Genomic DNA, 288,358 nt, shown 5'->3' with positions numbered 1-288,358 from the left:
GATAAAGCCGAGGAAAACAAAAACAATCCTCGGGTGCTCTGGAAGCTAGGCTACTAAACAACCAACTAGGCTGTGGTCAGAAACTAAAAACCAGGTTTACTAACATAAACATCAAATCGAATAACACCCTCATCACTGACAAGCTTGATGTAGCCAACCACTTAAACATCTTCTTTACAAACATTGCAACAATGCTGATTAACACAATGCCCTCCCACTCTGGGCGTTTTGGTGTAGAGCACATCAAAGCCTTCTACAAAAACCAGGTGTTTGTAAAGATGATTTTAAAATGGCAATGGTAACACCTGAGGAGGTACTTAAAAAACGGAGTGCCCTCCAACCCCACAAGGCCACTGGCCATGACAATATTCCCTCCAAATGTCTCAGAGACTCAGCCATTTCCATAGCTCCAGTCATCACCCACATAGTAAACCTCTCCATCAAACAGGGACAGGTCCCCCAAGATTTTAAACTGGCCAAAGTAACCCCCCTGTACAAAAAAGGGAGTAAATTAGAACCCGGCAACTACCGCCCTATTTCTATTCTAAGCTCCATCTCGAAAGTGATGGAAAGAAATTGTCTATGAACAGGTTGAAAAGTATCTTGCCACAATTAATGTACGAGTTCCAATCTGGTTTCAGAACATCCCACTCCACTGACACATGCCTCCTCTATTTGAGCGACCACATCAAACACGAGGTGGATGCTGGCAAATACAGCGGCATGGTCATCCTCCAAAAGGCTTTTGACACTGTGAACCACTCCATACTGGTTAACAAGCTTAAAGCTATTGGTTTTCATAGCACATCAGTGAGCTGGATGCAATCCTACCTGGAGGGGAGAGAACAGATGGTGGAGGTGAACGGAACACTGTCCCCCAGGGGCGCAATAAGGTAGGGGACGGAGGGGTTTCGTCCCCTGCCAGCGTCACATTGGTCCCCCCCAGATGAGTTAGGGGGTCCCCCCTGGCTGGGGGGGTCCCCCCCTGTATCCCCCCTGGCTCCAAAGTTATCTTAGGAGTAATACTTTTGAAATCCTGCGTTCATAAACGCGATATATTTTGAAGCATATATTTGATCCACCCCTGTTTAAATCCCAAAATGGTTTGGCCCGTTCTACTGTTGTCGGAAGTTTGGGAGTTGTTACACCGCCATCAGTGACCCAATGTGCTTTGCACTCTGTAATGATTCTAATAATACAGGAACAGATTTCAATAGGTCAGCACTTTTGGTGTCACGCACAACTTTGGTCAGACAGCAGTAGATGAATGGATTTACTTTATCCTTTTCATGTCAAGGACCCCCAAATGGACACGTATTAGCCTGCGGACCCCCCCCATTTGAAGAGAAGAGAAGGACCCCCATAAGAGAAGATTTATACAGCTCGGACGGACCCTATTGTAATGCCATGTCTAGCGGTGGGATGTATTGATAATCAATGTTAATTTAAAAAACTGAGAGCGTCCACATGACATGCCACAAACTATCATGTAGTTGTACCTCTGGGGGTCCCCGGACCCCACTTTGGGAATTATATTATTATTTTGGGGGATTTGGGGAAATCGACGCCGGTCACGCCGCTATTAAGCAAATAAGCACAACTGTCAACATGCAGGTAAGGCGCTGCAGGTTTTTCTTTCCTCTCGAGTTGCATGGGTTTAACACTAACTATATATGTTGATGTTAAAACATCCTCTCCTGAAAACTTCCCAGGTGTTGTACATTTTATATAGGATAGGCTAACTTACAGATCAGTCAGTGAGTTTTGACCTGTTCGAGGCGCTGCTGATAATGTGGTTAAACTTTTACGTTTTGAGACAAATGGGGAGGAGGAGGAATCACAGCCAGGTATTTCATAATAATAATAATAACTGTGCCAAAACGTAGTTTTGTATGTACATTGAGTCACTGGAACAACCTCTATGTAGTCCGACCCCAAACCCTAACCATAACCCCACGTTTTTGTGGAGGAGGAGGAATCACAGCCAGGTAATTCATAATAATAATAATAATAACTGTACTGTGCCAAAACGCAGTTTTGTATGTACATTGAGTCACTGGAACAACCTCTCTGTAGTCCGACGTCCGACCCCAAACCCTAACCATAACCCCACGTTTTTGTGGAGGAGGAGGAGGAATCACAGCCAGGTAATTCATAATAATAATAATAATAACTGTGCCAAAACGCAGTTTTGTATGTACATTGAGTCACTGAAACAACCTCTCTGTAGTCCGACGTCCGACTCCAAACCCTAACCATAACCCCACGTTTTTGTGGTTAGACCCCCCCATCCCCCCCTCCCCTAGGGTGGTGGGGGGGACGGGGGGGACGGATTTTTCGGCGGCGCCGCTTTGCGGCGCCGCTATTTGTCCCCCCCTAGCGTTCGGTCCGTCTTGCGCCTCTGCTGTCCCCTCCCCTCCCAGTGAGCTGTGGCGTCCCACAAGGAAGCATACTAGGGCCTTTACTGTTCCTAATATATGTTAACGACATGACTTCAGCTTGTGACTGCAACTTGTTCCTGTTCGCAGATGACTCAGCACTGCTGGACTCGGACAGGAACAAACTGCAGGTTGAAAAGACCCTCAGCTCTGAACTCGGTAGAATCTGCACCTGGCTCGCTGATAACAAACTATCCTTACACCTGGGAAAAACTGAATCCATTCTCTTCGGATCAAATAGTAATCTCAGCAAGGCAAATGGCTTCTTGGTTAGAGTGGGTGACAATATTATCACACGAAAAGATGAAATTACCTACCTAGGTTCCATCCTGGAGGCCAATCTTTCCGGTGATGAAATGGCCACCAACGTAATCAAAAAAGTCAATAAAAGAACAAGATTCCTTTACAGGATGTCCTCACTGGTCAACAAAAACACCTTGAAGACCAAGGTTTCTTTGACTATGCATTTACCACAGCACGTCAAAGGCCCTTAAAACAAGGCTCCAGACCTCCCAAAACAAACTGGTCAGGCTCCTACTTGGCCTCACCCCCCTGCCCACTTTGACAGGCTGGGATGGCTTAAGGTCGACGACAGAGTACAGCATCTTGCAATGGGTCTGGTCCACAAGATTCGATACACCACCAAGATACCCATGTACCTGTCTAAATACTTCCTTAATGTAAACGAAGTCCACACCCACAACACCAGAGGGAGTGCAACAAACCATGTACAACCCAGATTCGGCACAAACAAGGGACTATGCCACCAAAATGTGGAACGCCCTACCAACAGTCATTAAGACATGTGAATCCCTTGACTCCGTCAAAACCGCTCTCAAAGGGCACCTACGGACGGCTGCAATTCAAAACTGGCCCCCGTAAAATCTGAATCCCCCCCACCGCTCCCCCCCCCCTTTTTCCCCCTTACTGTATACGTTTATTTTCCCTTTTTGCTTCCTTTATGATGAATTCCTGTTCTGTTCTTTAGCTATATAGAAGTGTCTATTTGTACGTCTCTAAATGTTTTGATGAATTGAACAAGGTGGACCCTGTTGTAAACAAGTGTAATGCTTAATTGGGTCGTCCACTCACAGTTAACAGTCTTTGTATTGAGTTTGTGCTTGAAATGTACTGTAATTCTGCAAACTGTTAATAAATATTTCAATCAATACATTTCAATCAATGTTTAGAGTCATTAAAATGGACAGCAATAGGGTAATCACGGTCGTTTCTCCGAATGAAGCTCGTATGTTCACTAATTCGTTGCTTGAGCTGTCTAGTGGTTTTGCCCACATAGGCCAATCCACATGGGCAACGGATCATATAGACCACATGTGTGGAAATACAAGTGATTATACTCTGAATTTTGAACTTCTTGCCTGTATGGGGATGAGTGAAAAAAGCAGCCTTAAATGTATTGCTGCACAATTGCCAGAGGGATAGTTTCCCTTGGGCAAGGGACTCAGGAGGGTCTGTATTTGAGTGACCCTGGGAGAATGAAAGTCAGCATGCACAAGAGTGTCTCTGGTCCTTGAAATTAAACAGGTTGAGAATCACTGCTAGTCCCTGGCATATTTTTCATATTGGGGGTCCGTGGGCTGTGTGTCAAGTGTCAATTTGGGGGTCCTTTCCTTGGCATGAACAAGTTTGGGAACTTGCTATAGTGAATGGTGGGAGACCCTGAAAAAGGTATAGGCCTATATGCAAAACAAAGAAGGGGGAGGGAAAGAGGAGAGGGAAAAGCTATCAAGGGAAATTGAAAATGCTGGTAATAATATGAATTACAATGTTAAAACATATTTGAAAGTAAAGCCTGAGTTAGATGAATATGAGAAAAACAAGTGTAGCCTATGCATGCAATTGTGAGGAGTAGGGCACAATATGCTGTAGAGGGTGAGACATGTACTTCCTTCTTCCTATAGTGCTTGAACTAAGCAAAAGAGAAATATATTCATGAATTGTAAAATAAAATAAAAATGGTGAAAAGTAAATGTATTCTAGAAACGGTAGAGTCATTTTATAGGGACTTATTCACTTCAGGAAAAGTGACGTTGACAATGAGTGTGTTGAGAATGCCTTGAACAAGGTGAAAATAAGTGAATCTGAGAAACAGCTACTGTATGTGATGATGATATATTGATTGATGCAGCTTAGAGAGGCTATATTATTCAGCAGAATAACAAGAGCCCAGGGGCTAACAGGGGACTTTTATAAAACCTTTTCAGAGGTGCTGGCACGGTGGCACCTAGGCTTTACAGGCATATGGAGGATGCAGCTGGTGTCACAATCCATGTCGACTGGTGTAATCACAATTTTGTATAAGAATAAGGGTAGAAAACTGAAAGTAGAGAACTACAGACCAATCAGTCTCTTGAACAATGACTTTATTGCTATAAGATTCTGGCAAATAGGATAAAAAAGTTATTGGGTAGCATTATATCTTCTACACAGGCATACAGAGATGTAGAAGATATAATATACACAATGCGAGATGTGATTCCCCATATGAATAATGATGGAGAAGGTGGTATAATCTTAAATATAGACTATTTTATAATTATGAAATGAGGCCTCTGGTAATCACACAGGACTATAATAGTGAAATGAGGCCTCTGGTAGCCACACAGGACTATAATAGTGAAATGAGGCCTCGTAGCCACACAGGACTATAATAGTGAAATGAGGCCTCGTAGCCACACAGGACTATAATAGTGAAATGAGGCCTCTCGTAGCCACACAGGACTATAATAGTGAAATGAGGCCTCTGGTAGCCACACAGGACTATAATAGTGAAATGAGGCCTCGTAGCCACACAGGACTATAATAGTGAAATGAGGCCTCGTAGCCACACAGGACTATAATAGTGAAATGAGGCCTCTCGTAGCCACACAGGACTATAATAGTGAAATGAGGCCTCTGGTAGTCACACAGGACTATAATAGTGAAATGAGGCCTCTCGTAGCCACACAGGACTATAATAGTGAAATGAGGCCTCGTAGCCACACAGGACTATAATAGTGAAATGAGGCCTCGTAGCCACACAGGACTATAATAGTGAAATGAGGCCTCTGGTAGTCACACAGGACTATAATAGTGAAATGAGGCCTCTCGTAGCCACACAGGACTATAATAGTGAAATGAGGCCTCGTAGCCACACAGGACTATAATAGTGAAATGAGGCCTCGTAGCCACACAGGACTATAATAGTGAAAAGAGGCCTCTGGTAGTCACACAGGACTATAATAGTGAAATGAGGCCTCGTAGCCACACAGGACTATAATAGTGAAATGAGGCCTCTGGTAGTCACACAGGACTATAGTAGTGAAATGAGGCCTCTGGTAGCCAGCATAATACTGCATAATGAGTAAGTTTATTTTTCCATTCCTATAAGACAATAATTCTGCTGCTCTGACTAAACTCAGTCTAATCAATCCGTCCTCAAATCTTCTATTAACAGCTAGGTGTGACTCCTCTGTGGACCACCAGAGGGTGCTCAAGCACCACCAGTGGTTCTAGTACTGGCAACCTCTGGCCTACAGGAGAGGAGAGGAGAGGGGCATAATATTTGTAGGAAAGGGAAGGCAAAAGTAAGTATTAATTCATTATTATTCCCCCCGACATCTCGCACAGGGCCTCGCATTTCTCCCAGACGCCTCTGCAGAGGGCCACTATAGTTCCACACCAGAGTTGGGTGTAACGAGTAACGGAAAATCTCGTTACTGTAACGACACTACTTTGGTCGGTAGCGAGTAATATAACGACACTACTCCTCCAAAATTGATAATCACACTACAGTTACTGGTCGCTTTAGTGCTGCAATTACTCGTTACTTAATTGCGTCATGTGGCTGCTTTCAGCAGTGTTGCTTTGGACTAATGCACACAACGGAGATGAGTTGAACATGAACAGTAATGGTGCGCTGGAGTCGCGGACTAGAACATGTCAGATTTACGTCGTTTCGGTATTAAAATCTCCGCAGCAGCACTGCTCACAGCGAGCCAGTCTCCCACTGTCACAGAGACGGAGCAGTTGGGGTGTTGCCATGTCCGCTTATTATAAGCGACTTTGGGCTTGTGTTATAATAGCCTAGTCAGGCTTCTTTTGGGCTTGTTTTCATAGACATGGCTGCTTGTTTCTCTTCCAAAACCTGGCAACACTGCCAGCTGGGAGGGTCTTGTTTGTTGTAGAATGTATGTGCTCTCAGAGTCACAATCACTATTTAGTTAATGCAGAGATGAATAAACCAAATATGGACATGGAAAAACTACATTTAATGAGCATGGAGCAGGGAACTCCACATCATAAAGAAAGGGATCCTAAAGCACTGATTTCTCTCAGTCTCATTATTTTTATTTTAATATATTTGATTTGATTGATTGAAGAATTGATTAGAAGTTTGCATAGAAAAAGTTTTACAAGGTCAAGAGAACCACTGCACTAGACCGTTTTGGAAAGGCCCATTTTGTTTTATTCCTCCACAACCTGGTAAAGAGCATAAAGAAAGATGTTGTGTATGTCCTCCTTATTAGGATTATAAAGATTTGTTAAGTGGTAAATTATGTGACAATGCGACATGCGATTTTATGGAGTAACGCAAAAGTAATGTAACGAGTAATGTAACTAGTTACTTTCTCCAGGGAGTAATAAAGTAATGTAAGGCATTACTTTTTTCAAAAGTAATATGTAATATGTAGTGCCTTACTTTTATGAGTAACGGACCCCAACTCTGTTCCACACTCACTCCAGAGGGTCACTATAGTTCCACACTCACCCCAGAGAGGCCAATATAGTTCCACACTCACTCCAGAGGGCCACTATAGTTCCACACTCACTCACTCCAGAGGGCCACTATAGTTCCACACTCACTCCAGAGGGCCACTATAGTTCCACACTCACTCCAGAGGGCCGCTATAGTTACACACTCACTCCAGAGGGCCACTATAGTTCCACACTCACTCCAGAGGGGCCACTATAGTTCCACACTCACTCCAGAGGGCCACTATAGTTCCACACTCACTCCAGAGGGCCGCTATAGTTCCACACTCACTCCAGAGTGCCACTATAATTCCACACTCACTCCAGAGGGCCAAGTTGCATATTACTGTCGTAGCAAAAATAGCCGATCTACAAGCTTTTTGTCTCCACCAGGCCGAAGGCATGGGGAGAGAGTATGTTTTGCACTTGTGTCGGTCCGTCTGTGAACAGCTAATCTCCGGCATCGTTAACCCGGTCGATGCCAAATTTTCCCTGGATGCCAACGATGAACCTCTGCCCCAAAATTTCCAGAACGGCCTGTTATAGCGCCACCAGGAGGCCGCTTTGTGCAAAACAAGTTTTTGGACAGTACACCTACAGATTTTGTCCAATCATCATGCAAATTGGTACACAGTCCCTCTAGAGCCATTCAACGAAACAGGTCTTTCAGATTTCTCAGACTACATCCTGATTGGCTAAGATTGGCTTCCAAAGTCCAAAGTGCACAGTTTCAAACAAAATGCTGCAAATCATGAACACATCGTGTGATTCCCGTGATTCTTTTACGCACATCGGTACACATGCTCTCCATAGTCATGTGATCAATATGGGTTTTTTGATTTCTCATAATCCACCCTCATTGGCTAGGATTGGCTTCTAAACTTTTCAGGAGTAGCCCGCTTTGTACCCGTTTTGTACAAATCGCGACAACTACTCAACGCAGCGTCCGATTGCGGTTAAACTGTGCATGCATATTCCCACTAGGCTGAGGAAGAAATGCCACTTGCCCCAGATATTATTATTATAGGAGATACCCCCCCAGAGCAGTGTTGTCCATGGTGAGCAAGTTGACCTGGTGACCAGCTACAAATACTTGGCCATTTTTTTGCATTTGATAGCAAGCTGAAATTCGATGTAAACTGTGATTTGCTGTTTAAGAAAGGCCAACAACACCTCTTTTGTTTGAGGAGGCTCGCCAAATTTCAGGTTGACAAATCTCTAATGAAACTGTTCTACAGTGCATTTATTGAGTCAATTATCTCCTTCTCCATCATTTTCTGGTACGGAAACCTGAACATAAAGGGAAAATAACACCCAACAGATTGTGAGAACGGCCTCAAAATAGCTGGAGTAAATGTTAATAGCCTGGATCATGTCTTACCTCTCAAACCCCAGGGGGGTTAAGGGGGTAAATCCTCTTAACCCATTCTGACCTGAGATCAGATTCATACGAGGTTTCCACTGGACACACACTGGTCTGATTAACCCATTCTGACCTGAGATCAGATTCTAAAAATGTCAGTCGTTCTTCGATTAAAAAAAAAAATAGCAGACCTACAAGCTCGTATCGCGCCACTCGGTGGCGCGATATGAGCTTGTAGATCTGCTATTTTTCAATAGCTAAAGCATAACATGATGCTGACACCAAAATGGGTTCCGTTCAGAATGGGTTAAACCCCAGGCAGGGGGGTAAAGGGGGTAAATCTGCAACATCGGAGTTGGAACCGGAGACCAATTGGGTCTCCATTGACCCACTGAGCGCTGTTCAGAGGTGGACAGCCGCTGCCCCCGGTGGTACACATATTTTCTATGTGTACCATGTTTTTTTTTTTTTACTGTGTTTTATGTGATTCATGGGTCTGCCTGTTATGCTTTGCTCTACACCAAATGGCCCTTCAGGGACAAACAAATAAATTAACCTGAACCTAATCACATTTTTTTTGAGCGACAGTTCATTGTCACGTTTTTTTTTTAAAGTCAGAATTTGTGACTTTTGTTCCTTAAGGGGGTTCGTACTTTGTCCCCACCATCAGTTGTCTTCAGAGGAGGAGGCTGCTCTGTTGGAGGATTCCAGACGAGATGGCAAGTGTAAGTAAGGGACGCGTGGACAACCAGGGGACTTCCAGACGAGATGGCAGGTGTAAGTAGGGGCCGCGTGGACAACCAGGGGACTTCCAGACGAGATGGCAGGTGTAAGTAAGGGCCGCGTGGACAACCAGACAGCGAAGTCCGATCATCACACGCACGGAAGGGGACCTTCCGGGCGTGCCTGAGGGAGTAGGTAGGGTCAGCCTAACTAGCCCATCTCCCACAGGCAGGGTCACCCTACACACCTGATCACATCTGAACCTCTCCCACCCTGTACCGCTGTCGTTCCAGGATACCAGCCATTATTTTCCTTTAAAAGAAAAAACATAAATACAAAAAGGATTAAAAAAGAAGTAAACTTCTTTCTTCTTTTTTTTTTGCTTTTTCTGTTTTTATATGGAGTTAACGTTACTCTTAGTCTAATAAAACACTGCAGGGGGGTTCCAGGGGGTCCCCAGCAAAAAGTAGTTAATACAGCATCACAATAATTTTAAACACTTTATCCATTTATATCCCATCTATTATCCCATTATATCCCATTTATATCCCATCAATATTTAGGTTTGAGGGGCGCTAGCTCCTTCTATGTCCAGCTTTGAGGGTTTGTGAAAACACACACATTGTTTTGCTACTGTTTCCTATGACTATTTTTGAGTGTTTAGCCTGTGTGTGTAACCCTAACCCCTGTGCACTCAACAAAAACCTTGCATCGCGATGCATTGTGAACTTGTAGATCGGCTATTTGCAAATGACCAAAATGTGTATAGTGCTGAAGTGGTAAATGTATGTTTTGCAATAATAATCCAAATCTACAAAGTAAATGTGTGTGTGCATGCGTGCATGCGTGCATGCGTGCTGAATCCAGCATATGTTAATAACAAATAAATTAGATTACAGCATCTGTTGACTGAATGAAATGAGACAGAAGATGAAACAAATAGGCCAGAGATGTGATCAGTGCACTCACGTTGTTTTGATGCAGGACTTGAAGTACTTTGTTGATGTTGTTCAGAGCGTGAACTCTGGTGGAGCCGCGCTCTTTGGTCTGTGGAGAAAGGGAAAGGACAATTTTAGCTTTTGCATTTTGAAAGGAAATTACTTGTATGCAGAAGGATAGCAGCAAATGGCGGAAAAACCATTTAGGACTGAGACCAGATTTTACAAAATGCCTTCTAAATCATGAGTTTTCTGAAAAACCTATGTTTCAATTAAGTGGCCGCTGACCCCCATCTCAAAATATGTTATTCCAGGGACCTCCAGAAGCAAAGATTTAAGTTAAAAGCGTTCGGTGTCAAAGAAAAAATATATATTCAAAGATTTGCACACATTTTCATGATTTTTGAAGCCAAAATGAGATAATAGCACAGGCAGACTCTTCACATTCTAGAGCATGTCTGAATATAAAAGTAATGTCAGAGCTGAAATCGAAATGTATTATGAAATATTACATGCGTGTTCTGAGTGTTTACATTTACATACAATCTCCGCTCTCCGCTGTAACAACGGGTGATTTGGAACTATCAAAGGACTGAAACAGAAGGAGCAAGGGCTGCAGCGATAAACAGCAACACACAGTGAGGGAGTGTTGTGTTGTCTAAAGAGCCCATACATGATGTTTACACAAGACCAATTAGTGAAATAATTTTAACATATTTCTGCAGATAGCTTGCCTGTGGGAGTTCATAACTCATATGGGAGCTTCATACCCATATGAGTGAAACTGCTGGGATCATTTGTTTATTTTTGGAAAACAGTTATTTGACAAGATACAGTATAAGAAAATTCTATTGGGATTCAGAATGGGGGAGCCAGTTAGGATGTATACATTTTGTCAGACTTCGGTGGTCTATAGTCTTGGCTGCACATGACACCCATGTATTTGGGGAATGATGATTTTTGGGGGCTTGCTGATGTTTTGGTGGGGCATGAATAAAACTTGGCTTGACTTCATGTCTGAAATCCAGACGTTGTAGGGGCTAGCACCCCTCAAATAACAAGATAACAGCATGGCTCACTCACCCAACTTCGCATGGACAGTCAGTGACTTAAGTCAACTATGAGGTACCGTATATAGGACTATATGCAACATTTCATCTGGATCCAACCACTGTAAAACAAAATGTAAAAGGTGTGTGTGGGCTGGTTACTTCCTTGTATTGGCCTACTGCCAGTGTGCTCAAGTCATTTCGCTGATCCGTTCAGTCCAGCTGTGAGACACCCAGTTAAGACGTCTCACCTTCGAGGTTCAACATAATTTGATTTGTCATCGACATGCTTACACATGAAAGCCACAATCATACGCAGGAGCAGCGAAGTGTACAATAAATACAGGCCATGCTGTATAAATGATACAGTAATAACCGGAAAAGGCTTTAGATTACCTTGGAGAACTGAGCATTTATTCATTCCGTGAAGGTTTTCTTCTGTACTGCATCGTGTTCATCTGTGGAAGAAAATAAAAGACAAAAAACAACAGACAAGGAGAGGTAAGTTAAAAAAAGGTACATTTTGACTATAACAAAAGACCAACCAGCATTGTAACAACCTGAACAATACCATCATCATCAATGGAAGTTACTCCATGGTTAAATTCACTCGTACCAGTTATTTGGAAGTGCAGCGGAACATATTATACAATTTGTTTGAGAACATTTAATGTGTTCTTTTGCTACACAGACTTCACAATTTCACAAGACAAGTCAGTCCTACAATTGTATAGAAGTAAATGTCAAAAACAGCAAATGTTAATTATTTTATTGCCGGCTAGAAGTTAGATTTTATGAAGTTCCCAGTGCCACCATACTCACTTTAAGAGTCTGAGTTTGCCCTCACCCCGCCCCCACACACACACACTTTAGTATAACTTTCGTCAGAAGCTTTTACATGTCGGGACGGCGCGGTACAAAGGCACGGTACAATTAAATCAGAAATTTGAATGGCAGAAGATCCACCAAGGACAGCTCTCCTGGATTACGATTTATGGACGTTTGAAAATCCTCCTTTCAACTGCTTTACACAGTGATTATATTTTCATACGGCAGCTCTGCAGTCAGTAAATCAGTTGAAAATCAGTTGAACAAAAAGCTACTAGGCTACTGTCTGCTTCAACTTTATCTCCGCCTGATTTAGCTCATTTTGTTCATTGACAACGCTGACAGTGTTGGAATAAAAAGGCAGATCTACAAGCTCGCGACGCATTGTGGGCTTGTAGATCTAAGAGAAATAATGGCACTATATACTATAGCGCCAAGCAGATTGGGCATATTTTACTCTGAAAAGCCCCGCCTTTCAACCCCCCAAAACCAGGAGGCATAATCTTGCATTACTTTCTCACGCTGTCACATCTAAACTCTCTAGAAGCGTTAATATTCCAAATGAGCACATGCTTAAGTAAAAAAGACAGAATATTGCCAAAAATGATCAAAACCATGGAGTAGATTAAGAGTTAACTTTTCTCAGCCCGTAAACAAGGAAGTGAACAACAGTGCGCATGTGCAAAACACAAGATCGCTGAAGAAGGAAAGGCCAATATATATATATATATATATATATATATATATATATATAATTAAAGGGATATTTCACTTTCAAACAAACTTCTGATCATTTTATCGTCTACTCAGGCTTATGTGAAAACCACAGACAGTTTTCGTATTATATTTGATTCATTTTAGCTGCCCAGTCCTAAATGGGTTAAAGAAAATCACAGCAACAAATCCAAAGCGTTTCAAAGCATCGACACCTCACTATATCAGCAATATTGGCAGACAAAACATGGGGGGGGGGGGGGGGTGAAAGGCTCCAATCAAAAACATAACGTTTTCATAAATCACAACTTTTACGTAAGATTGATTGTAAGCACTGAGGGCACATGGGCATACGGCAGCTCTGCAGTCAGTAAATCAGTTGTAGATACTAGATACTAGCTACAGATATGATGGAGCAAGGTTGGACCTAGCCTTGAACGTGAGTAAGAGTATTTTAAAATCAATTTCTGGAGCATGTTAGGAGGCGAGCTGCAGCATTCTGAATTAGTTGTAACCGGTTGATGGATTTTTTTTTTGAGAAGACATTCTTTGAATTGTCAGGCCCGCCAGAATATAATTTTGTCAACAAATTAAACTGTAGACGAAAATTGTACTGCAGAATGAAATCAACAAAAATCTTGATATTCAGTAGACACACTAAAACATTTTAGATGACAAAAATGTGACAATTCTTTTATTCAAAGGACTATGAAATTTGCTGTCAAAATGAAGACTGGCTTTAAACACATCACTTACACTCCATCTTCAACAGTTTAGTCATTTATCGATTTAACGAGCATCGACTGACTTACCGATAGGGTCTCTGCAGTCAGACCACGGGGTCAGAGGTCACTGATGGGGTCAGTGCAGACTACGGGGTCAGAGAGGTGGGCAGGTTGACCGCGGTCACTCTGAAGTGGTAGACGGCGAGCGGCAGCAGGCCTGTGACAAAAATGATGGCGGCCGACCCCCATCTGAAAAGATGTTGTTCCAGGGAACCCCAGAAGCAAAGATATGAGTTAAAAGAATATATATTCAAAGATCTGCGCCACATTTTCTTGACTTTTCAAAAATAGCAGATCTACAAGCTCAGACAATTATTTGACAACTTTAGCTCAACTTACTTTGTAGACTGTTTAGAAAAATAAAATCAATCTAATCACAATGCTGGCACAAATATGTTGGTCTTTATATATGTATTTATATCTGCCAACCAGCGCTGCCTGTCTTTAAAGAAATGGTAATAAAGTGACGGTACACACATTAAACAGTTTCTTCCATATTAATTTCCAAAAGTAAAAAGATCAATTGCCTTCCGGCTGTCCTATTAATAAAATAGATCCATTAAATATTGTATTACATTATTTGTTCTGCCTGCTTTAAGAAAATAAACATATTGTCTAGTATTATTTATTGTATTAACTAGTTGTTCTATTAAGTTCAAACTAGTTCTATTCATTAATACATTTTAAATTATATTTATTTATTCAAGAAAATAAACACATTGTCTATTATTTATTGTATTATCTAATAACTAGTTTTTCCTAATAATAAATATATGAATTAGATTGTCAAATGATATTTTATTACATTATTTGTTCTGCCTGGTGAAACGCGTAAGGCTGTCATTACTCTGAGTAACCACTAGAGGGAAGTGTTGGCCTAAAAGTGACAGTCATTAACAGTTTGTAGAAAGCACAATTCAACACACGCTGATAAAACCCAGAAAAGCATTATTAAAGACTTGTTTACATTGAGGTCCATTTGCATCAGAACATTTAATGACAATACAAATATAGAAACTGGATTTCTAAAGTTTTCAAAAGGAGTACAGAGTCATTTCCTGGAGGAAAAGTACCACACTACGAGAACAAGCCAATTTAAAAACAGTCTTATTACTTAAAATTCAGTCTGGTCTTAGTGGTAAAACATTTAATACAATTTAAATTTGCATACAGTAATTTAATTACCATATTCAACATTCATGTTTGGTGGCATGGCTCTGTTCTGGGAGATTGTCAGCATAAATATTAATAAGCCAGGTCATTCTGTAGAGACCTTGGGGTGAAAACCTGATGTTTTAAGTATACGGCTCGACTCCATTTCTACCTGGTCAGGGATATCCTGACACGGACCCTCCTCTCGGAGCTAAAGCATTAACTCGCCTATTAGTTTGTATTGTTACTCATTTCAGAACGCGCCCAATATTACTGACATACATACAGTAGAAAAGTGTAAATTGATAAAACATGTATAATGCGCAGCTGAACGGTCCAATATTAGACTGACCAAACACACATACATGTAAATAGAAAACATGTAGAAGCTGAACTCGTCCCTCAAAGTAAACACAACACAGAGAACTCTGAAATAAAATACCTCGTTACATTGACCGCTATTGTTGTTATTATTATTATTACCTGTTTGGCCTCTCGTTGTGGAAAATACGTTCTTTACATTTACTTCTTGTTCTGAGCGTGTCCTGTCCTTCCATCATGGCTCCACACGTCTTTAGCAGTTAGCACCGCGATATATAATAACTATTATTATTATAAATAACAACTAAACACTAACAATATAAGCTGCAAGTGTAGAGTTATAGTATAGTACAGTAACTATGTAAGCTATGTAGTAATATATTATAGTAGTGTACAGACTCCTGAGTGAGACGAAATGTTTGCACCAGCTGTGTTCAATCAATCAATCAATCAATGGTCCAGCTGTGTGTTACTGACAGACAGGGAACGTTTGTTCTGCCTCAGAATGTTATCAAATCATGTTTTTAGTTTTTACATTTTTAACCTCACGTGAAATCAATTTATTATGAATCATGGAATCACTATTCATTATGTTTTATGAGCTTATGACCATGAATGTTAGTATTTGAGCTATTTTAGTATTTTTTTTATAGTAAGCATTTTAATGACAGCATTTACAAACTTTAAATGAATGTTTGTGAGTTAAACTAGTATAATATTAAATTCTATATAACTACAACTAGAAGTTTATATTACTTTATATTACAATGTAGGCATTTATCAGGCATTAATCCATTTATCAGGCTTCATCCAGGGATCATATTCATAAGCATTAAAAATATATGAATATTCATAAATGTTTAATTTAAATGAATGAATTAATGATAGGTGGACAGACAGACAATGTTGGAACTATGCACAAAAACAAACTTCACCCATTTTTTTTACTTGTAAAACTGTGATGCATTTCACTCCTATGCCATATAAAGTTAGGTGTGAATCCCTAGACTCCTTCAAACCCGCTCTCAAAAAGAGCACCTACGGACAGCTGCAATGGACCACTGATGTTAACCAGTGTTGTTTTTGGCATCAGATTTTAGTTTTAGTTTTAGTCAAAGTCTCTTACTCTCTCAATAGTTTTAATTTAGTTTAAGGCACATTTTAGTCAACTGGAATGTTTTAGTGTTAGTCTAGTTTTAGTTGACTAAATATCATAAGATTTTAGTCGACTAAATCCAGTTGATTTAGTAGACTAAAATGTACTTTGGTGAGCCGTGTTGCCGTCGTAATGACTGATTTTACACTTGCTGAAAATAGCTGATCTACAAGCTCACGTGTTGCGCTGCAACACACGAGTTTGTAGATCTCAGCTATTTTCAGCATGCAATCAAGTGTAAAATGACTTATACTGGATCTCTTCCTATAGCATTTTAAAGTTTTTATCTGTTGACAAAATTGTTAGTATATATAGTCATCAGTTTTAGTAATCATAGCTTAGTTTTCATTTCGTTTTCGTCAGTGAAAAAAGGTAGTCGACGAACATTTTTCGTGTGTTAGGGTTAGTGTTTTTTCTGGTTTTATCGTCGTAGCAGTAGATTTTGTATTGACCTGTATACTTTTGTTTGAAATGTACCCATTCTACATACTGTGAAATAAACATTTCAATCAATCAATCATACATGCTGTACCTGTATGCTGTAAGCTGAAGTGTGTAGAACATCTCCTCAGTGTGAACATTCAGCCAAAATAACCGAGCTACAAGCTCTGATAAACATTCAGCCAAAACAACAGATCTACAAGCTCACAGTGCAATGCATTGTTTGGTACGTGGTCTGCTCTTTCTTCCCTCTATGCTGAAAATAGACGATACACACTTAGGGATGTCAATGGCTAACCGGATAGCCGTTAAAACAAATCTGAATATACTTATGGGCTTCACGGTTAACTTAATAAGTAAAAGTAAAGTAATAAATGTATGTTCCTGATGGTGTTATTTAGTTATGGAGAGATGTCATCATTCTAAACACTCAGGGAGGTGCAAGAGAGATTTCTATGTCCAAGAGAACACTAGATAGATTACATACATTTTGGGTTAAAAGAAAATAAATAAAATCAGCAAACGTTAATTAAGCTATGGGGTAACCGAATGGAAAATGATCCGTTAGCGTTAATCACACAGCATTAGAACAACGGTCAGGATATTTAAGCGCCTTGGATAAAGGCACTATAGAAATGCACCATTTGCCATTTATTTAACACCACAGAAGAAGACAGGAAGTGGAAGTCGGGGTTTCAGACATTTTATTGATTTAGAATTCGTTACCATGTCAAAGGTCGTCAGGGACAGGTGGGTGTGGCAAAGCTTCTTATACACCTGTAAAGGTCAGAGTTCAAAGGTCATCAGGGCCAGATGTATGGAATAAAGCATAACTAAATCTAAAGATGTAATGATGTTTTAGGCCGACCAGCTGAAGAGATCACAGATTTGAGGCATTAAGGTTGCTTTTATTACATTTAACTGAGATTCTATTGCTAGAATTCTATTGCTAGTTTGATCACATCACTCAGGTGACCCAGCCGGGGTGATCAAGTCCCGACTTACGTCCCAGTAGCTACCCTCGATCAGTCCCATTAGGGTTAGCTGGGGACCACCTGGAACCACCTCACGGACCACTGGTGGAGAATCACTGCCTTACAATATTAAATATGAAGCAAATATAGATTGAAGTGCTTCGACACAAGACTGAATGGAAAGCAAAATAAAATAACAAAGTGCTCGTCACTGAACGGTACTGTAGCCCAATTTATCTTATGCTGTTGAAATGTATTATAGTTGTATTAAATAATGTTATATTCTTTAATTCAACAATAAAATATGTATTTAATTTAAATAAATAAAACATTTATTATTTAAAATAACAAATGTTCATAGCTGAAATTAAATTCTATGTCCCGTGAGCTGTGCAACCCGGACCACGCATCACAGCCAATATTTAAGCATTGTTATTCTTTAGCTGTTGAAAAATAGCAGATCTACAAGCTCATAGCGCAGCACCGAGTGCCGCAAGTTTGTTGCACCTACGCTGTGGAATGATTTACCACTCTGCTTGAGAAACGCTGTGTCTGTTGGCATCTTTAAGAAGCTACTGAAAACGCATTTGTACCGCAAACATTTTGGCTTGCTCCAGTGCTTTCTATGTACTGTTCTATCTTATCTATTTCTAAGTACTGTCTTTGCTGCTCTGTTTCTTATTTCATTGTTGGTTTATTTTTGATTGAGATGTTCTTGTTTTATTCCTTTTATTTTATTGTACAGCACCTTGTAACAACTGTTTTGAAAGGCGCTCTATAAATAAAATTACCTTACCTTACCTTACAAGCTTGTAGGTCTGATATATTTTTTAAATCGTGAAAACGTGGCACAAATCTTTGAATATATATTCTTTCAGAGGGAACATTTTTAACTCATATATTTGCTTCCCCCCCTTTTTCCCCTCACTCCCCCCATTTTCCCCTCACTGTATACGTTTCTTTTCCCTTTTTGCTTCCTTTATGATGAATTCCTGTTCTGTTCTTTAACTATATAGAAGTGTCTATTTGTACGTCTCTAAATGTTTTGATGAATTGAACATGGTGGACCCTGTTGTAAACAAGCGTAATGCTTAATTGGGTCATCCACTCACAGTTAACAGTCTTTGTATTGAGATTGTGCTTGAAATGTACTGTAATTCTGCAAACTGTTAATTCATATTTCAATCAATCTATTCTGGGGAGGTCTCTGGAACAACATATTTTCAGATGGGGGTCGGCGGCCAAATACTCATAATTCTGGGGGTCCTTGACATGAAATATTGAGCACTGAGAGAATTAAAAAATAAATCTACAGAGCAACTATATTTGGAGGTATGAATCTCACCAACACTTGGAGTTAACATCATGAGGTTGTTAACACAAGCCAAACCTCTAACAAAGAGGCGCTTCAAATTGCGCTTCAAACGTTTTTGAGAAGAAACAAATCTGAATCAGATCTGTGAAACATCCAGACTGGAATCCGATTTGATTACATTAAAAAACCTCATTCAGGAGATCAGTCTCAGTCTGAACGCAAAATAAATCTGATTCCATGTGACTTGTTTGTGTTTAGAGTCACTTATTTAAACAGATCGCATTCCAATCTGAATCTGGCACAGATCTGATTCAGACTGGATTCAGCTGCCAATCTGAACACAGATCTGTGACAGATCCCATCTGGTCACTTGCAGATGCAGTGTGAACGGTCGATCAGATTTGAATCAGATTTGACTGGATGTGACTGCAGTCTAAATGGGGCATTACTACATCTGTGGTCTTGTTTCTCTTGTTGTCTCCTTGATTTGATAAGCGAGAAACACCAACACACACTCACAAAGTCACCCAAGTGTAAAACCAATAAATATACTCATATAGTGAACAAAGTGTTCTTGTGCCTCATCGTCAGAAATGTGAGTTCACCGGAGGTGGGAGGAGCATTAAATGCCAACCTGGCTGAAAACACAATCTCCTCCCCTCAGTGGTGTTGGTGATGGCTCACAGACGCAGACGGCGGCTGCAGGTCTTTGCTCTCTGTGTCCGAAGCAGAGTCGATGTCCTGCGTCTGCCGTTTCATCCACATGGCAGCTCCTCGTGTCTGAGATATAGAAACAGAAAGTTATCTCCACCTCTCCCCCTCTCAAACTGTCTGCTAAAGCAGCTAACTCCACCTCTCCCCCTCTCAAACTGTCTGCTAAAGCAGCTAACTCCACCTCTCCCCCTCTCAAACTGTCTGCTAAAGCAGCTAACTCCACCTCTCCCCCTCTCAAACTGTCTGCTAAAGCAGCTAACTCCACCTCTCCCCCTCTAATGCAAGTAACTGACAATATATAAAGTCACAACACCAACTCTGATAAGGCAGCATCGCAATGTTTATCATAACATAAAATGTATATGCCGATTTGCTCAGTGACAGACAAAACAGACACTGTTCATTGTTAAGTTAAACCCCCGGGGGTATTTATTCCATTAACCCATTCAGGACGGAAACCCCTTTTGGGATTATGTTATACTTTAGCTATTGAAAAATAGCAGATCTACAAGCTCATAGTGCGGCAAGTGCCGCAATACGAGCTTGTAGAAAAATCGTGAAAATGTGGCGTGAATCTTTGAATATATATTCTTTCCCAGTGGACGTTTTTAACTTCAATCTTTGCTTCTGAGGGGTCTCTGGAACAGATAGGGGTCCCGCGGCCAAATACAGATAATTCTGGAGGTCCTTGACATGAAAAAAGTTGAGCACCATTGACATACTGTAGATCGACAACAACGGGAGGTATGATTAATTCTAACGCGACTAGCGGTGGGCCGTCTAACACATAATCTTTGCTTGGAATTGGACGGAATTATTTAGATTTAGATTCACGCCAGCCTGTGGAGCGATGCGATCGGTTTTGATATAAATACATCACCGTCCTTTTATTAATCTCAGTCCTGGGCGACGAGTGTTACTAATTGATAGGACGGAGAACTCTTGCCGCTCGGGTGTTAATGGCATTTAATGTTTGTGTTAGTGACAAAACAAACATTAAACTCTGTCCATTGTCAATGGACAAGACAAACATTAAACTCTGTCAATGGCGTTTTGAATGTTTGTCTAGACAAGACAAACTTAATTAAATTAAACATAGGAGGGGCCAGCGCCCCTCAAAAATAGAATCTTTTGTATTAGCTTTAATATGTCATGTTACTTAAGGAATGGGATCTGAGATGATGATCATTACTGTGTCTACAGTACCTACCCCTGAGATGTCCATCAGTGAAAGATTCAATAAAAAGAGGTTAGGGTTAGGTTTAGGGGTTAGTGTTTAGGGTAATAGTTACCTTCCTCTCTCAGCTATCTGATCCTCGCAGGGATCTGGTCCGTTCCCATGATGGACAACCTAGAAATCACATTATGCATTATGTTGATGGCAGCGACCGGGAGCCAATGGAGGGAGAGGAGAAGGGGGAGGGGCAGCGACCGGGAGCCAATGGAGGGAGCGGAGAAGGGGGAGGGGCAGCGACCGGGAGCCAATGGAGGGAGCGGAGAAGGGGGAGGGGCAGCGACCGGGAGCCAATGGAGGGAGCGGAGAAAGGGAGTGACATGTGAGAATTCTGGCTCGTTGAAGACCAAGCGTGTTGTGGCATTCTGGATCAATTGGAGAGGCTTAAGTGTGCATGCCGGTAGGCCAGTAAGGAGGGCGTTACAATAGTCAGGTTTTGACCTGACTGATGTCTGGATGAGGAGCTGGGCTGACTCCTGGGTGAGGAAGGGTCTAATCCTTCCAATGTTATGGAGTTGGCTTCCCTTGGCGTCCCCATTTCCCTGCAGCTGTGCACCTGAGACAGAGTGGTATCCCCAAATAGGCTGTGCCCCGATTCCCTGCCTATGCCCAGGTGAAACAACAGGCTGTGCCCTACAACACCTTCCCATGCACAACATTAACATTGAATCGACTACAACAGGCTTTATGTCACATACTGATAAAATAACCTTAATAAAACTTTCAGTTTGTCTTGTCTAGTTTCCTCACAAAACAGAGTATGAGAAAAATGTTTTAATGACCAAAGCTTGCAGTGGGAGTGTCCAAAGTCTCTTTCCCATTTCGATGTACAGATTTAACTTTGATCCGACTCACCTCAGCGGTGGACTGCAGGCTGTGTGTACGTCCACACTACTACTGTACACTATCCCAGGTTAGGGTCAGACTCACCTCAGCGGTGGACTGCAGGCTGTGTGTACGTCCACACTACTACTGTACACTATCCCAGGTTAGGGTCAGACTCACCTCAGCGGTGGACTGCAGGCTGTGTGTACGTCCACACTACTACTGTACACTATCCCAGGTTAGGGTCAGACTCACCTCAGTGGTGGACTGCAGGCTGCAGGGCGAACTTGATCTGGTTGACTCCGTGGTGAACGGGCTTGCCGTAGGTGGCTCCCTTCGGTACGGGGCGTTCACGACCATCACGGCACACACGGATACGATAGATGACGTAGACTGTTGAAACAAAAAAAGATATGCTAATGATGTAAACATACGCTAATGACGTAGCCTGTTGGAATAGAACACAGTGCTGCTGTTTTTGCTTGTAAAATGTGTTATATTGATTTCGGCAACACAAAATATTTCTCAAATGTCATAAATACATATACCTAACATCTAAAACAAGTACTGGTGCCTTAGTTTACTCATACGTTAATCTAGATCATGAAATGTAGCACATTTGTAAAAAAAATAAACGCTTCAACTAACGTAAATGGCACCCAGCACACTGAAACATACACACAGTGCTGTGCCCTGAGATGGAGGGATGCAGCTGACCACTGCATGTCTTGTAGTTGAAGTGGATGTCAGATGTCTATAGGGTGAGCAGGAAAGGTGACAGCACTGAGCCCTGGGGAGTGCCTGTGATGTACACCAGCACCTCCAAACAGACAACCCTGCAGTCTCACATACTGCAGTCTGCCCCAGAGATTCTTAGATCCATGCCACCAAACCATGCCCCCCCCCCCCCCCCCCCCCCTTCAACACAAGCTTCTGCAAGCAGTTGTGACCGGATAGTTTTGAAGACACTGGAGAAGTTTAAAAAAGCATGATTCTAACTGTATTGCCCTGGGTGTCAAAGTGTGTGAATGCATTGTTTAGCATGTAGAATAGATGACATCATCAAACCCAATGTCCACCTGGTATGCAGACTGAAGGGGGCCAATGTACTGTACCCTGTACTGTTGTCGTATCTGTTATGTTTTGCTTTGTTTTTTTTCTTTTTCTTAATAAAGTCTGTTCCTAGTGTTCCTATGTAAAGCGCTTTGGGTATCTAGAAAAGCGCTATATAAATTTGAGCTATTATTATTATTATTATTACGTCCACACTACTACTGTACACTATCCCAGGTTAGGGTCAGACTCACCTCAGCGGTGAGTCTTTCAGACCCCGATCTGAAAATATGTCGCTCCAGGGACCCCAACCTCATAGCGCGGTGTCGCACTATGAGCTTGTAGATCTGCTATTTTTCAATAGCTAAATTATAATATAATCCTTAAAACACCAAAAGGGGTTCCCGTCATTAATGGGTTCAAAGGAGCTGTAAGTGTCCAGCCTACAGTCCTTAAGTACCCAGTAAACACTCACCCTGCTAGGCATTGTAGCCCAGACTACAGACCCAGTAAACACTCACCCTGCTAGGCCTTGTATCCCAGCCTACAGACCCAGTAAACACTCACCCTGCTAGGCCTTGTATCCCAGCCTACAGACCCAGTAAACACTCACCCTGCTAAGCCTTGTATGCCAGCCTGCGGTCCTTGTCGGGCCTGGTGGGTCGGGGAGCTCTGTAGAGGTTGGACAGCTGGCGGTACTGCAGCAGGAAACGCATCACGTCCGACTGCTTCTTGCACCACAACTCCTGCATGTATTTGTACGCTCCCATCTTGGTTTATCTGCAGGAGGAGAGACAGCAGGACAGTAAGACAGTGTACTCTGTACAAAAATACTTTCCGTCAAGAAATTCTGTGCAGGAGTTTGGAAGCGCACGTCAAAGTCACCCTTGCGTACCACCTGTTTCGAATTTGCACATAATGCAGGAGGCAGCAGCGCAACCCATTACAAAAAAACGAGTGTTTCCAAACTGCAACACAAAAATAATCACCTGCAAATAATGTCTTGACAGAAAGTAGCTCATAACAACATGTCTACGGGTGGATTTCTATTAAAGCGCAAATAACATGCATTTTAAAACCGCTTTTAATATTTAATATCATATTGTCTATGTCCCTCAAAGTTATTTCTAATGGTTTGAGCCTCAATCACCACTCTGATATAAACAGTCCTTGTCATTTTTTCTGGACTTTGAAAGCAGTTTTAGCTGCAGTACAGTAATGTCCTGAGATGGTGGGGGTGCTGATATGCAGATTATTTCATATTTGAGTCATTATAATACTGATGCTAGATAAAACCAGGCTTGTTTCCATTCCATGCTAGCTTGGAAAATCAACAATGGTGGACATTGTAAACAAAGTGGAAATGCAAATTTGGAACTGAAGACTGAAGAAGAGGAGGAATTATACAAAGTAGGGTGACATTGATGACATCACAATGAGGACAAAATCAGTTGAGCTGTTCCTGAGAGCAATTTCCATTAAAGCACCAATATGATATGAAAGCCTGATTGTTCAAAATTGGTTATTTGTGGGGATAGAAAACACATATGGGAGCCCCAAAAACACAAAATGAATTGAAAAAGTTTAATTTAATGTTATAGGTCCTTTAAACAAAAGCTCAGCAGATTGAAAGAGGATAATTCAAGCTTTCCCTACAGCTGCAATGTTAGTGAGTTTAACGTCGTTTAATACAAGCAGATCGCAAACGCAAATTGGATGAATGGGGAGTCAATGGAAGGTATTGCAACTCTAGATTCATCCCATTATAAAAAAATCTAGAGTTGCAAATTGCTGCTAGTCTAGTATCAACTAGGCTTGATAGATAGCCTGATATAATCTGGGCTTTAAATGAGCTGTACTGTACTTTGTTTGAATGTGTGAAAGGTTGTATATAAATAAAATGCCCTACTTGCTCAGACTGAGGTAACGCATAGTCATACACACACACATATATATATATATAGTCTGTATAATCATTCATAGGCTACTACTCATTGTTGACATGATACTGTATTCATTTCACACTCAGAGATGATAGATAATTCAATCACTGTTCATTCAGTCAATTCAATTCAATTCAAAGGGCTTTATTGGCATGAGACAACATACATTTACATTGCCAAAGCCACTGACTGAACATGTGACTCATTCAGAGATAAAGTGGAGTATTTTGGTGTAAACTGAACGGAATGGTCTCTGTGTGTGTGTGTGTGTGTGTGTGTGTGTGTGTGTGTGTGTGTGTGTGTGTGTGTGTGTGTGTGTGTGAGGGTGTGTGTGTGTGTGTGTGTGTGTGTGTGTGTGTGTGTGTGTGTGTGAATGAATTTCTCAGTTTTGTATTGTTTTTGATTGATTTAAGTACCGGTGTATATAGATCAACTTGAAATCTCATTCATCACACCGATTTCCAAAACGGCTGTTTAATAAGCCTACAGATTTGTTTTTAACATCGCCATGTCACCATCATCACCTACCTATATAAGTTCACCTTAGTGTAATAAAGCATTACACTTGTTTACAAGAGGGTCCACATTTTTCAATTCATCAAAAAGGTGTAAACTGACCTTAAGTTGTTCCAGTCTCAGAACAGTTGGTTGGTCCGTTTAGAGACACTCAGACATGTAACGTAATTTAACTTTGGCAATGGAACCAAATGGACCCGCTCGTTCAGACAAGACGGCTCGGTTCAATATATGTAACATAGTTCCTGCTACTGTATAATTTATTATGAGCAGCAAAATTACCACAATAATAATAGACGGAGCCTTAGAGTATACTCTATGGACGGTCAGCATGCTCAGAATGAAAACATCCGGTGTGGAGCGTATAAGAGGCCGCCCGGGCGGAAACAAACACTTTGAACAGATCGGTTCCGTCTCTACAGTTCCTACTCCACTGTGCGCTTCTGTCTGTCTGCGGAGGTTTACGGTAAAACAGCGACGCCCTGTGGGTGCATGTGCTCATTACATTACATGACATTATGTTAGTTAGAGCACTGGTTAGAGGAGCGCCCTTGTTGCCGAAAGGTTGCCGGTTTGATTCCCCAGACGGGCAGGAGAAATCTGGGTTTGGGAAGTGATTGTCATCACTCACCCAACACCGCTGAAGTGCCCTTGAGCAAGGCACTGAACCCCCAACTGCTCTGTGTGTGTGTGTGTGTGTGTGTGTGTGTGTGTGTGTGTGTGTGTGTGTGTGTGTGTGTGTGTGTGTGTGTGTGTGTGTGTGTGTGTGTGTGTGTGTGTGTGTGTGTGTGTGTGTGTGTGTGTGTGTGTGTGTGACTGTGACTGTGTGTGTGTGTGTGTGTGTGTGTGTGTGTGTGTGTGTGTGTGTGTGTGTGTGTGTGTGTGTGTGTGTGTGTGTGTGTGTGTGTGTGTGTGTGTGCAGGGCGTTGCTGAAAATGAGCACCTGTGCTCAGCTACTTCCCTGGGTAAAAAAACAACAACAAGGAAACATGTTGAATTCTATTTATTTTATTGCAAAAGTATTCATTTCTCACTTAATCATAGGCATATTTGACCTTTAACCTGGGGACCCCCACAATGATCATATTTGACCTGGGGGCCCCCAAAATGATCATATTTGACCTGGGGGCCCCCAAAATGATCATATTTGACCTGGGGGACCCCCAACAAAAGGTACAACAAATAAAAAATAAAACCAGAATTTGGCATTTAAAACGTGTTCACATAGCCTATAGATATTGAATATTTCCTCGTTTTAAACATGCAAACAAAATGAAATAAGAATGATTATTGTATCTATAATATATCTGTATTATAGATAAAGAATGATGACTTCTGGCTTTATCCAATTTTCATTCTGAAAAGTTATGCAAACAATGCACAATACAATGCCTGATATGCACATGTAAATATACAACTGACATGTTTCATGTATAAAACATGTGTGAAAAGTACGAAAAAAGCTACACATGCGGAATGCTAGCGTTTTGCCCAGTGATGTGTGGAATGCTAGCATTTTGCCCAGCGGTGTGTTCAGAATGTCGTAGAAATGTAACCCTGTATGAAACCTTAACCCTAGAAATACCATATCGGTATAGACCGATTCAGAAACTGGTCTCATGGTCGCAAGGACGGAGTTCTCCGTTCTATCAATTAGTAACGCCCAGTGCTCAGAACGGAGATTAATAAAAGGACGAAGATTTATTGATATCAAAACCGATCGCATCGTTCCACAGGCTGGGAGCGTCTGTTGCACAACATTCAATGTTATTTTCCAGTTGGGACATCGCAAATGTTCCACCCATTTTAGCCGACGAGATCGAAAATCTTAAAACGTGAATAACTCTTGATCTAAATCATTCCGTCCAATTCTAAGCAAAGATTATGTGGCCCACCGCGGTCGAGTTGCTAGTCGCAGTACAATGATTCATATCTCCCGTTGTTGTCGATCGCCTCGGGTGTATTTTGGCTACATCTAGCTACTTCAGCTTCATCTGGGATAGCGCCTGGTGCGTCGCTAAATGTGCTCCGTTCTGTAAATCGCTGGGCGCTCTGATTTAGTAGTCCTTAACCCTACCTCCTCTGATTTTGTAGTCCTTAATACCCCCCAGGCGATGAATGTGTTTTAATATGTAAAGGGTTAGGATATGTGGTTTTGTAAATTATGGTCCCACAAATGTTTAAATTGATGATAAAGTTCTAGGGCTCCTATTGGTTGTAGTGAGAGAAGCACCGCCCCTCTCTAGGGCTCCTATTGGCTGTGCTGAGAGAAGCCACGCCCCTCAGTGATGTATTGTTCTTACAGTCTCTGGTTAAAAAAAAAAAAAAATCACACCCGTGTGAAGTGAGGGGCGCTCTTATCATCGTACATCATGTTGCATCATCTCATACTGGCCAATCAAAATGCCTGTTGCCTGTGATTGGTTTGCTGATTTGCTTTTACACATGACGTACATTTTCCCTTCAACGTCAACGGCGTTTAATGTTTAATTTACGTCATATTTAGAGGAATTCTTTTTTTTAATATATATTTTTTATCCCACAATTTTGTAACCCATTTTTCACCCCTGTGTAAATCATCTAATGTGATCCTGGGCTCTACACACCCTCCACCAACCTGGGGAGAGCAACAGACTTAACTCATGCTTCCTTCATGCTTGAGTGTCCAAGTTGCTCCTTTACACCTGACAGGGGGGAGTTTCCCTGGTTGGACGTAGCGCATGGAAGGAACACGTTATTCCAACCAGTTCCTTTCCCCTCCATCAGGCGCCCCGGCTGGCCAGGGGGAGGCAGTTTAGAGACCAGGATTACTGCATGTTTTTGTGAGGGTATCTACCCTAGGGGACACGGGGAGAACATGCAAACTCCACACAGAAAGGCCCTTTCGCCAACCCCACATTCGGGTATGGGCACTGATGACGCAGAGGAGGAAACACGCCGCCAGCACCCACAGCGCCCCGAGCGGGAATCGAACCCAGGACCTTCTAGCTGTGAGGCGACAGCACTACCAACTGTGCCACCGTGCCCCTATATTTAGAGGAATTCTGACGTCATTTCTCCGTTCATTGTCAATGGCAAATCTTGAGGGGGGACAAAAGCTGTTTAAAAAAACGGAAAGCTACACAGAAAAGTGTTACCGCAGAAAAAGGTTTCCACCCGTCTCTGGTTCAAATATGGGGAGGGAGGGGGTTTGGGAGAGCTCCAGGTTTACACGGTTCTGGAGGTTCTGGGGTCTTCATGGAGGTGTGGGCTCCAGGAGGAGGTTTTGGACTCTTCATGGAGGTGTGGGCTCCAGGAGGAGGTTCTGGGGTCTTCATGGAGGTGTGGGCTCCAGGAGGAGGTTCTGGGGTCTTCATGGAGCTGTGGGCTCCAGGAGGAGGTTCTGGGGTCTTCATGGAGCTGTGGGCTCCAGGAGGAGGTTCTGGGGTCTTCATGGAGGTGTGGGCTCCAGGAGGAGGTTCTGGGGTCTTCATGGAGGTGTGGGCTCCAGGAGGAGGTTCTGGGGTCTTCATGGAGCTGTGGGCTCCAGGAGGAGGTTCTGGGGTCTTCATGGAGGTGTGGGCTCCAGGAGGAGGTTCTGGGGTCTTCATGGAGGTGTGGGCTCCAGGAGGAGGTTCTGGGGTCTTCATGGAGCTGTGGGCTCCAGGAGGAGGTTCTGGGGTCTTCATGGAGCTGTGGGCTCCAGGAGGAGGTTCTGGGGTCTTCATGGAGGTGTGGGCTCCAGGAGGAGGTTCTGGGGTCTTCATGGAGCTGTGGGCTCCAGGAGGAGGTTCTGGGGTCTTCATGGAGGTGTGGGCTCCAGGAGGAGGTTCTGGGGTCTTCATGGAGCTGTGGGCTCCAGGAGGAGGTTCTGGGGTCTTCATGGAGCTGTGGGCTCCAGGAGGAGGTTCTGGGGTCTTCATGGAGCTGTGGGCTCCAGGAGGAGGTTCTGGGGTCTTCATGGAGCTGTGGGCTCTGGTAGTGGCACCACTCTCTGAGGAGAAACAACATCATCCCATTTAGAACCTGTCCTGAGGACGATTCTCGTTTTTTTCATGTCATGTGAAAGCAGGGAATCATATCTTCAAATGGAAACATTGGTTGTTCAGTTTGACTCTGTCTACTCTATGGCTCTGGTCTCGATGTGGTAACTCTGTCTACTCTATGGCTCTGGTCTCGATGTGGTAACTCTGTCTACTCTATGGCTCTGGTCTCGATGTGGTAACTCTGTCTACTCTATGGCTCTGGTCTCGATGTGGTAACTCTGTCTACTCTATGGCTCTGGTCTCGATGTGGTAACTCTGTCTACTCTATGGCTCTGGTCTCGATGTGGTAACTCTGTCTACTCTATGGCTCTGGTCTCGATGTGGTAACTCTGTCTACTCTATGGCTCTGGTCTCGATGTGGTAACTCTATCTCTATGGCTCTGGTCTCGATGTGGTAACTCTATCTCTATGGCTCTGGTCTCGATGTGGTAACTCTGTCTATTCTATGGCTCTGGTCTCGATGTGATAACTCTGTCTACTCTATGGCTCTGGTCTCGATGTGGTAACTCTGTCTACTCTATGGCTCTGGTCTGACCGCTCAATGTGGTAACTCTGTCTACTCTATGGCTCTGGTCTCGATGTGGTAACTCTATCTCTATGGCTCTGGTCTCGATGTGGTAACTCTGTCTATTCTATGGCTCTGGTCTCGATGTGATAACTCTGTCTACTCTATGGCTCTGGTCTCGATGTGGTAACTCTGTCTACTCTATGGCTCTGGTCTGACCGCTCAATGTGGTAACTCTATCTCTATGGCTCTGGTCTCGATGTGATAACTCTGTCTACTCTATGGCTCTGGTCTCGATGTGGTAACTCTGTCTACTCAATGGCTCTGGTCTCAATGTTGTAACTCTGTATCTCTATGGCTCTGGTCTCGATGTGGTAACTCCAATGGGACCACATCTTGCACCCCTCCCGCATATGGGACTGCATCCTGCACCCCTCCCGCCTATGGGACGGCATCCTGCACCCCTCCCGCCCATGGGACGGCATCCTGCACCCCTCCTGCCAATGGGACGGCATCCTGCACCCCTCCCGCCAATGGGATGGCGTCCGGCACCCCTCCCCCCAATGGGATGGCATCCGGCACCCCTCCCGCCAATGGGATGGCGTCCGGCACCCCTCCCCCCAATGGGATGGCATCCTGCACCCCTGCCGCCAATGGGATGGCATCCTGCACCCCTCCCGCCAATGGGATGGCGTCCGGCACCCCTCCCCCCAATGGGATGGCATCCTGCACCCCTCCCGCCAATGGGATGGCATCCTGCACCCCTCCCGCCAATGGGATGGCATCCTGCACCCCCTGCCGCCAATGGGATGGTATCCTGCACCCCTCCCGCCAATGGGATGGCGTCCGGCACCCCTCCCCCCAATGGGATGGCATCCTGCACCCCTGCCACCAATGGGATGGCGTCCGGCACCCCTCCCGCCAATGGGATGGCGTCCGGCACCCCTCCCCCCAATGGGATGGCATCCTGCACCCCTCCCGCCAATGGGATGGCATCCGGCACCCCTCCCGCCAATGGGATGGCGTCCGGCACCCCTCCCCCCAATGGGATGGCATCCTGCAGCCCTCCCGCCAATGGGATGGCGTGCGGCACCCCTCCCCCCAATGGGATGGCATCCTGCACCCCTGCCGCCAATGGGATGGCATCCGGCACCCCTCCCGCCAATGGGATGGCATCCTGCAGCCCTCCCGCCAATGGGATGGCGTGCGGCACCCCTCCCGCCAATGGGATGGCATCCTGCACCCCTCCCGCCAATGGGATGGCATCCTGCACCCCTCCCGCCAATGGGATGGCGTCCGGCACCCCTCCCACCAATGGGATGGCGTCCGGCACCCCTCCCCCCAATGGGATGGCGTCCGGCACCCCTCCCCCAATGGGATGGCATCCTGCAACCCTGCCGCCAATGGGATGGTATCCTGCACCCCTCCCGCCAATGGGATGGCATCCTGCACCCCTCCGGCAATGGGATGGCGTCCGGCACCCCTCCCGCCTATGGGACGGCATCCTGCACCCCTCCCGCCAATGGGATGGTGTCCGGCACCCCTGCCGCCAATGGGATGGTATCCTGCACCCCTCCCGCCAATGGGATGGCATCCTGCACCCCTGCCGCCAATGGGATGGTATCCTGCACCCCTCCCGCCAATGGGATGGCATCCTGCACCCCTCCCGCCAATGGGATGGCGTCCGGCACCCCTCCCCCCAATGGGATGGCATCCTGCAGCCCTCCCGCCAATGGGATGGCGTGCGGCACCCCTCCCCCCAATGGGATGGCATCCTGCACCCCTCCCGCCAATGGGATGGCATCCTGCAGCCCTCCCGCCAATGGGATGGCGTCCGGCACCCCTCCCCCCAATGGGATGGCATCCTGCAGCCCTCCCGCCAATGGGATGGCGTGCGGCACCCCTCCCCCCAATGGGATGGCATCCTGCAGCCCTCCCGCCAATGGGATGGCGTCCGGCACCCCTCCCGCCTATGGGACGGCATCCTGCACCCCTCCCGCCAATGGGATGGTGTCCGGCACCCCTGCCGCCAATGGGATGGTATCCTGCACCCCTCCCGCCAATGGGATGGCATCCTGCACCCCTGCCGCCAATGGGATGGTATCCTGCACCCCTCCCGCCAATGGGATGGCATCCTGCACCCCTCCCGCCAATGGGATGGCGTCCGGCACCCCTCCCCCCAATGGGATGGCATCCTGCAGCCCTCCCGCCAATGGGATGGCGTGCGGCACCCCTCCCGCCAATGGGATGGCATCCGGCACCCCTCCCCCCAATGGGATGGCATCCGGCACCCCTCCCGCCAATGGGATGGCGTCCGGCACCCCTCCCCCAATGGGATGGCATCCTGCAACCCTGCCGCCAATGGGATGGTATCCTGCACCCCTCCCGCCAATGGGATGGCATCCTGCACCCCTCCGGCAATGGGATGGCGTCCGGCACCCCTCCCGCCTATGGGACGGCATCCTGCACCCCTCCCGCCAATGGGATGGTGTCCGGCACCCCTGCCGCCAATGGGATGGTATCCTGCACCCCTCCCGCCAATGGGATGGCATCCTGCACCCCTGCCGCCAATGGGATGGTATCCTGCACCCCTCCCGCCAATGGGATGGCATCCTGCACCCCTCCCGCCAATGGGATGGCGTCCGGCACCCCTCCCCCCAATGGGATGGCATCCTGCACCCCTGCCGCCAATGGGATGGCGTCCGGCACCACTCCCGCCAATGGGATGGCGTCCGGCACCCCTCCCCCCAATGGGATGGCATCCTGCACCCCTGCCGCCAATGGGATGGCATCCTGCACCCCTCCCGCCAATGGGATGGCGTCCGGCACCCCTCCCGCCAATGGGATGGCGTCCGGCACCCCTCCCCCCAATGGGATGGCATCCTGCAGCCCTCCCGCCAATGGGATGGCATCCTGCACCCCTGCCCCCAATGGGATGGCATCCTGCACCCCTGCCGCCAATGGGATGGCATCCTGCAGCCCTCCCGCCAATGGGATGGCGTCCGGCACCCCTCCCACCAATGGGATGGCGTCCGGCACCCCTCCCACCAATGGGATGGCGTCCGGCACCCCTCCCCCAATGGGATGGCATCCTGCAACCCTGCCGCCAATGGGATGGTATCCTGCACCCCTCCCGCCAATGGGATGGCATCCTGCACCCCTCCGGCAATGGGATGGCGTCCGGCACCCCTCCCGCCTATGGGACGGCATCCTGCACCCCTCCCGCCAATGGGATGGTGTCCGGCACCCCTGCCGCCAATGGGATGGTATCCTGCACCCCTCCCGCCAATGGGATGGCATCCTGCACCCCTGCCGCCAATGGGATGGTATCCTGCACCCCTCCCGCCAATGGGATGGCATCCTGCACCCCTCCCCCCAATGGGATGGCATCCTGCAGCCCTCCCGCCAATGGGATGGCGTGCGGCACCCCTCCCCCCAATGGGATGGCATCCTGCAGCCCTCCCGCCAATGGGATGGCGTGCGGCACCCCTCCCCCCAATGGGATGGCATCCTGCAGCCCTCCCGCCAATGGGATGGCGTCCGGCACCCCTCCCCCCAATGGGATGGCATCCTGCACCCCTGCCGCCAATGGGATGGCATCCTGCACCCCTCCCGCCAATGGGATGGCATCCTGCACCCCTCCCGCCAATGGGATGGCGTCCGGCACCCCTCCCCCCAATGGGATGGCATCCGGCACCCCTCCCCCCAATGGGATGGCATCCTGCAGCCCTCCCGCCAATGGGATGGCGTGCGGCACCCCTGCCGCCAATGGGATGGCATCCTGCACCCCTCCCGCCAATGGGATGGCATCCTGCAGCCCTCCCGCCAATGGGATGGCGTCCGGCACCCCTCCCCCCAATGGGATGGCATCCGGCACCCCTCCCGCCAATGGGATGGCGTCCGGCACCCCTCCCCCCAATGGGATGGCATCCTGCAGCCCTCCCGCCAATGGGATGGCATCCGGCACCCCTCCCGCCAATGGGATGGCATCCGGCACCCCTCCCCCCAATGGGATGGCATCCGGCACCCCTCCCGCCAATGGGATGGCGTCCGGCACCCCTCCCCCAATGGGATGGCATCCTGCAACCCTGCCGCCAATGGGATGGTATCCTGCACCCCTCCCGCCAATGGGATGGCATCCTGCACCCCTCCGGCAATGGGATGGCGTCCGGCACCCCTCCCGCCTATGGGACGGCATCCTGCACCCCTCCCGCCAATGGGATGGTGTCCGGCACCCCTGCCGCCAATGGGATGGTATCCTGCACCCCTCCCGCCAATGGGATGGCATCCTGCACCCCTGCCGCCAATGGGATGGTATCCTGCACCCCTCCCGCCAATGGGATGGCATCCTGCACCCCTCCCGCCAATGGGATGGCGTCCGGCACCCCTCCCCCCAATGGGATGGCATCCTGCACCCCTGCCGCCAATGGGATGGCGTCCGGCACCACTCCCGCCAATGGGATGGCGTCCGGCACCCCTCCCCCCAATGGGATGGCATCCTGCACCCCTGCCGCCAATGGGATGGCATCCTGCACCCCTCCCGCCAATGGGATGGCGTCCGGCACCCCTCCCGCCAATGGGATGGCGTCCGGCACCCCTCCCCCCCAATGGGATGGCATCCTGCAGCCCTCCCGCCAATGGGATGGCATCCTGCACCCCTGCCCCCAATGGGATGGCATCCTGCACCCCTGCCGCCAATGGGATGGCATCCTGCAGCCCTCCCGCCAATGGGATGGCGTCCGGCACCCCTCCCACCAATGGGATGGCGTCCGGCACCCCTCCCACCAATGGGATGGCGTCCGGCACCCCTCCCCCAATGGGATGGCATCCTGCAACCCTGCCGCCAATGGGATGGTATCCTGCACCCCTCCCGCCAATGGGATGGCATCCTGCACCCCTCCGGCAATGGGATGGCGTCCGGCACCCCTCCCGCCTATGGGACGGCATCCTGCACCCCTCCCGCCAATGGGATGGTGTCCGGCACCCCTGCCGCCAATGGGATGGTATCCTGCACCCCTCCCGCCAATGGGATGGCATCCTGCACCCCTGCCGCCAATGGGATGGTATCCTGCACCCCTCCCGCCAATGGGATGGCATCCTGCACCCCTCCCGCCAATGGGATGGCGTCCGGCACCCCTCCCCCCAATGGGATGGCATCCTGCAGCCCTCCCGCCAATGGGATGGCGTGCGGCACCCCTCCCCCCAATGGGATGGCATCCTGCAGCCCTCCCGCCAATGGGATGGCGTGCGGCACCCCTCCCCCCAATGGGATGGCATCCTGCAGCCCTCCCGCCAATGGGATGGCGTCCGGCACCCCTCCCCCCAATGGGATGGCATCCTGCACCCCTGCCGCCAATGGGATGGCATCCTGCACCCCTCCCGCCAATGGGATGGCATCCTGCAGCCCTCCCGCCAATGGGATGTCATCCGGCACCCCTCCCGCCAATGGGATGGCGTCCGGCACCCCTCCCGCCAATGGGATGGCGTCCTGCACCCCTCCCGCCACACCATATGTGGGTGGATGGAAGAACTACATTTCAGGACTACATTTCCCATATGAATACCAATAGATCTGTAAAACATGTGGATTGACCAATTAAATCTGTAAAACATGTGGATGGACCATAGAACTACATTCAAACACTACATTTCCCATACACCATATGTGGGTGGATGGAAGAACTACATTTCAGGACTACATTTCCCATATGAATACCAATAGATCTGTAAAACATGTGGATTGACCAATTAGATCTGTAAAACATGTGGATGGACCATAGAACTACATTCAAACACTACATTTCCCATACACCATATGTGGGTGGATGGAAGAACTACATTTCAGTACTACATTTCCCATATGAATACCAATAGATCTGTAAAACATGTGGATTGACCAATTAGATCTGTAAAACATGTGGATGGACCATAGAACTACATTCAAACACTACATTTCCCATACACCATATGTGGGTCGGCACTGCGGCTGCAGTCGTCGAAAACAGCCGAAGTACGAACCCTAAACATCGGCTGTTTTCGACGCGCGTCACCGTCGTACGGATGAAATACACATCGGCTGTTTGACGCGCGTCACCGTCGTACGGATGAAATACACATGCTGTTTTCGACGCGCGTCACCGTCGTACGGATGAAATACACATGCTGTTTTCGACGCGCGTCACCGTCGTACGGATGAAATACACATCGGCTGTTTGACGCGCGTCACCGTCGTACGGATGAAATACACATGCTGTTTTCGACGCGCGTCACCGTCGTACGGATGAAATACACATCGGCTGTTTGACGCGCGTCACCGTCGTACGGATGAAATACACATCGGCTGTTTTCGACACGCGTCACCGTCGTACGGATGAAATACACATGCTGTTTTCGACGCGCGTCACCGTCCTACGGATGAAATACACATGCCGTTTTCGACGCGCGTCACTGTCGTACGGATGAAATACACATCGGCTGTTTTCGACGACTGCGCAGCCGCAGTGCCGAGTCACAGAAGACTAGCTAGCCAGCTAGCCGCTAGCTGAGCAGCTAGCTAGTAGCTGTGTCTCTTCATGACGTAAAAAATACACTTTATTTGTTGTAAAACTTGCTTTATTTGAATCGACAGTTTATGTTAAATAATCTTCTATTTTTTAGAACAACAATAAAACACTTAAACACGTATTAATACCCATGAAGATAGATAAATTGACTAAACACAGACTTGACGGACTGACTGTAAAACACTGTTGTACGGAAGAAGTATAGTTCTACATCTGTCAGTAAAATTCCACCACCAGATGGCGTTAATACCCACTTTTCCATGCATTCTGCAACACACGCAGCTCAAAGCACTGGTTCCATATTTACGGCTCTATAGCAGTGATTCTCAACCCGTTTCATTTCAAGGACCCCCGGTTTTACATGCGTTAGTCTACGGACCCCCATTTAATGGCATTTATATCTCTGAGACCCTCCATTTACATTGTAATATCAATGTTCATTTAACTCTGAGAGTGTACAAATGGAACCAAATGGACCTGTCTGATTGATTGTTTGACATTGACATATTGCAGAATTACAGTAGCCTACATTTCAAGCACAACTCAAAACAAAACTGTTAACTGTGGACGACACCATAAAGCAGTGGTTCCCAAACCTTTTCATGTCAAGGACCCCCAAATAAACACCAGTAGAATTCATAGTTTTATAATTATTATCGTTATAAACTTCATAGTTAGGCTATATAATTAGTATCGTTATAAACACCAGCAGCTAGAATGCATAGTTGTGTATTCTGCATGTGTCCGTGGTCACCACAAGGCGGCAAATATTTTGCGTGTATGTTCTAAATGTTACAGTCATTGTTGTGGCGAAGCAACGTGTGTGTGTGCGTGCGTGTGTGCGTGCGTGTGTCCAAATGGACCCATATTGTATTGATCAAAGTTTGCCCGTTATCTCTTATAGAGGGTACACATGCATAAAGTGAATGGCAAATCGAGTGGAAGACTGAGTGACAAAGTTAATTTAATGTTGTTTAAAGTAATTTAATGCAATCAAATAGGACTTTTCTGTTTGGATGTATGGGCTGTCAAGGCCAGAAAGTAGTTTTTTGCCACTCAGTGGGGCAGTGGGCATTCCTGTATAACTTACAGTTATGATGATGATGATGTCACGTGCATATATACCCTCTATTATCTTATTGGTCCTTGAGCTTTATCACATTCTACACATTTTATCTAGATTTACATACATAGCATCCATCTAGATGTAGATCTGTTATCTCTCTTATTAGTCCGGGAGCATTATATCACATATCTAGATGTCTCATCATACATTATCTGTTATCTCCCCTATTAGTTTTATCTATATATAATATTAAACACATGCAAAATAACTGACTAACTAAAAATAATGAATTAACGAAAACAAATAACTATAAACCAACTAATTAAAAATATTATTCATTATTTATTTATACATTTAATAATATTATTTCACGCTTTCCATCGGTACATTTATGAACCGTGGTATGACGGTGTAGAAAATAGCAGATCTACAAGCCCACAAGGCGTCGCGGATGCAACGCATTGGGGGTTTGTAGATCTGCTATTTGTTGAACAAAATGGACCCTGACCCACCCACCCCCTTTTTCCCCTCACTATAGACTAGAGTATGTTTTTTCCTTTTTACCTCCTCTAAATGTTATGATGAATTGAACATGGTGGACCCTCATGTAAAAAGTGTAGGGACCGCGGCCGCGTCAATGCGCTTGTCGTTGACTTCTCCGCACGTACAGGAAAAAGCAAAAAAAACGCAGTTCTCATTGAAAATGAAGTATAGGCGCCTTAAATCACTGCTCGTTTGAAAACACCTTTAGACGCATTAAGGGCCCTTAATGCTATGAATGATTATGGAACATCTTTCATTATACACTCTATATTATTATTATTACAATATTAGACCTAAACATGGTCAGGGTAGATTTCTCATCAATACAATACGATAAATATTGCACAACGTGAGCAAAAAGTACAATCCTGGGTCGAGACCAATTCTATGCAGAATTACAACTCAATACGACACATTTTATCTTCAACCTTTTCTTTGAAATTTAAACACTGGCAACTAATACAAAAATAAAACACCAGTACATTCACAGTCAAATACTTGAACTCTGAAGAGTGTAGTAATGGAACCAAATGAACCCTGATGGGTCCAATTTTGGTTAAATTAACACCAACAAAGAGTGGACAGATGTTCACTCACACTTCACTTTTCATTACACACTTTGGACTTAAGGTTGGCCCATTCTGGGCGGGAACCCCTTTTGGTGTTTTAAGCATCATGTTACACTTTAGCTATTGAAAAATAGCAGATCTACAAGCTCATAGGCACTCGGTGCTTGTAGATCTGCTATTTTTGGAGAAAAAATAAATCGAGAAAATGTGGTGCAAATCTTTGAATATATATCCTTTCAGAGCTAATGTTTTTAACTCATATCTTTGCTTCTGGGGGGGGGGGGGGGGGGGGGGGGGTTCAGATGTTCAGATGGGGGGTTGGTTGGTGGCCGACTACATAGCCTATAGATTTTAACTGAACATCTATAGCAATCATTACTATCATTGCAATGTAAAGCTTTACACTTTTTGGTTTACAATAAATACTTTTGTTTCGTCCAAAAATCCATCTTTTAAATCTGTGGTTCCCAAAGTGGGGTCCGGGGACCCCCAGGGGTCCTTGGGGGAGTTCCAGGGGGTCCCCAGCTAAATGATAGTTAGGAACCAAATGGAACCCTTATGGGTCTGTAACTCTGAGAGTGTAACACATGGAACTAAATGGTACTCTCTAATTGTGCAAAGCAACTCGACACATCATCAAATTTGTACACTCTCAGAGTTAAATTAACATTGATTTTACAATATAAATTGGGGGTCCCAGAGAGAGGGGTCCGTAGACTAATGCATGTCAAACTGGGGGTCCTTGACATTAAACGGGTTGCGAATAAAATCTCTTATGGGGTCTCTGGCATATCTTTTAAATAATCTTCTCTTATGGGGGTCCCTGGCATATCTTTTCAAATGGGGGTCCACGGGAAAGAATTGTGTCAATTTGAGGACATGAATAAGTTTGGGAACCACTGTTTTATACATATATTATGAAGTACAGATTGTGCTTAAAGCAGTGCCATTGTAGCGCTGAACTGTATACGGCAACATAGAAAGGTGAAATAGTTTGACTCAACAGTGATTGGCATAATATGCATTATGTATATCATAATATATGGTATACATTATATAATTATAATATAATATGTGACCAGATTTGACTGAGAGCCTGCTGCCATCGCGCAAACTCCAGCTTTTCACCAATGGAGAAAAGCTTAAAAGAGTTAATAGCACAGGCAGACTCTTCACATACTAGAGCATGTCTGAAATAAGTGTCAGAGCTGAAATAGACATGTAAATATGAAAGGGCGCGCCTCCGCGTCTTGGCCGACGTCTCCACGTACTGGACGCCCCATTCGGCGGCTCGGCTCGTCACCTCGTCGGCCGACACCTGGCGCCGATCCTCCAGGTCCGACTTGTTCCCCACGAGCAGGAGAGGAATTCCCTCCTCCTCCCCCTTCACACGCAGGATCTGCTCCCTGAGACGCGCACACACACACACACACACACACACACACACACACACACACACACACACACACACACACACACACACACACACACACACACACACACACACACACACACACACACACACACACACACACACACACACACACACACACACACACACACACACACACACACTTAACATCTTTATTTGTATTCACATTTTACAAGAAACTTCTTGAACACAAACAGTAGTGGATGCGCAAACTTGAGAAAACTCTATAACAAGTGCTTCAGATACAGATCACGGGTACAGAAAGCATCGCCTTCTCCATATATGGCGACTGCCAAATATTGCAGACACTGAACAGAATTTTGCCGATGCCTTAGCTCTCGGCTTGGGCATGCCTGCAATCTGCAGGCCCCTCACGACTGATTTGTGGAGGCTTCCAAATATGAACACAAGTAGTTTACATCTGTAGCCAAGCTGCATAATAGCATCCTTAATACGCTGGTACTTAAGCACCTTGGTAAGGAATGCCTCTTCCAGACTGTGGTCAAATGTACATGCCACTTCCAAAATGGTCACTTCTCTACTGTCCTCATCAACAACAACAATATCTGGTGTATTAGCTGTGACATCTGAAAAAGCATCATTTTCATTATTGTGCATGAACACGGCAGTTGAGACACTTATACATTTTGGCAGATGATGAAACATATGAACTTATGTCCTTAGCTAATAGGTCAACAATTCTGTCGTGCCGAGCAATGTACATCCCCTTATATACATAGCAGCCATTAAGAATATGTGACAGTGTTTCTGTAAGTGGAGTGTGGTCATGGTGCAGACAATGAGGAGGAAACGTGTTAGGGTACCACAGAGAGAGATTGAGTCTGGTTGGAAGGACCTGTAATCTGGCTTTGACTGTAAAGGTGACTATGTCCTCATCGACTGCATAATTCTTGAATATTGTATGAGATACGGTGTGGTCTGCATCGGGAAGGCAAGCTAGCTTCCCCTGTAGTTTTAAACCAGTCCAGTGTTGTTGTTGTTTTTGCTGTTGTAGCATTATAAGGTACCTCCGTGCATTGACTGGTGATACATGGTGTTCTGTATCAATTACAGTACTCCTTACTGAGATCGAACAGCTGGTAATAATGTCCTCAGAAACTGCTACAGATTGAGAGTCAGGTCGAACCCAGCACAGAGATACTCCAGTTCTCACACAGAGGTCATTGAGGTCAGGCCAATCTGACGACACCCCAAACCCAGTAGCATGTGAGTCCATTTTAAGGTTGGGCCCCAGGAAACTTGGCTCGCCCTCTGCTGCCAGGACGGCACTTTACGCCGTTTCATATCTAGAAACAGAGAAGATCTAGAAAGTTCCCTGACAGTCGTGTCATCACTGTTTAGCATGTTTATCAAGTGAGCCAGCCTTGTGGCGTTATATATCCACTCCACGTTCGGCACGCCAAACCCAACGTCCTGTTTGGACTGGAAAATAATGTCTCTGGTGGTGTGGGTGTTGAGCCCGAACCACTTCCTCACAGAGTGAACTACACTGTCATTTAGATCACTAAGTGTTTTACATGCCAGATGAACGTTGGAGAAGAGGTGTTGTACTCTAGTCAGGGCAACCTGCCTGATAGCCTCCAACTTCATCAGCAGTGGTAGTGGTGAAGCGTCAATCAGGTTCAGCCTAGCTGTAAACTCAGATGTAATGTACTCAACCTGTTCTTTCCATTCCCCTGCAATATTAAACCTATGCCCTAGGTAGTTGTATGACTCATGTAGGTCATACACACGTATGGGCTGTGAGTTGATGGTGAACTCAGGGGTTTTGTCAGCCTTAGACTTATACCAGCGGTTGCCACCACTAGGCCTCTGGTAGAGAACAGCACACTTAGTGTGTTTTGCCTCTAGACCGGACCAGTCCAGAAATCTATCTGTTCTAGCGAGCATGTTTTTAATAACACTCTCTTCCCGAGAGGCTAACTGTACGTCGTCCTCATAACCCTGGATAGGGTTTGGGGACAGCACATTGGGTGGGGCACAGTCACACAGCCACTTAATCCACCCATTGATGGCAAGAACAAAGTTAATGGCACTCCATGGGCAGCCTGTTGTAATGCCTACTTGGAGAGGTATTGGGTCTGTCAGCTGTTTCCCACAGATGACTTGTATGAATGATGTTTCATACACATCCCTAATAATGTCAATAAATACATATATACCCAGAAATACGCACTGCTCAGTGTCTACACTCCCAATTGGGATTCACCTATTGTCTGTCAGCCAGGGAAGCACACGAGACAGGATACATTTCATGAACACTTTATAGATGGTGGGGAGGAGGGAAATGTCTCTCCATGTAGATGGATCATCAGGTACATTGTCTTTTTCTGGGATACGGTGAATCATGGCTCCTTTCCAGGATTCGGGCACTCTCTTATTGTCCAGGCAGACATTAAAGATGGATGTTAATTTCTCACATGACTGTGCAGTCTTAAGACTTTCATAGGTTACCCCATCTATGCCACTAGCCCTGTCATTTGGTAGGCTGTGCAAAACAGACCCTACTTCATCAGGTGTAAAGTGGGAGGTGATGGGAAAGGCAGCGGGCCGTACTGGTTGTAGGCTATTTTCCCACGGTGGTAATGGGAGTGGATCACTGATCATTGTCTGGCTGCGACATTTATTTTCATAGTGGTTTTTAACCATCGTGGCGTCACTGGGGCAGGGAGGCGGGTCGGGGTACTCGCTGTCATTTAGAATGATCTGAATCGCTTTCGATCGTCTGTGCTGCCACAAGAAGGAAAGTTTGTTCCTACTCACACGTTTGTGGCGCACCCGGGTTGTACTGGAGCTGAGCTGGGGCTGAACTATGTCACGTACGTAACACAATTGCCCCTCGATCCATTCCGCAGCGGTAGATTGACTCAGAGCCTCGGGGAGGGGGCGGCTGAGAGGAAACCTTTTCAGGATCCGCATCACACACACGCATCACTCACACACACACACACACACACACACACACACACACACACTGTCAGGAATACAGTCTGAGGCTTGCCTGTGGGTGTGACTATACTTGCCATATGTGCTTCTGCCCTGACTAATTGTCATTTCTTGTCATTCCAGTGCCGTCACTCCCACTCATCTGCTCACTCTCAATCAGCCAATCAGAGTGGAGCTTCACACCTGCACTCTGTTCGTTTGTCACACTCAGTCTACTTAAACCCTGCTTGTCTCTTTGTTCTCTGCCAGATTATATCTCCTGTGTCCCTGTGCTCTCTGCTCCAGTCCCACCAGTTTTTGCTTGCATTTAGATTTTTGTTCTTTGACCACCTGCCTGGATTCTGACCTTCCTTTTGCCTGCCGGATATTGGATTTGTTTGCCAGGGTTTTTTGTGGATCTGTTTCATGGACTTGTTTTGGACTTCCTTACCTGTGAACTGAATTACAATTAAAACTCTGTTTCACCTTCAACCTGTTTCTGTCCGCTTCTGGGTCCTAAAATCATATCCTGACATTATAATCTGGCCAAGATGGACCCAGCGGGATTCGAACATCTCCGAACCATTTTGGACCGACAGTCTGTCGCTCTGGGAGAGCATCATGATGAGTTGGCTCCCCGGTTTATTGGTCCCTACCCCATCATTAAGATTATCAGTCCTTCAGTGGTAAGACTCAGACTGCCTAATTCTCTTCGTCGTGTTCATCCTACGTTCCATGTGTCCCGGATCAAGCCTGTTCTCCATAGTCCTCATGCACCGCCATCCCCAGCCCCACCGCCTCCACGGCTTATCGATGGGGCTCCTGCCTACACTGTTCGCCAGCTGTTAGATTCCAGACGCCGTGGCAGAGGTATGCAGTACCTTGTTGACTGGGAGGGTTACGGTCCGGAGGAGAGAACTTGGGTTCCTGCTAGAGACATTCTGGACCGTTCTCTCATCCAGGATTTCCATCGTCAACATCCTTCTCATCCATCAGTGATGCCAGGAGGCATCCGTCAGGGGAGGGGTACTGTCAGGAATACAGTCTGAGGCTTGCCTGTGGGTGTGACTATACTTGCCATATGTGCTTCTGCCCTGACTAATTGTCATTTCTTGTCATTCCAGTGCCGTCACTCCCACTCATCTGCTCACTCTCAATCAGCCAATCAGAGTGGAGCTTCACACCTGCACTCTGTTCGTTTGTCACACTCAGTCTACTTAAACCCTGCTTGTCTCTTTGTTCTCTGCCAGATTATATCTCCTGTGTCCCTGTGCTCTCTGCTCCAGTCCCACCAGTTTTTGCTTGCATTTAGATTTTTGTTCTTTGACCACCTGCCTGGATTCTGACCTTCCTTTTGCCTGCCGGATATTGGATTTGTTTGCCAGGGTTTTTTGTGGATCTGTTTCATGGACTTGTTTTGGACTTCCTTACCTGTGAACTGAATTACAATTAAAACTCTGTTTCACCTTCAACCTGTTTCTGTCCGCTTCTGGGTCCTAAAATCATATCCTGACACACACACACACACACACACACACACACACACACACACACACACACACACACACACACACACACACACACACACACACACACACACACACACACACACACACACACACACACACACACACACACACACACACACACACACACACACACACACACACACACACACACACACACACACACACACACACACACACACACACACACACACACACAGTTTGTGGGAGGGGAGATAAAAACGGAATAGTAAAGGAGACGAGGCTGGCAGACATACAGCTTCATTCACTGTGGCTGGGCAGATACAATGTATCCACTCAAAGCACAGAAACATCAACGGACAGTGAAAAGGTTAATAATGTAGTAGTAGTAGGTGAGAACATTAGATTGGATGAGGCCAAACCAGCCTCAAATAGGAAGGTCACGCTAATGAGACTAGGTGGGTGGTGTGGGGCGGCGCTAGAACATGACACGGAACTAATATATTTTATGATGAATGACGGCACCGCTCACAGGGTCTGGTCACTAGATGTCCAAAGGGCGAAAGGAAAACTAGATGTCCAAAAGAGATAATCAGATGACTGGAGGAGGGCGGTTGGTGGTGTCCTACCTGTGACGTTGATAGGGACAATGTCTGTGGGCACGTTCTTGGCCACCTGCCTCATCTTCTCCTCCGGGGTGGGCAGGGGGGGCGGGGCCTTTTTCCACGCCGCCTGTCCGTCAGGCACGTCCACGCCGTCCTCCTCCTCGTCGTCCCCGCGGGGGGGTCTGGGGCCTCATGGAGAGCAGGGACGACGAAGCCGTGGACTGCATGGGGGGAGAGACAGACAGAGAGAGGAGGTTAAAATGAGAGAGCCTGATTTAACCTTGTTGATCAACTGTCTTTGAGATTGGGCTTCAGGCTACACACCTGAGCCTCTGAGGAGAGGACAGGTTTGTGTGTGTGTGTGTGTGTGTGTGTGTGTGTGTGTGTGTGTGTGTGTGTGTGTGTGTGTGTGAGTGAGCGAGCGTTGCACATCTGTGGCTGCTCTCTGTTTACTACTAATCTTCTTCAGAGCAGTTGAGCGCACCCAGAGACACACACTCATGGGTTATTATGTATCCAAAGGCTGTGACCTTTAGAAGCCGGGGGTGCAGTAAACATGTTCATGGTCAATCACACCCGAATGGTTGCATGTGCGCACGACACACGCGCGCACACGAGCGCTCACACACACACACACACACACACCCACACCCCCCCCAATGCAGGCGAGGAGGGGATCTGAATAGATTGTTGCTACAACGTGAATCCTTTTGGATTTACACTTTAAATACAATGTCCCCAAAGGGAATGAACGAGGACTTCCCCATCAGCCATTTTTTTAAATAATTTCTTTATCGTATGCTGTATATATTTGAATTGTTGCCTAAGTAATAATACCTGATTATGTGAATCACGGTCTTAGATTCTATAATAATCATGATGTCTGTCACATTTTACAATTTAGGCATTTAGCAGACTCTCTTAATCCAGAGTGACTTACATTAAGCAAGAACAAAAAAAGCATGGGAATACATCACATAAAAACATTTATCAAGAAACATGCGTAAGCTATGAAAGTAACGGTGGAATATCTATATAATGAAACATTACATATAAACTATACATATCAGGGCTCGAGATTAACGGCGTCCCGACGTCCCGGGGACGGTAAAATATCTATATAATGAAACTATACATATATACTACTATGCTATACATATGTACTATGCCGTGCTATGACTACATACAATGCAATTATAGTGCTGTCTACATAACATGCTATAAGTCTGTATCAAAGACTGGGAGTGATGCTGCAGTTCTGACTGCAATGGGAAGTGCATTCCACGGGGCAGCCCGTGCCCCACACACACACACACACACACACACACACACACACACACACACACACACACACACACACACACACACACACACACACACACACACACACACACACACACACACACACACACACACACACACACACACACACACACACACACACACACACACACACACACACACAGATTAAGGTAAGCTGTGTATGGTTAATTGCTTCTCTGTGGGTGGTAGGATCCTCCCCTATAAAGGGGAGACTGCAGGCAGAGCTAGTCAGTGATGCTCGGGCAGGCATCATGCTGACAGCCCATTGAGAGAGCTGCTAGGGCCCAGTCCAGGGGCATAGCCTAGTGCAGTTTGGTTATTTTTCCATTGTCCTAAGTTTTGCATTAGGTATATTCTTGCGTTCTTCATTTTGTACTTTTGGCCAGTATTGTTTTTGCAGTTTGATATTCTTTCATTGTGAATATCTGCACCGGAGCTAAAGTTGGGAGAAATAAAATCCACAAAAAGCATCGCTGACGTTTTTGGAGACTTGGCCCTCGGGCAACTTCACAATGTCCTTTTGCTTATTCCACTGTTGTGGATTTGAGAAATGTGTATTTTTACTGTATTTAATGATATTTCATTAATTGATCTAATGACCATGTTGTGTTGGTTCCACCCACTGACTACTAACGTGAGTACAGCATCTTGCAATGGGTCTGGTCCACAAGATTCGATACACCACTAGGATACCCATGTACCTGTCTAAATACTTCCTTAATGTAAACGAAGTCCACACCCACAACACCAGAGGGAGTGCAACAAACCATGTACAACCCAGATTCGGCACAAACAAGGGACTAAATTATTTTCGCTCCTTGCCACCAAAATGTGGAACGCCCTACCAACAGTCATTAAGACATGTGAATCCCTTGACTCCTTCAAAACCGCTCTCAAAGGGCACCTACGGATGGCTGCAATTCGAAACTGGCCTCTGTAAAATCTGAATCCCCCCCCCCCCCCCCCCCCTTTCCCCTCACTGTATATGTATCTTTTCCCTTTTGCTTCCTATATGATGAATTCCTGTTCTGTTCTTTAGCTACATAGAAATGTCTATTTGTATGTCTCTTAATGTTTTGATGAATTGAACAATGTGGACCCTGTTGTAAAGAAGTGTAATGCTTAATTGGGTCGTCCACTCACAGAACACAGTCTTTGTATTGAGTTTGTACTTGAAATGTACTGTAATTCTACAAACTGTTAATAAATATTTCAATCAATCAATCAAACCCGTGGCCGTGGGTGTCTATTTAAGTGGGTGGATCACTGACATATTGAGTTTGACCAGATGAAGAGCCTAACCCTCTAGGTGGCGCTGTCCTACAGGAGGACAGTTATTAAACACATTTCTTGAGTGTAAAATCAGCCATTACGACGGCATCAAGGCCCGCCAAAATACATTTTAGTCGACTAAAACAACCATAGATTTAGTCGACTGAAATCTTATGACATTTAGTCGACTAAAACTAGACTTAACACCAAGACATTCCGGGTCGACTAAAATGTGACTAAAAACTAAACGAAAACTATACATTCGAGAGACAAAAAACGTCTAAAACTAAAAATCATTTAACCCATTTTGGGGCGGGAACCCCTTTTGGCGTTAGCATTATGTTATGCTTTAGCTATTGAAAAATAGCAGATCTACAAGCTCATAGCGCGCCACAGAGTGGCGCGCTATGAGCTTGTAGATCTGCTATTTTTGAAAAAAATCGAAGAACGACTGACATAGAAACATAACTTTTTCAGAAAACTGTCAGGATGTAGACGACGTTTTTAGAATCTGATCTCGGGTCAAAACGGGTTAACCCATTTTTTGACCCACATTTGGTGTTAGCATCATGTCGTGCTTTAGCTATTGAAAAATAGCAGATCTACAAACTCATAGCGCGACACCGAGTGGCGCACTACGAGCTTGTAGGTCTGCTATTTTTGAAAAATCAAAGACACTTTTAGAATCTGATCTCAGGTCAGAATGGGTTAATAATGAAACTGTCAGGATGTAGAAGACATATTTTAGAATCTGATCTCAGGTCAGAATGGGTTAATTTTCCTGCGACCAAAACCAACCGACGGCGTCTGTCTCCCTCTCTCTCACCTGCGTGAGCACGGCGAGCGGCGGTGGTGAGGTGACCACCGCTCCGGTGGTGAGCTGACCACCGGAGCTGAAATAACGTTGAGCGGTGGTGAGTAAAAACAGAGAGAAGGGCTGGAGCGGTGGCGGTGGTTTTCTCTTCACCGCGGCTCAGTGACGTCATGTTGTAGTTCGGTGGTCACCTCACCCCCGAAAACCCAGACTATGTATGAGCCTTAACACTCACCCAGACAGCCCCCCCCCCCCCCCATGGTGTAGAGTCTAACACTCACCCAGACAGGCCCCCCCCCCCACCATGGCGTAGAGTCCGGGGGTGACGCAGTCGGCTCCCGGACGGCACCAGTTCTTGAAGATGATCCAGTCGTGGTGGTGGAACGCCATCTGCTCCACGGCGATGCCCACCATGCGCCCGGCGATGGCGCCCACCGCCATGCTGGGGATGAACAGGCCCGACGGGATCTGGGGGAGGGGGAGGGGCACATGGGGGAGGGGGAGACATGTGAGACATGAGACTGAACAATTAACCCATTCTGACCTGAGATCAGATTCATAGAGGTTTCCACTGGACACACACTGACTGTCTGACTAAAATTTATTTACGGCTGTTATCAAAGCAGACCTGGGCTTCCATAACACCTCAACAGTGCCACAGGCTGATCACCTCCATGCCACGCCCCATTGATTGATTGATTGATTGATTTATTAACAGTTTGTAGAATTACAGTACATTTCAAGCACAAACTCAATACAAAGACTGTTAACTGTGAGTGGACGACCCAATTAAGCATTACACTAATACAACAGGGTCCATGTTCAATTCATCAAAACATTTAGAGACGTACAAATAGACACTTCTATATAGTTAAAGAACAGAACAGGAATTCATCATAAAGGAAGCAAAAAGGGAAAAGAAACAGAATATACAGTGAGGGGAAAAGGGGGGGGGGGGGGGGTGTGAAAATGTGTGAAATAATGTGTTCAAAAGTAGCCCAGACCAAGTAGTAACTGCATACATTAATATACTTTTCAGATGGTCGACATTTCTCGTTTTAAAAAAATCATTTTTTTAGTGGTCTCGTAAAATATTCTAATTCATTGAGATGAATGATGATGATTTTATTTTCATGAGCTGTACTCTGTAGCTCATCAAGATTAAAACAAAAAAATGTTTTAAATACTTCACTTTATGAGTTGAGAATAATGGAATGGAAGTTTCACTTTTTTAATTATATTACAGATGAAAATGAACTTTCACAAAATATTCTAATTCATTGAGATGGAGCTGTAGAAACAGTTTAGAAGTCTTTTCTTTTTTTTTTTAATCGGCTTAGTTATTTAACCCTAATTTAACCGCAGGAACCCCTTTTGGTGTTTTAAATATTATGTTATAATTTAGCTATTGAAAAATAGCAGATCTACAAGCTCATAGCGCGCCACCGAGTGGCGCGCTATGAGCTTGTAGATCTGCTATTTTTTCAAAAATAGTGAAAACATTTATTTCAGAAAACTGGAGGATTTAGAATATTTGTTTTTAATTGTGAGGTCTAATTTTGAGGCCAAAATGGGGTTTAAGAGACGGTATACCTTCATGCCGAACGTGAATAATAATAATATAATAATAATATTTATTATTAACCCATTCTGACCTGAGATCAGATTCTAAAAATGTCTTCTACATCCTGACAGTTTTCATTCTGACCTGAGATCAGAAGCTAAAAATGTCTTCTATGTCAGTCGCTCTTCGATTGTTCAAAAATAGCAGACCTACAAGCTCATAGCGCGCTATGAGCTTGTAGATCTGATATTTTTCAATAGCTAAAGCATGACATAGTGCTAACACCAAAATGGGTTCCCGCCCAAATATTCTACACTGCCGAGATTGTTTTATTACCTTTGCAGCATACGCGGAAAGAATTTGCGCTTTAGATCCGTGAAAATCCGCCAGTAAACACTAAACACTGCCCGCATCGGTTATTGAGCCGATTAAAAAAAGCCACTTCCTTGATCCGGGTCACAGACAAAGAGCAAAGCGAGCCAAGATTGTCTCTCCCCTCTCGTTCACTTGCATTGGCCTACGTTTCCCAGAAGCCCTAGCAGCCCAGACGACGACTTGATTTCCAGGTTTGTCCCGGATAAATCCGCTGTTTCTTTTTTAATTGTTTTAAAACGGCGAATTAAACGCATTAAACACATGTCGGGAATAGCGTTTTACGCGCGGTAGAACACTGGATTAAACAATGTCATGGGTAGATCGCTCACCGTTTGGGGGCCAAACGGTGAGCGATCTACCCATTATCACAAACCAAAACTGCTGGAGAGAGGGGAACCACGACACAGTGGAACGAGGATCATCATAAAGTCGTGTCGCTCGCCACCGCCACACAGAGAGAACGGGAGTGTGTGTGTGTGTGTGTGATAAAGCTAATCATTGAATGAGTGTATGTTTCTATACACGCATGTTGAACGATTATACGTCAATAAAGCTTATTTTGTGGTTGTGTGTGTGTGTGTGTGTGTGTGTGTGTGTGTGTGTGTGTGTGTGTACCATTATACGTCAATAAATCTTATTTTTGGTGTGTGTTACTTTCTACAGAATCTGATAACGATGATCCCATGGACTTGATGTGGAAACCGTTCAGACCAGCGCTACATAAGAGCCCCTTAAGGGACAGCCCCTTCCATCAGAGTGAAACCGTTCAGACCAGCGCTACATAAGAGCCCCTTAAGGGACAGCCCCTTCCATCAGAGTGAAACCGTTCAGACCAGCGCTACATAAGAGCCCCTTAAGGGACAGCCCCTTCCATCAGAGTGAAACCGTTCAGACCAGCGCTACATAAGAGCCCCTTAAGGGACAGCCCCTTCCATCAGAGTGAAACCGTTCAGACCAGCGCTACATAAGAGCCCCTTAAGGGACAGCCCCTTCCGTCAGAGTGAAACCGTTCAGACCAGCGCTACATAAAAGCCCCTTAAGGGACAGCCCCTTCCATCAGAGTGAAACCGTTCAGACCAGCGCTACATAAGAGCCCCTTAAGGGACAGCCCCTTCCATCAGAGTGAAACCGTTCAGACCAGCGCTACATAAGAGCCCCTTAAGGGACAGCCCCTTCCATCAGAGTGAAACCGTTCAGACCAGCGCTACATAAGAGCCCCTTAAGGGACAGCCCCTTCCATCAGAGTGAAACCGTTCAGACCAGCGCTACATAAGAGCCCCTTAAGGGACAGCCCCTTCCATCAGAGTGAAACCGTTCAGACCAGCGCTACATAAGAGCCCCTTAAGGGACAGCCCCTTCCATCAGAGTGAAACCGTTCAGACCAGCGCTACATAAGAGCCCCTTAAGGGACAGCCCCTTCCATCAGAGTGAAACCGTTCAGACCAGCGCTACATAAGAGCCCCTTAAGGGACAGCCCCTTCCATCAGAGTGAAACCGTTCAGACCAGCGCTACATAAGAGCCCCTTAAGGGACAGCCCCTTCCATCAGAGTGAAACCGTTCAGACCAGCGCTACATAAGAGCCCCTTAAGGGACAGCCCCTTCCGTCAGAGTGAAACCGTTCAGACCAGCGCTACATAAAAGCCCCTTAAGGGACAGCCCCTTCCATCAGAGTGAAACCGTTCAGACCAGCGCTACATAAGAGCCCCTTAAGGGACAGCCCCTTCCATCAGAGTGAAACCGTTCAGACCAGCGCTACATAAGAGCCCCTTAAGGGACAGCCCCTTCCATCAGAGTGAAACCGTTCAGACCAGCGCTACATAAGAGCCCCTTAAGGGACAGCCCCTTCCATCAGAGTGAAACCGTTCAGACCAGCGCTACATAAGAGCCCCTTAAGGGACAGCCCCTTCCATCAGAGTGAAACCGTTCAGACCAGCGCTACATAAGAGCCCCTTAAGGGACAGCCCCTTCCATCAGAGTGAAACCGTTCAGACCAGCGCTACATAAGAGCCCCTTAAGGGACAGCCCCTTCCATCAGAGTGAAACCGTTCAGACCAGCGCTACATAAGAGCCCCTTAAGGGACAGCCCCTTCCATCAGAGTGAAACCGTTCAGACCAGCGCTACATAAGAGCCCCTTAAGGGACAGCCCCTTCCATCAGAGTGAAACCGTTCAGACCAGCGCTACATAAGAGCCCCTTAAGGGACAGCCCCTTCCATCAGAGTGAAACCGTTCAGACCAGCGCTACATAAGAGCCCCTTAAGGGACAGCCCCTTCCATCAGAGTGAAACCGTTCAGACCAGCGCTACATAAAAGCCCCTTAAGGGACAGCCCCTTCCATCAGAGTGAAACCGTTCAGACCAGCGCTACATAAGAGCCCCTTAAGGGACAGCCCCTTCCATCAGAGTGAAACCGTTCAGACCAGCGCTACATAAAAGCCCCTTAAGGGACAGCCCCTTCCATCAGAGTGAAACCGTTCAGACCAGCGCTACATAAGAGCCCCTTAAGGGACAGCCCCTTCCGTCAGAGTGAAACCGTTCAGACCAGCGCTACATAAGAGCCCCTTAAATAATGTGAATTGTGGAGAAAACTAAATTAACTTGTGTGCAAGTTGCACGTTACAACGGTTTTCGAACTAGCGAACAAATGTAGAATATTTTTGAAACATTTTAAGAACACAAATGTGGTACGGGGGTCCCTGGGTCTTCAGATGGGGGGGGGGGGGGGGGTCCCAAATACATACATCATTTGGGGGTCCTTGAAATGAAAGTGTTTTAATCTTTGAGAGTTTTAAACAGCGTTAGGAAGGAAGCCCCAAATGAAAAAATATATACAAGAAATATAAGCCCAAAGCCACTTAATAACACAGCCACATTTTCTGAAAACCCTCATGTTTCTATATCAGTGGTTCTCAGTATTTCACCCCAGAAATGATATGTAATATGACACCGACCCACCTTCTGAAAATATGTAGTTCCATGCAGGGACCCCCCAGAAGCAAAGATTTGAGATAAAAACGTTCACTCTGAAAGAATATATATTCAAAGATTTGAGGCACATTTTAACGATTTAAAAAAAAATAGCAAACCTACAAGCTCGTAGCGCAGCACTCGGTGCCGCGCTACGAGCTTGTAGATCTGCTATTTTTCAATAGCTAAAGTATAATAGTAATGCTTAAAACACCAAAAGGGATTCCCGCCACAGAATGGGTTAATGGAGGGAGATAGTGTCTGTCACCTCAAATGGCCAAAATCTGTGACTCTGAGACAAATGACGTAAAACGGCTTCAGACCGAGGGTGATAAAAACTATTATTATTATTGTTATTAAACGGCTTCAGACCGAGGGTGATAAAAACTATTATTATTATTGTTATTAAACGGCTTCAGACCGAGGGTGATAAAAACTATTATTATTATTATTATTATTGTTATTAAACGGCTAACCCTAACCCCAGACCAAGTAGTAACTGCATACATTAATATACTTTTCAGATGGTCGACATTTCTCGTTTTAAAAAAATCATTTTTTTAGTGGTCTCGTAAAATATTCTAATTCATTGAGATGAATGATGATGATTTTATTTTCATGAGCTGTACTCTGTAGCTCATCAAGATTAAAACAAAAAAATGTTTTAAATACTTCACTTTATAAGTTGAGAATAATGGAATGGAAGTTTCACTTTTTGAATTATATTACAGATGAAAATGAACTTTCACAAAATATTCTAATTCATTGAGATGGAGCTGTAGAAACAGTTTAGAAGTCTTTTTTTTTTTTTTTAATCGGCTTAGTTATTTAACCCTAATTTAACCGCAGGAACCCCTTTTGGTGTTTTAAATATTATGTTATAATTTAGCTATTGAAAAATAGCAGATCTACAAGCTCATAGCGCGCCACTATGAGCTTGTAGATCTGCTATTTTTTCAAAAATAGTGAAAACATTTATTTCAGAAAACTGGAGGATTTAGAATATTTGTTTTTAATTGTGAGGTCTAATTTTGAGGCCAAAATGGGGTTTAAGAGACGGTATACCTTCATGCCGAACGTGAATAATAATAATAATAATATAATAATAATATTTATTATTAACCCATTCTGACCTGAGATCAGATTCTAAAAATGTCTTCTACATCCTGACAGTTTTCATTCTGACCTGAGATCAGATTCTAAAAATGTCTTCTATGTCAGTCGCTCTTCGATTTTAAGTTACCAGCTTAATAAATTAATAGTCTACCGTAGCTGTGTGTCAGATGTTCTGTCTGAAGCAGTCAAAGCCAAGGAGAATGTTACAATTTAATTCACAATCATCTTGCCCAGCATCGAATATCACATGATAGAACAGCAGGATAAAAACGGATAGTCTGTCTATCCATCCATGCATCCATGAGCAACATAGATAGATAGCTATATAGATAATAATTTAATTTAATTAATCTATCTATCTATCTATCTGCATAAAAAAACCAAAAGTCTATCAGCATAAAAACAAATTGGTTATATAGATTATATAAAAATAAACATAAAAATTATATCCTGATGAATATCAATATTTTGATAATTGCTGAAAAGATATTGTGATATAATATTTTGCCATATTGCCCGTCCCTACCTCATATCACTTTATTAAAGAAAAATCACACCTGGGTGAAGTGAGGGACACTCTTATCATCATACATCATCATGAATCATCTCGTACATCAGAATACCTAGCTGTGATTCGTTTAATAGCTGGTTTGCATATTATGTACATATGACATTTTCCTTTCAATGTCAATGGCATTTAATGTTTTGATGTTTAATTTACGTCATATTTAGTGGAAATTTGACCAAATTTCGTTTATCGTCAATGGCAAATCATGAGATGTGTGGGGACTAAAGCTAGGTATACCGGTATACATAGGAGGGGGCCCTCAAAAACACATTATTTGATAACTTTTCATCGTGCTCCTAAAATAATTTGTGTGCTACTAGATTAGTCGCACACGTGCTACTTGGAAAAATGCTAAGCGCCAAGCCCTGGTCGTAATACCGGGCACCACAAAGGGTTAATCTGGCCTGTGAAGGAAGTCGGAAGAGGCCCGGATAAATATGAAGAGTTATTTACAAATAGAGCCTAATGCCACAGCAGTGAGGGGAGCTGTCTGTGGTCCTGAAGTCATAAACTAGTCTCACAGTCTGCATAATCTAGTAGTCCCACAGCCATGGGGGAGCTGTCTCTGGTGCTGAAAATCATAAACTAGTCCCACAGCCATGGGGGAGCTGTCTCTGGTGCTGAAAGTCATAAACTAGGCCCACAGCCATGGGGGAGCTGTCTCTGGTGCTGAAAGTCATAAACTAGGCCTACAGCAGTAAACAGTCACTATTTTGGGAGGAACAATCACCAAAAATAACAAATCCTGACGCGTTGTGAGCTTGTGGATTTGCTATATTTGTTGAAGCGACTTGGTGTACTGTAGACTGAACAAGAACACGGCAAACATAGTGCAAGTGACACTGATGCATTCCAAAGTACTATCAAAATATTCTGAGGCATAGACACGCACGCGTGCACGCACACGCACACACACACACACACACACACAGCCTGTGTGTGTAACCTAACCCTTGTGTACTCAACAAAAACCTGACAAAACTGAGGACGCAAATTGTGATTGGTCAGAATGAGATGATGTATGATGACGTATGATAAGAGCGCCCCTCACTTCACACGGGTGTGATTTAAAAACCCTAAATAACCCTAACCCAAAATAATACTCTTCCCTCTTAAACACCAGCAGCCCAATATCGCTGGTGGAGAAAGCGTCGCATCGCGATGCATTGTGAACTTGTAGATCGGCTATTTGCAAATGGCCAAAATGTGTATAGTGCTGAAGTGGTAAATGTATGTTTTGCAATAATAATCAAAATCTACAAAGTAAATGTGTGTGTGCGTGCGTGCGTGCTTAATCCAGCATATGTTAATAACATATAAATTAGATTACAGCATCTGTTGACTGAATAAATTAGATTACAGCATCTGTTGACTGAATGAAATGAGACAGACGATGAAACAAACAGGCCAGAGATGTGATCAGTGCACTCACGTTGTTTTGATGCAGGACTTGAAGTACTTTGTTGATGTTGTTCAGAGCGTGAACTCTGGTGGAGCCGCGCTCTTTGGTCTGTGGAGAAAGGGAAAGGACAATTTTAGCTTTTGCATTTTGGAAGGAAATTACTTGTATGCAGAAGGATAGCAGCAAATGGCGGTAAAACCATTTAGGACTGAGACCAGATTTTACAAAATGCCTTCTAAATCATGAGTTTTCTGAAAAACCTATGTTTCGATTTAGTGGCCGCCGAAAATATGTTATTCCAGGGACCTCCAGAAGCAAAGATTTAAGTTAAAAGCGTTCGGTGTCAAAGAAAATATATATTCAAAGATTTGCACACATTTTCATGATTTCTTTTAAGCCAAAATGAGTTAATAGCACAGGCAGACTCTTCACATTCTAGAGCATGTCTGAATATAAAAGTAATGTCAGAGCTGAAATCGAAATGTATTATGAAATAATGCACACACACACACACACACACACACACACACACACACACACACACACACACACACACACACACACACACACACACACACACACACACACACACACTCTCTCTCTTACCAGGGTGCTGCCTGTTAGTCCCTCCAGCTTGCGTCCGTCCCTCAGGTCAGAAAACATGTCGCTGATTGATGTCTTCCCCGTCTTATTGGGGGAAAAACAAACAAAACATCATAAGAAGATTAATTCAAGATAAGACAGAGATGGACTAATAGAGACTAATGTATGATATATGTATATATATATACTAAGATGACTAATAGAGAGATAAGATAAGACAGAGATGGACTAATAGAGATAAGATAAGACAGAGATGGATGGACTAATAGAGATAACTGGCATTTTTTAAATCAGCATCGGCTCACGTCTGCATTCAAAAGGCAATATGAAATATTATGTAGAAGCATTTATTTGTAACCATGAAAAGGTTGACTTATCATTTTTAATAACAAATTAATTGGCCTGCCTATACATACTTAAACAATTAGATCACAACACATACGTAGTCACTACCAAGTGAAGATGTATTGTGTTGTATGCTTTCGTTTATGCATTGATAAAGATTCAAATCAACTGAAGTGAATGTTCAGAGTAACAAATGCGTCGTTGACATCTGTTTTCTCAAAGAATATAAAATAAAAGCAGTTTATATCATATTACAGACCTGCTGTTCAGTGCCATGCCATGTTTGACAGAGACAGTGCAAAACTGAAAGAAATGATCCTGTCCAACTAGTGTCCATACAGTGATGGGCAAGCTACTTGGAAAATGTAGTAAGCTACACTACCAGTTACTCTCTATTAAATTAAATTAAATTAAATTAAATATAGCTCAACTACACAGAAGCTATCCCCGGGGAATTGTAGCAAGCTACATGGCAAAAGTAGCTAGCTACATGGACACTACTTTTTGGTTTAAATCAATATCATGAGTTCTCTCTATAGACAATATGGTATATGTATGCAAAATACATTTAAATAATCAAATTCATGAATTAATGATCATTTAACCAAAATAATAATAAGTGGTTCTCAACTTTTTCAGGCTGTGACCCCCCAAAATAATCATATTTGACTTTTCTTTTCCCCACCCCAAAAATATTGTTAATGCAGTGAAATAGCATCTATTAGTTAGCTGTTGAAAAAAACATGTGCACTGACTTATGTAATGTTTACGGTAGTTCATTTTTTTATTATTATTATTTTTTTTACAAAATGATTGCCACAGCCTCTATAGCCATTTGCGTACCAGCTGAGAGACAGGGATTTAGAGAATGCTGACAGGCACTCAAATGAGATATTAACGTCCTGTAAGTAGACATAATTATTTTAATTAATTAATACTTACTTTTGCCTTCCCTTTCCTACAAATATTATGCCAGGTTCTCATCTCCAATGAGTAAGAAATTGACATGCACTGCCCAATTTAGCATCTTAACGGTGTGAATGCAGAGATTGTGGTCCTCCACATGTTATTTTATTTGTTGTAAGGAAGCTATAGTTAACATGACATGAGTCATGTCAAGCAAGCTGTCACACAGGAGGGGTCTCTGGGGCTGATTGATACTGTCTGATGATCTATATGAGCAATTTAACTTGTCTATGTATTACTCTACAACGAATACCAATGGAACACAAACCTGTTGCCCTGATCATAACTGATAAAACCACCACCCAACCAGTCTGCCCGGCAGTGCAGCTCAAATTACTGGTTATAAAAGTAAAATGAACAGCTGCTTGTGTTATTTGTTATAAATAGAGAGAGAGAGAGAGAGAGAGAGAGAGAGAGAGAGAGAGAGGTCGTCGGTCCATGCGTGACAAATTATTTGAAATAAAACCTTTTTTTTGTCCACACACAGTCCTACATGACATGACAGCATACCTTTTCACTTCACGAGTCGTTTTGTTTGTGAGCGGAGCCGTTGTGCACTCAATTAGCCTGCAACTTGTTTTTGTTTCGTTTCCATTGTGTGTATAATTCGACTGCATGCGTTGCGCGGTGGCGCGGCCGATCTACAAGCTCACAACGCGTCGCGCTGCAACGCATTGTGAGCTTGTAGATCTGCTCTAATTCTGCAGCGCAAGCCAGCACGGCGCAGCGCAGAGGGGGACAACAGGGTGTTGTGAGCTTGTAGATCGGCCGCGCCACTGCTGTTTGTGTCAGACTCTTCTTATCTAAACCAACCAACCAATCATCATGGATTTCCTTTCCACAAAACTTTATTTAACAGTCAATTTGTAACGTATAGCGTTTGTTGGACGCCACGTCACTACTTGGGTCTAAAAATAGCTACACTACAGAAAACGCTACTTGGTTCAAAAGGAGCGAAGCTACCGTCACGCTACTGATAAATGTAGTTAAGCTATGTAGCGTCGCTACTTGTAGCTAGCTACTGCCCAACACTGACTGCGGGTCTCCTATTCTACAGAGATGATCTCCAGACCCCCCCTAACACGTTAAAGTATTGAAGTAGGTTCCTGGGTTCAGGTTGGTGATGATGAAGCTCTTTCCTTCCACAGTCAGTACCTGAGATTTACAGGTTATGTCCATGGCCAACGTCAACAGTCATTTCTCAAGTGACATCTAATTCATCCTTGAGTGTAAAGGAAAAAGCAACACGTAAGTTTTGCTATTTGCTATCTATGATTTTGTTTAAATTATATGTCGTGAAGCAGCTGATCTCCTCTGTCTGCTCAGGGACTAATTCAGACCTGGTACTCTAGATGGCAAACCAGAAAACTAGCAATTGTCCGGGCCCCCATGCAGGACTAGAGGGCCAGTGCTATGAAGCATTCTTAACATCAATGTGCACTGAAGCGCGTACCTGATGTGACACGTGTTTCTCCACTCTCCCCTCCTTCGTTGCTGGCTGTGACGACCAGGTGACTGGACTGGACGTTGACTACGGAGCAGGACAGGCTGCCTGTGCTGCACAGCTGGGACTTTGGCGAGATGCTGTCGTCATACACCGTGTACGTGACGGCATGTACGGAAGCATAACCCTTTCTATGAGACTGTGGCCGAGGAGAAGACACCGCTGTACGTCACTCCTGTTGGGAGGACAAGGAGCTGTGGAGGTGGAGGGGAGGGTTTATCGTTAGTATTGATTGTGATAAGAACTGCCCGAACGGCACAATCACATACATGCACCAACGTGACTTTTGAACAATATGTATCAGTCTCAGTCAGTGTACCTGTATTTCCACTGCGAGCCACTGCTTGGCCACTGGTTCCACCACAGTTCCTGCTTTCCACACTGGCGATGTAAGATGAACCACAGGGCAGGGGCATCTCGTAGGCAGTCGAGTTTGTCCAAGAGAGAGGTCGAACAAGGTCTGGTTGTCCCCGAGGAGATTACCCGTCATGGTCAGCATGTACTGGACATGTGAACAGGGGACCTGTGTCCAGCTGAAACGCAACACCTGGCGTGTTGTGTTGCGTATTGTGTGTTGCGGCAACAGCCGAACCTGCACGTTGTCTGGAGCACAGGGAGCTAAAAGGAGAGAGTTGGACTGGTCATTAATACATCAACTGTCATCGTGGTGCGACGTGAATACAGAAACTATCGTATAGAATAGGTTTTAAATAATCGCAAAACATCCGTTTCTTGTAACAACTGTGAGATTTCTTACCAGCTCCAATGCGTACTGTGTCACTGACAGAACTGTTGCATGTCCCATCTGAGGCCAGTACAGTGACGTTGTACTGGACTCCACACCGAAGGCCCTCTATGGTGCAGTTTGTGTCCAAGCTGTCACAGCACAGCCTGGCGCCACTGTCGTCCTGGGCGCAGCCGAAGTATTCCACTGCACCACTGGCGGGAGTCCAGGACAGCAGTGCAGACTGGTTGGCACAGTTGTACTCAACTGAGAGGTCGACTGGTCGGCATGGGGCTAAAGGGGAGGGGGATTCAGAGTTTTGAAGATGCTTTTCTGAGTGAAGCTTAAATGGGCATTCTACATTATAAAGCTAATGGTACGTTCTAACAGCAGGTGACAGCCTGGCGTATTTTCCGGAAGTGCGTTATTTGTCTATGGGACCCAGCGATAGTCGAAAATAATGTTTCTTTGTTTACCCTCCATGAATGGTGATACGGAACTCCCTCTAGGAGATTTGTATCACCCAGAGTCGCCGCTGTTCGCCCGCTGTTAAAACGTAGGGTGAGGATAGTAAAGAAAGCATTGTATTGGTGCTTGTATGTGTACATGTTTTTCATTTTTGTGACCAACTTAAAACTTTATGTTTTAAAGAAACCCCTCAATAGACCCCGGGGTTCGCACAGACATTACAGGGGGAAAAAATACGTGTACATGTGTTTCTGTGTCTCTGAGCTGCGTTTTTAAACATGCGTTACCTGTTTGCAACTGGATGGTGGCGCTGGGACGACTGTCACACAGGCTGTTGGCGGCGGTGACAGAGAACGTATAGAGGACGCCACAGGCAAGGTCATCCACCATACACGTGGTGCTGGTGGAAGCAATTACAATTTACAATTTAGGCATTTAGCAGACGCTCTTAATCCAGAGCGATTTACATTTAAGCAAGAACAAAAGCATGGGAATACATCACATAAAAACATTTATCATGAAACATGCGTAAGCTAAGAAAGTAACAGTGGAATATCTATATAATGAAACTATACATACACTATACATATAAACTATACATATTTACTACTATGCTATACATATGTACCATGGCGTGCTATGACTATAGACAATACAATTATAGTGCTGTCTACATAACATGCTATAAGTCTGTGTCAAATGCTATCTAAGCCAACAGAAATGCTATCTAAGGGGTTAGGGTAAGTGCTATGGGCCATGATGGAGTCTGAAAAGGTGGGTTTTCAGGCTACGGCGGAAGATTGGGAGTGATGCTGCAGTTCTGACTGCAATGGGAAGTGCATTCCACAGTTTTGGAGCCAGAAGGGAGAAGAGATTGGGACGTGTGGAGCGTTGTCCCAGCGTTTTTAGTGAGGGTACTTCCAGCTTCCCTGCGTTGGCTGATCTGAGGCGGCGGGAGGGTTTGTAGGGTTCAATCATACTTGCAAGATATGGGGGAGCCATACCTTTGGTTGCTTTGAATGCCAGCATCAGAGTTTTGTATTCTGTGCGGGCAGCGACGAAGCAGTGCAGTTTGTCGCGTGGCCTCCACCCACCGCCGTCACCGTGTACATCTCTGCCCCTAACGTTGCGTTCCACGATATGGTTGCTTCATTGGACAGACAGTCCAAGGAGCCGTTGATGCCTTGGGGTTTGCATGGAGCTGGAGAATACACATGAGAGGGAATTTGGTTGGTCGGATGATTTAAGAAATGCAAGTTGTTGTTTTTTTTAAACAATTTTGGCGGCATGGCCACCCATACGGTACCTGATGAGATGTTGATTGGTGGACTGAGCTGGCTGTCACAGTATGCTTTGTGAGCCCTGACTTGAACAGAGAAGGTAATTCCGCAGGGCAGACCCTCGACGGAACACGTATTGTCGGAAGACGTGCACGGGAGAACTGTTCCGTCACCACCAGTGACGAAAGCTGTGTAGTTGAGGGCATCGGTGCTGGGATTCCAGGAGATGGCCGCGGCATTCATAGGACTACTCCAGGCAGACACAGAGTACTGTACTGCCCCCCTGCTGGCAGACCAGGACACAACAGCAGTGTTCCTGATACAGTCAGGAGCTACCGCGACGCTGGTAGGAACACATGGCACTGCAAAGAGACGATGGAATACAGCGTTAAACATTACACAATATAACTGGGCTCAAAGATATTCTGTATAGTAAATGATTAGAACTGATCGGAACAAGAAAGAAATGTAACTAATTGTAACAATTAAGATCTAAAATCAGTATTATGATGAGTGGACATGCTATACGTACAGTATGTTGTTTATTTTTAGTTCTCATGAGATTGCATTGTGGGGTGGCTAAATGATTCATTCCTCCCCCTTTACTCGTTTCTTACACTCATCCATGTCTAGATTGTAGCCCAAGTAATCTCCCAGAGATATATGCTAAATATCAGTGTCTTTGGTGAGTGTCTCACCTGTTTCAAGTTCCACAGCTGAACTTGGTTCACTGTGACAACCTCCGTCAACAGCTACAACACTGAAAGAGTAGTTTCCACCACAGTGTAGATCAGTGAAAGAGCAGGTGTTTGCAGTGCTTGAGTTACAGGTGTGTTCGTGTCCATCATTCGTGTCCGTTGCTGTTGCTATGTGCATGTTGGCCCCTGAAACAGGGGACCAGGACACTGTGCTAGCCCCACATTCTTCAGAAACAGAAACATTACTGGGGGACCTGGAGAGATGGAGGGAAGAAGTGGAGAGAAAGAATGATTATTCTCTTTCATTTGTGCTTCAATTGATCAAACAAAAGTACATATGCTGAGCATCTTAAATTAGTCTATCAAATTAGTCTGTTGGAGACTGTTCATATTAGTACATAGTCTTTTTTTTTTTTTTTTTAAGATATTTTTTTGCGGCTTACGCCTTTATTGATTTTTTAAGGGACAGACAGTAGGCTGACAGGAAACGGGAGAGAGATGGGGGAAGACATGCGGTAAAGGCCGTGTCGGGTCCGGGAGTCGAACCCGCGGCACACCGCGACTGGATCACCAGTCCGGTGCCCAGACCGTTACGCTACGGCCTGGGCCTAGTACATATTCTTTAGTCGCATTAGTGTGGTTGCTAGAGGAAACACAATATTGTTCTCGGTCCGAGATTCTTTTTCATGTTTCACACACTGTTGTGATGCTTCACACGATATTGCAATATATAATATTATATTAAATATATAATGGTAAGACAGAATTCAGTTCCCAGTGGATTCCTTGTGACTTGTGTCAATGCAACCACACTTTCAATTTCCCAAAATTGCACCTTTCAAGTTAGTACATATTTTGTTCTCCCTGTGTACCTGCACTGAAGTGAAGAGGAATGCTGGGATTCCCAGCACATGAGTCAGTATATGGTGTCACTGTGATGGTATAGTTCTGGCCACAGTGCATGTTGGGTATCTGACAGCTGGTACTGTTGGTGGAGCAGCCATGTATGTGTCCATCCTGACCCACTGCAGTCACATTGTAAGATGTGGCACTGGGACTTCTTTGCCAGTTCACATTGGCTGAGTTGGAACAAACCAGACTGGCACTAACACTCACTGGGGCACACAGGGCTGGGGAGAGAGATAGGTGGGGGGGAGTGTTGTTATTGAGGATAAAATGTACACTTTAAGATGATATCCTAAGAAGGATCTGAATTTCTCATTGCTGAAATGTAACATAATTATTCATTCATTCATTCACTTCCATTGATTCGACTTAAATCTTTCTTAAGCGAAGATGATCCAAAAGCAGCATTACGTTGCCTTTGGCCTTTGTTGTGCATACATACAGTATATGTTCTCCATGTCTTACCTGAGCTGAATGTCGGGTCACTGGAGCAGTTTACATCTACAGTGTAGTTGGAGCCACAGGTGATGTTTGTAAGAGTACAGTTGAGATCAGAGGACATGCAGGTGGTATTCGAGGCATGGCCTTGACTACTCCAGGCAGACACAGAGTACTGTACTGCCCCCCTGCTGGCAGACCAGGACACAACAGCAGTGTTCCTGATACAGTCAGGTGCTACTGAGACGCTGGTAGGAACACATGGCACTGCAAAGAGAGGACGGATACAGAGTTAAACATTGTACAGCAGCATTAATAATGAAGTAACAAGAAAATAAAAATGAATGTAGCAGGGCTCCAGACTACCATTAAGACAATTGTAAATTAAGATTTGAACCTGCAAATTATTAAGGGGAAACATGGCAATGTGTTATAAAATAAAAGATTGTTTTCTGAGTGGAAACATAATTTTAAATGAATTTACATTGTGTGGTAGTTAATTCATTTTTGCCTTCCTCCACTTAATCATTTAATTTCATGCATTCATCTATATCTAGATTTGAAGCCATTTAATAAAATGTAATCGACACCTAATTAAAACGACCCAACAGGTAAAAAGCAGCACTGCAGTGTTTTGTGGTGAACATCTTCTAACCTGTTTTTAGTTCCACAGCTGAACTTGGTTCTGTGTGACAACCTCTGTCAACAGCTACAACACTGACAGAGTCATTTTCACCACAGTGTAGATCAGTGAAAGAGCAGGAGGTTCCAACGCTTGAGTTACAGGTGTGTTCGTGTCCATTATGTGCTGCTGCTGTTGCTATGTACATATCTGCTCCTGAAACATTGGACCAGGACACTGTGCTAACCCCACATTCTGTAGAAACATGAACATTACTGGGGGGGCAGGGACCTGGAGAGATGGAGGGAAGAAGTGGAGAGAAAAAACTGATTAAAAACAATGTTCCAAAAGTCTGTTGAAGACTGTTCAGATGCATAGCTTTAAGATTTTAAATCTTGTTCTCTCTGAATACCTGCAATGAAGTGATGATGAGTGCTGGGATTCCCAGCACATGAGTCAGTATATGGTGTCACTGTGATGGTATAGTTCTGGCCACAGTGCATGTTGTTGGGTATCTGACAGCTGGTACTGTTAGTGGAGCAGTAATGTATGTGTCCATCCTGAGCCACTGCAGTCACATTGTAAGATGTGGCACTGGAGCTTCCTACCCAGGTCACATGGGCTGAGTTGGGACACGCCAGACTGGCATTAACATTCACTGGGGCACACGGAACTGAGAAGAGACAAAGGCAAAAAACAATGTTGACATGTTGTTATATCATAATGATGTTCAAGGAATTAAATTAATTTCGAAAGGAAATCACACACTTTCAGAAACATTTTCAAGTCAAATGTTCTACTATAATATGTATGACGCCAAATTGCAGGAGCAGTTATGAATCTCACGATCTCAGCATAGTGAAAGATATCAGGACACAGGACTCGATCTCATAGTTTCAGGCTCCGTTCTTTATTTTCATATCTCCGGTCAATGTACAGCATAGCAGACCAACATACTTCCATCCTCCTCTCCTTCCCCCAATCTCCTCTCTCCAATCCTCTCTCCCCCATCTCCCCAAATCTTCCTCCTTTATTATCCCTCACACACACCCTCACTAGAATAGCAGTGACAGTCAGGAACAGGTGATCATAAACATGTCCTTTCTTAGATCTGGAGGTGAGGTAACAACAGGATATATGTGGCTCCTTACTACAGAGAGTCGAATGACTCTATTCTAAAATGGTGTAGGTACATAGCTCCATGAACTATCCCCTAGAGAAAGGGAATGACTCCATTCTAATAACCTATGTACTTGTAACTATTCCTAGATACAGGTTACAGTGGTCATGGTGGCAGCTGTCAGATGACAGCTGTCAGTCACTTGAAAATGAAGCAATAGTGAAAGATGGTATAATGCTAAATTTCCACCACAGTTATTAATTTAGCAATCAAGTCACTAAGTCCAACCTAGGTTCGAATCCATTCATTCCAAATAAATCTTTCAGAAGAGAACATGAATAAACCTAACAGGTCAAAAGCAGCATTAGTGTTTTTCGTGAACATCTTCTCACCTGATTTCAGTTCCACAGCTGAACTTGGTTCACTGAGACAACCTCTGTCAACAGCTACAACACTGACAGAGTAGTTTCCACCACAGTGTAAATCAGTGAAAGAGCAGGTGTTTGCAGTGCTTGAGTTACAGGTGTGTTCGTGTCCATCATGCCATGTTGCTGTTGCTATGTGCATGTTGGCCCCTGAAACAGGGGACCAGGACACTGTGCTAGCCCCACATTCTTCAGAAACAGAAACATTACTGGGGGCGCAGGGACCTGGAGAGATGGAGGGAAGAAGTGGAGAGAAAGAACGATTATTCTCTTTCATTTGTGCTTCAATTGATCAAACAAAAGTACATATGCTGAGCATCTAAATTAGTCTATCAAATTAGTCTGTTGGAGACTGTTCATATTAGTACATAGTCTTTAGTCGCATTAGTGTGGTTGCTATAGGCAACACACTATTGTTCTCGGTCCGAGATTCTTTTTCATGTTTCACACACTGACTGTTGTCACTGTTGTGATGCTTCACATGATATCGCAATATATTATATTATATTATGTATTAAATATATAATGGTAAGACAGAATTCAGTTCCCAGTGGATTCCTCGTGACTTGTGTCAATGCAACCACACTTTCAATTTCCCAAAATTACACCTTTCTAGTTAGTACATATTTTGTTCTCCCTGTGTACCTGCACTGCAGTGAAGAGGAATGCTGGGATTCCCAGCACATGAGTCAGCATATGGTGTCACTGTGATGGTATAGTTCTGGCCACAGTGCATGTTGGGTATCTGACAGCTGGTACTGTTGGTGGAGCAGCCATGCATGTGTCCATCCTGACCCACTGCAGTCACATTGTAAGATGTGGCACTGGAGCTTCCTACCCAGGTCACATGGGCTGAGTTGGGACACGCCAGACTGGCATTAACATTCACTGGGGCACACGGAACTGAGAAGAGACAAAGGCAAAACACAATGTTGACATGTTGTTATATCATAATGATGTTCAAGGAATTAAATTAATTTCGAAAGGAAATCACACACTTTCAGAAACGTTTTCAAGTCAAATGTTCTACTATAATATGTATTTGTTTATTAATTTAGCAATCAAGTCACTAAGTCCAACCTAGGTTCGAATCCATTCATTCCAAATAAATCTTTCAGAAGAGAACATGAATAAACCTAACAGGTCAAAAGCAGCATTAGTGTTTTTCGTGAACATCTTCTCACCTGATTTCAGTTCCACAGCTGAACTTGGTTCACTGAGACAACCTCTGTCAACAGCTACAACACTGACAGAGTAGTTTCCACCACAGTGTAAATCAGTGAAAGAGCAGGTGTTTGCAGTGCTTGAGTTACAGGTGTGTTCGTGTCCATCATGCCATGTTGCTGTTGCTATGTGCATGTTGGCCCCTGAAACAGGGGACCAGGACACTGTGCTAGCCCCACATTCTTCAGAAACAGAAACATTACTGGGGGCGCAGGGACCTGGAGAGATGGAGGGAAGAAGTGGAGAGAAAGAACGATTATTCTCTTTCATTTGTGCTTCAATTGATCAAACAAAAGTACATATGCTGAGCATCTAAATTAGTCTATCAAATTAGTCTGTTGGAGACTGTTCATATTAGTACATAGTCTTTAGTCGCATTAGTGTGGTTGCTATAGGCAACACACTATTGTTCTCGGTCCGAGATTCTTTTTCATGTTTCACACACTGACTGTTGTCACTGTTGTGATGCTTCACATGATATCGCAATATATTATATTATATTATGTATTAAATATATAATGGTAAGACAGAATTCAGTTCCCAGTGGATTCCTCGTGACTTGTGTCAATGCAACCACACTTTCAATTTCCCAAAATTACACCTTTCTAGTTAGTACATATTTTGTTCTCCCTGTGTACCTGCACTGCAGTGAAGAGGAATGCTGGGATTCCCAGCACATGAGTCAGCATATGGTGTCACTGTGATGGTATAGTTCTGGCCACAGTGCATGTTGGGTATCTGACAGCTGGTACTGTTGGTGGAGCAGCCATGCATGTGTCCATCCTGACCCACTGCAGTCACATTGTAAGATGTGGCACTGGAGCTTCCTACCCAGGTCACATGGGCTGAGTTGGGACACGCCAGACTGGCATTAACATTCACTGGGGCACACGGAACTGAGAAGAGACAAAGGCAAAACACAATGTTGACATGTTGTTATATCATAATGATGTTCAAGGAATTAAATTAATTTCGAAAGGAAATCACACACTTTCAGAAACGTTTTCAAGTCAAATGTTCTACTATAATATGTATTTGTTTATTAATTTAGCAATCAAGTCACTAAGTCCAACCTAGGTTCGAATCCATTCATTCCAAATAAATCTTTCAGAAGAGAACATGAATAAACCTAACAGGTCAAAAGCAGCATTAGTGTTTTTCGTGAACATCTTCTCACCTGATTTCAGTTCCACAGCTGAACTTGGTTCACTGAGACAACCTCTGTCAACAGCTACAACACTGACAGAGTAGTTTCCACCACAGTGTAGATCAGTGAAAGAGCAGGTGTTTGCAGTGCTTGAGTTACAGGTGTGTTCGTGTCCATCATGCCATGTTGCTGTTGCTATGTGCATGTTGGCCCCTGAAACAGGGGACCAGGACACTGTGCTAGCCCCACATTCTTCAGAAACAGAAACATTACTGGGGGCGCAGGGACCTGGAGAGATGGAGGGAAGAAGTGGAGAGAAAGAACGATTATTCTCTTTCATTTGTGCTTCAATTGATCAAACAAAAGTACATATGCTGAGCATCTAAATTAGTCTATCAAATTAGTCTGTTGGAGACTGTTCATATTAGTACATAGTCTTTAGTCGCATTAGTGTGGTTGCTATAGGCAACACACTATTGTTCTCGGTCCGAGATTCTTTTTCATGTTTCACACACTGACTGTTGTCACTGTTGTGATGCTTCACATGATATCGCAATATATTATATTATATTATGTATTAAATATATAATGGTAAGACAGAATTCAGTTCCCAGTGGATTCCTCGTGACTTGTGTCAATGCAACCACACTTTCAATTTCCCAAAATTACACCTTTCTAGTTAGTACATATTTTGTTCTCCCTGTGTACCTGCACTGAAGTGAAGAGGAATGCTGGGATTCCCAGCACATGAGTCAGCATATGGTGTCACTGTGATGGTATAGTTCTGGCCACAGTGCATGTTGGGTATCTGACAGCTGGTACTGTTGGTGGAGCAGCCATGCATGTGTCCATCCTGACCCACTGCAGTCACATTGTAAGATGTGGCACTGGGACTTCTTTGCCAGTTCACATTGGCTGAGTTGGAACAAACCAGACTGGCACTAACACTCACTGGGGCACACGGGGCTGGGGAGAGAGATAGGTGGGGGGAGTGTTGTTATTGAGGATAAAATGTACACTTTAAGATGATATCCTAAGAAGGAAGGATCTGAATTTCTCATTGCTGAAATGTAACATAATTATTCAGGACCATACACACAATCTGCAGACCGCATACATCACTTTATGTATCATTCTGTGATTGTCCATTGTCACCACTAGGTGGCATCAAAGCCTATATTTTCCTCTATATGTTGTAAATGGAGCTGAAATTAAGTGACAGTACTTCTCTCTTTTCTTACACTGTACCTTATCATCTGCGCACGTGTAGGCACGCGCAAACACACACACACACACACACACACACACACACACACACACACACAGTCGAGCCGAGATGAGGTTCCTGTAGTCGAGCTGTCCACAAACAATGGATTAAACCTGGTTCACATTATCGTTATCTAAAAGTAAACATATCAGAACAGAGATAGAGTTGGTAAACTTCACACAGGAATGTAAAATATTAAGTCAGGGGTGAAACAAGCGCTTAAATCAGACTTAAATGAAAATGTAGTCCAGTCAACCCTCGTCCGCATGCGCAGTTCTGCTTCCGTAAGATTGCATTGTGAAAACATGGTCCTGTCTGACTTCATGAGCTTTGTTAGGTTGTTTCATCCCCGGTTCTGATACCTTTACTTTAGTTCTGATACCTTTACTTCAGGTTCTGATACCTTTACTTTAGGGAAACGATATTTAACCCACTGGTTAAGTACGGCTCGACTCCATTTCTACCTGCTCAGGGATATCCTGACACGGACCCTCCTCTCGGAGCTAAAGCATTAACTCGCCTATTAGTTTGTATTGTTGCTCATTTCAGAACGCGCCCAATATTACTGACATACATACAGACTGTATGTATGTCAGTATATTAGGCTAATAGGCTCTTCTACTGTATGATACAGTAGAAAAACACGTAGAAATAATGCGCAGCTGAACGGTCCAATATTAGACTGACCAAACACACATACATGTAAATAGAAAATAGAAATGCGCAGCTGAACTCGTCAGAGTAAACACAACACAGAGAACTCTGAAATAAAATACCTCGTTACGTTGACCGCTATTATTGTTATTATTACCCGTTTGGCCTCTCGTTCTTTACATTTACTTCTTGTTGTGGAAAACCCCGTTCTGTTCTTCTGGAGTTGTTGAAGTTCTCAGAATGTTGGAGCGTCTGTCCTTCCATGGCTCCACACTACAGCACCGCAAAATATAATAATAATAATTATTTAATTAATAACTAAACACTGACAATATAAGCTGCAAGTGTAGTTATAGTATAGTACAGCAACTATGTAGGCTATGTAGATAATGTAGTAATATATTATAGTAGTGTACAGACTCCTGAGTGAGACGAATTGTTTGCACCAGCTGTGTTCAATCAATGGTCGAGTGTAGTCAGAGATGAGTCGGTCATGAACGAACGAATCAAAAGAACTAGTTCTTTTTGGTGAACGAAACCGATCCGGTCACTTCCGTGAACGATCCGTTCTGCGTCCGTTCTTAATGACGGGGATTCGCCCGGCGGCTCTTCTCATTCAGAGCCTGCTCTGTTACTTTATTATGAATCATGGAATCACTATGCATTGTTTTATGAGCTTATGACCATGAATGTTAGTATTTTAGCTGTTTTAGTATATTTTTATAGTAAGCATTTTAATGACAGCATTTACAAACTTAAAAATTAATGTTTGTGAATTAAACTAGTATGTTAAATTCTATATAACTACAACTAGTAGTTTATATTACTTTAACTTTAAACCAAAACTAGTATTTATATTACAATGTAGGCATTTATCAGGCATTAATCCATTTATCAGGCTTTATCCAGTGATTTACATTATGCAAGAACAACACATTGTAATACATAAAATACATAGCCTAGAAATAGTCATATTATATTTTTAATGCTTATGAATATGTCATAAGCATTAAAAATATAATATGAATTATTCATAATTGTTTAATTTAAATGAATTAATTAATAATGATAGGTGGACAGACAATGTTGGAACTATGCACAAAAACAAACTTCACCCATTTTTTTTACTTGTAAAACTGTGATGCATTTCACTCCTATGCCATATAAAGTTAGGTGTGAATCCCTAGACTCCTTCAAACCTGCTCTCAAAAAGAGCACCCTTGGACAGCTGCAATGGACCCTGATGTTAACCAGTGTTGTTTTTGGCAGCAGATTTTAGTTTTAGTCAAAGTCTCTTACTCTCTCAATAGTTTTAATTTAGTTTCAGGCACATTGTAGTCACCTGGAATGTTTTAGTGTTAGTCTAGTTTTAGTTGACTAAATATCATAAGATTTTAGTCGACTAAATCCAGTTGATTTAGTAGACTAAAATGTACTTTGGTGAGCCGTGATGCCGTCGTAATGACTGATTTTACACTTGCTGAAAATAGCTGATCTACAAGTTCACGTGTTGCGCTGCGACACACGAGTTTGTAGATCTCAGCTATTTTCAGCATGCAATCAAGTGTAAAATGACTAATACTGGATCTCTTCCTATAGCATTTAAAAGTTTTTATCTGTTGACAAAATTGTTAGTATATAGTCATCAGTTTTAGTAATCATAGCTTAGTTTTAATTTAGTTTTCGTCAGTGAAAAAAGGTAGTCGATGAACATTTTTCGTCTTAGGGCCGATTCATACTCCTATTTTAGAGCCGAATAAAAGTCGGTTCGGCGCTGTAGAGCCTACAATGTGACGTCATTGGGCTTTGTAGAGCCTACAATGTGACATCATTGGGCTCTGTAGAGCCTACAATGTGACGTCATTTGGCTCTGTAGAGCCTACAATGTGACTTCATTTGAGGTTCGGGGGGGGGGGGGGGGGCGGGTACCGTCCTAAAGTCGGCTCTTCGGTGCTACTGAAAATTTCTGACGAGTCGAAATCATTTCGGCACTACAGCGCCGAAACAGCGGTAAAATAGGAGTATGAGTCTGAGTATGAGTCAACGAAATCAACACTGATGTAAACAAGTGTTTTTTCTGGTTTTATCGTCGTAGCAGTAGATTTTGTATTGACCTGTATACTACTATTGGTACGTGGTCTGCTCTTTCTTCCCTCTATGCTGAAAATAGACGATACACACTTAGGGATGTCAATGGCTAACCGGAGAGCCGTTAAAACAAATCTGAATATACTTATGGGCTTCACGGTTAACTTTAAAAGTAATAAATGTATGTTCCTGATTGTGTTATTTAGTTATGGAGAGATGTCATCATTCTAAACACTCAGGGAGGTGCAAGAGATATTTCTATGTCCAAGAGAACACTAGATAGATTACATACATTTTGGGTTAAAAGAAAATAAATAAAATCAGCAACCGTTAATTAAGCTATGGGGTAACCGAATGGAAAATGGAATAACTAACTAAATCTAAAGATGTAATGATGTTTTAGTCTGACCAGCTGAAGAGATCACACACACACAGAGAGAGAGAGAGAGAGAGAGAGAGAGAGAGAGCGAGAGAGAGCGAGCGAGCGAGAGCGAGCGAGAGAGAGCGAGCGAGAGAGAGAGAGCGAGCGAGAGCGAGCGAGAGAGAGCGAGAGAGAGCGAGAGAGAGCGAGCGAGAGCGCGAGAGCGCGAGAGAGCGAGCGAGAGCGCGAGAGCGCGAGAGAGCGAGCGCGCGAGAGAGCGAGCGTGCGAGCGCGAGCGCGAGCGAGAGAGAGAGAGAGAGAGAGAGAGAGAGAGAGAGAGAGAGACACACACACAGTGTAATAGTGTATTCAGTAGGCTATGGCATTTGTGGACATATTTACCATCATGCTTCCTTCAATGCATGATGAGTGAGCAGGCCGCTTCTTTTCACCCGACAGCAGGGAGTTTCCCCAGTTGGACGTAGCGTGTGGAGGGAACACGTTATTCCAACCAGTTCCTTTCCCCTCCATCAGGCATCCCGGCGGGCCAGGGGGAGGCAGTACAGAATACAGAATTCTTACTGCGTGTTTTTGAGGGGTGCTAGCCCCTCCTATATACTGCTTTATGTCCCAACTCGTGTCACATTTGCCATTGACAACCCTTGACAAAGAAAGGAGAATTTACATCATGTGTGTCTGAGCAAATCGACATGTTACGTCATGATGATGTACGATGATAAGAGCGCCCCATGAGTGTCCCCGTGTCTCCCCGTGTCTACGGGGACACGGGGAGAACATGTGAGGGTACCTACCCTAGGGGACACGGGGAGAACATGTGAGGGTACCTACCCTAGGGGACACGGGGATAACATGTGAGGGTACCTACCCTAGGGGACACGGGGAGAACATGTGAGGGTACCTACCCTAGGGGACACGGGGAGAACATGTGAGGGTACCTACCCTAGGGGACACGGGGAGAACATGTGAGGGTACCTACCCTAGGGGACACGGGGAGAACATGTGAGGGTACCTACCATAGGAGACAGTGTCTAATGTGGACTCTAATAATAATTGTAATAATTACCAGGCATTGTAGTGTCTACTGTTGACTAATAGCATTCCTGCAGCAGGATAAGGCTTTGTCCAACTCCTCCGTCAAAACAAACTTGTGTCAGAGCAGAGTGTAGGCGTAGGCAAAGCTGGGGTCCACCTGGGGAGGGAGACAGAGAGACAATTTAGTCATTCATCACGTCATTCATCACGCTCTTAATCCAGAACGATTCACAGTAAGCAACAACAACAACACAATCATGGTAATACATCACATACATGAACCATAAGTACAAGCTAAGAACCTAACAGTGACTTACTTACTTACGCCTTCTGCCCCTTCTGGGGCATAGGCCGTCAACAAGCGATCTCCAAGCATCTCTGTCTTGAGCTGTTCTCTCCAGCTGGTTCCAGCCTAACAGTGAATTATCTATCTAATGAAACTATGCATATAAATATAGTGCTATGTCTATTGTCTACATAAAATGCTATCTTAGTTACATAAGTTGAGTCTTTGCATGATAGAGACCCTAACAGTTATTAGTGAGATTATAACTAGAGTGAGACAGAAACAGTAATTACTCTAAGACAGTGGTTTTCAACCAGTGGTCCGGGGACCACCAGTGGTCCTTGGGTGGGTTCCAGGTGGTCTCCATGCTAAATGATGGATAGTTGCTAACAAAATGGACTAGATATTTAACTCTTAAGACCATAAAATGAAACCAAATGGACCCGTACGGATCCATTTGGTTTCACTTGATGCTCTCAAGAGTTAAATTGTCAAACATCTGCATGAGTTAATTTACACAATTCTACAGAAAGTCTAAACAATTAGAGAATGTAGAATAATTATTTTGATCAACATTTGCCTGTTATCTCTCCTAATGGTACCAACATCAATACTGCATGGACTAAAAAACATGGCATGGATGCACCTGGGACGTATGCTCATTGATGTGTCCCAAGGTCATCAGGGTTTCTGGTCTCCCAACATCACTCAGGTGACCCAGCCGGGGTGATCAAGTCCCAACTTACGTCCCAGTAGCTACCCTCGATCAGTCCCATTAGGGAAAGACAGTCCGCTGCTCCCGAACTACTCACTCTGCCAGGACTGGGAGGTCTGGCCTGTGGAAGGACTAGAATCTGTGGGATGTCTCCTGTCTGGGCCCCTCCTACGTCTCGCCAGGTCCACTCCTGCTCTCACCAGGTGCAGTGCAGGACCTGTGAGTTGGAATTGTGGATAACATCTTATCCAACGATAACAAAATATTGTTTAGTTTCGGGTCTGAGAGGCTAAATGTCCTCAAATGGTGGTCCGTAGCTCAAATTCTGAATCCGTTTCATTGGAACCGTTTCCGAATACGGTTGCCTGGTCCCCGATGGCCATGATTCACATTACCCGAGATTCAACAGCGCACCCGGGTACACTTACATAACACACTTTAATCCTCCTGATGACGGTGTGCTTGATGGCTGGCGCGCACGGACACTGACCATCAACTGTGCGACATTGTCTCAAATAAATCCAGACACACTGAATTGCATTGCCTCAACGGTCCAGAGACCCGCCCCCCCATGCGGTCCCGGGGACGGTGAGACCATTCGTGTTTGTGGAAGATGCTTCTAAACTTGTATTCTATTGCTAGTTTGATCACTTCAAATACTCTTTCGAATTACCGAAAATAGCAGATCTCATCATGTCATTCTTTGAGGGCAGGAAGGCCATGAAATAAAACAAAAAAATATGAATTTAACTTAACACATTTTGGACTGAGGCCAATTCTAAAAACGCCTTCTAAAAACTGAACTAAGTTTTCTGGAAAAACTTCAAATTCAGCACGTTTGTGAAACAAGCTTGTATACATCTGCAAAACCCTTATTTGTATTGTAATAAGATTAGAGAGACCCACTAAGAGAAACCTGTGTGGAACGAGCTTCTTATTTATTTCTTGCCTTGATCTACGTCCTCTCTACTCTTCTCACTTCTCTAAAACACCCTGGACAACGCTCCACACGTCCTAGACTCTTCACCCTTCTCTAAAACACCCTGGACAACGCTCCACACATCCCAGACTCTTCTCCCTTCTCTAAAACACCCTGGACAACGCTCCACACGTCCCAGACTCTTCTCATTTATCTAAAACACTGAATAGCCTCTCTGTCCGAAAGAAAATACAATATATAATTGCTGTGAAGTTGCTTGATTAAGTATTTAATATTCATTTGATCTATTAAAGCCAAAGGCCATTCAACTTCAAACTCCATGTTGAAAACACACGTCTCTGCTTCTGGTGACTGATATTGTCCATATTGTCCATTAAACTCTAGACGGGCCTGTTGACTGATACCTGTCCATTTAAACTCTAGATGGGCCTGCCCAAAAGTTATTAGTGCAGCCGCGCCCGGCAGCCGGCGAAAACTAGAGTTCTCAACAGGCCCGAAAATTAAGATATGCTGTCACCCAGGTGGATGCGTGCACGCAACCTCGAGGTCGCTTCTCGCCCTCAGGTGTCTTACTGGTATTGTGTGTGTTGTAGTGTGTGTGCGTATGTGTGTGCGTGTGTGTGTATACACCTGTACATATTCGGCCAGTTCAAAGTGTGCGGTAGCGATGTGACTCAATGGTCTGTCTGTGTGTAGTCTGTGCGTGCCTGCGTATGAATGAATAAACTGCACTGACCGTAGCAGGCAGGCTCTGGGTGCCAGGCTGGGATCTGCAGGCTGAGCAGGGTCTGACGCGCTCAGAGTTCCATCCCACATGAGGCAGCAGGTGTCTGGGCTCGGCCTGGTAGAACTCCCCCGGGGGCCATGAGAGGCTGGCCAGGGCCTGGGAGTAGGGATGTCAATTATCAATTAAATCATTCATTGATCACTGATAGCCTTATCGATCGATTAACCAGTTAGTTTACATTAGACATAGTGAAGTCACGAAACTATCAAATAATTAATGTTCAAATGTTTTCTTGCAGTCAATGTTCAGTTCCCGCGTCACTCAAGTGTGAACCAATAATGTTCAAATTGATTGAACATTGATTGATTGAGCCCATTGATGCCTCAGGCCGAATCTGGGAACGCCTTCTAGGGCCTGACCTAAGGTTTCTGAAAACCTTCAAAATTTGATTCATTATTTTTATAAATAGTTATGTTGCTACATGTACTGTATAGCAATGCTGATGAGACACAGAGAGCGCGCCGGCATCAAGGGTAGAACAACGTATAGGTTGCACCAGGCATCAATGGGTTAAATTGCATTTCTGTAGAGTTAGATAGCATTTGATACAGACTTATAGCATGTTATGAAGACAGCACTATAATTGCATTGTATATAGTCATAGCACGTCATAGTACATATGTATAGCATAGTAGTATTATGTATAGTTTATTGCGAACGCAGTGAGCCACTTACTATGACAGCAAGGGCTGAATGTCTGTGTATGTGTGTGTGTGTCTGTCCCGCTGTTACACCACCCGCCCGCCACCAGAGGGCGCAGCTGTAGCACACACACACACACACACAGGGCGCAGCTGTAGCGCACACACACACACACACACACACACACACACACACACACACACACACACACACACACACACACACACACACACACACACACACACACACACACACACACACACACACACACACACACACACACACACACACACACACACACACGAGCTGCGTTCGCTTCCCGCGTTTGCGCGTCTTACTTGTATGTATAGTTTCATTATATAGATATTCCACTGTTACGTTCTTAGCTTACGCATGTTTCATGATAAATGCTTTTTATATGTGATGTATTCCCATGCTTTTTTGTTCTTGCTTAATGTAAGTCACTCTGGATTAAGAGCGTCTGCTAAATGCCTAAATTGTAAATTGTAAATTGACAGTTGATGCAGGTTGGCGTTTCTTCATCGAAACCTTCTGGTATGAAACCGGGCGTCGGACGAGCAGCCACGCTCCGTTGGGGAAATTACTACAACTCACTTCTTGGATTGTGTGAGTGTCGACTAACCCACAGCGGGCTACAAACTACAGAACGTTTTTCTCTCACAAGCCAGAGGTAGGCTACACACGGACGCGAGCAGCGGACAGCTGAGCTGACAGCTGACAACAGCAAACTCCTCAAAGCGCGTGCCCGTTCCGTTCATTCATTCTCGCTCTCGTAGAGCGCAGGCATGTGACGTAGGGTAGTGTTAAAGGCACAGAGCGCCACAGTGTGTGTTTGTCTGTGCGCGCATGTGTGTGTGTGTGTGTGTGTGTCTGTGCTCGCATGTGTGTGTGTGTGTGTGTGTGTGTGTGTGTGCACCTGGCCTGTCGGTCTATGTTGGCCACTCGGAGGCTCTCCCAGCGTGAGTTGAGGAAGTTCATCTGCTCCCTGATCTCCTCCTCCTCTGTGAGGTTGCCCTGGGCGTCAGCTGGCAAGAAATAAATATAGTGCAGAGTGCCGCGCTACGAGCTTGTAGGTCTGCTATTTTTGAAAAATCGCGTAAATGTGGCACAACTCTTTTCAGAGCGAACATTCTTAACTCAAAGCTTTGCTTCTGGGGGTGTCCCTGGAACAACATATTTTCAGATGGGGGTCGGTGGCCAATTACATATCATTTTTGGGGTCCTTGACATGAAATATGGAGCACCACTGATACAGAAACATAGTTATTTCAGAAAACTGTCAGAATTTAGAAGACATTCTTTAAATTTCGATGTTAGGCCTAAATGGGTTAAGGCCTGCCAAAATACATTGTTTTGTCAACAAATTCAACTGTAGACGAAAATTGCACAGCAGAATGAAATCAACTAAAATCTTGATATTCAGTAGACACACTAAAATGTTTTAGATGACAAAAATATGACAATTTTCTTGTTCAAAGGACTATGAAATTTGCTGTCAAAATGAAGACTGGCTTTAAACACATCACTTACACTCCATCTTCAACAGTTTAGTCATTTATCGATTTAACGAGCGTCGACTGACTTACCGATAGGGTCTCTGCAGTCAGACCATGGGTCAGAGGTCACCGATGGGGTCAGTGCAGACCACGGGGTCAGAGAGGTGGGCAGGTCGACCGCGGTCACTCTGAAGTGGTAGACGGCGAGCGGCAGCAGGCCTGTGACAAAAATGATGGCGGCCGACCCCCATCTGAAAAGATGTTGTTCCAGGGACCCCCAGAAGCAAAGATATGAGTTAAAAGAATATATATTCAAAGATCTGCGCCACACTTGACTTTTCAAAAATAGCAGATCTACAAGCTCAGAGAAAAATAAAATAAATCTAATCACAATGCTGGCACAAATATGTTGGTCTTAAAGTGTATTTATACCTGCCAACCAGTGCTGCCCGTCTTAAAAATGTTGTTTCTTCCATATTCATTTCCAAAAGTAAAAAGATCAATTGCCTTCCGTCTGTTAGAAAAGTACTGTATTTGAAGGCCCTAGTCAAAGATATTGGTTCTGTTCTAGCCCTGAAACATGACTGTCATGATTATCATGACAGTCATGGCGCAACTGCAGCCTGTTTTACGCAATCGCTACATTTACAGTCCAAACGTGTACATAAACACTCAGATTCCAAATATAAAGTCCTCGCCACATGTGCCACGGGTGTAAGAAATTTGCTGGTACAGCGATTAGCATTGCTGCATCCCGCGTTGTTTAATAAAAAGCATTTTTATCCGAGCTGTTATTTTGCCATTGGCTTTCAACTACGCGCCCCTATCGGTCGGGAGGAGTGTGGCACTCTGTGTGTTCGATATCGCACGCTGACCGCCCTGTCAATGCAGACTAATAGGGAGTGCGCTCCCGGTGTGCAACTGTGGATTTCCCAAACGAACCCCGTTTGAGTCATGTTTCAGGGCTAGTTACTCCATAGCTCTGGTCCATAGCTCTAATGAAATGCAATGCATTAGAGCTATGGACCAGAGCTTCTTACTCCACACCTTTCAGTTCAGTTCCAATACAGTTCCCAGTCTATCAAAGCCCTTCAGCACGTTACATAAAACCAGACAGTTAAACTCATTGTAAAGCCACACTGTACCAGTTTATAAACAACCGTATCGGTACTCACTCACAAAAGGTTTGTTGTTTAAATACCCATGCACTGCTCCTTGTTCTCCACTCAGACCCACTCAGACCCGTAAGGGTCCATTTGGTTCCATGTGTTACTCTGAATACTTTCAGAGTTACAGGGTGCATTTGGTTACAGGCAGCTACATGAGAATGGCGTCACGTACGTCAGCTGTAGCTCCCTGTGTTGTTTGTTGATGTAATCACTAGCAGGTGTGAAAACAGCCGACGTTCTGAGCTTGAAGATCGGCAGTACAGAGTCAGAATTCTATAGGTTCACCGACTTCAATGTAACACACCGGAAACTAATTAAATAACTAATAATAAAAATAACTAAAAACTAATTGTCCTATTAATAAAATAGATCCATTTATTCACATATTACATTATTTGTTCTGCCTGGTTTAAGAAAATAAACATAATTGTCTATTCTTTGTATTAAATAACTAGTTGTTCCATTAAGTTCAAACTAGTTCTATTCATTAATACATTTTAAATATGTATTTATTTAAGAAAATAAACACATTGTCTATTATTTATTGTAGAGTCATTTCCTGGAGGAAAAGTACCACACATTGTCAGCATTCAAATTAATAAGCCAGGTCATTCTGTAGAGACCTTGGGGTGAAAACCTTTGAATACCTGAGGCCTCCTTTTAGCCCATTTAGACCTGGTGAAACCTATACCTTATACCATTCATGCCGGGATCCACCCGTCTACATCCTTTATTTATTGTTTCAATAAGAATTTGAAGGTTTTCAGAAAACCTTGGGCTAGGTTTTAGAAGGTCTAAATGTGTAAAATACATTAACGATAACTAAATAGTACCACTGTATTCCTCATCCTTATTATGAACCATTTGATCTAGGGGTAATGGACCCATAAAAGACACCCGGGTATAAATGCAATAATTTATTAACAAGAAAATAATGATTTACAGATATATGGCATCATTAATAAAGTACAATCAACATGAAACATATTACTTTTATTACATTTCTTTTTTTTTACTATGGCGTCTTCTCTCGTGTATCATCAGATGTCCGGCTCCATGCTCGCCTCTCCTTAGCTGTAGTGAGTCTACAGTCCACCTGCCTGCTGGCAATATAGCCTGGTTGTGATATGTAGATGTGATTGATACGTTTGTTTTTTTAAGTCATTCTATAATTACAATACAAAGTAATTGTATTTATTTTATGTATTACTATTGTATTTTATATATTACTATGTTATTACTAATTTTATGTATAACTATATTACTAATTGTATTTATTTGATGGATTACTATGTTATTACAAATTTTACTTCATGCATTACAAATTGTATTTGTTTTATGTATTACAGTTATTACTAATTTTATTTTTATGCATTTATTTATTTTATGTATTACTGTTATTACTAATTTTATGCATTACTATATTGATAATTTAATTTATTTTATGTATTATTGTCTATATTAATAATTATATTTATTTTATCCATTACTAATTTTATGTTTTACTAATTTTATTTATTTTATTTATTTTATTTATTTTATTTATTTTATTTATTTTATTTATTTTATTTATTTTATTTATTTTATTTATTTTATTTATTTTATTTATTTTATTTATTTTATTTATTACTATTTTAATTTACTTTTATTTTAATTTACTTTTATTTTAATTTACTTTTATTTTAATTTATTATTTATTATTTTTTATCGTTCGTTTTATCAATTTATTTATATTATTATCTAGTTATTTATATTGGTTTATTATTGTATTGTTTATTATTTTCAAAGAGCCCTGATTGATCACATCTACATATCACCACTACCAGTCAGGATCTGAGTGACTCAGAACCCTGGTGACCTCCAGATGGAGCCACACAGGAGACCAGCAACGTCCTGAAGAAAAGAAAGAAATGCTCATTACTACTTTGGTCATAAAACAATATTGATTGAAATATTTATTAACAGTTTGCAGAATTACAGTACATGTCAAGCACAAACTCAATACAAAGACTGTTAACTTTAAGTGGACGATCCAATTAAGCATTACACTTGTTTACAAGAGGGTCCACCATGTTCAATTAATCAAAACATTTAGAGACGTACAAATAAGACACTATGGGGAAGGGAGGGAAAATAAACTTATACAGTGAGGGGGGAAAAGGGAGTCAAGGGATTCACATGTCTTAATGACTGTTGGTAGGGCGTTCCACATTTTGGTGGCATAGGAGTGAAAATAATTTAGTCTCTTGTTAGTGCCGAATCTGGGTTGTACATGGTTCGTTGCACTCCCTCTGGTGTTGTGGGTGTGGACTTCGTTAACATTAAGGAAGTATCTAGACAGGTACATGGGTATCTTGGTGGTGTATCGAATCTTGTGGACCAGACCCATTGCAAGATGCTGTACTCAGTCGTCGACCCCAAGCCATTCCAGCCTGTCAAAGTGGGCAGGGGTGAGGTGGGTTCGGGGGGTGAGGCCAAGTAGGAGCTTGACCAGTTTGTTTTGGGAAGTCTGGAGCCTAGTTTTAAGGGCCTGTGGTACCAGGAGGTGCATGCATAGTCAAAGAAACCTTGTACGAGGGCTCCTGTTAAGGTCTTCAAGGTGTTTTTGTTGACCAGTGAGGAGATCCTGTAAAGGAATCTTGTTCTTCGGTTGACTTTTTTGATTACGATGGTGGCCATTTTATCACTGGAAAGATTAGCCTCCAGGATGGAACCTAGGTAGGTAATTTCAACTTTACGTGTGATAACATTGTCACCAACTCTAACCAAGAAGCCATTTATTTGCCTTGCTGAGATTACTATTAGATCCAAAGAGAATGGATTCAGTTTTTCCCATGTGTAAAGATAGTTTGTTATCAGCGAGCCAGGTGCAGATTCTACCGAGTTCAGAGCTGAGGGCCTTTTCAACCTGCAGTTTGTTCCTGTCCGAGACTAGCAGTGCCGAGTCATCTGCGAACAGGAACAAGTTGCAGTCACAAGCTGATATCATGTCATGATCATAGTGTGTGTGTGTGCGCGCGTGCGTGTGTGTTGTATAGTTACCTTGCTGTGATGTAACTCTAAAGGTGATCAGAAAGTTGCTCCATTGGCTAGAAACGTGCTCTTCACCGGCATGATGAGCTTGTTCCTAAAAAAAGTCTATAGTCAACCCTAACTGATTACAGAACATGATATAAAAAAACACAACTAGAAGGATTTAGGCCTGTCACAATTACCTAATCGCCAAGTATTTGAGATACTTTTTTTAGAGATAATAGTCATAATCGTCTCCATGTTGAAAATGTTCATATATTTTCAAACATTTTAAAGAAATAATGGAAGCAACCGATCTACAAGCTCTAAATGTGTCACTTTGTAATTTACTTCTTTTTTAGTGTATAAAGTTATTGAATTATGCCATGTGCAGCTTTTTGTTTACAAAGCCTACAAAAGCCAAAGTTTTATTTAGAATGTTAGTATGACGACAATTAAATCAGCCATTATAAAACCTTAAATTCTGACAGGCCTAAACGGGTTCCAGTGGCGTCTACCGAACCTTCCAGCTCCGTCCGAGCCTCCCAGCGACCCAGAAGTCCTCAGCGGAAACACCCGGGGAAAGCTTCGGATCTCGGGCATCGGCTGAGATCTCCATTCTAACAAAGAACGAAAGAGACACACCCCAAATTAGCTTTGCTGTGTGTGTGAGCGTGTCCTGTCACAACATACACATGCACTTACAGTAACGTTTAAGAATAGGGATCGACCAATTATCGGCAACGGACGATTATTGGCTTTTTACGAAGCCTAAAAAAGCCCTAACCCTAAAGCGGTTCGTACCGTTGAGTTCCTCACAAGGCAGGCCCAGGTCCGAAGTCCTCCAGCGTCTACCCAGATCTCCGTCCTCCGTCCTCCCATCCATCCATGGACAGACCTGCAGATCTCCATCTCTAGAGGCTCCAGCTGTGTCTACTATGATCTCCATCCTGAGAGAGAAAGAAAGAAACCATTAGCTCTACAAGCTCACAACACGTTGCAACGCAGTGTGAGCTTGTAGATCTGCTATTTTTGCTGAACGCTCCCCCAGAATAGGGATGCTGGGTTGAAGTGGTTCAAAAGTGTCATTAAGACTTTGATTAGCTTGGAAAGCTGACAGACATTCAACCACAGTGCCACTAGGAGGCATCAACACATGTACCGTCCTCAACATCTTTTGTAATTTGTATTCAAGTGCTTCTAAAAGCAGATGAGATATTGAATCTCAAACTATTGTGTGGAGTCATTTAGATTTATCATAAAATATTTAAAACATTTGGATTACTGTAAATGATGCCATTCTTCGTGCCATAACAGTAAAAAAGCAGTTATCCATCCTCAGAAACAAGCAAGAACTGTTCCTACTCACAGCTCATCAGAGTCCTCTGAGGAAGCCCCCGGGGGGGGGGGGGGGGGGCTTTTGAACGGATCTCTGTCCAGGGAACATCAGCTCGTCTATCGATATCTCCATTCTAACAAAGAAAACAAAACACACCAAATTAGCCTTTCCGTGTGTGTGTGTGTGTGTGTGTATGTGTGTATATGTGTGTGTATGTGTGTGTGTATGTGTGTGCACCCCCTGTCCAGCAGCAGCATTCCAGCGACTTCTACCACGATCTTCATCCTAACAAAGAAAGATTGATTATAGTGACCAAGAGCCAGATATATATTCTATCCTGTCACAACATATATACATCCTAGTACATCAGACTTTTATTTATAGAGAACATTTAAACAGAAGCTAAACATATCACTTACAGTAATAAACGTTTAAGTTAGGGTTCTTTTTGACAGGCCTAACAGGGTCTCTTACTTTGAGTCGTCTTCTGAGGAATGCAGATTCCTGGACAGCGGGAGACCTGCAGTACATCTGGAAGAAAGACATGGCGGTTATCATCTATGAACGGCTGAAGAGCTTCGCACATCACTCCCTTGTTGTTGCTGCCAATAGTCTGGATAGTCTGAACTGTTAGGTTCTTAGCTTACTTCTTATTCTTGATGACAATTGTTTATGAATTTGATGTATTACTATGTGTTGTTGCTTACTGTAAGTCACTCTGGATAAATGTGATAACAGCCTAAATTGTTGAAATTCCTAGACGTGATCAATTAGGGTGTGCTCTTCGGTGATAGCAGTGGTGTCATTTGTATATTTTTACAGTCCCATTCCTCCCCATCATATCTTGCGGTGAAGCTGGACAGAACACTGTCCTTTAAACAACACCTGACAGCGTCAAGAGAAAGACCACCGCTTGTACCGCACCGATACGGCGTCTAGCCGGTAACGAGGCTCTGCTGAGTACTGTGCCCCAGTCTGGAGCCATAGCCCTCATGTTGGTTTGGGGCTTTTTATGCCTTTACTGATAGTTAACAGTATATAGGAAAGGGGGAGTGACACGCGGCCGTCGGGAGTCGAACCCGCAGCACGCCATCCGGCTGGCTTGGCAGCCTAGGTGCCCAGACAGTTGAGCTAACCATCCAGGCCACACTTAAATATTTAACTGCAATTTATTTGAGCGAATCGTGAAAGGCCTAGAGCGGTTCTTACTGTGCGGTTCCTCACCGGGCAGGCCCAGGTCCGAAGTCCTCCGGCATCTACACAGATCTCCGTCCTAAGAAAGAAAGAAATAAAGACCAAATTAGCTTTTGTTGAGCTGCATATTCAGAACCACTTAAACCCTCTATAGATTTGATAAAACAGACCTTTAAAGAGAGCATTTGGTATATGCTCCGATTTCACTCTACACAAATTGATTTGCCAAAAATAGCAGATCTACAAGCTCACAACACATTGCAACGCGGTGTGAGCTTGTAGATCTGCTAATTTGGCTGAACTCTCCCCCCAAAATAGAGATGCTGGGGTTGAAGTGGTTAACAAAAGTGTCATTAAGACTTTGATTAGCTTGGAGAGCTGACAGACATTCAACCACAGTGCCACTAGGAGGCATCATACTGCCATGCTATACTTCGTACCATAACAGTACAACAGATATCCATCCTAACAAGAAATATTCCTACTCACAGAAGTCCTCAGAGGAAACCCCCGGGAGGGAAGCTTTGGAACGGATCTCTGTCCTTCCACGTCTACCACGACCCATCCACCCTAAGAAAGAAAGAACGAAAGATTAATTAAAGTGACCAAGAGCCAGATATATGTACATTGTGTCCTTTCACATCATACACAAAATGTATAGAGAACATTTAAAACAGAAGCTGACCATAACACTCACAGTAATAGAAACGTTTAACATTTAAAAATGCAATATTGAAAATATGTTATGATAAATCTAAATGACAAGTCAAAGTGGTTTCTTACTTTGAGCCGCCTTCAGAGCCCCCCATGCAGATTCATCCATGGACAGTGAGAGCTGCAGATATCCACCTGTAGGGGCTCCGGTTGAGCCTCGCAGCATCTGGAAGGAAGACATGGTGGTTATAGTCTATGAATGGCTGAAGAGCTTTGCACATCACTCACTTGTTGCTGCTGCCAATAGGAATTTGTGATGTCTGTGTGGCGTTTGACAATTTGTGTCCCATTTGGTTTTTTTGGCAATACATACAATTTATATAGCGCTTTTCAAGGTACCCAAAGTTGCTTCACAAAACAGAAGTAAAAATGGCATGTTTGTGAAGCTTTTCGGTTCCACACCAGTGACTGCTGTTCCAACAGCTACATCCACAACCTGCCTGCAACAACATCAATGAAGTGCAGACGACCCGGGTACTGTGCCCCAGTCTGGAGAAACAGAAACAAGTAAGAACTATTCCTACTCACAGCTCATCAGTCCTCTGAGGAAGCCCCCAGGGGGGGGGGGGGGGCTTTGGAACGGATCTCTGTCCAGGGAACATCAGCTCGTCTATCGATATCTCCATTCTAACAAAGAAAACAAAACGCACCAAATTAGCCTTTCCGTGTGTCTGTGTGTGTGTGTGTATGTGTGTGTGTATGTGTGTGCACCCCCTGTCCAGCAGCAGCATTCCAGCGACTTCTACCACGATCTTCATCCTAACAAAGAAAGATTGATTAGAGTGACCAAGAGCCAGATATATATTCTATCCTGTCACAACATATATACATCCTAGTACATCAGACTTTTATTTATAGAGAACATTTAAACAGAAGCTAAACATATCACTTACAGTAATAAACGTTTAAGTTAGGGTTCTTTTTGACAGGCCTAACAGGGTCTCTTACTTTGAGTCGTCTTCAGAGGAATGCAGATTCCTGGACAGCGGGAGACCTGCAGTACATCTGGAAGAAAGACATAGCGGTTATCATCTATGAACGGCTGAAGAGCTTCGCACATCACTCCCTTGTTGTTGCTGCCAATAGTCTGGATAGTCTACTGTTAGGTTCTTAGCTTACTTCTTATTCTTGATGACAATTGTTTATGAATTTGATGTATTACTATGTGTTGTTGCTTACTGTAAGTCACTCTGGATAAATGTGATAACTGCCTAAATTGTTGAAATTCCTAGACGTGATCAATTAGGGTGTGCTCTTCGGTGATAGCAGTGGTGTCATTTGTATATTTTTACAGTCCCATTCCTCCCCATCATATCTTGCGGTGAAGCTGGACAGAACACTGTCCTTTAAACAACACCTGACAGCGTCAAGAGAAAGACCACCGCCTGTACCGCACCGATACGGCGTCTAGCCGATACCGAGGCTCTGGTGTTCCCCACCGCTGAGTACTGTGCCCCAGTCTGGAGCCGTAGCCCTCATGTTGGTTTTAGGGCTTTTTATGCCTTTACTGATAGTTAACAGTATATAGGAAAGGGGGGAGTGACACGCGGCAAAGGCCGTCGGGAGTCGAACCCGCAGCACGCCATCTGGCTGGCTTGGCAGCCTAGGTGCCCAGACAGTTGAGCTAACCATCCGGGCCACACTTATTTAACTGCAATTAATTTGAGCGACAATAATCGACCAGTAAAAAGAAACCTCATAAATCGTGAAAGGCCTAGAGCGGTTCTTACTGTGCGGTTCCTTACCGGGCAGGCCCAGGTCCGAAGTCCTCCGGCATCTACACAGATCTCCGTCCTAAGAAAGAAAGAAATAAAGACCAAATTAGCTTTTGTTGAGCTGCATATTCAGAACCACTTAAACCCTCTATAGATTTGATAAAACCGACCTTTAAAGAGAGCATTTGGTATATGCTCCGATTTCACTCTACACAAATTGATTTGCCAAAAATAGCAGATCTACAAGCTCACAACACGTTGCAACGCGGTGTGAGCTTGTAGATCTGCTAATTTGGCTGAACGCTTCCCCCAAAATAGAGATGCTGGGGTTGAAGTGGTTAACAAAAGTGTCATTAAGACTCTGATTAGCTTGGAGAGCTGACAGACATTCAACCACAGTGCCACTAGGAGGCACCATACTGCCATGCTATACTTCATAGTTCATACCATAACAGTACAACAGATATCCATCCTAACAAGAAATATTCCTACTCACAGAAGTCCTCAGAAGAAACCCCCGGGAGGGAAGCTTTGGAACGGATCTCTGTCCTTCCACGTCTACCACGACCCATCCACCCTAAGAAAGAAAGAACGAAAGATTAATTAAAGTGACCAAGAGCCAGATATATGTACATTGTGTCCTTTCACATCATACACAAAATGTATAGAGAACATTTAAAACAGAAGCTGACCATACCACTCACAGTAATAGAAACGTTTAACATTTAAAAATGCAATATTGAAAATATGTTATGATAAATCTAAATGACAAGTCTAAGTGGTTTCTTACTTTGAGCCGCCTTCAGAGCCCCCCATGCAGATTCATCCATGGACAGTGAGAGCTGCAGATATCCACCTGTAGGGGCTCCGGTTGAGCCTCGCAGCATCTGGAAGGAAGACATGGTGGTTATAGTCTATGAATGGCTGAAGAGCTTTGCACATCACTCATTTGTTGCTGCTGCTAATAGGAATTTGTGATGTCTGTGTGGCGTTTGACAATTTGTGGCCATTTGTTTTTTTTGGCAATACATACAATTTATATAGCGCTTTTCAAGGTACCCAAAGTTGCTTCACAAAACAGAAGTAAAAACAAATTAGAAAATAAACTAGTTAAAAAGGTTAAAAACTAGAATTGTTTGGCATGTTTGTGAAGCTTTTCGGTTCCACACCAGTGACTGCTGTTCAACAGCTACATCCACAACCTGCCTGCAACATCATCAATGAAGTGCAGACGACCCAAGTACTGTGCCCCAGTCTGGAGCCGTAGCTCTCATGTCAAGAAGCTGGATGCTGCCCTCAACACAGGATGGGCCACCCCAAACAAACTGCCTGCCTGCTCTCGCTGGAATCACTCCAACAGAGGTCAGACGAGAAGCAGCCACGCTGGCCCTCACCGGGAAGGCACAGCTGAGTGAATCCCAGCCATCTCCTCCACAAGGTCATCAGAGACACCACAGCACACGTGCCTCAAGTCACGGTGCCCTTTGCCACAACACACACACACACACACACACACCAAGTCACGGCACCCTTTGCCACAGCACACGTGCCTCAAGTCACGGTGCCCCTTTGCCAACACAGGCCCAAGAACTGCTCCACACAACACCAGCTGACACCTCCAAGGCATCCTGGGTGAAGGCAAGACAGAGGGACCAGTGGAATACATGGAGGACCCCAAATATGTTCTTTGCCAGCACCTCCCCTGCAAGGAGTGGACAACCCTCAAAGCAGAAGTGGGACATCTCGGACAGTGCCCACTGTGAATGCGAGGATCCACTACAGACTGTGGAACACGTAATGACCATTTGCCCCAAATACCGGCCACCGAATGGTGATCGTGGCTTAGTGGCCTAGACAATGACACACTGTACTGGCTTGTTCTATGGACATACGGCAGAAGATGTTTACGAAACGTATTTTTTGTAATTTCTTCATTTTTTCGGCATGTTTGTCAAACCTTTGTGGCATTTAATTTATGGAACTTGTGGATGTTTATTTATTTATTGGTGAAGTTTTAGTGGCACTTTGAAATGTATTGACACATTTGATATATTTTTTGTTAGGGATGTCCGATATTATCGGCCGATAAAGGCATTAAAAATTAATAACCCTAACCCTTAATTTTACTTTATTTATTTTTTTACATTAAAAACATCTACAAGCTCACAATACAATAAGACACATGTGAGCTTGTAGATCTGCTATTTTCAAATGATTTTTATACATTTGAAAACTTGAGATGAGAGATTAGATCATTTTAGATGAGACATTTTGCATGAGTAATTATTAATAATTACTTTTGGTAAGTACATTTTTATACCAAAACCTTTGTACCTTTACTCGAGTACATGTTGAATTTACTTGTAACGGAGTATTTCTATATTGCAGTATTTATAGCCTACTTTTATTTAAGTAAAACGTTTGAGTTATGTTTCCACCACTGGAAAAAGCCTGCATATATATATATATATATATATCGGTATCTGTTGATATCGGCAATTAGGAGTTGGACACGGACTGTCGGACATCCCTTGATTTGTGTGATTTTGTGCAGCTTTTAGTGAGTTTGTGGCATTTTGTTTACTTTAGTTTTTTTGTTTTGTGAAGGACCAAAGAGCACACCCAGTATGTATCACAAGGCTATTTCCACCAGTCAGGTGTACTTATATCTACATCTCATAAGCGGCCATGTACTAAACACTACAGATATCACAATTTGACTTTGGCAGCAGCAAGAAACGACTGATATGCAAAGCTCTTCAGCCATGCTTCTCTCTATACAAACACTCATAATGTCCACATGGAAATCTTAGCAGCCAGGATGGGGTGGTCGGCCTGGAGGCCACTCATAACCCTGGTGACCTTCACATGGACATCTTAGCAGCCAGGATGGGGTGGTCGGTCTGGAGGCCACTCAGAACCCTGGTGACCTTCACATGGACATCTTAGCAGCCAGGATGGGGTGGTCGGCCTGGAGGCCACTCAGACTTGGGGACACAGGAGACCAGGGCATCTATGGTCATCTCCATCCACATCTAGAAAGAAAGAAAGACATCAGAAGCTGACCATATCACTCACAGTAATAGAAACATAAAATAAAAATATCCCTTAAGACATCTATAACTAAAATGTAAAAATAAACCTTCTGTAACATAACACCTTCAATATATTATTTCTTTCATAAATAGAGAATATTTTACTCCATAGGAACTGTTCACGTTGCAGGTTGATGATGTCCATGTGTGGTCCAGCGCCATGGAATGCATAAAAAAGTATTTTAAATATTGCTTTGATGCTTACATTAATCTTAGGAAGTATTAAGCTGTTTTTTATTAGCATACGGTATGCATTCCATAGGGATAGACCATATGGACATGACATAATCAACTTGCAACAGGAGCAGTGAAAGTGAATTTTATGAAAGAAATAAAATAGTTTCCATTTTAAGATTTGTTATAGAGGGTTAAGTATAATGTCTTAAGGCATAGGCCTATTTGTCTTTAACCAGGGATCCTTTAAAGAATATTTAAAAGTGCAATATCAAAATGTAACCCTATGCACAATAGTTTGTAGAGTCAATATCTTATCCGCTTCTAGAAAGCAATTTAAAGTACAAATTACAAGTAATGTCGAGTACTTTTGGAAGTCACTGAACAGCCATGCCTACCACCTGTTTTGTTTTGCTTCCAAACAAAAAGTAGCTCAACGTCACTTATAACACGTCTACGGTGTATTTTTATGAAACAAATTTGCTTTGCAGATTGAGAGTAGGCTATAATTCAAGCTTGCCCTACAGCTGCATTCAATGTGGATCAATGGGCTGTCAATGGACGGCATGCATTACAACTCTAGATTCATCCCATTGTACTGGTGATGCCAATTAGTCATTTGACTCAGCTGTGTGGCGTCAGTGTGTCAACACAACTGAAAGGTTACTTTTTCCAACACATTTGGTTTAAATACCTTACATTTCACAGCAACCTTCTACATACAAACCAAACGAAATGATTAAATTCACACAACTCATCACTCCTAAATGTTCCACAGTTCAAACGATAGCCTACCTTTTCTCTCAAAACAAAAAAAAACAACTTAAAACAGTTCCTCTGTCAAACCACGCAATAAATCCACACTTTATGAAAGCCCTTCTAAAATGATAAATCCTTTACCAGTAGCAGGGACGGTTAGCACAGGGTTTAAATGGCTACAGCCAGGGGGGGTCAGCCGCTGGTCCGTCAGGGATGGTTTTGACTGTTATGTTTTGTTAACCTGCCGACGTGAGTGGAAAAGGATTCATTCAACATGGTCGGTCCTGAGGGTCCTCCTCCTCCTGGCCGTGATAAGACGCCGACACAAATGCTTTCAATCATTCAATCAAAATGACGCGGGGCAGGTCACGTGCGGAGAACGACGCGATGTGATTGGCTGACAGGATGGATGAATGGAGTGACATAATATTTAAGTAGGGGCGGGGCCGTGGGCTGGGTTGTACCTGTGTGTACGTGTATGCGTGACTGCGTGTGCGGCCTAGACTACTTTTTAAATAGTTTTGAGGGGAAATAAATGTTATTTGTCCCAAAGTGACTGCTAGAGATTGCTATTGTTTTCATAAAGCATTATATTCATTATCACCCTTGCAAAGTTCTGAGTTCTGTTCTTATTCAACGGCCTTTGTCCCTCAAAGGAAAATAGGGTCTCTGACGCCCTCAAGTGGACAAAATCAGTAACAGCTCTATAACCATTTCCCCCATGCCTTTTGTAGAGTTGATGAGGAAAGTTATATTTGAAAATAGGGTTAAAATAACTATAGGCCTACAATATAACAGACCACATAATGTACCGTGAAAAAACTTAAATGGATAATAATTAACCCATGAATTATAGTTACATTATTTCATTCCTGAAGGTTAATTCATAGATTGAACCCATTGTAATTTAGGCTGCTTGTTGACACCAACAGAGAAAGAAGCATGTTATTATTTTCTTATGAACACCAGACTCTAGCTATCAAAAAAAGAGAATACAGAAGAAACATTTAATTCTTTAAAACTATGGATGGAGCTGAAAATATTCACCATTTCAGCAACGCCAAGGAGCACTTTCTTGTTTACAGGTGGAGAGGAACTTTGATAAGTCTGTCACTATGATCGTGTCGCAGGGTTCCCACACATTTTTACCAATGCATTTCCAAAACATTTACAGGAATATGTAACAATAATTCAGTGCAATGATTGATTGATTGCTTTATTTTGTCATTCTTCCCAACTGTAGCAGCAGAAAAAAACTAAATCACGTTTCTCCTAGTTAAAAAGACACTAGGAGAAACGTAATTTCGTTTTTGAGTCTCTTAGTCCTATGTGCAACAATGACAGAGGGCAGTTTAGCAACAATAACCCTATCTAACCCTAACCCTAAACCAAAGACAGGCAGTGTAGCAACAATAAAGCATAGAATATAAAACGGTATAATTCTATTCCAAATGTTGTGCCTAATCTTTGCTACACCACCACCTATCCTAGGACATAGGATCATAGATTCTACATTTGTATAATAATAATATAACATAATATTTGTTAACCATAAACATGTTTGGTGTACAAGCTGTAACAATTATACATTTCAGTTCTCAACTCTGTAACTTTCACTTAAGTTGCAACTGAACAAGAAATCAGTTGAATAAAAACAGGCTTCAATCTGGACACAGAATGGACGTCTTCCTGAGCTGTAGCAGACTTTAAGCGGCGTGTCTGCCCACCAAAGTGCTAATGTTTAAGGTTAGCACTGAATGAGTACGACAATTATGGCCTAAAGTTTGGCTGAATGAGTGTGACAATGATGGCCTACAGTTTGGCTGAATGAGTGTGACGAGGCTCACTGCATCGTCACACTCATATGTGGTGAAATATGTGCTGCATGCTCCTATTGAAAACGATTCAAATCATGCTCTGTGCTCAGGAAAATAAATAAAATAACCATGGTGGACTTAGACCCGTTTTGGACATTCAGCTGTCGCCGTTTTTCCGCTAGCCTGGAGAAAACCTGACTATCAATTCATGCTGGGCTGAGCTCTCATCTCTGGTTTGTTTGGCTCCACTCACTGCAATCATGTCCCACTCCATTACACCTTGAACAGGAGAGAGCAGAATATTAGTTAAGAACAGATAGAACATAGTAGATACTGAAATCACATATCATATTGGTCTGAAATAATGTTTTTTTCCTAATGGAAATAACTGGGTCGTATTATAATCAGGGACTAGACTATTTGACATTCAATGTTCTTTTTCCACAAAATGAGTCTTGAAAAATGGGGGTCGTCTTAATCAGATGTACCTTCGACGCCAGCCTCTGTAGTTCAATAACACTGTACCTTTGACAGGCAACCTCTGTAGTTTAATAACACTGTACCTTCGACAGGCAGCCTCTGTAGTTTAACCCATTTTGCGCGGGAACCCCTTTTGGTGTTAGCATTACGTTATGCTTTAGCTATTGAAAAATATCAGATCTACAAGCTCATAGCGCGCCACCGAGTGGCGCGCTACGAGCTTGTATAGACTGACATAGAAACATAGCTTTTTCAGAAAACTGTCATTTTCAAACAGACATTTTTAGAATCTGATCTCAGGTCAGAATGGGTTAATAACACTGTACCTTCGACAGGCACCCTCTGTAGTTTAATAACAATGTACCTTCGACAGGCAGCCTCTGTAGTTTATTAAAGGCTCATACATAGTCTGGATTTTCGGTGGTGGGGTGACCACCGAACTACAACATGACGTCACGAGCCGCGGTGAAGAGCAAACCACCGCCACCGCTCCAGCCCATCTCTCTGTTTTTACTCACCACCGCTCAATGTTATTTCAGCTCCGGTGATCAGCTCACCACCGGAGCGGTGGTCACCTTACCACCGAAAATCCAGACTATGAATAGGCCTTAACACTGTACCTTCGACAGGCAGCCCCTGTAGTTTAATAACACTCTACCTTCGACAGGCAGCCTCTGTAGTTTAATAACACTGTACCTTCCACAGGCAGCCTCTGTAGTTTAATAACACTGTACCTTCCACAGGCAGCCTCTGTAGTTTAATAACACTGTACCTTCCACAGGCAGCCTCTGTAGTTTAATAACACTGTACCTTCCACAGGCAGCCTCTGTAGACACTTTTAAAGCACAGCTCAAGACTCACTTCTATACTACACTGCTTTTAGTTGAACTTTTAAATTATTTGTTGTTATTCATTTCCTCAGTGTATTGCATTACTGCTATCATTTCCATGTCATGAAATATATAGGTGCTATACAAATAAAGTTTTATTACTAATATTATAGTAGTAGTAGTAATTAATAATTTTATTAATCCAACGTTTCGGCAAACAGGATGCCTTCTTCATACCCTGAAGAAGGCATCCTGCTTGCAGAAATGTTGGATTAATAAAGTTTATAGCATTGTGACTACGAGCTGTGCGGCCTCTTTCCTTTCTTAATCAAAGATTACATGATAATACCACTACACTGCAGCTGTTTGGTCTGTGAGTATCGTTCATTATGCCTCCTCTTAGTAAAAGGCTCATAGGATGCATAATGAACTATACTCACAGACCAAACAGCGGCAGTGTAGTGGCATTATCATATAATCTGCCATGACAACTCAGAGTTAAATGAATGTACCTTCTATGCGCCACACCTCTGGTTTCAGAACATCGATGGCCTCCAGCAGCTGCTTCTCTGCGCCACACCTCTGGTTTCAGAACATCGATGGCCTCCAGCAGCATCTGAAGAAGCACGGTGCACATACCGCTGTTAAACCCATGGAGACCTGAGAGCACATTAGACCAAAATAATGTCCTGAAAATCAATCCTGACGCTTTTCTGAAGAAAAAAAACGACCCCCATCTGAAAATATTGTCCACCAGAGGCAAATATTTGAGTTAAAAATGTTCGCTGTGAAAGAATATATATTCAAAGATTTGTAACCATAGTTTCATGTTCGGGTCAATGACTTATTCCCCCTCATACAAATACTTAGGTTTAGTTTTTCATGAATTTATGAGTTTCTCTGAGGGAAGGAATGTATTGGCTGACTCAACAGGTAGAGCATTAGGTGCCATATTAAGTAAAAATAAATTTTGCCCTGATTTAGGTTTTGATACATTTACCAAGCTTTATGACACCATGGTTTCTTCCATTTAGTTTTATGCAGCAGGTGTGAGGGGCTTTGAGGAGGCTACCGAATGTAAAATCATTCAGAGTAGAGCTTTGAGGTGTTTTCTCGGGGTGCATAAGTATACCACTAAGTATTATTAATTAATAATAAGTATTAAGTATACCACTAAGTTGGCCATTGAAGGTGACACAGGTTGGGAAAGCTGCCTGACAAGGCAGAGATGTGAAATGATCAGATTATGGAATCGCCTTATCCAACTGCCAGGAAAGGAGCATTACGAAAATTATATTTAATTGGAATAAAATATGTAATCATCCGTGGATAAGATAGGTCTCCTCAATTTTCTCACTTTCTGATTTAAACATATACGTTTTAAATAACCTTCATTGTAACATTAATACAGTCAAATATAAACTGTCTAAGTTACATCAGCAGAAATGGAGGGTGGACATTGTGAAAAAAGCTAAATTAAGAAGTTATATTCAATTCAAAGAGGACTACATGACTGAACCTTAGGGCCGATTCATACTCTTATTTTAGAGCCGAATAAAAGTCGGTTCGGCGCTGTAGAGCCTACAATGTGACGTCATTTGAGGTTCGGGGGGGGGGGGGGGGGTACCGTCTTAAAGTCGGCTATTCGGTGCTACTGAAAATTTCTGACGAGCTGAAATCATTTCGGCACTACAGCGCCGAAACAGCGGTAAAATAGGAGTATGAATCGGCCCTTATTTTGCATTTATTTAAAAAGAGGACAGAGGTCCCTCTGTGCCCAGTTAAGATGTGGTGCTTTACCTCTGGCAGTTGAGGTTGGCAGATATACTGGCATTCCTGAGGTGCAGCGACTGTGTGCTCTTTGTGACCTGGGAGTTGCAGAGGATGAGTTTCATGTTGTATTCTATTGTCCACTATACCATGATTTAAGAAACTCTTTATTTGAAAGAATTCAGGATAAGTACCCAGATTTGTCTGAATGTTTTATGTTAAATTGGTTGTTCAGTAATGAAGTTTTTGTTTTAAGAAAATTCGTAGAGAAGGCATGGCAGTTACGTTGGAGAACGATGTATCCATGAGTAACTGTCTATTTGTGTATATGTATCATCATGTATGTACAATTTTGTGAGTGTCTTGTAAGCCGAAATGTCCAAAAGCACACTCAAATGCATCGTCACACTCATATGTGGTGAAATATGTGCTGCATTCTCCTATTGAAAATGATTCAAATCATGCTCTGTTCTCAGGAAAATTAATAAAATAACCACAGTGGACTAAAAATATCTATAACATAATATATATAACAGACCACACAATGTACTTTGAAATAACTTAAAATGGATAATAATTAACCCATGAATTATAGTTACATTATTTCATTCCTGAAGGTCATAGATTGACCCCATTGTAATTTAGGCTGCTTGTTTCTTGTGTTTGTTCTGTGCTCAGGAAAATAAATTAAAAAACCCATGGTGGACTTAGACCTGTTTTGGACATTCAGCTGTCGCTGTTTTTCCGCTAGCCTGGAGAAAACCTGACTATCAATTCATGCTGGGCTGAGCTCTCATCTCTGGTTTGTTTGGCTCCACTCACTGCAATCGTGTCCCACTCCATTACACCTTGAACAGGAGAGAGCAGAATATCAGTTAAGAACAGATAGAACATAGTAGATACTGAAATCACATATCATATTGGTCTGAAATAAGACTATGTTTTTCCCAATGGAAATAACTGGGTCGTATAATCGTATTCTAATCAGGGACTAGACTATTTGACATTCAATGTTCTTTTTCCACAAATGAGTCTTGAAAAATGGGGGTCGTCTTATAATCAGATTCGTCTTATATTCGGCACTATGGTCTAGATGGAAAACAAGCGCTTTCTAGAGCAAGGATGGTATTCCATTGTAAACGTTAGCTGTTGAAATAGCAAGCTCATATCTTATTGTAAGTCGCTCTGGATTAAGAGCGTCTGCTAAATGCCTAAATTGTAAATTGTAAATATCGCGGTAGATCTGCTATTTTTGGAAAATCGTGGAAATGTGGCGTATTTATTTAAGCAAATATTTGCTTCTGGGGGTCCCTGGAACAACATATTTTGAGATGGAGGTCAGCAAATATATATAATTCTGGGGGTCCTTGACATGAAATCGTTTGAGAACTACTGACATTGAAACATAGGTTTTTCAGATTTAGAAGACTTGTTATTTTTTTAGACTCAGGTCTAAATGGGTTAATCCTTAATCTTGTAGTGTTTTTCCAAAATGTTTTATATGATGCAGTACAAAACTCGGAGCTTCTCCGTCTATTAATTGTATGAATTATATTAATGATGCCTTTAACGAGCAAATTATTTAGGCTACTGTTGTCCCTTTATGGGTAGATTAAATGACCTCCTTTCGACAGAGGGGTGGACTTTAATCATTTTTTTTTTAGACGAGAGGCCCTAAGACATGCCCTCTTTTAAAACTTAAAAAAAAATGTTTTCTTTTCAACTTTGAATAAGCCTGTTTGTAGCCTCTTTGGCACTTCATGTGTGTTTACTATTTGCAATATGTAGTTCTTCTGAGTACTTAACTCCCCCCTCCTCTTTAAGGACTCAGCCAGTGAACCTATTTAATAATGTTGTATATATTATGTATTTGTAACATGGACTTTAAGACTGATACCAGCAGTGGGTGCCTGCATTCCGTTGTGGTGCTGCTTGCAGCATACTTATCCTATTTAATGTGTTTAGCTGGTTGTTGTGTGTATCAACCCGGACAGGGGAGGATGTCGCACAGTATAAATGTGACACTTTGCCTTGTTTACAACATTTACAACGCTGACGAAGGCCTTTGGCCGAAACACGTTTGTTGTGTTGCTGCTTGCAGCTTACCTTTCCCATGTAAAGATGAAACAATAAAGTGCCTTAAACTAAAGGACTACTCCGTGAGTGCTGGTATTCTCCTTCTTCTAAGGTGGTTCCTGACCGTGCACCCGGTAAAATGTTCCAAGAGATTTTCAAAAAGTGGAACATAGAAACCACACTAATTAATTCAACAGAAAAGAAAGCTCACCTCCTTGAGCAGAGCGGGACGTCCCATTGGCTCTCCTCCGTGCCGACCTGGTCAGAGTTCAGCTGCCGTACGTCCGTACGTCCTGGTGCATGGAGGGTTCAGCTCCATAGAGCCATACAGACGACCCTGAACACAAAGAGTTAACATTATTGACCCTGAAACCTCCTGAACACAGAGACCAGGGCTCTGTACCGCAGCTACCGCTACCTGAACAGTGTTTATAGATGGTTGCATCTCAAACGAGCAGTTGCCCGATTGGGCAACCCTGAAGGGTTGCCAACCTGCCCCTGGCAGCTAAATAAAACACTAAGGTTTTCCAACCTGCCCCTGGCAGCTAAATAAATCACTAAGGGTTTCCCACCTGCCCCTGGCAGCTAAGTAAAACACTAAGGTTTTCACACCTGCCCCTGGCAGCAAAATAAAACACTAAGGGTTGCCCACCTGCCCCTGGCAGCTAAATAAAACACTAAGGGTTGCCCACCTGCCCCTGGCAGCAAAATGGCAGCAAAATAAAACACTAAGGGTTTCCCACCTGCCTCTGGCAGCTAGACTATACCTGGTTGTCACATATATGTCACCATCACTATAAATAGAATAATTATAACTAAAAAACATGGCATGGATGCACCTGGGACGTATCCTCAGTGATAATGCTTTATCAGTGCATCGTCCACAGTAACAGTCTTTGCATTGAGTTGTGCTTTCAAGTGAAATGTACCCATTCTGCAAACTGTTAATACATATTTCAATCAATCAATCAAGGCTCTTTGAGCACCAGAATCAAGCTCTACCATAGTTTTCTAAAATGCCACTTTCTTTCTTTTCTTTAATAATTGATTAGTATTTAACAGTTTGCAGAATTACAGTACATTTCAAGCACAACTCAGTACAAAGACTGTTAACTGTGAGTGGACGACACCATAAAGCATTACACTTGTTTACAAGAGGGTCCACCATGTTCAATTCATCAAAACATTTAGAGACGTACAAATAGACACTTCTATATAGTCAAAAACAGGAAATCATCATAAAGGAGGTAAAAAGGGGTAAAACGGGGTGGGGGGGATTCAGTCTGTAGCTGCTCTTTGAGAGCAGTTTTCAGGCCAACAACACTTTAAGTTACATTCTTATTGTATATAAACAAAACCAAAACATACCTTCCCCGATACTTCCTTCTGTTACACTTTAACATGGGTTAAAGGTCTGGTCTGCCACTAATTAGCATTAGCGTTAACTAGCTAATCCATCTTTAAACTTACCGTATGTGAAAATAATTAAATTCCTCCAGCTTCCACAACGCGCCTCAGTCAGTCACTCTTTAGTTTACCTCAGACAACATAAATTTAAACAAAGGTTTGTTCACTACAAACTTATTATTAATATATACACTACAAACTTACAAACAGACTTCCTCTGTTTTACGTTCACTCTCTGCTGTTTGTTGATGTGAGCCAGAGGTGAGCTACTCTCTCTCTCGTCCGGGTTACTATTCTAGAGTTCCAGGCAGCAGAACTCCCATAGAGACACAATGATTGTAAAAACAAGAAAGAACAAAGACAAAAAAAAATATTGATCAAAATGAATTATGAATGTATAGCCTACCATGAATTATAACGTGTATTCTAATAGAATAACATCCGTTTTAGGCGCCATATAAATAAAATGTATTATTATTAAGGCTGCTGTACTTTATACCTCATACTTTAAATGCTTAGTACGAGGTATAAAATACCTCGCCCCGGTGCTTGCCCGTTTTTCCTCCCGGAATTGTCACCAGTGAGGGGGATAACTTTGTAATATGCTATTGGCTGTTTGTATTCTTTTTGGAAAAATATTAAAAGATACTCCTGTAGAAAGACGACCGCGGACCGCAGCTTGAAACTCGCGACCTTCTGAGGGACCGCGGACCGCATGTTGAACCTCATGACCTTCTGAGGGACCGCGGACCGCATGTTGAAACTCGCGACCTTCTGAGGGACCGCGGACCGCATGTTGAAACTCGCGACCTTCTGAGGGACCGCGGACCGCATGTTGAACCTCATGACCTTCTGAGGGACCGCGGACCGCATGTTGAAACTCGCGACCTTCTGAGGGACCGCGGACCGCATGTTGAAACTCGCGACCTTCTGAGGGACCGCGGACCGCATGTTGAAACTCGCGACCTTCTGAGGGACCGCGGACCGCATGTTGAACCTCGCGACCTTCTGAGGGACCGCGGACCGCATGTTGAACCTCGCGACCTTCTGAGGGACCGCGGACCGCATGTTGAACCTCGCGACCTTCTGAGGGACCGCGGACCGCATGTTGAACCTCGCGACCTTCTGAGGGACCGCGGACCGCATGTTGAACCTCGCGACCTTCTGAGGGACCGCGGACCGCAGCTTGAAACTCGCGACCTTCTGAGGGACCGCGGACCGCATGTTGAACCTCGCGACCTTCTGAGGGACCGCGGACCGCATGTTGAACCTCGCGACCTTCTGAGGGACCGCGGACCGCATGTTGAACCTCGCGACCTTCTGAGGGACCGCGGACCGCAGCTTGAAACTCGCGACCTTCTGAGGGACCGCGGACCGCATGTTGAACCTCATGACCTTCTGAGGGACCGCGGACCGCATGTTGAAAACAGACCGGAAGTCTCTATTTCATAATGTAACCGTGGGGTGTTTACATCCGCTAGCCACCTACCTAGATAGCTAGCTAGCTTGACAGATGTATATGTCAAAAAGAAGAAAAAAACAAGACTGTATTTGTTGTAAAACATTTTTTATTGAATCGACAGTTTGTGTTAATAATCTTCTGTCCTTTAGAACAACATTAAAACATGCAACACGTATTAATATGAATGAAGAGCAAATAAAACTAACAATAGCTAAAGCTAACGCAAACTTCCATGTTTTAATTTGAAGAGCAGGCGGAAGTACTCCCATTGTTTTAACCGTGTCACTTAACGGACCAACTGGTTTTAATTTGAAGAGCAGGCGGAAGTGCTCTTATCGTTATAACCGTGTCACTTAACGCACGTAACAACACTGTTGTACGGAAGAAGTATAGTTCTACCTCTGTCAGTAAAATTCCACCACCAGATGGCGTTAATACCCACTTTTCCATGCATTCTGCAACACACGCAGCTCGAGGCACTGGTACACTGTGAAATATAATGAAATGTACCCATTCTACATGCTGTGAAATATAATGAAATGTACCCATTCTACACACTGTGAAATATAATGAAATGTACCCATTCTACATACTGTGAAATATAATGAAATGTGCCAATTCTACATACTGTGAAATATAATGAAATGTACCCATTCTACATGCTGTGAAATATAATGAAATGTACCCATTCTATATACTGTGAAATATAATGAAATGTACCCATTCTACATACTGTGAAATACAATGAAATGTACCCATTCTACATACAGTGAAATACAATGAAATGTACCCATTCTACATACTGTGAAATATAATTAAATTAACCCATTCTACATACTGTGAAATACAATGAAATGTGCCCATTCTACATACAGTGAAATACAATGAAATGTACCCATTCTACATACTGTGAAATATAATTAAATGTACCCATTCTACATACTGTGAAATATAATGAAATGTGCCCATTCTACATACTGTGAAATACAATGAAATGTGCCCATTCTACATACTGTGAAATACAATGAAATGTACCCATTCTACATACTGTGAAATATAATTAAATGTACCCATTCTACATACTGTGAAATACAATGAAATGTGCCCATTCTACATACTGTGAAATATAATGAAATGTACACATTCTACATACTGTGAAATATAATTAAATGTACCCATTCTACATACTGTGAAATATAATTAAATGTACCCATTCTACATACTGTGAAATACAATGAAATGTGCCCATTCTACATACTGTGAAATACAATGAAATGTACCCATTCTACATACTGTGAAATATAATTAAATGTACCCATTCTACATACTGTGAAATATAATTAAATGTACCCATTCTACATACTGTGAAATACAATGAAATGTGCCCATTCTACATACTGTGAAATATAATGAAATGTACCCATTCTACATACTGTGAAATATAATTAAATGTACCCATTCTACATACTGTGAAATATAATGAAATGTACCCATTTCTACATACTGTGAAATATAATGAAATGTACCCATTCTACATACTGTGAAATACAATGAAATATACCCATTCTACATACTGTGAAATATAATGAAATGTACCCATTCTACATACTGTGAAATATAATGAAATGTACCCTACTGTGAAATAAAATGTTCAATCAATCAATCAATCCAACATGTTTAACTTTAACAAAACACCCTTTATGAAGCATTCATTTCAGATGTGTAAGGTTAAATATAGGTTTACGGGTATTTGCAGGTTAAATAAATGGTTCTATTAGTAGTAGTTATAGTATTATTAGTAGTAGTAGTAGTAGTAGTATGTAGTAGTAGTATTAATATTATTATAGCTTCAGGCGGACCCTCTTGTGAAAGTGTAATGCTTTATTGGGTCGTCCACTCACAGTTAACAGTCTTTGTATTAATAAATATTTCAATCAATCACGTTCCACAAGTGATAAAACTCGGTCAACCGCTGCCATCTGGCGGACATGCTGGGCATTACATCTGGTTAATAGATAACGTCTATGAGGAAGTTAAGCAACATTTTACTTACAGCCAGCGTGACGTCGTCGGTTCCCCCTTTATTACTCTATGCGGTTACCCAACTTCCCCTGTCTGTTATTTACCGACAGTAAATACAGCTATAACGTCTTTATAACGTCTAGCTGACACAGCGAGGAGGAAGCTGACATAACTTCACTGACAGTTACAGAACTAGAGTCTCGACATTGATCCACTGACAGTTAGAACTATAGTAGCGCTACGTCAGCCTTCAGGGGAAGCCTTTTATTGACTGACTGTCTGTACATTCATGACACTTTGAGTTCACCAGCTAACACTGCGTGTCTGTGCCGTGCGTGTGCACGCACGCACGCACACACGGACGGACGGAGGGTTAATTTGAGGTCATTCCGGGTCGTGTTCCACTGCTGTGACGCGCCAGGGTGAAGGTTGAAGTAAGTTGTTGACGTTCTAAATTATTAAATTATGAATGCATTCGATATGAATACATTCTATTATGAATACAGGCTCTGTTTATAGATCTATGAATACTGTAATAGTTTATATCTATTGATTGATTGATTTATTAACAGTTTGCAGAATTACAGTACATTTCAAGCACAAACTCAATACAAAGACTGTTAACTGTGAGTGGACGACCCAATTAAGCATTACACTTGTTTACAACAGTGTCCACCTTGTTCAATTAATCAAAATTATATTTCTATATTAATTGAGCTGAGGCGAAGAGGCAGATTGTTATAGCAGTCACTGTGTTGAACTTGTTGGTACTTTAAGAAGTGGGAGGGGGGGGGGGGGGACGCCCCATAAGGCATGTGCGCACACATGCACATGCATTTGCGTGCACGTGCGGCGGGTTGTGTCACTTGTGTGCAACGTGTGCAGACCTCAGAGTAAGGTGCAGACCACACCCCCCCCCCCCCCACATCCTACAAACATGCAGACCTCAGAGTAAGGTGCAGACCACAGTGCAGACACTATTAAACATGCAGACCTCAGAGTAAGGTGCAGACCACAGTGCAGACACTAATAAACATGCAGACCTCAGAGTAAGGTGCAGACCACAGTGCAGACACTATTAAACATGCAGACCTCAGAGTAAGGTGCAGACCACAGTGCAGACACTATTAAACATGCAGACCTCAGAGTAAGGTGCAGACCACAGTGCAGACACTAATAAACATGCAGACCTCAGAGTAAGGTGCAGACCACAGTGCAGACACTATTAAACATGCAGACCTCAGAGTAAGGTGCAGACCACAGTGCAGACACTAATAAACATGCAGACCTCAGAGTAAGGTGCAGACCACAGTGCAGACACTATTAAACATGTAGACCTCAGAGTAAGGTGCAGACCACAGTGCAGACACTAATAAACATGCAGACCTCAGAGTAAGGTGCAGACCACAGTGCAGACACTATTAAACATGCAGACCTCAGAGTAAGGTGCAGACCACAGTGCAGACACTAATAAACATGCAGACCTCAGAGTAAGGTGCAGACCACAGTGCAGACACTATTAAACATGTAGACCTCAGAGTAAGGTGCAGACCACAGTGCAGACACTAATAAACATGCAGACCTCAGAGTAAGGTGCAGACCACAGTGCAGACACTATTAAACATGCAGACCTCAGAGTAAGGTGCAGACCACAGTGCAGACACTATTAAACATGCAGACCTCAGAGTAAGGTGCAGACCACAGTGCAGACACTATTAAACATGCAGACCTCAGAGTAAGGTGCAGACCACAGTGCAGACACTAATAAACATGCAGACCTCAGAGTAAGGTGCAGACCACAGTGCAGACACTATTAAACATGCAGACCTCAGAGTAAGGTGCAGACCACAGTGCAGACACTATTAAACATGCAGACCTCAGAGTAAGGTGCAGACCACAGTGCAGACACTATTAAACATGCAGACCTCAGAGTAAGGTGCAGACCACAGTGCAGACACTAATAAACATGCAGACCTCAGAGTAAGGTGCAGACCACAGTGCAGACACTATTAAACATGCAGACCTCAGAGTAAGGTGCAGACCACAGTGCAGACACTAATAAACATGCAGACCTCAGAGTAAGGTGCAGACCACAGTGCAGACACTATTAAACATGCAGACCTCAGAGTAAGGTGCAGACCACAGTGCAGACACTAATAAACATGCAGACCTCAGAGTAAGGTGCAGACCACAGTGCAGACACTATTAAACATGCAGACCTCAGAGTAAGGTGCAGACCACAGTGCAGACACTATTAAACATGCAGACCTCAGAGTAAGGTGCAGACCACAGTGCAGACACTAATAAACATGCAGACCTCAGAGTAAGGTGCAGACCACAGTGCAGACACTATTAAACATGCAGACCTCAGAGTAAGGTGCAGACCACAGTGCAGACACTAATAAACATGCAGACCTCAGAGTAAGGTGCAGACCACAGTGCAGACACTATTAAACATGCAGACCTCAGAGTAAGGTGCAGACCACAGTGCAGACACTAATAAACATGCAGACCTCAGAGTAGGGTGCAGACCACAGTGCAGACACTATTAAACATGCAGACCTCAGAGTAAGGTGCAGACCACAGTGCAGACACTATTAAACATGCAGACCTCAGAGTAAGGTGCAGACCACAGTGCAGACACTAATAAACATGCAGACCTCAGAGTAAGGTGCAGACCACAGTGCAGACAGTATTAAACATGCAGACCTCAGAGTAGGGTGCAGACCACAGTGCAGACACTAATAAACATGCAGACCTCAGAGTAAGGTGCAGACCACAGTGCAGACACTAATAAACATGCAGACCTCAGAGTAAGGTGCAGACCACAGTGCAGATACTAATAAACATGCAGACCTCAGAGTAAGGTGCAGACCACAGTGCAGACACTATTAAACATGCAGACCTCAGAGTAAGGTGCAGACCACAGTGCAGACACTATTAAACATGCAGACCTCAGAGTAAGGTGCAGACCACAGTGCAGACACTAATAAACATGCAGACCTCAGAGTAAGGTGCAGACCACAGTGCAGACACTAATAAACATGCAGACGTGTATAGCATATTTAGAAACAGGGTTTCAAAAAATATTTCTATGAGAGAAGTGTGTGTGTGTGTGTGGGGTGCTCCCCCGCGACCCGTGCGTTGACCTGAGTGGTGGATTATAATTATTGATTATTTTTGGGTCCCTTAGAAGAGGTTAAATATCTAGGCTGTATCCTCGACAATAAGCTGACAGGTGAAAGCATGGCGAGAGCAAATCAGGACAAGATTCCTGGGCAGAATTTCCTCTTTTGTCAACAAAAGGGCTCTCAGGACTTTAGCTGGAGCAGTGACTCATACTGCTCATCTTTGACTATGCTTGCACATCCTGGTTCTCTAACAAACTAATTGGACTTCTTCTCGTCCCCACCTATATGCAGAGCATCTGGACAGAATTTGCTGGCTCCGGGTAGAAGACAGAGTCAAACAATTGAAAATGGGCCTGACATTCAAAATTGTACATGCAGCTATGCCCTCAGTGCCCATTTACTTATAATAATAATAATAATAATAATAATAGCTTAAATTTATATAGCGCTTTTCTAAATACCCATCTGTTGCTGTTTTTTACATTTCTGTCTAACAAACTACTCAAGAAGCAATCAATTGTTTTTACGAGGAAAAGCTACCATACAGTATGCTCATTTCTTAAGTATCTTAAATCAATATTGTCTTCCAGTAATCAGTGGGAGTATCTTAAGTCAATATAGTCTCCTTATTATAACGCCACAACTTAAGTAAATATAACCTTTGACTTTGAGGAATTACAGTAATAGATGATAAATGTTCTGAGACTCAGCAGCCAACATCACTCAATGCTATGATATGATGCACATAGTCTATAATATAATCTATAATAATCTCATGCTGTGTGCACGCACGCATGCAAAGTGAGTTTAACGTTGTTTAACGTCGTTTAACCCATTCTGACCGAGCACCCATTTTGGTGTCAGCATCATGTTATGCTTTAGCTATTTAAAAATAGCAGATCTACAAGCTCATATCGCGCCACCGAGTGGCGCGATACGAGCTTGTAGGTCTGCTATTTTTTGAAAAATCGAAGAACGACTGACATTTTTAGAATCTGATCTCAGGTCAGAATGGGTTCGTCAGACCAGCGTGTGTCCGGCGGAAACCTCGTATGAATCTGATCTCAGGTCAGAATGGGTTAATGCAATCACACAGGACTCTTCTGTGTGGATGTGCAGTACGGACTCATTGGGCTGTCGAGGCCAGAAAGTAGTGTTTTGCCACTCAGTAGGCGTTCCTGCATAACTTCCTGGTATGATGATGTCACGCACATACACTCTATAAGCTCTACTTGGGTCTTCATTATGTCGGCTACTGTTTTTATTGTGTGAATCAATAAATGATACACTCTTCTTCTCCATGTCTCAGTACAGAATGGCTGCGTTGAGCCGTTTGAGACACCTGGGCAGCAGCAGCTTTCAACACCTGGGCAGCAGGTCGGTCTGCACGAGGCCTTCAGAACATTACAGATGTTTGGTTCTGGGAGGAGGAAGTGGAGGAATCACCATGAGTTCCAGAATGAAGAGGAGGCTGGGAGCAGAGCATGTGGCTGTGGTGGAGCCCAGCGAAGTAAGTTTAACATTAGTTTAACATTGGCTGTGGTGGAGCCCAGCGAAGTAAGTTTAACATTAGTTTAACATTGGCTGTGGTGGAGCCCAGCGAAGTAAGTTTAACATTGGCTGTGGTGGAGTCACTAGTTGTTATTTACTTTACCTTATAGAGAACATATTTATTTTACCTTATAGATGCACTACTACCAGCCCATTTGGACACTAGTGGGCGCTGGTGCTAAGACTGTGAGTTCTTCCGGTCGCTCCACTTCCAGCGTCGTCCCGTCTGGAGTGAAGTGGATCAAATCCAGAGTGGAGGAAATTAACCCAGAGAAAAACACAGTCCGAACGAACGACGGAATGGAAGTAAGTTTATACTGTCATCAGCTGTTCTTATAAAAACATTAATTAATGTTTACTGTCATCAGCTGTTCTTATAAAAACATTAATTAATGTTTACTGTCATCAGCTGTTCTTATAAAACCATTAATTAATGTTTACTGTCATCAGCTGTTCTTATAAAAACATTAATTAATGTTTACTGTCATCAGCTGTTCTTATAAAAACATTAATTAATGTTTACTGTCATCAGCTGTTCTTATAAAACCATTGATTAATGTTTACTGTCATCAGCTGTTCTTATAAAAACATTAATTAATGTTTACTGTCATCAGCTGTTCTTATAAAAACATTAATTAATGTTTACTGTCATCAGCTGTTCTTATAAAACCATTAATTAATGTTTACTGTCATCAGCTGTTCTTATAAAACCATTAATTAATGTTTACTGTCATCAGCTGTTCTTATAAAAACATGAATTAATGTTTACTGTCATCAGCTGTTCTTATAAAAACATTGATTAATGTTTACTGTCATCAGCTGTTCTTATAAAAACATGAATTACAGTTTACTGTCACCAGTTATTAGAACCATTAAACTGTCATCATAAACACTATCAAAATATCTGGTCGCATCATGGAGTCATTGATCAATCTATTTAAAGGTGCTGTGATAATTAATAATGAACTAATACGAAACTCTTCCAACAGATTTCATATGAGTATCTGATAGTAGCTCTGGGTCTGCAGCTGCATTATGAGAAGGTAAGGTTATAATGTTATAATGTTAAATTAATTAACATAATGTTATGGTATAATGTGGGTAATGTTGTTAAAATGTTCGATCAGATCAAAGGTCTTCCAGAGGCGTTTGAACATCATTATAATGTTGTTTTAATGTTGTTATAACGTTATAATATTATAACAGATCAAAGGTCTTCCCGAGGCGTTTGAACATCATTATAATGTTGTTATAACGTTATAATATTATAACAGATCAAAGGTCTTCCCGAGGCGTTTGAACATCATTATAATGTTGTTATAACGTTATAATATTATAACAGATCAAAGGTCTTCCCGAGGCGTTTGAACATCATTATAATGTTGTTATAACGTTATAATATTATAACAGATCAAAGGTCTTCCCGAGGCGTTTGAACATCATTATAATGTTGTTTTAATGTTGTTATAACGTTATAATATTATAACAGATCAAAGGTCTTCCCGAGGCGTTTGAACATCATTATAATGTTGTTATAACATTATAATATTATAACAGATCAAAGGTCTTCCCGAGGCGTTTGAACATCATTATAATGTTGTTATAACGTTATATTATAACAGATCAAAGGTCTTCCCGAGGCGTTTGAACATCATTATAATGTTGTTTTAATGTTGTTATAACGTATTATAACAGATCAAAGGTCTTCCCGAGGCGTTTGAACATCCAAAGATCGGCTCCAACTACTCGGTCCAGACGGTGGAGAAGACGTGGCGAGCTCTGCAGGATTTCAGGGAAGGAAACGCCGTCTTCTCCTTCCCCAACACGCCCGTCAAATGTGCCGGAGCGCCGCAGAAGATCGCCTACCTCACAGACGCCTTCCTGAGAAAGGTCTTTCCCCCTAAACCCTAAACCCTAACCTAACCTCATTAGTAGGGCCCATTAATGTTATTGTTGTCATTACAGAACGGCCGTAGGGCCCAGGCCAACATCGTCTACAACACGTCTCTCCCGGTGCTGTTCGGGGTCAAACACTACGCTGATGCATTGTGGGACGTGGTGAAGAGCCGTGACATCACCGTCAACCTCCGACACAACCTGGTGGAAGTTCGTCCTGACAAACAGGAAGCCGTGTTCCAAAACCTGGACCACCCCGAAGACCTCAAAGTCATCGAGGTATTTCTCCTCAACATAATACTACTACACCACACACTACACTGCACTACACACTACCCACTACACACTACACATTACCCACTACACACTACACATTACCCACTACACACTACACATTACCCACTACACACTATACATTACCCACTACACACTACACACTACACATTACCCACTATACACTATACACTACACACTACCCACTACACACTACACATTACCCACTACACACTACACACTACACATTACCCACTATACACTATACACTACACACTACCCACTACACACTACACATTACCCACTACACACTACACACTACACATTACCCACTATACACTATACACTACACACTACCCACTACACACTACACATTACCCACTACACACTATACATTACCCACTACACACTACACACTACACATTACCCACTATACACTATACACTACACACTACACACTACACTACACATTACCCACTACACACTATACACTACACATTACCCACTACACACTATACACTACACATTACCCACTACACACTACACATTACCCACTACACACTATACATTACCCACTACACACTATACACTACACATTACCCACTACACACTATACATTACCCACTACACACTATACACTACACATTACCCACTACACACTACACATTACCCACTACACACTATACATTACCCACTACACACTATACACTACACATTACCCACTACACATTACCCACTACACACTATACATTACCCACTACACACTATACATTACCCACTACACTACACTACAAGACCTCAAAGTCATCGAGGTATTTCTCCTCAACATAATACTACTACACCACACACTACACTACACTACACATTACACACTATACATTACCCACTACACACTATACTACACTACACTACACTACACCACACACTACACACTATACACTACACATTACCCACTACACACTATACACTACACATTACCCACTACACACTATACATTACCCACTACACACTATACACTACACATTACCCACTACACACTACACATTACCCACTACACACTATACATTACCCACTACACACTATACACTACACATTACCCACTACACATTACCCACTACACACTATACATTACCCACTACACACTATACATTACCCACTACACTACACTACAAGACCTCAAAGTCATCGAGGTATTTCTCCTCAACATAATACTACTACACCACACACTACACTACACTACACATTACCCACTACACACTATACACTACACACTATACATTACCCACTACACACTATACATTACCCACTACACTACACTACAAGACCTCAAAGTCATCGAGGTATTTCTCCTCAACATAATACTACTACACCACACACTACACTACACTACACATTACCCACTACACACTATACACTACACATTACCCACTACACACTATACACTACACATTACCCACTACCCACTACACACTACAAGACCTCAAAGTCATCGAGGTATTTCTCCTCAACATAATACTACTACACTACACTACACTACACTACACTACACATTACCCACTACCCACTACACACTACCCACTACACATTACCCACTACACACTATACACTACCCACTACACATTACCCACTATACACTACACATTACCCACTACACACTATACACTACCCACTACACACTATACTACACTACACTACACTACAAGACCTCAAAGTCATCGAGGTATTTCTCCTCAACATAATACTACTACACTACACACTACACTACACTACACACTACCCACTACACACTATACACTACACATTACCCACTACCCACTACACATTACCCACTACACACTATACTACACTACACATTACCCACTACACACTATACTACACTACACATTACCCACTACACACTATACACTACACATTACCCACTACACACTATACACTACACATTACCCACTACACACTATACTACACTACACTACACTACACATTACCCACTACACACTATACACTACACATTACCCACTACACACTATACACTACACATTACCCACTACACACTACACATTACCCACTACACACTATACTACACTACACTACACTACAAGACCTCAAAGTCACCGAGGTATTTCTCCTCAACATAATACTACTACACTACACACTATACACTACACTACACATTACCCACTACACACTATACACTACACATTACCCACTACCCACTACACATTACCCACTACACACTACACATTACCCACTACACACTATACACTACACATTACCCACTACACACTACACACTACACATTACCCACTACACACTATACACTACACATTACCCACTACACACTATACACTACACATTACCCACTACCCACTACACACTACACATTACCCACTACACACTACACACTACACATTACCCACTACACACTATACACTACACATTACCCACTACACACTATACACTACACATTACCCACTACACACTACACACTACACATTACCCACTACACACTATACACTATACACTACACATTACCCACTACACACTACACATTACCCACTACACACTATACTACACTACACTACACTACACATTACCCACTACACACTATACTACACTACACTACACTACACTACACATTACCCACTACACACTATACACTACACATTACCCACTACCCACTACACAATACACATTACCCACTACACACTACACATTACACACTACACACTATACTACACTACAAGACCTCAAAGTCATCGAGGTATTTCTCCTCAACATAATACTACTACACCACACACTACACACTATACACTACACATTACCCACTACACACTATACACTACACATTACCCACTACACACTATACACTACACATTACCCACTACACACTACACATTACCCACTACACACTATACACTACACATTACCCACTACACACTATACACTACACATTACCCACTACCCACTACACACTATACACTACACATTACCCACTACACACTATACACTACACATTACCCACTACACACTACACACTACACATTACCCACTACACACTATACACTACACATTACCCACTACACATTACCCACTACACACTATACTACACTACACTACACTACAAGACCTCAAAGTCATCGAGGTATTTCTCCTCAACATAATACTACTACACCACACACTACACACTATACACTACACATTACCCACTACACACTATACACTACACATTACCCACTACACACTATACACTACACATTACCCACTACACACTACACATTACCCACTACACACTATACACTACACATTACCCACTACACACTATACACTACACATTACCCACTACCCACTACACACTATACACTACACATTACCCACTACACACTATACACTACACATTACCCACTACACACTATACACTACACATTACCCACTACACACTATACACTACACATTACCCACTACACACTACACATTACCCACTACACACTATACTACACTACACTACACTACAAGACCTCAAAGTCATCGAGGTATTTCTCCTCAACATAATACTACTACACTACACACTATACACTACACTACACACTACCCACTACACACTACACATTACCCACTACACACTATACACTACACATTACCCACTACACACTACACATTACCCACTACACACTACACACTATACACTACACTACACACTACCCACTATACACTACACATTACCCACTACACACTATACACTACACATTACCCACTACACACTATACACTACACATTACCCACTACCCACTACACACTATACACTACACATTACCCACTACACACTATACACTACACATTACCCACTACACACTATACACTACACATTACCCACTACACACTACACATTACCCACTACACACTATACACTACACATTACCCACTACACACTATACACTACACATTACCCACTACACACTATACACTACACATTACCCACTACACACTATACACTACACATTACCCACTACACACTATACATTACCCACTACACACTATACTACACTACACTACACTACAAGACCTCAAAGTCATCGAGGTATTTCTCCTCAACATAATACTACTACACTACACACTATACACTACACTACACACTACCCACTACACACTACACATTACCCACTACACACTATACACTACACATTACCCACTACACACTATACATTACCCACTACACACTATACATTACCCACTACACACTATACACTACACATTACCCACTACCCACTATACACTACACATTACCCACTACACACTATACACTACACATTACCCACTACACACTATACATTACCCACTACCCACTACACACTATACACTACACATTACCCACTACACACTATACACTACACATTACCCACTACCCACTACACACTATACACTACACATTACCCACTACACACTATACACTACACATTACCCACTACACACTATACACTACACATTACCCACTACACACTATACACTACACATTACCCACTACCCACTACACACTATACACTACACATTACCCACTACACACTATACACTACACATTACCCACTACCCACTACACACTATACACTACACATTACCCACTACACACTATACACTACACATTACCCACTACACACTATACACTACACATTACCCACTACACACTATACACTACACATTACCCACTACACACTATACATTACCCACTACACACTATACTACACTACACTACACTACAAGACCTCAAAGTCATCGAGGTATTTCTCCTCAACATAATACTACTACACTACACACTACACTGCACTACACATTACCCACTACACACTATACACTACACATTACCCACTACACACTACACATTACCCACTACACACTATACTACACTACACTACAAGACCTCAAAGTCATCGAGGTATTTCTCCTCAACATAATACTACTACACTACACACTACACTGCACTACACATTACCCACTACACACTATACACTACACATTACCCACTACCCACTACACACTACACATTACCCACTATACACTACCCACTACACACTATACACTACACACTACACATTAATAGAAGACCTCAAGGTCATCGAGGTATTTCTCCTCCAATTAATAGTACTAATACTATGAATGTATACTACACATTATAGTACAAGTACTACATTCAGATCATACACAGTATTTATATCTCTAACATGTTGTATTGTATTATAATTAGAGATGTCCCGATACTGTGTCGGTATCGGAAAAGTATCCGATCGGCCCTTATTTGTCATATCGGTATCGGCGAATATGCCAGTCTAACCAGCAATCCCACACAGGGGTAAGGAAGGGGTTGACACTATGCCAGTCTAACCAGTGATCCCACACAGGGGTAAGGGGTCGACACTATGCCAGTCTAACCAGCAATCCCACACAGGGGTAAGGGGTCGACACTATGCCAGTCTAACCAGCAATCCCACACAGGGGTAAGGGGTCGACACTATGCCAGTCTAACCAGCAATCCCACACAGGGGTAAGGGGTTGACACTATGCCAGTCTAACCAGCGATCCCACACAGGGGTAAGGGGTCGACACTATGCCAGTCTAACCAGCAATCCCACACAGGGGTAAGGGGTCGACACTATGCCAGTCTAACCAGCAATCCCACACAGGGGTAAGGGGTCGACACTATGCCAGTCTAACCAGTGATCCCACACAGGGGTAAGGGGTCGACACTATGCCAGTCTAACCAGTGATCCCACACAGGGGTAAGGGGTTGACACTATGCCAGTCTAACCAGTGACCCCACACAGGGGTAAGGGGTCGACACTATGCCAGTCTAACCAGCAATCCCACACAGGGGTAAGGGGTCGACACTATGCCAGTCTAACCAGTGATCCCACACAGGGGTAAGGGGTTGACACTATGCCAGTCTAACCAGTGATCCCACACAGGGGTAAGGGGTCGACACTATGCCAGTCTAACCAGCAATCCCACACAGGGGTAAGGGGTCGACACTATGCCAGTCTAACCAGCAATCCCACACAGGGGTAAGGGGTCGACACTATGCCAGTCTAACCAGTGATCCCACACAGGGGTAAGGGGTTGACACTATGCCAGTCTAACCAGCAATCCCACACAGGGGTAAGGGGTCGACACTATGCCAGTCTAACCAGTGATCCCACACAGGGGTAAGGGGTTGACACTATGCCAGTCTAACCAGTGATCCCACACAGGGGTAAGGGGTCGACACTATGGCAGGTAAATACAATGTTGAGGCATGTGGAGTTTGCTTTGGAGTTGCCCAAACTGCAAGTGCACATTTGAGTGAGGAGTCTGCTATAAACACAACACCAGATATATAGCTAGATATCTATAAACGCTATTCCCGGTCGGTGGACTTCAAAATGAGATACTTTTATTATTATTATAAATATTATTCTCCGGTATCGTTATTCGGTATCGGCTAACACAGAAATCGTGGTATCGGGATCGGAAATGAAAAAGGGGTAAAAGGACATCCCTATTTATAATGTAATAACACTAACCCACCAATGGGATCAATGGGATGAATCATGTCACCTCACCAATGGGATCATTGTATATTTTCTCCCATCAGTACGAGATGCTGCATGTCACCCCACCAATGGGACCCAGTGCGGTGATCAAAGGCAGCTCATTGGCTGATGAGGCTGGCTGGCTGGACGTCAACAAAGAGACTCTCCAACATAAACGTTTCCCAAACGTCTTTGGAATCGGAGATTGTACCAACGTTCCCACGGCCAAGACCGCTGCTGCCGTAGGTATGTACCCTAGAGCCGTAGGTACCTACATACCCCTGGACCCTACCCTGTACCCTACCCCAATACTGCTGCCGTAGGTATGTACCCTAGAGCCGTAGGTACCTACATACCCCTGGACCCTACCCTGTAGCCTACCCTAATGCTGCTGCCGTAGGTATGTAGCCTAGAGCCGTAGGTACCTACATACCTACCCTGTACCCTACCCTAATGCTGCTGCTGTAGGTATGTACCCTATAGCCGTAGGTATCTACATACCCCTAGACCCTACCCTGTACCCTACCCTGTAACCTACCTAATAGGTAGGTAGGGTGTGTTTACACATGTTGTGTTTACACATCCTCAAAGCTAAACAGGTAAACAAGTGGAATCGCATTTTCAATGTTACATTTCTCTTTCAGCTGCACAGTCGGCCATCTTGGACAGAACTATCCGCAGTGTGTTGGACAACAGGACGCCAGATACCAAGGTTTACTGTTTTATAATACTAATAAATATGTATGTTATAGTAATACTAATAAATATATGTTATATCATAGTAATACTAATAAATATATGTTATATCATAGTAATACTAATAGATATATGCGAAAAAGAAGGCACTGGGGCAGCTCAGACAATTTAGGCCCTTAGTTCAATAACAGTAAGTAAAGTGACAACATTTCGATGTTTAAGTTACATCTTCGTCAGGTCCTGCTCCTGCTATATTTATGTATATATTCATGTATATATTTATATATATATTTATGTATATATATTACAGTATGACGGCTACACATCGTGTCCTCTGGTAACTGTACTCTGTGTGTGTGTATATATATTTATATATATATTTACAGTATGACGGCTACACATCGTGTCCTCTGGTTACGAGCTACAACACGGTGATGCTGGCTGAGTTTGACTTCAACCTGCAGCCTCTGGAGACGTTCCCTTTGGACCAGCGAGTAGAGAGAAGGACCATGTACCACATGAAGGCTACCATGATGCCCCAGCTGTACTGGTACGGCTTATTGAAGTATGTACTACTCTATATACACCATGTACTACTCTATATACACCATGTACCACATGAAGGCTACCATGATGCCCCAGCTGTACTGGTACGGCTTATTGAAGTATGTACTACTCTATATACACCATGTACCACGGCAGTGGGGCGGCGGTGGCTCAGGGGTAGAGTGCCTGGATGGTAACCGTAAGGTTGCCAGTTCGAACCCGGGCTCCCCCAGAGTTACTGTCGAAGTGTCCTTGAGCAAGACACTGAACCCCTAATTGCTCCCGATGTGCTAGTTGGTGCCTTGCATGGTTTCCGCTGCCATCGGTGTATGAATGGGTGAATGTAATGCACAATCTCTGTAAAGCGCCTTGGATAAAGGCGCTATATAAATGCACCATTTACCATTTACCATTTATGAAGGCTACCATGATGCCTGTACTCCACTGGCACGCTGCTGAAGGCCATATACTATAATACTGTTACACGATGTACTGCAGTACAGTCAGTATTATACTAGTATTATACTACTATATATACTGCAGTATGCACTACTATAATAATATAACACTATGTACTCCCAAAGCTGGAGGAAGTCACTGTTTCTCTGGAGAGGGAAGTCTGGAGCTCTCTGGTGGAGCTGTTGCTCTCTGGTGGAGCTCTCTGGTGGAGCTGTTGAAGTCTGGAGCTCTCTGGTGGAGCTGTTGAAGTCTGGAGCTCTCTGGTGGAGCTGTTGAAGTCTGGAGCTCTCTGGTGGAGCTGTTGAAGTCTGGAGCTCTCTGGTGGAGCTGTTGAAGTCTGGAGCTCTCTGGTGGAGCTGTTGCCGCCGCGACCTGACTAATAATAACGATGATAAGCGGTTGAAGGTGGATGGATTATATTATTATATAATGCATTTTAATATATACATTTTCTCCTCAGGGGACTTTGGGGCGGACCAGAACCGTACAGGAAACTCCTTCATCTTGGATTCAAATAATTTAGTTTCTAATCAATTTATTCCAATTCATGTTCTTTATAATGAGACGATGTTTTTGTACTAATCTGAGAAATGTAAAGATTTGTGAAATGTGAACCAAGAAACAATTATCCGCAACACACACACACACACACACACACCTCAAAATTATCCTGATTATTTTCACAGATATTGATGAATAAGAATGTGACGTCAATTAGATTTTTCAGCATAAATCAGTGCTATTGAATATTAACCCTTTACGTCTGTGTGTGGGTTTATAAATCAGTGCTATTGAAGCCTTTACGTCTGTGTGTGGGTTTATAAATCAGTGCTATTGTTTGAAGCCTTTACGTCTGTGTGTGGGTTTATAAATCAGTGCTATTGAAGCCTTTACGTCTGTGTGTTGTTTCGAACATATTGAACCAATGGAAAGTAGTTAAAAGTGCTTTGGACAAAACCTTTGAACTACATTGGAGTTAGCTGCTAAACAGATAAGTATTATTGACAATATCTAAAGTCACAACACGAACATTATTATATATATATATATATATATCTAAAGTCACAACACGAACATTATTATATATATATATATATATTATATATATAATATCTAAAGTCACAACACGAACATTGATGAGGCAGTTTTTGGCTTTGTTTTCAAAGGTTTTCTCAATTTCGTGAACGTTTTATTATTCATAATTCATAATGAAAAGTGTCATTTTTGGAGTTAAGTGGTTTCTTCCCCACATCAGACATAATGCTATCGGCCGATATGACTGCAGATATCGGTCATAATTCCAATATTGTGCACAATAGCTAATCCAATGAATATACATTTAGATCTATAATCCAATCAATATCATAACAGAATTATAATTCTAGTAAAGTGTAAACATGTGATACAGAAACATCAGCAATAAAGTGATTGTTTGCTAAACATTTACAGTTTCTCTTTGTCACCTCTCATCTAATCTTAATACCGTATATTTATTACCTACATGTTTGTTTTTTATCCTAAGATTATTCTTTTCAATGAAAATGTACTTATTTTAAAGGAAATCATTGACAGTGAATAGAGCAGGAGGAGTGTTGCTTCAACAGTCCAGGAAAAAGATCATTGAAAACATTTTGGTTCACGAAGCAGTTTTCGCTCACATTTTGAGCGTAGCAGGATTTCTAAGTTTCTAAGCATTATGTTATACTTTAGCTATTGAAAAATAGCAGATATACAAGCTCATAGTGCGAGCTTGTAGGTCTGTGGCGCAAATCATTGAATATATATTTCAGAGCGAACATTTTTAACTAAAATATTGTCTTCTGGGGGTTCCCTGGAACTACATATTTTGAGATGGGGGTCTGTGGCCCAATAGAGATAATTCTGGGGGTCCTTGACATGAAAAAGGTTGAGCACCACTGACATAGAAACATACATTTTTCAGAAAAAATGTAGGATTTAGAAGGCTTCTTTTTTTAATCGCCATCAGTCCAAAATGCGTTAACTACACCAATTCTCTAGTCAGCTCCGAGGCTGGGATCAAAGCATACGTAAATGTATTTACGACGCTTTAGTCTTCATGCTGAATCAATTATTAGTCCCCAAACCTCAAATAAAATAATGTGCATGTGGCCAACGTTTGTCAACACACACACGTAATGATTAAAATAGACGATCATGCCTTAATGTCGCTACATGAGCACAGATCCAGCATCCATTGTGTCGTGGTATTAATTTATAATAATGTAGGCCACTGTATATTGATCACATGTTATAACACTGTAGGCTACTGTATATTGATCACATCATGACCACACACACACACACAAACACGCTTACCTCGGCAAATCGAAATGTCCCGCAAAACATTTCATATTATATATTGACGACATATCATCACATGGATGCATCTGTACTAGCCGATACTTACCATCTGGCGCGGAAAGATAGCTGTGGTGAATCCAGAACATGGATCAGAGAGAGAGCTGTGGTGAGTCCAGAAGTTCTACTGAACGAGGTGAAACAGTGTGTATGTTCTACTGAACGAGGTGAAAACTGGCGAAACGCCTGTGAAAGAGGGAGTCCCGTGACAATCAGCCAAAAGTGAGCTACAGTCGCGATACACAAATGAAGACAGGTACTGTACACTACAGTAAATGGTGCATTTATATTGCGCCTTTATCCAAGGTGCTTTACATAGATTGTGCATTACATTCACCCATTCATACACTGTGCATTACATTCACCCATTCATACACTGTGCATTACATTCACCCATTCACACACTGATGGTGGTGGAAAACCATGCAAGGCACCAACCTGCACATCAGGAGCAATCAGGGGTTCAGTGTCTTGCTCAAGGACACTTCGACACGGAGCCCTGGTTCGAACCGGCCACTCTACCGCTGAGCCACCGCCGCCCACATGAAGGCAGGAATGTGTAAATGTCCCTGTTGAATAAGGCTCTTTGAGAAACCTTCCTTTTATTATCATTTATTCCTTATGCTGTAGAAAAATGTATAGATTTTACAGTTACTTACAAAACCGTACAATCCCTCGAACCCCCCAAAACATCTCCACATGGAGACGCACCCAAATCAACCCCCCAAAACATCTCCACATGGAGACGCACCCAAATCAACCCCCAAAACATCTCCACATGGAGACGCACCCAAATCAAAGTCTCCAAAGGCCTGATCTGGCCATTATGGCTTTAGTATAATAGCTTTAAAATAGCATTTCTGTCCCGAAAGATACATTCTTTAAATGACACATTCTCTAAATGACAAACGCCTACATCAAATGGAGAGAAGCATAAATGAAATAGTTAGATATATAACAGAAAAGCTGCTTCAAACACAACGGTTTATAAAAGAGAGTGAATACAAAGTAATGTAATATGTAATATGTAATGTACTAAAAAGGTTTAAAGAAACAGCCTTTAAAAGTCTTAAGGGAAAATAATATATAGGTATATGTGTATATAAACTATATATGTATGTGACATTAGCTTCATCACTTCTTCTGGGTCTCCCCCCTCGACTCTGAGAGTGTAACACATGGAACCAAATGGAGCCGTAAGGGTCCATTTGGTTCCATGTGTTACACTCTCAGAGTCACAGACCTGTACGGGTCCATTTGGAACCCCCTCAAGGAACCAATGCGAGTCCCTGGACCAAACATTCAGAACCACAGGATGGTGTGTGTGCGTGTGTGTGTGTGTGTGTGTGTGTGGGGGGGGGGGGGTCAGTCTGGAGGGAGCAGGTCGTGTAAACGAAACCGATCTCTGATGTGAGGACGGACGTCTTCGTTCTGTGGGAGAAAAAAACAACAACAATATTAAAACAACAATAGACTAAAAAGACTAAAGGCCTATTCATAGTCCAGTTCCACCTAAAACTACAACATGATGTCACTGAGCCGCGCTAAAACTACAACATGATGTCACTGAGCCGCGCTAAAACTACAACATGACCCAAACACATCTCTCTGTTTTTACTAAAACTACAACATGACGTCACTGAGCCGCGGTGGTAAGAGACTCACCGCTCACCCAAACACACCTCTCTGTTTTTACTAAAACTACAACATGCCGTCACTAAGCCGCGGTGGTAAGAGACTCACGCTCACCCAAACACATCTCTCTGTTTTTACTAAAACTACATATAGAAAATGAATTAAATCCGCACTTCCAGTCGAGTAAAGGCCTATTCATAGTCTGGATTTTCGGTGGTGAGGTGACCACCACTCCGGTGGTGAGGTGACCACCGGAGCTGAAATAACGTTGAGCGGTGGTGAGTAAAAACAGAGAGAAGGGCTGGAGCGGTGGCGGTGGTTTGCTCTTCACCGCGGCTCGTGACGTCATGTTGTAGTTCGGTGGTCACCGCAGTGACGTCATGTTGTAGTTCGGTGGTCACCGCAGTGACGTCATGTTGTAGTTCGGTGGTCACCGCAGTGACGTCATGTTGTAGTTCGGTGGTCACCGCAGTGACGTCATGTTGTAGTTCGGTGGTCACCGCAGTGACGTCATGTTGTAGTTCGGTGGTCACCGCAGTGACGTCATGTTGTAGTTCGGTGGTCACCGCAGTGACGTCATGTTGTAGTTCGGTGGTCACCGCAGTGACGTCATGTTGTAGTTCGGTGGTCACCGCAGTGACGTCATGTTGTAGTTCGGTGGTCACCTCAGTGACGTCATGTTGTAGTTCGGTGGTCACCTCAGTGACGTCATGTTGTAGTTCGGTGGTCACCTCAGTGACGTCATGTTGTAGTTCGGTGGTCACCCCACCACCGAAAATCCAGACTATGTATGAGCCTTAAGAGTCTTTATGAATAAAGATAGTGCTCTGCAGCAGCAGTCATACCAGACAGACAAACGCGTTTCGGCGCGCAGGCCTTCGTCAGTGTCAAAATTGGCAGTAGCAACGGAAATGACATAGATATATAGAATTGTTTCAATTAGAAGGGACTATACAGCCGTGTCACATTATTAAAGACATACATAGTAGTGAACATACATATTGTAAGAAATCAGTGGCTACGTTTACATGAAGGGTGATCATTCCGAAAAAATACATCCGTTTTTTGCCGCGAGTTTACATGGGAAATGGTCATTCCGTCATGACACATGTTATTTCACGTGAAACTACGCCATCTGTTGGACACATAAAATATAGGCAGTTCATTCAGTAGCCTATCTCAACAATACATTAGCCTACAGACGAAATGTGATCATTTCATCTCTCGCTCGCTGTAAGCACCGGACCAGAGAGAGAGAGAGAGAACACACACACACACACAGTCACACACAAAGCAGTAAAACATCGCATTTATCAACTTTTCGCTGCGCGCCTCACAAGGCTATTGGATTCATTTACATAATAAATACATAATAGCGTATTCTTGGGACTGCGTGTGTGTGTGTGTGCGTGCGTGCGTGCGTGCGTGCGTGTGTGTGTGTGTGTGTGCGCGGGCTGACGGCATTGCGTCCTCTCTCCACTGTCTTTCTGTGAGTCCCTGATGCACTATATAATTTGAAAATGATCAGTGATCATGATCAACTCGGGACGGTTGGATCTTTGAACACTCACAGACCAGGGGGATCATCAATCATCACTGCATGCTGCAGCCTGCTCACCGTTTTTTGGGGGGGATTTCGGAGCTGCAAAATGCAAGAAATAACGCACTCTATGTGCAAACTCCTCTGCGCGCCTTGGATATGAGCGCCTTGGAGTTGGAGCGCAATGGAAATGAGCATGCTCAGAAAGACCAGAATGAACTTACATCCGAAGCAGCGTATACATGAGTCCAATTTTCTTTCAATCGCATTGAACATCGGAGTAATCCGGCCAGTGACATCGGAATGGTTTTGAAATCGCATCGAGCGTTTTCATTCGGATGTAAGTTTTTGTAGGTGTTTACATAACAACGTTTAATAGGATTGAACTTTTTCGGAATGAAAAGGGGATTTAACTGCTCATGTAAACGTAGCCAGTGTCTTATTTCAGAATCCACATTACAAGAAAAGTTATTCATAGAAAACAGTTTAACACCAATTCTTCATTTAGACCTTTAGGAAATACAGTGTTTAAGAAATGGATCCAAAATGCTTAGCGTTGTAATAATACCCGATCTCTGTCCCCACCTCTCTTTAAAGGGTTGATTGAAACCTCAGGGTACATAATGTCATGTCCAGTGCTGTTGAAGTGTCTAGCTATGGGGGATTTTTCTTCTTTTGTCCTGATATTGCTTTTATGTTCAGTGATTCTGGTTCTTAATTCTCGTTTAGTTTTTCCTATATAGCAAAAGCCACAGGGACATTTTAGGAGATAGACAACATTTTTTCCCTTTTACTTTATTTTTTTTTAGGATGTAAAAAATCCTCCCCTTTGATCATGGCGTTGCAGTTAAGACAGTTGTTACATGGGAAGTTACCTGAGGGTAGTGAGGACATGAAATGTTGAGGCTGTACATAAATATCATTTTTAACAAGTTTGTCTATTAGGTTCTTACACCTTTTATTTGCAACGATAGGAGGAGTAGAAAAGGTTTTACCTATAGAAGGGTCACTGGAGAGTATATGCCAATATGTTGAGAAATAGGAGAAAATGTGCTAGACAAAACTATTCTTTGACCTGTTGAGACGGAAGACGATTTAGGGCTTAGGAGATCGGTTCTATCCAACTGTTTGACTCTGGACTTACATTTATGAAAGTGACTTCTTTAACCCATTCTGAACGGGAACCCATTTTGGTGTTAGCATCATGTCGTGCTTTACCTATTGAAAAATATCAGATCTACAAGCTCATAGCGCGCCACCGAGTGGCGCGCTACGAGCTTGTAGGTCTGCTATTTTTGAAAAATCGAAGAACGACTGACATTTTTAGAAACTGATCTCAGGTCAGAAAGGGTTAATCAGACCAGTGTGTGTCCAGTGGAAACCTCGTATGAATCTGATCTCAGATCAGAATGGGTAAAAGTGACTTCTTTAAATAGTCACAGACAAGTGGATGTCTGGAGGAGCACGCAGATCATTCAGAACACAGCAGCGATGAGCAGATGGTTTCACCGTCACATCTTCAGAAGAACGGGGAGCCGCTAACGCAGCCACCCGGCCGCGTCCTTTTGGTCAACGCTACACAACGAGATCAAAGGCAAAAGACCGACCCGTCGGGGAGGTAAGAGACACAGGCGGGTCCAAGAAACAGCCTAGCTGTCTCCAACGTTATTAACTTATATCTACTAGGCAATTAAATGCCGAAGAAATGTCTGTCCTTTCTAAAGGGCTGTCATTTGTACCGTCACAAAAGGCTAACCCATTCACTACTAAAGTTGAACTGTTTAAAAATTTCAGAACGATTAAACTTAACCCATTCTGACCCGAGATCAGATTCATACGAGATTTCCGCACTGGACACACACTGGTCTGATTAACCCATTCTGACCTGAGATCAGATTCTAGAAATGTCAGTCGCTCTTCGATTTTTCAAAAATAGCAGACCTACAAGCTCGTAGCGCGCCACTCGGTGGCGCGATATGAGCTTGTAGATCTGCTATTTTTCAATAGCTAAAGCATAACATGATGCTGACACCAAAATGGGTTCACCGTTCAGAATGGGTTAAAGCCTTCTTCAACAAAGATAGCACTACAGACAATCCACCTCTCTCTCCACAACTAAGGAGAGCAGAGGAACCTGCAACCGACGGCCACACGTCTAAGAAGTTCAAGCCCAAAAGTGCGTTTGTTCCTCCTGTATTTAACCCTTCTGTGAATACTTTCTGTAGGTTAGTTGACCAAGATGTGACTTCTATGTTTTCCCCTAATGAGACCATTAACCATTGCCATTCTAATCTATCCTTCCAAGAGAGAAATGCTTTGCAAGAATTGTCTAATGATCTATCTATAATTATCTGTAGAGCTGATAAAGGTGCTGCTATAGTCCTATACAGGACCAATAATCAATACAATAGAAATTAAAGCTTGGCAATGCAGAATATTATACCATGTTGACATGTGACCCTACTATTTAATTCTCTAATGAAATTAAAAGTACATTAGACAGATAGATAGATTTGTTTGATCAATTTATATCTAAAGAAGAGTACAAATTCATGGTATGTGAACACCCTATCCGACCTATTTTGGATACTCTACCTAAAATCCACAAGAGTTGTACAACACCTGTTCCAGGGCACCCCATAGTGGCGGGTAATGGTTCTCTAACTGAACCCCTCTCTCAGTTTGTCGATTCTCATATTAAGAGCCTGTGTATTTAACCCATTCTGAACGGGAACCCATTTTGGTGTCAGCATCATGTTATAAAGCTTATTGTACTCCGCTGTACACTGCCCACTTGTGGCGACACTACAAAAAGGGCAGCCTGCAAAAAATGACAGTGGCATATAATGACTGCATGAGACTGCTGCTCAAAGCCCCAAGATGCTGTAGTGCCAGTCAAATGTTTGTAGAAATAAATGTACCCACTTGCCCTGCTGTGCTACGAAACCTGATGTATAGATTTATGTGCAGGTTAACAGACTCTGAGAACAGCATCATTGCATCACTTTCTAACCCTGCTAAGAGCTCTGTCAGGCTGTCATCTAAGCTGTGGAGCCACTGGCGTTCTAGCCTGTATGTACAGAGATAAGTCCCCCCTGTTTGTTTGGTTTATTTATAGTTTGTTTACTTTTGAGTTTTTATGTTTTATGTGTTCTGCCCTATGGACCCCCCTGTGAGTGTCTTGAATAAAGTTTGAATTGAATTGAAATTATGCTTTAGCTATTGAAAAATATCAGATCTACAAGCTCATAGCGCGCCACTCGGTGGCGCGCTACGAGCTTGTAGGTCTGCTATTTTTGAAAAATCGAAGAACGACTGACATTTTTAGAATCTGATCTCAGGTCAAGAATGGGTTATGGGTTATACATACTACAGTGTACTGCAAAAAAACAGATAGAAATAACTATCTCCAAATTAAAGAAAAGGGCTACCATATAGCCAAATGTTGAGACTCAAAATAATCTGCAGTACAGAGGCAGACTTTGAGAGACAAGCCTCTGAAATGAGTGCCAGGTTCAGTGAAAGGGGCTACGAAGAAGTCACTTTAAATAAATGTAAGTCCAGAGTCAAACAGTTGGATAGAACCGATCTCCTAAGCCCTAAATCGTCTTCCGTCTCAACAGGTCAAAGAATAGTTTTGTCTAGCACATTTTCTCCTATTTCTCAACATATTGGCATATACTCTCCAGTGACCCTTCTATAGGTAAAACCTTTTCTACTCCTCCTATCGTTGCAAATAAAAGGTGTAAGAACCTAATAGACAAACTTGTTAAAAATGCTATTTATGTACAGCCTCAACATTTCATGTCCTCACTACCCTCAGGTAATGTGGATTCTGAAATAAGACAATGATTTCTTATAATAATATGTATGTTCACTACTATGTATGTCTTTAATAATGTGACACGGCTGTATAGTCCCTTCTAATTGAAACAATTCTATATATCTATGTCATTTCCGTTGCTACTGCCAATTTTGACACTGACGAAGCGCGTTTGTCTGTCTGGTATGACTGCTGCTGCAGAGCACTATCTTTATTAATAAAGACTCTTACTCGACTGGAAGTGCGGATTTAATTCATTTTCTATATTATGTTCTTTTGGAATCTGCACCGAGCACACGCCTGAAACTATATAAAACTGTCTGAGTAGAGCGTGCCTTTTCCCCTGAAGTTTACTAAAACTACAACATGACGTCACTGAGCCGCGGTGGTAAGAGACTCACCGCTCACCCAAACACATCTCTCTGTTTTTACTAAAACTACAACATGACGTCACTGAGCCGCGGTGGTAAGAGACTCACCGCTCACCCAAACACATTTCTCTGTTTTTACTAAAACTACAACATGACGTCACTGAGCCGCGGTGGTAAGAGACTCACCGCTCACCCAAACACATCTCTCTGTTTTTACTAAAACTACAACATGACGTCACTGAGCCGCGGTGGTAAGAGACTCACCGCTCACCCAAACACATCTCTCTGTTTTTACTAAAACTACAACATGACGTCACTGAGCCGCGGTGGTAAGAGGCTCACAGCTCACCCAGACACATCTCTCTGTTTTTACTAAAACTACAACACGACGTCACTGAGCCGCGGTGGTAAGAGACTCACCGCTCACCCTAAACACATCTCTCTGTTTTTACTAAAACTACAACATGACGTCACTGAGCCGCGGTGGTAAGAGACTCACCGCTCACCCAGACACATCTCTCTGTTTTTACTAAAACTACAACATGACGTCACTGAGCCGCGGTGGTAAGAGACTCACCCAATCACATCTCTCTGTTTTTACTAAAGCTAAATTCCAATACCGCAACTTTCACACTCGCTCACTCTCCTCGCGTCCTCCACTCGCTCCTCGGCTCCGCCCCCAGCGAGGAGGAGAGGAGGAGGAGAGGATTTGATGCGAGGACAGAGTGGTGGTCGAAATTTCCTCTAGAATCGGAATGTACTACGCTGTCATTTAAAATGGTAAATGGTAAATGGTGCATTTATATAGCGCCTTTATCCAAGGCGCTTTACAGAGATTGTGCATTACATTCACCCATTCACACACACATTCATACACCGATGGCAGCGGAAACCATGCAAGGCACCAACTAGCACATCGGGAGCAATTAGGGGTTCAGTGTCTTGCTCAAGGACACTTCGACAGTAACTCTGGGGGAGCCCGGGTTCGAACTGGCAACCTTACGGTTACCATCCAGGCACTCTACCCCTGATCCACCGCCGCCCATTTCAAAGCGACGGCACATTCCGCGATCACTAATGACGTTTATCAATTCAATTCAATTCAAAGGGCTTTATTGGCATGGGAAAACATACGTTTACATTGCCAAAGCAAAAGTGGTGGAACAATACAGTGTCACACAGCTGGATGACTGGAACTCCGAACAGAGCCGTACAGTCTACAGAATAGACAATTCATCATTTTGTGCATGTAACCGAGGCCAATGTGTATGTATTGGTAACATGTGCAAGGCAAGGCTATTTATTCCTGAAATAGTGAATAAGCGCCAGGATGCGCACACGTATAAATCACCCCCCCTCTTCCGACGGTCTTTGCAAATAACGGACACTATAACAGGAATTAGGTATAGTCTCTCTGACTTACATATTCAGTTCAGTCCACATATAAATAAATACATTTTTGTCACCCATTCATAGCAGTCTGTGCATTCAGGCATGCACAGAGATAAATTAACTATAGCTTTTGAGGTGCGCACAATATAGCCGGCCTAATTTATATATCCTACTTTTATTATGCTTATATCACACAACGCAATAAAGCCAGTGGCTTGTTGTGGTCCTTTCACTTTCACATATGTAGGCTAGATAGGCTACTTCAGGTTTCCCCAATAGGCGGCCCGCGGGCCATTTGCGGCCCACAGAGCGCCCCCTTGTGGCCCATGAAAGAATAAAATAAAAAAGGGGGGGTTTTTAAATTTTTTTTAAGGGTCCCAGATATAAATGGCATTAAATGGGGGTCAGTAGCCTATGCATGTCAAACTGGGCATCCTTTTCAAATGGGGTCTTGCCCTGAAAATGAATTTTCAGGGCAAGACCTCGACCTCGCGCGTGCAGACTCGGCCCCCAGCCTGGTACGCTAGTCAAAATATGGCCCTTGAGGAAAATTAATTGGGGAACCCTGGGCTACTTTATCATTCTGAAGCTCTATTCATTCAGCGAAAATGTGTCTCTTCAACAAACAGTTGAACAGTGCGTGCATGTGTGTGTTGGCCGTTGGGTCGGCGACTTCAGCCAGTCAGCCGGCCGGCAGCTAGTGGATGGGGTGGGGGGGGGGTGCATAGTATCGGGTTTCAAGCAGTGTTTTTGTGCCACATGTGGAGGAGGCGGACTTATGTCACTGGAGAAGGAAAAAAACAAATACACGTGATGCGGAAATCCGCTGCGAGGAGACAAAATACCCCACCGAGCCTGCACCTGATGTACACTCGCTCTATGCGGTCTAAATACCCCACCGAGCCTTCACCTGATGTACACTCGCTCTATGCGGTCTCGGAGAGCCCACTCGGCTCCTCCACTCGACTCCACTCTCCTCCTCGATGGAGCACTTTAACAAATGGAACGTTAACCATTTCCGGGTCACGCTGGAATGACCCCGAGTGACGGAGTGGGAGTGAGCGAGTGTCCGAGACTTTGGGTATTGGAATTTAGCTTAAAACTACAACATGACGTCACTGAGCCGTGGTGGTAAGAGACTCACCGCTCACCCAAACACATCTCTCTGTTTTTACTAAAACTACAACATGACGTCACTGAGCCGTGGTGGTAAGAGACTCACCGCTCACCCAAACACACCTCTCTGTTTTTACTAAAACTACAACATGACGTCACTGAGTCGCTCACCCAAACAGCTGCCCTACTCTAAGCCACCACTAGATGGCGCTACAGTAATCCTCACCATCTCCACCAGATTCTCCAGGAAGGGAACGAGCTTCAGAAGCTCCGAGTCGTTTCTGTCCACGAACCAGCTCTCTATGGGGATGCCGTTGGAGAGCTGGAAAACATGGAAAACATGGAACACATTCACATTAAACCAGCTCTCTCTGGGGATGCCGTTGGAGAGCTGGAAAACATGGAAAACATGGAACACATTCACATTAAACCAGCTCTCTATGGGGATGCCGTTGGAGAGCTGGAAAACATGGAACACATGGAACACATTCACATTAAACCAGCTCTCTCTGGGGATGCCGTTGGAGAGCTGGAAAACATGGAAAACATGGAACACATTCACATTAAACCAGCTCTCTATGGGGATGCCGTTGGAGAGCTGGAAAACATGGAAAACATGGAACACATTCACATTAAACCAGCTCTCTATGGGGATGCCGTTGGAGAGCTGGAAAACATGGAACACATTCACATTAAACCAGCTCTCTATGGGGATGCCGTTGGAGAGCTGGAAAACATGGAACACATTCACATTAAACCAGCTCTCTATGGGGATGCCGTTGGAGAGCTGGAAAACATGGAACACATTCACATTAAACCAGCTCTCTATGGGGATGCCGTTGGAGAGCTGGAAAACATGGAACACATTCACATTAAACCAGCTCTCTATGGGGATGCCGTTGGAGAGCTGGAAAACATGGAACACATTCACATTAAACCAGCTCTCTCTGGGGATGCCGTTGGAGAGCTGGAAAACATGGAAAACATGGAACACATTCACATTAAACCAGCTCTCTATGGGGATGCCGTTGGAGAGCTGGAAAACATGGAACACATATAATGAGGGTCTTGGACAGATCTAATATTATATAAAATACTTAGTATTATTACCTGATAAGCGAGGTGAGTTATGTGTAATAATGGTCTTACTTAGACAGATCATTGATCATTGATCCTAAACAGGTCCAGAGTGTCTTTAGCAGGGTATGCAACAAAAAATCAACGGGGCCTGATGGTGCTCTGAAGAGCTTACAGCTGCCTGGAGCCCTATTTTAAAGTGCTCTGAAGAGCTTACAGCTGCCTGGAGCCCTATTTTAAAGTGCTCTGAAGAGCTTACAGCTGCCTGGAGCCCTATTTTAAAGTGCTCTGAAGAGCTTACAGCTGCCTGGAGCCCTATTTTAAAGTGCTCTGAAGAGCTTACAGCTGCCTGGAGCCCTATTTTAAAGTGCTCTGAAGAGCTTACAGCTGCCTGGAGCCCTATTTTAAAGTGCTCTGAAGAGCTTACAGCTGCCTGGAGCCCTATTTTAAAGTGCTCTGAAGAGCTTACAGCTGCCTGGTGCCCTATTTTAAAGTGCTCTGAAGAGCTTACAGCTGCCTGGAGCCCTATTTTAAAGTGCTCTGAAGAGCTTACAGCTGCCTGGAGCCCTATTTTTTTTTTTGTAAACTTTATTTTTACATTTCTTTATCGTTCATACATTTTGTCATTACATTACATTACATGTAAGCAAGTAAATACACAAAACACACAAACATATACGACCCTCCCCCCCTCCCCCCTCCCCCCTAGGCTAAAACAAAAATAAAATAAAATAAAAAAGTGGTGGGACAAAGCAGTGGACAATCATAGATCAAAAAATAAATAAAAAATAGTCAAGACAGGGACATAGTCGGGCACAGTCGGACACAGTACAGGTTATAGTTCACTGAAATGAAAAGTCTTCAACAAACTCCACAAAGGCACTCCAAGCTAGGACAAAGTTTTTTTGGGCTCTGTCTACTTTATATCTGAGTTTTTCCAGAGGCAGGAATGATAGAACTTCTTTCAACCATTGTTGAAAGGAAGGCGCCTTATCGGACTTCCAATTAAGGAGGATCAGTCTACGGGCTAATAGGGATGCAAATGCCAAAGCATTTGCTTGTGGAGATGTGAGTGTACAGTCTGGGGGAATTATGCCAAAAATGGCAGTGTGAAAAGAAGGGGTCACCACTGTATCACACATATGAGAGAATACGTCAAATATTCGCTTCCAGTAGGTAGTGAGGGAAGGACACATCCAAAACATGTGGCCTAACGAGGCTGGGGTCTGGCCACATCTTGGGCATCCAGGGTCTGGCATGTTAAAGAGCCTGGCCAGCTTATCCCCTGAATAGTGGAGTCGATGTAGTATCTTAAATTGAATTAAACCATGGCGTATGCACATTGAAGAGGTGTGAATACGTAGAAGACTGTCCTCCCACATCTCCTCAGGGAGCTCCACACCCAGATCTCTCTCCCAGGCAGCTTTTGCTTTATCCCAGGTTACTGGTTTTAGATTCCATATCAAATCATAAATCACAGACACACGTTTTTTTGCAGCGGGGCTAAGTTCCAATATAATGTCCAATTGATTTTTGGGTGGTAAGTAAGGGTATGAAGGAAGTTTTTTCTGAGTAAAACTGCGAATTTGAAGAAACCTAAAGAAATGAGATCTGGGTATATTATGATCTGTAGTAAGTGTTTCAAAAGAAATGAACTTCTCGTCAGAAAAGAGATCACAGAAAAACACCAGTCCATTCCTGTGCCAATGTTGAAATGCATTATCCATCATTGATGGGGGGAAAAACTGATTGTTGGCCACTGGGAAAAATCTAGTACCGAGCTGGTTCAAGCCAAAGTGCTTTCGGAACTGTAACCATATTCTGAGTGAGGCTCTAACCACCGGGTTTGTAGATTGTATGGTACGGCCAGATGGTAATGGGGATGTGAGTATTGGCAAAGGATTGGACAACAACTCCATATGGACCCAATCTGGTCCCTCTTCATAGTCATATGTATATCTCCAATGTAAACATTTTACAATATTTGCAGCCCAATAGTACCACATAAAGTTTGGTAAGCCAAGTCCCCCAGCTTCCCTAGGGACCTCTAAGTACATTTTTTTCATCCTGGGGTTTGAATTATTCCAAATAAAAGATGAGATTAACCTATCTATTTGTTTAAATGTTTTCTTTGTTATGAATATAGGGATCATTTGGAAGAGATAGAGAAACCTAGGTAGAATTGTCATTTTAACTGTGTTAATACGGCCAGCTAGTGAGATCGGAAGTGTCGACCATCTTTTAAAGTCCTGTGTTGTTCGTTCAACCAATGTTTTGAAATTATGACTATATAGTTCATCCATTGTGCGTGTGACTTTCACTCCTAGGTAGGTGAACACCTTGGTTTCAAGTTTAAATGGAAAACGAGAATAATCTCCGTCAGTATGGGCTATTGGGAAGAGTAAGCTCTTAGAATAATTTAATTTATAGCCAGACAGGCGACCAAAATGGTCCAGAGTGAGCAGGACTTTTGGTATCGACTCTGCTGGGTTGGATATATACAGGAGCAAGTCATCTGCATACAACGAAACCTTATGAATTCTACCCCCTCTGGAGATACCAGCAATGTCATCGTCTGCCCTGATAGCTATGGCGAGAGGTTCAATCGCTAAGTCGAACAGGTACGGGGAGAGACCACAGCCCTGTCTGCAGGACCTATGGAGCGGAAAGTAGTCAGAGGTGTTATTATTTGTCCGTACTGCAGACATAGGAGTGTCACAGATTATTTTGACCCAGGCTAAAAACGACGGACCGAAGCCAAACCTCTCTAGGACCGCGAACAGGTATTGCCACTCAATCCTGTCAAACGCCTTGGCTGCGTCCAGCGAGGTCACGACCTCTGACCTCTGCCCCTCGGGGTGAGGTTCGTATAAGACATTAAACAGGCGTCGCATGTTGTAGAATGACTGCCTCCCTGGTACGAAGCCGGTCTGGTCTTGGCTGAGAATAAGCGGAACTACAGATTCAATACGGGTGGCTAGTATTTTTGTAAGAATCTTGTAGTCACAATTTAACAGGCTTATTGGCCGGTATGAGCCACACAGCAGGGGGTCTTTATCCTTTTTAAGCAGTACTGATATGATGGCCTGAGCCATAGTCGGAGGCAGTTGACGTTGTTCAAGTATTTCCTTATACAGTTGGCTGAGAATCGGGGCTATTTTAGTCGCAAATTCTTTATAGATTTCTATTGAAAATCCATCTGGCCCCGGTGCCTTGCCACTCTGCATTAACTTAATCGCCTGTAAGACGTCAGCCGTTGAAATATTTCTGTCTATCTGTACCCGGGCCTGAGGAGTGATTTCCGGTATAGTTAAGCCATCTAGGAAGGCTTCGATGCTTGATGGGTCAGCAGGTGATTCAGATGTATAAAGGGCCGTATAGTATTGTTTAAATCGATTGTTTATTTCTATGGGGTTGGTGGTTCTCCCTCCTGCTGATGTATTGATTTCGGGGATAGCACTGGTGGCTGCTGCTTGTCTAATCTGGTGAGCAAGGAGTTTTCCAGCTTTGTCTCCGTGTTCATAAAATTTCTGCCTTGATTTGAAAAACAGCTGTTCTGTTTGTTTAATAGAAAGGTTGTCATATTCTGTTTTCAGCAGTAGCTTTTCCTTGTAGAGTTCAGGTGTTGGGGTGTCGGCATATAAGCGGTCCATTTCAGCTATACTATTAGATAGGTCACTCAGACGCTGCTTATATTTCTTTCTCACATGTGCAGTGTAGGATATGATCTGGCCCCTGAGATATGCTTTAAGAGCCTCCCAGATTATTGATAGTGACATACCTGGTGTCTGGTTGATTTCCATAAAAGAATCAATATGTTGAGAGATTAGCGTCTTAAAAGAGTCTCTAGACAGCAATAAAGGATCGAACCGCCAAGTACGTTGGGGTTTGACACACTCTGGGAAGTTGATGTCTAACTGCACCGGGCTATGATCAGATATGACAATGCTATTGTACTGTCTAACAAGAAGAAATCAATCCTACTGTACGAGTGATGGACAGGGGAAAAAAAGGAGTATTGTCTAGCAGATGGGTTGGCTTTCCTCCATGGGTCAAAAAGTGCATATGATTCTATGAATGATTGAATAACAGCGCCAGCTTTCGAGATCTTACTATTTGGTCTGGGGTTCGATCTGTCCCGCTGTGGTTCCAAAACCAGGTTAAAATCCCCCCCCCAATATAGTTGGTGACTGTTGAGGTCAGGGAGTGCAGCCATAAAGTTAGTGAAGAAGGTTGGGTCATCCCAGTTTGGACCGTATACATTGGCTAATGCCACAAGAGTGCCATAGAGGTTGCCCGTCACAATCACATATCTCCCTCTGGAATCAGCTATAGTCTGCAGCGGGACAAACGGAACACCTTTTCTAATCAGAATAGCCGCGCCTCGTGTCCTATTCTCATTCCTAGAGCAGAAAACCTGCCCTATCCAAGCCTTTTTTAATTTTGCATGTTCACTCGAACGCAAATGAGTCTCCTGTAAGAACATTAAATCTGAGCCCAGAGATTTTAGATGTGCAAAAACCCTACTACGCTTTACCGGGTTATGAATTCCCTTAATATTCCAGCTTACAAAGCGAAGATGTCCTGGAGTATTAGTCATTATACAGTATGAGTGGGTAAATGGATAAAAGTGAAAACATGTAGAAGAAAATGAACAGTCCCTGCTTACTAACCACTAAACAAAAACAAAAACAAAAAACGAGCCTAAAAAAACTATGCTGATCTACAATACCCCCTGAGATCGCATACCCCATTGTTGCTATCTAGCTGTCAAGCTAACAAAACGCAACAAAAGCAAGCCACGGCCTGTCATTACAGAAAGTAAATAATATAATCTGTCATTACTCATTAGAGTAGACTAGATTTTCCCCTAAAACGGGGCGAATAGAACAAATGAGAGAAACCCAACAACAACAACATGCGCAATAAAAAAAATAAAAATAAAAGAACCTCGAGCCATAGTCAAGACAAGAGCTCCATGGCATTTTCCAAAAGGAAACAAAGCAGCAACAGCTTTACAGTAAAAGAGCAGAAATAAAAATAAAAAACAAATAAAGAAGGCCATAAAGACTATTATTAAATGTTCCATCAGTAGCTTATTAATGATAAACAATAATTGTTAATGAAATATTTAGCTTGTGGCCATATACTGTATAAGCCGTGCATAGAATGTGTTTTATAAAGGCTATAAAGCCTGTAATACTATCAATATTCTAGACAATTTGGGACAGAACAGGAAATATTATATATCTAATCATAAACTAAGACACCCATGTTCCATCGATTGTATGTTGATATGGCAAAATAGTTTTAAGATGTAGCAAATTAGTTATTCAGGCAGACTGCTCTGCTGAATTATTAGCTTTATGTGCTGAGAACAGGGGGAAAGAGGTAAAAAAAAGAAAAAGTAGTGATAATAAAATACAGTTTAGTCTGATGACCGCCAGATGGAGCTCTCGTTCCTCAGTTACAAAGGGGCCGCTGAGGGCCGACAGCCGATCAAGGCGGGACCGGGACAAAAGTGTAAAACCGGATACGGAACTGGAATTATCGGCTATTGCGCCGTTAGGCCGGAACCCCGCGCATGTCGCGTATGGACCGCCCAGAGCCATATAATAGGCTCTGGGACAGCTGTCTGAGTTGGCGCGGTGTAAAAGTATAATAATATTGCCAATATAAGCTCTAGATGTACATAGAGGTAGAACGTTACAGTTAAATGAACTATCGAAGGAAAATAGTAATAAAATAAAAAAAAGGATAGAAAGAGATGGAAGAATAAAAAATAAAGATACAGATTTAAGACAGTACCCCCCCCCCCCCTCCCAGTGAGGAACGTTAGCACTGCAGCACGCAGCACAATGCTACATGCTACAATGTCAACCAGCCCAGCACAACAATCAACCACACAACAACCAGAGAACATAAGCGCTATAGAGGCTGTACATATTATTCAGTCACGCACGTACGCACGCACGTACATACATAACGAGTTATTATACCTGACAAATACGATAATTATAAAATAAAATGCCTTAGTTATAATGTGTCATGTCCCAAAGAGCGAGAGAACTATGCATACAGGGCAGGATAGCCACACTTAGCTCTTTTGGTAGGAAATCACGCCGGTGAATCGGTGCTTGGAGTCCACTGGTTTACGAACTCCATTGCTCGCGAAGCGTCGGTGAAGGAACGTTCATTCTCCCCTGGGAGACTGACCCGGAGGGTAGCGGGGAAGTACAGCTTGGCGACGGCTCCATTGATAGCTTTTACTTTCTGGCGGACATCTCCAAAGGCTTTTCTCTTCTTCCTCACAGCGTCGGTGTAGTCGGGCCAGAGAGACACATTCATCCCCTGATAGGAGAGGGAACCTTGGGTAGCTTTGCGCAGCATCTCGTCTCTGTCCCGGGTGTAGTGTACTTTCATAATGAACATACGAGGGGGGTCTCCCGGCGCCGGTCTTGGTCGCAATGATCTGTGAGCTCGGTCCAGTAAGGGAGCCTCAGGCAGCTGGAACAGTTCTTTTAAAAGTTCTGAAACAAACTCTGTCGGTCTCCCCATTTCTAACCCCTCCCGGACCCCCAATAAACGCAAATTCTGGCGTCTGGACCTATTTTCAGCATCTTCAGAACGTGCTTGTAGGGTTCGCACTTCTTCTTTGAGCCGGTCCACTGTGGTCTGAAGATCCGTAACACAGTCACCGGTAAAAGTGGCAGATTTTTCTAACTCCAAGAGGCGTTCCTCATGCGAAGTTAGTGCGGCCTGTACGCCGGCAATTGAGGCGACCAGCTCGTGCTTTACGGATTTAATTTCGGCGTGCAGGTCCTGGTTGGCTGATTCAATCTTAGCAAAAACAGAGTCTTTAAGTGAGTTCAGTGCTTCAGATAGCAGCTTCGGAGTAAGTGCGCCTCCAGAGTCTTCCTCCTCGTCCGAGGTGCACTGGGGCTTAGCATTAGCAGAAGAAGCCGGCTCGATGTTAGCAGTAGCATTAGCCCCATTCTTTGAAGACTTGCCTCTGGGTCCGCGGCTCATTGTAGCTTCGGTACTGCGACTTATTTATGACCAAACGAGTATATAGATGTAATGTTGTTGTTTTGTTGGGTCCCACTTCAGTTAGGACAGATTAAAAGTAAAATATTAAATAGACCTTGCGGAGCTTGCAGAAAACGCGTCTACATCCTAGGTTGTACAACAGCGCCCCCCTGGAGCCCTATTTTAAAGTGCTCTGAAGAGCTTACAGCTGCCTGGAGCCCTATTTTAAAGTGCTCTGAAGAGCTTACAGCTGCCTGGAGCCCTATTTTAAAGTGCTCTGAAGAGCTTACAGCTGCCTGGAGCCCTATTTTAAAGTGCTCTGAAGAGCTTACAGCTGCCTGGAGCCCTATTTTAAAGTGCTCTGAAGAGCTTACAGCTGCCTGGAGCCCTATTTTAAAGTGCTCTGAAGAGCTTACAGCTGCCTGGAGCCCTATTTTAAAGTGCTCTGAAGAGCTTACAGCTGCCTGGAGCCCTATTTTAAAGTGCTCTGAAGAGCTTACAGCTGCCTGGTGCCCTATTTTAAAGTGCTCTGAAGAGCTTACAGCTGCCTGGAGCCCTATTTTAAAGTGCTCTGAAGAGCTTACAGCTGCCTGGTGCCCTATTTTCCAACAGTCTGTAGACAAATCTGGAATCTGGAAAAAGTCACTAATAATTCCTGTTCCCAAAGTATCTTGTTCCTCTGTGAACAAAGATTATAGACCTATTGCTTTAACTTGTGGGGTTATGAAATGTTTTGAGACAATTATCGTGAACTCACTTAAGTCTCTTAGGTGGCTTCCTTTATGGATCCTTTACAATTGGCTTACAGGGCTGGGCGCAGCACGGAGGATGCTGTAGTCAGTATAACCCATTTAATTAGCAAGCACTTGGAGGAGCCAAAGGCGTATGCTCGTGTCCTTTTTGCAGACTTCAGTTCTGCTTTTGATACTGTAAGCCCTCTGTTACTTGTCAAAAAGCTAAATAACATGAATGTAAATCCATTCATCATTAGATGGTTCCACTCCATGTTAACAAACAGATAACAGGTAAAGGTGAACTCAGTACTCTAAATTGTGTAGCACAGGTGTGCCACAAGGGGGGGTGAGTTCACCATTTATTTTCACTGCCTACACAAATGACTGCAGAAGCAGTCAGCCACTGTAACTGCAACTGCACTGTAATAGTCAGCCTGTTGAGGGGTGTTGAACACCCGGTGGGTTATATCAGTGAGATCAATAACTTTAAAGACTTTAAAGAAAGTGTGATAATAGCCACCTTATGTTAAACACCACAAAAACCAAAGAGATGATCTTCGATCCAAAAGGTGTCCACATCCATGACCCAGTGGTCATGGGGGGCAGGTTGTATCATATAAGTACCTGGGGATCCAAATGGACAACCAGCTCAAATGGAACGTCCATGTGGACTATCTGTGTGCCAAATTGGCACAACGCTTGCACTTTCTCCGCAGGCTCAGGCTCTTTGGTGTGAGCAAGGGAGTCATGTCAACCTTCTATGATGCAGTGCTAGGTAGCATTATTAGATATGGAGTCATGTCAACCTTCTATGATGCAGTGCTAGGTAGCATTATTAGATATGGCATGTCAGCTTGGTTTGGGACACTCTCTGTCCAGCTCAAATCTAGAATAGCCAAAATGGAAAAAACAGCCATGAAGGTAATTGGTAGGAAAGATTCTCCATCTCTTTGAGAAAACGGTGCTCAGTCTGTCAAATAGAGTGTTGTCTGATCCTTCACATATATTATCTTCAGAGTATGAGCTGTTACCCTCTGGTAGACGCTACAGAGCGTGTCGTTGCAAGAGCAACCGCTTCAAACTTTATTTTCTTCGCACTTCAATTGTTCTACTAAACAACCGCCACATAGTTCATAGTTCTTAGCGGGGAAGGGACTTCTTGACCTTCATCAGTTATTTATTGCACTTTACTGTGATTGTGATACTATAAACTGTGAATACTCTGGCACTTTTTTATATTATATACCTTCTCTTATTGCAATTTGCACTTCTCTTGTGATACTCTTGTGACTTGTACTTTGCTGCTACTGTGTACTGTCTTTGTGTATTGTCTGTCTGTTTTAAAAAGCGTTGATGTGTATGTACAAATGCACTTTTCCCCTCGTTGGACAATAAAGTATATCTCATCTCATCATCTCTTCCCAGGATGGTATAATGTATTATTATCCCATTCTGACCGGGCACCCATTTTGGTGTCAGCATCATGTTATGCTTTAGCTATTGAAAAATAGCAGATCTACAAGCTCATATCGCGCCACCGAGTGGCGCGATACGAGCTTGTAGGTCTGCTATTTTTGAAAAATCGAAGACACTTTTAATATCTGATCTCAGGTCAGAATGGGTTCATAATGAAACTGTCAGGATGTAATAGACATTTTTAGAATCTGATCTCAGGTGAGAATGGGTTAAATTATAGTAGTAGTATTACCTGGTAGGCGAAGGCTTGAGGCGAGTTGTCTATGATGATGGTCTTAGACAGATCTCTTCCCAGGATGGTCAGGTCTTTGATGTAGTTTCCCTGAACGCATACGCAGTGCTCCCGGAACAGCCTGTGTCTGATTGGGTTAGGACAGAACGAGGTTTAGCCAATCAGAAACACGCAGTGCTCCCGGAACAGCCTGTGTCTGATTGGGTTAGGACAGAACGAGGTTTAGCCAATCAGAAACACGCAGTGCTCCCGGAACAGCCTGTGTCTATGATTGGGTTAGGACAGAACGAGGTTTAGCCAATCAATTTACAATTTACAATTTAGGCATTTAGCAGACGCTCTTGATCCAGAGCGACTTACATTTAAGCAAAAACAAAGCATGTCATACATCACATATATAAAAAGTAGTTATCATGAATCGTGTATAAGCTAAGAACGTAACAGTGGAGTATCTATATGTCAACTATACATACTATACTATATTATATAATATATAATATTACGAGCTACGAGCTTGTAGGTCTGCTATTTTTTTTAAATCGAAGAACGACTGACATAGAAACATCAGAAAGCTGTCAGGATGTACTGTAGAAGAACATTTTTAGAATCTGATCTCAGGTCAGAATGGGATAAACAAACATTATGTTAATTGATGTCGTAAGATGATAAGAGCGCCCCTCACTTCACAGGGGTGTGATTTTTTTTATCTCCATTTTAAAATAAATGTGGTTCCATTTATGCACTCTGTTACAGACCCCCCCCCCCCCACACACACACACACACACACATTGACTGTGTCAGTCACTAACCTGACCAGTAGTTTCTTGGGGTCCAGGATGTTCAGTAATTTATCAGCGTAAACTTTCTTAGAAGCTGTGAAGAGTATGATCTGTAAAACAGAGTTATAGATCCATTAGATCTGTGAAGATCCTAAAGGCCTCACCGAGGGTTGTTGGGCTTCCTCCTCACAGAGGACACAGGCTGGGGCGCTAACCCACACTGCTCACCTCCTCATGGAGGACACAGGCTGGGGCGCTAACCCACACTGCTCACCTCCTCATGGAGGACACAGGCTGGGGCGCTAACCCACACTGCTCACCTCCTCATGGAGGACACAGGCTGGGGCCCTAACCCACACTGCTCCCCTCCTCATGGAGGACACAGGCTGGGGCGCTAACCCACACTGCTCACCTCCTCATGGAGGACACAGGCTGGGGCGCTAACCCACACTGCTCACCTCCTCATGGAGGACACAGGCTGGGGCGCTAACCCACACTGCTCACCCCTCATGAAGGACACAGGCTGGGGCGCTAACCCACACTGCTCACCTCCTCATGGAGGACACAGGCTGGGGCGCTAACCCACACTGCTCACCTCCTCATGGAGGACACAGGCTGGGGCGCTAACCCACACTGCTCCCCTCCTCATGGAGGACACAGGCTGGGGCGCTAACCCACACTGCTCCCCTCCTCATGGAGGACACAGGCTGGGGCGCTAACCCACACTGCTCACCTCCTCACGGAGGACACAGGCTGGGGCGCTAACCCACACTGCTCACCTCCTCAGAGGACACAGGCTGGGGCGCTAACCCACACTGCTCCCCTCCTCATGGAGGACACAGGCTGGGGCGCTAACCCACACTGCTCCCCTCCTCATGGAGGACACAGGCTGGGGCGCTAACCCACACTGCTCCCCTCCTCATGGAGGACACAGGCTGGGGCGCTAACCCACACTGCTCACCTCCTCATGGAGGACACAGGCTGGGGCGCTAACCCACACTGCTCACCTCCTCATGGAGGACACAGGCTGGGGCGCTAACCCACACTGCTCCCCTCCTCATGGAGGACACAGGCTGGGGCGCTAACCCACACTGCTCACCTCCTCATGGAGGACACAGGCTGGGGCGCTAACCCACACTGCTCCCCTCCTCATGGAGGACACAGGCTGGGGCGCTAACCCACACTGCTCACCTCCTCATGGAGGACACAGGCTGGGGCGCTAACCCACACTGCTCACCTCCTCATGGAGGACACAGGCTGGGGCGCTAACCCACACTGCTCACCTCCTCATGGAGGACACAGGCTGGGGCGCTAACCCACACTGCTCACCTCCTCATGGAGGACACAGGCTGGGGCGCTAACCCACACTGCTCCCCTCCTCATGGAGGACACAGGCTGGGGCGCTAACCCACACTGCTCACCTCCTCATGGAGGACACAGGCTGGGGCGCTAACCCACACTGCTCCACTCCTCATGGAGGACACAGGCTGGGGCGCTAACCCACACTGCTCACCTCCTCATGGAGGACACAGGCTGGGGCGCTAACCCACACTGCTCACCTCCTCATGGAGGACACAGGCTGGGGCGCTAACCCACACTGCTCACCTCCTCATGGAGGACACAGGCTGGGGCGCTAACCCACACTGCTCACCTCCTCATGGAGGACACAGGCTGGGGCGTTAACCCACACTGCTCACCTCCTCATGGAGGACACAGGCTGGGGCGCTAACCCACACTGCTCACCTCCTCACGGAGGACACAGGCTGGGGCGCTAACCCACACTGCTCACCTCCTCATGGAGGACACAGGCTGGGGCGCTAACCCACACTGCTCACCTCCTCATGGAGGACACAGGCTGGGGCGCTAACCCACACTGCTCACCTCCTCATGGAGGACACAGGCTGGGGCGCTAACCCACACTGCTCACCTCATGGAGGACACAGGCTGGGGGCGCTAACCCACACTGCTCACCTCCTCATGGAGGACACAGGCTGGGGCGCTAACCCACACTGCTCACCTCCTCATGGGGGCGCTAACCCACACTGCTCACCTCCTCATGGGGGCGCTAACCCACACTGCTCACCTCCTCATGGAGGACACAGGCTGGGGCGCTAACCCACACTGCTCACCTCCTCATGGAGGACACAGGCTGGGGCGCTAATCCACACTGCTCACCTCCTCATGGAGGACACAGGCTGGGGCGCTAACCCACACTGCTCACCTCCTCATGGGGGCGCTAACCCACACTGCTCACCTCCTCATGGGGGCGCTAACCCACACTGCTCACCTCCTCATGGAGGACACAGGCTGGGGCGCTAACCCACACTGCTCACCTCCTCATGGAGGACACAGGCTGGGGCGCTAATCCACACTGCTCACCTCCTCATGGAGGACACAGGCTGGGGCGCTAACCCACACTGCTCACCTCCTCATGGAGGACACAGGCTGGGGCGCTAACCCACACTGCTCCCCTCCTCATGGAGGACACAGGCTGGGGCGCTAACCCACACTGCTCACCTCCTCATGGAGGACACAGGCTGGGGCGCTAACCCACACTGCTCACCTCCTCATGGAGGACACAGGCTGGGGCGCTAACCCACACTGCTCACCTCCTCATGGAGGACACAGGCTGGGGCGCTAACCCACACTGCTCACCTCCTCAGAGGACACAGGCTGGGGCGCTAATCCACACTGCTCACCTCCTCATGGAGGACACAGGCTGGGGCGCTAACCCACACTGCTCACCTCCTCATGGAGGACACAGGCTGGGGCGCTAACCCACACTGCTCCCCTCCTCATGGAGGACACAGGCTGGGGCGCTAACCCACACTGCTCACCTCCTCATGGAGGACACAGGCTGGGGCGCTAACCCACACTGCTCACCTCCTCATGGAGGACACAGGCTGGGGCGCTAACCCACACTGCTCACCTCCTCATGGAGGACACAGGCTGGGGCGCTAACCCACACTGCTCACCTCCTCAGAGGACACAGGCTGGGGCGCTAACCCACACTGCTCACCCGGGTGCCGTCTACATTCCGGCTGCCACCTGTCTCTCTGGTGGTCACCAGACTATACCCGGTTGTCACATAGTCTATTAGATGTATGTTATACATTAAAATAGATATTTGTAACATAGATCTCACCTCATACATCTGAGCCATGCGCTCCAGAAACTCACGGAAGAACGGCCTCAGACGCACATAGACCTTCAAAATAAAACACAGACCTTCAAAATAAAACACAGACCTTCAGAATAAAACACATAGACCTTCAGAATAAAACACATAGACCTTCAGAATAAAACACAGACCTTCAAAATAAAACACATAGACCTTCAAAATAAAACACATAGACCTTCAGAATAAAACACAGACCTCCAAAATAAAACACAGACCTTCAAAATAAAACACATAGACCTTCAGAATAAAACACATAGACCTTCAGAATAAAACACATAGACCTTCAGAATAATCTTTAAATCATTAAAATGTGTACATATTATTACGGGGATAGGGGGTCATAGAGGGGTCATAGAGGGGTTATAGGGGGTCATAGAGGGGTCATAGGGTCATGACCTACCTGGTAAACGACATCCTGGAACAGTACAGGGAAGGTCAGAGCAGAATCATCTAACTCGTTCAGACTGCAGTGAACCAGAGTCTCATCCTAAAGTAATAGATTACATTACATTATTACATTACTACAGTTCAGACTGCAGTGAACCAGAGTCTCATCCTAAACGGTTAATGTAATAGATTACATTACATTATTACATTACTACAGTTCAGACTGAAGTGAACCAGAGTCTCATCCTAAAGTAATAGATTACATTACATTATTACATTACTACAGTTCAGACTGAAGTGAACCAGAGTCTCATCCTAAAGGGTTCATGTAATAGATTACATTACATTACTACAGTTCAGACTGCAGTGAACCAGTCTCAGTAATACATTATATTATTGTTATTACATACAGTTCAGAGTAATAGATTATATTATTGTTATTACATTTATACAGTTCAGAGTAATAGATTATATTATTATTATTACATTTATACAGTTCAGAGTAATAGATTATATTATTATTATTACATTTATACAGTTCACTACATGTCACAGACGACAGCTAGACGCATACACAGCATTTAACATTAAAAGAACATCATATGTAACCTGTGCAAAACATCCAGCCACGCCCGCGACCGGTCATTACTTCACCACTACGACTAACCCTAACCCTAGCCCGGTGTCAACACTATGCTGCTGTTATGGATACACAGCCTGGTGTCAACACTATGCTGCTGTTATCGATACACAGCCTGGTGTCAACACTATGCTGCTGTTATCGATACACAGCCTGGTGTCAACACTATGCTGCTGTTATCGATACACAGCCTGGTGTCAACACTATGCTGCTGTTATGGATACACAGCCTGGTGTCAACACTATGCTGCTGTTATGGATACACAGCCTGGTGTCAACACTATGCTGCTGTTATCGATACACAGCCTGGTGTCAACACTATGCTGCTGTTATGGATACACAGCCTGGTGTCAACACTATGCTGCTGTTATGGATACACAGCCTGGTGTCAACACTATGCTGCTGTTATGGATACACAGCCTGGTGTCAACACTATGCTGCTGTTATCGATACACAGCCTGGTGTCAACACTATGCTGCTGTTATCGATACACAGCCTGGTGTCAACACTATGCTGCTGTTATCGATACACAGCCTGGTGTCAACACTATGCTGCTGTTATCGATACACAGCCTGGTGTCAACACTATGCTGCTGTTATGGATACACAGCCTGGTGTCAACACTATGCTGCTGTTATCGATACACAGCCTGGTGTCAACACTATGCTGCTGTTATGGATACACAGCCTGGTGTCAACACTATGCTGCTGTTATCGATACACAGCCTGGTGTCAACACTATGCTGCTGTTATCGATACACAGCCTGGTGTCAACACTATGCTGCTGTTATGGATACACAGCCCGGTGTCAACACTATGCTGCTGTTATCGATACACAGCCTGGTGTCAACACTATGCTGCTGTTATCGATACACAGCCTGGTGTCAACACTATGCTGCTGTTATGATACACAGCCTGGTGTCAACACTATGCTGCTGTTATCGATACACAGCCTGGTGTCAACACTATGCTGCTGTTATCGATACACAGCCCGGTGTCAACACTATGCTGCTGTTATGGATACACAGCCTGGTGTCAACACTATGCTGCTGTTATGGATACACAGCCCGGTGTCAACACTATGCTGCTGTTATCGATACACAGCCTGGTGTCAACACTATGCTGCTGTTATCGATACACAGCCTGGTGTCAACACTATGCTGCTGTTATCGATACACAGCCTGGTGTCAACACTATGCTGCTGTTATCGATACACAGCCTGGTGTCAACACTATGCTGCTGTTATCGATACACAGCCTGGTGTCAACACTATGCTGCTGTTATCGATACACAGCCTGGTGTCAACACTATGCTGCTGTTATGGATACACAGCCTGGTGTCAACACTATGCTGCTGTTATCGATACACAGCCTGGTGTCAACACTATGCTGCTGTTATCGATACACAGCCTGGTGTCAACACTATGCTGCTGTTATCGATACACAGCCTGGTGTCAACACTATGCTGCTGTTATGGATACACAGCCTGGTGTCAACACTATGCTGCTGTTATCGATACACAGCCTGGTGTCAACACTATGCTGCTGTTATCGATACACAGCCTGGTGTCAACACTATGCTGCTGTTATGGATACACAGCCTGGTGTCAACACTATGCTGCTGTTATCGATACACAGCCTGGTGTCAACACTATGCTGCTGTTATCGATACACAGCCTGGTGTCAACACTATGCTGCTGTTATCGATACACAGCCTGGTGTCAACACTATGCTGCTGTTATCGATACACAGCCTGGTGTCAACACTATGCTGCTGTTATGGATACACAGCCTGGTGTCAACACTATGCTGCTGTTATCGATACACAGCCTGGTGTCAACACTATGCTGCTGTTATGGATACACAGCCTGGTGTCAACACTATGCTGCTGTTATCGATACACAGCCTGGTGTCAACACTATGCTGCTGTTATCGATACACAGCCTGGTGTCAACACTATGCTGCTGTTATCGATACACAGCCTGGTGTCAACACTATGCTGCTGTTATGGATACACAGCCTGGTGTCAACACTATGCTGCTGTTATCGATACACAGCCTGGTGTCAACACTATGCTGCTGTTATCGATACACAGCCTGGTGTCAACACTATGCTGCTGTTATCGATACACAGCCTGGTGTCAACACTATGCTGCTGTTATGGATACACAGCCCGGTGTTAACACTATGCTGCTGTTATCGATACACAGCCTGGTGTCAACACTATGCTGCTGTTATGGATACACAGCCCGGTGTCAACACCACTCAACCAAACACAACGGAGGCTGTAGTACTACCACTAAAGTGCTCTCGTTTCCTCGTGCAGAAGCAGATCGTCTACTTTCACCGTTTCATAACTTTGATTTGTCGTAATGTTGGTCGTTGGTCGCAATAACACTTCTTACTGCTAGACCAGGTCTAGGTCTAGCAGAACCAGGTCTAATAGGACTAGACCAGGTCTAGGTCTAGCAGAACCAGGTCTAATAGGACTAGACCAGGTCTAGGTCTAGCAGAACCAGGTCTAATAGGACTAGACCAGATCCAGGTCTTACCAGGTCCAGGACTAAGGCTAACAGAAGCAGGTCTTACCAGGTCCAGGACTAAGGCTAACAGAAGCAGGTCTTACCAGGTCCAGGACTAAGGCTAACAGAAGCAGGTCTTACCAGGTCCAGGACTAAGGCTAACAGAAGCAGGTCTTACCAGGTCCAGGACTAAGGCTAACAGAAGCAGGTCTTACCAGGTCCAGGACTAAGGCTAACAGAAGCAGGTCTTACCAGGTCCAGGACTAAGGAGAACTCTGGAGAGCTCCGGGTCTTCAGAGGAAGAGCTGGTTTACGAGACAGTTGTTCCTCAGTCAGCCGAGGAATGTGTTTGATGAAGAAGAACCTGAACATGAAATATTATTCAATATTTAAGGGTAGAGTTATTTAAGGTATATTAAGGTTACGGTTTAGGGTATATTAGGGTACTTTAGGGTATATTAAGGTACTTTAGGGTATATTAGGGTACATTAAGGTACTTTAGGGTATATATTTTTTGATTGATAAATGCAAACAGCAATGTACAGTCAGGCTTTTTTGTCCAAAAAAGGATTTCACCGAAGAAAGACCTTGCGGCCTTGTTTCCATTCGGGTCCTATCCACTCACACATGACATGAATAATAAGTTAACACAGTAACAGTAAGTGATATAACAATAATAATTTACATTTCCTCTAAACATGAAATGTACAGTATTCACAGGTTGGGGCCGAAGGTTAATCGGAAGGGGGTTATTCGCACAAAGAGGCTCATTAGGGTACATTAAAGGGACACTTCACCCTTTTTGCAAAAAAATATATGTTAATGACGTTTAGAAGCTTTAGATCACTTTCCTGGGGGTAACTAACTAAGTCAAATTAACCTCAAATCAACCCCAAAAGATCGCAAAATATCACATTTTTTACAGCGACGCACAGAGACGGCGCGCGTGCACGATAGCGCACGATCACGCGGATTTCGGCCGTTTTTTGGTAAATTACATCCAACATTAGTGATATTAGCGAAAAAATATAATTTTTTGCTCTTTTGACCCCGCGATAACTGATATTGATTGTCATTCCGTTTTTTCCGTTAACGGGAGGTTTAGATTTTTCGATTAATTCCATTTTTTCCGTGAATTGTAGGCCAAGGGTTAAGGTACTTTAGGGTTTACTTACGGGTCAAAAACCTTCCAGTCTTCATCATATGAAGCTTCAGAAGGAACTGTGTGTGGAATCCGTGGAGGACTGAGATCTGACGCTGGAACAATACACATTATTATTATTATTATTATATTGTCTTACAGGATGAATAACACTATAGAACCATATTATATGGTATTACAGGATAAAGGGGCGTGGTCTATATAACCATATATGGTCTTACAGGATAAAGGGGCGTGGTCTATATAACCATATTTGGTCTTACAGGATAAAGGGGGCGTGGTCTATATAACCATATGTGGTCTTACAGGATAAAGGGGCGTGGTCTATATAACCATATTTGGTCTTACAGGATAAAGGGGCGTGGTCTATATAACCATATGTGGTCTTACAGGATAAAGGGGCGTGGTCTATATAACCATATATTGTCTTACAGGATAAAGGGGCGTGGTCTATATAACCATATTTGGTCTTACAGGATAAAGGGGGCGTGGCCGTCTCAGTGACCATCTCTGCTTCCTCTACAGCAGGAAGTGGGCCGTCCTCCAGGTGGGCGTGGCTAACTATGACGTCTTCTTCTTCTTCTGTGGTGCTGGGAGGAACCTCCTCTGCCTGCTCGATGACATCATCCAGCTGCTCGACGACATCATCCGCCTCGACCGGCAGACCGCACGACTCTGACCCTGAAACATGGTCACATGACGGACAAGACTTGTGTTCAGCCAATCAACAGACAGACACACGATATCTGACCTGAAACAATACAATGTTATTACAATGTATTGTTGCATCAGTCACAGTTCAAAGTTCAAACAGGTCTTAGAGGTCTAACAGGTCTAGTTATATAGAGATCTAACTCTGAGGGGACAGAGACAGAGTCAGACAGGAGTCAGCCGTAAGTAGGTTGCACGCTCTGCTCGCGCACAAGTAGGCCCTGTCATGGCCTAAGTTGGCAGCTGGACAGAGTGCATTAATTTTCATTTCATTTCATTTATTTATCCCGAACATATTAAAACATAAATGAACAGACAAAGGAAATAAAGGAATATCTATTATCCTTATTCCGAGTCTTACCAGAGAAGAAGTTGAAGACAGGAGAGAAGATGGTTCCCAGTAAAGTGCTGCGAGGTGGGCTGTAGGGGGCGCTGGAGTCACATTTAGCACCGTTGGTCTTCAATGGTTTACAGTCTGACATGACGACAAACAACACATTATAATTATTATAACCTAAACTACAGTCTGACATGACGACAAACAACACATTATAATTATTATAACCCAAACTACAGTCTGACATGACGACAAACAACACATTATAATTATTATAACCCAAACTACAGTCTGACATGACGACAAACTACACATTATAATTATTATAACCCAAACTACAGTCTGACATGACGACAAACTACACATTATAATTATTATAACCCAAACTACAGTCTGACATGACGACAAACAACACATTATAATTATTATAACCCAAACTACAGTCTGACATGACGACAAACTACACATTATAATTATTATAACCCAAACTACAGTCTGACATGACGACAAACAACACATTATAATTATTATAAACCAAACTACAGTCTGACATGACGACAAACAACACATTATAATTATTATAACCCAAACTACAGTGACATGACAAACATAGGGTTTACAACACATTATGATAAACATTATCATAAACTACACTTTTTTGGAAAACCGACAGCTAAAAATCAGAAAACACGTCCAATGTGTCGCGCACGCACACACACACACACACACACACACACACACACACACACACACACACACACACACACACACACACACACACACACACACACACACACACACACACACACACACACACACACACACACACACACACACACACACACACACACACACACACACACACAGGTTTTTACCTCTGGAGATGTTGTTCTGTGGTGTAGAAGTGATCAGGTTAGTGTCGTCAATACGACTCCTCTTAGCTGGAACTTCCTCTGCCTAAATTAAACAGATAAACAAAGTAAGGTAAGATTATTACCTACATTATCTAAACCATCATTATCATTATATATTAGCCACGCGGCTAATATGTCAGGTTTTCTCAGTAGTAAACTCCTATCCTCCTCCTGCCAACCGCCCTCCTCCTCCCAGCAATGAGCAGCAGCATGGAATCCTCCCTCGTTTGAGTAAGGACGCGCTGTGATTGGCCAGTAGTAGCTACTTTGAGTGGCAGTCGGTGGGAAACGCTCTCGCCACAGAATGTACTAGTAATCTGGCCATAATAATCATTCTGGGCGGCCCCGGCTGTTGGTACGCAGAAGCGCTTCCCGGCGCTTGATTGCCAGCGCATTATGAATTTTGACGATGCATGCGCACCTTCACAGAGGGGTAGGGTAGGGTTATATATGTACCTTCACAGAGGGGTAGGTAGGGTTATATATGTACCTTCACAGAGGGGTAGGGTAGGGTTATATATGTACCTTCACAGAGGGGTAGGGTAGGGTTATATATGCACCTTCACAGAGGGGTAGGGTAGGGTTATATATGTACCTTCACAGAGGGGTAGGTAGGGTTATATATGCACCTTCACAGAGGGGTAGGGTAGGGTTATATATGTACCTTCACAGAGGGGTAGGTAGGGTTATATATGTACCTTCACAGAGGGGTAGGGTTATATATGTACCTTCACAGAGGGGTAGGGTAGGGTTATATATGTACCTTCACAGAGGGGTAGGGTTATATATGTACCTTCACAGAGGGGTAGGGTAGGGTTATATATGTACCTTCACAGAGGGGTAAGGTAGGGTTATATATGTACCTTCACAGAGGGGTAGGGTAGGGTTATATATGTACCTTCACAGAGGGGTAGGGTTATATATGTACCTTCACAGAGGGGTAGGGTAGGGTTATATATGTACCTTCACAGAGGGGTAGGTAGGGTTATATATGTACCTTCACAGAGGGGTAGGGTTATATATGTACCTTCACAGAGGGGTAGGGTAGGGTTATATATGTACCTTCACAGAGGGGTAGGTAGGGTTATATATGTACCTTCACAGAGGGGTAGGGTTATATATGTACCTTCACAGAGGGGTAGGGTAGGGTTATATATGTACCTTCACAGAGGGGTAAGGTAGGGTTATATATGTACCTTCACAGAGGGGTAGGGTAGGGTTATATATGTACCTTCACAGAGGGGTAGGGTAGGGTTATATATGTACCTTCACAGAGGGGTAGGGTAGGGTTATATATGTACCTTCACAGAGGGGTAGAGTAGGGTTATATATGTACCTTCACAGAGGGGTAGGTAGGGTTATATATGTACCTTCACAGAGGGGTAGGGTAGGGTTATATATGTACCTTCACAGAGGGGTAGGTAGGGTTATATATGTACCTTCACAGAGGGGTAGGGTAGGGTTATATATGTACCTTCACAGAGGGGTAGGTAGGGTTATATATGTACCTTCACAGAGGGGTAGGGTAGGGTTATATATGTACCTTCACAGAGGGGTAGGGTAGGGTTATATATGTACCTTCACAGAGGGGTAGGTAGGGTTATATATGTACCTTCACAGAGGGGTAGGTAGGGTTATATATGTACCTTCACAGAGGGGTAGGGTTATATATGTACCTTCACAGAGGGGTAGGGTTATATATGTACCTTCACAGAGGGGTAGGGTTATATATGTACCTTCACAGAGGGGTAGGGTTATATATGTACCTTCACAGAGGGGTAGGGTTATATATGTACCTTCACAGAGGGGTAGGGTTATATATGTACCTTCACAGAGGGGTAGGGTAGGGTTATATATGTACCTTCACAGAGGGGTAGGGTAGGGTTATATATGTACCTTCACAGAGGGGTAGGTAGGGTTATATATGTACCTTCACAGAGGGGTAGGGTAGGGTTATATATGTACCTTCACAGAGGGGTAGGGTAGGGTTATATATGCACCTTCACAGAGGGGTAGGGTAGGGTTATATATGTACCTTCACAGAGGGGTAGGTAGGGTTATATATGTACCTTCACAGAGGGGTAGGGTAGGGTTATATATGCACCTTCACAGAGGGGTAGGGTAGGGTTATATATGTACCTTCACAGAGGGGTAGGTAGGGTTATATATGCACCTTCACAGAGGGGTAGGGTAGGGTTATATATGTACCTTCACAGAGGGGTAGGTAGGGTTATATATGCACCTTCACAGAGGGGTAGGTAGGGTTATATATGCACCTTCACAGAGGGGTAGGTAGGGTTATATATGTACCTTCACAGAGGGGTAGGTAGGGTTATATATGTACCTTCACAGAGGGGTAGGTAGGGTTATATATGCACCTTCACAGAGGGGTAGGTAGGGTTATATATGCACCTTCACAGAGGGGTAGGGTAGGGTTATATATGTACCTTCACAGAGGGGTAGGTAGGGTTATATATGTACCTTCACAGAGGGGTAGGGTAGGGTTATATATGTACCTTCACAGAGGGGTAGGGTAGGGTTATATATGTACCTTCACAGAGGGGTAGGGTAGGGTTATATATGTACCTTCACAGAGGGGTAGGTAGGGTTATATATGCACCTTCACAGAGGGGTAGGGTAGGGTTATATATGTACCTTCACAGAGGGGTAGGTAGGGTTATATATGTACCTTCACAGAGGGGTAGGGTTATATATGTACCTTCACAGAGGGGTAGGGTAGGGTTATATATGTACCTTCACAGAGGGGTAGGGTTATATATGTACCTTCACAGAGGGGTAGGGTAGGGTTATATATGTACCTTCACAGAGGGGTAAGGTAGGGTTATATATGTACCTTCACAGAGGGGTAGGGTAGGGTTATATATGTACCTTCACAGAGGGGTAGGGTTATATATGTACCTTCACAGAGGGGTAGGGTAGGGTTATATATGTACCTTCACAGAGGGGTAGGTAGGGTTATATATGTACCTTCACAGAGGGGTAGGGTTATATATGTACCTTCACAGAGGGGTAGGGTAGGGTTATATATGTACCTTCACAGAGGGGTAAGGTAGGGTTATATATGTACCTTCACAGAGGGGTAGGGTAGGGTTATATATGTACCTTCACAGAGGGGTAGGGTAGGGTTATATATGTACCTTCACAGAGGGGTAGGGTAGGGTTATATATGTACCTTCACAGAGGGGTAGAGTAGGGTTATATATGTACCTTCACAGAGGGGTAGGTAGGGTTATATATGTACCTTCACAGAGGGGTAGGGTAGGGTTATATATGTACCTTCACAGAGGGGTAGGGTAGGGTTATATATGTACCTTCACAGAGGGGTAGGGTAGGGTTATATATGTACCTTCACAGAGGGGTAGGTAGGGTTATATATGTACCTTCACAGAGGGGTAGGGTAGGGTTATATATGTACCTTCACAGAGGGGTAGGTAGGGTTATATATGTACCTTCACAGAGGGGTAGGGTAGGGTTATATATGTACCTTCACAGAGGGGTAGGGTAGGGTTATATATGTACCTTCACAGAGGGGTAGGTAGGGTTATATATGTACCTTCACAGAGGGGTAGGTAGGGTTATATATGTACCTTCACAGAGGGGTAGGGTTATATATGTACCTTCACAGAGGGGTAGGGTTATATATGTACCTTCACAGAGGGGTAGGGTTATATATGTACCTTCACAGAGGGGTAGGGTTATATATGTACCTTCACAGAGGGGTAGGGTTATATATGTACCTTCACAGAGGGGTAGGGTTATATATGTACCTTCACAGAGGGGTAGGGTAGGGTTATATATGTACCTTCACAGAGGGGTAGGGTAGGGTTATATATGTACCTTCACAGAGGGGTAGGTAGGGTTATATATGTACCTTCACAGAGGGGTAGGGTAGGGTTATATATGTACCTTCACAGAGGGGTAGGGTAGGGTTATATATGTACCTTCACAGAGGGGTAAGGTAGGGTTATATATGTACCTTCACAGAGGGGTAGGGTAGGGTTATATATGTACCTTCACAGAGGGGTAGGTAGGGTTATATATGTACCTTCACAGAGGGGTAGGTAGGGTTATATATGTACCTTCACAGAGGGGTAGGGTTATATATGTACCTTCACAGAGGGGTAGGGTAGGGTTATATATGCACCTTCACAGAGGGGTAGGGTAGGGTTATATATGTACCTTCACAGAGGGGTAGGTAGGGTTATATATGTACCTTCACAGAGGGGTAGGGTAGGGTTATATATGTACCTTCACAGAGGGGTAGGTAGGGTTATATATGTACCTTCACAGAGGGGTAGGGTAGGGTTATATATGTACCTTCACAGAGGGGTAGGGTAGGGTTATATATGTACCTTCACAGAGGGGTAGGGTAGGGTTATATATGTACCTTCACAGAGGGGTAGGTAGGGTTATATATGTACCTTCACAGAGGGGTAGGTAGGGTTATATATGTACCTTCACAGAGGGGTAGGGTAGGGTTATATATGTACCTTCACAGAGGGGTAGGTAGGGTTATATATGTACCTTCACAGAGGGGTAGGTAGGGTTATATATGTACCTTCACAGAGGGGTAGGGTAGGGTTATATATGTACCTTCACAGAGGGGTAGGTAGGGTTATATATGTACCTTCACAGAGGGGTAGGTAGGGTTATATATGTACCTTCACAGAGGGGTAGGGTTATATATGTACCTTCACAGAGGGGTAGGGTAGGGTTATATATGTACCTTCACAGAGGGGTAGGGTAGGGTTATATATGTACCTTCACAGAGGGGTAGGGTAGGGTTATATATGTACCTTCACAGAGGGGTAGGGTAGGGTTATATATGTACCTTCACAGAGGGGTAGGGTAGGGTTATATATGTACCTTCACAGAGGGGTAGGGTAGGGTTATATATGTACCTTCACAGAGGGGTAGGGTTATATATGTACCTTCACAGAGGGGTAGGTAGGGTTATATATGTACCTTCACAGAGGGGTAGGGTAGGGTTATATATGTACCTTCACAGAGGGGTAGGTAGGGTTATATATGTACCTTCACAGAGGGGTAGGGTAGGGTTATATATGTACCTTCACAGAGGGGTAAGGTAGGGTTATATATGTACCTTCACAGAGGGGTAGGGTAGGGTTATATATGTACCTTCACAGAGGGGTAGGGTAGGGTTATATATGTACCTTCACAGAGGGGTAGGGTTATATATGTACCTTCACAGAGGGGTAGGGTTATATATGTACCTTCACAGAGGGGTAGGGTAGGGTTATATATGTACCTTCACAGAGGGGTAGGGTAGGGTTATATATGTACCTTCACAGAGGGGTAGGGTTATATATGTACCTTCACAGAGGGGTAGGGTAGGGTTATATATGTACCTTCACAGAGGGGTAGGGTAGGGTTATATATGTACCTTCACAGAGGGGTAGGTAGGGTTATATATGTACCTTCACAGAGGGGTAGGGTAGGGTTATATATGTACCTTCACAGAGGGGTAGGGTAGGGTTATATATGTACCTTCACAGAGGGGTAAGGTAGGGTTATATATGTACCTTCACAGAGGGGTAGGGTAGGGTTATATATGTACCTTCACAGAGGGGTAGGGTAGGGTTATATATGTACCTTCACAGAGGGGTAGGGTAGGGTTATATATGTACCTTCACAGAGGGGTAAGGTAGGGTTATATATGTACCTTCACAGAGGGGTAGGGTAGGGTTATATATGTACCTTCACAGAGGGGTAGGTAGGGTTATATATGTACCTTCACAGAGGGGTAGGGTTATATATGTACCTTCACAGAGGGGTAGGGTAGGGTTATATATGTACCTTCACAGAGGGGTAGGTAGGGTTATATATGTACCTTCACAGAGGGGTAGGGTAGGGTTATATATGTACCTTCACAGAGGGGTAGGGTAGGGTTATATATGTACCTTCACAGAGGGGTAGGTAGGGTTATATATGTACCTTCACAGAGGGGTAGGTAGGGTTATATATGTACCTTCATAGAGGGGTAGGTAGGGTTATATATGTACCTTCACAGAGGGGTAGGGTAGGGTTATATATGTACCTTCACAGAGGGGTAGGGTTATATATGTACCTTCACAGAGGGGTAGGGTAGGGTTATATATGTACCTTCACAGAGGGGTAGGTAGGGTTATATATGTACCTTCATAGAGGGGTAGGGTAGGGTAGGGTAGGGTTATATATCTACCTTCACAGAGGTTCCCCGGATGAACCTTTTGATGGTGGAGAACAGTCCCGTTCCGTTGTTCTGCATTCTGACTCTGCTCCTCCTGACCTCTGACCTCCTGACCTCTGACCTCCTGGCTGAAGGCTGTGAGATCTTCTTCCTTAGAGATATGGGTTTGGAAATCTGCTTCCTAACAGGTGAGGGTTTGGAAATCTGCTTTCTAACAGGAGAGGGTTTGGAAATCTGCTTTCTAACAGGAGAGGGTTTGGAAATCTGCTTTCTAACAGGTGAGGGTTTGGAGATCTGCTTTCTAACAGGAGAGGGTTTGGAAATCTGCTTTCTAACAGGAGAGGGTTTGGAGATCTGCTTTCTAACAGGAGAGGGTTTGGAAATCTGCTTTCTAACAGGTGAGGGTTTGGAGATCTGCTTTCTAACAGGAGAGGGTTTGGAAATCTGCTTCCTAAAAGGTGAGGGTTTGGAAATCTGCTTCCTAACAGGTGAGGGTTTGGAAATCTGCTTCCTAACAGGAGAGGGTTTGGAAATCTGCTTCCTAACAGGTGAGGGTTTGGAAATCTGCTTTCTAACAGGTGAGGGTTTGGAGATCTGCTTTCTAACAGGTGAGGGTTTGGAGATCTGCTTTCTAACAGGTGAGGGTTTGGAGATCTGCTTTCTAACAGGTGAGGGTTTGGATATCTGCTTTCTAACAGGTGAGGGTTTGGAGATCTGCTTCCTAACAGATGAGGGTTTGGAAATCTTGTGTTTAACAGGTGAGGGTTTGGAAATCTGCTTTCTAACAGGTGAGGGTTTGGAGATCTTCCTAACAGGTGAGGGTTTGGAAATCTGCTTTCTAACAGGTGAGGGTTTGGAAATCTGCTTTCTAACAGGTGAGGGTTTGGAAATCTGCTTTCTAACAGGTGAGGGTTTGGATATCTTTCTAACAGGTGAGGGTTTGGAGATCTTTCTAACAGGTGAGGGTTTGGAAATCTGCTTTCTAACAGGTGAGGGTTTGGAGATCTGCTTCCTAACAGGTGAGGGTTTGGAAATCTTCCTGGTAGGTGAGGGTTTGGAGATCTGCTGGACTTCACAGTGTTTGCGTTTGTTGTTGGATGGGCGTCCTCCACTAGGGGGCGCTAGAGGCTGCTGCCTCGTCATGGTCCAGCCATACGACCTGAAGAAGAAGAGTCATAGCTGTCTAAATACTTCACCAAGATAACCATGTACCTGTCTAAATACTTCACTAAGATACCCATGTACCTGTCTAAATACTTCACTAAGATACCCATGTACCTGTCTAAATACTTCACTATAAGATACCCATGTACCTGTCTAAATACTTCACCAAGATACCCATGTACCTGTCTAAATACTTCACTATAAGATACCCATGTACCTGTCTAAATACTTCACTAAGATACCCATGTACCTGTCTAAATACTTCACTAAGATACCCATGTACCTGTCTAGATACTTCACTAAGATACCCATGTACCTGTCTAAATACTTCACTAAGATACCCATGTACCTGTCTAGATACTTCACTAAGATACCCATGTACCTGTCTAAATACTTCACTAAGATACCCATGTACCCGTCTAAATACTTCACTAAGATACCCATGTACCTGTCTAAATACTTCACTAAGATACCCATGTACCTGTCTAAATACTTCACTAAGATACCCATGTACCTGTCTAAATACTTCACTAAGATAACCATGTACCTGTCTAAATACTTCACTATAAGATACCCATGTACCTGTCTAAATACTTCACCAAGATACCCATGTACCTGTCTAAATACTTCACTATAAGATACCCATGTACCTGTCTAAATACTTCACTAAGATACCCATGTACCTGTCTAAATACTTCACTAAGATACCCATGTACCTGTCTAGATACTTCACTAAGATACCCATGTACCTGTCTAAATACTTCACTACCCATGTACCTGTCTAGATACTTCACTAAGATACCCATGTACCTGTCTAAATACTTCACTAAGATACCCATGTACCTGTCTAAATACTTCCTTAATGTAAACGAAGTCCACACCCACAAAACCAGAGGGAGTTCAACAAACCATGTGCAACCCAGATTCGGCACAAACAAGTTACTAAATTAATTTAGCTCCTATGCCATCAAAATGTGGAACGCCCTACCAACAGTCATTAAGACATGCAAATCCCTTGACTCCTTCAAAACCACTCTCAAAGGGGCACCTACGGACGCAATTATAAACTGGCACCCCCCCCCCCCTTGTCCCCCTCAAGTATGTTTCTTTCTTTTTCACCCCACTGTAGGCTATGTTTCTTTTCCATTTTTACCTCCTCTATGAGGACTTTCCGTTTTGACCATATAGTTGTGTTATATATTCGTACGTCTCTAAATGTTTTGATGAATTGAACATGGTGGACCCTCTTGTAAACAAGTGTAAGGATTTATGGTGTCGTCTCACTCACAGTTAAGAGTTTTTGTATTGAGTTTGTGCTTGAAATGTACTGTAATTCTGCAAACTGTTATAAATACTTCAATCAAGTCATCTGACATACTAATAATAATAATAATAGGAATGAACCTAATCTGTCGTTTTAACCCATTCTGAACGGGAACCCCTTTTGGTGTTCAAGCATTCTGTTATGCTTTAGCTATTGAAAAATAGCAGATCTACAAGCTCATAGAGCGCCACCGAGTATTTTTGAAAACAACTACAACTACACTTTGGAAACAACAGTGGTGGAAAATAACGAAGTACAATTACTTCGTTACTGTACTTAAGTACACGTTTTGAGAATTTGTACTTTTATTTACTATTTTTATTTTGCTGTACTTTTACTTTTACTTCGTTACATTTACAATTAAAAAATCGTACTTTTAATCCGCTACATTAAAATTGGACACCTTTCGTTACTCGCTACACATTTCCGCGCAAAATATGCGAAATATGCGGGGCTCGCTTGATCGCCTCACTCATTCGTTCACATCAAGGGGCTGCTTCAAAACGCCACTGAGAAACTTCCACTGACATGAATAGCGGAGGGGCGGAGCTTCGCGCCAGTTCAGTCTCTATCCTTTTAATACTCTATGGTTCACATTTACGCAGAAGCATGTTGGTGCGGTCCGGTGAAAAAGCTGGACAGAAGCGCCCGTCTATCTCTCTCGCTCTCTCTCTCTGGTGCCGTGAATAAATTACAGCGAGCCGCGGTGTGTGTGTGTGTGTGTGTGTGTGTGTGTGTGTGTGACGTGCGCTGCATCTGCTGATTATATTGCAGTTCTGTTTTCGTCACATACACAGCTTAACGTCAGGAACGTTACACTCACCGATCCAGGTGATTGCAATAGTAATCACTGTAGGCCTAGTGCCCTAGTCTTACCGTGCATTGCATGTAAACGTCTGTCAAACGGGATGGTTGTTAAAGTTGATATCGGTTTTAACTTTCTCCCCCAATAATGTAATCCACATTTGTGCATAGGCCTATAGCCTACTGTAGGCTTTTTTGACTAGATTTAGAAGACATTTTCAAGCTCTTGCTACTGAAATGACCGATTATTTTTATGGAGAAATCATTTACATGCATCTCAATGGGAGACAGTTTGCCCTCACAGAGTGGAGTGGATGGGGCTTAAATAGTGAAGGACTAATTATAATGCGTGAATTCACGCAATTATGTCTGTTTTGCAAATTGCAATGGCTCTCCCCATTCTCCCCTAAATGACTGTCTACCCCCATCTGAAATATATTTTTGTGTGAGCTGCTTGCAACCTGAGTTGTTTGTAAAGTTTGTAATGATAGTAAACACAAACATTGTCCTAACACAAACATTAAATGCCATTGATAATGAATGGCCAGTTTCTAGTGTTTATCCCAACACAAACATTAAATGCCATTGATAATGAATGGCCAGTTTCTAGTTTTTATCCCAACACAAACATTAAATGCCATTGGCCAGTGTTGAAATAAAGCCACTGTTGGACTTAATTTCTTTGTAAGCATTTTGAAAAGCATGTTGTACTTTTTACTTGTACTTTGTACTTGTACTTTGTAATTTTTACTTTTATACTTAAGTACATTTTACACCGGGTACTTTTAGTACTTTTAATACATTTAATTTTAGGTACTTTTGTACTTTTACTTAAGTAACTTTCTCAATGGGTACTTTGTACTTTTACTTAAGTAATTTTCAAGTAGAGAATCAGTACTTCTACTTAAGTAAAATATGTTTGTACTTTTTCCACCACTGGGAAACAAGACCAAATAAACAACTACACTTTAGAAACAAGACCAAATAAACAACTACACTTTAGAAACAAGACCAAATAAACAACTACACTTTAGAAACAAGACCAAATAAACAACTACACTTTAGTTTAGAAACAAGACCAAATAAACAACTACAATTTAGAAACAAGGCCAAATAAACAACTACACTTTAGAAACAAGACCAAATAAACAACTACACTTTAGAAACAAGACCAAATAAACAACTACACTTTAGAAACAAGACCAAATAAACAACTACACTTTAGAAACAAGACCAAATAAACAACTACACTTTAGAAACAAGACCAAATAAACAACTACACTTTAGAAACAAGACCAAATAAACAACTACACTTTAGAAACAAGGCCAAATAAACAACTACACTTTAGAAACAAGACCAAATAAACAACTACACTTTAGAAACAAGACCAAATAAACAACTACACTTTAGAAACAAGACCAAATAAACAACTACACTTTAGAAACAAGACCAAATAAACAACTACACTTTAGAAATAAGACCAAATATACGAAAAATAGCAGATCTACAAGCTCATAGCGCGCCAGCTTGTAGATCTGCTATTTTTTGAAAAATCGTGAAAATGTGCCTTTTTTGAGAACCACTGATACAGAAACATATTAAAGGTTTTTTCAGAAAACTGTCAGGATTTTGAAGACATGTTTTTTAATTTCGACGTCAGGTCTAAATGGGTTTTAATAAATGAATGATTTAAGCTTGTTAACCAGTATGGAGTGGTTCACGGTGTCAAAAGCCTTTTGGAGGTCCAGCATGACCATGCCGCAGTATTTTCCAGCATCCACCTCGTGTTTGATGTGGTCGCTCAAATAGAGGAGGCATGTGTCAGTGGAGTGGGATGTTCTGAAACCAGATTGGAACTCGTACAGCAATTTATTAGTGGCAAGATACTTTTCAACCTGTTCATAGACTATTTTTTCCATCACTTTCGAGATGGAGCTTAGAATAGAAATAGGGCGGTAGTTGCCGGGTTCTAATTTACTCCCTTTTTTGTACAAGGGGGTTACTTTGGCCAGTTTAAAATCTTGGGGGACCTGTCCCTGTTTGATGGAGAGGTTAACTATGTGGGTGATGACTGGAGCTATGGAAAAGGCTGAGTCTCTGAGAAATTTGGAGGGAATATTGTCATGGCCAGTGGCCTTGTGGGGTTGGAGGGCACTCAGTTTTTTAAGTACCTCCTCGGTTGTTACCATTGCCATTTTAAAATCATCTTTACAAACACCAAGGTTTTTGTAGAAGGCTTTGATGTGCTCTACACCAAAACGCCCAGAGTGGGAGGGCAGTTTGCTAACCAGCTTTGTTGCAATGTTTGTAAAGAAGATGTTCAAGTGGTTGGCTACATCGAGTTTGTCAGTGATGAGGGTGTTATTCGATTTGATGTTTATGTTAGTAAACCTGGTTTTTAGTTTCCGACCACAGCCTAGTTGGTTGTTTAGTAACTTCCATAGCTCCCGAGGATTGTTTTTGATTTCCTCGGCTTTATCATTGATAAAGTTACATTTGGCTGATTTGGTCATGGCAATTACACCGTTTCTTAGCTTGTTACACTGGGCTTTTAGGTTGCACAGTTTGGTTTGGAGATCACTGTCGAAGCGCTTGCACTTGGCTAGTTTGGACTTGCATTTAAGAAGTTCAGAGCATTTGTTGTCTCTGGCTTTCATTGCAGTCAGTATGTCCGAATTCATCCATGGCTCCGAGCGGGTTTTGACCCTGACGGTTCTCAAAGGAGCCATGATGTTTAGTACTGATGTAAATTTGGTTTTAAAGCCAAGCCATGCTTCTTCGACTAGTGAGCTCCTGAGCACATCGGACCAATCCAGATTCTCCAGTTCAAGGTTAAAGGCCTCACTAGAGTAGGTTTTGAGGTCCCTAGATATGACTGTTTTGTGACAGTCAAACTTTAGTTTTTGTATTTTGCGGGTACAGAAAATCATAAAATGATCACTGAGCCCACATACAATAACCCCTTTCTTTGAGATTCTGGATTTGTCCGAGGTCAGAATGAGATCAATGACAGTTTGAGAAGAATCACACACTCTTGTGGGTTGGGTAATTAGCTGACTGATACTATGCAGATCACAAAACCGACTAAATGACTTGAACACAGGAGCTTCCTTATGACGCATATCCGTATTGTAGTCGCCAATCAGGATCTTCTCTACACATTCCTCCCCAGCTAAGCACCCCTCAAGTATATCATAGAACCCATTCTGATCGGGCGGTCTATAGACGGTGCCCACTAATACCGATTTAGCATTTTTGAAAATTAATTCAACCCACACAGTTTCAATTTCATCATGCTGCAAGTCAGTACGAGTAATGTATTCAGTATCTTGGTGAATATACATGCACACGCCACCACCATGCCTGTTTCTGTCATTTCTAATGACTGAGTAATTTTCTATTTCAATCTCTGGGTCTTTAGTAGACTCATCAAGTTTAGTTTCAGAGAAACACAGTATGTTTGCCTTACCGTTCTGGAACAGATGTCTGATCTCAGCTAGTTTGGGACTCAAGCTATTCACATTCAAATGGAACAGGTGAAGGCCGTTGGATGCGACGATTGTGTTAATTTCGTCTGTGTTGTAGTACTCAGAGGTGTGACTGAGGATGGGCGGTTGAATGTCCGTGGCTGAGGTGTGAGTGGGGAGGGGCGGTGGAATGTGGGGGGTGTCTATTGGTTTTGATAGCACATCAGTGAGCTGGATGCAATCCTACCTGGAGGGGAGAGAACAGATGGTGGAGGTGAACGGAACACTGTCCCCTCCCCTCCCAGTGAGCTGTGGCGTCCCACAAGGAAGCATACTAGGGCCTTTACTGTTCCTAATTTATGTTAACGACATGACTTCAGCTTGTGACTGCAACTTGTTCCTGTTCGCAGATGACTCAGCACTGCTGGTCTCGGACAGGAACAAACTGCAGGTTGAAAAGACCCTCAGCTCTGAACTCGGTAGAATCTGCACCTGGCTCGCTGATAACAAACTATCCTTACACCTGGGAAAAACTGAATCCATCCTCTTCGGATCAAATAGTAAACTCAGCAAGGCAGATGGCTTCTTGGTTAGAGTCGGTGACAGTATTATCACACGAAAAGATGAAATTACCTACCTAGGTTCCATCCTGGAGGCTAATCTTTCCGGTGATAAAATGGCCACCAACGTAATCAAAAAAGTCAATCAAAGAACAAGATTCCTTTACAGGATCTCCTCACTGGTCAGCAAAAACACCTTGAAGACCTTAACAGGAGCCCTCGTACAAGGTTTCTTTGACTATGCATCCACCTCTTGGTACCACAGCACCTCAAAGGCCCTTAAAACAAGGCTCCAGACCTCTCAAAACAAACTGGTCAGGCTCCTACTTGGCCTCACCCCCCGAACCCACCTCACCCCTGCCCACTTTGACAGGCTGGGATGGCTTAGGGTCGACGACAGAGTACAGCATCTTGCAATGGGTCTGGTCCACAAGATTCGATACACCACCAAGATACCCATGTACCTGTCTAAATACTTCCTTAATGTAAACGAAGTCCACACCCACAACACCAGAGGGAGTGCAACAAACCATGTACAACCCAGATTCGGCACAAACAAGGGACTAAATTCTTTTCGCTCCTATGCCACCAAAATGTGGAACGCCCTACCAACAGTCATTAAGACATGTGAATCCCTTGACTCCTTCAAAACCGCTCTCAAAGGGCACCTACGGACGGCTGCAATTCGAAACTGGCCTCTGTAAAATCTGAATCCCCCCCACCCCCCCACCCCATTTTCCCTCACTGTATATTGTATCTTTTCCCTTTTTTGCTTCCCATATGATGAATTCCTGTTCTGTTCTTTACCTACAGAGAAATGTCTATTTGTATGTCTCTAAATGTTTGTATGTCCTTAAATGTTTTGATGAATTGAACAATGTGGACCCTGTTGTAAACAAGTGTAATGCTTAATTGGGTCGTCCACTCACAGTTGACAGTCTTTGTATTGAGTTTGTGCTTAAAATGTACTGTAAATTCTACAAACTGTTAATAAAGATTTCAATCAATCAATCAATTCTGTTGTTTTAATTGAACCGTTTCAGAAGGTTTAAATGTTGAATTCATTAACGGTTGTGTTGTTTCCATTCCTGTGACAACGCCCCCTTCCTCCATTCCATGCTAGCTGGTTAGCCTAGCTGCTAACCTGATGTTGTTGTTGTTGTTGTTGTTGTTTACCTGCCCGCTCCAGGCCTCTCAGCGGTTCTGTTGGGCCGCCGGTGGCCGCTGGGTCTCCGGTGGCTCGGAGCTCCCCGGTCCGGTCCGGTGGTCCGCCGGTGGTCCGCTGGTTCAGTGGAACCGTTAGCTGTTGTTAGCCAGCCGTTAGCCGTTAGCCCCGTCACACACACACACACACTCACACACGCCAGTAAATACAAGGCTGCTTCTCAAGGTTGCCAGATTGTGTGACAGAAACAAGCAACCAGCTCTATGAAAGCAATAGCAGATCTACAAGCTCACAATGCGTCGCGATGCATATAAACAGTGACAAATGTGGAATATTTCTAGAAACATTTTAATCCGCACAAATCTCAAATGTGGCATAATGGGGGTCCCTCTGATCCTAGAATCTGGGGTCCCTCACAGGCCCGGCGCCACGGGGTGTCAAAGGGGCTACTTAGACCCCTCAAATCAACCTCTTTGACACCCCTCAGAAGTGGAAAAAAAATATATATATAATTCCCCCCCCCCCCCCCCCCCCCCCGTTTATAAAAAATGAGAAAAAAAAAACTACCTTGTGCGATGGATTGGTTTTCAGTTATTGGTTATTACTCTAAAGCCACAGACAAAACAATGGTAGTCTAGTCTATACATTTCCAGGCATTAAATTAAATTCCATTGCTTGAAAGGAAGGAGGTAAGGATGCATCTTAATACAGTAACATTTCATTCCCATAGAAAGAACTGGAAAAACAACATTCCTCACCTTGGGGTGGGGAGGCGTGCTAATGTCATTGTCGCAGTGGTCAGGGTGCTTAAGTGGGCAGTAACTAGCCTATTTATTTGTTTGTAAAAATGTCAATGATGATTCAAGTTTCTTTATTAGGAAAAAGACTCTTTTCGAGGGGCTCCCAACACAGATACATGTCACAATCATTACTGTACATGTAAACAGCCCAAATAAACAACTACACTTATTTAGAAACAACAAATAAACAACTACACTTATTTAGAAACAACAAATAAACAACTACACTTATTTAGAAACAAGACCAAATAAACAACTACACTTATTTAGAAACAACAAATAAACAACTACACTTATTTAGAAACAACAAATAAACAACTACACTTATTTAGAAACAAGACCAAATAAACAACTACACTTATTTAGAAACAAGACCAAATAAACAACTACACTTATTTAGAAACAAGACCAAAAAAACAACTACACTTTAGAAACAAGACCAAATAAACAACTACACTTTAGAAACAAGACCAAATAAACAACTACACTTTAGAAACAAGACCAAATAAACAACTACACTTTAGAAACAAGACCAAATAAATAACTATACTTTAGAAACAAGACCAAATAAACAACTACACTTTAGAAACAAGACCAAATAAACAACTACACTTTAGAAACAAGACCAAAACCAATATTTACAAGCAACTTTACAGAAAAACGTAGCTTATAATGAGCAGACATGGCAACCCTGCGGCTGCTACTTGTATTGTGTGAAGCAGTTTAGAGAGTTCTCAATAGCGCCGCCAAGTGGCCGCTTTGGAACAGGAGATTGTGCCGTAAGAGTTATATAACAGGGATTATGCACTTAAATAGAATATCTCTGCTGTCGGGAAGAAACCTCTTAACTCCAATTTTTCAGGAAATAAATTAGGCTATACGTTTTTCAGGAAATTAAGAAAACCTTATATTTTTAAAACAAAGCAAGAGTTGGTGTTGTAACTTTGTATATTGGCAATTACTTGCAAGGAGAGAGGTGGTGGAGTTAGTAGCTTCTTTAGCAGACAGTTTGAGAGTTCAGAGGTTTTCTCCAAAGCGTTTTTTACTACTTTCAATTGGTTCAATATTTGTTGAAACAACACACAGACGTAAAGGGTGTTCAATAGCACTGATTTATGGAACAACACACAGACGTAAAGGGTGTTCAATAGCACTGATTTATGGAACAATACACAGACGTAAAGGGTGTTCAATAGCACTGATTTATGAAACAACACACAGACGTAAAGGGTGTTCAATAGCACTGATTTATGAAACAACACACAGACGTAAAGGGTGTTCAATAGCACTGATTTATGAAACAACACACAGACGTAAAGGGTGTTCAATAGCACTGATTTATGGAACAACACACAGACGTAAAGGGTGTTCAATAGCACTGATTTATGGAACAACACACAGACGTAAAGGGTGTTCAATAGCACTGATTTATGAAACAACACACAGACGTAAAGGGTGTTCAATAGCACTGATTTATGGAACAACACACAGACGTAAAGGGTGTTCAATAGCACTGATTTATGAAACAACACACAGACGTAAAGGGTGTTCAATAGCACTGATTCATGGAACAACACACAGACGTAAAGGGTGTTCAATAGCACTGATTTATGAAACAACACACAGACGTAAAGGGTGTTCAATAGCACTGATTAATGAAACAACACACAGACATAAAGGGTGTTCAATAGCACTGATTCATGGAACAACACACAGACGTAAAGGGTGTTCAATAGCACTGATTTCTTCCCCCTAAAAAAAGAGTTATGAGGGTTCGTACCGACAGCAGTGTGTTTTGTGTGTGATTAAGAAGAGTCTTGTACACCGTGTTCACTTACAGAAAAAAATACTTTATTTCAGATTCAACGTTTTGGTCGCTCTGACCTTCATCAGACATGATTTCTGAAGGTCACAGGTTAGGGTTAGGCCTAAAAACGGATTTGTTGTGACTAGTTACATTGGTGTGACATGTCCTTAAAACGGATTTGTAGTGACTAGATGCATTGGTGTGACTTTGGTGTGAACTGTTTTGTTGGACCTGGTGAGACGTAGGAGGGGCCCGGACAGGAGTCAACCCACAGAGCCTAGTCCATCCACGCGCCAGAAGCGTACCTCCCAGCCCTGGCAGAGTAGTTCTGGAGTAGTTCTAACGGATTGTGTGGCCCTGGTTTTTCCCTAGTGGGACTGATCGAGGGTAGCTACTGGGACGTAAGTCGGGACTTGATCACCCCGGCTGGGTCACCTGAGTGAGGAGTGTGATGTTCAAAAGACCCGAAACCCCGATTACCTTGGGATACATCACTGGGGATACGTCCCAGGTGGTGACCTCAGGATACATCACTGAGGATACGTCCCAGGTGACCTTGGGATACATCACTGAGGATACGTCCCAGGTGGTGACCTCAGGATACATCACTGAGGATACATCCCAGGTGGTAACCTCAGGATACATCACTGAGGATACGTCCCAGGTGGTGACCTCAGGATACATCACTGAGGATACATCCCAGGTGGTGACCTCAGGATACATCACTGAGGATACGTCCCAGGTGGTGACCTCAGGATACATCACTGAGGATACGTCCCAGGTGGTAACCTCAGGATACATCACTGAGGATACGTCCCAGGTGACATTGGGATACATCACTGAGGATGGGTTCCGGTTCAGAATGGTTTAAAAGTGTTTTGTTACATTGATGTGGACCGGCCTTAAAGCTGGACTGACATTAACTTTACACTCTTTGCTGGACAGAAGTGACCCAGAAAAGAAACGATGAAATGATATGAAAATGACAGCATTGGCCCTTTAACACAATGACACGTGAATACACAATAAGATGAATGACAAATAAAAGTACAGAATGGCCCTTTAACCACAATAAGATGAATGATGCTGTATTATTGCTGAATATTAGGCCTGACTGTACCTGACACACACACACACACACACACACACACACACACACACACACACACACACACACACACACACACACACACACACACACACACACACACACACACACACACACACACACACACACACACACACACACACGTTCCCTGTTACAACACATGTTCAGATGGGGGTCCCTGGTACAACACATGTTCAGATGGGGGTCCCTGGTACAACACATGTTCACATGGGGGTCCCTGGTACAACACATGTTCAGATGGGGGTCCCTGGTACAACACATCTTCAGATGGGGGTCCCTGGTACAACACATGTTCAGATGGGGGTCCCTGGTACAACACATGTTCACATGGGGGTCCCTGGTACAACACATGTTCACATGGAAAGGTTCTATTCTAGGTTCCATTTAAATCTGAGGCCGATTCTAAACAAATGTCTTCTAAATCCTAAAAGTTTTTTGAAAAACCCCATGTTTCTGTCAGTGGTTCTCACAGGGTTAAACCTCATGTTTCTGTCAGTCGTTCTCACAGGGTTAAACCCAGGGGGGCAGTCAGCCAGATATTTCGTGAAGCCTCATTTTAAATCGGTAGTTCATATAATGGCCTGTTGTGGCGCTGGACTGGACCCAAAAAGCCCCATAGCTCCATAGAGGCCCATGTATTTTGGCCCAACTTCACCTAGACTGTATTACCTTAATAAACATGGTCATGAATACTTTCTTCTTCCAGTCACTAGTTTAAAGTCTCATTTCTAATGTCATAATATTCTTTTTGGAAAATTATGGTCCCATTAATTAAAATAATGACCATAAAGTCGCGTATGTTCTGAGGGGCGTGGCTACCGTTACCGTCTATGATCGGGATTCCCCTCCCACTCAAGAGTCTTCTCCTCCCACTCGAGTCAAAATAAAAACCAACGGAGAAGAAGGGGGGAAGTCCCGCCTCGTTGTCTGGGCAGCCAATGGCCAGCTGGACCCAAACGGAGCCAGCCAATGGCCAGCTGGTCCAAAACGGATCTAGAAAGATGGCGATTTACAGTGCATTAGAATGCAAGGGATTTCAGGCTTCATTTTACGTTCATGTTAGACCCGGGGAACGCTTTGTCCATATTTTTTACAGTCTATGGTTAAACCCCATGTTTCTGTCAGTGGTTCTCACAGGGTTAAACCCCATGTTTCTGTCAGTCGTTCTCACAGGGTTAAACCCCATGTTTCTGTCAGTGGTTCTCACAGGGATAAACCTCATGTTTCTGTCAGTCGTTCTCACAGGGTTAAACCCCATGTTTCTGTCAGTGGTTCTCAAACCTTTTTCCCCGTCAAGGACGCCCAGAATTATCTGTATTTGAAAATATGTTGTTCCAGGGACCTCCCGGAAGCAAAGATCTGAGTTAAAAACGTTCCCTCTGAAAGAATACAGTATATATTCAAAGATGTGCGCCTCATTTTCAAGATATTTCAAAAATATCAGATCTACAAGCTTGCAGATCTGCTCTTTTTCAATAGCTAAAGTATAACATAATGCTTAAAACACCAATAGGGGTTCCCGCCACCGTAGACTCTCGTTCTATTTCGCTCGGAAAACAAGACCGTTTCCGGTCCCGCAAGAAATAGCTATAGCGGGCCCAGGCCGTAGCGTAACGGTCTGGGCACCGGACTGGTAATCCAGTCGCAGTGTGCCGCGGGTTCGACTCCCGGACCCGACACGGCCCTTACTGCATGTCATCCCCCCCATCTCTCTCTCCCGTTTCCTGTCAGCCTACTGTCTGTCCCTTGAAAAATCAATAAAAGGCGTAAGCCGCAAAAAAATATCTTAAAAAAAAAAAGAAATAGCTATAGCGGCAAAAAATCGTCTAAAGCTAATGTGATCGTCGTCTATTTAAGAGTCTCCAGGAGCGTTCGTATTTCAACCGTGCGGTAACGACCATTTAGTAACGAGCCGCTAACATGGTCGCGTTGTTCAACTCAGAGCCGCCCGAGCTTTACGGTAAATATGAGCTGAGACCCAGGCCTCACCCTGAGAGAGAGAGGTCTGGGTGAGGACCAGGTCTGGGTGAGGACCACCAGTGTGAGGGTCTGGGGTCTGAGGACCACCCTAGGTCTGAGGGTGAAGTTCAGATTGTCTGTAATGATGTTCAATTAAATTAAGGCACTAATGAACTAATGTCATTAATACTAATTAATGTTAATTAACTAATAACAGCCTTGAATTCTTTAAACAGACAAAGGGGAGGGGTTTAGAACAAAAGGGGAGGGGTTTAGAACAGATGGGAGGGGTTTATAACAAAGGGGAGGGGTTTATAACAAAGGGGAGGGGTTTAGAACAAATGGGAGAGGTTTAGAACAAAGGGGAGGGGTTTAGAACAAAGGGGAGGGGTTTAGAACAAAGGGGAGGGGTTTATAACAAAGGGGAGGGGTTTATGACCATATATGGGTTTAGAAGAGTCTGTTCCAGAAGCTCCAGAAGGAGGTGGAGCTAAAGGCACCGATGCACATGAGCAGCAGGATGTATGATGTCATCATGACCAGGAAGTGATGACGGACCACCCAGGAAGTCCTGCCAGGTCTGAAACACATGACCAAATATGGATATAATAAAACCGTGGCATATATACTGCCTCTAGCAATTTCCAAATGCTTACGTCGTAGCTTCCGTCGTACAGTCTGGAGCAACGGAAGCTCTGATCATGAGTAAAATACAAATGCTTCCGTCGTACAGTCTGGAGCAACGGAAGCTCTGATCATGAGTAAAATACAAATGCTTCCGTCGTACAGTCTGGAGCAACGGAAGCTCTGATCATGAGTAAAATACAAATGCTTCCGTCGTACAGTCTGGAGCAACGGAAGCTCTGATCACGAGTAAAATATAAATGCTTCCGTCGTACAGTCTGGAGCAACGGAAGCTCTGATCATGAGTAAAATACAAATGCTTCCGTCGTACAGTCTGGAGCAACGGAAGCTCTGATCATGAGTAAAATACAAATGCTTCCGTCGTACAGTCTGGAGCAACGGAAGCTCTGATCACGAGTAAAATATAAATGCTTCCGTCGTACAGTCTGGAGCAACGGAAGCTCTGATCATGAGTAAAATACAAATGCTTCCGTCGTACAGTCTGGAGCAACGGAAGCTCTGATCATGAGTAAAATATAAATGCTTCCGTCGTACAGTCTGGAGCAACGGAAGCTCTGATCATGAGTAAAATACAAATGCTTCCGTCGTACAGTCTGGAGCAACGGAAGCTCTGATCATGAGTAAAATATAAATGCTTCCGTCGTACAGTCTGGAGCAACGGAAGCTCTGATCATGAGTAAAATATAAATTCTTCCGTCGTACAGTCTGGAGCAACGGAAGCTCTGATCATGAGTAAAGTATAAATGCTTCATCATACAGTCTGAAGCAACGGAAGCTCTGATCACGAGTAAAATATAAATGCTTCCGTCGTACAGTCTGGAGCAACGGAAGCTCTGATCATGAGTAAAATACAAATGCTTCCGTCGTACAGTCTGGAGCAACGGAAGCTCTGATCATGAGTAAAATATAAATGCTTCCGTCATACAGTCTGGAGCAACGGAAGCTCTGATCATGAGTAAAATATAAATGCTTCCGTCGTACAGTCTGGAGCAACGGAAGCTCTGATCATGAGTAAAATATAAATTCTTCCGTCGTACAGTCTGGAGCAACGGAAGCTCTGATCATGAGTAAAATATAAATGCTTCCGTCGTACAGTCTGGAGCAACGGAAGCTCTGATCACGAGTAAAATATAAACGTTTCCGTCATACAGTCTGGAGCAACGGACGCTCTGATCACGAGTAAAATATAAATACTTCCGTCGTACAGTCTGGAGCAACGGACACTCTGATCATGAGTAAAATATAAATGCTTCCGTCATACAGTCTGGAGCAACGGAAGTTCTGATCATGAGTAAAATATAAATGCTTCCGTCGTACAGTCTGGAGCAACGGAAGCTCTGATCATGAGTAAAATATAAATGCTTCATCATACAGTCTAAGCTTGTTGCTTAGCCTGGACAGACGTGTCCTCATAGAGTAGACCATATTACATGTTATATCTTCACCTGGACAGACGTGTCCTCATAGAGTAGACCATATTACATGTTATATCTTCACCTGGACAGACGTGTCCTCTGCGATTAGACCATATTATATGTTATATCTTCACCTGGACAGACGTGTCCTCATAGAGTAGACCATATTACATGTTATATCTTCACCTGGACAGACGTGTCCTCTGCGATTAGACCATATTATATGTTATATCTTCACCTGGACAGACGTGTCCTCATAGAGTAGACCATATTACATGTTATATCTTCACCTGGACAGACGTGTCCTCTGCGATTAGACCATATTACATGTTATATCTTCACCTGGACAGACGTGTCCTCTGCGATTAGACCATATTACATGTTATATCTTCACCTGGACAGACGTGTCCTCTGCGATTAGACCATATTATATGTTATATCTTCACCTGGACAGACGTGTCCTCTGCGATTAGACCATATTATGTGTTATATCTTCACCTGGACAGACGTGTCCTCTGCGATAAGACCATATTATGTGTTATATCTTCACCTGGACAGACGTGTCCTCTGCGATTAGACCATATTATATGTTATATCTTCACCTGGACAGACGTGTCCTCATAGAGTAGACCATATTATGTGTTATATCTTCACCTGGACAGACGTGTCCTCTGCGAGTACACCAGCAGGTATTTCACTCTCAACAGTTGGTTGTTGGTGACGATGAAGTATTTCTGAGGAACTTCTCCTCCTTCACTGTTCCTGGCCCGGGAACGCTGCCGGTCCACCTGCTGGCAATCTAGAACACATTAGAATGACATCATTATTATTATGATTATTATTATTATTAATCTAGAACACATTAGAATGACATCATTATTATTATTATTATCATTATTATTATTATTATTATTAATCTAGAACACATTAGAATAACATCATTATTATTATTATTATCCTTGGTCTGCCCCGGGGTCTCCTCCCAGTGGGACGTGGTCCTTGGTCTGCCCCGGGGTCTCCTCCCAGTGGGACGTGGTCCTTGGTCTGCCCCGTGGTCTCCTCCCAGTGGGACATGATCCTTGGTCTGCCCCGGGGTCTCCTCCCAGTGGGACATGATCCTTGGTCTGCCCCGGGGTCTCCTCCCAGTGGGACGTGGTCCTTGGTCTGTCCCGGGGTCTCCTCCCAGTGGGACATGATCCTTGGTCTGCCCCGTGGTCTCCTCCCAGTGGGACGTGATCCTTGGTCTGCCCCGTGGTCTCCTCCCAGTGGGACGTGATCCTTGGTCTGCCCCGGGGTCTCCTCCCAGTGGGACGTGATCCTTGGTCTGCCCCGGGGTCTCCTCCCAGTGGGACATGATCCTTGGTCTGTCCCGGGGTCTCCTCCCAGTGGGACGTGATCCTTGGTCTGTCCCGGGGTCTCCTCCCAGTGGGACGTGATCCTTGATCTGCCCCGGGGTCTCCTCCCAGTGGGACGTGGTCCTTGGTCTGCCCCGGGGTCTCCTCCCAGTGGGACATGATCCTTGGTCTGCCCCGGGGTCTCCTCCCAGTGGGACGTGGTCCTTGGTCTGCCCCGGGGTCTCCTCCCAGTGGGACATGATCCTTGGTCTGCCCCGGGGTCTCCTCCCAGTGGGACATGATCCTTGGTCTGCCCCGTGGTCTCCTCCCAGTGGGACGTGGTCCTTGGTCTGTCCCGGGGTCTCCTCCCAGTGGGACATGATCCTTGGTCTGCCCCGGGGTCTCCTCCCAGTGGGACGTGATCCTTGGTCTGTCCCGGGGTCTCCTCCCAGTGGGACGTGATCCTTGATCTGCCCCGGGGTCTCCTCCCAGTGGGACGTGGTCCTTGGTCTGCCCCGGGGTCTCCTCCCAGTGGGACATGATCCTTGGTCTGCCCCGGGGTCTCCTCCCAGTGGGACGTGGTCCTTGGTCTGCCCCGGGGTCTCCTCCCAGTGGGACATGATCCTTGGTCTGCCCCGGGGTCTCCTCCCAGTGGGACGTGGTCCTTGGTCTGCCCCGTGGTCTCCTCCCAGTGGGACATGATCCTTGGTCTGCCCCGGGGTCTCCTCCCAGTGGGACGTGATCCTTGGTCTGCCCCGTGGTCTCCTCCCAGTGGGACATGATCCTTGGTCTGCCCCGGGGTCTCCTCCCAGTGGGACATGATCCTTGGTCTGCCCCGGGGTCTCCTCCCAGTGGGACGTGATCCTTGGTCTGCCCCGGGGTCTCCTCCCAGTGGGACATGATCCTTGGTCTGCCCCGGGGTCTCCTCCCAGTGGGACGTGATCCTTGGTCTGCCCCGGGGTCTCCTCCCAGTGGGACGTGATCCTTGGTCTGCCCCGGGGTCTCCTCCCAGTGGGACGTGATCCTTGGTCTGCCCCGGGGTCTCCTCCCAGTGGGACGTGATCCTTGGTCTGCCCCGGGGTCTCCTCCCAGTGGGACATGATCCTTGGTCTGCCCAGGGGTCTCCTCCCAGTGGGACGTGGTCCTTGGTCTGCCCCGGGGTCTCCTCCCAGTGGGACATGATCCTTGGTCTGCCCCGGGGTCTCCTCCCAGTGGGACATGATCCTTGGTCTGCCCCGGGGTCTCCTCCCAGTGGGACATGATCCTTGGTCTGCCCCGGGGTCTCCTCCCAGTCGAGGACCTCCCTAGGGAGGCGCCCGAGAGGCATCCTAACCAGATGCCCAAACCACCTCAGCTGGCTCAGTTATGTATGTATGTATGTATGTCGGTGTCGGCCACCAGCCAATAAGGGGCTACCATTGTACGTCTGTTAGGACTTCGATAATCATACGTTTCATTAAAGGACCACTTCACCACTTTTCAACCTATCTTCATATAATTGGTCCTCACTAATAATCATGATAAAATGGCACGATGTTTTTCTACTCAGTCTGTGTCTCATAGGAGGGCTGTGGGCAGTTTAGAAACCGTCTTCCAGTGTCATCATCATTAGGCAGATTATTTTTTAAACAAGATTTATTTTACAAAAATGTTTAGATTTTCATTATCGTGAGAACGATGGCTTCCAAGTATGCAGTTTTTATTAGCTTTTATTTCCCATCGATGATGTCACTGGAAGACGGTTTCTGAACTGCCCACAGCCCTCCTATGAGACACAGACAGAGTAGAAAAAAATTGCGATTAATAATAATAATTAATTAAAATGATTATTAGTGAGGACCTATTATTATATGAAGATAGGTTGAGAAGTGGTGAAGTGGTCCTTTAATCAGACCAGTGGAAACCTCGTGTGAATCTGATCTCGGGTCAGAATGGGTTAATATCGGTGGCAAAAAAAACGGCCGATTATCATATTTTGTCATCAATGTGAAACAACCCTCAACTCTCATTGAAAAGCCAGTAGAACACGGTTGTAAGGAGATGTATAGCTGCGTGTCTCACTGATACACCGGAGGAGGTCTAGACACAGAGCCTTCTCTCCACACACACACACACACACACACACACACACACACACACACACACACAGTTAACCCATTTTGGGCGGGAACCCATTTTGCTGTTAGCATCATGTTATGCTTTAGCTATTGAAAAATAGCAGATCTACAAGCTCATATCGCGCCACCGAGTGGCGCGCTACGAGCTTGTAGGTCTGCTATTTTTGAAAAATCGAAGAACGACTGACGTAGAAACATCAGAAAACAGGCATTTTCAAACAGGCATTTTTTTAATCTGATCTCAGGTCAGAATGGGTTAAAGCTGTATGTAGGGGCCGCTATAGAGCCCCTCAAAATAATAAGATAATGGCCAGATGATGACCTCGCTCGCCGTACCTTTTCTCTTCACCTGACATTTGACCTCCGGGTGGTCGATGACCTCACAGAGCGCCACGCAGCTCAGCTGAGTCCCCAGGAGACTCTCCCTCCAGCCGTTACCGTGAGGGCTGTAGAGCACCGCCATGCTGAGGTCAGAGGTCAGGTAGGTGCCCTCGCCAAACAGAGACGTCTGAAACAAACAATACAAAACCATCCCCGTATCAGGAAAAACACAGTGTGGGGAAAAGAGGCTAACAGGAGGTAGAGCAGGTCGTCCAATGATCCATGGGTCGGCGGTTCGAATCCCGGCTCCTCCTCCTGTCGACATGTCGAAGTGTCCTTGGGCAAGACACTGAACCCCAAATTGCTCCCGATGTGCTGTTTGGTGCCTCGCATGGCTTCCGCCGCAATCGGGCGCGTTCGGAAATAGCGCACTGAGCGCACTGTGCAATGCAAACTAATATATAGGCGTGTGCGCCCCCGATGTGCATTTCTGAACACACCCAAAGCTACTGCAGGTGCTCCTGGCAGCAAAAAGTAAATTACTAGAATATGGCTAACCCCAATCACACCCACAATAATAATAATAATAATTATTATTATTATTATTAACCCCAATCACACCCACAATGGACCATTAGCACGGGATAGTCCTGGATATTTTCAAAATGGAAGAATTAACATACATCCTAAGAACTAGACTAGACAGATTCTACCAAATTTGGAACAACTGGATACTACCGAGAGCAGACTTTGTGTGATCTCACTGGTCTTAAACTCTTAACCCATTCTGACCTGAGATCAGATTCACACGAGGTTTCCACTGGACACACACTGGTCTGATTAATGCCTGCTTTGTGATCTCTGTATGTAAAAGGTCAAGCTATGTTCTCCCCGTGTCCCCTAGGGTAGGTACCCTCACATGTTCTCCCCGTGTCCCCTAGGGTAGGTATACCCTCACATGTTCTCCCCGTGTCCCCTAGGGTAGATACCCTCACATGTTATCCCCGTGTCCCCTAGGGTAGGTACCCTCACATGTTCTCCCCGTGTCCCCTAGGGTAGGTACCCTCACATGTTCTCCCCGTGTCCCCTAGGGTAGGTACCCTCACATGTTCTCCCCGTGTCCCCCTAGGGTAGGTACCCTCACATGTTCTCCCCGTGTCCCCTAGGGTAGGTACCCTCACATGTTCTCCCCGTGTCCCCTAGGGTAGGTACCCTCACATGTTCTCCCCGTGTCCCCTAGGGTAGATACCCTCACATGTTCTCCCCGTGTCCCCTATAGGGTAGGTACCCTCACAAAAAACATGCAGTAATCCTGGTCACTAAACTGCCTCCCCCTGGCCAGCCGGGGCGCCTGATGGAGGGGAAAGGAACTGGTCTCTAAACTGCCTCCCCCTGGCCAGCCGGGGCGCCTGATGGAGGGGAAAGGAACTGGTTGGAATAACGTGTTCCTTCCACGCGCTACGTCCAACCAGGGAAACTCCCCCCTGTCAGGTGAAAAGGAGCAACTTGGACACTCAGGCATGAAGGAAGCATGAGTTCAAGTCCGTTGCTCCCCCCTTGTCCCCCTTATATGGGGACTAGGTTGGTCTCCCCATGTCCCCCATATATGGGGACTAGGTTGCTCTCCCCTTGTCCCCCATATATGGGGACTAGGTTGGTCTCCCCTTGTCCCCCATATATGGGACTAGGTTGCTCTCCCCTTGTCCCCCATATATGGGGACTAGGTTGCTCTCCCCTTGTTCCCCATATATGGGACTAGGTTGCTCTCCCCTTGTTCCCCATATATGGGGACTAGGTTGCTCTCCCCTTGTTCCCCATATATGGGACTAGGTTGCTCTCCCCTTGTCCCCCATATATGGGGACTAGGATGCTCTCCCCTTGTCCCCCATATATGGGGACTAGGTTGGTCTCCCCTTGTCCCCCATATATGGGGACTAGTTTGGTCTCCCCTTGTCCCCCATATATGGGGACTAGGTTGCTCTCCCCTTGTCCCCCATATATGGGGACTAGGTTGGTGGAGGGTGTGTAGAGCCCAGGATCACATTAGATGATTGACACAGGGGTGAAAAATGGGATAAAAAAAAAAAAAAAAAGGTCAAGCTTTGGATGCTTTGCTTTGCACTGTGTTTGTTGTCTGGAGCAAGTTGCTGGTGTGTGATGCCGTGTCTCACAGCCTAGGCACCGGCCACCGACTTTTTACGGGTACAGGTTTTAGTTCCGACGAAGTGGAGTGGTAAGAGTTTAAAGCATTGCGGACCGGCACTGCTGCTGCACAACATGAAGCTTATCAACATGACAACAGCGTGTCCCGACATAATAATAATAATATATAATAATAATAATAATAAGACATACTGTCCCTTATTATCGTAAAGTGTCCCGACATACTGTCCCTTATTATCGTAAAGTCGGGTTAGTGTACACTGTTGGAGCCATGTGTGTCTGTCTGTTTGACTGTACGTACGTACGGGTTAGGGTTTAGGGCTTAGTGTATACTAACCTTGTTAAGGTGACAGTGCAGCCCGTTATAAACGATGGAGTGGAAGTTCTCCAGGTATATTATAGTGTATAGAGTAGGTTTAGGGTTTAGGGTTTAGGGTACCTTGTTAAGGTGACAGTGCAGCCCGTTGAAAACGATAGAGTGGAAGTTCTCCAGGCGACTCCCGTGGAAGGCGTAGAGAACGTCTCGTTCTCCTCGGGTCTTCTGGAAGTGGAGGTTGAGCTGCTCGCTGTATTCCACCTCAAACAGGAAGTCTGGCACGGGCGTGGCCGGACCGTCGATGCCCGCCAGGCTGCACAGCTTAGCATACTGAAACACATCATAGTTCTATTATATACAGTTCTATTCTATTCACAGCTTAGCATACTGAAACACATCATAGTTCTATTATATACAGTTCTATTCTATGCAGAGCTTAGCATACTGAAACACATCATAGTTCTATTATATACAGTTCTATTCTATTCACAGCTTAGCATACTGAAACACATCATAGTTCTATTATATACAGTTCTATTCTATTCACAGCTTAGCATACTGAAACACATCATAGTTCTATTATATACAGTTCTATTCTATTCACAGCTTAGCGTACTGAAACACATCATAGTTCTATTATATACATTTCTATTCTATTCACAGCTTAGCATACTGAAACACATCATAGTTCTATTATATACAGTTCTATTCTATTCACAGCTTAGCATACTGAAACACATCATAGTTCTATTATATACAGTTCTATTCTATTCACAGCTTAGCATACTGAAACACATCACAGTTCTATTATATACAGTTCTATTCTATTCACAGCTTAGCATACTGAAACACATCATAGTTCTATTATATACAGTTCTATTCTATTCACAGCTTAGCGTACTGAAACACATCATAGTTCTATTATATACAGTTCTATTCTATTCACAGCTTAGCATACTGAAACACATCATGGTTCTATTATATACAGTTCTATTCTATTCACAGCTTAGCATACTGAAACACATCATAGTTCTATTATATACAGTTCTATTCTATTCACAGCTTAGCATACTGAAACACATCATAGTTCTATTGTATACAGTTCTATTCTATTCACAGCTTAGCATACTGAAACACATCATAGTTCTATTATATACAGTTCTATTCTATTCACAGCTTAGCATACTGAAACACATCATAGTTCTATTATATACAGTTCTATTCTATTCACAGCTTAGCATACTGAAACACATCACAGTTCTATTATATACAGTTCTATTCTATTCACAGCTTAGCATACTGAAACACATCATAGTTCTATTATATACAGTTCTATTCTATTCACAGCTTAGCATACTGAAACACATCACAGTTCTATTATATACAGTTCTATTCTATTCACAGCTTAGCATACTGAAACACATCATAGTTCTATTATATACAGTTCTATTCTATTCACAGCTTAGCATACTGAAACACATCATAGTTCTATTATATACAGTTCTATTCTATTCACAGCTTAGCATACTGAAACACATCATAGTTCTATTATATACAGTTCTATTCTATTCACAGCTTAGCATACTGAAACACATCATAGTTCTATTCTCTCTGTTTTTACTCGCCACCGCTCAACGTTATTTCAGCTCCGGTGGTCACCTCACAACCGGAGCGGTGGTCACCTCACCACCGGAGCGGTGGTCACCTCACAACCGGAGCGGTGGTCACCTCACAACCGGAGCGGTGGTCACCTCACAACCGGAGCGGTGGTCACCTCACAACCGGAGCGGTGGTCACCTCACAACCGGAGCGGTGGTCACCTCACAACCGGAGCGGTGGTCACCTCACCACCGAAAATCCAGACTATGAATAGGCCTTAAGACATCTACAATACCCATTCTGACCTGAGATCAGTTTCTAAACACGTCTTCTACATCCTGACAGTTTTCTGAAAAAGCTACGTTTCATTACATACTGTAATAGTATACAATGTAACATATACATTACATTCTGTAATAGTATACAATGTAACATATACATTACATACTGTACTACTACTACTACTACTATGCGTTATGGTTAGGGGTTAGGGTCGTAGAGTTAAAGGAGAATTCCATACTAAAAGGCTTTCTTACCTTTCTTTGTAGTCGTTACATCCCCATCAAAGAGGTCCAGGTGTTATTTTGTGCAAAAGCTCCTTATTGGCTATTTCCCCTATCATAAGCCCTCACTGAATTGCATTGAATTGAATGGGAATTGAATGGGGCTATGGGGTGTTGTGCTAATTCGCTTATTTCCATCGCTCAAAATTATAATTATTTTGTATATATCCTCTCTTCATAATGTAAATAATATCCCAAGCGGCATAACACTAGCATAACACCCCATAGCCCCATTCAATTCCCATTCAATGCAATGCAATTCATGTAGGGCTTATGGTAGGGAAAATAGCCAATAAGGAGTTTTTGCACAAAAAAACACCTGGACCTCTTTGGTGGGGACGTAACAACTACAAAGAAAGGTAAGAAAGATAAGAAAGCATTCTAGCATGGAATTCTCCTTTAAGGGTTAGGGTTTAGGGTCCTACCTCTTCCTTATGGAGGGTCTTCACAGCGAAGCTTCTAGAAGACAACACCCAGTGAACCAGAGATAAATGCTGGTCAGATTCTCCTGCTTTGAGTCTCACCAGGTCTCTGACCCCAGGCAACGAGCTGGCATCTGTTAACTACAATACATACATGTTATATTATTACTTGCGCAAGTACTAGTTTCGCCCAGGGCCCGTATGCACCGTCCCAGCAAATGACGTAATGACTACTTGTGCCTGATACGGCAGTGGTGCCAGATCACATACATGTATACACAGGAGCATCACGTTTAATCCTCCCGACACTAGAACATATCGTCATTATTACAGATTACATACATGTATACACAGGAGCATTACCTTTAATCCTCCCAACACTAAAACATATCGTCATTATTACAGATTACATACATGTATACACAGGAGCATTACCTTTAATCCTCCCGACACTAGAACATATCGTCATTATTACAGATTACATACATGTATACACAGGAGCATTACCTTTAATCCTCCCGACACTAAAACATATCGTCATTATTACAGATTACATACATGTATACACAGGAACATTACCTTTAATCCTCCCGACACTAGAACATATCGTCATTATTACAGATTACATACATGTATACACAGGAACATTACCTTTAATCCTCCCGACACTAAAACATATCGTCATTATTACAGATTACATACATGTATACACAGGAGCATTACCTTTAATCCTCCCAACACTAAAACATATCGTCATTATTACAGATTACATACATGTATACACAGGAGCATTACCTTTAATCCTCCCGACACTAAAACATATCGTCATTATTACAGATTACATGCATGTATACACAGGAACATTACCTTTAATCCTCCCGACACTAAAACATATCGTCATTATTACAGATTACATACATGTATACACAGGAGCATTACCTTTAATCCTCCCAACACTAAAACATATCGTCATTATTACAGATTACATACATGTATACACAGGAACATTACCTTTAATCCTCCCGACACTAAAACATATCGTCATTATTACAGATTACATACATGTTGTGGGGTCTGGTGAGCGACCCCCGCGATGGTAAGTGCGTTGCCAGGGCAACCAGGCACGCTGTCAGACAGAAGACGCCCTCCTCCGCCAGATTGAGCTGATTGACGGACCGCACCCAAATCAGCTAGCGGCTACACCCGTCATTATAAAAGGGAGAATCAGTCTGCGTCTGAACAGCGGCTGGTTCACACACGCTCACGGAGGCACGCACAACCGTCGGGGGGTAAGAAAGACACACACACTTCCACCGAACCCATTCTCATGTGTATAGCTCTGCATATCTTAACTGTCACTCTCCTCTCGTCACAGGTTTATAGAATCCGTCTAGGGTTGTGTCCGAGGGACACAGTCCATGGGACTGGATGAAGGAAATATAACATTGAGGTCCAGTTCTCATGTATCGGGCTGCTGCAGGGAAGCCGGCCCCGCCAACGACGGCGACGTGAGAACTACAGATAAAAAGGTCGGGAAGAAACATATTAATTCTTTCTATCACATTGAGTTCGAGTTCTCCTGTATCGGGCTCCGGGAAGACGCCCCGCCACAGACGGCGACGTGAGAACTACGAACAAAAAGGTCGGAAGGAAACCTATTTAATTCCACACAGACATTGTATTGAGAACTGCCTAGCCAGCAGGCACTCATTATATAACGCCGGTTAGGCTCAACGGCTGCTGCTCGCTCGGAGCTGAATCCCCGCTATGAGAAAAGACCCTCTACAAGTAAAGGATAAATACTGACGACGTCACGAAGCAAGAATCCGCCGTCATCTCTTATTATTGTTTATTGTTATCTTTTCTTATTATAACGAGCCCTCCAGTGTGGAGTCGGGCCGTAAGAAGAAGACTGCATAACCTAAGTTGAAACTAACCTTCGTTTTCTCATCCTCCTCCAGGCGATGGATTGATGCCTGTGAAGCATATAATACTGAATGGAATATAATTCATGAAGGAAACCTACGTGGGGTTTCTCCTGTATTCTATTATTTATTGAAATTACTAATAAAAGGCCAACGGCTACTGCTGCAATCCCTTGTTCCGCCTCTTGGTGACCTCAGAGACTTCACATTTGGTGGAGAATGTGGGTATAGCAGGTCCTAACCACCGCCTAAACATGGACCCAGCAGCAGCCTTAAACGCCCTGGTGAAGGGCAACACGGACCTCCAGACGTGCATGCGGGAGGTACTGCGCAGACTGGACAGAGACGCACCGGCCACCAGAGCACCAGCAGCGGTGCTCACCAAGCAAACACCCGACGACGACATCGAGGCTTTCCTAGAGGTATTCGAGCGCTCCGCCACCCGGGAGAGGTGGCCACTGGCCGACTGGGGCGGCATCGTAGCCCCCTATCTGTGCGGACCGGCACAACGAGCATGCCGAGACCTCAACGCGAGAGACGCGCTCGACTACGGAAAGCTAAAAACCGCCATCCTGTCCAGCCAGGGGTACAGCCTCCCCGCCAGAGCACACAGGTTCCACCAGTGGGAGTTCCACATGGCGCAGCCGGCGCGCACCCAGTTCGCCGACCTGTGCAGACGCACACAGAACTGGCTCACCACAGGAGAAGATGTCCCCCTCCTCGACCGAATAGTGGTCGACCGCGGCATGAGAGCCTTGCCCCCCGACGCGAAGAAAATAGCAGTGCACGCCTGCCCCACAACCGTTGAAGAGCTAGTCACCCTGGTAGAGAACTATCAGGTGGGCACCCAGATGCTGCAAACATCTAAAAGCTCCTCAGCCGAAGAAACCCCACCACTGGACGAGGACCCAGAGAGCGGATCCAGTGAGAGGACCCAGAGAGAGAACCCAGCGAGAGGACACAGTGAGAGAGGACCCAGTGGGGGAATGCATGAGGAAGAGGAAGAAGGTTAAGCTCCTCGCCTCGGCAAGGATCTTAGGGGGGGGAGTGTGTGGGGTCTGGTGAGCGACCCCCGCGATGGTAAGTGCGTTGCCAGGGCAACCAGGCACGCTGTCAGACAGAAGACGCCCTCCTCCGCCAGATTGAGCTGATTGACGGACCGCACCCAAATCAGCTAGCGGCTACACCCGTCATTATAAAAGGGAGAATCAGTCTGCGTCTGAACAGCGGCTGGTTCACACACGCTCACGGAGGCACGCACAACCGTCGGGGGGTAAGAAAGACACACACACTTCCACCGAACCCATTCTCATGTGTATAGCTCTGCATATCTTAACTGTCACTCTCCTCTCGTCACAGGTTTATAGAATCCGTCTAGGGTTGTGTCCGAGGGACACAGTCCATGGGACTGGATGAAGGAAATATAACATTGAGGTCCAGTTCTCATGTATCGGGCTGCTGCAGGGAAGCCGGCCCCGCCAACGACGGCGACGTGAGAACTACAGATAAAAAGGTCGGGAAGAAACATATTAATTCTTTCTATCACATTGAGTTCGAGTTCTCCTGTATCGGGCTCCGGGAAGACGCCCCGCCACAGACGGCGACGTGAGAACTACGAACAAAAAGGTCGGAAGGAAACCTATTTAATTCCACACAGACATTGTATTGAGAACTGCCTAGCCAGCAGGCACTCATTATATAACGCCGGTTAGGCTCAACGGCTGCTGCTCGCTCGGAGCTGAATCCCCGCTATGAGAAAAGACCCTCTACAAGTAAAGGATAAATACTGACGACGTCACGAAGCAAGAATCCGCCGTCATCTCTTATTATTGTTTATTGTTATCTTTTCTTATTATAACGAGCCCTCCAGTGTGGAGTCGGGCCGTAAGAAGAAGACTGCATAACCTAAGTTGAAACTAACCTTCGTTTTCTCATCCTCCTCCAGGCGATGGATTGATGCCTGTGAAGCATATAATACTGAATGGAATATAATTCATGAAGGAAACCTACGTGGGGTTTCTCCTGTATTCTATTATTTATTGAAATTACTAATAAAAGGCCAACGGCTACTGCTGCAATCCCTTGTTCCGCCTCTTGGTGACCTCAGAGACTTCACAATGTATACACAGGAGCATTACCTTTAATCCTCCCAACACTAAAACATATCGTCATTATTACAGATTACATACATGTATACACAGGAACATTACCTTTAATCCTCCCAACACTAAAACATATCGTCATTATTACAGATTACATACATGTATACACAGGAACATTACCTTTAATCCTCCCAACACTAAAACATATCGTCATTATTACAGATTACATACATGTATACACAGGAGCATTACCTTTAATCCTCCCAACACTAAAACATATCGTCATTATTACAGATTACATACATGTATACACAGGAGCATTACCTTTAATCCTCCCAACACTAAAACATATCGTCATTATTACAGATTACATACATGTATACACAGGAACATTACCTTTAATCCTCCCAACACTAAAACATATCGTCATTATTACAGATTACATACATGTATACACAGGAGCATTACCTTTAATCCTCCCCAACACTAAAACATATCGTCATTATTACAGATTACATACATGTATACACAGGAACATTACCTTTAATCCTCCCGACACTAAAACATATCGTCATTATTACAGATTACATACATGTATACACAGGAACATTACCTTTAATCCTCCCAACACTAAAACATATCGTCATTATTACAGATTACATACATGTATACACAGGAGCATTACCTTTAATCCTCCCGACACTAAAACATATCGTCATTATTACAGATTACATACATGTATACACAGGAACATTACCTTTAATCCGCCCGACACTAAAACATATCGTCATTATTACAGATTACATACATGTATACACAGGAGCATTACCTTTAATCCTCCCAACACTAAAACATATCGTCATTATTACAGATTACATACATGTATACACAGGAGCATTACCTTTAATCCTCCCAACACTAAAACATATCGTCATTATTACAGATTACATACATGTATACACAGGAGCATTACCTTTAATCCTCCCAACACTAAAACATATCGTCATTATTACAGATTACATACATGTATACACAGGAGCATTACCTTTAATCCTCCCGACACTAAAACATATCGTCATTATTACAGATTACATACATGTATACACAGGAGCATTACCTTTAATCCTCCCAACACTAAAACATATCGTCATTATTACAGATTACATACATGTATACACAGGAGCATTACCTTTAATCCTCCCGACACTAAAACATATCGTCATTATTACAGATTACATACATGTATACACAGGAGCATTACCTTTAATCCTCCCAACACTAAAACATATCGTCATTATTACAGATTACATACATGTATACACAGGAGCATTACCTTTAATCCTCCCGACACTAAAACATATCGTCATTATTACAGATTACATACATGTATACACAGGAGCATTACCTTTAATCCTCCCAACACTAAAACATATCGTCATTATTACAGATTACATACATGTATACACAGGAACATTACGTTTAATCCTCCCGACACTAAAACATATCGTCATTATTACAGATTACATACATGTATACACAGGAACATTACGTTTAATCCTCCCAACACTAAAACATATCGTCATTATTACAGATTACATACATGTATACACAGGAACATTACCTTTAATCCTCCCGACACTAAAACATATCGTCATTATTACAGATTACATACATGTATACACAGGAGCATTACCTTTAATCCTCCCGACACTAAAACATATCGTCATTATTACAGATTACATACATGTATACACAGGAGCATTACCTTTAATCCTCCCGACACTAAAACATATCGTCATTATTACAGATTACATACATGTATACACAGGAGCATTACCTTTAATCCTCCCAACACTAAAACATATCGTCATTATTACAGATTACATACATGTATACACAGGAACATTACGTTTAATCCTCCCGACACTAAAACATATCGTCATTATTACAGATTACATACATGTATACACAGGAACATTACCTTTAATCCTCCCAACACTAAAACATATCGTCATTATTACAGATTACATACATGTATACACAGGAGCATTACCTTTAATCCTCCCCAACACTAAAACATATCGTCATTATTACAGATTACATACATGTATACACAGGAACATTACCTTTAATCCGCCCGACACTAAAACATATCGTCATTATTACAGATTACATACATGTATACACAGGAGCATTACCTTTAATCCTCCCAACACTAAAACATATCGTCATTATTACAGATTACATACATGTATACACAGGAACATTACCTTTAATCCTCCCGACACTAAAACATATCGTCATTATTACAGATTACATACATGTATACACAGGAGCATTACCTTTAATCCTCCCAACACTAAAACATATCGTCATTATTACACATTACATACATGTATACACAGGAGCATTACCTTTAATCCTCCCAACACTAAAACATATCGTCATTATTACAGATTACATACATGTATACACAGGAGCATTACCTTTAATCCTCCCAACACTAAAACATATCGTCATTATTACAGATTACATACATGTATACACAGGAGCATTACCTTTAATCCTCCCGACACTAAAACATAATCGTCATTATTACAGATTACATACATGTATACACAGGAGCATTACCTTTAATCCCAACACTAAAACATATGGTCATTATTACAGATTACATAAATGTATACACAGGAGCATTACCTTTAATCCTCCCGACACTAAAACATATCGTCATTATTACAGATTACATACATGTATACACAGGAGCATTACCTTTAATCCTCCCAACACTAAAACATATCGTCATTATTACAGATTACATAAATGTATACACAGGAGCATTACCTTTAATCCTCCCGACACTAAAACATATCGTCATTATTACAGATTACATACATGTATACACAGGAGCATTACCTTTAATCCTCCCAACACTAAAACATATCGTCATTATTACAGATTACATACATGTATACACAGGAACATTACCTTTAATCCTCCCGACACTAAAACATATCGTCATTATTACAGATTACATACATGTATACACAGGAGCATTACCTTTAATCCTCCCGACACTAAAACATATCGTCATTATTACAGATTACATAAATGTATACACAGGAGCATTACCTTTAATCCTCCCGACACTAAAACATATCGTCATTATTACAGATTACATACATGTATACACAGGAGCATTACCTTTAATCCTCCCAACACTAAAACATATCGTCATTATTACAGATTACATAAATGTATACACAGGAGCATTACCTTTAATCCTCCCGACACTAAAACATATCGTCATTATTACAGATTACATACATGTATACACAGGAGCATTACCTTTAATCCTCCCAACACTAAAACATATCGTCATTATTACAGATTACATACATGTATACACAGGAGCATTACCTTTAATCCTCCCGACACTAAAACATATCGTCATTATTACAGATTACATACATGTATACACAGGAACATTACGTTTAATCCTCCCGACACTAAAACATATCGTCATTATTACAGATTACATACATGTATACACAGGAACATTACGTTTAATCCTCCCAACACTAAAACATATCGTCATTATTACAGATTACATACATGTATACACAGGAACATTACCTTTAATCCTCCCAACACTAAAACATATCGTCATTATTACAGATTACATACATGTATACACAGGAGCATTACCTTTAATCCTCCCGACACTAAAACATATCGTCATTATTACAGATTACATACATGTATACACAGGAGCATTACCTTTAATCCTCCCAACACTAAAACATATCGTCATTATTACAGATTACATACATGTATACACAGGAGCATTACCTTTAATCCTCCCAACACTAAAACATATCGTCATTATTACAGATTACATACATGTATACACAGGAGCATTACCTTTAATCCTCCCGACACTAAAACATATCGTCATTATTACAGATTACATACATGTATACACAGGAGCATTACCTTTAATCCTCCCAACACTAAAACATATCGTCATTATTACAGATTACATACATGTATACACAGGAACATTACCTTTAATCCGCCCGACACTAAAACATATCGTCATTATTACAGATTACATACATGTATACACAGGAGCATTACCTTTAATCCTCCCAACACTAAAACATATCGTCATTATTACAGATTACATACATGTATACACAGGAGCATTACCTTTAATCCTCCCAACACTAAAACATATCGTCATTATTACAGATTACATACATGTATACACAGGAGCATTACCTTTAATCCTCCCAACACTAAAACATATCGTCATTATTACAGATTACATACATGTATACACAGGAGCATTACCTTTAATCCTCCCGACACTAAAACATATCGTCATTATTACAGATTACATACATGTATACACAGGAGCATTACCTTTAATCCTCCCAACACTAAAACATATCGTCATTATTACAGATTACATACATGTATACACAGGAGCATTACCTTTAATCCTCCCGACACTAAAACATATCGTCATTATTACAGATTACATAAATGTATACACAGGAGCATTACCTTTAATCCTCCCGACACTAAAACATATCGTCATTATTACAGATTACATACATGTATACACAGGAGCATTACCTTTAATCCTCCCAACACTAAAACATATCGTCATTATTACAGATTACATAAATGTATACACAGGAGCATTACCTTTAATCCTCCCGACACTAAAACATATCGTCATTATTACAGATTACATACATGTATACACAGGAGCATTACCTTTAATCCTCCCAACACTAAAACATATCGTCATTATTACAGATTACATACATGTATACACAGGAGCATTACCTTTAATCCTCCCGACACTAAAACATATCGTCATTATTACAGATTACATACATGTATACACAGGAACATTACCTTTAATCCTCCCGACACTAAAACATAATCGTCATTACGTCACCACCATCGAAAACCATTGGTTTTATCAGGCACAACTAGTCATTACGTCATTTGCTGGGACGGTGCATACGCATCGAAAATGCTGGGACGGTGAATACGGCTCAAAGTAACCACAGTATACCGCTAATCAACTTACAAATTACATAGACAAATAGAGTCAGTTCCTTTAATCCACCCGGCACTGGTATAACTAGCTCTCAATGATGTGGATTAAAGGACCCAATGCCAGAGTGTAATTGCAACGAGCTGGCATCTGTCCGCTGTAGAATATTATAATTACGGGTTAAGCCCTTTTTGTTTTCGTGAATGTTCCGCCCATTTTAGCAGTTTTGGCAGTTCTGTGCTATCGTTCTAAATTAAGGAGTAAAAGGTGTAAATTGAATCCCAGTATTTTAGGGTCGGTAATCGGACGATGAGAAACATGTCGCTACATCGAATACTAATACATCTTGTATATAAGTTAATATAGTATATAGGCCTATTACATATCATTAACCCATACTGGGCGGGCACCCATTTTGGTGTTAGCATCATGTTATGCTTTAGCTATTGAAAAATAGCAGATCTACAAGCTCATATCGCGCCACCGAGTGGCGCGATACGAGCTTGTAGGTCTGCTATTTTTGAAAAATCGAAGAACGACTGACATTTTTAGAATCTGATCTCGGGTCAGAATGGGTTAATCAGACCAGTGTGTGTCCAGTGGAAACCTCGTATGAATCTGATCTCAGGTCAGAATGGGTTAATTATAATTTATAATATATTAAGTTGATACATCTTACCAGCTCCTCAAAGTCTTTGTTGTTGTGATTGCTGACGTAGGTGGGAGGAAATGGTCTCAGGACGGAGTCCCTCTTGTAACTCTGAGCAGCAGCAACGAACAGGCTGAGACGAAGGTCTGCCGCTACTGGATCTCTGTGAAGGCAGGACACCACTAGGTCCTTAACGGCCTCCATAACGACCTGTTAACGAGATCATTAACACTGTTAATTACCTATTTACCACCTGTTAGTGAGATCAATTACAAGCCACAGGGCAGAAGACAGAGCTCTCCGAGTCTCTGGCCACGTTCAGGTGTTTAGACAGATATCTGGTGTTGTGTTTATAGACGGTTTAGGTGGGCAACCCTTAGTGTTTTATTTAGCTGCCAGGGGCAGGTGGGTGACCCTTAGTGTTTTATTTAGCTGCCAGGGGCAGGTGGGTGACCCTTAGTGTTTTATTTAGCTGCCAGGGGCAGGTGGGCAACCCTTAGTGTTTTATTTAGCTGCCAGGGGCAGGTGGGCAACCCTTAAGTGTTTTATTTAGCTGCCAGGGGCAGGTGGGTGACCCTTAGTGTTTTATTTAGCTGCCAGGGGCAGGTGGGCAACCCTTAGTGTTTTATTTAGCTGCCAGGGGCAGGTGGGCAACCCTTAAGTGTTTTATTTAGCTGCCAGGGGCAGGTGGGTGACCCTTAGTGTTTTATTTAGCTGCCAGGGCCAGGTGGGTGACCCTTACGCCAGGGCTCCACTGGGCGCGTCTGCGTCGCGTCTGCGTCGCGTCTCCGTCAGCGTCGGGAATGTGCCCTTTTAATCAATGGAGGGTAGCTCCACTGCCCGCGTTGCGTCGCGTCTCCGTCACCATAAAATTTAACCGGTTCGTTTTTTGACGCACGCACGCGTGACGCACGCGTGACGCAACGCGCCCAGTGGAGCCCTGGCGTTAGTGTTTTATTTAGCTGCCAGGGGCAGGTGGGTGACCCTTAGTGTTTTATTCAGCTGCCAGGGGGCAGGTGGGCAACCCTTAGTGTTTTATTTAGCTGCCAGGGGCAGTTGGGCAACCCTTAGTGTTTTATTTAGCTGCCAGGGGGCAGGTGGGCAACCCTTAGTGTTTTATTTAGCTGCCAGGGGCAGGTGGGCAACCCTTAGTGTTTTATTTAGCTGCCAGGGGCAGGTGGGCAACCCTTAGTGTTTTATTTAGCTGCCAGGGGCAGGTGGGCGACCCTTAGTTACACACACACACACACACACACACACACACACACACACACACACACACACACATATAACTTGACATCATTGCTTGTCTTGTTTATCATTGTATGTCTTTAAATGTCTTAATGAATTGAATACAAGAGCAGAATGGAAACAATTGCGTTTAACAATCATTATAAATCACACTTATTATAATTATTGTCATGACGTCATTGTGGTTTAGAACTTTGTAAACTTATCAACAGGACAGAAGCTGCCATGCTAGCTGCAGTTAGCATCCTGAGCTAGTTAGTTTATATTAGTGCTTCTTTGTAATCTCATGAATATTCATGACGTGAGTAAATAAATAAATAAATGCATGTTTGTTGTTTACCTTCAGTGTTTGTTGACGTTGATGACGTCAGTCATGTCCATATAAAGAAATAATAAACAGCTGTTAGCATTTAGCTTAGCCTAGGCAACATGTACACTGTGTGGCAGCAGGATGTAAACATAGCAGGGTTGCCAGGTTGAGAAACAAGCAACAAGGTCTGTGAAAACAACCTTTAATCGTTTGTTCTCAAAGTGGGCTTATTGTGGGAGTTCCAGGGGTCCCCAGTTAAATGGAACCAAATGAACCCCAACAGGTCGATTTTGTTCCATTTGTACACTCTCAGAGTTAAATTAACACTGATTTTACAATATAATGTGGGGGTCCCAGAGAGATAGAAATGCCATTAAATGTGGGTCCGTAGATCATCTTCTCTTATTATGGGTTGTTGTTGGAAATAGCAGATCTACAAGCTCATGCTTGTAGATTTCCAACTACAACAACAAAACATCTTGGAAGAGAATACAAATACAAAAGTGGATTATCTTTAAAAAACATTTTTACAAACACACATCTTGTATGGACAGTATGGGGGTTAGGGTTAAGGCTCAATATATATATGTATATATATATATTTATATATATATATGTATATATGTATATATATATATATATATATATATATATATATATATATATATATATATATATATATATTATTTTGGGGGTCCTTCTCTTGAAAATGAAATCCTGGATTAAACAACATTTTATTGAAATGAAAATCTGGATTAAACAACATTTATCAACCAACAAATATATATTTAGTTATTTACAAGATACAGGGAACCCTGGGAAAACGTCGCTTATAATTAGCGGACATGGCAACACTGCCACGTCACATTATCACACTTTTCGGTGTGTTACGGTGAAATGGGTGACCTGTAGAATTATGTGACTGGGCCCTGTAGTGCTACTGCGCCTGCGCCTACGAGCTCTCCAGATCGGCTCATCACGGATGAAGTATAAACGGCTCAGTGTTGCCCTCCTGTGGTGGCTTCGAGGAGAGCATTATGCAGAATGTCTTTTTATATTTCACAAGTTTTCAAATTAAATAAATGTGTAAACCATATTTAAAAAATAGCAGATCTACGCATTGAGAGCTTAAGTTGTAGATCGGATATTTTCAAATGGCTGAAAATACATTAGCCTATTTTGTAAACAATTGATTGATTGATTGATTGATTGATTGATTGAAATATGTATTAACAGTTTGCAGAATTACAGTACATTTCAAGCACAAACTCAATACAAAGACTGTTAACTGTGAGTGGGCGACACATTACACTTGTTTACAAGAGGGTTCACCATGCTCAATTCATCAAAACATTTAGAGACAAATAGACACTTCTATGTAGCTAAAGAACAGAACAGGAATTCATCATAAAGGAGGTAAAAAGGGAAAAGATACATATACAGTGAGGGGGAAATGGGGGTGCGGGGGGGGGTGATTCAGATTTTCCGGGGGCCAGTTTCGAATTGCAGCCGTCCGTAGGTGCCCTTTGAGAGCGGTTTTGAAGGAGTCAAGGGATTCACATGTCTTAATGACTGTTGGTAGGGCGTTCCACATTTTGGTGGCATAGGAGCGAAAATAATTTAGTCCCTAGTTTATGCTTTATGGTCCACAGTTAACAGTCTTTGTATTGAGTTCTGCTTGAAATGTAGCATACTGTAATTATGCAAACTGTTAATTAATACTTCAATAAATAAATAAATCAATCAATCAATCAATGAACCAATCAATCTATATAGGGCTGAAATGGGTAATGCATATTTTTGGAACAATGAATCTAAAAAGTAACTAAAGTTTTCAAATACGTGTAGTGGATACTATGGTACTCTTATTATAGTATTATTATTATTATTATAGTAAAAGTACAATATTTGCTAAAACAAAACAAAAAGTGTACTTGAGTAAATGTACCCCGTTACTTTCAGCACCATGGACAGCAGCCGTGAGGTCGGAAGGGGCGGAGCTTCGTGACAGACGTAACGAGCTGTGGGGATGTTACACCCAACCCTGTGACCTGACGCTTGTTGTGACGCCAGGGGTCGCTGTTCCGTTATACAGAGTGAGAGAATGAGAACGACCACCTTTTAAATTATTACCATTATGAAATCAGCTGTCAGAATATAAGAATATAATTATGTGGGCTTAAAAAGAAACCTTAAAGAAAGAACTAATACTTTAAGATTCCAATGCCCTGGCGTCACATCTTTCCACAGGGCACTACTGTCAGTGTAACGCCTTGACTGGCAGGTCTGTGCGCGTCACGTGACATTTACTCCCAACCGCTCGCTCGGTGAAGAAGGATTGATTTATTTAGATTTATATTTCATTTCAATAGATTATTAATACTATAATGCAGCCAACAGACGCATCTTAAAGCACCGCTTAAAGCACATCTAGGGCAGGTAAGAGGAATTCATTCTTTGCCTTTTTCGTTTTTGTCACAGTTGGATTTTTTTTGGATTAATGCCGAATTTAATAACCCGATGAATATAGTAACTCATGGTAGTAATAATACATAATCACTGTCACATCCGCGCATGTTAATTATGATGCATTCGTTGGTGGATATTAAAATAGCAGATAAAAAACAACAGAGATTTGAAGGACGCCAGCTAGCCTGCTCTATAGACGCCTCTGTCTGTGATTATTATAAGGTTTAATAATCATCTGTTTTCTGCGCCGTCATCAGGACACAATAACACTATATAATAATAATAATAATAATAATAAACCATCTGCTCTCTGTTTCTAATTGTGCTTTATTTGACATCAACGTGTGGGTATAGATGTGATGTTGAGAGAATAGGATGTCCTTCAGATCAGCGTCGCTGTGTCTCTGCATTCTGAATCCCATCCATTCATTCACTGCTCGATCCCTCGATCTGTCTGTCTGACTGCAGACTAATGAAATCATTACATTATCAGTGTAATGACGTCCCTATACAGGCTATAGTAATTATTCTATTGATTCAGCAACGTTACATTAAATACTGGGTGAAAACAGCATTTAGCCTCGTGGGGGGGGGGGGGGGGATGGAGGCCATAGTCCACCACCTTGATGAGAACACTATAAATAGAATGCTTGTATCATAGCTTGATAATTTATCACACATTTAAATGTTGTGATTAATTGAAAATGGATACTGCACACTACTGTGAAATATAATGAAATGTACCCATTCTACATACTGTGAAATGATACAATGTACCCATTCTACATACTGTGAAATATAATGAAATGTACCCATTCTACATACTGTGAAATATAATGAAATGTACCCATTCTACATACTGTGAAATATAATGAAATGAACCCATTCTACATACTGTGAAATATAATGAAATGTACCCATTCTACATACTGTGAAATATAATGAAATGTACCCATTCTACATACTGTGAAATATAATGAAATGAACCCATTCTACATACTGTGAAATGATACAATGTACCCATTCTACATACTGTGAAATATAATGAAATGTACCCATTCTACATACTGTGAAATATAATGAAATGTACCCATTCTACATACTGTGAAATATAATGAAATGTACCCATTCTACATACTGTGAAATATAATGAAATGTACCCATTCTACATACTGTGAAATGATACAATGTACCCATTCTACATACTGTGAAATATAATGAAATGTACCCATTCTACATACTGTGAAATATAATGAAATGTACCCATTCTACATACTGTGAAATATAATGAAATGTACCCATTCTACATACTGTGAAATATAATGAAATGTACCCATTCTACATACTGTGAAATATAATGAAATGTACCCATTCTACATACTGTGAAATATAATGAAATGTACCCATTCTACATACTGTGAAATATAATGAAATGTACCCATTCTACATACTATGAAATGATACAATGTACCCATTCTACATACTATGAAATGATACAATGTACCCATTCTACATACTGTGAAATAATACAATGTGCCCATTCTACATACTGTGAAATGATACAATGTACCCATTCTACATACTGTGAAATATAATGAAATGTACCCATTCTACATACTGTGAAATACAATGAAATGTACCCATTCTACACACTGTGAAATAATACAATGTACCCATTCTACATACTGTGAATACAAATGATGCTACACAGTATAATCTTGATCATATCATTATTGTCCTGTATAAATATAGGATGGGTTTATGCATGCTAATGATCATGAAATTATTGTCGTATGAATAGAATAGTGTTATTATTATTGTATCAAAGAGCATCATGTTGGATAGTGATGACAGGATTATGCTGTATTGTAGAAACATCATTGTATCTCTCTCTGTGTGTGTGTGTGTGTGTGTGTGTGTGTGTGTGTGTGTCCACAGCTGTTCTGTTGAGCTGTGGAGACTAATAAAGCTGTCGGTTTTGAAGACTGACTGCCATGGCAGGTAAAGCCCACCACACACAGTCTGTGTCCGCCGTGCGTCGCCGCGCGGCGGACACAGCCGCCTACATTATTTTCAATTAACCTATCGCACACCGGCTGCGTCCGACGCGCCCTGGCGCGCGGTCACGCCTCGCCTGCCGCGCCGATGCACCGCTGTTCTATTTTCCAGGCGTTGCCGCGCGGCCTCCACCCGGCTATCCGTGGGCGTGGCAATGGAAAGCCCGACACACACCGTCTGCGACCGCCGCGCATACCGCCGCGGCACAGTATTGCCGCGCGCCATAGCCGCACGGCAACACCAACAGGACGCGGCGCGCTACCACGCGGCTGGGGAGTTTTGTTGACTATTCCATTGCCACGCCCACGCCCAACATGCGAAAGGCCAACAGCATCAAGATTGGCGGAGGGCCCCTTTCTATTATCCTGATTGGCGGAAGCCTGGGCCACCTTTATCCTGATTGGCTGAAGCCTGGGCCACCTTTCCAAAAACCTAGGGTTTTTTGACCCCCAGGGGTTAACTGGGGACAGGGAGGAACTCTATATATAGTAGGGAGGATTATCACAACAAAACAAAAAAAGAAGTGATATTTGAATTAAGTTAAATCACTGGATATACCTTTAAAGTGAGGATAAGGAGTGTGATAAAGTGAGGATAAGGAGTCTGTTAAAGTGTGGATCAGGAGTGTGTTAAACTCATAAACTGTGTTGTTTTTTGGGACAGAGAACAACTTCCCTCCCCTGCCGCGGTTCATCCCACTGAGGCCGTGTTTCTACCAGGACTTCAACGAGATCCCGGATCAACACCGTGGTCTGTGCAAGAAGCTCTACTATCTCTGGATCTGTGAGTGTTTGTAGATCTACTATCTATTAGGTACTGTCTACAATCAGGCCAACACCGTGGTCTGTGAGTATGTTGCAGTTTAGAGACAAGGATTACTGCATGCTTTATGTGAGAGAACATGTGAGGGTACCTACCCTAGGGGACACGGGGAGAACATGTGAGGGTACCTACCCTAGGGGTCACGGGGAGAACATGTGAGGGTACCTACCCTAGGGGTCACGGGGAGAACATGTGAGGGTATCTACCCTAGGGGACACGGGGAGAACATGTGAGGGTACCTACCCTAGGGGTCACGGGGAGAACATGTGAGGGTATCTACCCTAGGGGACACAGGGAGAACATGTGAGGGTACCTACCCTAGGGGACACAGGGAGAACATGTGAGGGTACCTACCCTAGGGGACACGGGGAGAACATGTGAGGGTATCTACCCTAGGGGACACGGGGAGAACATGTGAGGGTATCTACCCTAGGGGTCACGGGGAGAACATGTGAGGGTATCTACCCTAGGGGACACGGGGAGAACATGTGAGGGTACCTACTACCTACCCTAGGGGACACGGGGAGAACATGTGAGGGTACCTACTACCTACCCTAGGGGACACGGGGAGAACATGTGAGGGTACCTACCCTAAGGGACATGGGGAGACCATGTGACCCTCACATGGGTTCTATTCCCACCGGGGAATAACCCATACTCTAGGTGGACTTGGCGAGAGGGCCTTGCAGTAATCCTGGTCTCTATACTGCCTCACCCCAGGTTGGGGCTCAGTTCGAGGCTCTCCCCAGGTTTGCAGAGGGAGAGCAACGCCCAGGATTACAGTTTATGGGCAATTGGCACCGCAGGTGACAACAATTGGGTTACAATATTGTGGGATAAAAAAAATATTTAAAAAAGATATGTGAGTATTTATAGATCTACTATGTGTTTTGACAAACGTTCCAGGAATGTGTGATTGTGTGAAAACAGCTTTATAGCTCCAATTGTTAACCCCTCCACTGCCACCCGGACATTTATGCAGCGTCAACCACACGTTGTTTTACCCAAAATATTATTCATGTAAACAATCTGGTGTGGCAGGTTTACCTTCAGCGCTCTCTCACAGAAACCCTGCTGAACATTATCAGGTTTACCTTCAGCGCTCTCACACAGAAACCCTGCTGAACATTAGGTTACCTTTAGGTTATCATTAGGTTTACCTTCAGCGCTCTCACACAGAAACCCTGCTGAACATTAGGTTACCTTTAGGTTATCATTAGGTTTACCTTCAGCGCTCTCACACAGAAACCCTGCTGAACATTATCACTACAAACTGTGTTACATTTAGTTAAACCCAGGTTTACCTTCAGCGCTCTCACACAGAAACCCTGCTGAACATTATCACTACAAACTGTGTTACATTTAGTTAAACCCAGGTTTACCTTCAGCGCTCTCACACAGAAACCCTGCTGAACATTATCAGGTTTACCTTCAGCGCTCTCACACAGAAACCCTGCTGAACATTATCACTACAAACTGTGTTACATTTAGTTCAATCATAACTACATGTGTTACATTTTCACCTCTAGGTTCTACAACTTGAACTTAAATGTAAGTTCTGAAATAATACATGATTAGATCCCTAGACTCTAGAACAGCAGTAGTAATACTGTATTAGATCCATAGACTTTAGCAGTAGTAATACTGTATTAGATCCATAGACTCTAGAACAGCAGTAGTAATACTGTATTAGATCCATAGACTCTAGAACAGCAGTAGTAATACTGTATTAGATCCATAGACTCTAGAACAGCAGTAGTAATACTGTATTAGATCCATAGACTCTAGAACAGCAGTAGTAATACAGTATTAGATCCCTAGACTCTAGAACAGCAGTAGTAATACTGTATTAGATCCATAGACTCTAGAACAGCAGTAGTAATACAGTATTAGATCCCTAGACTCTAGAACAGCAGTAGTAATACTGTATTAGATCCATAGACTCTAGAACAGCAGTAGTAATACAGTATTAGATCCCTAGACTCTAGAACAGCAGTAGTAATACTGTATTAGATCCATAGACTCTAGAACAGCAGTAGTAATACTGTATTAGATCCCTAGACTCTAGAACAGCAGTAGTAATACTGTATTAGATCCATAGACTCTAGAACAGCAGTAGTAATACTGTATTAGATCCATAGACTCTAGAACAGCAGTAGTAATACAGTATTAGATCCCTAGACTCTAGAACAGCAGTAGTAATACTGTATTAGATCCATAGACTCTAGAACAGCAGTAGTAATACAGTATTAGATCCCTAGACTCTAGAACAGCAGTAGTAATACTGTATTAGATCCATAGACTCTAGAACAGCAGTAGTAATACTGTATTAGATCCCTAGACTCTAGAACAGCAGTAGTAATACTGTATTCGATCCATAGACTCTAGAACAGCAGTAGTAATACAGTATTAGATCCATAGACTTTAGCAGTAGTAATACAGCGTCACACAAAAGCATCAAAAGTAGCAGATCTGCAAGCTCGAAACACAAAGCAAAGCAATGCCGTTTGAGCTTGTAGATCTGATATTTTAGCTGTTTTTTAATTTAAATCACAGTTTTGGACCCGACAGAAACCATATATATATATATATATATATATATATATATATATATATATATATATATATATATATATATGTGTGTGGTTTCTGTCGGTTCCAAAACTGTGATTTTAATTAAAAATATATATATATGACGGAGACGATATCCATGCTGGGTTTGTCTTTGATGACGTGTTGCTGTTCAACAGTGAATAGCGCTACGTTGGCAGTGAATCTCATTGGCTGCCTGGCATGGATGTGTGGCGGGGGCGGAGCCACCAACTTTGGCATGGCCATCCTGTGGCTGATCCTGTTTACGCCGTGTTCCTACGTGTGTTGGTTCAGACCCATCTACAAGGCCTTTAAGTAAGTATACTATTAATATGTGTTGGTTCAGACCATCTACACGGTCTTTAAGTAAGTATACTATTAATATGTGTTGGTTCAGACCATCTACACGGTCTTTAAGTAAGTATACTATTAATATGTGTTGGTTCAGACCATCTACAAGGCCTTTAAGTAAGTATACTATTAATATGTGTTGGTTCAGACCATCTACACGGTCTATAAGTAAGTATACTATTAATATGTGTTGGTTCAGACCATCTACACGGTCTATAAGTAAGTATACTATTAATATGATGTTGGTTCAGACCATCTACAAGGCCTTTAAGTAAGTATACTTCTTACTTCTGTGTTCAGACTGGCAGCTGAATCCAGCCTGAATCAGATCTGTGTTCAGACTGGCAGCTGAATTCAGTCTGAATCAGATCTGTGTTCAGACTGGCAGCTGAATCCAGCCTGAATCGGATCTGTGTTCAGACTGGCAGCTGAATCCAGTCTGAATCAGGTCTGTGTTCAGACTGGCAGCTGAATCCAGTCTGAATCAGATCTGTGTTCAGACTGGCAGCTGAATCCAGCCTGAATCAGATCTGTGTTCAGACTGGCAGCTGAATCCAGTCTGAATCAGGTCTGTGTTCAGACTGGCAGCTGAATCCAGTCTGAATCAGATCTGTGTTCAGACTGGCAGCTGAATCCAGTCTGAATCAGATCTGTGTTCAGACTGGCAGCTGAATCCAGCCTGAATCAGGTCTGTGTTCAGACTGGCAGCTGAATCCAGTCTGAATCAGATCTGTGTTCAGACTGGCAGCTGAATCCAGCCTGAATCAGATCTGTGTTCAGACTGGCAGCTGAATCCAGTCTGAATCAGATCTGTGCCAGATCCAGATTGGAATCTGATGTGGATTTTTGTGTCTTTCAGGACAGACAGCTCCTTCAACTACATTATTATTATTATTACATATTAATTATTATTATTACATATTATTGTCTTTCAGGACAGACAGCTCCTTCAACTACATTATTATTATTATTACATATTATTGTCTTTCAGGACAGACAGCTCCTTCAACTACATGGCGTTCTTCTTCGTCTTCATGGCTCAGGTTGTGATCAGTATTATCCAGTGTGTTGGAATCCCTGGCTGGGGAGTGTGGTAAGACTATTATGATTATTATTATTATTATTATTATTATTATACCTGGCTGGGGAGTGTGGTGAGACTATTATTATTATTATTATTATTATTATTATTATTATTATACCTGGCTGGGGAGTGTGGTAAGACTAATATTATTATTATTATTATTATTATTATTATTATTATTATACCTGGCTGGGGAGTGTGGTGAGACTATTATGATTATTATTATTATTATACCTGGCTGGGGAGTGTGGTGAGACTATTATGATTATTATTATTATTATTATTATTATTATTATACCTGGCTGGGGAGTGTGGTAAGACTATTATTATTATTATTATTATTATTATTATTATTATTATTATTATTATTATTATTATTATTATTATACCTGGCTGGGGAGTGTGGTGAGACTATTATGATTATTATTATTATTATACCTGGCTGGGGAGTGTGGTGAGACTATTATGATTATTATTAACTTGGAGTTAGTAGCAAAACAAAAGCCTGCCAACCTAACTACTGTAACAACTTATATTAGTTAAAACTACAGGCAGCAAACAACCCTCAGCCTACCTAGTGGTGGGCAAACAACCCTTAGCCTACCTAGTGAGCAGCAAACAACCCTTAAGCTAAATTCCAATACCCAAAATCTCGGCCACTCGCTCACTCCCACTCGGTCACTCGGGGTCATTCCAGCGTGACCCGGAAATGGTTAACGTTCCATTTGTTAAAGTGCTCCATCGAGGAGGAGAGTGGAGTCGAGTGGAGGAGCCGAGTGGGCTCTCCGAGACCGCATAGAGCGAGTGTACATCAGGTGCAGGCTCGGTGGGGTATTTTGTCTCCTCGCAGCGGATTTCCGCATTACGTGAACATGTTTTTTTTTCTTCTCCAGTGACATAAGTCCGCCTCCTCCACATGTGGCTTCAGAAAACACTGCTTGGCCCAGGCGGTGGCGTAACTGTCTGGGCACCCGACTGGTAATCCAGTCGCAGTGTGCCGCGGGTTCGACTCCCGAGCCCGACACGGCCTTTACTGCATGTCTTCCCCCATCTCTCTCCCGTTTCCTGTCAGTCCCTTCAAAAAACCAATAAAAGGCGTAAGCCGCAAAAAAATATCTTAAAAAAAAAAAAACACTGCTTGAAACCTGATACTATGCACCCCATCCACCGGCCGGCTGAGTCGCTGACCCAACACACACATGCACGCACTGTGCCTACATAATGTGAAAGTGAAAGGACCACAACAAGCAACTGTCTGGCTTTATTGCGTTGTGTGATATAAGCTTAATAAAAGTAGGATATATAAATTAGGCCGGCTATATTGTGCGCACCTCAAAAGCTATAGTTAATTTATCTCTGTGCATGCCTGAATGCACAGACTGCTATGAATGACGGTGACAAAAATGTATTTATTTATATGTGGACTGAACTGAATATGTAAGTCAGAGAGACTATTCCTGTTATAGTGTCCGTTATTTGCAAAGACCGTCGGAAGAGGGGGGGTGATTTATACGTGTGCGCATCCTGGCGCTTATTCACTATTTCAGGAATAAATAGCCTTGCCTTGCACATGTTACCAATACACACATTGGCCTCGGTTACATGCACAAAATGATGAATTGTCTATTCTGTAGACTGTACGGCTCTGTTCGGAGTTCCAGTCATCCAGCTGTGTGACACTGTATTGTTCCACCACTTTTGCTTTGGCAACGTAAACATATGTTTTCCCATGCCAATAAAGCCCTTTGAATTGAATTTTAATTGATACACGTCATTAGTGATCACGGAATGTGCCGTCGCTTTGAAATGACAGCGTAGTACATTCCGATTCTAGAGGAAAATTCGACCACCACTCTGTCCTCGCATGGAATCCTCTCCTCCTCCCCTCCTCCTCGCTGGGGGCGGAGCCGATGAGCGAGTGGAAGACGTGAGGAGAGTGAGCGAGTGTGAAAGTTGTGGTATTGGAATTTAGCTTTAGCCTACCTAGTGGTGGGCAAACAACCCTTAGCCTACCTAGTGAGCAGCAAACAACCCTTAGCCTACCTAGTGAGCAGCTAACAACCCTTAGCCTACCTAGTGAGCAGCTAACAACCCTTAGCCTACCTAGTGAGCAGCAAACAACCCTTAGCCTACCTAGTGAGCAGCAAACAACCCTTGCCTACCTAGTGAGCAGCTAACAACCCTTAGCCTACCTAGTGAGCAGCTAACAACCCTTAGCCCTTAGTGAGCTTAACAAGGTTCTACCTACGTGGTGCCTGACTGTGTATTGACGATATTCAGAACAGTCCTATCTAATTGTATTAAACAATTCAACATAGACTAATTGACCCTGTTGTGCTCTGTCTCCCTCTAGTGGCTGGCTGGCCACCATCACCTTCTTCAGCACCAACATCGGTTCTGCTGTCGTGATGCTGATTCCTACCATCATGTTTACTGCTGTGGCGACACTGTCCTTTATCGCTTTAACTAAGGTAAGATTACCTTTAACCTTCTGTTAACCAAATCCACCCTAACATACCGGTGTTCACTGTGCCCCCTTTATCGCTTTAACTAAGGTAAGATTGTGTTCTTCAGGTCCATAACTTCATGTGTTCTTCAGGTCCATAACTTCATGTGTTCTTCAGGTCCATAACTTCATGTGTTCTTCAGGTCCATAACTTCTATCCTGTGTCCATTCAGGTCCATAACTTCTACCGGGGCGGCGGGGGCAGCATGTCCAAGGCTCAGGAGGAGTGGACCACCGGAGCCTGGAAGAACCCTCACGTGCAGCAGGCAGCGCAGCAGGCCGCCATGGGAGCCGCGCAGGGCGCCATGACGCAGAACCAGGGCCAGAACCAACAGCAGTACTCCCAGGCTCCCACCTACAACTACGACGAGGGCATGTGAGAGAGAGAGAGAGAGAGAGAGAGAGAGAGAGAGAGAGAGACTCCCACCTACAACTACGACGAAGGCATGTGAGAGAGAGAGAGAGAGAGAGAGAGAGAGAGAGAGAGAGAGAGAGAGAGAGACAGCAAGGTGGGAGAGAGACGAACCAACAACACCATATTACACTATTATAAAACAGATAGGACGGTTACTGGACAACAACTCCATATTAACACCGTCATACCAATCAGTTTAAGAGGATCAAGAATTTACCAGAACTCCATCATAATGTAACCAACAGCAGGGACGATGCTTCGAGACCATGGACCTCACAACGTCACCATGCCAGACCTCCAGGTTCTTCAGTTGTTCCTGCTTACTGATGCATGTGTCCCTAGCGATGTGTCCCTAGCGATGTGTCCCTAGCGATGTGTTCCCTAGCGATATGTCCCTAGCGATGTGTCCCTAGCGATGTGTCCCTAGCGATGTGTTCCCTAGCGATATGTCCCTAGCGATGTGTCCCTAGCGATGTGTCCCTAGCGATGTGTCCCTAGCGATGTGTCCCTAGCGATGTGTTCCCTAGCGATGTGTCCCCTAGCGATGTGTCCCTAGCGATGTGTTCCTAGCGATGTGTCCCTAGCGATGTGTCCCTAGCGATGTGTCCCCTAGCGATGTGTTCCCTAGCGATGTGTCCCTAGCGATGTGTCCCTAGCGATGTGTCCCTAGCGATGTGTTCCCTAGCGATGTGTCCCCTAGCGATGTGTCCCTAGCGATGTGTTCCCTAGCGATGTGTTCCTAGCGATGTGTCCCTAGCGATGTGTCCCCTAGCGATGTGTCCCCTAGCGATGTGTCCCTAGCGATGTGTCCCTAGCGATGTGTCCCTAGCGATGTGTCCCTAGCGATGTGTCCCTAGCGATGTGTCCCCTAGCGATGTGTCCCTAGCGATGTGTCCCTAGCGATGTGTCCCCTAGCGATGACGGTACTTACATTTATAGGAGCTCATTGTTAATAGAGTACCGAAAGAAGTCCTGACGTCACTCGCTCTTCATGGCCTGGGTTGCAGCAGTCATCTCTCTGTGGAGCAGAACATCTCAGGCTCATCTTAGAATCGTCTCATATAAGCATTGTGGTCCGAAGACAAACAAACCGTCTCCACGGACGGGATATTGTCGGGGAGGTGTCTCTGTATCGTTCATATTTGATTCAGTCCGTTTCTTTTCTTTGCAGTAAACATTAGCATGTTCTCGCCATCGCTTTTGAGTGTTCATAAAACCATCGGGACAGTTTGTTCACTTTTGGAACACGGTTATACTTATTTGACGAGATAAAAGAAAAGTCTGAATTCAGAATATGGGGCGGAGAGGTACACGCAGCCCACAGGGAACCCAGAGGGGTACACCCAACCCACAGGGAACCCAGAGGGAACCCAGAGGGGTACACCCAACCCACAGGGAACCCAGAGGGGTACACCCAACCCACAGGGAACCCAGAGGGGTTCACCCAACCCACAGGGAACCCAGAGGGAACCCAGAGGGGTACACCCAACCCACAGGGAACCCAGGGGGGTTCACCCAACCCACAGGGAACCCAGAGGGGTACACCCAACCCACAGGGAACCCAGAGGGGTACACCCAACCCACAGGGAACCCAGAGGGGTACACCCAACCCACAGGGAACCCAGAGGGGTACACCCAACCCACAGGGAACCCAGAGAGGTACACCCAACCCACAGGGAACCCAGAGGGGTACACCCAACCCACAGGGAACCCAGAGGGATACACCCAACCCACAGGGAACCCAGAGGGATACACCCAACCTACAGGGAACCCAGAGGGGTACACCCAACCTACAGGGAACCCAGAGGGGTTCACCCAACCCACAGGGAACCCAGAGGGGTACACCCAGCCCACAGGGAACCCAGAGGGGTACACCCAACCCACAGGGAACCCAGAGGGGTACACCCAACCCACAGGGAACCCAGAGGGGTACACCCAACCGGGTGTACCCCTACCTGTTGGGTACACCCAACCCAGGTAGGAAGCGTAAATGACGTCAGACATCTGCACTCTCTATATATATAATAGTCCATGTCAGTGTACAGTACATAAAGACATATAGATTGTAGCTAAACTATCAGCTCGTTCATCTAGGATTATCTTCTAATCTATACTGACTTTAAAGACTTACTACGAAACATTCTAAATGCTGTTGAAAAGTACACAGGGTTGCTTAATTGTGAACGTCGTCTTTGATTGCTACCGTTTACACTTTGTTAAATGTTTAGTGCAACGTCTAAGGGAATTAAACGTTAGCCCCTATAAGACATGCTACCAATGAGGTCATTCTCCCCCAACACTGGTTGGTCAATAACTGGCCTGAACAGAACATGTGAGAAAACATTTAAATCTGGTTAAATCTTTTATCTTTATCACACAGAATGAATGTTTAATAATAATAATAATAATATTAATGATGTCCGTTTGTCCTCAGTGAGTTTATCATTGTCCACCTGGGAGAAAGTTTAGGACCATATAAGGTATGACCAAGTCTACATATATATAATATATACATATATGTATATGTTATGACCATATAAGTCTACATATATATAACATACATATTATGTTATGTAATACATTTATCATTGTACTGTCCTACAGAAGCAGAGTGCAGTGCAGTAACTACAAAAGACACGTTTAAAAGTGTTTAACTGCTCAGCCAAACGAGATACTGTAAAATATGTGACATTACACTAATTCTATATCTGTTCTCCAGGTAATTGTTAATCCTCCAAAAATCCCAAAGACTAATTCGACCTTTCGGGATCCTCCACAATCGTAGTTTTGTAGGACAGATCTGCTTTAGTGTCGTACCATAATGATTAATTTAGTATCGTACCGTTAAACCCATTCTGACCGGGCACCCATTTTGGTGTGGGCATCATGTTATGCTTTAGCTATTGAAAAATAGCAGATCTACAAGCTCGTATCGCGCCACCGAGTGGCGCGATACGAGCTTGTAGGTCTGCTATTTTTGAAAAATCGAAGACACTTTTAGAATCTGATCTCAGGTCAGAATGGGTTAATAATGAAACTGTCAGGATGTAATGGACATTTTTAGAATCTGATCTCAGGTCAGAATGGGTTAACGGTTGTTCTTCCCATTGACTATTTCTCCTACCATTACCATTCCTTACAAGTACAACTACTAGTACCAGCAGAGTACACAAGTACAGCACGTACTTGTACTGCACCAGGAGAGGGAATACTTTGTGTGGCTGTCGGTGTATAATTTCATGACTAGATGTGATACTTGTGAGAAAGAATATTCTATGAAATGATTTCTATAATGAACTGAGACCTCTGCTACGTACCAGCTGAAAGTGAAAACGTTTGAATTCTAGGAGGTTCATACAGTAAATACAGTGTTAAGATAACTATAGATAATTATGGATTATTAATAATAATTATTGTATTACTGTATGAACCGATCTAGGGTTCATAGAGCAATACGGTGTTTTATTATAGATCTGAATGCTTGTGTTTTGTGAGTCGTCTCGTCCGATTGTGATGATGTGATATTTATTGACTTTTCAGTTGTTTTTTGTACAGATACATTTGTGTGTGAGTCTGATGTACTAGCAGTATATTATACTACTAGTATATACTAGCAGTATATTATACTAGTAGTATATACTAGTAGTATAGTCTATACTGTATGTATGTATGTGTTAGTATATACTGTATATATACTGTATGTATGTGTTCCTCTGTGTCGTCCCATGGCCTTTATTGTATTATTTTATATTTATTATTTTATTATTTTATTCGTTTATAGAGCACTGTGGGGGGGGGGGGGGGTAGTGGGAGGAGTCAGAACTTCACTACTCTATACCTTTATTTTGTTATTGTATGGCTGTTGTTTAAGATCATAGTGAACATTTTTGGCAAACTGAAACCATGTTCACTGAAGGAACCTTAACGAGCAATAAATAACAAGAAGGATCAAAAGGGTTAATGTTGCACGAGCTGAACGTCTGGGAGCCTTTATTCTGAAGGAACAACATATGCTTCAGAACGTCTGGGAGGCAGTGGGAGCCTTTATTCTGAAGGAACATGTTTCAGAACAGGGAAATACCTTTATTCTGAAGGAACATGCTTCAGAACGGGAAAATACCTTTATTCTGAAAGATCAAGAACGTCTGGGAAGTTGAGCTCAGATCAATGTCGAACATGCTTTAGAATATCAGGGAACATACCTTTATTCTGAAGGAACAACATGCTATAGAATAATAGAACATGTTGAACATGCTTTAGAATATCAGGGAACATACCTTTATTCTGAAGGAACAACATGCTATAGAATAATAGAACATGTTGAACATGCTTCAGAATGCATGTTGTTCTGCTAAAAGAACAAACGAACTACAGCAAATAAAAAGCATCATTTTAGAAACTAGATATACAGACCAGCCAACACACAGTAAGGTTTAATGTAGTAGAAAACTCACTCACTGGATCCTAAGGTGAACACAACAGAACAACAACACAACAACAACACAACAGAACAACAACACAACAGAACAACAACACGACGCGACGCGACACGACGACAACACCATAACTAAAGTAAGGTCGTTTTCTGTGAAGTACATTAGTCTACGTGTTTTCTCTGGTGAACGTTGGATGAGTCCAAACACTCTCATATGATGTACATACCTACTTATTGTGACTATACACATTCTGTACATATACTAAATATGACATATTAACATTGTGTACATATGAAACGGTACGCGTCTGTTGCTCAGTAAACGTTAGAGTTGTGTTAACTTCCTGTCTGTTGCTCAGTAACGTTAGAGTTGTATTGACTTCCTGTTAAACGTATACATTTCTCTGTATGTTGAGCCCTGCTGGTTTCCTCTTCCTCTTCCTGTTCATATACTTCCTACTTCCTGTCTCTCCTGGTTCCTGTTCCCTTATTAGGCTACTTCCTGTATGTGGGTTCATGTTAAATCATAGTGTTAAAGGTGAAGTGCATTGTTGTATTTCCATGGAGAACTCATTCAGGCCGCTGTGAGTATGATAATGTAAAAGAGGAATACATGTTTTTGTGTGTATTAAGTTTTGTATGATTTGGTCCGACCCTGATATTAAAGAGTTATTGTTGCATCTGTGTTTATTTGATGAGCGTTGATTTGACTTACCCTGCAGTAAACTAGGATTCTGTCTGCTCGCTGTGTTGGAGAAATGATTAAGAAGTATGCTGTGTGTATACTTAAGGTTTTACTTAAGGCTTTGTGTATACTTAAGGTTTTTATACATCTGTTAAATTAATCTACACAATGTACACTGAAGGCCTGCATATTTATTGGTACAAAAACAATATCTGAATTCTACTCGAATACAGAGCAGTTATTTTAGTTATCTCCTGTAGTTTGTTTTGTGAGGTTTGTAGCTTGGTCTGTCATAGAGATGTTTGAGAACCAAGAGCTGCAAGCATAGTCAAAGTAGGGCTGAGTTGGGTCTCCAGCTGGAGTCGTGAGAGCACTTTTGTGTAGCCTAGGTTCCGTTAGCTGTTCAGAGCTACAAACAACAAAAAGCTCTTTTTGAACGAGTCTTTAACTACAAACAACAAACAGCTCTTTTTGAACGAGTCTTTAATTAATGCATTTCAAGTACTCCAAAAAATTACATCTCTTTGCACAATACAATTTAAAATTTCTTTTTTTTCTCCTTTTTTACTTTAGTAAAAATGTTCAAAGTGAACAACAATGTGCGATACTGTATAGAACACAGTGGAGGGTTAGGCTTAGGCTAGCCTAAGGCTAGGCTAGCCTAAGCCTAACCCTAAAGACAGGGTTAGGCTGAGCCTAGCTGGGCCTAACTGGGTTAGGCTAGGCTAAGCCTAACCAGTGAACAGTAGTTTGTGGGGCCTACCACGTCACATAATATTTAGGGTTAGGCTAGACTAAGCTAAGCCTAACCCTGATATTTAGGGTTGGCTAGACTAAGCTAAGCCTAACCCTAACATTTAGGGTTAGGCTAGACTAAGCCTAACCCTAAGAGTAGTTTTGGGGCCTAACTTAACCCAACCCAGACCACAACGTCACCTAACATTTAGGGTTAGGCTACACTAACCTAACCTAACCCTAACATTTAGGGTTAGGCTAGACTAACCTAACCCTAACATTTAGGGTTAGGCTAGACTAACCTAACCCTAACCCAGACCACAACGTCACCCAACAACATTTTCAACTCAATTTGGACATTTCAGTTAAACACGTTTATCTAAAAACCTTCCCCCCCACTTTTTTCATTTTTTTTTTACCAAGACTAGGAAATTAAAACAAAGTAAAATGTACAGGTTATTGTTCATTTCTTCTGCCAAACCAAACCATGCCACAAGATAACAAACACAGGAAATGAAAACATTACACGAACTCCACCTAATTATACTAAACTATCGATGGTGAAGATAACTCCATTTCAACGAGCAGAGAAATTAAATAACTTAAAAGCCTAAATACCTTCAACCATTTTCAAACCATCTTCGTGTAACTGGTCCTAATTAATAGCCCGACAGACTAGCCATGAAGTTAGCTCGACATTAAGGTTTAGCCATGAAGTTAGCTCGACATTAAGGTTTAGCCATGAAGTTAGCTCGACATTAAGGTTTAGCCATGAAGTTAGCTTGACATTAAGGTTTAGCCATGAAGTTAGCTTGACATTAAAGTTTAGCCATGAAGTTAGCGTAACACTACAGTAAGGTTTAGCATGAAGTTAGCGTAACACTACAGTAAGGTTTAGCAATAAGTTAGCTCGACACTACAGTAAGGTTTAGCATGAAGTTAGCTCGACACTACATTAAGGTTTAGCATGAAGTTAGCTCAACACTACATTAAGGTTTAGCATGAAGTTAGCTCGACACTACAGTAAGGTTTAGCCATGAAGTTAGCTCGACACTACAGTAAGGTTTAGCATGAAGTTAGCTCGACACTACATTAAGGTTTAGCATGAAGTTAGCTCGACACTACATTAAGGTTTCACTTCATTCTTCACACTGAAAGCAGCCTAACTGGGATGGGCATTGCCAAAGCGGCAGTCTTCAGTGATTGGTTCACACCAACCAATATAAATCAAAATAGTAGCAAATCAGGTGACGTCGTTGTCAATCATGTGGCTAACGAGCATGTAAACAAACACGGTACAATATGTCCGATGATGATCTTTATCAACGGGCTAGGGTTAACCCTAACCCTGTGCATCATATTCCACCAATTATATGAAGATAGCTTGGAAATGGGTGAAGTGGTCCTTTAAGAGGAAAAGCAGTTATTTTTTATTTTATTATTTTTTTTGTCACATATTATGAACATCTTTGAACAATTTACTCTGACTGAATTAGATACAAAAACATAAAACAAGACGTATCAAAAATGTAATTTCATTTTCAAATGAAATGCTAATTTCTCCAGAAAGTACTGTACAACTTTTACAACGTGGATAACCTCCGGACTAGACTCGCCTAGCCTCGAAGCCCCGCCCCCCCCCCCCCCTCCATCTGTACACCATACATATATGGACACAATATGAAGCTCCACCCCCTTCACCAGGTAAAACCATTTCCCTGCACCTTCACCAGGTAAAACCATTTAGCTGTACCTTCACCAGGTAAAACCATTTCCCTGCACCATCACCAGGTAAAACCATTTAGCTGTACCTTCACCAGGTAAAACCATTTCCCTGCACCTTCACCAGGTAAAACCATTTAGCTGTACCTTCACCAGGTAAAACCATTTAGCTGTACCTTCACCAGGTAAAACCATTTAGCTGTACCTTCACCAGGTAAAACCATTTAGCTGTACCTTCACCAGGTAAAACCATTTCCCTGCACCTTCACCAGGTAAAACCATTTAGCTGTACCTTCACCAGGTAAAACCATTTCCCTGCACCTTCACCAGGTAAAACCATTTAGCTGTCCCTAAAGCAGGAAAAACCATTTACCTGCACCTAAAGCAGGAAAAACCATTTACCTGCACCTTCACCAGGTAAAACCATTTAGCATTACCTTCACCAGGTAAAACCATTTAGCTGTCCCTAAAGCAGGTAAAACCATTTAGCTGTCCCTAAAGCAGGAAAAACCATTTACCTGCACCTTCACCAGGTAAAACCATTTAGCTGTCCCTAAAGCAGGTAAAACCATTTAGCTGTCCCTAAAGCAGGAAAAACCATTTACCTGCACCAGGTAAAACCATTTACCTGCACCTAAAGCAGGGAAAACCATTTACCTGCACCTAAAGCAGGGAAAACCATTTAGCTGCAACCTTCACCAGGTAAAACCATGGGCTTCAATTAGTGGTTATTTATTTATATTCAACAAAATAAATCTAAACGAATCAAATAAGACAATAAAGGGTCCCTTCTAGTCACAATATCTAGTATTTTAAATACTAGCTACTAAAGTATCTAGTATTTTAAATACTAGCTACTAAAGTATCTAGTATTTTAAATACTAGATACTTTAGTAGCTAGTATTTTAAATAAACTAGTATTTTTACAGATTTATTTTTTAACCCAACAATAAAAAGACGAGTGGCAACCTGGTTCAACCAATTACATGATTCTCAATGCAAGGTCCAGGGACCGCCTACAAATGGACCCTTACGGGTCTGTGACTCTGAGAGTGTAACACATGGAACCAAATGGACCCTTACAGGTCTGTGACTCTGAGAGTGTAACACATGGAACCAAATGGACCCTTACAGGTCTGTGACTCTGAGAGTGTAACACATGGAACCAAATGGACCCTTACAGGTCTGTGACTCTGAGAGTGTAACACATGGAATCACATGGACCCTTACAGGTCTGTGACTCTGAGAGTGTAACACATGGAACCAAATGGACCCTTACAGGTCTACAAAGGAACCAAATGGACCCCACATATAGGAGTTCTGATTGGACCAAGTCGACATCAATCACAAACTGGAGACCCTTTTCCTTTTTGAAGTCCTGAGAGTAAAAAAACAACTCTTCATTTTACAGTAGAAGAAAATACTGTTTTTTCTTCATTTATGATACATTTAAATCTGTACAGTCACATGACCAAGACTGTGTGTGTGTGTGTGTGTGTGTGTGTGTGCGCGCGCGCATGCGTGTGTTTGTGCGCGTGCGTGATTGTGTGTGTGCGTGTGTGTGTGTGTGCGTCCTGGGCTCTTTTAAACAGTTTCACTCCCGAACACATTAAACCCACCACTAGTTTTAAATGTTTAATTTGGACCCTAACCCTAACCATATGGACCCGTAACCCTAACCCTGACCAAATGGACCCTAAGCCTGACCAAATGGACCCTAACCCTGACCAAATGGACCCTAACCCTGACCAAATGGACCCTAAGCCTGACCAAATGGACCTTAACCCTCACCAAATGGACCCGTAAAGGCTCACATACATAGTCTGGATTTTCGGTGTTTGGGTGACCACTGAACTACAACATGACGTCACTGAGGCGACCACTGAACTACAACATGACGTCACTGAGGCGACCACCGAACTACAACATGACGTCACTGAGGTGACCACTGAACTACAACATGACGTCACTGAGGTGACCAGCGAACTACAACATGACGTCACTGAGGTGACCACTGAACTACAACATGACGTCACTGAGGCGACCACCGAACTACAACATGACGTCACTGAGGTGACCACTGAACTACAACATGACGTCACTGAGGCGACCACCGAACTACAACATGACGTCACTGAGGTGACCACCGAACTACAACATGACGTCACTGAGGTGACCACCGAACTACAACATGACGTCACTGAGGTGACCACCGAACTACAACATGACGTCACTGAGCCGCGGTGAAGAGCAAACCACCGCTCCAGCCCTTCTCTCTGTTTTTACTCACCACCGCTCAATGTTATTTCAGCTCCGGTGGTCACCTCACCACCGGAGCGGTGGTCACCTCACCACCGGAGCGGTGGTCACCTCACCACCGAAAATCCAGACTATGAATAGGCCTTTAGGGTTCATTTCAATGGTTCCGTTTGGTTCCATCTGTAGGGGGGGGGGGGGGGGGGGGGGGGGATAGGGGGACTCCTTCAGAAAGGGGGAGAAAAAAAGATATAAAAAAACACCCACGTTTGGAGCCAATCAGAGTAGAGCTGGAATATGGATGAAGATGTCCGACTTGTTGTTGGGCTTTTTGTCTTTGGATGGAGTGCGTGTGTGTGTGTGTGCGTGTGCGTTTGTGTGTGTGTGTGTGTGTTTGTGTGTGTGTGCGCATGTGTGCGTGTGTGTGCACACGTTTGTGCGCGCACGCATTTGTGTGTATGTGTGTGTGTGTGTGTGAGCATGCATGTGTGTGTTCCCACTGTAGGCACAAGGAGGGGCCAAGGCATTGCGGGGGGAGTGTGTGTGTGTGTGTGTGTGTGTGTGTAGGTGAAGGGTCAGCGCCTCATCTGGCCCATCTGATAGTTCTCCCGGGGGTTGGGTTGGTTCCGGTGTCTCTGAGGCTGGCTGGCTCTGGCCGCTCCTCCGCTGGGCCTCTGGTTCTGTCCGCGGCCCCCCCCAGCCCCCCCGTGGTGAGGCCCCGCCTCCCGGGCCCCTCCCCCGTGGTGGGGGGGCTGGACCGCCTGGGCGTTAGCGTTAGCGTTAGCTCGCTGCTGCTGCGCGCGTCGACGCTTCAGGGTGCCTGAGTGGAGGGAGAGGTCAGAGGTCATTATTACAACCATTATCCCATTCTGACCTGAGATCAGATTCATACGAGGTTTCCACTGGACACACACTGGTCTGATTATAACCCATTCTGACCTGAGATCAGATTCTAAAAATGTCAGTCGTTCTCCGATTTTTCAAAAATAGCAGACCTACAAGCTCATAGCGCGCCACTCGGTGGCGCGCTATGAGCTTGTAGATCTGCTATTTTTGAGTGGTGCAACCACTCCTACAACCAGCTTGCAATGTCCTCGTACGTGTTTGTGTGTCTGTGTGTGTGTCTGTCTCGTACTTGTTTGTGTGTCTGTGTGAGCATGAGTATGTGACTTAAAAATAGCAGTAGGGGGCGCCAGAAACAGTGAGAGGGGTAGTGACTCTAATGAGAGAGAGTGAGAGAGGTAGTGACTCTAATGAGAGAGAGAGATAGAGAGAGAGAGAGAGAGGGGGGGGGGGGGGGAATTGCACCACTCAGTTCACACGTGTGTGATTTTTCAATAGCTAAAGCATGATGCTAACATGATGCTAACACCAAAATGGGTTCCCGTTCAGAATGGGTTAAATATATAAACTTTATTACAGGCTCGTGGCCCACAAGGTAAGACACATATACGAGAAGACAAATACATTTAAAATAAATAAACATACAGTACATTCACCCAGCCCCACAGGTTACTACTCTAGGCGAGGCTCTTATACCAGTGTCCTCTGATGGTAGAAGTGTACCTTACAGAACTACGGCCTGGGTCTGTCATTCTGTCCAATGAGTCTATTCAGTGTCCTCTGATGGTAGAAGTGTACCTTACAGAACTACGGCCCGGGTCTGTCATCTGTCCAATGAGTCTATTCAGTGTCCTCTGATGGTAGAAGTGTACCTTACAGAACTACAGCCTGGGTCTGTCATCTGTCCAATGAGTCTATTCAGTGAGCGAGGTGAGTTTGGGGTAGTTACCTGGCAGAGGTTCAGGAGGGGGTAGTTTGGGGTAGTTACCTGGCAGAGGTTTAGGAGGGGGTAGTTTGGGGTAGTTACCTGGCAGAGGTTTAGGAGGGGGTAGTTTGGGGTAGTTACCTGGCAGAGGTTTAGGAGGGGGTAGTTTGGGGTTGCTGCTGGGCGTGTGGACACTGCAGATCTTGATGAAACCGGCCATCAGCATGATGAGAGCGATGCCCATCAGCAGCACCGCCCACCAGTGAGCCTAGAGGGAAGAGAAACCCTGTTACTGTCCTTATAATACCGGGAGAAACCCTGTTACTGTCCTTATAACACCAGGAGAAACCCTGTCACTGTCGTTATAATACAGGAGAAACCCTGTTACTGTCCTTATAATACAGGAGAAACCCCGTCACTGTCCTTATAATACAGGAGAAACCCCGTTACTGTCCTTATAATACAGGAGAAACCCTGTTACTGTCCTTATAACACCAGGAGAAACCCTGTCACTGTCGTTATAATACAGGAGAAACCCTGTTACTGTCCTTATAATACAGGAGAAACCCTGTTACTGTCCTTATAATACAGGAGAAACCCTGTTACTGTCCTTATAATACAGGAGAAACCCCGTCACTGTCCTTATAATACAGGAGAAACCCTGTCACTGTCCTTATAATACAGGAGAAACCCTGTTACTGTCCTTATAATACAGGAGAAACCCCGTCACTGTCCTTATAATACAGGAGAAACCCTGTTACTGTCCTTATAATACAGGAGAAACCCTGTGCTTTGGAATGGGGGGCAAGATCTTAATTTTCAGGCCTGTTGAGAACTCTAGTTTTCGCCGGCTGCCGGGCGCGGCTGCACTAATAACTCAACACCGCCCACCAGGAGAGCCCCCGTTACTGTCCTAATATTCAACCCCAAATCTAAAGCTGTTAATGTTGTTTTTATAACCCTATACAGCATGGCATAGTTGTATTGTCATCTTTAGACGATGTAGTACAGTTTATTATACCTATACATACATTACATATACAGTTAGTACAGTTTATTATACCTATACATACAGTACATATACATATGTGTAAGAAAGATGTCCCCTTCATGACATGTTTTACTTTTACTGCAAAGGTCATGCAATTGATCCAAACTCGCAAATTCCACAGGATTCATCTTTCTAGACTTTAAGACTTCTAGTTATTGGGACAGATTCACAACGCCGTTTACGCTCATATGGTGAGCGTACAGACCGTTACGTTTACGCTCATATCGTTACGCTCATATCGTTACGCTCATATGGTGAGCGTACAGACCGTTACGTTACGCTCATATCGTTACGCTCATATCGTTACGCTCATATCGTTACGCTCATATCGTTACGCTCATATCGTTACGCTCATATGGTGAGCGTACAGACCGTTACGTTACGCTCATATCGTTACGCTCATATCGTTACGCTCATATCGTTACGCTCATATCGTTACGCTCATATGGTGAGCGTACAGACCGTTACGTTACGCTCATATCGTTACGCTCATACCGTTACGCTCATATGGTGAGCGTACAGACCGTTACGTTACGCTCATATCGTTACGCTCATACCGTTACGCTCATATGGTGAGCGTACAGACCGTTACGTTACGCTCATATCGTTACGCTCATATGGTGAGCGTACAGACCGTTACGTTACGCTCATATCGTTACGCTCATACCGTTACGCTCATACCGTTACACTCATACCGTTACGCTCATACCGTTACGCTCATATCGTGAGCGTACAGACCGTTACGTTACGCTCATATCGTTACGCTCATACCGTTACGCTCATATCATGAGCGTACAGACCGTTACGTTACGCTCATACCGTTACGCTCATACCGTTACGCTCATATGGTGAGCGTACAGACCGTTACGTTACGCTCATATCGTTACGCTCATACCGTTACGCTCATATGGTGAGCGTACAGACCGTTACGTTACGCTCATATCGTTACGCTCATACCGTTACGCTCATATCGTGAGCGTACAGACCGTTACGTTACGCTCATATCGTTACGCTCATACCGTTACGCTCATATCATGAGCGTACAGACCGTTACGTTACGCTCATACCGTTACGCTCATATCATGAGCGTACAGACCGTTACGTTACGCTCATACCGTTACGCTCATATCGTGAGCGTACAGACCGTTACGTTACGCTCATATCGTTACGCTCATACCGTTACGCTCATATGGTGAGCGTACAGACCGTTACGTTACGCTCATACCGTTACGCTCATATGGTGAGCGTACAGACCGTTACGTGTGGAATTCATCCTTTGACAGGTCATAAAACCTGCTCATTTCCACCTCAGCTCGGTGGGGGGTGTTCCAGTGATCAAGGCATGCGTATATTTATTCAGAAGGCTTTAGTCTTCATGCTGAATCAATTAATAGTCAAATAAAATTATAAGTGAGAGTAGCCTATACTTTATAACGCTCAGTCAATTGACATTGGGAGAGACTCGCCTGTTAAAACCAGCTGCTCTACCAGTTCAAGCATCGCTGTAAGCTCTACCAGTTCACGCAGCGTGGTGCCTCATGGGTGGGCAACTTTGTCGATGGAGAGGGCCAATATATTTCCACACTCACTCCAGAGGGCCATTGTATATTACGTTACTGTCGTGGCAAAAATAGCTGATCTACAAGCTCAAAACGTGCCGCGGTGCGCCGCGTTTTGAGCTTGTAGATCAGCTATTTTTTGCTATTATTTGAATTGAAATCCTGATTTAGTTTTTTTGCTCTTTTTTTAAGTTGAATCCTGAAAAGTCCAAATTTTATTTAATTTCAAATGCCTTTCACAGGCCATTAATTATAGTTAAAGCTTTATGAACTAAATAAAAATACATTGGACATAAGAAAATAACATTTTATTACTACTCATTCAGCTACTATTTCAGACTTAAGTAATTCAAGCGGGTCATGTTTCAGTATTCTGATATCAACCTGAGGGCCACATCAAGTGAAGGTGGGGGCCGCATGTGGCCCCCGGGCCGCCAGTTGCCCATGTTCTAGCCCATTATTATTATTACTAAACTACGTACCAGGATCCACTCAGCGATGTTCTCCTAGAGTTAATATTATTATTACTAAACTACGTACCACGATCCACTCAGCGATGTTCTCGTAGAGTTATTATTATTATTATTACGTACCAGGATCCACTCAGCGATGTTCTCGTAGAGTTATTATTATTATTATTATTATTATTATTACGTACCAGGATCCACTCAGCGATGTTCTCGTAGAGTTATTATTATTATTATTATTATTATTATTACGTACCACGATCCACTCAGCGATGTTCTCGTAGAGTTAATATTATTATTATTATTATTGTTATTACGTACCACGATCCACTCAGCGATGTTCTCGTAGAGTTAATATTATTATTATTATTATTGTTATTACGTACCACGATCCACTCAGCGATGTTCTCGTAGAGTTCGGGGTTGAAGATCGCTTTCTTCAGCCTGGCCAGAGGTCCGTCTGCATCCACCAGACGACACTTCATGAACACATCGCAGTACCCTGGGAATTATAAACATTATTATTATTATTATTATTATTATACAGTTCACATATAGATTATACACTTCATGAACACATCGCAGTACCCTGGGAATTATAAACATTATTATAATTATTATTATTATACAGTTCACATATAGATTATACACTTCATGAACACATCGCAGTACCCTGGGAATTATAAACATTATTATAATTATTATTATTATACAGTTCACATATAGATTATACACTTCATGAACACATCGCAGTACCCTGGGAATTATAAACATTATTATAATTATTATTATTATACAGTTCACATATAGATTATACACTTCATGAACACATCGCAGTACCCTGGGAATTATAAACATTATTATAATTATTATTATTATACAGTTCACATATAGATTATACACTTCATGAACACATCGCAGTACCCTGGGCATTATAAATATAAATATAATTATTATACAGTAAACATATAGATTATACCCTTGATGAACAGATGGTAACATATTTATTAGGGCTGTCAAATGATTTAAAAAAAACACACGCACAAACACAAAATAAAGATCACAGCTTCAAAATTAATTTAATCATGATTAATCACCATTCGAACTATGTCCAAAATATGGCATGTTTTCCTGTTTATTGTTGTGGAAATGGAAATATAAGTGACAGAAAGCGGATATACATTAGTTTTTGAATGTTTTCTAATGCATTTAGTATAGCCATGATGTGACGTGAGCATTTGTAGGCCTAGCCTACACTTTGAGTTAAATGAACACTGGCTTTTGGCCATGTAGACTGGGGTCCCCCAGGAGGAAGTCACTAATGTTGCTCTGGAGACAAGTCTGGAACACTCCGGTGGAGTTGTTGCCCCCGCAACGTGACTACGGATAAGCGGTTGACGATGGATGGATGGATGGATGGAGACTGGGGTCCCACTCCAGAGATGAAAATCATAATGAAATGGCCTAGGCTACTTTATATCAATTTAATTTGGGGGTCCTTGAAATTAAAATAGCTGAGAATCAATGGGTTAAACTGACTATAGTTAATTCACAAAATACAATAATATCACATGAGCATTTTTGAAACAGTGCTTGGTTTAGAGAAGCCTATATTTTGCGCTAAAGTAATTGTTGAATAACATATAAATGTAGGTTTTAAGGCTAGAATGGCATTGTAGTGGACTGTAGTGAGAGGCGAGCTTGTCTCTCCTTCATTGCGGGACTGCAGGACTAGTCTGGAGATAGTCAGTCTGACTGCAGGACTAGTCTGGAGATAGTTAGTCTGACTGCAGGACTAGTCTGGAGATAGTTAGTCTGACTGCAGGACTAGTCTGGAGATAGTTAGTCTGACTGCAGGACTAGTCTGGAGATAGTTAGTCTGACTGCAGGACTAGTCTGGAGATAGTTAGTCTGACTGCAGGACTAGTCTGGAGATAGTTAGTCTGACTGCAGGACTAGTCTGGAGATAGTTAGTCTGACTGCAGGACTAGTCTGGAGATAGTTAGTCTGACTGCAGGACTAGTCTGGAGATAGTTAGTCTGACTGCAGGACTAGTCTGGAGATAGTTAGTCGTGGATGATCAGCTTCAGTCAGTGTTTTGGTTCGTACCTGGAGCGGTGCATTATCTCCGCGGTGCACAGCAGCACAGGGGAACTGTCTTTAATATATCCAAGGACGTTTTCAGTTTCTTTCCATGTGCGACGCAAAAGTACCATGTGTTTGTTTTGGTGATAGCCTACTGCAGGATAGCCATGCTGATTCACGTAATCAGTAGCCTACTGCAGGATAGCCATGCTGATTCACGTAATCAGTAGCCTACTGCAGGATAGCCATGGTGATTCACGTAATCAGTAGCCTACTGCAGGACAGCCATGCTGATTCACGTAATCGCGTAGGACAAAATGAAACCAGCCGGACCAACGTTAATCATGGCTTAATGCACGTAGGACCCGCATTTTCAAACTGTCCACGCACACGGGCGCATGTTAGGGGGAACACTAACATGCGTTAATTGCGTTAAATATTTTAACGCAACTGATTAACTTAATTAATTAACGCCGTTAACGCGTTATTTGTGACAGCCTTAATATTTCTATAGAGTAACATATAGCTGTATAACTCACTCAGTAGAACGGTAACATATTTATATAGAGTAACATATAGCTGTATAACTCACTCAGTAGAACGGTAACATATTTATATAGAGTAACATATAGCTGTATAACTCACTCAGTAGAACGGTACTAACCTTTGAAGTCGTTGCATGGCGAGCCGGCCGGCAGCGTGGTCACCTTCTTACCGAAGAACCTGACCAGCTTCTCTGAGCCCGTCGAGGAGCAGGTGTTAGGATTCACTGTAACGAATACACAATACATTATGATACTGTACCTCTAACATACTGTACACCTAACCCTAAACAATACATTATGATACTGTACCTCTAACATACTGTACACCTAACCCTAACACAATACATTATGATACTGTACCTCTAACCTACTGCACACCTAACCCTAACACAATACATTATGATACTGTACCTCTAACCCACTGCACACCTAAACCTAACCCTAACCAGACCAGACGCTCTGAGCCCGTACTGGTGTCAGGATTCACTATAATAAGATAATACAATGACCCATAACCTACTGTAACCCTAACCCTAATGGAGCAGGTGTTAGGATTCACTGTAAGGAGACAATAAGATAATACCATGACCAGATGCTGAACACAACGTTTTTGGTCTAGTACTCAGAGGAGCACCTGGAGGAGTTACTTGGTGCTCCTAAAATGCGGCGACCCGTCTCGCCGGATGGATAAAAGAGGGATGAATAACTTATAGCAAAACGATATTTATTGGATAAGTGGGGACTGGGGAGTCAATGGAGAGTATTGCAACTCTAGATTCATCCCATTATTTAAAAAAATCCAGAGTTGCAAATTGCAGCTATAGGTCCATGTGTCGTCCAGCCCTATATGCATATTCTAATACAAACTCCTTAATACTTCCTAAGGATAATATGAGCATCAAAGCAATATTTAGATACTTTATTTAATATTTTCTATTTAAATAGCCGATCTACTAGCTCACAACGTGTTGCGGAGGAGACACGTTGTGAGCTTGCAGATCAGCTATTTGTTTAACATACGACACGTCGTACGGCGAAGCATACGTCAGGCTTCCCTTTTGTTTTTAGCCGAGGCGACGTACAGAAGACACAGAGTCAGACAGTCAGACACACATGGCACCTCGGTGCAAAACAAACAGTGTACACTAACCCGACTTTACGATAATAAGGGACAGTATGTCGAGACACGGTGTTGTCATGTTGATAAGCTTCATGTTGGGCAGCAGCAATGCTTTGAACTCCTCCCACTCCACTATGTCGGAACTAAAACCTGTACCCGTAAAAAGCTTAGAGTACGGTAAAAGGAACTAAAACCTGTACCCGTAAAAAGCTTAGAGTATGGTAAAAGGAACTAAAACCTGTACCCGTAAAAAGCTTAGAGTACGGTAAAAGGTCGCTGGCTGTGAGAGACGGCATCGCACACCAGCACCCGGACAACAAACACAAGCACAGCGGCCAATGGGAAGAGTGCAAAGCATCCAAAGCATGCCCTTTTACAACTTTTTACTTTTTAGTTGGCTCCACATCTGAAACGGAGAAGCCGAACCATCTGTGTGAGGTTTTCTCAGTAGTCCCGTCAACCTCCTCCCAGCAGTGACCAGCATGGACACGCTGTGATTGGCCACAATGGCCAGTGCACTTGTGCAAGACGTGCTGTGATTGGCCAGTAGTAGCTACTTTGAGTGGCAGTCGGTGGGAAATGCTCTCGCCACAGAATGTACTAGTAATCTGGCCATAATAATCATTCTGGGGGCGGCCCCGGCTGTTGGTACGCAGAAGCGCTTCCCGGCGCTTGATTGACAGCGCAGAATTAATTTTGACGACGCATGCGCTGTGTCATGTCTGTCCATGACCCCATGACCCATAACCTACTGTACCCCACCAAGACAACACCATGTCCATGACCCATAATTTACAATTTAGGCATTTAGCAGACGCTAATCCAGAGCGACTTACATTTAATACATATTACATACATATTACACATCACATAATATAAAAAGTAGTTATCATGAATCGTGTATAAGCTAAGAACGTAACAGTGGAGTATCTATGTCAACTATACATACTATTAGGGGTGGGTCCCGAAACTCGGGACCAAGTATGTACCGAACCGAACGTGCCTGGGTACCGGGTACCCATTACAATAATTAAATTTCGGTTCTCTCTATCGGTTCCGACAGACACGCGGTCACACGCTATTTATTTATTTTCTACCCTTTTAATAGAAGCGCAGGGAACAGAGCTGATCTACAAGCCTACACCGCGTTGCATCAGCGACGCATTGTGGGCTTGTGGCTTGCAGAGGCGGGGCTATTTCTCTGCAACATCATTATTAAAGTTTCTTAAACGTAATTTTCAAGTGAGGTTTATGGGAGGAAACTTTTAAGAGAGGGGACAGGAGTCTTGTGCCCTGCTGCCTGAGTTGCCTCACTGCATGATCATGCATGTGCGCTGCACAGCATTGAATCAACATCAACCCACCTCGGATGCGTGTGTGTGATCACGGCGTAGGGTCCAGAATCCAGAGGCTCAATTAGTTTAGACTCTAAATTAATTAAACTAAACTCTAATTAACTTTAGAGCTTGCAGTCGAACTGTCGAAGAGAGGTGGCGTGTGTGTGTGTTGCTCTCAGATCTCAGACATGCTTTTATTTGTCATTGTCAGTAGTTAGTAGTAAGAGAAGTAGCCTACAACACTATTGCCCTGGGTAAATACAGAATAGATATATTATATTTAAAATAATCACTATATTATCCACAAATGGCTCAATAAAGGAGAGGATGTTACACTATTCATTGTACATTATATATATACTCAAATTGACATTGAGCTTTTTTGTTAAATAAACATTTGACCTCTTATTTAAGTTATTTTATACCATTTTGGAACCGAAATAGGGAACCGTTAAGAACCGGAATCGATAAGCAGAACCGGAATCGGTACCGGTCTCGAAAAAATCCTAACGATACCCATCCCTACATACTATATTATATATTATACAATAATACATGTGTACTATAAAGTGCTATGACTACATAAAATGCAATTCTAGTGCTGTCTACGTAACAAGCTATAAGTCTGTCTAAAATACTATCTAAGTCTACATAAAGTGCTATCTAAGGGGCTAACCTACTGTAGGTATAACTCACTCTAACAGTAACATATTTCTATAGAGTAACATATAGGCGTATAACTCACTCTTGTCCATACAGCAGACGTGACAGAGTTCCGTCTCGTCTTTTCCGTCCTGGCTCTGACACGTGCACACGTCCAGACCGTACTTCTCACATATGGAGCCAGAACAGCCCTGCAACACACACACACACACACACACACACACACACACACACACACACACACACACACACACACACACACACACCTTAAAATCGTTTCATAAGCATTGTGGTCCAAAAATAAACAAGCTGTCTCTGAGTTATTGTCAGGGAGGTGTCTCTGTATCGTTATATTATATATATTACTGTATATTACAGGTAGTTAGAGGTACACAGAAGCCAGAGGTACACAGAAGCCAGAGGCTTCTGTGTACCTCTGCCAGAGGCTTCTGTGTACCTCTGCCAGAGGCTTCTGTGTACCTCTGCCAGAGGCTTCTGTGTACATGATTTTGACCCACTGTTTTCTGATAAGCATTGTATGGTGGAAGTGTCCTTGGAGGTAAACATGTTTTCTGATAAGCATTGTATGGTGGAAGTGTCCTTGGAGGTAAACATGTTTTCTGATAAGCATTGTATGGTGGAAGTGTCCTTGGAGGTAAACATGTTTTCTGATAAGCATTGTATGGTGGAAGTGTCCTTGGACGTAACCATGGAAAGAGTCCATCAACAGGCCTACGGAGCGGGTAAATAACGAAAATCAACAAATAGGTAAATGGGATCCACTACTTAACCCATTCTGACTTGAGATCAGATTCATACGAGGTTTCCGCCGGACACACACTGGTCTGATGAACCCATTCTGACCTGAGATCAGATTCTAAAAATGTCACAGGTCTGCTATTCAAAAATAGCAGACCTACAAGCTCGTATCGCGCCACTCGGTGGCGCGATATGAGCTTGTAGATCTGCTATTTTTGAATAATCGAAGCTTGTAGGTCTGCTATTTTTGAATAATCGAAGAACGACTGACATTTTTAGAATCTGATCTCAGGTCAGAATGGGTTCATCAGACCAGTGTGTGTCCAGTGGAAACCTCGTATGAATCTGATCTCAGGTCAGAATGGGTTAATAAGGAGCTGCTGAGTGTAAAGCCTAAAAAAAACCAAAGCTTTTCTGGCCCCGGCAGAAATAAGGAGCAATGCCCAATCCCACCAGAGGAGCTCTATGAACACTTCAAGAGTCTTTCTGACTGGGATGTGCAAATGAACCAGAGGTTGATTTTGAAACAGTCAACCATGACGACAGTGCTCTAAATGCTAGATTCACAGATCAGGAAATCAACGAGGTTATCTCAAAATTTAAATCAGGCAAGGCAGCAGGTATTGATCAAATCTTAAATGAGTATATCAAATGTACAGCAAGCATTTTTATGCCACTATATACAGGCCTGTTTAACAAGATCCTTGACTCTGGTATCTTCCTGAAGATTGGACACTTGGCATGATCATACCAATTTTCAAGAAAGGCAATACTGCCGACTGTGATAATTATAGAGGGATCACGCTTCTGAGTTGCATGGGTAAATTGTTCACAAATGTACTAAATGCAAGGCTGCTAAACTTCTGTGAAGACAATTCTATCCTGAGGGAAACCCAGGCAGGCTTTACAATTTACAATTTACAATTTAGTCATTTAGCAGACGCTCTTAATCCAGAGCGACTTACATTTAAGCAAGAACAAAAGCATGGGAATACATCACATAAAAGCATTTATCATGAGACATGCGTAAGCTAAGAAGGTAACAGTGGAATATCTATATGATGAAACTATACATACACTATACATAATAAACTATACATATTCACTACTATGCTATACATATGTACTATGGCGTGCTATGACTATATACAATACAATTATAGTGCTGTCTACATAACATGCTATAAGTCTGTGTCAAATGCTATCTAAGGCAACAGAAATGCTATCTAAGGGGTTAGGGTAAGTGCTATGGGCCATGAAGGAGTCTGAAAAGGTGGGTTTTCAGGCTTTAGAAAGAATTACTCCACCAGTGACCATATTTTACTCCTGAAGCACATTGTTGAATTATTTTGCTTTAAAAATAAGAGATTATTCTGTTCCTTTATAGACCTGATGTGTGGTTTTTTGTGAAAAATGGAAATTGAAAATCAATAGTGATAAAACAAAGGTCACAGTCTTTGGATGTAGAAAAGCTGATATCAGCAAATTAAAGTTTGTCTGTAATGGAGTCAACCTAGAGCTTGTCCATAGTAATAATACCTTGGAGTTATAGAGCACCGAAGTCTGACGTCACTTTCAGTAGAGGGCGTCAGTCCCCAGGTTCATGTATTTTTTTAGTTGCATTGAAATCGCCAAAGGAGGATTTTTAGATTGCTTCATATAAGAACTGTGTTTGAAAAATAAACATGTCATCCCGGCTGCTTCACTCATATGGATATGAAGAATCAACTGACTGAGAGAAAACGCTAATGTTACCGCTGCTGAATTAGTTAGATTTTCGCTAGAAGCAGACTGTATCATATATGAGTGACTGACTGTTGCAAACGATACAGAGACACCTCCCTGACAATAACGCCGAGACAGCTTGTTTATTTTTGGACCACAACGCTTATAGTAGACGATATTAAGATCACCCCATGTTATTCTCCATAGAGAAATTACTTCCGCGAACCAGGGGAATCGAAGGGATGAGCGAGTTACGTCAGGACTTTAGAACCAGGGGAATCGAAGGGATGAGCGAGTTACGTCAGGACTTTAGAACCAGGGGAATGGAAGGGGTGAGCGAGTTACGTCAGGACTTCGGTGCTCCATTATGAACTATAATGGATCATTTAAGATTGCTATCGAAGAACTACACAAGCAGGCCTCACGTGCCATGTACTCCCTCCTTAGTAAATGTTTTTTGATTTACCAGGGTTCGACAAATTGGTCTCACCAGTCATGCTGTACACATGTGAAATATGGGGGTTCGAAAAACTAGAAAAATTACAGCTTAAATTTCTCAAGTATATCCTAAAAGTTAAAACAACTACCTGTAGTAATATGGTGTATGGTGAGCTGGGGAGGTACCCTATTTGTATCGCTGTTAAAAAGAGACTTATCGGGTACTGGGCCCGGTTGATCGAAGGAAAAGAGACTTATCGGGTACTGGGCCCGGTTGATCGAAGGAAAAGAGACTTATCGGGTACTGGGCCTGGTTGATCGAAGGAAAAGAGAGTGAACTGAGTCGAATAATGTACGACTGTCTGCTTAACCTGTTCAACACAGGTGCCCATGTGTCACCTTGGGTTGCACAGGTGAAGAAAACAATGGTTGAAGCGAACTGTCGAACAAAGGTTGAAAGACCAGTTTCTGCAAAAGTGAACTCAATAGTATGACATCATGTGACATCTATGTTGAATACAAACAAGAGTTCAAACTAGAAAAATACCTTCTATGTGAAAACCGTAAGTATAGACAGGCTATTTGCAACCTTAGGCTAAACAACACAAGAATGCCAAAGGTCATCCGTAGATTGGAAAGAAGTCAGAGGATTTGTAACCTAATGTAATGAAGACAGAATTGGAGATGAGTATCATGTCTTGCTGGAATGTAAGAATACTGGCATTATGAATTTCAGGCAAAAATACCTGCCACTTTATTTTTTTACCCACCCTTCTATGTTTAAATTAATTGCATTACTAAAATCTGAAAAACAAAAAGTAATCTATAAACTGGGTGCTTTTCTGAAAAATGTTCTTCCACTGTACAAATAGGGAAAGCCTTCCGATATGTCTATGTATGTCGTGTAATCTGTAATGTATTGTATACTTTCAATTGTATACTTTTATGAATCTGTGCTCCAAACCATGTGATCATGGTCGTGAGTTAAATAAATGATGATGATGAGAGGTTAACTCACCCCGTTGAGGCAGACTTGCGTCTCTCCATGGCAGGGTTAGGGTTTAGGGGTTAGAGGGTTAGGGTTTAGGGTTTAGGGGTTAGAGGGTTAGGGTTTAGAGGTTAGAGGGTTAGGGGTTAGGGTTTAGGGGTTAGAGGTTAACTCACCCCGTTGAGGCAGGGTTAGGGTTTAGAGGTTAGAGGGTTAGGGGTTAGGGTTTAGGGGTTAGAGGTTAACTCACCCCGTTGAGGCAGACTTGCGTCTCTCCGTGGCAGGCGGTGAAGTTGGCCTTGGGTTCAGAGGTCGGGCACTGGGCCGTTCCAGCGTTGCACATCCCCTGGTGAGCACACTCTGACTCCTCCCTGCACTTCTCGTTACGGCCTCGGAAGGTGCATTCTGGGGTGCAGCAGGGACCCTGGCTGGGACTGTGGAGGAAGACAGGGAGGATTTAAACATTCTGGAGGTCAACAGGGACCCTGGCTGGGACTGTGGAGGAACACAGGAAGGATTTAAACATTCTGACCTGAGATCAGATTCTACAAATGTCTTCTACATCCTGACAGTTTTCTGAAAAACCCATGTTTCTATGTCAGTTGTGCTCAACCCTTTTCATGTCAAGGACCCCCAGAATTATCTCTATTGGGCCACGGACCCCCATCTCAAAATATGTAGTTCCAGGGACCCCCCAGAAGCAAATATTTTAGTTAAAAATGTTCGCTCTGAAATATATATTCAATGATTTGCGCCACATTTTAACCATCAATAGCTAAAGCATAACATAATGCTAACACCAAAAGGGGTTCCCGCCCAGAATGGGTTAAACATTCTGGAGGTCAACAGGGACCCTGGCTGGGACTGTGGAGGAACACAGGGAGGATTTAAACATTCTGGAGGTCAACAGGGACCCTGGCTGGGACTGCATGGGGAAGAAAAAACAGGAGGAATTTAAATCCATTCAAATGTGAGGAATCTGAATGTCTGATATATTTGATTTTTCATTTAACCTCAATTTAACCAGTAAAAACCACATTGAGACTAAAGTCTCTTTTACGAGTGTGAACTGGCCAAGAGTAGAGGAGAAATGATGTAACACAGCTCTGTCAGTAACAATGAATACAAGACAATAACAGGACAGACAGAACAGGCTACGTTCATAAACACAGAACCCACTACTGAAGATCATAAATACAGAACCCACTACCGAAGAAGATCAAAGGAAGAACAGAAACGTCTAATAACGCAACCAATGAAGGCTAATATACAAATACTAAGTTTGCCTAATAAACTAAAAAGCAAGAGAAAGCAGGAGCAGTGTTTGGGAAGTGTGTCCATGATGGCAATCCTTTTTAGAACTCACTAGATGGATCACAGAACCAGTGAGTCTGGTCTGCAGGTCATTTCAACACCAGGGACCAAAAGAAAAATCTACATTTTTTAATCTGATCAGTTTTATTTTAGTTTATTATCGTGTGTATTTGATTTAACCCATTCTGACCGGGCACCCATTTTGGTGTCAGCATCATGTTATGCTTTAGCTATTGAAAAATAGCAGATCTACAAGCTCGTATCGCGCCACCGAGTGGCGCGATACGAGCTTGTAGGTCTGCTATTTTTGAAAAATCGAAGAGCGACTGACATTTTTAGAAATCTGATCTCAGGTCAGAATGGGTTCATCAGACTAGTGTGTGTCCGGCGGAAACTTCGTATGAATCTGATCTCAGGTCAGAATGGGTTCATCAGACACAGTGTGTGTCCAGTGGAAACCTCGTATGAATCTGATCTCAGGTCATAATGGGTTAAACAAAACATTTTTATTTGTAACCAGTGTAACCATTTTATTTAAATAAAACAGTTCTGTGTTTCATTGTCCAACAAAACTAAACAAAAAAAATATTGGCCACTAGGTGGCAGTGCAGGACCACAGGACAGAGCTGGGTCTCTGACATGAGGACACAAATTAAATGTAGAAAAATGTAATGTTTATTTTTACTCAATATTATGGCTGGGACTCGATTAAAAAAAACAATCTAATTAATCAGAGGCTTTGTAATTAATTAATCTCAATTAATCACATTTTAATCACATATCAATATTTGAACCTGATAAGTATTTTTTAAATGGATTTTGGTATACTAGTGAATCAATGAATAGTGAATACATACGTTTAAGCAATAAAACATTGTTTTTGTAGTAATAATAGGGGTAATATTAATATCTCAAATTTCATAATTTATATTGAGCTTTTCTGAGTACCCAAAAATGCTTTACAAGGGGGACATGAGAAATCAAAAACAACTTTATTAGGGGAAAAACACACAAAGAAATGAAATAGCTGGGGAAAGCAATATTGAAGGCTTGGATGGTGGCTGCATGTCTCTGAGAGGTTGGGGAATGCATTCCACAGGGTTGGGGGGGGGGGGGGGCTTGGTGCAGCAAATATGTGACATGACCATAAGAAAACACCTCTGTGTTTCTTCCGTGGACATACAGTAACAGCCATAACAGATTTTACATTTTATTTGGCCTTAACCGTTTAGTTAGAAACCATGTCATCTGGACAGGTCCTTGAACTGCTACTGGGAGTTGGAATAACGTTAGCTCTGATCCATAGTGTTAGAAGGAGCAAAGCAAAAGGGAGGATATGTCGTATAATTTCTATACATTAACTAACTAAATAACTAAGGTACTATTTTCACTGAGTCAAGTAAAATGTTTTAAGTGATCCCATGCAACAGAAGGTCTTTCACTCAGGGGCTCCTGACTAAAAATCTCACATCTATTGTTCTAAAAAACCTTTGAGGCAGCTCAGAGGTGTGAATGAAACCAGATCCTATTGTCTGCCACAAGAACCTGTGGTTTGCATAGTCCTGATAGCAGAGAGGAGTGGAGTTCTTACTCTGAGTTACTGGGGAATACTGTTTTAATTCACTTCTATTTCAGTTCTGTTATATTTAACTATGTTCATTAGAGTGCTCAGTTTCATCTAAAGACCGGTTATGGTTTTAACTACAATTTGTCATTGTATCTTTAAAGTAGTCATCTGTTTTAGTGCAAGGTTAGAAGTTAATAATCTCAGGGTCTCTGCCAGAGAGGCCCGCCTCTGTAACTCTGTAAACATGAATAAGCGAGTAGCCCAGATTTCATTGGTCAAAAGAGTCAGGAAGTGCCTGGTTCATCTACTGGGGAGGAGGGATCGGAGAGGAGGGATCAGATCTAAAGTATATAACACCTTGTATTTCTTGTGAACAAGGCTGTTCGAACGAGTCTTACATTTGGCTCCCCTAGGCTGGTTGGAACAGACAATTGGCGTGTACCTTTTTGAGACATGCTTGCTTTGTAGCGAATTGAATCTCTTTGTGTTTTACCAAATAAACGCTAAGATCCGGAGAAACCTTTGTCCTGCCTTTTCGTCTTCACTCCTCATGCGGACTGACACACACACACGGTGAAAGTATACCACACAGGCTTTCAACATATTTTTTTTGTGCTAAAATGAGAGGCTGCACAGCCTGCACTTCCACGGGTGTGAGGGGAAAGGATCACATTAAGTACCTTTCATTTATATTGAACATTACATTTTTAATCATGTCTTGGCTGGTAAAAAACGATTAACTGATCAGCATTATTTTGAGACCGTTCCTAAACCGAAATGGTATTTTTATAGCTGATAATTATGCTGATTCAGATTATACTACAGATTATATTGTGCATCCCTAGAAAGAACGCACTCCATTCTTTAACTACTACTAGGAGAAAGGTGTTACAGTACAATACAGGGAGACAGGTGTAGGAGACAGGTGTTATTGTACAATACAGGGAGACAGGTGTAGGAGACAGGTGTTATAGTGACAGTTGACAGTGGTTCCATACCTGCATCCTTTATAGCCTGGTTAATAAACCAGACTAATATCGCACGGACCGCGGGATATTAGTCTGGGGAGGCTCAGCTTGGATTTCATTTCCAGGGAAACATTTTCTCTTTGACGCAAATTGGTCAGAGCTACTGTCAGTCAAAGGTCTCAAGCATTGAAAGTCACTGTACCAAAGCCCGCACATATTGCATACCGTGTCCCGATTGGCCGCCCACATTCTCTGGTGTAGGAAATGGGCGTACAATTGAGCCTCTCCAGACCGAAATCCACCGGCAGGCAATTTATTTTTGCCAACGGCTGGTTTATTAACCAGGCTGCATCCTTTAGAGTTAGGGTTAAAGACAGGTGTTATTGTACAGTAGAGGGAGACAGGTGTTATTGTACAGTAGAGGGAGACAGGTGTTATTGTACAGTAGAGGGAGACAGGTGTGTTTTCATACCTGCATCCTTTCCCAGGCTTCAGTTTACATTTCTTGTTGTCAAGCTGGTTGGCATCGTAGCAGCACTGGTCTCTGCACTGGTCAGAATATCCACAGTCACACTCCTCCCCTGGTTCCACCAGACCGTTACCACAGATGGGCTGACCGCTCTCTGGAACATATACAATATACTGTTACCACAGATGGGCTGACCGCTCTCTGGGAAATATACAATATATAATATACTGTTAACACTAGACTGTTACCACAGATGGGCTGACCGCTCTCTGGAAAATATATAATATACTGTTAACACTAGACCGTTACCACAGATGGGCTGACCGCTCTCTGGAAAATATATAATATACAATATACTGTTAACACTAGACTGTTACCACAGATGGGCTGACCGCTCTCTGGGAAATATACAATATATAATATACTGTTACCACAGATAGGCTGACCGCTCTCTGGAAAATATACAATATACAATATACTGTTAACACTAGACCGTTACCACAGATGGGCTGACCACTCTCTGGAAAATATACAATATATAATATACTGTTAACACTAGACTGTTACCACAGATGGGCTGACCGCTCTCTGGAAAATATATAATATACTGTTACCACAGATGGGCTGACCGCTCTCTGGAAAATATATAATATACTGTTAACACTAGACTGTTACCACAGATGGGCTGACCACTCTCTGGGAAATATACAATATATAATATACTGTTACCACAGATGGGCTGACCGCTCTCTGGAAAATATATAATATACTGTTACCACAGATGGGCTGACCGCTCTCTGGAAAATATACAATATACTGTTACCACTAGACCGTTACCACAGATGGGCTGACCGCTCTCTGGAAAATATACAATATATAATATACTGTTAACACTAGACCGTTACCACAGATGGGCTGACCGCTCTCTGGAAAATATATAATATATAATATACTGTTACCACAGATGGGCTGACCGCTCTCTGGAAAATATACAATATATAATAGACTGTTACCACAGATGGGCTGACCGCTCTCTGGAAAATATACAATATACAATATACTGTTAACACTAGACCGTTACCACAGATGGGCTGACCGCTCTCTGGAAAATATACAATATACTGTTAATGTCTGAACTCATCTCATCTACTACTATGACTATGAAAGGTCAAGATGACCGTGTTTTTCATGCGATTTGATTGGCCACTCTCTCCCCCACTCGTCAAATGATCTTCCCACCTCTCCCAGTACAGCACAGCACAGCACAGCACAGCACAGCACAGCACAGCACAGCACAGCACAGCACAGCACAGCACAGCACAGTACAGTACAGTACAGTACAGTACAGTACAGTACAGTACAGTACAGTACAGTACAGTACAGTACAGCACAGCACAGCACAGCACAGCACAGTACAGTACAGTACAGCACAGCACAGCACAGTACAGTACAGTACAGTACAGTACAGCACAGCACAGCACAGCACAGCACAGTACAGGTACGTTGACGGCTCGCCATTGTCTTCTAAATGTTACATTCCAACACATTCCTCATGTGCAGGCTACTCACAACATGTAGACTAAATGTTGTTTTAGAGGTTATATTTTATGCGGTTTGCAGAAATAACAATGTCTGTTTATTTCTCCCGAAAAAGTTTGGGAGCAGATAAAACACTGTCCGACTTTGTTTTACCTTTGGGTAGGCTAGAATTGCGTGGCGGGGGGGGGGGGGGGTGGACGACTGTGCAGATTTATTTATTTATTTATTTACCTATCTATCTCCCCCAGATGGTCTAAAAATGAGTTACTTTGACCAATGTATTACCAATCTTGTACACCATTGCTCACGAAAGCAACACCCTTGACCCAATTATAGCCACTGCATCTAGCTTTTAATTAAAGGACAACTTTAGTTTTTTTCAACCAAGGTTCATGTTGTAGGTTGTTATTAGAGAAACTAAAAGATGAGTGTTATTTTTTTTCCATTTGCTGCTTTCTTTCGTTTTAGGGATTTTAGCTGTTTTGTACAGGGGGCGGGGGCATTCGAGCATGGTGCTAAATATGTATTTTTTTACAAAATATTATGGAGATTTATTTATTTATTATTTACTATAGCCCTAATAAACCCCAGGAAATTACATCTGGCCACAAATAAATCACAGGATCTACTGAATGTGAAGGTAGCCTACTGGGGGGAAGCCACACTGTGTGTCATAGGCTCAATGTCAGTTTGTCACATTCAGTAGATCTCGTGATGTTTTGTGGCCAGATGAAATTTCCAGGGGTGTATTAGGACTATAGTAAATAATTAAAAAATAAATCGCTATAAAATGTTGTAAAAAAATACATATTTAGCCCCATGCTCGAATGCCCCCGCCCCCCTGTCAAAAACAGCTAAAATCCCTAAAACGAAAGAAAGCAGCAAATTAAATTCTCTAATAACAACCTAAAACATGAAACTTGGTTGAAAAAAACTAAAGTTGTCCTTTAAAGTTCCCCGGGCATCGTTTTGGGATAGTTTAGCCGATAGCTGGAGTCAGTGTGGAGATTACCCGGCGGTGTTAATGCCCCTCTGGCGGTGTTAATGCCCCTCTGGCGGTGTTAATGCCCCTCTGGCGGTGTTAATGCCCCTCTGGCGGTGTTAATGCCCCTCTGGCGGTGTTAATGCCCCTCTGGCGGTATTAATGCCCCTCTGGTGGTGTTAATGCCCCTCTGGCGGTATTAATGCCCCTCTGGCGGTATTAATGCCCCTCTGGAGGTGTTAATGCCCCTCTGGCGGTGTTAATGCCCCTCTGGCGGTGTTAATGCCCCTCTGGCGGTGTTGATGCCCCTCTGGCGGTGTTGATGCCCCTCTGGCGGTGTTAATGCCCCTCTGGCGGTGTTAATGCCCCTCTGGCGGTGTTAATGCCCCTCTGGCGGTGTTAATGCCCCTCTGGCGGTGTTAATGCCCCTCTGGCGGTGTTAATGCCCCTCCCGCGTCATGGCTCCTCACAGACGGCACAGAGACAGCAGCCACTCCGCTGAACGGGTCAGTGTTGCTGCAGTGTGGTGTAAACTGTGAACCGTGAACCGTGCGGGCACTGCATGGTGCTGCTGAGTGCTGACAGCACTGCATGGTGCTGCTGAGTGCTGACAGCACTGCATGGTGCTGCTGAGTGCTGACAGCACTGCATGGTGCTGCTGAGTGCTGACAGCACTGCATGGTGCTGCTGAGTGCTGACAGCACTGCATGGTGCTGCTGAGTGCTGACAGCACTGCATGGTGCTGCTGAGTGCTGACAGCACTGCATGGTGCTGCTGAGTGCTGACAGCACTGCATGGTGCTGCTGAGTGCTGACAGCACTGCATGGTGCTGCTGAGTGCTGACAGCCGACAGCTTCTTCTTCTGAATTACTTTATCTTTGCCTTGAAAAAGACCGTAGGGCGTAGGCTATATATCCGTTTAGCTGTTTTCCAAAACAAACCAGCGCGCGCTACTGTTGGCTACAAAGCGACTGGAAGGACGAGGTTTACAGACATACCAAGTATCAATCTGCTGATTAGGCTACCCGATCAGCCATCACCAGGGGGCAGACACAGCGCACACACACACACACACACACACTCACCAACGAAGCAGTTCCCCCTCTTCTTGTCTAGGACCTGGCTGATGTTCCTGACGCTGCACAGAGAGAACTTGTTGTTGTTCAGCTTGTCTCCCGACGTCGCTCTGGCGTACATGATGTAGTTCCCTTTCTCCTTCTTGTCCTGAAGTTTAGATTCTCCTGGAGTACACTCTGAGCCCGAGTCATGCTGAGAGCGCACACGCACACACACACACACACACACACACACACACACACACACACACACACACACACACACACACACACACACACACACACACACACACACACACACACACACGCACGCACACACGCACGCACGCACGCACATTTGAATGATTTTATTTGGTCCACACTTTAAAAGGAAAATGCATAAGGACACAAACAGTATGGGTGCAGTTATGTTACAATCACAAGCCTATGACACATGTTTGGAATCATGATACAGCATGCAAGAATGTCACTCAGCAGCACACACACACACACACACACACACGATGTAGTTTCCAGTTTTGTTGGTCAGTTTTTACGAATTTGTCCTGTTTTTGTGTCTTTGTTTTATGTTTGTTTTTTGTCTCCTGGCGGTATTTTAGTTTTTGTCTGTATTGTACTGTTGCTCCCCTTTCCCCTTTCCACAAACGGCTTTCTGGTGACTATCCTTTTGAAATGTATTTTTCAATAAAGTAATCAATCAATCAATTTCTTTCTCCTTTCTTTCTCCTGAAATTTCAACTCTCCTGGAGTACACTCTGAGCCTGAGTCATGATGAGATTGAACACGCACGCACGCACGCACGCACGCACGCACGCACGCACACACGCACACTCACACACACGCGCGGGACTCACCGGGGAACCGAAGTTGTGTCCCACTTCGTGAGCGAAGGTGATGTGAGAGACTTTGGGAGGAACGTGGGAGGCGTAGTTCTGCACCGTGATGATGCCCGTGTTCAGAGACTTCTTCTTACCGTCCGAATACAGCTTGGACTTCTCACAGATCCCCCCCGAGCTGCCTGGATGAACACACACACAGTACAGTTATAATACACACACTATACAGTTATAATACACACACAGTACAGTTATAATACACACACTATACAGTTATAATACACACACTATACAGTTATAATACACACACTATACAGTTATAATACACACACAGTACAGTTATAATACAGTTCGTGCGCGTTCAACGGCAGCGCGTTCATGTGTTTGGGGCCAATCCATCCCAGAATGCACTGCAGGGGGTAGGGTTTAGGGGGTAGGGTTTAGGGGGTAGGGGGTAGGGTTTAGGGGCTAGGGGGTAGGGTTTAGGGGCTAGGGGCTAGGGGCTAGGGTTTAGGGGGTAGGGTTTAGGGGGTAGGGTTTAGGGGCTAGGGGCTAGGGTTTAGGGGCTAGGGGCTAGGGGCTAGGGTTTAGGGGCTAGGGGGTAGGGTCTATACCTGCGGGCGCTCCCACCCAGGCCAGCCCCAGGACTCCGTCATCAAAGTCCCGGTCAGTGAACAGACAGTAGGGCTAGGGGGTAGGGTTTAGGGGGTAGGGTTTAGGGGGTAGGGTTTAGGGGGTAGGGTTTAGGGGGTAGGGTTTAGGGGGTAGGGTTTAGGGGCTAGGGGGTAGGGTTTAGGGGGTAGGGTTTAGGGGGTAGGGTTTAGGGGGTAGGGTTTAGGGGGTAGGGTTTAGGGGGTAGGGTTTAGGGGGTAGGGTTTAGGGGGTAGGGTTTAGGGGCTAGGGGGTAGGGTTTAGGGGCTAGGGGGTAGGGGCTAGGGGGTAGGGTTTAGGGGGTAGGGTTTAGGGGGTAGGGTTTAGGGGGTAGGGTTTAGGGGGTAGGGTTTAGGGGGTAGGGTTTAGGGGGTAGGGTTTAGGGGCTAGGGGGTAGGGTTTAGGGGCTAGGGGGTAGGGGGTAGGGTTTAGGGGGTAGGGTCTATACCTGCGGGCGCTCCCACCCAGGCCAGCCCCAGGACTCCGTCGTCAAAGTCCCGGTCAGTGAACAGACAGTAGGGGCTAGGGTTTAGGGGCTAGGGTTTAGGGGGTAGGGTTTAGGGGGTAGGGTCTATACCTGCGGGCGCTCCCACCCAGGCCAGCCCCAGGACTCCGTCGTCAAAGTCCCGGTCAGTGAACAGACAGTAGGGGCTAGGGTTTAGGGGCTAGGGTTTAGGGGGTAGGGTTTAGGGGGTAGGGTCTATACCTGCGGGCGCTCCCACCCAGGCCAGCCCCAGGACTCCGTCGTCAAAGTCCCGGTCGGTGAAGACGTAGGCCAGACAGTAGTCGTCGTGGTTCTGTTCAGAGTTCAGCTCCAGAAACTTCTCCACTCCGATGTTGGCGAAGCGGAACGGGTTGGACCGGTCCCGCTCATCGCTGGTAGTGTTGATCTGTCACACACACACACACACACACACACACACACACACACACACACACACACACACACACACACACACACACACACACACACACACACACACACACACACACACACTTAATATATGGATGAATGAATATTCATTAGCACCGTGTGTGGTGCTTAAACTTTAAGGACAGCCCCGCCCCCTGCTATTCACTTCAATGGAAGTCTGGAGGCAAGGTGGCCTTTCAGAGTATGGCGTCAGACTCCCATTGGCTTAGGCGGCATTTCAGAGTATGGGGTCAGACTCCCCATTTACATCGGGGTCTCACAGCCTCGCCTCAAAAATGGGAACATTTAGGATCAGACTCACCCTGATTCTTTTAGGATCAGACTCACCCCGATTCTTGTAGGATCAGACTCACCCTGATTCTTGTAGGATCATACTCACCCTGATTCTTTTAGGATCAGACTCACCCTGATTCTTTTAGGATCAGACTCACCCTGATTCTTGTAGGATCAGACTCACCCTGATTCTTGTAGGATCAGACTCACCCTGATTCTTGTAGGATCAGACTCACCCTGATTCTTTTAGGATCAGACTCACCCTGATTCTTTTAGGATCAGACTCACCCTGATTCTTGTAGGATCAGACTCACCCTGATTCTTGTAGGATCAGACTCACCCTGATTCTTGTAGGTTCAGACTCACCCTGATTCTTGTAGGATCAGACTCACCCTGATTCTTGTAGGATCAGACTCACCCTGATTCTTTTAGGATCAGACTCACCCTGATTCTTTTAGGATCAGACTCACCCTGATTCTTGTAGGATCAGACTCACCCTGATTCTTTTAGGATCAGACTCACCCTGATTCTTGTAGGATCAGACTCACCCTGATTCTTGTAGGTTCAGACTCACCCTGATTCTTGTAGGATCAGACTCACCCTGATTCTTGTAGGATCAGACTCACCCTGATTCTTTTAGGATCAGACTCACCCTGATTCTTGTAGGATCAGACTCACCCTGATTCTTGTAGGATCAGACTCACCCTGATTCTTGTAGGATCAGACTCACCCTGATTCTTGTAGGATCAGACTCACCCTGATTCTTTTAGGATCAGACTCACCCTGATTCTTGTAGGATCAGACTCACCCTGATTCTTTTAGGATCAGACTCACCCTGATTCTTTTAGGATCAGACTCACCCTGATTCTTGTAGGATCAGACTCACCCTGATTCTTGTAGAATCAGACTCACCCTGATTCTTGTAGGCTCAGACTCACCCTGATTCTTGTAGGATCAGACTCACCCTGATTCTTGTAGAATCAGACTCACCCTGATTCTTGTAGGATCAGACTCACCCTGATTCTTGTAGGATCAGACTCACCCTGATTCTTTTAGGATCAGACTCACCCTGATTCTTGTAGGATCAGACTCACCCTGATTCTTGTAGGATCAGACTCACCCTGATTCTTGTAGGTTCAGACTCACCCTGATTCTTGTAGGATCAGACTCACCCTGATTCTTGTAGGATCAGACTCACCCTGATTCTTGTAGGATCAGACTCACCCTGATTCTTGTAGGATCAGACTCACCCTGATTCTTTTAGGATCAGACTCACCCTGATTCTTGTAGGATCAGACTCACCCTGATTCTTTTAGGATCAGACTCACCCTGATTCTTTTAGGATCAGACTCACCCTGATTCTTGTAGGATCAGACTCACCCTGATTCTTGTAGAATCAGACTCACCCTGATTCTTGTAGGCTCAGACTCACCCTGATTCTTGTAGGATCAGACTCACCCTGATTCTTGTAGGATCAGACTCACCCTGATTCTTGTAGGATCAGACTCACCCTGATTCTTTTAGGATCAGACTCACCCTGATTCTTTTAGGATCAGACTCACCCTGATTCTTTTAGGATCAGACTCACCCTGATTATTTTAGGATCAGACTCACCCTGATTATTGTAGGATCAGACTCACCCTGATTCTTGTAGGATCAGACTCACCCTGATTCTTTTAGGATCAGACTCACCCTGATTCTTGTAGGATCAGACTCACCCTGATTCTTGTAGGATCAGACTCACCCTGATTCTTTTAGGATCAGACTCACCCTGATTCTTTTAGGATCAGACTCACCCTGATTCTTGTAGGATCAGACTCACCCTGATTCTTGTAGAATCAGACTCACCCTGATTCTTGTAGGCTCAGACTCACCCTGATTCTTGTAGGATCAGACTCACCCTGATTCTTGTAGAATCAGACTCACCCTGATTCTTGTAGGATCAGACTCACCCTGATTCTTGTAGGATCAGACTCACCCTGATTCTTTTAGGATCAGACTCACCCTGATTCTTGTAGGATCAGACTCACCCTGATTCTTGTAGGATCAGACTCACCCTGATTCTTGTAGGATCAGACTCACCCTGATTCTTGTAGGATCAGACTCACCCTGATTCTTTTAGGATCAGACTCACCCTGATTCTTGTAGGCTCAGACTCACCCTGATTCTTTTAGGATCAGACTCACCCTGATTCTTTTAGGATCAGACTCACCCTGATTCTTGTAGGCTCAGACTCACCCTGATTCTGTTAGGATCAGACTCACCCTGATTCTGTTAGGATCAGACTCACCCTGATTCTTGTAGGATCAGACTCACCCTGATTCTTGTAGGATCAGACTCACCCTGATTCTTGTAGGATCAGACTCACCCTGATTCTTGTAGGATCAGACTCACCCTGATTCTTGTAGGATCAGACTCACCCTGATTCTTGTAGGATCAGACTCACCCTGATTCTTGTAGGATCAGACTCACCCTGATTCTTGTAGGATCAGACTCACCCTGATTCTTTTAGGATCAGACTCACCCTGATTCTTGTAGGATCAGACTCACCCTGATTCTTGTAGGATCAGACTCACCCTGATTCTTGTAGGATCACTCACCCTGATTCTTGTAGGATCAGACTCACCCTGATTCTTTTAGGCTCAGACTCACCCTGATTCTTGTAGGCTCAGACTCACCCTGATTCTTGTAGGATCAGACTCACCCTGATTCTTGTAGGATCAGACTCACCCTGATTCTTGTAGGATCAGACTCACCCTGATTCTTGTAGGCTCAGACTCACCCTGATTCTTGTAGGATCAGACTCACCCTGATTCTTGTAGGCTCAGACTCACCCTGATTCTTTTAGGATCAGACTCACCCTGATTCTTGTAGGATCAGACTCACCCTGATTCTTGTAGGATCAGACTCACCCTGATTCTTGTAGGATCAGACTCACCCTGATTCTTGTAGGATCAGACTCACCCTGATTCTTGTAGGATCAGACTCACCCTGATTCTTGTAGGATCAGACTCACCCTGATTCTTGTGGGCTCAGACTCACCCTGATTCTTTTCACCATGAAGCTGATGTTTCTGATTCCCATGAAGTCGGTTCCCTGATAGATGGCGTCGATGGCTTTAACATGAGAGGAGATCTGAAATAAAACATTACAATACAATACGATTACAATACAATACAATACAATGACGCCCTGAGGGTGAGGTCACGTGCACGTATCCTCCTGGGTGACGGCAGACTGCTGGGCGAGCGCTGGCGCTTTGGCATGGGGGGGGATCAGACCAACATGGACCATGGCCATATATGGACTGCGTGTCTTGAGTGTACATCAGGGTTTGATGAGGTCAGATCAACATATGGAATGTCGGAACAGGTCAGCTCCATATATGGAGATCTAAGGGTGTCAGCGGGGGCAGTGTCTTGAGTGTACAGGGTTCTGATGAGGGCTCAGGGTAGGGATGTCCGGGACTTGAGAACTCTAGTTTTGGCTGCACTAATAACTTTGGAGCAGCAGGCCCGACCTGCTGTCGCAACAATTCAATAACATACGACAGGGGTATTCAACTGGCGGACCGCGGTCCGCGACCGGACCGCGGACCACCTCTTTGCGGACCACCCCAAAAAAAAAAAAAAAAGAAAAAGTTTTTTTTTTTTTTTTTTAGTTAATAATATAAATAACATCAGATGGTACATTTCTCATGTGAAATTGCTGCAAAGGCCCCCAAAATGTCCCCCAAGGGCCCCCAAAATTCTGGCGCGCGCTACGCGCGCGCGCAGTGTGATTTGGATTTGGAGTTCCACTCCGGGCCTGCACTCTGCACCCTATTATTGGTTGGTTGGAAGGGGATCTGATTTGTATAAGCTTGACCATACTAAACGGGCATAGAGCCCCGCTCTCCGATGGACGCCGCGCATGGGACCGGACCTCGGTCTTATTCAAAAAAATATTTGTGGACCTTCATCATTTCTAGTTGAGGACCCCTGACATACGATATACATATGTGGAAGAGGGGTGTGTGTAGTGTGTGTGCGTGCGTGTGCGTGCGTGCGTGCGTGCGTACGTGCGTGCGTGCGTGCGTGTGTGCGTGTGTGTGTGCGTGCGTGCGTGTGTGTGTGTGTGTGCGTGCGTACCTGGGCGATCACAGCCTCCCGGGTGTGATAGTATTTGTAGTGTGTGTGTGCGTGTGCGCGCGTGCGTGCGTGCGTGTGTGTGTGTGTGTGTGTGCGTGCGCGTGCGTGTGTGTGTGTGTACCTGGGCAATCACAGCCTCCCGGATGTGATAGTATTTGTAGTGTGTGTGTGTGTGTGTGTGTGTGTGTGTGTGTGTGTGTGTGTGTGTGTGTGTGTGTGTGTGTGTGTGTGTGTGTGTGTGTGTGTGTGTGTGTGCGTGCGTGCGTGCGTGCGTGCGTGCGTGCGTGCGTGCGTGCGTGCGTGTGTGCGTGTGTGCGTGTGTGCGTGTGTGCGTGTGTGCGTGTGTGTGTGTGTGCGTACCTGGGCGATCACAGCCTCTCTGGTGTGATAGTATTTGTAGAACAGATGATCGGTCTGGATGAAGAGCTGACAGGTGTTCTTCTCAACCTGGACCATCCTCCTCTTCCTCATCAGGACAGAGTCTGTCTGCTAAAACACATTAAATATAATATACATTATCTATCTAATAACACTATATATATCATTATAATGGACCATCCTCCTCTTCCTCATTAGGACAGAGTCTGTCTGCTAAAACACATTAAATACAATATACATTATCTATCTAATAACACTATGACATCATGTGTCCCTAGCGATGACATCATTTTTCCCTAGCGATGACATCAAGGAACGACATCTTTCTACCTCTGGTCCGCCCTGAGGCAGGACTCCAGAGAAGAAGGGAAGATATGACCTCATTGTCAGCTCTGTAGCAGTGAAGATATGACCTCATTGTCAGCTCTGTAGCAGTGAAGATATGACCTCATTCTCAGCTCTGTAGCAGTGGAGATATGACCTCATTGTCAGCTCTGTAGCAGTGAAGATATGACCTCATTGTCAGCTCTGTAGCAGTGAAGATATGACCTCATTGTCAGCTCTGTAGCAGTGGAGATATGACCTCATTGTCAGCTCTGTAGCAGTGGAGATATGACCTCATTGTCAGCTCTGTAGCAGTGAAGATATGACCTCATTGTCAGCTCTGTAGCAGTGAAGATATGACCTCATTGTCAGCTCTGTAGCAGTGGCCGGCAAACTGTGTTCTTAGTCGATGGGTGGCTCTTCCAAGACAGATTTTGAGCTGATATATTATCAGGGTGTCTCAGAATGATGCTGCTAGAACACATTAAATCAACCCTCTTATTGCCCTCGAGGCCATTGACGTAATTGTTTTATTCCCTATAAATCGGGGGCTTAATGTAGCACAACGTAGCAACTTTTGGCTAGTTTGGCTAACGGCCGATGTAATCTACCTAAAACCGGCCGAAATCCTTAGTTGGATATTAAAATAAACGATTGATCGCTTAGCATCCCGGACAGATGACTGTAACACAGTGCAGAAAGCTAGCGGATGTTGTGATCTGTTTAACCGGAAATTTAACCTCTATTCGGTCAAAATCGGCATAATGGTGAAGTTACCGCCACCATAAATGTGCAAATGTAATAAATGTCTAAATGTAATAAATTACCTGAGGTTCTAGAGGTTCTATCTAGAGGCTCCTCTACTCCAGAGTTCTGGTATTTTTTCATATTAACCCATTCTGACCGGGCACCCATTTTGGTGTTGGCATCATGTTATGCTTTAGCTATTTAAAAATAGCAGATCTACAAGCTCATATCGCGCCACCGAGTGGCGCGATACGAGCTTGTAGGTCTGCTATTTTTGAAAAATCGAAGAGCGACTGACATTTTTAGAATCTGATCTCAGGTCAGAATGGGTTAATCAGACCAGTGTATGTCCAGTGGAAACCTCGTTTGAATCTGATCTCAGGTCAGAATGGGTTAATGTGTGAAGTTAACATTCACCCATTTTGTGCGGGTACCCCTTTTTGTAGGTCGACTGACATAGACTGACATAGAAACATAGCTTTTTCAGAAAACTCTCAGGATGTAGAAGACATTCTTAGAATCTGATCTCAGGTCAGAATAGGCTAAACAGACCTGAGGTTCTAGATGTTGTTCAGGTCCAACAGGTTTCTCTACAGCAGGTTCTAGAGGTTCTACAGGTCCAACAGGTTGCTCTACAGCAGGTTCTGGAGGCTCTTCTACTCCAGAGTTCTGGTATTTCCTCATCCTCTCGAACACTGAACTGTCAGCACAGCCTCCCTCTGGTCCGTACTTATGTGGATAATCTGATGAGGAGCACATAATACACACATTATGGTAATCTGATGAGGAGCACATAGGGCTGGGCGATATGACAAAATCTCATATCACGATATAGAATTTATTTTATCACGATAACGATATACTCACGATATAGCATATTTTTTACGATACCTATTTTTTTATCTAAAATAATTGATTTTTGTTCAGGTCGAGTACTTTACTGTACTTGGGCTGTACTGTACTGTACTGTACTGTACTGTACTGTACTGTACTGTACTGTACTGTACAAGCTCTCCTCCCTGGCCTCTGTCTGTGTTAGGCTGCACAACAGTGACACTTGGTGGTGACAATAGTTATGCTATTTCGTGCTCGGATACAGGGACAGGGACACACATAGCTGTCTATAATGGTTGCACCACTCAAAAAACAATTAAATTCACATTATCCAGTCTACTTATATGAATATAATACTGATGCCCTTCCCATGCACAGACAGGCCCAAAGCAAGTACAAAAATATTACAAAATAAAATGTATATAATAATAATTAGAGGCTGAACTCAATTGTTCAGCCTCTGTAGACATTTTTAAAGCACAGCTCAAGACCCACTTCTACAACATTGCTTTTAATTGATCTTTTATTTTTTGTTATTCATGTCCTCACTGTATTGCATCACTGCTTGTTTTTTAATGTCGTTGCCTTGCTTTTCTTTTTTTCTCCATTGCTCTGTAAAGCACTTTGAGAGCTGCATTTCATGTCATGAAAGGTGCTATACAAATAAAGTTTTATTAGTATTATTAATAATTATTATTATTATGACAATTAAAAAGAAAAAAGAAAGAAATAAGACGTTGCCTTCAGACACAGAAGTACAGGCCTGTGTCTGCATTAAATTGGCTTAAGGAAAAAATAAATATCTCATGTCACAGTTTGTCACTACAGTTGTTTCAGTTCATTTAAGCTCTGTATAGGGAATCAACATGTTCTGTTGTAGTTATAGTTTAGTTTGTTAAAGACGTTGGGCAGCTTAACGATGTTTAATTGACTACAGGCGATAGAGTGAGAGAGAACGCGATCTTGTCGTCAACTCTCCATGCCCACAGCTGTGCGTATATGGGAGTCTAGGACGAGTGGGGCTTTTTCTTTTCCTTTTTTTTTGATGATCACAACAAAGTCAGCGTCTTGTGTTGTTGTTGTAAGCTGTTGCTGAATTAAGGACTTTTCAAATGGAATAATTTATTTGGAACAATAAAACAAGACAGACGCAGCAGGAGGACTGCACAGGTAAGAGGAACGTCTTCGTCTTGGAAGAAGTTTGCAGTGCACCCGACGACGGACAAGCTTATTGTTCAACTGTGTAAAACATGCGTGGCTCACGCAATTTATCAATTTGACCCAACATGAAACCTGCATTTATAACAGTGAATGACCGGTTACTTTAGGGCGCGTTCGGAAATAGCGCACTAGGCGCACTGTGCAATGCAAACTGATAGATGAGTTCGCTCCGGTGTGGTATTTCCGAACGTGCCCCTTACACCGCTCTGAATCTCGTCAGCCATCATCATCATCTCCCTCTTTTAGGTGCAAGCACCACCTCGGCTTGTGTTGTGGTCGTGTTGGCCTTAGAGTATATAATAGAGAAGACATCCGAAAGGTGTTGGCTCACTGTTTTCAGTGCGCGCGGTGGGCTGCTGGGCATGCCGTATATAAGCGCTGTGACGTAAAATACTGCCGTAAAGCGAAACGGCGATATAAGCGATATAGCTTTTTTTTCGTGATAGACATTTTCTATCGAAAATACGATATATATCGTCATATCGCCCAGCCCTAGGAGCACATAATACATACATTATGGTAATCTGATGAGGAGCACATTATTACACACATTATGGTAATCTGATGAGGAGCACATATTACACATATTATGGTAATCTGATGAGGAGCACATATTACACACATTATGGTAATTTAACATGGTATTTAACATTAAACTCACTGATGTCGTCTTCATGGTAGATCACAGTGATTTAACATGGTATTTAACATGGTATTTAACATGGTATTTAACATTAAACTCACTGATGTCGTCTCCATGGTAGATCACAGTGATTTAACATGGTATTTAACATTAAACTCACTGATGTCGTCTTCATGGTAGATCACAGTGATTTAACATGGTATTTAACATGGTATTAGACTCACTGATGTCGTCTTCATGGTAGATCACAGTGATTTAACATGGTATTTAACATGGTATTTAACATGGTATTTAACATTAAACTCACTGATGTCGTCTTCATGGTAGATCACAGTGATTTAACATGGTATTTAACATGGTATTTAACATGGTATTAGACTCACTGATGTCGTCTTCATGGTAGATCACAGTGATTTAACATGGTATTTAACATGGTATTTAACATGGTATTTAACATTAAACTCACTGATGTCGTCTTCATGGTAGATCACAGTGATTTAACATGGTATTTAACATGGTATTTAACGTGGTATTTAACATTAGACTCACTGATGTCGTCTTCATGGTAGATCACAGTGATTTAACATGGTATTTAACATGGTATTTAACATTAAACACACTGATGTCGTCTTCATGGTAGATCACAGTGATTTAACATGGTATTTAACATGGTATTTAACATGGTATTTAACATGGTATTTAACATTAAACTCACTGATGTCGTCTTCGTGGTAGATCACAGTGATTTAACATGGTATTTAACATGGTATTTAACATGGTATTTAACATTAGACTCACTGATGTCGTCTTCATGGTAGATCACAGTGATTTAACATGGTATTTAACATGGTATTTAACATGGTATTTAACATGGTATTAGACTCACTGATCGTCTTCATGGTAGATCACAGTGATTTAACATGGTATTTAACATGGTATTTAACATGGTATTTAACATGGTATTTAACATTAAACTCACTGATGTCGTCTTCATGGTAGATCACAGTGATTTAACATGGTATTTAACATGGTATTTAACATGGTATTTAACATGGTATTTAACATGGTATTTAACATTAAACTCACTGATGTCGTCTTCATGGTAGATCACAGTGATTTAACATGGTATTTAACATGGTATTTAACATGGTATTTAACATTAAACTCACTGATGTCGTCTTCATGGTAGATCACAGTGATTTAACATGGTATTTAACATGGTATTTAACATTAAACTCACTGATGTCGTCTTCATGGTAGATCACAGTGATTTAACATGGTATTTAACATGGTATTAGACTCACTGATGTCGTCTTCATGGTAGATCACAGTGATTTAACATGGTATTTAACATGGTATTTAACATGGTATTTAACATTAAACTCACTGATGTCGTCTTCATGGTAGATCACAGAGTGGAAAGGGACATCCTTGTCCTTCAGGTGTCTTTCTGCCGGCTCAACGTAGAACGTTCCCTGGTACGTCTGGATGAATCCCTCGAACCTCCCGTCCACCACAGAGCCGTGGCTCAGGGTGCCTTTCTCCCCTGAAATGATACAATGTAGATATTTAGTCTATACCCTGTACCCTATAGATATTTAGTCTATAGGGTGCCTTTCTCCCCTGAAATGATACAATGTAACAATATAGATATTTAGTCTATAGGGTGCGTTTCTCCCCTGAAATGACAATATAGATATTTAGTCTATAGGGTGCCTTTCTCCCCTGAAATGACAATATATATATTTAGTCTATAGGGTGCCTTTCTCCCCTGAAATGACACTATAGATATTTAGTCTATAGGGTGCCTTTCTCCCCTGAAATGACACTATAGATATTCAGTCTATAGGGTGTCTTTCTCCCCTGAAATGACACTATAGATATTTAGTCTATAGGGTGTCTTTCTCCCCTGAAATGTCACTATAGATATTTAGTCTATAGGGTGCCTTTCTCCCCTGAAATGACACTATAGATATTTAGTCTATAGGGTGCCTTTCTCCCCTGAAATGACACTATAGATATTTAGTCTATAGGGTGTCTTTCTCCCCTGAAATGACACTATAGATATTCAGTCTATAGGGTGCCTTTCTCCCCTGAAATGACACTATAGATATTTAGTCTATAGGGTGCCTTTCTCCCCTGAAATGACACTATAGATATTTAGTCTATAGGGTGTCTTTCTCCCCTGAAATGACACTATAGATATTTAGTCTATAGGGTGCCTTTCTCCCCTGAAATGACACTATAGATATTTAGTCTATAGGGTGTCTTTCTCCCCTGAAATGACACTATAGATATTCAGTCTATAGGGTGCCTTTCTCCCCTGAAATGACACTATAGATATTTAGTCTATAGGGTTCCTTTCTCCCCTGAAATGACAATATAGATATTCAGTCTATAGGGTTCCTTTCTCCCCTGAAATGACACTATAGATATTTAGTCTATAGGGTTCCTTTCTCCCCTGAAATGACAATATAGATATTCAGTCTATAGGGTTCCTTTCTCCCCTGAAATGACACTATAGATATTTAGTCTATAGGGTGCCTTTCTCCCCTGAAATGACACTATAGATATTCAGTCTATAGGGTGCCTTTCTCCCCTGAAATGACACTATAGATATTTAGTCTATAGGGTGCCTTTCTCCCCTGAAATGACACTATAGATATTTAGTCTATAGGGTGTCTTTCTCCCCTGAAATGACACTATAGATATTTAGTCTATAGGGTGCCTTTCTCCCCTGAAATGACACTATAGATATTTAGTCTATAGGGTGCCTTTCTCCCCTGAAATGACAATATAGATATTTAGTCTATAGGGTGTCTTTCTCCTCTGAAATGACACTATAGATATTTAGTCTATAGGGTGCCTTTCTCCCCTGAAATGACACTATAGATATTTAGTCTATAGGGTTCCTTTCTCCCCTGAAATGACAATATAGATATATCCAGTGTAGATGTGCGATGTATCGTAAGGAAGCTCTTCTCCAGTATAGATATATATAGTATAGAGTGAACCCACCATAGATCTGTCCAGTATAGATGTAGATAGTATAGAGTGAACCCACCATAGATCTGTCCAGTATAGATATAGATAGTATAGAGTGAACCCACCATAGATCTGTCCAGTATAGATATATATAGTATAGAGTGAACCCACCATAGATCTGTCCATTATAGATGTATATAGTATAGATATATATAGTATAGAGTGAACCCACCATAGATCTGTCCAGTATAGATGTAGATAGTATAGAGTGAACCCACCATAGATCTGTCCAGTGTAGATATATATAGTATAGAGTGAACCCACCATAGATCTGTCCAGTATAGATATATATAGTATAGAGTGAACCCACCATAGATCTGTCCAGTATAGATATATATAGTATAGAGTGAACCCACCATAGATCTGTCCAGTATAGATATATATAGTATAGAGTGAACCCAACATAGATCTGTCCAGTATAGATATATATAGTATAGAGTGAACCCACCATAGATCTGTCCAGTGTAGATATATATAGTATAGAGTGAACCCACCATAGATCTGTCCAGTATAGATATATATAGTATAGAGTGAACCCACCATAGATCTGTCCAGTATAGATGTAGATAGTATAGAGTGAACCCACCATAGATCTGTCCAGTATAGATGTATATAGTATAGAGTGAACCCACCATAGATCTGTCCAGTGTAGATATATATAGTATAGAGTGAACCCACCATAGATCTGTCCAGTATAGATGTATATGGTATAGAGTGAACCCACCATAGATCTGTCCAGTATAGATGTATATAGTATAGAGTGAACCCACCATAGATCTGTCCAGTATAGATATAGATAGTATAGAGTGAACCCACCATAGATCTGTCCAGTATAGATATATATAGTATAGAGTGAACCCACCATAGATCTGTCCAGTATAGATGTATATAGTATAGAGTGAACCCACCATAGATCTGTCCAGTATAGATGTATATAGTATAGAGTGAACCCACCATAGATCTGTCCAGTATAGATATATATAGTATAGAGTGAACCCACCATAGATCTGTCCAGTATAGATGTAGATAGTATAGAGTGAACCCACCATAGATCTGTCCAGTATAGATATATATAGTATAGAGTGAACCCACCATAGATCTGTCCAGTATAGATGTATATAGTATAGAGTGAACCCACCATAGATCTGTCCAGTATAGATGTAGATAGTATAGAGTGAACCCACCATAGATCTGTCCAGTATAGATATATATAGTATAGAGTGAACCCACCATAGATCTGTCCAGTATAGATGTATATAGTATAGAGTGAACCCACCATAGATCTGTCCAGTGTAGATATATATATAGTATAGAGTGAACCCACCATAGATCTGTCCAGTATAGATATAGATAGTATAGAGTGAACCCACCATAGATCTGTCCAGTATAGATATATATAGTATAGAGTGAACCCACCATAGATCTGTCCAGTATAGATGTATATAGTATAGAGTGAACCCACCATAGATCTGTCCAGTATAGATATATATAGTATAGAGTGAACCCACCATAGATCTGTCCAGTATAGATGTATATAGTATAGAGTGAACCCACCATAGATCTGTCCAGTATAGATATATATAGTATAGAGTGAACCCACCATAGATCTGTCCAGTATAGATATATATAGTATAGAGTGAACCCACCATAGATCTGTCCAGTATAGATATATATAGTATAGAGTGAACCCACCATAGATCTGTCCAGTATAGATATAGATAGTATAGAGTGAACCCACCATAGATCTGTCCAGTATAGATGTATATAGTATAGAGTGAACCCACCATAGATCTGTCCAGTATAGATATATATAGTATAGAGTGAACCCACCATAGATCTGTCCAGTATAGATGTATATAGTATAGAGTGAACCCACCATAGATCTGTCCAGTATAGATGTAGATAGTATAGAGTGAACCCACCATAGATCTGTCCAGTATAGATGTATATAGTATAGAGTGAACCCACCATAGATCTGTCCAGTATAGATGTAGATAGTATAGAGTGAACCCACCATAGATCTGTCCAGTATAGATATATATAGTATAGAGTGAACCCACCATAGATCTGTCCAGTATAGATATATATAGTATAGAGTGAACCCACCATAGATCTGTCCAGTATAGATGTATATAGTATAGAGTGAACCCACCATAGATCTGTCCAGTATAGATGTAGATAGTATAGAGTGAACCCACCATAGATCTGTCCAGTATAGATATATATAGTATAGAGTGAACCCACCATAGATCTGTCCAGTATAGATGTAGATAGTATAGAGTGAACCCACCATAGATCTGTCCAGTATAGATGTAGATAGTATAGAGTGAACCCACCATAGATCTGTCCAGTATAGATATATATAGTATAGAGTGAACCCACCATAGATCTGTCCAGTATAGATGTATATAGTATAGAGTGAACCCACCATAGATCTGTCCAGTATAGATGTATATAGTATAGAGTGAACCCACCATAGATCTGTCCAGTATAGATGTATATAGTATAGAGTGAACCCACCATAGATCTGTCCAGTATAGATATATATAGTATAGAGTGAACCCACCATAGATCTGTCCAGTATAGATGTATATAGTATAGAGTGAACCCACCATAGATCTGTCCAGTATAGATGTAGATAGTATAGAGTGAACCCACCATAGATCTGTCCAGTATAGATATAGATAGTATAGAGTGAACCCACCATAGATCTGTCCAGTATAGATATATATAGTATAGAGTGAACCCACCATAGATCTGTCCAGTATAGATGTATATAGTATAGAGTGAACCCACCATAGATCTGTCCAGTATAGATATATATAGTATAGAGTGAACCCACCATAGATCTGTCCAGTATAGATATATATAGTATAGAGTGAACCCACCATAGATCTGTCCAGTATAGATATATATAGTATAGAGTGAACCCACCATAGATCTGTCCAGTATAGATGTATATAGTATAGAGTGAACCCACCATAGATCTGTCCAGTATAGATGTATATAGTATAGAGTGAACCCACCATAGATCTGTCCAGTGTAGATGTATATAGTATAGAGTGAACCCACCATAGATCTGTCCAGTATAGATATATATATAGTATAGAGTGAACCCACCATAGATCTGTCCAGTATAGATATAGATAGTATAGAGTGAACCCACCATAGATCTGTCCAGTATAGATATATATAGTATAGAGTGAACCCACCATAGATCTGTCCAGTATAGATGTATATAGTATAGAGTGAACCCACCATAGATCTGTCCAGTATAGATATATATAGTATAGAGTGAACCCACCATAGATCTGTCCAGTATAGATATAGATAGTATAGAGTGAACCCACCATAGATCTGTCCAGTATAGATATATATAGTATAGAGTGAACCCACCATAGATCTGTCCAGTGTAGATATATATAGTATAGAGTGAACCCACCATAGATCTGTCCAGTATAGATGTATATAGTATAGAGTGAACCCACCATAGATCTGTCCAGTATAGATGTATATAGTATAGAGTGAACCCACCATAGATCTGTCCAGTATAGATGTATATAGTATAGAGTGAACCCACCATAGATCTGTCCAGTGTAGATATATATAGTATAGAGTGAACCCACCATAGATCTGTCCAGTATAGATGTAGATAGTATAGAGTGAACCCACCATAGATCTGTCCAGTATAGATGTATATAGTATAGAGTGAACCCACCATAGATCTGTCCAGTATAGATGTATATAGTATAGAGTGAACCCACCATAGATCTGTCCAGTATAGATGTATATAGTATAGAGTGAACCCACCATAGATCTGTCCAGTATAGATGTATATAGTATAGAGTGAACCCACCATAGATCTGTCCAGTATAGATGTATATAGTATAGAGTGAACCCACCATAGATCTGTCCAGTATAGATATATATAGTATAGAGTGAACCCACCATAGATCTGTCCAGTATAGATATAGATAGTATAGAGTGAACCCACCATAGATCTGTCCAGTATAGATGTATATAGTATAGAGTGAACCCACCATAGATCTGTCCAGTATAGATATATATAGTATAGAGTGAACCCACCATAGATCTGTCCAGTATAGATATATATAGTATAGAGTGAACCCACCATAGATCTGTCCAGTATAGATATATATAGTATAGAGTGAACCCACCATAGATCTGTCCAGTATAGATGTATATAGTATAGAGTGAACCCACCATAGATCTGTCCAGTATAGATGTATATAGTATAGAGTGAACCCACCATAGATCTGTCCAGTATAGATATATATAGTATAGAGTGAACCCACCATAGATCTGTCCAGTATAGATGTATATAGTATAGAGTGAACCCACCATAGTTTTGTCCAGTATAGATATAGATAGTATAGAGTGAACCCACCATAGATCTGTCCAGTATAGATATATATAGTATAGAGTGAACCCACCATAGATCTGTCCAGTATAGATGTATATAGTATAGAGTGAACCCACCATAGATCTGTCCAGTGTAGATATATATAGTATAGAGTGAACCCACCATAGATCTGTCCAGTGTAGATGTATATAGTATAGAGTGAACCCACCATAGATCTGTCCAGTATAGATATAGATAGTATAGAGTGAACCCACCATAGATCTGTCCAGTGTAGATATATATAGTATAGAGTGAACCCACCATAGATCTGTCCAGTATAGATATATATAGTATAGAGTGAACCCACCATAGATCTGTCCAGTATAGATATAGATAGTATAGAGTGAACCCACCATAGATCTGTCCAGTATAGATGTATATAGTATAGAGTGAACCCACCATAGATCTGTCCAGTATAGATGTATATAGTATAGAGTGAACCCACCATAGATCTGTCCAGTATAGATGTATATAGTATAGAGTGAACCCACCATAGATCTGTCCAGTATAGATGTATATAGTATAGAGTGAACCCACCATAGATCTGTCCAGTATAGATGTATATAGTATAGAGTGAACCCACCATAGATCTGTCCAGTATAGATGTATATAGTATAGAGTGAACCCACCATAGATCTGTCCAGTATAGATGTATATAGTATAGAGTGAACCCACCATAGATCTGTCCAGTATAGATGTAGATAGTATAGAGTGAACCCACCATAGATCTGTCCAGTATAGATGTATATAGTATAGAGTGAACCCACCATAGATCTGTCCAGTATAGATGTATATAGTATAGAGTGAACCCACCATAGATCTGTCCAGTATAGATGTATATAGTATAGAGTGAACCCACCATAGATCTGTCCAGTATAGATGTATATAGTATAGAGTGAACCCACCATAGATCTGTCCAGTATAGATGTATATAGTATAGAGTGAACCCACCATAGATCTGTCCAGTATAGATATATATAGTATAGAGTGAACCCACCATAGATCTGTCCAGTATAGATATAGATAGTATAGAGTGAACCCACCATAGATCTGTCCAGTATAGATGTATATAGTATAGAGTGAACCCACCATAGATCTGTCCAGTATAGATATATATAGTATAGAGTGAACCCACCATAGATCTGTCCAGTATAGATATATATAGTATAGAGTGAACCCACCATAGATCTGTCCAGTATAGATATATATAGTATAGAGTGAACCCACCATAGATCTGTCCAGTATAGATGTATATAGTATAGAGTGAACCCACCATAGATCTGTCCAGTATAGATGTATATAGTATAGAGTGAACCCACCATAGATCTGTCCAGTATAGATATATATAGTATAGAGTGAACCCACCATAGATCTGTCCAGTATAGATGTATATAGTATAGAGTGAACCCACCATAGTTTTGTCCAGTATAGATATAGATAGTATAGAGTGAACCCACCATAGATCTGTCCAGTATAGATATATATAGTATAGAGTGAACCCACCATAGATCTGTCCAGTATAGATGTATATAGTATAGAGTGAACCCACCATAGATCTGTCCAGTGTAGATATATATAGTATAGAGTGAACCCACCATAGATCTGTCCAGTGTAGATGTATATAGTATAGAGTGAACCCACCATAGATCTGTCCAGTATAGATATAGATAGTATAGAGTGAACCCACCATAGATCTGTCCAGTGTAGATATATATAGTATAGAGTGAACCCACCATAGATCTGTCCAGTATAGATATATATAGTATAGAGTGAACCCACCATAGATCTGTCCAGTATAGATGTAGATAGTATAGAGTGAACCCACCATAGATCTGTCCAGTATAGATATAGATAGTATAGAGTGAACCCACCATAGATCTGTCCAGTATAGATATAGATAGTATAGAGTGAACCCACCATAGATCTGTCCAGTATAGATGTATATAGTATAGAGTGAACCCACCATAGATCTGTCCAGTATAGATGTAGATAGTATAGAGTGAACCCACCATAGATCTGTCCAGTATAGATATATATAGTATAGAGTGAACCCACCATAGATCTGTCCAGTATAGATGTATATAGTATAGAGTGAACCCACCATAGATCTGTCCAGTATAGATGTATATAGTATAGAGTGAACCCACCATAGATCTGTCCAGTATAGATGTATATAGTATAGAGTGAACCCACCATAGATCTGTCCAGTATAGATGTATATAGTATAGAGTGAACCCACCATAGATCTGTCCAGTATAGATATATATAGTATAGAGTGAACCCACCATAGATCTGTCCAGTATAGATATAGATAGTATAGAGTGAACCCACCATAGATCTGTCCAGTATAGATGTATATAGTATAGAGTGAACCCACCATAGATCTGTCCAGTATAGATATATATAGTATAGAGTGAACCCACCATAGATCTGTCCAGTATAGATATATATAGTATAGAGTGAACCCACCATAGATCTGTCCAGTATAGATATATATAGTATAGAGTGAACCCACCATAGATCTGTCCAGTATAGATGTATATAGTATAGAGTGAACCCACCATAGATCTGTCCAGTATAGATGTATATAGTATAGAGTGAACCCACCATAGATCTGTCCAGTATAGATATATATAGTATAGAGTGAACCCACCATAGATCTGTCCAGTATAGATGTATATAGTATAGAGTGAACCCACCATAGTTTTGTCCAGTATAGATATAGATAGTATAGAGTGAACCCACCATAGATCTGTCCAGTATAGATATATATAGTATAGAGTGAACCCACCATAGATCTGTCCAGTATAGATGTATATAGTATAGAGTGAACCCACCATAGATCTGTCCAGTGTAGATATATATAGTATAGAGTGAACCCACCATAGATCTGTCCAGTGTAGATATAGATAGTATAGAGTGAACCCACCATAGATCTGTCCAGTATAGATGTATATAGTATAGAGTGAACCCACCATAGATCTGTCCAGTATAGATATATATAGTATAGAGTGAACCCACCATAGATCTGTCCAGTATAGATATAGATAGTATAGAGTGAACCCACCATAGATCTGTCCAGTATAGATGTATATAGTATAGAGTGAACCCACCATAGATCTGTCCAGTATAGATATATATAGTATAGAGTGAACCCACCATAGATCTGTCCAGTATAGATATATATAGTATAGAGTGAACCCACCATAGATCTGTCCAGTATAGATATATATAGTATAGAGTGAACCCACCATAGATCTGTCCAGTATAGATGTATATAGTATAGAGTGAACCCACCATAGATCTGTCCAGTATAGATGTATATAGTATAGAGTGAACCCACCATAGATCTGTCCAGTATAGATATATATAGTATAGAGTGAACCCACCATAGATCTGTCCAGTATAGATGTATATAGTATAGAGTGAACCCACCATAGTTTTGTCCAGTATAGATATAGATAGTATAGAGTGAACCCACCATAGATCTGTCCAGTATAGATATATATAGTATAGAGTGAACCCACCATAGATCTGTCCAGTATAGATGTATATAGTATAGAGTGAACCCACCATAGATCTGTCCAGTGTAGATATATATAGTATAGAGTGAACCCACCATAGATCTGTCCAGTGTAGATGTATATAGTATAGAGTGAACCCACCATAGATCTGTCCAGTATAGATATAGATAGTATAGAGTGAACCCACCATAGATCTGTCCAGTGTAGATATATATAGTATAGAGTGAACCCACCATAGATCTGTCCAGTATAGATATATATAGTATAGAGTGAACCCACCATAGATCTGTCCAGTATAGATGTAGATAGTATAGAGTGAACCCACCATAGATCTGTCCAGTATAGATATAGATAGTATAGAGTGAACCCACCATAGATCTGTCCAGTATAGATATAGATAGTATAGAGTGAACCCACCATAGATCTGTCCAGTATAGATGTATATAGTATAGAGTGAACCCACCATAGATCTGTCCAGTATAGATGTAGATAGTATAGAGTGAACCCACCATAGATCTGTCCAGTATAGATATATATAGTATAGAGTGAACCCACCATAGATCTGTCCAGTATAGATGTATATAGTATAGAGTGAACCCACCATAGATCTGTCCAGTATAGATGTAGATAGTATAGAGTGAACCCACCATAGATCTGTCCAGTATAGATATATATAGTATAGAGTGAACCCACCATAGATCTGTCCAGTATAGATGTATATAGTATAGAGTGAACCCACCATAGATCTGTCCAGTATAGATATATATAGTATAGAGTGAACCCACCATAGATCTGTCCAGTGTAGATGTATATAGTATAGAGTGAACCCACCATAGATCTGTCCAGTGTAGATGTGAGAGGTGTCGTAAGGAAGCTCTTCTCCAGACATCTCCACCTTCAGGTCAGGATGGAATAACGACGTGTCTCTCTTCATCCTCAGGTTGAAATGTCTGGAAGATCATAATATAATATAATAATAATAATAATTAATAACGCATAAGGTGGTGTCTCTCCAATGTCGGCTTCATTCACTGTCATGTAATTAACCCATTCTGACCTGAGATCAGATTCATACGAGGTTTCCGCCGGACACACACTGGTCTGATGAACCCATTCTGACCTGAGATCAGATTCTAAAAATGTCAGTCGTTCTTCGATTTTTTTCAAAAATAGCAGACCTACAAGCTCGTATCGCGCCACTCGGTGGCGCGATATGAGCTTGTAGATCTGCTATTTTTAAATAGCTAAAGCATAACATGATGCTGACACCAAAATGGGTGCCCGGTCAGAATGGGTTAATGAACTGGTCCAGACATTACCAATCTGCATGTAGTATGAATAAACAGACAGACAGACAGACAGACAGACAGACAGACAGACAGACAGACAGACAGACAGACAGTTTAGTACCAACCTGCCGTGGGCGTGGAAGTCCAGATGCAGGAACTGCTCGTGGTGCGACAGCGCCCTCCTGGCTCTCTGGTGGTTACTGTGTACTTCGTCCGTGTCGTACGACAGACCCTCGTAGTGACGGACATACTTGTTGAGAGGATTCCCGTAGTAGCCTGGTTACCATGGAAACAACAAACACAGTAGCCTGGTTACCATGGAAACAACAAAAAAGTGGTCTTACCCTTTAATGGTAAATGGTGCATGTATATAGCGCCTTTATCTAAATCTATTTGCGTAGATTGTGCATTACATTCACACATTCACACACACACATTGTCTATCCCTGTATGGAATGTGATATAATACTATTTATTTATAATGTCTGTCCTTGTATGGAATGTGATGTCTGTCCTTGTATGGAATGTGATGTCTGTCCTTGTATGGAATGTGATATAATACTATTTATTTATAATGTCTGTCATATTTATAAATATGTATTTGGCTCACAATCCCATTTAATTTCCTTCATTAGACAGTAGTGCGTGTTCGTGTGTGCGTGCGTGCGTGTGTGTGTGCGTGCGTTCGTGTGTGACAGAAAGAAAGCCATTGTAAACATGAAGCTGAACATCACATCAATCAGCCTTTGTGTTCTGTTCACACTACAGAGGAAGATTATAATTTTTATCCCACGATTTTGCAACCCATTTTTTTCACCCAGTGTCAATTATCTAATGTAATCCTGGGCACTACACTTCCTCTGCAAACCTGGGGGGGGGGGGGGGGGGACAGCGGACTGACCTCATGCTGCCTTCTATGCATGAGGAGTCTGCTTCTTTTTACCTGACCGGGGGAGAGTTTCCCCAGCCGGACCTAGCGTGTGGAAGGAACACGTTATTCCAACCAGTTCCTTTCCCCTCCATCAGGCGCCCCGGCTGGCCAGGGGGAGGTAGTTTAGAGACCAGGATTACTGCATGTTTTTGTGAGGGTACCTACCCTAGGGGACATGGGGAGAACATGTGAGGGTACCTACCCTAGGGGACACGGGGAGAACATATGAGGGTACCTACCCTAGGGGACACGGGGAGAACATATGAGGGTACCTACCCTAGGGGACACGGGGAGAACATGTGAGGGTACCTACCCTAGGGGACACGGGGAGAACATGTGAGGGTACCTACCCTAGGGGACACAGGGAAACATGTGAGGGTACCTACCCTAGGGGACACAGGGAAACATGTGAGGGTACCTACCCTAGGGGACACGGGGAGAACATGTGAGGGTACCTACCCTAGGGGACACAGGGAAACATGTGAGGGTACCTACCCTAGGGGACACAGGGAAACATGTGAGGGTACCTACCCTAGGGGACACGGGGAGAACATGTGAGGGTACCTACCCTAGGGGACATGGGGAGAACATGTGAGGGTACCTACCCTAGGGGACACGGGGAGAACATGTGAGGGTACCTACCCTAGGGGACACAGGGAAACATGTGAGGGTACCTACCCTAGGGGACACGGGGAGAACATGTGAGGGTACCTACCCTAGGGGACACGGGGAGAACATGTGAGGGTACCTACCCTAGGGGACACGGGGAGAACATGTGAGGGTATCTACCCTAGGGGACACGGGGAGAACATGCAAACTCCACACAGAAAGGCCCTTTTCTGTCTGTCGGGAGGAGGGAACACACCCCTGCGCCCACAGCGTCCCCAGCGGGAATCAAACCTTCTAGCTGTGAGGCCACAGCACACCGACTGTGCCACCGTGCCCCCTGTATGTTTGTATGATTAACACGCCACTTATATCCAACTGTAATGTTTATAAATGTTTAACAAGCTGTAAAGATTAAAGCACTGATTCAGAATGCTAGACTCTCGCCAGCATAGGGGTGTCAGCTTATGCCGTCTAAATCATGTAAACAATGTAACTAGTGGTAGTTGACATCAGAGATACATATTTCCCACAGATGACAGTATGACACACACCCAAACCCTAACACTAACTAACTACCAACTACTAAACTTAAATAACACACACCCAAACCCTAACACTAACTAACTACCAACTACTAAACTTAAATAACACACACCCAAACCCTAACACTAACTAACTACCAACTACTAAACTTAATTAACACACACCCACAGTGAGTTTGAAACTATGACAAAAAACACTCCTGTACCTATTGTGAGAAATACAACAATGTACAAACACAGCAGCAAGGTGTGTGAACTGTGACAAAAGAAGGTTAGCCGAGGGAATACAACCACCCTAAGAACTACTATCTGTACCCAGTAACCTACTGCACATGTAAACAATGGAATACAACCACCCTAAGAACTACTATCTGTACACAGTAACCTACTGCACATGTAAACAATGGAATACAACCACCCTAATAACTACTATCTGTACACAGTAACCTACTGCACATGTAAACAATGGAATACAACCACCCTAAGAACTACTATCTGTACACAGTAACCTACTGCACATGTAAACAATGGAATACAACCACCCTAATAACTACTATCTGTACACAGTAACCTACTGCACATGTAAACAATGGAATACAACCACCCTAAGAACTACTATCTGTACCCAGTAACCTACTGCACATGTAAACAATGGAATACAACCACCCTAAGGACTACTATCTGTACCCAGTAACCTACTACACATGTAAACAATGGAATACAACCACCCTAATAACTACTATCTGTACACAGTAACCTACTGCACATGTAAACAATGGAATACAACCACCCTAAGAACTACTATCTGTACACAGTAACCTACTGCACATGTAAACAATGGAATACAACCACCCTAAGGACTACTATCTGTACCCAGTAACCTACTGCACATGTAAACAATGGAATACAACCACCCTAATAACTACTATCTGTACACAGTAGACCTACTGCACATGTAAACAATGGAATACAACCACCCTAAGGACTACTATCTGTACCCAGTAGACCACATGGAAACAATGGAATACAACCACCCTAATAACTACTATCTGTAGGCTACCCAGTAGACCACATGTAAACAGAGCTGCTACTTTTAAAGGACAACTTTAGTTTTTTTCAACCAAGGTTCATGTTTTAGGTTGTTATTAGAGAAACTAAAAGGTGAGTGTTAATTTTCTTTCATTTGATGCTTTCTTTTGTTTTGGGTATTTTAGCAGTTTTTGACAGGGGGGCGGGGGCTATCGAGCATGGGGCTAAATATGTATTTTTTTACAAAATATTATGGCAATTTATATTTTTATTATTTACTATAGTCCTACTAGACCCCAAGAAATTACATCTGACCACAAAAGATCACAGGATCTATTGAATGTGACAAACTGACATATTGAGCCTATACACACAGTATAAGCCTTCCCCCAGTAGGTAGATCACATTCAGTAGATCCTGTGATCTTCTGTGGCCAGATGTAATTTCCTGGGGTGTATTAGGACTATAGTAAATAATACAAAAATAAATCACCATAAAATGTTGTAAAAAAATACATATTTAGCCCCATGCTCGAATGCCCCCGCCCCCCTGTCAAAAACAGCTAAAATCCCTAAAACGAAAGAAAGCATCAAATGAAAGAAAATTAACACTCACCTTTTACTTTCTCTAATAACAACCTAAAACATGAAGCTTGGTTGAAAAAAAACTAAAGTTGTCCTTTAAACACATTTTAAATGTGTTTCTTTTCTCCGTATATTACTTAAATGCTGCCATTTGTCCCAAAGTGACGAAATGTGTTTCAAAATAGCTTTATACCCTGTTATAAACTTAACAGTAATAACATATAACGATGCAATAGCTCTGTTTACACAATGTTGTACCTCCTACTGTATATACTTTATGTTTACACAATGCTGTACCTCCTCCAACTGTATATACTTTATGTTTACACAATGCTGTACCTCCAACTGTATATACTTTATGTTTACACAATGCTGTACCTCCAACTGTATATACTTTATGTTTACACAATGCTGTACCTCCTCCAACTGTATATACTTTATGTTTACACAATACTGTACCTCCAACTGTACATACTTTATGTTTACACAATGCTGTACCTCCAACTGTATATACTTTATGTTTACACAATGCTGTACCTCCAACTGTATATACTTTATGTTTACACAATGCTGTACCTCCTCCAACTGTATATACTTTATGTTTACACAATGCTGTACCTCCAACTGTATACTTTGTTTACACAATGCTGTACCTCCTCCAACTGCATATACTTTATGTTTACACAATGCTGTACCTCCAACTGTATATACTTTATGTTTACACAATGCTGTACCTCCTCCAACTGTATATACTTTATGTTTACACAATGCTGTACCTCCAACTGTATATAGCCTACTTTGTTTACACAATACTAATACTGTACATCCTCCAACTGTATATACTTTATGTTTACACAATGCTGTACCTCCAACTGTATATACTTTATGTTTACACAATGCTGTACCTCCTCCAACTGTATATACTTTATGTTTACACAATGCTGTACCTCCAACTGTATATACTTTATGTTTACACAATGCTGTACCTCCTACTGTATATACTTTATGTTTACACAATGCTGTACCTCCTCCAACTGTATATACTTTATGTTTACACAATGCTGTACCTCCAACTGTATATACTTTATGTTTACACAATACTGTACCTCCAACTGTATATACTTTATGTTTACACAATGCTGTACCTCCAACTGTATATACTTTATGTTTACACAATGCTGTACCTCCTCCAACTGTATATACTTTATGTTTACACAATGCTGTACCTCCAACTGTATATACTTTATGTTTACACAATGCTGTACCTCCAACTGTATATACTTTATGTTTACACAATACTGTACCTCCAACTGTATATACTTTATGTTTACACAATGCTGTACCTCCTCCAACTGTATATACTTTATGTTTACACAATGCTGTACCTCCAACTGTATATACTTTATGTTTACACAATGCTGTACCTCCAACTGTATATACTTTATGTTTACACAATGCTGTACCTCCAACTGTATATACTTTATGTTTACACAATACTGTACCTCCAACTGTATATACTTTATGTTTACACAATGCTGTACCTCCAACTGTAGCCTATATACTTTGTTTACACAATGCTGTACCTCCTACTGTAGCCTATATACTTTATGTTTACACAATGCTGTACCTCCAACTGTAGCCAGTTTTTATTGTATTTTGACACTTGCTTTAATGTAAACGCATGTTTTCTCATATCAATAAAGCTCCTTTGAACTGAGTTGAGCTGTAAGACACGGTCAACGGTAATAAAGAAGACATGTTAACAGATGATAATGTTCATCATTTAGTTGTTATGAAGCAGCTGCTGTTACACCAAACTGTGTGACCCATCGAATTCCGCTCAGCTGTTGTCGGACTGTTGTTTTATTTGATGCAATCCCCCCCTACCCCCCCCCCCCTCACCTCCATTATATCATAAAGATATATAAAATAGGCCTACTGGTTTTAATATAATGTGATCAATGCGAAAAGCAGCCTCTCGGGTCACACATTTCGACAGGTCACTAATATCAGCATAACACCGTGGAGGCGTCATCTCCTCACAGCGATGAGCTGTTTTTAGATTTAACACAAACAAGACTAACGTCCATCCTCTCCTCCTGGCCCATTCCATCAATAACTACATTCATTACATTCAATTCAAAGGAGCTTCATTGGCGAGAGATAACATACATAAACGCCTGCGTCCATTGCTGCCGAAGCAGAAAAGTGGAACGATACAATCCAAACTAAATGTATGAAAGCTACAGCTCAAATAAATCAGTGTCTGTGTCAGGAGATCACCGGATGCAGAGAGTGTAGGAAAACACACAAGAATCACCCTTCACAACAAGCTGGGCCGTTAGCATGTAGCATGTAGCATCCTGCTGTGTTTCTACAGTCAACTCTCTGCTGTTAGCCCGTTAGCATGTAGCATCCTGCTGTGTTTCTACAGTCAACTCTCTGCTGTTAGCCCGTTAGCATGTAGCATCCTGCTGTGTTTCTACAGTCAACTCTCTGCTGTTAGCCCGTTAGCATGTAGCATCCTGCTGTGTTTCTACAGTCAACTCTCTGCTGTTAGCCCGTTAGCATGTAGCATCCTGCTGTGTTTCTACAGTCAACTATCTGCTGTTAGCCCGTTAGCATGTAGCATCCTGCTGTGTTTCTACAGTCAACTCTCTGCTGTTAGCCCGTTAGCATGTAGCATCCTGCTGTGTTTCTACAGTCAACTCTCTGCTGTTAGCCCGTTAGCATGTAGCATCCTGCTGTGTTTCTACAGTCAACTCTCTGCTGTTAGCCCGTTAGCATGTAGCATCCTGCTGTGTTTCTACAGTCAACTCTCTGCTGTTAGCCCGTTAGCATGTAGCATCCTATACAGTCAACTCTCTGCTGTTAGCCCGTTAGCATCGTCTTGTTTGGACTCACCTTGTGTGAGATGAACGACAGACAGCAGTAAAGATGCTTTGATGAGAGCATGAGGTGATAAATCCATCTTTACAGCATTCATGAATATTCATGTGTGTTTATTGTTGTGTTAAAACAAAGAAAGAGTCCCTGATCCTCCATCAACAGCCAGCCTCCCTGTCCCCTCTCCACCCTGCCTGGGGTAATTATTTTACCCTGAAAACCCTCCCTGTCCCCTCTCCACCCTGCCTGGGGTAATTATTTTACCCTGAAAACCCTGCCTGTCCCTTCTCCACCCTGCATGGGGTAATTATTTTACCCTGAAAACCCTCCCTGTCCCCTCTCCACCCTGCCTGGGGTAATTTTACCCTGAAAACCCTGCCTGTCCCCTCTCCACCCTGCCTGGGGTAATTATTTTACCCTGAAAACCCTGCCTGTCCCTTCTCCACCCTGCATGGGGTAATTATTTTACCCTGAAAACCCTCCCTGTCCCCTCTCCACCCTGCCTGGGGTAATTATTTTACCCTGAAAACCCTGCCTGTCCCCTCTCCACCCTGCATGGGGTAATTATTTTACCCTGAAAACCCTCCCTGTCCCCTCTCCACCCTGCCTGGGGTAATTATTTTACCCTGAAAACCCTCCCTGTCCCCTCTCCACCCTGCCTGGGGTAATTTTACCCTGAAAACCCTGCCTGTCCCCTCTCCACCCTGCATGGGGTAATTATTTTACCCTGAAAACCCTCCCTGTCCCCTCTCCACCCTGCCTGGGGTAATTATTAACCCTCCCTGTCCCCTCTCCACCCTGCCTGGGGTAAATATTTTACCCTGAAAACCCTCCCTGTCCCTTCTCCACCCTGCCTGGGGTAATTATTTTATTTTTATAATTATTTTTTGTGTCCGTGTGTCCGTGAGCAGCTAATCTCGGCCACCGTTAACCCGGTCGATGCCAAATTTTGCACACACACTCCCTGGATGCCAACGATGAACCTACAGTCAACCCTAACCCTAACCCTGAAACCCTGAAAACCCTCCCTGTCCCTTCTTCACCCTGCATGGGGTAATTATTTTACCCTGAAAACCCTGCCTGTCCCTTCTCCACCCTGCCTGGGGTAATTATTTTACCCTGAAAACCCTCCCTGTCCCCTCTTCACCCTGCCTGGGGTAATTATTTTACCCTGAAAACCCTCCCTGTCCCCACTCCACCCTGCCTGGGGTAAATATTTTACCCTGAAAACCCTCCCTGTCCCCTCTCCACCCTGCCTGGGGTAATTATTTTACCCTGAAAACCCTCCCTGTCCCCTCTCCACCCTGCCTGGGGTAATTATTAACCCTCCCTGTCCCCTCTCCACCCTGCCTGGGGTAATTATTTTACCCTGAAAACCCTGCCTGTCCCTTCTCCACCCTGCCTGGGGTAATTATTTTACCCTGAAAACCCTCCCTGTCCCCACTCCACCCTGCCTGGGGTAATTATTTTACCCTGAAAACCCTCCCTGTCCCTTCTTCACCCTGCATGGGGTAATTATTTTTTCCCTGAAAACCCTCCCTGTCCCTTCTTCACCCTGCCTGGGGTAATTATTTTACCCTGAAAACCCTGCCTGTCCCTTCTCCACCCTGCCTGGGGTAATTATTTTACCCTGAAAACCCTCCCTGTCCCCTCTTCACCCTGCCTGGGGTAATTATTTTACCCTGAAAACCCTGCCTGTCCCCTCTCCACCCTGCCTGGGGTAAATATTTACCCTGAAACAATAAAGCCTTCCTCCATCAACAACCATCAACCAGCCTCTCATCCGCTCCCTGCCTGTGGTATTTATTGTCTCCACCAGGCCGAAGGCTTAGGGGGAGAGTATGTTTTGCACTCCGTCCGTCCGTCCGTGTGTGTGTGTGTCCGTCCGTCCGTGTGTCCGTGTGTCCGTGAGCAGCTAATCTCGGCCACCGTTAACCCGGTCGATGCCAAATTTTGCACACACACTCCCTGGATGCCAACGATGAACCTCTGCCCCAAACTTTCCAGAACGGCCTGTTATAGCGCCACCAAGAGGCCGCTTTGTGCAAAACAAGTTTTTGCACAGTACACCTACAGATTTTGTCCAAACATCACGCAAATTCGTACACAGTCTCTCTAGAGCCATTCAACGAAACCGGTCTTTCAGATTTCCAGAACGGCCTGTTATAGCGCCACCAGGAGGCCGCTCCAGGAGGCCGCTTTGTGCAAAACAGGTTTTTGCACAGTACACCTACAGATTTTGTCCAAACATCACGCAAATTGGTACACAGTCTCTCTAGAGCCATTCAACGAAACCAGTCTTTCAGATTTCCAGAACGGCCTGTTATAGCGCCACCAGGAGGCCGCTTTGTGCAAAACAAGTTTTTGCACAGTACACCTACAGATTTTGTCCAAACATCACGCAAATTGGTACACAGTCTCTCTAGAGCCATTCAACGAAACCAGTCTTTCAGATTTCCAGAACAGCCTGTTATAGCGCCACCAGGAGCCCGCTTTGTGCAAAACAAGTTTTTGCACAGTACACCTACAGATTTTGTCCAAACATCACGCAAATTGGTACACAGTCTCTCTAGAGCCATTCAACGAAACCAGTCTTTCAGATTTCTCAGACTCCATCCTGATTGGTTAAGATTGGCTTCAAAAGTTCACAGTGCTCAGTTTCAAACAAAATGCTGCAAATCATGAACACATCGCGTGATTTCCGTGAGGACGAAATGCCACATGAACAATTTCAACTCAGCCTCAAGGTGGCGCTATAACTGGCCCAAAAGTGTTTTTACCTCTAACTGCACGGATCTGTGGATAACTTTGTATGCCAACTCCCTAGAGGCCAAGGAAAAACCTTTGCCTGGAATTCTTCACATCTGCTCATCCTGGTGGAGACCTGTGCCCAGTAGGGCACAGGTCTCCACCAGGATAGGAATGTAGGACATTGCAGCTTGCCTTCATCTGGTGGTTGGATAAAAGGGCAACAAAAGTAAATTATAGCGCCACCTTGAGGCTGAGTTGAAATTGTTCATGTGGCATTTCTTCCTCTGCCTAGTGGGAATGCGCGTGCACAATTTCACGGAAATCACGCGATGTGTTCATGATTTGCAGCATTTTGTTTGAAACTGAGCACTCCTGTGAACTTTGGAAGCCAATCTTAACCAATCAGGATGGAGTCTGCGCGATGTTTGGACAAAATCTGTAGTTGTACTCCGGCCTCCTGGTGGCGCTATAACTGGCCGTTCTGGAAATTTTGGGGCAGAGGTTCATCGTTGGCATCCAGGGAGTGTGTGTGCGACCGGGTCAACGGTGCCGGAGATTAGCTGCTCACGGACACACGGACGGACGGACGGACGGACACACGGACGGACGGACGGAGTGCAAAACATACTCTCCCCCCATGCCTTCGGCCTGGTGGAGACAATTACCTTCATGAGACTAGTAAATGACCTTGACCAGTATAAATTACCTTCATGAGACTAGTAAATGACCGTGACCAGTATAAATGACCTTCATAAGACTAGTAAATGATCTTCACCAGTATAAATGACCTTGACCAGTATGCAGTCCGTGACCATGGACTATAGCCTTTTGCTTTTCCTTGATTTTCGCCTTTTTTAAAATCCTCAACAATGATGAAGAATCGCGCACTATAGCGCGCCGCTCAATGACCTCTGAGACCATGGACCAATGAATGAAATACAACACATTGAGCAGGGCACTGCAGGGAGTTGAACCCCGTTCCGGTAAACCAGAAGTCCGACACCAGTGCCTTAGTTTTTGTGTTGTTGTTCATTTAAAGGTCCAGGTGTGCATACGCATGTGCGCCTGTGCGTGTGTAGGTGCATGTGTGCATGTGTGTGTGCACGCTTCAATGACCACTGTTGGACCCAATGGCAATCAAGGACCTCAGGGAGCCACCCAAAAGTCACAACGGTCACAGCGAACTCTGTTGCATCACAACTGGTGGCCAACAGTCATAACCAACAACGCCGCCGACCCACAGGAGAATACCATCGCACAGTGGTATCAGACCAACCACAATCAGCCAGCCCTCAAACCAAACCCTTCGACCTAGAAGAACTCGAAACTGCAATGGGAAAGTTGAAACCCGGAAAAGCAGCAGGGATTGATGACATACTGGCAGAAATTATACAGCACCTGGAACCTAACGCAAAGACCTGGCTCGTGGGGATGCTGAACACATGCATGGCACAGAAAACCATCCCTTCTGTCTGGAGAAAGGCCAAAGTGGTTGCAATCCCCAAACCTGGCAAAGACCCATCATCCTCAAAGAGCTACCGACCCATTTCCCTTCTCTGCATCACCTACAAGAGAGGCTGCTACTCCAACGCCTCATGCCACTCATAGACACCAAGCTGACTAAAGACCAAGCTGGTTTCCGTCCCGGCCTGTGCTGGACAGAGCTCAACCTCACCCAACACATTGAGGATGGGTTTGAGGGAAAACAAATAACTGGAGCAGAAACTGGAGGGTGAAGCAAGCACGCAGGCAGCTAGTGCCTGCCTGCCTTCCTGCCTGCCTTCCTCATGTGGAAGCTGCATAGTTGACTTTGTGTGTGTCTTTCTTTTTCGGTCTGTCTTTCTTAGGATGAAGATCAAGGTAGACGCCGTTGGAAGGCTCAACACAAGCCGATGCCCCTAGATATCCATCCCAAAGCTTCCCTCAGGGAGCCCAGCAAGCCAGCTAGCCAGCAAGCCCGCCCAGTCAGCCAACGCAGCCAGCCAGCTCCGCCAGTCAGCCAGTGTAGAAAGTCAGGCTGACAAGCCAGAGCATATCATCTCTTGCAGTCCGCCATTGCAGCCATACCAGCCTTGCTCAGTCAGCTCAGCCAGGCCTCTCTCGAGACCTGGCTCTCTGTCTGCCTGGCCCGGTCTGCCCTGCCCTGCCTTGCAGCAACAGAACCAGCCTTGCTAGCAAGCCAGCCAGCTCAGAATACGAGCTCAGCAAGCCAGCGCAGCTGGCAAGCACGCAGTTAGTCTAAACCAGTTTCAGACCGGCAGGCCAAGGCAGACAGACAGGAAGACCGAGGCGCCTAGGCAGGCAGACAGGCCAGGAAGGCAACAAAGTGCAGGCAGGGGGACTATCCGGCCTAAGGCTGCGCTGCAAGGGTTGGAGCCTGGCCAGCTCCTGCTGATCTCCGCTGAGTGGCTGTGGCTGCACAGTAAGGCTGCGGTAACCTAGTCTGGGCTTGCTGCTGCACTGGCTTGCTCAGCTCGCATTTTGAGCTGGCTGGCTTGCCAGAAAGGCTGGTTCTGTTGCTGCAAGGCAGGGCGGGGCAGACCGGGCCAGGCAGACAGAGAGCCAGGCCTCGAGAGAGGCCTGGCTGAGCTGACTGAGCAAGGCTGGTATGGCTGCAATGGCTGACTGCAAGGGCTGATATGCTCTGGCTTGGCAGCCTGACTTTCTACACTGGCTGACTGGCGGAGCTGACTGGCTACGGTGGCTGACTGGGCAGGCTTGCTGGCTAGCTGGCTTGCTGGGCTCCCTGAGGGAAGCTTTGGGATGGATCTCTAGGGGCATCGGCTTGTGTTGAGCCTTCCAACGGCGTCTACCTTGATCTCCGTCCTAAGAAAGAAAGACAGAAAAAGAAAGACACACACAAACCCAACTATGCAGGTTTGAGGGAAAACAAATAACTGGAGCAGCATTCAGAGATCTCTCTGCTGCCTACGACACTGTCCAACACCGCACAATGGTCAGCACAAGCCTCCTCAACAACAGGCGCTTCTATGTCCAGTTAAATGACCAGAGGAGTAAATAGAAAGCCCAAAAAGAACGGCCTCCCACAAGGTAGCGTGCTCGCCCCCCTCCTTTTCAATATCTACACAAACGTCCAGCCACTACCCAAAGTAGTAGTACTGGAATGAAATGATAGAGAACACCTCACACACACATAGTTTCCTTTCGTGGCTGTTTACATTCGAGGGTCGCCGGTCCTCTCGAACGGAACAGTTTAACGTCATGCCCAGGACGAAAAGATATAGAGAACACCAACATGACAAATAACAGCAGGAAGGCATTATAAATTACCTTCATGAGACTAGTAAATGACCTTGACCAGTATAAATTACCTTCATGAGACTAGTAAATGACCTTGACCAGTATAAATGACCTTCATAAGACTAGTAAATGATCTTCACCAGTATAAATGACCGTGACCAGTATGCAGTCCGTGACCATGGACTATAGCCTTTAGCTTTTCCTTGATTTTCGCCTTTTTTTAAATCCTCAACAATGATGAAGAATCGCGCACTATAGCGCGCCGCTCAATGACCTCTGAGACCATGGACCAATGAATGAAATACAACACATTGAGCAGGGCACTGCAGGGAGTTGAACCCCGTTCCGGTAAACCAGAAGTCCGACACCAGTGCCTTAGTTTTTGTGTTGTTGTTCATTTAAAGGTCCAGGTGTGCATACGCATGTGCGCCTGTGCGGGTGTAGGTGCATGTGTGCATGTGTGTGTGCACGCTTCAATGACCACTGTTGGACCCAATGGGGATCAAGGACCTCAGGGAGCCACCCAAAATACACAACGGTCACAGCGAACTCTGTTGCATCACAACTGGTGGCCAACAGTCATAACCAACAACGCCGCCGACCCACAGGAGAATACCATCGCACAGTGGTATCAGACCAACCACAATCAGCCAGCCCTCAAACCAAACCCTTCGACCTAGAAGAACTCGAAACTGCAATGGGAAAGTTGAAACCCGGAAAAGCAGCAGGGATTGATGACATACTGGCAGAAATTATACAGCACCTGGAACCTAACGCAAAGACCTGGCTCGTGGGGATGCTGAACACATGCATGGCTCAGAAAACCATCCCTTCTGTCTGGAGAAAGGCCAAAGTGGTTGCAATCCCCAAACCTGGCAAAGACCCATCATCCTCAAAGAGCTACCGACCCATTTCCCTTCTCTGCATCACCTACAAGAGAGGCTGCTACTCCAACGCCTCATGCCACTCATAGACACCAAGCTGACTAAAGACCAAGCTGGTTTCCGTCCCGGCCTGTGCTGGACAGAGCTCAACCTCACCCAACACATTGAGGATGGGTTTGAGGGAAAACAAATAACTGGAGCAGAAACTGGAGGGCGAAGCAAGCACGCAGGCAGCTAGTGCATGCCTGCCTTCCTGCCTGCCTTCCTCATGTGGAAGCTGCATAGTTGACTTTGTGTGTGTCTTTCTTTTTCTGTCTGTCTTTCTTAGGATGAAGATCAAGGTAGACGCCGTTGGAAGGCTCAACACAAGCCGATGCCCCTAGATATCCATCCCAAAGCTTCCCTCAGGGAGCCCAGCAAGCCAGCTAGCCAGCAAGCCCGCCCAGTCAGCCAACACAGCCAGCCAGCTCCGCCAGTCAGCCAGTGTAGAAAGTCAGGCTGACAAGCCAGAGCATATCATCTCTTGCAGTCCGCCATTGCAGCCATACCAGCCTTGCTCAGTCAGCTCAGCCAGGCCTCTCTCGAGGCCTGGCTCTCTGTCTGCCTGGCCCGGTCTGCCCTGCCCTGCCTTGCAGCAACAGAACCAGCCTTGCTAGCAAGCCAGCCAGCTCAGAATACGAGCTCAGCAAGCCAGCGCAGCTGGCAAGCACGCAGTTAGTCTAAACCAGTTTCAGACCGGCAGGCCAAGGCAGACAGACAGGAAGACCGAGGCGCCTAGGCAGGCAGACAGGCCAGGAAGGCAACAAAGTGCAGGCAGGGGGACTATCCGGCCTAAGGCTGCGCTGCAAGGGTTGGAGCCTGGCCAGCTCCTGCTGATCTCCGCTGAGTGGCTGTGGCTGCACAGTAAGGCTGCGGTAACCTAGTCTGGGCTTGCTGCTGCACTGGCTTGCTCAGCTCGCATTCTGAGCTGGCTGGCTTGCCAGAAAGGCTGGTTCTGTTGCTGCAAGGCAGGGCGGGGCAGACCGGGCCAGGGAGACAGAGAGCCAGGCCTCGAGAGAGGCCTGGCTGAGCTGACTGAGCAAGGCTGGTATGGCTGCAATGGCTGACTGCAAGGGCTGATATGCTCTGGCTTGGCAGCCTGACTTTCTACACTGGCTGACTGGCGGAGCTGACTGGCTACGTTGGCTGACTGGGCAGGCTTGCTGGCTAGCTGGCTTGCTGGGCTCCCTGAGGGAAGCTTTGGGATGGATCTCTAGGGGCATCGGCTTGTGTTGAGCCTTCCAACGGCGTCTACCTTGATCTCCGTCCTAAGAAAGAAAGACAGAAAAAGAAAGACACACACAAACCCAACTATGCAGGTTTGAGGGAAAACAAATAACTGGAGCAGCATTCAGAGATCTCTCTGCTGCCTACGACACTGTCCAACACCGCACAATGGTCAGCACAAGCCTCCTCAACAACAGGCGCTTCTATGTCCAGTTAAATGACCAGAGGAGTAAATAGAAAGCCCAAAAAGAACGGCCTCCCACAAGGTAGCGTGCTCGCCCCCCTCCTTTTCAATATCTACACAAACGTCCAGCCACTACCCAAAGTAGTAGTACTGGAATGAAATGATAGAGAACACCTCACACACACATAGTTTCCTTTCGTGGCTGTTTACATTCGAGGGTCGCCGGTCCTCTCGAACGGAACAGTTTAACGTCATGCCCAGGACGAAAAGATATAGAGAACACCAACATGACAAATAACAGCAGGAAGGCATTATAAATTACCTTCATGAGACTAGTAAATGACCTTGACCAGTATAAATTACCTTCATGAGACTAGTAAATGACCTTGACCAGTATAAATGACCTTCATAAGACTAGTAAATGATCTTCACCAGTATAAATGACCGTGACCAGTATGCAGTCCGTGACCATGGACTATAGCCTTTAGCTTTTCCTTGATTTTCGCCTTTTTTTAAATCCTCAACAATGATGAAGAATCGCGCACTATAGCGCGCCGCTCAATGACCTCTGAGACCATGGACCAATGAATGAAATACAACACATTGAGCAGGGCACTGCAGGGAGTTGAACCCCGTTCCGGTAAACCAGAAGTCCGACACCAGTGCCTTAGTTTTTGTGTTGTTGTTCATTTAAAGGTCCAGGTGTGCATACGCATGTGCGCCTGTGCGGGTGTAGGTGCATGTGTGCATGTGTGTGTGCACGCTTCAATGACCACTGTTGGACCCAATGGGGATCAAGGACCTCAGGGAGCCACCCAAAATACACAACGGTCACAGCGAACTCTGTTGCATCACAACTGGTGGCCAACAGTCATAACCAACAACGCCGCCGACCCACAGGAGAATACCATCGCACAGTGGTATCAGACCAACCACAATCAGCCAGCCCTCAAACCAAACCCTTCGACCTAGAAGAACTCGAAACTGCAATGGGAAAGTTGAAACCCGGAAAAGCAGCAGGGATTGATGACATACTGGCAGAAATTATACAGCACCTGGAACCTAACGCAAAGACCTGGCTCGTGGGGATGCTGAACACATGCATGGCTCAGAAAACCATCCCTTCTGTCTGGAGAAAGGCCAAAGTGGTTGCAATCCCCAAACCTGGCAAAGACCCATCATCCTCAAAGAGCTACCGACCCATTTCCCTTCTCTGCATCACCTACAAGAGAGGCTGCTACTCCAACGCCTCATGCCACTCATAGACACCAAGCTGACTAAAGACCAAGCTGGTTTCCGTCCCGGCCTGTGCTGGACAGAGCTCAACCTCACCCAACACATTGAGGATGGGTTTGAGGGAAAACAAATAACTGGAGCAGAAACTGGAGGGCGAAGCAAGCACGCAGGCAGCTAGTGCATGCCTGCCTTCCTGCCTGCCTTCCTCATGTGGAAGCTGCATAGTTGACTTTGTGTGTGTCTTTCTTTTTCTGTCTGTCTTTCTTAGGATGAAGATCAAGGTAGACGCCGTTGGAAGGCTCAACACAAGCCGATGCCCCTAGATATCCATCCCAAAGCTTCCCTCAGGGAGCCCAGCAAGCCAGCTAGCCAGCAAGCCCGCCCAGTCAGCCAACGCAGCCAGCCAGCTCCGCCAGTCAGCCAGTGTAGAAAGTCAGGCTGACAAGCCAGAGCATATCAGCTCTTGCAGTCCGCCATTGCAGCCATACCAGCCTTGCTCAGTCAGCTCAGCCAGGCCTCTCTCGAGGCCTGGCTCTCTGTCTGCCTGGCCCGGTCTGCCCTGCCCTGCCTTGCAGCAACAGAACCAGCCTTGCTAGCAAGCCAGCCAGCTCAGAATACGAGCTCAGCAAGCCAGCGCAGCTGGCAAGCACGCAGTTAGTCTAAACCAGTTTCAGACCGGCAGGCCAAGGCAGACAGACAGGAAGACCGAGGCGCCTAGGCAGGCAGACAGGCCAGGAAGGCAACAAAGTGCAGGCAGGGGGACTATCCGGCCTAAGGCTGCGCTGCAAGGGTTGGAGCCTGGCCAGCTCCTGCTGATCTCCGCTGAGTGGCTGTGGCTGCACAGTAAGGCTGCGGTAACCTAGTCTGGGCTTGCTGCTGCACTGGCTTGCTCAGCTCGCATTCTGAGCTGGCTGGCTTGCCAGAAAGGCTGGTTCTGTTGCTGCAAGGCAGGGCGGGGCAGACCGGGCCAGGGAGACAGAGAGCCAGGCCTCGAGAGAGGCCTGGCTGAGCTGACTGAGCAAGGCTGGTATGGCTGCAATGGCTGACTGCAAGGGCTGATATGCTCTGGCTTGGCAGCCTGACTTTCTACACTGGCTGACTGGCGGAGCTGACTGGCTACGTTGGCTGACTGGGCAGGCTTGCTGGCTAGCTGGCTTGCTGGGCTCCCTGAGGGAAGCTTTGGGATGGATCTCTAGGGGCATCGGCTTGTGTTGAGCCTTCCAACGGCGTCTACCTTGATCTCCGTCCTAAGAAAGAAAGACAGAAAAAGAAAGACACACACAAACCCAACTATGCAGGTTTGAGGGAAAACAAATAACTGGAGCAGCATTCAGAGATCTCTCTGCTGCCTACGACACTGTCCAACACCGCACAATGGTCAGCACAAGCCTCCTCAACAACAGGCGCTTCTATGTCCAGTTAAATGACCAGAGGAGTAAATAGAAAGCCCAAAAAGAACGGCCTCCCACAAGGTAGCGTGCTCGCCCCCCTCCTTTTCAATATCTACACAAACGTCCAGCCACTACCCAAAGTAGTAGTACTGGAATGAAATGATAGAGAACACCTCACACACACATAGTTTCCTTTCGTGGCTGTTTACATTCGAGGGTCGCCGGTCCTCTCGAACGGAACAGTTTAACGTCATGCCCAGGACGAAAAGATATAGAGAACACCAACATGACAAATAACAGCAGGAAGGCATTATAAATTACCTTCATGAGACTAGTAAATGACCTTGACCAGTATAAATTACCTTCATGAGACTAGTAAATGACCTTGACCAGTATAAATGACCTTCATAAGACTAGTAAATGATCTTCACCAGTATAAATGACCTTGACCAGTATGCAGTCCGTGACCATGGACTATAGCCTTTTGCTTTTCCTTGATTTTCGCCTTTTTTTAAATCCTCAACAATGATGAAGAATCGCGCACTATAGCGCGCCGCTCAATGACCTCTGAGACCATGGACCAATGAATGAAATACAACACATTGAGCAGGGCACTGCAGGGAGTTGAACCCCGTTCCGGTAAACCAGAACTCCGACACCAGTGCCTTAGTTTTTGTGTTGTTGTTCATTTAAAGGTCCAGGTGTGCATACGCATGTGCGCCTGTGCGGGTGTAGGTGCATGTGTGCATGTGTGTGTGCACGCTTCAATGACCACTGTTGGACCCAATGGCGATCAAGGACCTCAGGGAGCCACCCAAAATACACAACGGTCACAGCGAACTCTGTTGCATCACAACTGGTCGCCAACAGTCATAACCAACAACGCCGCCGACCCACAGGAGAATACCATCGCACAGTGGTATCAGACCAACCACAATCAGCCAGCCCTCAAACCAAACCCTTCGACCTAGAAGAACTCGAAACTGCAATGGGAAAGTTGAAACCCGGAAAAGCAGCAGGGATTGATGACATACTGGCAGAAATTATACAGCACCTGGAACCTAACGCAAAGACCTGGCTCGTGGGGATGCTGAACACATGCATGGCACAGAAAACCATCCCTTCTGTCTGGAGAAAGGCCAAAGTGGTTGCAATCCCCAAACCTGGCAAAGACCCATCATCCTCAAAGAGCTACCGACCCATTTCCCTTCTCTGCATCACCTACAAGAGAGGCTGCTACTCCAACGCCTCATGCCACTCATAGACACCAAGCTGACTAAAGACCAAGCTGGTTTCCGTCCCGGCCTGTGCTGGACAGAGCTCAACCTCACCCAACACATTGAGGATGGGTTTGAGGGAAAACAAATAACTGGAGCAGAAACTGGAGGGCGAAGCAAGCACGCAGGCAGCTAGTGCCTGCCTGCCTTCCTGCCTGCCTTCCTCATGTGGAAGCTGCATAGTTGACTTTGTGTGTGTCTTTCTTTTTCTGTCTGTCTTTCTTAGGATGAAGATCAAGGTAGACGCCGTTGGAAGGCTCAACACAAGCCGATGCCCCTAGAGATCCATCCCAAAGCTTCCCTCAGGGAGCCCAGCAAGCCAGCTAGCCAGCAAGCCCGCCCAGTCAGCCAACGCAGCCAGCCAGCTCCGCCAGTCAGCCAGTGTAGAAAGTCAGGCTGACAAGCCAGAGCATATCATCTCTTGCAGTCCGCCATTGCAGCCATACCAGCCTTGCTCAGTCAGCTCAGCCAGGCCTCTCTCGAGGCCTGGCTCTCTGTCTGCCTGGCCCGGTCTGCCCTGCCCTGCCTTGCAGCAACAGAACCAGCCTTGCTAGCAAGCCAGCCAGCTCAGAATACGAGCTCAGCAAGCCAGCGCAGCTGGCAAGCACGCAGTTAGTCTAAACCAGTTTCAGACCGGCAGGCCAAGGCAGACAGACAGGAAGACCGAGGCGCCTAGGCAGGCAGACAGGCCAGGAAGGCAACAAAGTGCAGGCAGGGGGACTATCCGGCCTAAGGCTGCGCTGCAAGGGTTGGAGCCTGGCCAGCTCCTGCTGATCTCCGCTGAGTGGCTGTGGCTGCACAGTAAGGCTGCGGTAACCTAGTCTGGGCTTGCTGCTGCACTGGCTTGCTCAGCTCGCATTCTGAGCTGGCTGGCTTGCCAGAAAGGCTGGTTCTGTTGCTGCAAGGCAGGGCGGGGCAGACCGGGCCAGGCAGACAGAGAGCCAGGCCTCGAGAGAGGCCTGGCTGAGCTGACTGAGCAAGGCTGGTATGGCTGCAATGGCTGACTGCAAGGGCTGATATGCTCTGGCTTGGCAGCCTGACTTTCTACACTGGCTGACTGGCGGAGCTGACTGGCTACGTTGGCTGACTGGGCAGGCTTGCTGGCTAGCTGGCTTGCTGGGCTCCCTGAGGGAAGCTTTGGGATGGATCTCTAGGGGCATCGGCTTGTGTTGAGCCTTCCAACGGCGTCTACCTTGATCTCCGTCCTAAGAAAGAAAGACAGAAAAAGAAAGACACACACAAACCCAACTATGCAGGTTTGAGGGAAAACAAATAACTGGAGCAGCATTCAGAGATCTCTCTGCTGCCTACGACACTGTCCAACACCGCACAATGGTCAGCACAAGCCTCCTCAACAACAGGCGCTTCTATGTCCAGTTAAATGACCAGAGGAGTAAATAGAAAGCCCAAAAAGAACGGCCTCCCACAAGGTAGCGTGCTCGCCCCCCTCCTTTTCAATATCTACACAAACGTCCAGCCACTACCCAAAGTAGTAGTACTGGAATGAAATGATAGAGAACACCTCACACACACATAGTTTCCTTTCGTGGCTGTTTACATTCGAGGGTCGCCGGTCCTCTCGAACGGAACAGTTTAACGTCATGCCCAGGACGAAAAGATATAGAGAACACCAACATGACAAATAACAGCAGGAAGGCATTATAAATTACCTTCATGAGACTAGTAAATGACCTTGACCAGTATAAATTACCTTCATGAGACTAGTAAATGACCTTGACGAGTATAAATGACCTTCATAAGACTAGTAAATGATCTTCACCAGTATAAATGACCGTGACCAGTATGCAGTCCGTGACCATGGACTATAGCCTTTAGCTTTTCCTTGATTTTCGCCTTTTTTTAAATCCTCAACAATGATGAAGAATCGCGCACTATAGCGCGCCGCTCAATGACCTCTGAGACCATGGACCAATGAATGAAATACAACACATTGAGCAGGGCACTGCAGGGAGTTGAACCCCGTTCCGGTAAACCAGAAGTCCGACACCAGTGCCTTAGTTTTTGTGTTGTTGTTCATTTAAAGGTCCAGGTGTGCATACGCATGTGCGCCTGTGCGGGTGTAGGTGCATGTGTGCATGTGTGTGTGCACGCTTCAATGACCACTGTTGGACCCAATGGCGATCAAGGACCTCAGGGAGCCACCCAAAATACACAACGGTCACAGCGAACTCTGTTGCATCACAACTGGTGGCCAACAGTCATAACCAACAACGCCGCCGACCCACAGGAGAATACCATCGCACAGTGGTATCAGACCAACCACAATCAGCCAGCCCTCAAACCAAACCCTTCGACCTAGAAGAACTCGAAACTGCAATGGGAAAGTTGAAACCCGGAAAAGCAGCAGGGATTGATGACATACTGGCAGAAATTATACAGCACCTGGAACCTAACGCAAAGACCTGGCTCGTGGGGATGCTGAACACATGCATGGCACAGAAAACCATCCCTTCTGTCTGGAGAAAGGCCAAAGTGGTTGCAATCCCCAAACCTGGCAAAGACCCATCATCCTCAAAGAGCTACCGACCCATTTCCCTTCTCTGCATCACCTACAAGAGAGGCTGCTACTCCAACGCCTCATGCCACTCATAGACACCAAGCTGACTAAAGACCAAGCTGGTTTCCGTCCCGGCCTGTGCTGGACAGAGCTCAACCTCACCCAACACATTGAGGATGGGTTTGAGGGAAAACAAATAACTGGAGCAGAAACTGGAGGGCGAAGCAAGCACGCAGGCAGCTAGTGCCTGCCTGCCTGCCTTCCTCATGTGGAAGCTGCATAGTTGACTTTGTGTGTGTCTTTCTTTTTCTGTCTGTCTTTCTTAGGATGAAGATCAAGGTAGACGCCGTTGGAAGGCTCAACACAAGCCGATGCCCCTAGAGATCCATCCCAAAGCTTCCCTCAGGGAGCCCAGCAAGCCAGCTAGCCAGCAAGCCCGCCCAGTCAGCCAACGCAGCCAGCCAGCTCCGCCAGTCAGCCAGTGTAGAAAGTCAGGCTGACAAGCCAGAGCATATCAGCTCTTGCAGTCCGCCATTGCAGCCATACCAGCCTTGCTCAGTCAGCTCAGCCAGGCCTCTCTCGAGGCCTGGCTCTCTGTCTGCCTGGCCCGGTCTGCCCTGCCCTGCCTTGCAGCAACAGAACCAGCCTTGCTAGCAAGCCAGCCAGCTCAGAATACGAGCTCAGCAAGCCAGCGCAGCTGGCAAGCACGCAGTTAGTCTAAACCAGTTTCAGACCGGCAGGCCAAGGCAGACAGACAGGAAGACCGAGGCGCCTAGGCAGGCAGACAGGCCAGGAAGGCAACAAAGTGCAGGCAGGGGGACTATCCGGCCTAAGGCTGCGCTGCAAGGGTTGGAGCCTGGCCAGCTCCTGCTGATCTCCGCTGAGTGGCTGTGGCTGCACAGTAAGGCTGCGGTAACCTAGTCTGGGCTTGCTGCTGCACTGGCTTGCTCAGCTCGCATTCTGAGCTGGCTGGCTTGCCAGAAAGGCTGGTTCTGTTGCTGCAAGGCAGGGCGGGGCAGACCGGGCCAGGCAGACAGAGAGCCAGGCCTCGAGAGAGGCCTGGCTGAGCTGACTGAGCAAGGCTGGTATGGCTGCAATGGCTGACTGCAAGGGCTGATATGCTCTGGCTTGGCAGCCTGACTTTCTACACTGGCTGACTGGCGGAGCTGACTGGCTACGTTGGCTGACTGGGCAGGCTTGCTGGCTAGCTGGCTTGCTGGGCTCCCTGAGGGAAGCTTTGGGATGGATCTCTAGGGGCATCGGCTTGTGTTGAGCCTTCCAACGGCGTCTACCTTGATCTCCGTCCTAAGAAAGAAAGACAGAAAAAGAAAGACACACACAAACCCAACTATGCAGGTTTGAGGGAAAACAAATAACTGGAGCAGCATTCAGAGATCTCTCTGCTGCCTACGACACTGTCCAACACCGCACAATGGTCAGCACAAGCCTCCTCAACAACAGGCGCTTCTATGTCCAGTTAAATGACCAGAGGAGTAAATAGAAAGCCCAAAAAGAACGGCCTCCCACAAGGTAGCGTGCTCGCCCCCCTCCTTTTCAATATCTACACAAACGTCCAGCCACTACCCAAAGTAGTAGTACTGGAATGAAATGATAGAGAACACCTCACACACACATAGTTTCCTTTCGTGGCTGTTTACATTCGAGGGTCGCCGGTCCTCTCGAACGGAACAGTTTAACGTCATGCCCAGGACGAAAAGATATAGAGAACACCAACATGATAAATAACAGCAGGAAGGCATTATAAATTACCTTCGTGAGACTAGTAAATGACCTTGACCAGTATAAATGACCTTCATAAGACTAGTAAATGATCTTCACCAGTATAAATGACCGTGACCAGTATGCAGTCCGTGACCATGGACTATAGCCTTTTGCTTTTCCTTGATTTTCGCCTTTTTTAAAATCCTCAACAATGATGAAGAATCGCGCACTATAGCGCGCCGCTCAATGACCTCTGAGACCATGGACCAATGAATGAAATACAACACATTGAGCAGGGCACTGCAGGGAGTTGAACCCCGTTCCGGTAAACCAGAAGTCCGACACCAGTGCCTTAGTTTTTGTGTTGTTGTTCATTTAAAGGTCCAGGTGTGCATACGCATGTGCGCCTGTGCGTGTGTAGGTGCATGTGTGCATGTACGCTTCAATGACCACTGTTGGACCCAATGGCGATCAAGGACCTCAGGGAGCCACCCAAAATTCACAACGGTCACAGCGAACTCTGTTGCATCACAACTGGTGGCCAACAGTCATAACCAACAACGCCGCCGACCCACAGGAGAATACCATCGCACAGTGGTATCAGACCAACCACAATCAGCCAGCCCTCAAACCAAACCCTTCGACCTAGAAGAACTCGAAACTGCAATGGGAAAGTTGAAACCCGGAAAAGCAGCAGGGATTGATGACATACTGGCAGAAATTATACAGCACCTGGAACCTAACGCAAAGACCTGGCTCGTGGGGATGCTGAACACATGCATGGCACAGAAAACCATCCCTTCTGTCTGGAGAAAGGCCAAAGTGGTTGCAATCCCCAAACCTGGCAAAGACCCATCATCCTCAAAGAGCTACCGACCCATTTCCCTTCTCTGCATCACCTACAAGAGAGGCTGCTACTCCAACGCCTCATGCCACTCATAGACACCAAGCTGACTAAAGACCAAGCTGGTTTCCGTCCCGGCCTGTGCTGGACAGAGCTCAACCTCACCCAACACATTGAGGATGGGTTTGAGGGAAAACAAATAACTGGAGCAGAAACTGGAGGGCGAAGCAAGCATGCAGGCAGCTAGTGCCTGCCTGCCTGCCTTCCTCATGTGGAAGCTGCATAGTTGACTTTGTGTGTGTCTTTCTTTTTCTGTCTGTCTTTCTTAGGATGAAGATCAAGGTAGACGCCGTTGGAAGGCTCAACACAAGCCGATGCCCCTAGAGATCCATCCCAAAGCTTCCCTCAGGGAGCCCAGCAAGCCAGCTAGCCAGCAAGCCCGCCCAGTCAGCCAACGCAGCCAGCCAGCTCCGCCAGTCAGCCAGTGTAGAAAGTCAGGCTGACAAGCCAGAGCATATCAGCTCTTGCAGTCCGCCATTGCAGCCATACCAGCCTTGCTCAGTCAGCTCAGCCAGGCCTCTCTCGAGGCCTGGCTCTCTGTCTGCCTGGCCCGGTCTGCCCTGCCCTGCCTTGCAGCAACAGAACCAGCCTTGCTAGCAAGCCAGCCAGCTCAGAATACGAGCTCAGCAAGCCAGCGCAGCTGGCAAGCACGCAGTTAGTCTAAACCAGTTTCAGACCGGCAGGCCAAGGCAGACAGACAGGAAGACCGAGGCGCCTAGGCAGGCAGGCCAGGAAGGCAACAAAGTGCAGGCAGGGGGACTATCCGGCCTAAGGCTGCGCTGCAAGGGTTGGAGCCTGGCCAGCTCCTGCTGGTCTGGGCTGAGTGGCTGTGGCTGCACAGTAAGGCTGCGGTAACCTAGTCTGGGCTTGCTGCTGCACTGGCTTGCTCAGCTCGCATTCTGAGCTGGCTGGCTTGCCAGAAAGGCTGGTTCTGTTGCTGCAAGGCAGGGCGGGGCAGAACGGGCCAGGCAGACAGAGAGCCAGGCCTCGAGAGAGGCCTGGCTGAGCTGACTAAGCAAGGCTGGTATGGCTGCAATGGCTGACTGCAAGGGCTGATATGCTCTGGCTTGGCAGCCTGACTTTCTACACTGGCTGACTGGCGGAGCTGACTGGCTACGTTGGCTGACTGGGCAGGCTTGCTGGCTAGCTGGCTTGCTGGGCTCCCTGAGGGAAGCTTTGGGATGGATCTCTAGGGGCATCGGCTTGTGTTGAGCCTTCCAACGGCGTCTACCTTGATCTCCGTCCTAAGAAA

The 288,358-nt window shown here is 43.8% G+C and overlaps 6 protein-coding genes, 3 long non-coding RNA genes and 1 pseudogene across 17 annotated transcripts; 2 read left to right on the top strand and 8 right to left on the bottom strand.

The window, feature by feature from the left end:
• Positions 1-19,451: 19,451 nt before the first annotated feature.
• On the bottom strand, positions 19,452-25,556 carry LOC310857894 (large ribosomal subunit protein eL15-like; annotated as a pseudogene). The gene is made up of 4 exons: positions 25,340-25,556; positions 23,392-23,558; positions 21,981-22,118; positions 19,452-19,732 (listed from the first exon to the last, which is right to left on the bottom strand). The product of its transcript is annotated as a large ribosomal subunit protein eL15-like (transcript).
• A 19,497-nt stretch (positions 25,557-45,053) lies between these two features.
• On the bottom strand, positions 45,054-60,307 carry LOC310857305 (uncharacterized protein; the record flags this gene model as incomplete). The annotated part of the gene is made up of 7 exons (XM_083762918.1): positions 60,116-60,307; positions 59,746-59,990; positions 59,448-59,514; positions 56,985-57,065; positions 56,409-56,486; positions 48,669-48,855; positions 45,054-45,199 (listed from the first exon to the last, which is right to left on the bottom strand). Exons 3-7 carry the CDS (start codon positions 59,469-59,471, stop codon positions 45,054-45,056), a joined length of 516 nt encoding a protein of 171 aa, XP_083619044.1. The 5' UTR covers positions 59,472-59,514; positions 59,746-59,990; positions 60,116-60,307.
• A 389-nt stretch (positions 60,308-60,696) lies between these two features.
• LOC310857895 lies at positions 60,697-62,468 on the bottom strand. The gene is made up of 4 exons (XR_014569180.1): positions 62,295-62,468; positions 61,993-62,189; positions 61,276-61,388; positions 60,697-60,814 (listed from the first exon to the last, which is right to left on the bottom strand). It is a non-coding gene; the product is annotated as an uncharacterized lncRNA (long non-coding RNA).
• Positions 62,469-87,255: 24,787 nt separating this feature from the next.
• Positions 87,256-88,380, bottom strand: LOC310856983. Its single transcript, XR_014569118.1, has 3 exons — positions 88,317-88,380; positions 87,535-87,591; positions 87,256-87,345 (listed from the first exon to the last, which is right to left on the bottom strand). It is a non-coding gene; the product is annotated as an uncharacterized lncRNA (long non-coding RNA).
• Positions 88,381-104,240: 15,860 nt separating this feature from the next.
• sqor (sulfide quinone oxidoreductase) lies at positions 104,241-120,731 on the top strand. 5 transcript variants are annotated; one of them, XM_083763454.1, is made up of 11 exons: positions 104,241-104,627; positions 108,421-108,517; positions 108,639-108,834; positions 109,011-109,181; positions 109,865-109,918; positions 110,571-110,765; positions 110,841-111,050; positions 117,661-117,844; positions 118,243-118,310; positions 118,681-118,859; positions 119,760-120,731. In XM_083763454.1, exons 3-11 carry the CDS (start codon positions 108,640-108,642, stop codon positions 119,815-119,817), a joined length of 1,314 nt encoding a protein of 437 aa, XP_083619580.1. In that variant the 5' UTR covers positions 104,241-104,627; positions 108,421-108,517; position 108,639; the 3' UTR covers positions 119,818-120,731. The 5 variants fall into 5 exon arrangements, with proteins under 5 accessions (XP_083619580.1, XP_083619579.1, XP_083619581.1 ...); XM_083763453.1 differs by having other exon boundaries at positions 108,634-108,834; XM_083763455.1 differs by lacking the exon at positions 108,421-108,517.
• A 1,553-nt stretch (positions 120,732-122,284) lies between these two features.
• LOC310857666 (CTD small phosphatase-like protein 2-A) lies at positions 122,285-167,618 on the bottom strand. The gene is made up of 14 exons (XM_083763446.1): positions 167,437-167,618; positions 159,062-160,099; positions 158,953-159,031; positions 152,691-152,772; positions 151,840-151,953; positions 151,242-151,448; positions 150,781-150,862; positions 149,858-149,969; positions 146,464-146,550; positions 146,028-146,090; positions 142,913-142,992; positions 142,104-142,230; positions 131,782-131,877; positions 122,285-123,109 (listed from the first exon to the last, which is right to left on the bottom strand). The coding sequence occupies exons 2-14, from the start codon at positions 160,081-160,083 to the stop codon at positions 123,044-123,046; spliced, it is 2,217 nt and encodes a 738-aa protein (XP_083619572.1). The 5' UTR covers positions 160,084-160,099; positions 167,437-167,618; the 3' UTR covers positions 122,285-123,043.
• Positions 167,619-169,932: 2,314 nt separating this feature from the next.
• Positions 169,933-195,460, bottom strand: parp16 (poly (ADP-ribose) polymerase family, member 16). 3 transcript variants are annotated; one of them, XM_083763018.1, is made up of 8 exons: positions 195,360-195,460; positions 193,799-193,978; positions 184,019-184,156; positions 181,555-181,761; positions 178,968-179,139; positions 175,835-175,979; positions 172,271-173,700; positions 169,933-171,641 (listed from the first exon to the last, which is right to left on the bottom strand). In XM_083763018.1, exons 2-7 carry the CDS (start codon positions 193,970-193,972, stop codon positions 173,571-173,573), a joined length of 966 nt encoding a protein of 321 aa, XP_083619144.1. In that variant the 5' UTR covers positions 193,973-193,978; positions 195,360-195,460; the 3' UTR covers positions 169,933-171,641; positions 172,271-173,570. The 3 variants fall into 3 exon arrangements, with proteins under 3 accessions (XP_083619144.1, XP_083619145.1, XP_083619146.1); XM_083763019.1 differs by having other exon boundaries at positions 172,307-173,700; XM_083763020.1 differs by lacking the exon at positions 169,933-171,641 and having other exon boundaries at positions 173,569-173,700; positions 178,981-179,139.
• A 2,187-nt stretch (positions 195,461-197,647) lies between these two features.
• On the top strand, positions 197,648-207,595 carry scamp5a (secretory carrier membrane protein 5a). Its single transcript, XM_083764210.1, has 7 exons — positions 197,648-197,768; positions 199,737-199,799; positions 200,520-200,639; positions 203,429-203,585; positions 204,613-204,714; positions 207,059-207,176; positions 207,385-207,595. The coding sequence occupies exons 2-7, from the start codon at positions 199,793-199,795 to the stop codon at positions 207,589-207,591; spliced, it is 711 nt and encodes a 236-aa protein (XP_083620336.1). The 5' UTR covers positions 197,648-197,768; positions 199,737-199,792; the 3' UTR covers positions 207,592-207,595.
• Positions 207,596-213,178: 5,583 nt separating this feature from the next.
• LOC310857440 lies at positions 213,179-216,034 on the bottom strand. Its single transcript, XR_014569134.1, has 4 exons — positions 215,897-216,034; positions 215,809-215,837; positions 213,678-215,756; positions 213,179-213,584 (listed from the first exon to the last, which is right to left on the bottom strand). It is a non-coding gene; the product is annotated as an uncharacterized lncRNA (long non-coding RNA).
• A 1,651-nt stretch (positions 216,035-217,685) lies between these two features.
• Positions 217,686-269,900, bottom strand: LOC310857439 (disintegrin and metalloproteinase domain-containing protein 10-like). 2 transcript variants are annotated; one of them, XM_083763119.1, is made up of 17 exons: positions 269,731-269,900; positions 263,257-263,407; positions 262,674-262,792; positions 252,238-252,396; positions 248,705-248,895; positions 247,064-247,192; positions 245,616-245,708; positions 242,073-242,256; positions 240,734-240,897; positions 239,889-240,072; positions 236,286-236,436; positions 232,215-232,398; positions 228,137-228,245; positions 225,054-225,158; positions 222,691-222,806; positions 219,369-219,495; positions 217,686-218,279 (listed from the first exon to the last, which is right to left on the bottom strand). In XM_083763119.1, the coding sequence occupies exons 1-17, from the start codon at positions 269,810-269,812 to the stop codon at positions 218,035-218,037; spliced, it is 2,493 nt and encodes an 830-aa protein (XP_083619245.1). In that variant the 5' UTR covers positions 269,813-269,900; the 3' UTR covers positions 217,686-218,034. The 2 variants fall into 2 exon arrangements, with proteins under 2 accessions (XP_083619245.1, XP_083619246.1); XM_083763120.1 differs by having other exon boundaries at positions 247,064-247,189.
• Between the last annotated feature and the right edge of the window lie 18,458 nt (positions 269,901-288,358).

The sequence above is a fragment of the Protomyctophum parallelum genome (genome assembly GCF_964188405.1).
Source record: "Protomyctophum parallelum genome assembly, chromosome: 4".
In the NCBI taxonomy this organism is placed as follows: domain Eukaryota; kingdom Metazoa; phylum Chordata; class Actinopteri; order Myctophiformes; family Myctophidae; genus Protomyctophum; species Protomyctophum parallelum.
Note: the sequence above shows the minus strand (reverse complement) of the source record. Positions and strands in the feature narration are given on the sequence as shown.

Excerpts from the sequence above, each read along its gene's own strand:
- sqor (XM_083763455.1), top strand. The coding sequence starts at position 108,640 with ATGGCTGCGTTGAGCCGTTTGAGACACCTGGGCAGCAGCAGCTTTCAA. Across the intron at positions 109,182-109,864 it reads GAACGAACGACGGAATGGAA|ATTTCATATGAGTATCTGAT; the intron begins GTAAGTTTATAC and ends CTCTTCCAACAG. Across the intron at positions 118,311-118,680 it reads ACAGGACGCCAGATACCAAG|TATGACGGCTACACATCGTG; the intron begins GTTTACTGTTTT and ends ATATATTTACAG.
- LOC310857666 (XM_083763446.1), bottom strand. The coding sequence starts at position 160,083 with ATGACGAGGCAGCAGCCTCTAGCGCCCCCTAGTGGAGGACGCCCATCC. Across the intron at positions 146,091-146,463 it reads TCCAGGATGTCGTTTACCAG|GTCTATGTGCGTCTGAGGCC; the intron begins GTAGGTCATGAC and ends TTTATTTTGAAG. Across the intron at positions 142,231-142,912 it reads CCCAAGAAACTACTGGTCAG|ACACAGGCTGTTCCGGGAGC; the intron begins GTTAGTGACTGA and ends TAACCCAATCAG.
- parp16 (XM_083763018.1), bottom strand. The coding sequence starts at position 193,972 with ATGGAGGCCGTTAAGGACCTAGTGGTGTCCTGCCTTCACAGAGATCCA. Across the intron at positions 181,762-184,018 it reads AGACCCTCCATAAGGAAGAG|TATGCTAAGCTGTGCAGCCT; the intron begins GTAGGACCCTAA and ends GATGTGTTTCAG. Across the intron at positions 179,140-181,554 it reads TGCACTGTCACCTTAACAAG|ACGTCTCTGTTTGGCGAGGG; the intron begins GTACCCTAAACC and ends TGTTTGTTTCAG.
- scamp5a (XM_083764210.1), top strand. Across the intron at positions 200,640-203,428 it reads GCTCTACTATCTCTGGATCT|TGAATAGCGCTACGTTGGCA; the intron begins GTGAGTGTTTGT and ends GCTGTTCAACAG. Across the intron at positions 203,586-204,612 it reads CCCATCTACAAGGCCTTTAA|GACAGACAGCTCCTTCAACT; the intron begins GTAAGTATACTA and ends ATTGTCTTTCAG.
- LOC310857439 (XM_083763119.1), bottom strand. The coding sequence starts at position 269,812 with ATGAATGCTGTAAAGATGGATTTATCACCTCATGCTCTCATCAAAGCA. Across the intron at positions 242,257-245,615 it reads TCATGGTGAAAAGAATCAGG|ATCAACACTACCAGCGATGA; the intron begins GTGAGTCTGAGC and ends TGTGTGTGACAG. Across the intron at positions 225,159-228,136 it reads CGTCTGCTGTATGGACAAGA|TGAATCCTAACACCTGCTCC; the intron begins GTGAGTTATACG and ends TATTCGTTACAG.